Source organism: Carassius carassius, chromosome 29, assembly GCF_963082965.1.
Source record: "Carassius carassius chromosome 29, fCarCar2.1, whole genome shotgun sequence".
In the NCBI taxonomy this organism is placed as follows: Eukaryota; Metazoa; Chordata; class Actinopteri; order Cypriniformes; family Cyprinidae; genus Carassius; species Carassius carassius.
The window spans coordinates 18,774,615-18,997,561 of record NC_081783.1 but is presented as its reverse complement, the minus strand read 5'-3'; the positions used below and the strand labels follow the sequence as shown (position 1 = coordinate 18,997,561).

The 222,947-nt window shown below is 37.6% G+C and overlaps 11 protein-coding genes across 25 annotated transcripts; 7 read left to right on the top strand and 4 right to left on the bottom strand.

Moving 5' to 3' along the window:
* Positions 1-24,084: 24,084 nt before the first annotated feature.
* Positions 24,085-193,002, bottom strand: stx5a (syntaxin 5A). Of its 3 annotated transcripts, XR_009424556.1 has the most exons (12): positions 192,852-193,002; positions 191,605-191,862; positions 190,872-190,939; positions 190,684-190,739; positions 190,429-190,499; positions 190,100-190,216; positions 189,851-189,907; positions 189,500-189,581; positions 188,982-189,088; positions 188,737-188,858; positions 188,282-188,544; positions 24,085-24,096 (listed from the first exon to the last, which is right to left on the bottom strand). XR_009424556.1 is itself a non-coding variant. In XM_059516206.1 (11 exons), exons 2-11 carry the CDS (start codon positions 191,671-191,673, stop codon positions 188,385-188,387), a joined length of 909 nt encoding a protein of 302 aa, XP_059372189.1. In that variant the 5' UTR covers positions 191,674-191,862; positions 192,852-193,002; the 3' UTR covers positions 187,683-188,384. The 3 variants fall into 3 exon arrangements, 2 of the variants coding, with proteins under 2 accessions (XP_059372189.1, XP_059372190.1); XM_059516206.1 differs by lacking the exon at positions 24,085-24,096 and having other exon boundaries at positions 187,683-188,544; XM_059516207.1 differs by lacking the exon at positions 24,085-24,096 and having other exon boundaries at positions 187,683-188,544; positions 192,628-192,938.
* LOC132110165 (seipin-like) lies at positions 58,097-64,924 on the top strand. 2 transcript variants are annotated; one of them, XM_059516763.1, is made up of 8 exons: positions 58,097-58,678; positions 61,533-61,617; positions 62,575-62,718; positions 63,098-63,232; positions 63,377-63,474; positions 63,642-63,771; positions 64,194-64,275; positions 64,553-64,924. In XM_059516763.1, exons 1-8 carry the CDS (start codon positions 58,419-58,421, stop codon positions 64,798-64,800), a joined length of 1,182 nt encoding a protein of 393 aa, XP_059372746.1. In that variant the 5' UTR covers positions 58,097-58,418; the 3' UTR covers positions 64,801-64,924. The 2 variants fall into 2 exon arrangements, with proteins under 2 accessions (XP_059372746.1, XP_059372747.1); XM_059516764.1 differs by having other exon boundaries at positions 58,101-58,678; positions 61,536-61,617.
* On the top strand, positions 65,668-73,825 carry LOC132110164 (inositol-trisphosphate 3-kinase B-like). Of its 2 annotated transcripts, none has more exons than XM_059516760.1 (8): positions 65,668-65,887; positions 66,198-67,059; positions 67,562-67,646; positions 67,800-68,013; positions 68,686-68,890; positions 69,891-69,992; positions 73,249-73,320; positions 73,458-73,825. In XM_059516760.1, the coding sequence occupies exons 1-8, from the start codon at positions 65,868-65,870 to the stop codon at positions 73,665-73,667; spliced, it is 1,770 nt and encodes a 589-aa protein (XP_059372743.1). In that variant the 5' UTR covers positions 65,668-65,867; the 3' UTR covers positions 73,668-73,825. The 2 variants fall into 2 exon arrangements, with proteins under 2 accessions (XP_059372743.1, XP_059372744.1); XM_059516761.1 differs by having other exon boundaries at positions 73,249-73,353; positions 73,408-73,552.
* On the top strand, positions 77,707-96,932 carry nxf1a (nuclear RNA export factor 1a). Of its 3 annotated transcripts, none has more exons than XM_059516203.1 (22): positions 77,707-77,856; positions 78,892-78,948; positions 79,581-79,776; positions 79,849-79,972; positions 81,065-81,148; positions 81,273-81,377; positions 81,467-81,547; positions 81,635-81,704; positions 81,863-81,951; positions 84,194-84,301; positions 84,470-84,579; positions 88,979-89,015; positions 89,735-89,803; positions 89,890-89,945; positions 90,049-90,153; positions 94,495-94,553; positions 94,644-94,759; positions 94,847-94,889; positions 94,965-95,037; positions 95,258-95,437; positions 95,874-95,934; positions 96,569-96,932. In XM_059516203.1, exons 1-22 carry the CDS (start codon positions 77,775-77,777, stop codon positions 96,605-96,607), a joined length of 1,944 nt encoding a protein of 647 aa, XP_059372186.1. In that variant the 5' UTR covers positions 77,707-77,774; the 3' UTR covers positions 96,608-96,932. The 3 variants fall into 3 exon arrangements, with proteins under 3 accessions (XP_059372186.1, XP_059372187.1, XP_059372188.1); XM_059516204.1 differs by having other exon boundaries at positions 95,855-95,934; XM_059516205.1 differs by lacking the exon at positions 77,707-77,856 and adding an exon at positions 78,244-78,320.
* atg2a (autophagy related 2A) lies at positions 97,522-120,436 on the top strand. Of its 4 annotated transcripts, none has more exons than XM_059516202.1 (42): positions 97,522-98,049; positions 98,671-98,833; positions 98,942-99,091; positions 99,210-99,312; positions 100,351-100,489; positions 100,775-100,978; positions 101,159-101,261; positions 101,537-101,701; positions 104,315-104,457; positions 104,838-104,913; positions 105,022-105,274; positions 105,364-105,505; positions 106,731-106,829; positions 106,905-107,069; positions 107,201-107,465; positions 107,981-108,068; positions 108,211-108,379; positions 108,446-108,588; positions 108,774-108,928; positions 109,150-109,304; positions 109,433-109,583; positions 109,710-109,894; positions 109,993-110,073; positions 110,656-110,762; positions 110,844-110,936; positions 111,019-111,089; positions 111,181-111,257; positions 111,810-111,980; positions 112,061-112,187; positions 112,774-112,997; positions 113,085-113,314; positions 113,508-113,643; positions 113,727-113,939; positions 114,013-114,114; positions 114,206-114,290; positions 114,752-114,905; positions 114,998-115,067; positions 115,241-115,323; positions 115,405-115,526; positions 118,391-118,545; positions 119,348-119,500; positions 119,612-120,436. In XM_059516202.1, exons 1-42 carry the CDS (start codon positions 97,879-97,881, stop codon positions 119,846-119,848), a joined length of 6,078 nt encoding a protein of 2,025 aa, XP_059372185.1. In that variant the 5' UTR covers positions 97,522-97,878; the 3' UTR covers positions 119,849-120,436. The 4 variants fall into 4 exon arrangements, with proteins under 4 accessions (XP_059372185.1, XP_059372183.1, XP_059372184.1 ...); XM_059516200.1 differs by having other exon boundaries at positions 101,159-101,277; positions 101,544-101,701; XM_059516201.1 differs by having other exon boundaries at positions 97,523-98,049; positions 112,771-112,997.
* Positions 121,978-123,303, top strand: trmt112 (tRNA methyltransferase activator subunit 11-2). Its single transcript, XM_059516759.1, has 4 exons — positions 121,978-122,181; positions 122,442-122,543; positions 122,692-122,784; positions 123,063-123,303. The coding sequence occupies exons 1-4, from the start codon at positions 122,107-122,109 to the stop codon at positions 123,159-123,161; spliced, it is 369 nt and encodes a 122-aa protein (XP_059372742.1). The 5' UTR covers positions 121,978-122,106; the 3' UTR covers positions 123,162-123,303.
* Positions 127,076-134,035, top strand: tgfb5 (transforming growth factor, beta 5). The gene is made up of 8 exons (XM_059516198.1): positions 127,076-127,593; positions 128,046-128,615; positions 129,976-130,139; positions 130,337-130,469; positions 130,580-130,690; positions 131,064-131,241; positions 132,648-132,798; positions 133,289-134,035. Exons 2-8 carry the CDS (start codon positions 128,267-128,269, stop codon positions 133,445-133,447), a joined length of 1,245 nt encoding a protein of 414 aa, XP_059372181.1. The 5' UTR covers positions 127,076-127,593; positions 128,046-128,266; the 3' UTR covers positions 133,448-134,035.
* kcnk4a (potassium channel, subfamily K, member 4a) lies at positions 143,752-149,365 on the bottom strand. Its single transcript, XM_059516758.1, has 6 exons — positions 149,177-149,365; positions 148,314-148,428; positions 148,082-148,242; positions 146,667-146,853; positions 145,839-145,975; positions 143,752-145,007 (listed from the first exon to the last, which is right to left on the bottom strand). The coding sequence occupies exons 1-6, from the start codon at positions 149,363-149,365 to the stop codon at positions 144,192-144,194; spliced, it is 1,605 nt and encodes a 534-aa protein (XP_059372741.1). The 3' UTR covers positions 143,752-144,191.
* si:dkeyp-115e12.6 (centromere protein F) lies at positions 156,354-180,027 on the bottom strand. Of its 6 annotated transcripts, none has more exons than XM_059516194.1 (17): positions 179,915-180,009; positions 178,208-178,511; positions 176,597-176,793; positions 175,541-175,644; positions 175,229-175,275; positions 174,868-175,132; positions 170,443-170,624; positions 170,231-170,356; positions 169,878-170,006; positions 164,707-164,829; positions 162,754-162,889; positions 159,923-162,279; positions 158,964-159,151; positions 158,590-158,734; positions 157,196-158,060; positions 156,573-156,738; positions 156,354-156,489 (listed from the first exon to the last, which is right to left on the bottom strand). In XM_059516194.1, exons 2-16 carry the CDS (start codon positions 178,367-178,369, stop codon positions 156,602-156,604), a joined length of 5,163 nt encoding a protein of 1,720 aa, XP_059372177.1. In that variant the 5' UTR covers positions 178,370-178,511; positions 179,915-180,009; the 3' UTR covers positions 156,354-156,489; positions 156,573-156,601. The 6 variants fall into 6 exon arrangements, with proteins under 6 accessions (XP_059372177.1, XP_059372176.1, XP_059372175.1 ...); XM_059516193.1 differs by having other exon boundaries at positions 156,577-156,738; XM_059516192.1 differs by having other exon boundaries at positions 156,360-156,738; positions 178,208-178,426; positions 179,915-180,027.
* On the top strand, positions 183,033-186,195 carry zgc:162144 (RD3 domain-containing protein). The gene is made up of 3 exons (XM_059516190.1): positions 183,033-183,286; positions 184,294-184,595; positions 185,463-186,195. Exons 2-3 carry the CDS (start codon positions 184,294-184,296, stop codon positions 185,809-185,811), a joined length of 651 nt encoding a protein of 216 aa, XP_059372173.1. The 5' UTR covers positions 183,033-183,286; the 3' UTR covers positions 185,812-186,195.
* A 5,881-nt stretch (positions 193,003-198,883) lies between the features above and the next one.
* On the bottom strand, positions 198,884-217,567 carry vegfba (vascular endothelial growth factor Ba). The gene is made up of 8 exons (XM_059516189.1): positions 216,535-217,567; positions 212,402-212,444; positions 211,484-211,680; positions 208,394-208,467; positions 204,776-204,808; positions 203,279-203,359; positions 201,341-201,544; positions 198,884-200,858 (listed from the first exon to the last, which is right to left on the bottom strand). Exons 1-8 carry the CDS (start codon positions 216,616-216,618, stop codon positions 200,837-200,839), a joined length of 738 nt encoding a protein of 245 aa, XP_059372172.1. The 5' UTR covers positions 216,619-217,567; the 3' UTR covers positions 198,884-200,836.
* Between the last annotated feature and the right edge of the window lie 5,380 nt (positions 217,568-222,947).

The following is a 222,947-nucleotide window of genomic DNA, read 5'->3' as shown; positions in this document are numbered from 1 at the left end:
AAATATCATATATTTTATGAATAGGTATATATTGATTAGGTCAGATGGATTAACCCAGAGAAAAGTCCTTGATATGAATGAAATTAATGATATTTTTAAAATATATGCTTTTTTAAACATGCTTTATTTAATTGTTATTAAACATGCAAATATTTTCTGTCTTAGAGGTGTGTTAGTTAATTAAAATAAATACAAATAAATAAAATGAAGAAAATATTAAGTCTTTATAATAAAAAAGGTATACCTGAAAGAAAATTACAAATTTTTTAGACTGTAATAGGTGATTTCATATAATAGTGTAAATATAAACTCATTACTTGTCTGAATTTCAACATTATAATGGAATCATAAGCTACTAGTCATAAAAAGAATTAGGGTCCTTGACCAATTAGAATGAATCGCATCCAAATTAAAGGAGCCTCAATACAAGACATGATGCATAAAGGGAGAAAAAGATATCCTTCATCAGTTAATCCCATGTGTTAGCTCTTTATTTTGCCATTTCCACTGAAAACTTGAAATTCCCACCCCTCATGGATAAAGCAGACACAGAAGTGGGGCAGTAGAGCTGTGGAAAGATTGCTCTCTCATCTCCTCCTTTTGATAGATTTATTCGCTATTAAATTAAGGTCTACTGTACAGCAGAAGTGTCAGTTAAAGGGTTAAGTTATGATTTACATGGGATATTATGAAAGCAAACAGCAGAAAACAAGGCCAATAACCTTGATTTATTAACTTATTAACACAGTATACCCCATTTCCCCATGATATGTACTCACTAGTCATTTGCCCACCGGCAACAATAGTTGCCGCTTGGACTTTTTACTAAGTATACAAAAAACTATAGACATCATGTAAGATTTGTTTTGTTTGGATAATTTTAGAGACCTTCATGATTTTATTTTTGCATATCAATACCACAAGTTTTTATTTTTATTTGGCATACTATTTATACGCATTTTCATGAGATCGGGTTGTAGAATAATAAGACATCAAATAAATAAAATATAAGTATATATACATATATATATATATATATATATATATATATATATATATATATATATATATATATATATATATATATATATATATATATATATATATATATATACACACACACACACACACACACACACAGTATATATATATATATATATATATATATATATATATATATATATATATATATATATATATATATACTTATATTGTTACTAAATATTGTTATTACAAAATATTTATATTTTAAAAACATAGCTTTTTTTTTTTTTTTTTTTTTTATTAATCAAAGTATCCTAAAAAAGTATCACATATTCTGAAAAAATATTAAGCAGCAGAACTGTTTCCAACTTTGATAATGAATCATCATATTAGAATAATTTCTAAAGGATCATGTGATAATGATCCTAAAAATTCAGCTTTGCATCACAGAAATAAATGATAATTTAAAGTATAATAAATTGTAATAATATATCACAATATAAATTTTTTTTTCTGTATTTTTGATCAACTAAATGCAGGCTTGATGAGCAGAAGAAACTTCTTTCAAAAACATAAAAAATATAAATGTTTCCAAACTTTTGGTCTGTACTGTATATATATATATATATATATATATATATATATATATATATATAAACAAAAAATAATTATTAGTAACAGGAAAATTACATTTCTTACATTTCTTTGGGAGGGTTTGCCTTCACCATGCTTACTTGAAGTAGAGGAGAGGTAGGAAGTTGACAGCCTCATGTGACAGGAGGTAAGTGAATACCTTTTTTTTTTTTTTTTTTTTGAAATCCTTTATTTGGTTATTTGCTTGTATGTCATTGAGAAATAAAACATGGATAACATCTAGAAAAATACTTACAAAAGGAAAATGACAACTATAAACTGAGGCAACTATAGTTGCCGGTAGGCTTAAATTGATGATGAGACCATTCAAAGGATGAGACCAGAGTCTGGTGATGTCTGTGGGTCACAGATTCACTGCTCTGATTGCACCCAAGCGATTGCACTGCAACAAAATAATAGCTTTTCTGTCTCAGGTTCAACTGTTCCAATACTTATGCTTACATCAGATGAACTCTAAAAGTGCTGTCCTTTTTTATTTGGTAAAACTTTTATGTGTTGAAACGGCTAATAATAAAATGTGACATTCTGTAGTTTTGTCTCATATTCATCTTTAAATCATATTTGCAAATGTCTTGACTCCACGGCAATTTTGTCATTACTGTCCCAGTACTTACGGAGGGCGCTGATATCACTTAATTTAATGATTATATATTGCTTTGTATTATATTATTCAAATAAGCATGACCTTATTTTTTTATAGTAAAAAAGTATCATGTGTTGCATATTTATATATATTATTATAAATATATTTTATTAATAATTGCATTATTAATAATGTGTATTTTATTTATTTAATGTCTTATTATTCTACAACCCGATCTCATGAAAATGCGTATAAATAGTATGCCAAATAAAAATAAAAACTTGTGGTATTGATAAGCAAAAATGGACTTTGGCGTGTATATGGTAGGTGATGGGTAGGATTAGGATTGTGGGTTAGATGCACTTCATATGTACGCGAAAACTGCGTACCATATGCATGCCAACAAATTTCGTTTCATATGCACGCCAAACACGTGCATATCATATACACTCCAGTCCAAAATCATATCAATACCACAAGTTTTCGTTTTTGTTTGGCATACTATTTATAGGCATTTTTAAGAAACCAGGCTCTGCTTGCACTAGTACAACTTATAAACCTTTCTTCCTCTGAAATGTTCATCTTTGTTGTGTTTAAACTAATTTGATGTTAATAAGGAATGATATGAAATGATATCTGAGCTGCAGTGTCAATGTCAATGTCACCTTTATTTATATAGCGCTTTAAACAAAATACATTGCGTCAAAGCAACTGAACAACATTCATTAGGAAAACAGTGTCAATAATGCAAAAATGATAGTTAAAGGCAGTTCATCATTGGATTCAGTTATGTCATCTCTGTTCAGTTAAATAGTGTCTGTGCATTTATTTGCAATCAAGTCAACGATATCGCTGTAGATGAAGTGTCCCCAACTAAGCAAGCCAGAGGCGACAGCGGCAAGGAACCGAAACTCCATCGGTGACAGAATGGAGAAAAAAACCTTGGGAGAAACCAGGCTCAGTTGGGGGGCCAGTTCTCCTCTGACCAGACGAAACCAGTAGTTCAATTCCAGGCTGCAGCAAAGTCAGATTGTGCAGAAGAATCATCTGTTTCCTGTGGTCTTGTCCTGGTGGTCCTCTGAGACAAGGTCTTTACAGGGGATTTGTATCTGGGGCTCTAGTTGTCCTGGTCTCCGCTGTCTTTCAGGGATGTAGAGGTCCTTTCTAGGTGCTGATCCAGCATCTGGTCTGGATACGTACTGGATCCGGGTGAATGCAGTGACCCTCTGATCTGGACAGAGACTGGATCTGGTGGCCACGGTGACCTCGGAACAAGAGAGAAACAGACAAATATTAGCGTAGATGCCATTCTTCTAATGATGTAGCAAGTACATAGGTTGTTATTGGAAGCGTTTCCGGTTCCGGTTTACCTAATTAATGCAGCCTAAAAATCCTTTAACGGATTTGGATAATAAAAGCATATTAGTATGTTATGTGTATGCCAGGTTAAAGAGATGGGTCTTTAATCTAGATTTAAACTGCAAGAGTGTGTCTGCCTCCCGAACAATGTTAGGTAGGTTATTCCAGAGTTTGGGCGCCAAATAGGAAAAGGATCTGCCGCCTGCAGTTGATTTTGATATTCTAGGTATTATCAAATTGCCTGAGTTTTGAGAACGTAGCGGACGTAGAGGATTATAATGTAAAAGGAGCTCATTCAAATACTGAGGTGCTAAACCATTCAGGGCTTTATAAGTAATAAGCAATATTTTAAAATCTATGCGATGCTTGATAGGGAGCCAGTGCAGTGTTGACAGGACCGGGCTAATATGGTCATACTTCCTGGTTCTAGTAAGAACTCTTGCTGCTGCATTTTGGACTAGCTGTAGTTTGTTTACTAAGCGTGCAGAACAACCACCCAATAAAGCATTACAATAATCTAACCTTGAGGTCATAAATGCATGGATTAACATTTCTGCATTTGACATTGAGAGCATAGGCCGTAATTTAGATATATTTTTGAGATGGAAAAATGCAGTTTTACAAATGCTAGAAACGTGGCTTTCTAAGGAAAGATTGCGATCGAATAGCACACCTAGGTTCCTAACTGATGACGAAGAATTGACAGAGCAACCATCAAGTCTTAGACAGTGTTCTAGGTTATTACAAGCAGAGTTTTTAGGTCCTATAATTAACACCTCTGTTTTTTCAGAATTTAGCAGTAAGAAATTACTCGTCATCCAGTTTTTTATATCGACTATGCAATCCATTAGTTTTTCAAATTGGTGTGTTTCACCGGACTGCGAAGAAATATAGAGCTGTGTATCATCAGCATAACAGTGAAAGCTAACACCATGTTTCCTGATGATATCTCCCAAGGGTAACATATAAAGCGTGAAGAGTAGCGGCCCTAGTACTGAGCCTTGAGGTACTCCATACTGCACTTGTGATCGATAGGATACATCTTCACAACAGTGATGTTCACAACAGTTATTGGTGCAACCAGAGCTAGGTACACCAACTAGTGAATAATGGTGTAAACAGAGGCTCTTGAGATCCTTTCTTGTGTTAAAAAACAGAGCAAAACCGGTTAGAACCAAAAAACACATCAAACCCCTCTATTTAAACATTGGACTATTTATTGATTAATTATTTAACTTGATGCAGCAAACAACAACTGCGGCCAAAGATGTTTGTCGGCTTGGCTGTAGCTGTGATGCTTTCATATAGATTTTTTCTAGGGGGATTTACAGTGAAACAGCTAAAGCACAGCAAGCTGTGAGCCTACCAATTAAAGCACATCTCTAAAAATATCAAAACTGAAGAAAAAATAAAACCCTAGTCAACCATCATGACCCATCCGTATCCTATAATAAAAAAGCTGTTTTACAGCTGCAACTGTCCATGAATGCTTTTCAAGAACCAGTCTCTCTTTTAGACACCAATCTCTCATTTGCAGGAATATTTTATCCATTTTTTCAAGGATCATTTAAACCACCTTGAGCACCTGCCACGTTTGAACAGTGTTCAGAAACATCATGAAGACAAGTGTTTGTGTGTGTGTCCCTGTGAGAAATGAATGTTTGGCGTCGTGTTTCTTAATTGTGGTATTTATTATGCTCAAGGACAGAGATGTCACTCTTCTGCTGTTTAACATGGAGTCTGGGAATACGGCGCTCTAATGAGAGCTTTTCAATCAAGAAATTAACTGGCAGATTTTTGGCTTGCAGCACGCTCACATATAGTCTGGGATTCATCTCAGTCTTGGGCCTCCGTCGCATGGGACAGGAATAGCTTGCAAGCTATTGCTGCCTATGTTCAGTGCAAGGGATGTTACTCATAGAGCTATGATTGGAATGACAATGGAGATGCTGAAAAATCATCAATAGCTTCCTTGTTCTGTCTAGGAATGGTGCAGAGATGCAACTGCGGGAAGATACATCTGTCCTCAAAGTAAATGCAGGATTTAAGGCGTTCATTGATTGCACCTCCAGTCGAACGCTTTGAAGGCTCATGTATGCACCTGCTAGAGGTAAATCCTTCAATTGGACTTGCTGATTGGTGCATTTCTGTCCCACATTTGCATATGGTAATACGTGCAAATGAAGCACATATGCTTTGTCCTGCACTTCTGACTGCTAGATCCTTAACGAAACACACCTTTCTACTTGTCAAGCCTGTTGAAAATCAATTTACGCCGTTTTGCAACACTCCATCCTAAATAACTGTGCTTAAACACTCCCTCTCAAGGGAATAACAACATTTCAGATCTAAAGTCCCTGTTCTTAGAGATTTAGCCCCTGATAAAGCGGTACTCCTACAGCCTAATATCCTAGATTGCTTTGAACGGTTTGTAGCTGTTGCTGTTCTGTCAGAATATAAGATTAAATAATAATAAAACTCTAGCCTAATCATTCCAGTCTGATGTTTACTTTGTAATTTATAAAAAAAACCGAGCAACTCGCGAGTTGTGAATCACCTGATCTGGAGGTGAAAACACTGTAAATGTGTCCTCTAACAGACTGTAAATCTTCTAAGGGGGAGTTCTGAAGTAAAACAACCTCAGCAGTTTTAAGTATTCTGCATCAGTAAGCAATAAAAGGCAGAAGAAGAAAAAAACATGCGTCTTGCTGAATTGATACCCTCCTGCTAAACGAAACTTTAATCAAGAGCTTTTAGGTGCAAGAGTCAGCGCTGTTATCCTGAAATGATGTTTGTTTCATAGGGCCTGTTTATATGGAAATTCAAATGAGAGTTTTGTGGCTTGTCTCTTTGAGGTCATTTATATTCCAGTGTACTCCTGAAAGTTGACACTATATTTATATCTTTTGAAGACAAGTATTTGTATTTATACTACTAGTCAAAAGTTTGGAATCATTAAGATTTTTTTATATTTTTGAAAGAAGTCTCTTATACTCACCGAAGCTACATTTATTTGATAAGAAAACATTAAAAATGGCAATACTGTGAAATATTATTACAATTTAACAGCGTTTTTGTTTTATTTATTTTAATGTACTTTAAAATGTCATTTATTGCTGTGATGGCAATGCCTTAATCCCTCAGAAATCATTCTAATATGCTGATTTGCTTCTCAAGAAATATTTCTGTTGAAATGTTGAAAACTGCTTAAGATTTTTTGTAAACCAAGAATCAAAAATATTGATGACTTTTTCTTCTGTGGAATCCAACAATACATTGTTGAACATGTTGTTGTCTTTGTCAGGAAGTAGGGAAAAAAGAGAAAGAAAAATTAAATGGCTACAGTGTCCATTTTATACCAAAAATAACTTTAAAACACATTGTAATTCTGAACCCACAAGTACAAACTTCCCATGAGGACTTAAAACATAAAACTCTTGTTTTGGTGCAGTGAAGAATGTGTTTGCTGAATAGACAGCCTTGTGACTCACTTGGATTCATTAGCACTTGGCTATGTGCATCCCTGAAAGTGGTTTGAGTGATTGGATCACAAGATGCATTGGACCCCATTTCTATCTGTATTTATAGCTGACCACTTGTGGCCATGACTAGAGACAGATGTTAATACCAGGTGTAAATGGGGCCATACTACTGCATTATTAGAAAAAGAGTGCAACACAGAGCCAAAAGTTCAGCTGCATTTGGTGTGGACATTTAATTGAGCTCAGAGGGACAAACTGAGAGGTTGCTTGTCTGTGTGCCATACTTTTAAGGAAATAGTGCACCTAAACAAATTAATTATTTACACACCCCTATTCTGTTCTATATCTGCATGACTAAACTTAAAAAAGCACAGAGAGTATCATACAAGTAGTTTATATGACTTGTGCACTATATTTCAATCACTTTTTGAAGAAAAGCATGATATTTAAGACACTGTTCACAAACCATCTTTATCGTGCAGATTGTAAAAGGAATAGTTCCACCGAAAAATTATCATTTGCTGAAATTTGCTATTTTTAAAGTGATGAAAGCATTCTTGTGAAATACTTGTGGATTATTGTGATGTTTTTATCAGCTGTTTAAACTCTCATTGTGACGGCACCCATTCACTGCAGGGGATCCATCGGTGAGCAAATCATGTAATGCGAAATTTCTCCAGATCTGTTCCAATGTAGAAACTCCAACAATGTGAATACATTTTCACTTTTGGGTGAACTATTTCTTTAACAAAAGCAAATTGGGTGTCAAAAATTTCAGTCATAACAAATTAAATGCCATTATGCTTCTCACATAACGTTCAGTGACATATGTCTTTAAAGTTTTTTTCATTAGTGAAGCAACTGTGATTTAGTTAGTGTGCTTCCAGTTGTTTGTGAAAGAGAGAAACAGTGGGAGATGGAGGGAGAGAAATTGCGAAAATGTTCCTTGCACTCTGCAAGCCTTCTAACCTCCATGGCAGTCGATTATGACATCACATATTGAAGATGAAGTCCACTGCTGGAAACCATCATCTGCTCAGTACCCAGAGCATTTGAGTGTTTGCCAGTATTTAGCCCGAGCATTTATTCAGCCAGTCAGTAATCATGCTTACATAACTAATTATTGCCTGGATGTCGCTCCCCTGGAAGGCCTTTTCTTTCAGCTGATTGTTTAGGGAAAATGAAGAGACGGCTGATTAGATTTACTACGTTGCTTCAAAGCAACACTCCATTATTTCACCATGCTCCTTCGCAAGGAAGGACCTGTTAAAGGGCAATCATCCTGATATTCATAAAATCATGGGCTGTAATATCACGATGAATGCATATTTCTTTAAATTTACATCTTTTTGAAGCAGAAACAGGAGCATTATGGTTGCAGTGATGCAGAGATGTGCGATGCGCCCACACCTGGACCGCTGCATCCTCTTCACTTGATTAGTGCTGCTGATGGTGGGATTGGTGTGAAAAGAATCATTGTGTCATTTTGCATCCATTGAACTGATGTGTGAAAATACGCCCCTACAAATGTGAACATTTGGTTATCACAGTGCTCCCACACTGATGTGCATTCATTCTGCCACAAGAAAAGAGAAAGAGGTTCGTTAGGCCTGTCTCACACGTACTGTGTCCACAGGGCCGCGAGCATAACAGCGCAAATAGTACCTGTTTTAATATATTTTAAAACGTAGTTGTGACCCTGGAACACAAAACCAGTCTTAAGTCGCACAGGTATGTCTGTAGCAATAGCCAAAAGTACATTGTGTGGGTCAAAATTATCGATTTTTCTTTTATGCCAAAAATCATTAGTATATTAAGTAATGTTCTTTTTACATGAAGATATTTTGTACATGTAGGGATGTAACGATACACTCAACTAACGATGCAATATGATTCACAATACTGATTTCACAATACACAAATTATAAGTGAAAAGGTATCCTATTATTATTTACTTTACAAAGTGCTGCCCATTTCTTTGTGAAACTGAAATATGTCTAATAACAAAGCGAAATTGAAATTTGAAAACAAATCAAAATCAAATATATAAATAAAACAAATAAAAGAAATCTCTTTATATAAACAAAACACTTCTGAATGAAACAAAAACAGCAGACGAGCTGAATGAAAATGTAGTTTCTCTCTCTGCCAGAAGATGGCGCTTATGGAAAAGCAGCAATAGAACTTTTCCTTGGTTACAACAAAGTTGACTGGTTAACAAAGCAGTGCTTCGGTGTATAATTACCATTTTAATATGCATTATACAGAGGCAAGATAAAAAGAAAATACCATTTTACCGTTTCCTTAAGAGATACATTGATATAAATTCCTATCCCCAATTGTATCGTGACTCGTTTAACTGACAAGAACTGTAACGTATACTTATCGATTTTTAATCGACTCAAGGTGAATTGTTACATCCCTAATTAAATGCATTATAGAGTAATAAGATGTTTTGTATTGCATGGATGAAAGAAAGCCATAGAGAAAGTTTGGAACAGAAGGATGAGTAAAAATGCTGAACTTTTATATTTTAAGTGACCAGTTCCTTTAAATTATTCTTATTTTTGGAAATAATCGGTGTAAAGCTGGTATTTATTTTTGGCGTAAACTTACTGGGTATATCACGTCAGCATTACCCATGACACCCTGCATGTAATAGTATTTCAGTGAAGAAAGATGACAAGATATTAGGCCCATCTATACTGCAGGTAAACAACAACATGACATAAACACTAATAGAGAAGATCATAAATCATGAGACATGAGTATTTTCAGGCCATTCACTGCAGTGGTTTGAAAACAGCATGACATGATGGATGCTTTTCAGTTATTGCCTCAAGCACACAAGAACACAAACCCCCACACACAGCTTCCTATTCCCTCCCTATTTCACTTCCTCTGTTTTATATCAGTCTACATTATTTCTTTACGCCTTGTGCCTTGAGAAAATCCCTCGCCTGCAAACTGCAGGACATCCACCATGTGGAACGGCATCCAGAGACACAGTGAGAGTCAAACATCTGCTGTAGCGTTCGGCTTCTCTTCTCAGTGTGAGCCTGTGGCGTCTTGAGTAATGACTGTACCGTTGTCTGACAGAGCGACGTATACCCTCAAACTGCTTCCCCTGCTCCTGCAGAAGAGACACAGAAACACCTAAACAGGTGTGTGAGTCCTTCATTTACATTCCACAACTGATTTGTATTAACAAGTGTTTTTTAAGACCATCCTTGCACTCATAAGTTTGATATCAGTACGATATTTTTTACATTTTTGAATAAAAAATGCAGTAATATTGTTAAAAATTATTACAATTCAAAAATAATTATTTTCTATTGTCATATATTTGAACATTTTCAGTTCAATTAAGTTAAGTCCAATTGTATTTATAGCATATTTAAAAATGCTTAACAATGTCCGGAAAAACTTATTCAACTTATATATTAATTGTGTAGTATTTTAGCAGTCATTTTAGATAATTCCTTTTATAGTAAATTTATATAATATATAAAAATAATCTTATATATTATATATTTTTATTTAAAAGGTACCACATAAATGCAGACCACGTTTTCATGAATTCAGCTGTCAGTCCGGTCCCTACAGCTAAAGGCAACATGTTTTATCAAACCACCAAGAGCAGACGGAGCCGTTCACACATGATGTGTTCATGCATTAAAAAAAAAAAAAAAAAAATCTGGACAGAATGCAACAGACTGGAACCGAAAGCAAGATGCATTCTTCAAAGTTGAACAACTTATAGCTTGACATGGCATCTTACAAACATGCCGTTTATGATGCGAGACGCTAAATAAACAGCCAAGCGTGACGCAACAACCAAAGATGTCCATCTGGTGCATGTGTGCATAGGCAAACTATTATAAAAATAGCCCAGACAGAAAGCAGGAACAAGTGCTGTGTGAACGGCCCATGGAGAGACTGACAAATGTGATTGTAAATAGACTTTCAAATGTGCTTTTTCTTTGAATATCAGTGATTGCTTGTGGCCAAAGCACAGCCATATCTATTCAGTCCAACATCTGATATTTTAATAGCATTATTTAAATATCAGTTTGATTTCTTCTGTTTGTGTTTGTTTGTTTGCTAGAATTCCACATACTGCCGACCTGTCTTCTGTGATCGCATGAGCTAATCATAAATATGTCTAACAAGTTCAATTACATTCCCCATCGGCTCAGGTAAGAGACCGAAGCTTTTCTGACTCACTGCTACAGAACATTGGATAAAACCACAGTTTATGTTGTTTTCTCCTTTTTCACAAAATAAGCTGCTTAGCTTTTTATTTGAAAATGTTTCTCAAGGAGAATCAATGGATTACTGTGGATCTGTAGGTATTGATTATAGTGATTAGGCTCACACTAGAACAACAAACAACATTTTAAGAAACAAATACCTTTTTAAAAATGCACTTGATTTGGGAGAGGGAATTTTAATAATTTTGTCAGCTTGCTCAAGAGTCTGATTATATTACAGATAGTATACAAAAAATATACAAAGTGCAGTCTAAAGTTGTGGTTATTCCTACACATTTTTTACAGTTACGCATTGTTACTTACAATGAAAGAATTTGCAAGAGTGTATTAAATGAGATCTGGCGTGTTTTAGGAAGTGCCACTGATAAATTTAAACAACTCTGATTGGCCATTGCTTTCAACAGACATGTCTGTGATTGGCTACTATGCTCAACGCTCTTAAACACGTTGTAAATAAAAACTTATGAAGCGCTTAATAGAAGCTCACACAAATACACACCATGCTGGACATTTTGAAAGCTGCATCTATCGGCTGACATAATGAGACCTTACTTTTTTTAATCTAAATTTAGGATGACCACATTGTTTCTAGGTTTGGCATGCACTCGTTTTCAAGTACTCTGGATTACGTCAAGCAGAAACTCCTGATGCATAGTGTTTCTATTAGAGCTTTGAGGTTTAGCCAAAACACTGACCCCATTAGTCATGAGCATCATTGACTAGCTTTATTAACCAGAGATTAGGCGTAGCTTACGGCACGCTGAGTTTTGAAGAGAGAATCTCTGTTTAGCAATGCTGAAGCACCAAAGCTTTGAAGGCAAAGTCTCGCTGAAGGGCAAAGAGTCGGTGTAGATCTGTTGTTTCTGACGCCTGGGAGTTTGAAGTCTCTCACAGTAATTGGTTAATGATCTCTTAAATAAAGTGAGCATGAGGAATTTTAATCATTTTTTGAGAAATTGAGGCTCAAATGATTTATTGATCTATATTGTGTCAATACTTTGAGACAACAAACAAATGAGATGACACCTTAATGCCACGTGGCTAATGCCTTAAGCACCTTTAGCGATTAAATATTCATTCTGTAAGGCATTTTTATAAAAAACTGCAATAGCAGATAATATATCAGGAACAGGATGATGGATTATCAATGCATGAATCAAACTCATTTGTTTTCCATGCATCATTTTCAGTCATTATGTCCCTGTAGGCTATGCATTATTAAGAACAGTAGAATCCCTCACAGTAACTTCTCCATCACAAGATAGATCACATGAAATAAAGTGTCTCCTCTACCATTGGTAGTGGCAGTAATGATGCCATTCATTTGCATAAAAATAATCTTTTGTTAAGTTTTTCATTTTGGACATGTCGCTTATGTCACTAGAAATTGCACAGAATCAACAAACCCAGCTTTCTTTCATGTATAGACATATTTCCTATTAAAACAGCAAATCTTAAACTCAATATTTGTCAAAGCAATACCTTGCTACTTGTTAGTCGGTTGCAGGTATAAGGAGGCGGATCATTCTTATTCCAAAGAGCATGATTGGACAAAATCTGTGTAGTGCAGGATGAGTCTTAAATATTTTTGTTCTATTTCCTGCAAGACAACATCTGTAAAAAAATCATTTTAAATGTGTTTCACTGTTGATTTTGTCAACATTTAGGAGTACTACTGTTGAAATTATTTTTAAAGCATTTGAAAGAGGATTCTTATGATCACAATGGCTACATTTATTAGATCAAAAATACTGTAAAAACAGTAGTTTTGGTAAATATTATTACAATTTACAGTGGCTGTGTTGTGTTTGAGTGTATTTTCAAATGAACGTAATTTATTCCTGTGATGCAAAGCTGGATTTTCAGCATCATTACTCCAGTCTTCAGTGTCACATGATCCTTCAGAAATCATCCTAATATGCTGATTTTATCAGTTGAAAAAAAGTTTTGCTGTTTAATATTTTTCTGGAAACTCACATTCTTTGATTAGTAGATTTATTTGAAATCAAAATCTTTTGTATCATTCTAAATGTCCTTACTGACACTTTTGATTAATTTAACGCATCCTTGCTGAATAGAAGCAGTAATTTTAAACTTTTCAATGCTAGTGTGTAAATAAATGTCTTTAAGAAAGATTATATTGGCTCAAATTAACATCAGTTCTGTGATAGGGTTCATATACAGTTCAAAGATCTGAAGAGTTAATTAGCTACACATTCAAGCAGAAATGAACCCATCACGGCCTTCAATCAACCGAAAAAACCATAACCGCAATTCACTTCAGAAAAAAAAAACAACAACCTTACCTGCAATTTACAAAGATTGTTAACGTCAACAAAGCTCTTCATTTCTAAACTCTCATATAGAGGAGATTCTTCTAAAGTCTTGCTCAAACTCTGAATCTTAAGCATTCATTTTTACATGGCAGTGCATTTTATTTTGACTTTCTCACAGGATGCTCAGACGCGGATGCTCTTGTGTTCTCCGGTGCTTGGACGGCATGCTGAAATCTTGCAAAGTATTAGTGTCACATGGGCTGCTCAGGATGCAGAGCGTGTTGGCATAATCTGACGGTGAGTAGTGTTTCTCTCTCCAGAGATGAGCACACTCATCCCACTGAACCACACAAGCAAACTGCAAGAGTCTCACCTGCATTAATCACGTCCTCTTTTAAACCCACACATGTTTGTGTTTGATGACAAACAGTGAGAAGTGATGAGGTCCAAAATATTCAATTCACTTCATTATTTGTAAAATCCCTGCAGTACAGTGATCTGTGCAACACCATATTCGAATTATTGATTACCAATATACTGTATGTATATATGGTTGATACACCTTTTTATGTGTGACCCAGGTGACAAATGTTTTCTAAATATTACTAAAACAGTAAAATTTCCAATTTTTGTATCGCAATTCAAACATTATTTAAATTTTACTAAGTGTTTTTTTTTTTTTTACAAATTTAACAAAATATGTGATTTAAACATTTATTTGTAATATTCTAATAACATTAAATGTCCAGTTTTCTAATTTAAGTAGAATTTTATTTAAAGGTTACTAAAACATTACTTACAACATTCCTTCTTTTCATATAAAATATTACATTTAATTGTATTTTTTAACATTATAACAATGTTTTCTCTCAACATGATGAACATTCATCAAGTAGGCCTATAAATATAAGGACGTTTTTAAAATTTTGTTCTAAAAATGTTTTCTCACAGCGCAGCATTCCTCAAATGAAAATAACATAATGAGGACGTTTAAATAATGTTGTTTGATGAATGTTTTCTCTTAATATTATGTTTCAAATATTAATAATGTTCTAAGAATGTTTCATAAACATTTAAGAACATTTTGTCCTAACATTTAAAAAACAAATTCTGTTGCTCTTCTCTTTAATAAGTCTCTGTGTTTGTTTTCTGGAGCTTCTGATAAGGAGATACTGTAGATAACTTATTGCCACAAGAAAGGACAAAAGAGAGAAAACAGACTAATTGTTTTTACCCAGTGGGGAAAAGAGACTGTTGAAAGTCTTTTTCCCATTCACTCAAATCTTGCGTCTCTAGCAAAAGTTCATGATTAGCAGATGATTCATTGCTTTCATTGAACCTTCACCAAACTCAGCCAACATGACTGAAGGGAAAACAAATGAAAAGTTTATCATCACTATCCGGTCATCCCTCAAAGTTTATTTATTAGATTATGTGGTTGATAGAGTGGATGATGCAGTTCATTTTCAAGACCTCAAGAACAGTTCTGAGGAAACGTCTCGCTGAGTCAGTCAATCCTTTAGCGCTTGATATAGATTGTAAAATTTAAGATTTTAGATTTAAAGGGATAGTCCACCCAAAAATGAAAATTCTGTCATTAATTAATAACTTGCCTTCATGTGTTGATGTACACGCATCGGATTCTGACACGGAAGAGAAGAAATTGTTGAATAAAGTGGTTATTTTTATTTTCTGTGCTCTTAAAATCTTCTCATAGCTTCATAATATTACGGTTGAACCGATGATGTCTCATGGACTATTTCAATGATGTCCTTACTACCTTTCTGGGACTTGAATGTGTCAGTTCAGTGTTGCTGTCTATGCAGGGTCAGAAAGCTTTTGGATTTCATCAAAAATATCTTCATTTGTGTTTCAAAGATGAAGGAAAGTCAGAATTGTGTTAATCAACACAGTATATCACTGGATTTACGGTTATATATATCTGAGAACACATTGGACATTTCAAAAATAGGTTAAAAAAAAATATATATATATATATATATATATTTTTTTTTTTACCTATTTTTGTTTACTATTATTTACATCGTATTATAGTATTTATCAATATTTTGCATTAGCTTTTATTTTTTATTTTCAGTTATTTATCATCTTTATATTATTCAGTTATTTATTTTAATTTTAGTTGAAATTTGAGTAATTTTGTCTTGTGATTTTTATTTTTTACATATTTTTTATATAACTTTAATTTTAATACTTCTATATCTTTATAACTAATTTAATTTCAGTTTCATTGTAGTGCTTCTACTTATTACATTTATACGTATTACACTTCAAATTTGATAAGCTTTTTTTTTAAGTTTGTCCTTGTTTTTTTGTAATTTATATATTCTTTATTTCAATTGCCAAAGCTAATTTTAATAGGTTTAGTTTATAACAACACTTGTTTTAAACTGAAGTAAATAAATAGAAATCTCAATGAGAAATTTCAATGAATTATTAAATCATATTAGAATGAATGATAAATATTCAATATTCAGCACTATATTTCTAGGTCACTATTTAAACATAAGAATATTAGTGACATTCTGACATTAAACTTTGGGCCCCAATTGTATATTGAAATTACTTCTTTTTTTTTTGGCTACATCAATTAAAATTCAAGCCACTGAAATGTTTCCAATAAACTATCTCCTTCTTTGAGGGAACTCTCCCAGACTTCCTACAGACATTGCCTTCATTTCCATGGCACAGTCTGAGGGTTATACTTTTATCTGTTGCAGTAATTGGCATAAAATTGCATATTCTGTGGCTGTAGTTTTCTTACCCCCCTTAAAGAAAGGAGAAATAGCAATTATGGTTTCCCTTATCGAGTTCCTCCCTGGTCTAGGGCCAGAGCTCAACAGAAGAGAAGAACATTTATTTTTCTCATTCCATGAAATTGGCCACATATAGGGCCAAATGGGCTCTTTCTGTTCACACGGAGAGGATTGTGTGTTGGTTTTTCTCTTGCATTTTAGCTTGAGATCTTCCTGAAAGTCTGTTCATCAAATGCAATATTTGACTAAGTGTCTTGTCTCTCTCTAAGGAAGACGTCTGCATGTTAAGCATTCTTCAGATAACGACCCTTTCTTTGTGCTTTCATTCCAAGGATACAAAAGCAATCACAAGTAACCATGGTTACAGATGTACGTCTTCCCAACGTAACAATGCGTTTGCAGATATGGCAGTATATCAAACATTTATGATTTAATTTGTGACTGGAGCAAATTTAATATCGTGCAACTGAATCTTATGCTTTAATATGTGCGGTATCCATTGCCTCGCAAGACGTGTCTTGAATCTTCAGAAGCTGAGAGCTTTGCCTGACAGGGTGCATATATAAAGGTCTGTCCTGTGTGGCGTATGAGATTAAGGTGTTGGGATTCTAAGCTGTTTCACGGCTAAAGGGAGATGGCTAATCTCTCCTCCACAGGCTCAAGAAAATCTGTTCTAGACTGCTAGACGGGATCCTGTTAGTTTCTCCAGCAAAAATCAGACTCCCTTTGCTGCTCTCACCACAGGCTACAGTGTAAGGAATACAAATAATTGTTGTTTTTTGAACAGTTTTGTGTTAGTTACACACATATATTGTACTTGCATGTTCAGTGTAAAAAATAAACCAAAGTAAAGAAAGAACTGCCAGCATTTCACCATCAAAAATATGGTAGCAACATTTATTACATTTTATTACATTACAAGTTACATTTATGTTTAAAAAAAATTGTTTCATTAACTGATACAATGTTAATATCTAAAGTGATAGGATGTATTTTCTGTACCTGTATAATAAACTGATAACCAAATAATGTAATAAACAATAAATAAACAACATGAGATGTAACATAAAATTAACATTACTGAGCAATGTAAATTATTTTGTTCTTATTTTGAAGAGTTTTCTAAAGTCTAGTTTTAAATGGCTATTATAGCTCTATCGTTTTTATTGTATCGTAACATATACTGTATATATATATATATATATATATATATATATATATATATATACAGCACTTTTAAGACTGTTAAATGCAGTGTAATATGTTACATATGCAAAATTATCCAAGAACCGAACATATCCACTCCTGTGCATCAAAAGGTTGAGTGGCCTAAAACCATTAGTACCATTTGCAGGAACTAATTTGCTCTCACTTATATCAACACAGAAACAATTCAACAATTCAATTTGGATATAACAGCAATGATGTGAAGTGACATTCAGCCAAGTATGGTGACCCATACTCAGAATTTGTGCTCTGCATTTAACCCATCCGAAGTGCACACACACAGAGCAGTGAACACACACACACACACTGTGAGCACACACCCAGAGCAGTGGGCAGCCATTTATGCTGCGGCGCCCGGGGAGCAGTTGGGGGTTCGATGCCTTGCTCAAGGGCACCTAAGTCGTGGTATTGAAGGTGGTGAGAGAACTGTACATGCACTCCCCCCACCCACAATTCCTGCCGGCCCGGGACTCAAACCCACAACCCTTCGATTGGGAGTCCGATTCTCTAACCACCAGGCCACAACTTCCCTCTAGCATATAACAGCAATGATTATAAGAACTTTGTTTTTGACAAGCTACAGCTCGAAGCACAAGGCCGGCTCTCTCATTATACCTGGTGAGTGCCAGTGGAGCGTGGCCCAAATGTGGTGTTATTCTTAAAGAGGGAAATTGCCCGTTATAATTATGCCTGTGAGATTTTCAATTCTGTGACGTGGGTGGGGTTGTGGGCTAATGCATGCATTATGGCATAAAAAGATTATAGGATCTAAGAAAAGTTTTCAAATAGGTCACAACGTACTGTTAATATATAAAGACTGTTCTGTACTGGTTTTTTAAAGGTGTTTTACCTGTATTTTGAATTTTAAACTCTAAAGAGAATAATACAGGTTAAACTCAAGATGAACGAAAAAAAATCATTTTACATTTTTGGTTCGAAATCATTATATTGTCTACGAAACAAGCCTTTTAAACCAAGAATGGGTTTAAGTGCTTTTGTACAATTTTATGCTTCACGTTTCTGCATTTAAATTCTCCAAGAATGGCCCCCATTTACTTCCATTGTAAGTGCATCACTGTGACCTTGATTTTTGCTGGAATTGTTTAATAAAATGAATAACAAGTCCAAATTATCTTTACCTGGTATTCAACATTATGCCAAAAATGCTGTTGACTGAGCATTGAATATCTGTTTTAATTATTTATTGATTTATTATAAATATTTTATTTTATTTTTTTTTTTTTAAGATGCACGCCTGAGATTCAATAGCTTCAAATAACAAATCTTCCAAAAGTTTCCTGTAATGCTAATTGGAAACTGTCTGAACAAGAACCAGCTTAAGGAGACCTTTAACATTTAGCATACAAACAAAATTAAGTTAGCTACACCAAGTAGTCTGAGAACAATTGCCGAGAGAACTCAGTGCATGGTGTTGCATGTGATATTTTACTTTTTCACAACTTTGGACAGTGTCAAGTTGCTGTCCCCTTCCTCCACGCATCCATTATTAGTATTCTTTTCAGACCCAGAACAAGGTGAGACAACTTGCCATTATTATGAACCCTTTTAACACATTTTGGCAGGCTGCTCTTGGCAAATGTGGGTTGAATTACAAATAGTCCTAATTATGCACATCACAAGTTTACAAGCCACTACACGCGCTCGTTTAAACAGATAAGCATGCTGTGGCTATATAATCACTTTAATTATATTACAGCTATTTTTTTTCTCCATTGTTATCAGTAATCTGGGCACAGACATATCTCAGACCGGGCCAGTAATACTGTAATAGGTTTCACCATGCTTTATATAACAGGAGCGAGTGATTAAATATTTGATATGGCTGCTGTGCTAACATCCATATCCCCATCTGCACCACAGGGGAACAAGATGACTCTGGGAATCAGTACTTCTGAAGGGCATGACGGGAATTAGTCATGAAACACCTGCTCTGCCTTGATAACACTTTACTTTTGTCTGTCAGAATAACGTCCTGGAACAAGTTTGTGATGTCACAATTGAACACCAAATGTTCCTCACCAACACAAACGTATAATTAGAATGAGCAGAAGAGGCATATCGCACGATTGTGATTTTATTTGGTACATTACATCGTGCCAGATATGTCACTAAATGCATTTAAGTACCGGTTGTGGTCTAAAGGATCTAAAGTGTGCTGTGTGTAGACTTAGCTACATGAAGGATGATCAACACAGGCTCACAAATGTGTGACTCTCTCTCTCTCTCTCTCTCTCTCTCTCTCTCTCTCTATACAGTATATATATATATATATATATATATATATATATTTAGAAATATGTATATTTTGAAAGCATTTAAAAATATATTTTTATTTTCATATTTTTCAGTCTAAGAAAATACATTACGTGTCACGTATGAGTAAATTCCAAAAGCAGGCTGCTTCAAGATTGAAAATCTTTTCCCTCTGAAATACAGGTCCTTCTCAAAAAATTAGCATATTGTGATACAAGTTCATTATTTTCCATAATGTAATGATAAAAATTAAACTTTCATATATTTTAGATTCATTGCACACCAACTGAAATATTTCAGGTCTTTTATTGTTTTAATACTGACGATTTTGGCATACAGAAAACCCAAAATTCCTATCTCAAAAAATTTGCATATCATGAAAAGGTTCTCTAAACGAGCTATTAACCTAATCATCTGATTTAACTAATTAACTTTAAACACCTGCAAAAGATTCCTGAGGCTTTTAAAAACTCCCAGCCTGGTTCATTACTCAAAACCGCAATCATGGGTAAGACTGCCGACCAGAAGGCCATCATTGACACCCTCAAGCGAGAGGGTAAGACACAGAAAGAAATTTCTGAACGAATAGGCTGTTCCCAGAGTGCTGTATCAAGGCACCTCAGTGGGAAGTCTGTGGGAAGGAAAAAGTGTGGCAAAAAACACTGCACAACGAGAAGAGGTGACCGGACCCTGAGGAAGATTGTGGAGAAGGACCGATTCCAGACCTTGGAGGACCTGCGGAAGCAGTGGACTGAGTCTGGAGTAGAAACATCCAGAGCCACCGTGCACAGGCGTGTGCAGGAAATTGGCTACAGGTGCCGCATTCCCCAGGTCAAGCCACTTTTGAACCAGAAACAGCAGCAGAAGTGCCTGACCTGGGCTACAGAGAAGCAGCACTGGACTGTTGATCAGTGGTCCAAAGTACTTTTTTCGGATGAAAGCAAATTTTGCATGTCATTCGGAAATCAGGGTGCCAGAGTCTGGAGGAAGACTGGGGAGAAGGAAATGCCAAAATGCCTGAAGTCCAGTGTCAAGTACCCACAGTCAGTGGGTAAAAACCACTGGTAAATGGTTTACTGACCATGGTATTACTGTGCTCAATTGGCCTGCCAACTCTCCTGACCTGAACCCCATAGAGAATCTGTGGGATATTGTGTAGAGAAAGTTGAGAGACGCAAGACCCAACACTCTGGATGAGCTTAAGGCCGCTATCGAAGCATCCTGGGCCTCCATAACACCTCAGCGGTGCCACAGGCTGATTGCCTCCATGCCTCGCCACATTGAAGCAGTCATTTCTGCAAAAGGATTCCAGACCAAGTATTGAGTGCATAACTGAACATAATTTTTTGAAGGTTGACTTTTTTGTATTAAAAACACTTTTCTTTTATTGGTCGGATGAAATATGCTAATTTTTTGGGATAGGAATTTTGGGTTTTCATGAGCTGTATGCCAAAATCATCAGTATTAAAACCATAAAAGACCTGAAATATTTCAGTTGGTGTGCAATGAATCTAAAATATATGAAAGTTAAATTTTTATCATTACATTATGGAAAATAATGAACTTTTATCACAATATGCTAATTTTTTGAGAAGGACCTGTATATATTGAAATCTATTTTGGTTTATGGTTGAAAGTCGTTTCAATATATATTATATATTGCCCAGTGCCGGTTTCTCCATTAGGGCGATTGGGCGACGCACCACCAAAGTGCGAAAGGGAGGGATTTTTTTTCTTTCACATTCAACCACAGTGTCATCTCGGTTACGTATGTAACCTTGGTTCCCTGAATAGGGAACGAGATGCTGCGGTGACGTCACCACGTATGGGAACACCTTCGGTGTGACGAATGTCTGAAGCCCTATACCATCCCGCCAATCCTATTGGCCAAATAGCGCGTGGCACCGCCCAGCATGCGTAGGCATATATATACCTGGTGCCGCGCGCCATTTACCTCAGATTTCATGACGAGAAGAGAAGAAAGCTATCAAGGTACGGCACGGCCAGAACCGCAGCATCTCGTTCCCTATTCAGGGAACCAAGGTTACATACGTAACCGAGATGTTCCCTTTCATAGGTCACTTCGATGCTGCGGTGACGTCACCACGTATGGGAACGCTATACCATCACGCCTGACGTACCTGATAGCTTGGATCCAAGGAAGCATCTGCTCAAGCGGAGAGAACCCGGGAGCCAGGAGCCATCCTCACATCCAGACTGTAAGACCTGATAAAAGTGCTCGGTGAGGACCAGCCTGCCGCAGCACAGATATCATCCATAGAAGATCCACTGAGAAAGGCTTGAGAAGAAGCCACTGCTCTCGTGGAATGACCTTTTACTCCTAAGGGCGAAGCGAGCCCGCGCGCCTCATAGGCCAAGGAAATAGCCTCCACCAGCCAATGGGACATGCGCTGTTTCGTAACTGCATGGCCCTTATTCTTATGTCCAAAACAGACAAACAGCTGGTCAGACTCACGCCATGGGGCAGTGCGATCCACATAAGTCTCCAACGCCCTCACAGGGCAAAGACTTAGATCTCCAGACTCTGTCGCAGCAGGAGAAAAGGCCTCCAGGACCACCTGCTGAAAATGAAAAGGATTAGACGCGACCTTAGGAACATAATTAGGCCTAGGTCGCAACAACACTTTCACAGAGCCTGGTGCAAACTCCATGCACGAGGGTGAGACAGAGAGAGCCTGTAAATCCCCAACTCTTTTAAGGGAGGATAAAGCCATGAGAAGAAGTGTCTTCAGAGACAGGAGCTTATCCGATACAGTTTCCAGGGGCTCAAACGGATGCCCTGACAAACCCAGTAACACAATGGATAAATCCCATGAAGGAACTCGCACAGGGCGGAAAGGCCTCAACCGTCGCGCACCCTGTATAAAGCGAGAAACCAGTGGATGACGACCCACTGAAACACCACCTATATGCTCATGGTGAGCTGAGATAGCTGCCACATAAACCTTCAGGGTGGCTGGTGTCAATCCCTCCGAAAAACGGTCTTGAAGAAACTCCAGTACTGAAGCCACAGGGCAGTAAACTGGATCCACATCATGAGTTTCACACCATGTCATAAACAGTTTCCACTTGAAAGCATATAAGCGTCTTGTAGAAACTGCTCTAGAGTTCAGTATAGTCTCGGTAGTTTCAGCAGAAAGACCGGGACATATCAACTCACTCCGCTCAGAGGCCACGCCCACAGGTTCCACAGATCTGGCCTCGGATGCCAGATCCGTCCCTGTGCTTGCGATAATAAATCCCGTCTGAGGGGAATCTCCACCGGAGAGCCCGCTAACAGATTGATGAGATCCGCAAACCACGGCTGTGTGTGCCATCGCGGAGCCACCAGCAACAGCTGTCCCACTCTGTCCCGCCGTATTCTGCATAATACCGCTGGGACCAGCCGAATCGGAGGAAACGCATACAAGCTGGTCCTGGGCCAGCTGTGAGCTAGCGCATCCAGACCCAGGGGTGATGGAGGGCTTAGGGAGAACCATAGCGGGCAATGCGTAGTCGTGCTCGACGCGAATAAATCCACTTCCGCTTCCCCGAAAATATGCCATAGGTGATTCACCGTTTGGGGGTGTAATCTCCATTCCCCTTGTTCCAGAGTCTGCCTGGATAATAAATCCGCTCCGAAGTTCAGTCGTCCGGGGATGTGAACAGCCCGGATCGACAGAAATTTGTCGTGAGACCAAAGAAGAATCCGCCTCGCCAGTCTGCACAGAGGGCGAGAACGTAATCCTCCCTGATGGTTCAGATAAGCCACGACCGCAGTGTTGTCCGTTCTGAGAAGCACATGACGGCCGGTCAGTAGACTCGAAAAATACTGGAGAGCCAGAAAAACCGCCAGTAATTCCAATTTGTTTATGTGCCAGCTGCGTTGTGCCGCTGTCCACACTCCGTGGGCTGGGCGCCCCTGACAAACAGCTCCCCACCCGGTCAAAGACGCGTCTGTCGTGACAGTCTCTCGGGAAGCACAAATTCCCAGCCGAACCCCGGTGAGGAGAAATTCGGCTGATGTCCATTGTTTTAACGACATCACACACCTCCGCGTCACCGAGATCGTTCGATGCGGAGAACAACGGGGTGAAATATTCTGTCGTTTCGTCCACCACTGAAACGGGCGCATGTAAAGCAAACCCAGATGAATCACGGGAAGCGCCGCCGCCATTAGACCTAGTAGTCTGAGGCACAGTCTCACTGTCACCGTGTGACCCGCCCTGAAGTGCTGAACGCATGACGTAATCGACTGAGCGCGCGGGACAGAAAGCTTTGCTGTCATCGCGCGAGAGTCCAAATCTACTCCCAGAAAGGTAATCCGTTGAGAGGGGATTAATACACTTTTCTGGAAGTTTGTGCGTAAACCCAGGCTGTGTAAATGATTTAGCACAATATCTCGATGAGAGTGTGCTTGAGTCTGAGATTGCGCTAACACCAGCCAGTCGTCCAGATAGTTTAACACACGGACGCCCCGGAGCCGCAACGGGGCCAGAGCTGCGTCCATGCATTTTGAGAATGTACGGGGAGCTAGCGCTAAGCCAAAGGGAAGAACGCGGTACTGATACGCTTTGCCCTCCAAAGCGAATCTGAGGAACTTCCGGTGTCTCTCGATGATCTGAATATGAAAATAAGCATCCTTCAGATCGATCGTGACAAACCAGTCGTTTGGTTGAATCTGAGACAAAATAGATTTTACCGTCAACATCTTGAATTTGCTCGACCTGAGTGCAAGATTTAGACGGCGTAATTCCAGAATGGGTCGTAATCCGCCGTCCTTTTTTGGTACCACAAAATAACGGCTGTAAAACCCTGACTCCATCTGAGAGGGGTGTACTTCTTCTATAGCCCCTTTGCTCAGTAGAGCTAACATTTCCTGTCTCAGCACCGCCATGTCCATCGGTTTCATCACCGTGGAGAGAATTCCGCGGAAAGGGGGCGGGCCTTTCCGAAACTGAATGGTGTATCCGTGACAAATTGTGCGTAACACCCATTGAGAAATGCCGGGCAAGCGTTCCCACGCGGCCCGAAACAATATTAGCGGTTTCAACATGTTCGTTTCCTGCAACGCTGTTGCACACATAGAAATGTCCGGGCACGAAAGACTCACGGTGTTCGTGCACAGGGGAAGTATATGCAGAGCAGGCGTTGTATCTCGTTGTACGTAATCCTGAAACGTGTCCACGGCAGGAATTAGGCCAACAGATTGAGCATCGGGCTCTGCCGCTAGCGAAACAGCGGCGGCTGAGCGAGCCGTCATGACGGGCCGTTCGATGAAGACCCTTTGAAGCGCTCCTCGAGCTCTGAAAACTGGATCGTGCATAGTGTCTGAGGAAGCGATTGGTGTTACAGTTCGCTCCAATGCTGTTCGAGGCGCTGTTTGCGGCGAAACAGTCAGGGTTTGAGCGTGGGGACTGCAATGAGAGTGTTGGATGCGCGAAAGCGGTCCAACAGCGCTCTCTAGCGGAGGGCACAGTCCCTGGCAGGCAGCGAAAAAATCAGGAGCTGCTGTTATGTGCCCGAGAACGAGAGGCCTTGGCCGTCGAACTCAGGTTCAACCTTTTTCGCTGGCGTTGTTGAGCCGGTGGAACAACCCTAGGGCCCCAGTCCTTGCGAGGGGGCGCCATAGGTGAAGGCTCTTCCCGAGAGGGCACTCGCTGGCGGTGAGAGGAGGTTGAGCGAGAACACGCGGGCGCCTGACGGCGTTCAACCTCTCTGGGTCTGCGGGGAATCAGCTGGCGGAAAGCGGCTGATTGTTGTTTCGCTGCTGTGAACTTCTCCACCACTGAAGTGACCGCCTCTCCAAATAAACCGTCCTTAGACACAGGGGCATCCATGAGGAAAGATTTATCCTTTTCCTTTATATCGGTGAGATTAAGCCAGAGGTGGCGCTCAACCGTAATTAATCCAGCCATGGAACGGCCCACTGCTCGAGCAGTATGTTTGGTAGCACGACGCGCCAAATCAGTTGCTCGCCGTAGTTCCTTGACCGCCTCAGGTGTAATGCCGTCCCCCTCGTCCAATCCTTTTAACAGCTCCGCTTGGTAGGCCTGAAGGACCGCCATGGAATGAAGCGAAGCAGCCGCTTGACCAGCGGCCATATAGGATTTTCCCACTAAACTAGACGTGACTCGACATGCCTTCGAGGGGAGGAGGGGGCGGGACTTCCACGCCGCGGCCGAATTAGGCACAAGATGTTCGGCGAGAGTCTCCTCCATCGGCGGTATCGCTGTATAGCCGTGACTCGCCATGCCCGAAATGGTGGCGAAATCTGCGGCCGCAGCGTTCGTGATGCGCGCCGCAAACGGCTGTTTCCAGGACCTCGAAACCTCCTGGTGGAGGTCCGGGAAAAAGGGTAAAGGCCTCCGGGGCTGCGCAGGTGTCCGACTAGTTAGAAAACGGTCGTCCAGCTTCGAAGAAGGTTGGGCCTCGGCCTTCTCAACCTCCCATTCCAGCCCCAATGTACCCACTGCACGGGAAACCACATCCAACAGCTCACTGTAGGAGGGGGAAACACGCCTCTCCTGTCCACTAGGAGGGAGAGGGCTCGTGTCGGCCACGAAGTCCTCGGACCCCGAGGCCGCAGTGGAAAGAACGTCGTCATCATGGCGGTCACAACCGAAGGAGATGGCACTACATGCCCCCGGTGTGGGCCGTAAATCCTCACAGGAAAAGACGGCAGGTTCAAAAGTTTTCCTGTGTATTAGGGTAGGGGAGAGCGAGCGATGTGGAGAGTAATTTTCCATCGCTGAACTGTCCTCGAGCTCCATGTCACACGTGTCACCCCAAGCTATCACCTCGTGCGGTGCCTCGGCAGTCGCAGAAGTGGTGTGGCGGGGGTTAGACACGGCGACATCGGAGAACACATCTACCCTCGAGCGAAGGACCCTGAGTCGCAGGCCATCGCAATGGGGGCATGAAGAAAGGCCGCTAAGCGCCTCCTGTGCGTGGTGTAAGCCTAGGCAGACTACGCACCTGTCATGAGTGTCCCCCTGAACGATGTACCTGGTACACGGGTCCTTGCACTTCTTGAAACTCATCGCGTCCGCGGAGAGGAGTATACTGCTCGTGACGATCGCTGAGAACGCGAGACAATAGGGCACAGAAGATTCGCTTCGTACTGAAGGAATGAAATCTGAGGTAAATGGCGCGCGGCACCAGGTATATATATGCCTACGCATGCTGGGCGGTGCCACGCGCTATTTGGCCAATAGGATTGGCGGGATGGTATAGGGCTTCAGACATTCGTCACACCGAAGGTGTTCCCATACGTGGTGACGTCACCGCAGCATCGAAGTGACCTATGAAAGGGAACATGCTAGTTTTCACTATTCTAGACTGTTTGTTCTGCCTCTAAATAGTCCAATCAGCGTTGAGTCGCATTTTGTGTAGTACCGCCCCTTTTTGGGCGATTTCTGTCAAACTGCGCCCCGAGTGCTCTCATAGACTTCCATTCAAAGATCTTTTTTTTTCAAACTGCAGGCACTGCATGCAATGAAATCTCAATGAGTTTCGGGAGGGCTCGCCCTAACGTGCTTTCGTCCTCGTGCGTAACCTTAACTTGTGCAACAACTGGTGGGAACAGTGACATCCAATAATATTTAAAAACCTATTTTTAATTTTAACAACAAGAAAAACTGAAAAACTTCTTTAATATCTTTATCAAATGTAAAAAAAAAAACTCAGAGAGACGGCTATGCAAATTTAGTTGTCAGCTGAACTTGATCGATATCACGGCAAACGTTACCTGAGCGCAGATTAATTCTATCGTGTCATTGAAAGAAAGATCATTCATTCATCGTAGCAATAAGGATAAATTGGCAATTAAAGAATTAGGACCACCAAAACCAAATTTAAACATCAAACAAGAATCTACAAAGGGAGGGAAGTTGTATAAACGAGGATTTTCGAGGATTTGGTATGAGCGGAGAAAAAGGCTAGCCGGCTGCGAAGTAGCTGACGCTTTGTTTCGCTCATTTACCGCTGCATTTTGTTCCATCGCGAGAGCGTAACGGACATCGCATGGACAACTACAGGCGTCACCGAAATGCATCATCTCTCGGAGAAGGTGAAAAAACACGAAAGAGCAAAGATGCATATGGATAGTAGGGAGCAGTGTAATGTAAGGGAGAAATGTAATATAAGTGAGTAATGTAAGTAAGCAGTGTAATGTAAGTGAGTGATGTGATATAAGTGAGCAGTGTTATACAAATGAGCAGTGTTCTATAAGTGAGTTGTGTAAACAGTGATTTATGTGACTTCAATTATTTCTTATTAAACTGAAATCGAAGTAAAAAGTTTTTTTTGGAAAAACCACATCCTTGCGTCAGTCTTCATTTGCTGCTGAATTGTTAACACGCATATAGAAACATGAGGAGAGCAAGAAATTGATTCTCAATGTCAGTTTCTTTTTAATTAATACTATAGTAGTTCAGTTCCCTTTACATCTTTAAGTAGCCGTTAATTTATCAATTGAATGGGTGACTTATCCTCATTAATCATGCAAACATTTGCCCCCCCTGAGAGAATTGGCAGGAGCCGCCACTGATATTGCCACCGTTATATTGGCTATAGCCATACTTTTGCAATGGACAGTCATGTTCAATAAAATGTCATTACATTTTGGAAATTCCTAATAAGTTAATGAAGTTCTTGAACACGTCACCTTACAAACAAGCAATTTTGTACTGTACATAGCTTATTAAAAATTCAAATTTTAGAAGAAAATTTCAGACGGCGCTTTTGCATCTGAACTCTTCATATATATATATATATATATATATATATATATATATATAAAATTATAGTATTTTAGTGATTCAAAATTCATCATAAATGCCTGAAACAGCCTGAAAAGTTATATACATGATAATAAAGTTCAGATGAAAAATGTTAATGTTCAAAGTTAAAAGCGAATCAAGCCTAAAATAAAATAGTAATAAAGAAAATATGCAATAAACATTAGTGCTAGATAAAATAGACTGAACAAATTATATCCAATATTAGTCAATATTGATCATTTAAAAAAAAGATTGAAATTATGATTAGGACATTAGGAAAAATGGATTTTCTTTCCTGTGGGGGTTAAAAGATACTATTGTGACAAACTGTCCTCCAAGCAGTTGTAGGTTTTGATGTTTTTGGGTTTGTGATCTAGAAAGTTTATATTACTTTCATTTTATGTTTCTAGTTTTAATGTTTTCCATTTGACAATCAAATCAAGAATATTATAATTAAATGTACAATATGTCATATTGTCATAGGCTTGACTACTGAATTTTTTTTAAAACCTTCTGAACTTTTAACCTCATCACATACTAAAACACTTATCCTGCTCTTCTCAAAACTCTCTCTCTCTCTCTCTCTCCCAACTCTCTTTCTCGGGGAGTTTTGACCCAGCAAGGGGTGAGTAAATACATGTATTCCCAAAGTGATTTCACAGGCCTGTGGTCCAAAGAGAGCTGAGTCTGTGCTCGGGATTAGGAAGTCATGATTGACAGCGGCTTGAGTGCTGGACAACACGATTGGCAGGAAAGTGAGGATATCTCAGAATGTGCCAAGACTTTCTTCTTTATTCCTCCTCCTACTTCCTCTTCCTTTCATCTCATTTACTGGTTCTTTGCTTTTGCCTTTCCTTCACAAAGATTAAAGTTTTTTCTTTTTAATAGCTTTTTTTTATTTAAAATGTTTAAATTTAAAATGTTAATTTATAATTTTACTAGAAAAAAGAATGTACACTAAAGTTGTTAAAAAATCAAAGATTATTGGAGTACATTTTACAAGAAAATACTATTTCTACTTCAGAACATTTCTACTTTGTACATGATGATTATTTTAATAATACAATGAAAAAAAGTCACTATAAAGAACGTTTTGTGATTTCATAGATGATAAAGGTTCTTCATGGAACCATCAATGCCAATAAAGAGCCTATATTTTTAAGTGTATTGTCTGTAAAAACAGCTTCTTCTTTTTTTTTTGACAGTGTATATTTTTTTCGTGCCCTCTTTGATGACTGAACAGACATCCTGTTCTTGATGCTCATGTTGCAGATAATTCGTTTATGGTTCTTTTTATATATACAAATACATATATATATATTTATACTTTGCAACTGCTGCATTAAAGTCTCCTCACAAAATTATATCTAAAGTCTAAAGAGTCTAAAACAAACTTTACTGCAAAAAAAAAAAAAAAATGGCCGTGTTTTTACCACACTACCACACAAGCTGTGACAGTTATAGACTGTTACAATATGTTGAGAAAACTGTGCTGAAAATAAAAATAGATCCTCTGCACTCAGCAGCCTGACTATTCTTGACAACAAGATGCTTTCTGGAAAAGATGCAAAATGGAAAATGGTGTCTCAAAATCACTCCTACTGCATGACCCGATGCATACTGTAATAACTCAGTTAATCATTAACTCCCCATAAACATAACACACGCTGAAACACATGCACATACACATGTCACTGGTTGGCCCTGTGCAGCATCGCAGCGCTCAACTATTGTTCACATTTGTGCTTTAAATAATATGAGACGCCCACTCTTCTGCACTGATGTCCTGTCACTCTGTCTGCTTCTGCATTGTATTTCAGTCAGTTCTGTCATGGCTTTAGGGAGAGCTTAAATCTTTGCTTTTGTTTAATTAATTTAGTTTAAAAAAGCATGCAAGTGGTAATATAAAAGTATAAAATAAATCATTTTTAAAAAATCTTTATTTTGGCCTGTGTGTGTACAGGTACCATTTATATTTACTTTTATGTACTTGGTCATTCATTTGTTTTACTTCCAGAAACCGTCATTTTACATAACAGTATTTATTATTAGTATTCTTTTTTATTAGTATTTTATTACTTATTTTTCTGGTTGAAGATGCATTCAGTATCAGCTTGCTCCCTCAGTTTAAATGAATGTGAATCTGCTTTTTGGTTTTAATATGTTTAAATGGGGAAACAATTATTAACATGTTCACAAATGAGAACTTAGATCTTAGTTTCCATTTCTTTCTGAACTTCTCCTGTTAGGGCCAACATCTTGAAAGCAGAGAGATACGGACACATCTTCATTTCCTAAACAGGCACGCTGCCATTGCTGCTCTGGCCTGACTCCAGCGCAAGAGAGAGTGAGTAAGGAGGAGGACACTGCTGAGTGTTCAAGGGCATTAACAGAGATGCGCTTCTTTCTCCTATATATATAGATACCTCAGCTCAGCTAAAAAATAAGGTATAATAAAGGTTCATGACACTAGCTTTGTTCTGAAGCCAAGTTATCTGCCTCAGTGCCTTTGGACGTCATAAGCTGCTGCACTCCAGTGTTTTGGAATCCTTTTCTAATATTCAGATTATTATTATTTTTTACTTTCAGTTTCTTTCTTTTCAGAATTGAATACATTTTATATTTATAATGTCTAAAGCATATTTAGAATGTCTCTAACATTGTCTGATTGTTGCACTGCATTACGGGAGTCAAAAAAGGCATCTTATAGTAGAAGCAGCATGATTAACATTGCATTCTTTAAAGGAACAGTTCCCCAAAAAATGAAATGAAAAGCTTAAGATTTAGTCACCCACAGACCATCCGAGATGTAGATAAGTTTGTTATTCATCTGAAGAGATTTGGAGAAATCCTCTGCAGTAAATGGGTGCCATCAAAATGAGAGTCCAAACAGCTGATAAATGCATCACAATAATCCATGAGACTCTAGTCCTTCATTTTATGTCTTGTGAAGAGAAAAGCTGTGTTTGTAAGAAACAAGAACATCATTAAAGTGTTTTAACTTTAAACTGTTGCTTTAAGCTAAAATCCATAATTCATAATATTGCTTCCTCCAGTGGAAATGTCCATCCACTGTTGCCTCTCTTGTTCTGGACTGTCAGTGCCGATAGCCTCGTGGTTAAGTGCACTACTGTGTTCATGGCAACTCAAATTCAGTTCCGGTCCACTCCCGCTCATATCTTTCTCCATTTAATACTTTCCGGTCATTTCTATGCTGTCCTATCCCATTAAGCATAAAAGCCCATATATATATTTATATAAAAATGTACTACTTTGGCTTGTAAATGCTGTTTGTGTATATTTCTCTCCTGATTCAGACTTTGTCACTGGAGAAAGCAATACTGTAGATAGAGGACTTGAGGATAGAAACAATCGTTTGAAGTTAAAAAGATGATGGATTTGTTTATAACAAACACACAGCTTTTCACCTCACAAGACATTCATTGATGGACTGGAATCGTGTGGATTACTTGTGGATAATTGTGATGTTTTTATCAGTTTTTTGGACTCTCATTCTGACGGCACCCATTCACTGCAGAGGATCCACTGGTGAGCTAAATCTGTTCTGATGAAGAAACAACTTGGATGGCCTGAGGGTGAATAGAGTTTAAGGAAATGTTTATTTCGGGTTAACATTTTCCTTTAAAATCTGCCTACAGTGTGTGTGTGAGAGTGTGTGTGAATTGTGTTTCCCTTACCTTGAAGTCAATAGTAATGCAGTGACAATAGGCCCACATCAAATTTTACACCGTAAGCAAACATGGAATCAATTAACGGCATAGTTTGCATGTTTCACCCTGTTCTTTTGAGGTGTTGCGTCTCGGAGCGACACACCAGCAGAGGCTTTTCCATTCATCCCGGGCTCTGAAAGAGTAAATAAACATGCACGCGGGCCTTTCACCGTCTGTCGTCTCTGTAATCTCTTCTCCCCAAACTCTCTGCCCTTTAACATTTCTAAAGTGTTTAGAGGGGCTGCACACTGTGCCTGTAAATGTTAAGTATCGATTGGTGGGGGGGACTACAAAGGGCCCGGCAGCTGGGATAGCAGGATGCTTGAAAACCCTTCCTAATGAAACTGGCATTTGGAGTCTACAGCAGGACGCATGGGCCGCCCGGCCAGCATTTGTCATCCTGTTTAGGACACCCTCAGGCTTTTTGGATGGAAAATGTGTGACAAATGCAGAATGTAACCTTTTAGCATCGTAGGTGGAGATAAACTGTCTCTGATAAGTTATTAGCAGTGCAGTCACTATTGATGCAGAATGTAAATATGTTGCTCTTCAGAGTCCAAAGACACAAATTCAGTTCTTACTGTATATACAGTAAGGATTCATAAGCCTGAGACCACTGGTGAAATTGCTTCTATTTTGTATAACTTTTTAATCTTATCAATTTTCATTCATTTTTTTCTAACTCATTATAAGTTTAATAAAAAAAAATAAAAAAAAAAAGTGAAGTGAAGTGACATTCAGCCAAGTATGGTGACCCATACTCAGAATTTGTGCTCTGCATTTAACCCATCCGAAATGCACACACACAGAGCAGTGAACACACACACTGTGAACACACACCCGGAGCAGTGGGCAGCCATTTATGCTGCAGCGCCTGGGGAGCAGTTGGGGGTTCGATGCCTTGCTCAAGGGCACCTAAGTCGTGGTATTGAAGGTGGAGAGAGCACTGTACATGCACCCCCCCCACCCACAATTCCTGCCGGCCCGGGACTCGAACTCACAACCTTTCAATTGGGAGTCCGACTCTCTAACCATTAGGCCACGACTTCCCTGTATGGTTTGATAAAGTCTTCTATATTTTTTTTCCCCTTTTCGCTTTAATGACAGCTAAAATGGTATTAACAAAAACCTGATGATCACGTTCTCCAACATGATTTGTGGATTCAAATTATAGTGATAAAATACTGTATATCAACTGTATATACAATAAATATTTGATTTATTTGATAGATATATGTGGGATTCATCTATTTTTGTTTAATATTTGCTTTTCCTTTTCCTCTGCACCTTTTAAATGTCTCAAATTCATTAAACTTTGTTTATTCCCATGTTTAGGAAGATTCATTTGTATAAACATTGAAATAAATTAATTTATTAGACTTTTGGATACTCCTAAATGTTGTCAAATATGTTGCGCCTCATCACAGACCACAAACACAGGTAGAAATCTTTTCTTGGAGACAGAGTGATTGAGCCGGATGAATATGAGCATGCTCAGAGTGCTATAATTACACACTCTTAAGATGATTGTGTCCTGTGATTACAGGAACAGAGAGAGTGCCTTCTTGTCTGATTTGGGGGCTGTTTCATGGTCATTAAGGAGCATTCAGCTAATTAGCAGGATGTGTCTGCACTTGCCTGGAGAATCAGCTGTTATTTGCGTCAGATTGGGACATGAGTGGGTCCACCCTGTCTGACTTGCTACGTCATGCATTATAACAGTCTCTTTTAGTGCCATAGACTGCTAAACAAACAATCCAGACAGTGCGGGGAAAGAAAAAAAATAATACGTTCCAGTTCTCAAGCTTAAATGATTGCAGTTCATGAACAATAACATTACTACTGCTCATTTTCCATCTGTAAATATTCCTGGGTGATTACAGATGTTTTAAAAACAACTTTTTTTCATATTAAACTTTCCTGACAGACCTCTGATCTGAGCTAAATATATGATATATGGACCACAAAATCAGCCAAGGGTCAATTTTCTGAATGTATTACTACTCTGAAACCATTATTTATTTGTAATATTAAATTTAAATATGTTGCATTATATTTATATTGTACCATGGTTTTTGATTTGATTGTTGTCTCAGAGCTGGATGGTTTTATTCTTACAATTCTTTACTGAAGAATATTTTGAAATCACTATGAAGAAAATGAATGGAGAAAAATACTTCCGGAACCAAGACCAGGCGCTCAGTGTTGCACTCTATTTGTCTTTTTGAAGATAAAACTCAGTGTGACAGACTCTCTAATGTGTTTCTTATGAGTAGGTAATGTCTGTTTTTCCACTTCCATTCAAATGAACACATTGTACTGCAGATATAGTAATGCCAGCACAATGAGCTGACTATGGTTAATCTGATTAGGAGAACCAATTTTCCACACTTCAATGCTGTTCCTGAAAAAAAGAAATAATAAAAGAGGGAACTCAATTATGTACATTTTAATAATCCACACTGTAATTAATTAAAATAGAAAGAGAGACTGGGAAAGAGAGAGAGAGCGAGAGAGAGAACAAATAGTTAGAGATTAATCTAAAATAATTCTGTTTCTGTTCACAGATTATTTATTCCTGAGGAAAATATAAGAAATATAAGTTCAACTATTCTCACATTTTTTTATATTATTTCATTGCAAATGAATATTACATATTTTCTTATAACTTTGATGGCCGTTTTTATACTCATATTTACTTTTGTCAGCATGAGAGTAAAAAATCATTACCAAACAGAAGTTCTCTTAGAATTGATATTCTTTTCTGTTTAGTAAAGAGAATGGCAAAGACTTAATCTTATAAAATACAAAAGTAAGATGATGAAATAAGCTGAGACATACTGACATATTTGATTTGATATTGAAGATGTTGGGCTTTCTTGCTCACTTTAACATATTCATGAATGATGGCAGATCTTTTGAAGTTGTGGTCACACTGAACATCATTAGAAGAAAAAGTTTCTATAGGTCACAAATCCTAACGGTCACAAATACATCCAGAATAGCAGCATGAATATTAAGCCATGTCTGATTGAAGGAAAAGTTAACCCCAAAATAAAGATTTGCTTTAAATGTAGTCACCCTCAGATTATCCAAGATTATGGATAATATGTTTTTACCAGAACAGATTTGGAGAAGATTACATCACTTGCTGAACAGTGGATATATAAAATATTAGTCCACTATAATATTTCATAAGTCTTGTCTGCAGGAGAGAAACCTATCAAGCACCGTTTCATAAGTGAAAATAGCTAAAACAGTTATTTTTTAAAAAACAAGGAGTTTTAGAAACAACTGGGGATGAACTTTTTCACCGTTATTATGGATTACCAGCTTCTAATTTTTGGCAAGAAGCAAAGATTTTAAATTGCACAGGATTTGTGTGGATTACTATTTTTAGCAGCTGTTTGGACTCTCATTCTGACGGCATCCATTCAATGCAAAAGATCCATTGCTGAGCAAATGATGTAATACTTAATTTCTCCAAATCTGTTCTGAAGAAGAAACAAACTCATCTATATCTTGAATGTCCTGATGACTCCATTTTCGGCTAATTTAAATTTTCTGGGTGAACTGTTCCTTTAATGTCTTTTGTGCCAATGGAACTCCATAGAATCATTTTTAAGAAGCTGTCTGCAAATTATGATTTCTCCTTGCTTCCTGACAGCATGAGAAAAAATCCCTGGATTCTACATGTCCAGTATGTATGCATGCACACGCTTTCTCCTTCCTGCTTTCCATCAGGCACCCTCACACAAATACACCCAGGTAGCCTTATATCTGTACAGAAAGACTCACACACATAGTCTTATCTCCTTCTAGACAGACCTCCTCATATCCTAGTGGAATTGTGCAAGACCTCCACTGCTGAGGATTAGATCTTTTAAGAGTGTTGCATTCTGATGCAGTTCCTGTCTTAGGTTAGCGGTCCTCTGGGATATGGGAACACTTTCACGCTGTGCTCACAGTTGCACCATTGCGAGGTTAAAATGTTAAAAGAGCATCTGCTGTTGAGGGGAATCTTCGGCATTAAGCCCATGGGACCACTGTGAAGATGGACAGCAGATAAAGATGGATCAATCTAATCTCACATGTTATGTCGCTCTTCTTCTTCTCTTGGAAATGGATCCTTGGAACAATTGGGCTTGAACATTTTCTGAGAAGTTTGTAGAGGTTTACAGTCTTTTAAAAATGTCCTTTAAGATGCTGCAGGAAATTAATGGTTATTATGGGATGCCCCGCAAGATAATCTTGTCCAATTGTGAAGGAGTGCATCTGAACCATTTAATTACTTGCCAGTGCTTATCAGCACAGTCCATTTTTTTATCACTCCTTTATTCATTTCACCTACCTCATTTCATTTATTGGAGTATCTTGAATAAACTGGAACTCCAGTTAGTCAGACCAATTGGGCGATTACTTAAATGAAATGTGAGGTTTTATTAGAACATATGGGGAGTACAAACTAAATTTAGACTTGAATAATCTCTATCTCATATTTTTCCCCAGTACAGACCAGGCTGGTCAAAATTGTGAGAAAATTAATATTGATGAAGTGTTACATGACAGGACAAAGAATATTGATACGATCCATCCATCACAATAAAGGTTTAAAGCTTCTGGAACTCATTACTTATCTAATATACTTAAATGTTATGTTTACTAATGTATATAATGTATTGTATTATAATTAAATGTAATTATTTATGGTAGTTATAAGAAATTTGACAAAGAAAACAATTCCAATTAAGTGCGTTACATTCAGCAGATGGCGACAATAGACAACTCTTCATGGTGGAGTCATTTATTCAATAAACTTGTGCAGAATGAAAATCATGTTAACCGTTTTGATGCTTTTGAATCATTAAAGCAACTGATTCGTTCAGCAATACTGATTCATTTAGGACCAAAACTAATACTATATATATATATATATATATATATATATATATATATATATAAAACAACATAAGTGGACTAATAATACATAAACAATAATATCAGAAAAGAAATTGTCTGTATGTATGTTTTTCTGGAGTGAAATGGAAATTTATGAATTCATTACACGTACAGAAGTTATGAGAATTTAAAAAAATTTATTAGATTTTAATTCTGCTTCCTTAAACCCAATTTATAAAATAAAAATGAGATTTATATAGACTAAATCTTGATTGCATTCTAAGTTGCTTTGGATGAAAGCATTTGTTAAATGCATAAACATAAATGCGTCTTATTGGATTCTTCAGATCAAATTCAAGAATTGAAATTGAATTGGATTGAAATTTTATTAATATTCAGTTCAATTCAGAATGGTCTAGAACATACACATCATACACAACATACACATCTACCTCCTATTTGACGGGACTAAAATGAAGACTTTTTCCTGTGACTGAGGGAAGGTTACAAATTATGATTGATCAACCTCAAAGCCCTCCATTTTCTAACCTATTGAGTTTGATTTGCATCGCCCAGCTTTCATTCACAGCTGTGACCCATGTGGAAATGAGGGGATCAGCGATTAGCCAAGCGTCCACTGGATGTGTCCAGCAGGCATCGCAGAGAGGATGCTATGTGTGAGCTTTTTGGGTTTGTTCATTGCATTGCCATTCATCACCTCTCATTACAGAGCCTAGCGACTGGTGACCCAGCGATTCAGTGCCACAGATACAGAACTCTTCATCCACCCCCATCTGTTCCAGTCCATTAGATTGGGAGATGGGCTTGAGCCTGTGGTAAATGCTTTCCAGAACATTCTAATTCCTCTCATCTCTGTGTCTCTCAGTGCAACGTACCAGCTACACCACAGAGATCCATTCCATCCCCATGACAACAGCGACAACATCCCCGCTTCCCAGTTCCAGATTCGGGTCTGTTTGCACATACTGTCATGAATGGGGTGTTTAAAAAGATGTGAAAACTGTCATTTGTAAGCCGCTCGCAAAATAGCACTAATTCATAATTATTCTGAAAAAGAGCATGACACGATATGTGACACCGTAGCTAAATCACTGCAGACTAATAAGTGGGATTTTCTAAGGGGAGCATTGCTATTCTGTTGCTCATACTTATGTTAAGGGTCTAAGTATTACAATTTGGCAAACAATTTATCCTGCACCATTTTTTGCAACAAATTTAAACAGGTATTAACAACTATACATTTTTTTTTTTTTTTTTATAATTTATAGTGCTGTCAAATGATTACCGGTAATTGCGAATAATCGCATCCAAAATAAAAGTTTTTGTTTACATAATATGTGTATACTGTGTACATTAATTATGTATATCTAAATACAAACACATGCATGTAGAGATTTAAGAAAATGTTTATATATTAAATATATTTATATATAATATAAAATTTAAGAATATGAATATATACATTTAAATATTTTCAAAATATATTCTGTATGTATTAATGTATACATAATCCAATTTATTTTGGATTCGATTAATCGAGAATAATCATTTGACAGCACTAATAATTTAGCACAATATTGTAAAAAAAAAAATCTGTTAATAATTTAAAACCAATGTATTTAAATTTTAATTTATTTTTTATATATAACAATGACATAAGACATTGTCCAAAGAATTATACATTGTCTAATAATATAAGAAATCTATTAATAATTGAACACCATATGATTTTTTTTTATTCAACTATTTAATTAGATTTTTTATATATAAAAATGACAAGTTTATACATTTTCAAAGAGTAATAAATGTATAAAATAAAAGAAATAAAAACAAATACAGAATATTTTTCAATAAAACAATACAAATAAATATATTATGTTACATATCATGGCTAAAATAAATGATGTTGTATATACTATGAAGATTATTTATTGTATATTAATTGTTCAGTTACTTAGTCAATAACTATTTAAAATGAACAAGTATATTTTACAGTTAGGATTAGGCATTGTTTTATATTTGTTTTATCTTTAATTTTGTCTGGCTCTGTCTTCAGCTGCCTCTGCAAGGATGCATTTTGTGGTCCTCTGAGGAACATACTGATGATTCATCTCCCCTCATGTAAGGCAAAACTCCTCAAATACATTCACACGCTTTTATCTATTAACAGAGAGCAGGTTTGGCATTTTCAATAGGCTGTGGCCGTTAATGACACCATTAAGACAGCAAATCTGCTCAGCCCACACTAATTTATTCATGAGCACACCAGGAACTCATCCTTTGAAATGTGCAATTGACCTTTCCACTGGCTTTTAGTACTAAAACAGCCATCGTTCGACCACAGTCAGGCTTATTACATGTTTTAACACATTGGCTGCTGTTGTATGTTAAGTGTTCATTCATTATGCGACTGAACCCTCACCAGGACCATGACTAGCTTGGGAAGGGAGTGGAAAAGAATCTGTATTATCTGACTGCAGGCTTACAGATGAACTTTTTGAACAATTAACAGAGGAACAAAGCAGCATCTGCCCTAATGATGTTTTTAGATTGTGTTTGTTACCAGAATACTTCCGCTCAGCTGCCCTCTCTCTTCCTGTTTAATCAGGGAGCCAATTGAGGTGTGCACTTCCCTTTTTAATCTGCCTTCTACCTCAGATAACTCATTTGACTCCCTGCAGACCTTGTGAAGTTTCAGTATGAGCACTGAGAGTAGATTGAGCACATGGTCCCATACTCCCAGCTGGGAAAATGTGTTTTAGATTCTGTTTAAATATTGTATTGATCATTTAGAGGCAGCTTCATTTTTTTTATCTAGCCACTGCTTTAAATCACTCTTCAAAAACTAATTAGAAAAATATGGAAAACTGTGGTATGTTAATTTAAAATGTAATAACTTTACATTATATTTAGGTAGTGTGTAATGGTGCATTGCATTTGTTTAAGATCATAGTTGTATTTATATCACTAAATATAGATAACAGTGACTGTTAATTTTATGCTCAGTTTAATTCGGGTCAGTGTAAGTGTGTACAATGTATACGTTGTTTTAAAGTAAAAAAATCTTTGTATTAAAGAAAACATGAAATCTGTATTGATCCCATTTACTTTCTAAATGCATGGTCATGGTCGTGTCTTATTCCAGAGAAAAATAAATTGTGTGTCATTGGCGGTTTTTAAAGGAATAGTTCACTGAAAAATGAAAATTAGCTAAGAATGTACCCTCAGGCTATCTAAGAGGTAGATGACTTTTAGGATTACATCACTTGCGCACCAATGGATTCTCTGCAATGAATGGGTGCCGTCAGAATGAGGGTGTCAAAACAGCTGATAAAAACATCACAAAAATACACACCACTCCAGTTCATCTGTTAAATGTTTTGTGAAGTGAAAAGCTATGTTTATAAGAAACTGATCCATCAAATACATCTAAAGATCATTTAAACTGTTGCGTCTGGCCATAATCTAACGTTTTCTCCAGTGAAAAGGTCCATCTCCTATTGTTCTCTCACATCAAAATCCGACAGACATATTTGTTTAAACTCTTTTAGATGATTTATGCTTGTAAGTGTTGCATATTTCATTGCATATTGATCTGATAGATCTCTCCTGATTCAAGCAAGACTACTTTTTCACTGGAGGAAGCAGTATTTTGGATAGAGTGCTTGTATTTAAACTGAAAGCAACTTTTTGAGGTTAAAACATCTCGATCTATTTGTGATCTAATGTTAAATTTCTCCAAAAGTGTTCTTGAGATTAATGATGAGAAACAAACTCATCTTGGACGGCCTGAGGGTGATTCCATTTTCAGGAAATTTTTCATGTTGGATTTTATGTTGATGTTATATTTTAACATTTTTAAATGTAGACTATAAACAATATAAGTACAATGCATCTGCACATATTTATTGTAAACTTAAAATACCTCATCAAAGATCTGTTTCAAAAAACACAAGCTGTTTATGTGGATTTCTTGAAAAAATACACCACAGCGGTCAACAAAAACGTTTTCTGTCATTATTAATTTTTTAAAGCTCTACCTTTTATCCATCAATCAAAATTTCACTATATTAGACAGTGTAATCAAGCAGTAAATTTCATATTAGAAATTTTGCTGAATTCCATTTGTGTGAAGAGAGCAAAAGGGATTAGCGTGTGCTAATGAGCCTTTGATGAGCCAAACAGGAAGAATTCAGGCCAAATTATTTGTGCCTGGCATTGGATCCCATTATGTATGCCTGTCACTATGCATCAGGCTAAAATCAATGCTGTGTGTGTGTGTGTGTGTGTGTGTGTGTGTGTGTGTGTGTGTGTGTGTTTGTGTTTGTGGGTGAGATTATTTTGTGCAAGTATGCATGCATGCATTTATGTGTCTGTGTGTGTGTGTGTGTGTGTGTGTGTGTGTGTGTGTGTGTGTGTGTGTGTGCGTGTGTGTGTGTGTGTGTGTGTGTGTGCACACATAGACACTACTTTATCAAGGCACAAAAGAGCAACAGATGACTGTTCAGTGGGAATGACCCAAGTCTCAGTATGATGTCATCCACCTGCAGTTGGGCAGCATTGAAGCGTTCTTGAGAGCTGTAGATTCACGTCTTCTCCTTTTGTCATTAAACCAGCACTGTGCACCGAGCCAAGCTTGCAAAGGCAGAAAAAGTGTGTGTTTTTTTGTCTGAATGTGTGAGTCACAGCATGTGAGTGTATGGAGACCATTCTAGCCGGCAGATGGCCACCCGGAAGGGCTTCATCTCTGGCCTCATTGGCTGCTCACAGCACAGCGTGCTGGGATATAAACACACCTGAGCCAAGTTTCTCTCCCCCTGACTGCAGCGAGAACAATTGTTGTTCTGCAAACTACGTTTTTTTAAACTTTGTAGAATAACAACAAATAAACAAATCGATTTCTCGTCTGAGGTTCATGTGCGTAATAATCTCTAATAACAGAGCAGTAGGATAAATAAAAAACCTAGAAATACCCAGGCATATGGTGTTTGCCTCATTTTATAAGACTGGATCTGCTTGCCTATAATTCTCCTGGAGTTTACAGCACTTTGTTTTGCCTCCCAGACTTATTGTTGAGTACGGAAAGCCTGGTGACACCTGGTCTGGGTGTTTGCTTGCTGGGGCAGAAATAATCAGCATGTTGTCAAGCTGAAGCAGGACTCAGCAGAAAGATCAACATCTTTGGTGTCAGACAGGCGACGAGACACATGCTGTTCCCTTTAATTTCCTTTGTCTAGGGATCTTCTGGGTCTGAAAACCCCACTAGAAAGGATAATTTAATCATATTAAACATTTTTAATTTGTATTTGATTGATTGATTTAGGGACAGTACACATTAATAATACATAACAACATGTAAAATGCGTCAGATTAAGCCAAAATTGGCTAATTTTCATCAATAGTCCTCTTTTGCTGTTTTTCTGTCTCTATACATTGAATATATTTACTTTTTTAACACATTAAAGGGTTAATTCACCCGAGAATGAAAATTTGTCCATCTTCTACTCACCCTCGAGAAATATACATTTACATTTACATTTATCCAAAGCGACTTACAGGAAGTAATGGAAGCAATCAAAAAACAACAAAAGAGCAATGATATATAAGTGCTATAACAAATCTCAGTTAGCTTAAACGCAGTACATGTAGCAAGGGCTTTTAAATAATATAATAAATAAAAAGAAAACCGATAAAATAGAAAAAGAATACAGCAAGTTAGTGTTAGAGGTATTTTTTTATAATTGTATAATAAATGAAAAGAAAATAGAATACAAAAAGATAAGAAAGGTAGTTAGAATTTTTTTTTTTTAAGAATAGAATTAGAATAGTGAGTGCTAAAGTTAGAAGGACAAATAAAGATGGAAGAGATGTGTTTTAAGCCGATTCTTGAAGTTGGCTAAGGACTCAGCTGTCCGGATAGAGTTGAGTAAAACATTTAATTTAAAAGTCCGTAAAAGTGACTTTGTGCTTCTTTGGGATGGCACAATCAAGCGACGTTCATTTGCAGAACGCAAGCTTCTAGACGGCACATAAGTCTGAAGTAATACATTTAGGTAAATGGGTGCAGAGCCAGCGGTGGTTTTGTAGGCAAACGTTAATGCCTTGAATTTTATGCGAGCAGCTATTGGTAGCCAGTGCAGCCTGGACAGAACAAGAGCTTGAACAAGTTGTTATGCAGCATGTTCCGAAAGAAAGGGCCTGAATGTAATATGTATGGAATGTATGTAACTTTCTTCTTTCAGAATAATCCAATCTAAGTTTTATTAAAAATTGTCCTTTCTCTTCCAAGCCTTTCAATGGGGCTAGGAAGACATGCAGGCGGAAAATGGAAGACGTATGCATGCCTCTGGAAAATGTAGGAGCAAAGGAAACAAAGTTTCCTTACTTTAGCAAAGGAAAACCAGTCTCCTCTTGGCTTATTTCAAAGTCCTCCAACGTTTTTCTTTTTAAATCCTTGTTTTGTGCTTCTAATGCATGACCAGTGTTTTGGCACATGTGCTTTTTAGCACATTTACAACAATATTTGTCAACTTAGAGATATTTTAAATAGTTAAATATAAATATTAAATGTTACACCTAAATGTTAAATGTTAAATCTAAATGCTAAATCTAAATCTAAATGTTAAATCTAAATCTAAATTTTAAATCTAAATCTAAATGTAAATATAAAATCTAAATGTTAAATCTAAATCTAAATGTTAAATATAAATTTAAATCTAAATGTTAAATCTAAATGTTAAATCTAAATCTAAATCTAAATGTTAAATCTAAATGTTAAATCTAAATCTAAATGTTAAATCTAAATCTAAATGTAAATATAAAATCTAAATGTTAAATCTAAATCTAAATGTTAAATATAAATTTAAATCTAAATGTTAAATCTAAATGTTAAATCTAAATCTAAATGTTAAATCTAAATGTTAAATCTAAATCTAAATGTTAAATCTAAATGTTAAATCTAAATCTAAATCTAAATGTTAAATCTAAATCTAAATGTTGAATCTAAATGTTGAATCTAAATCTAAATGTTGAATCTAAATGTTTCGGTTGAAACTAAATATTTAGCTAATATGCAAATTCAAAATGCCGGAAGTGCCAAAATAAAAGCTCAATGAGGTCAGTGTGTGTTTATAGCATCGTATTAAATAAGGAACGAATAAAAATCATCTCATCCGAGGAAAAAATGTGTAAGCTAAATGTGACAAAATGTTGCTGCTATTTTCAGCATGAGCAGCTTTACAAACGGTGCCCGATAGTCTTCCAGTTCCCAACAGTCAGCAGAAGTGAGACAAAAAGTGTTTATTATGTTTGAAATCTGAATATTTATCTCACAAAAATGCATGGATTCACTAAAGGAGGCCTTTATTCACCCCCAGGAGCCATGTGAGTGATGTTTTATTACAGATATGCGCACTTTATTTCACGTCTTCTGAACAGTTGACAACAAACACCCACTTACCCCCATTGAAAGGCTTGAAAGAGAAAGAAAAATATTTAGTACAACTTCGATTGGATTATTCTGAAAGAAGAAGTCACATACACCTAGGATGCTTCGAGGGTGAGTAGAAGATGAATGAATTTTCATTCTCTGGTTGGATGCTGCTAAATTCATTAATGTACAATTAATTTGTAGTCTCATGTGTACTTATTTTAAGGAAAATTAACATTATTAGACAGTGTACCTCAGAAATGAAATAATTTTGTGCACTGTGTTTTATAATGTTTTTGAAATAAGTATCATATGATTTATTTAATAAAAAATGCAGTAAAATAAAGTAATATTGTGAAATAACATTAACATGGTTAGTATTTGATGTTACGAACCCGTGTTGTTAAAATGCTCGTTGCTAAAGGGTTCAGTAACATAAAAGGAGACGCAAGGCAGAGAGCAGTTTAACACATTTATTAAGACTAATAGGATGACTGCACAAACTCACGTCTCTCAATTTTTCTCTCTCTTCACATGTAAACACACATTTACTCTACACTAAAGTCAATACAGACATAACAAACACTAACAAAGATAAACAAAATAGTAGCACAAAAGACAAAGAACACAGTTTGAGTTGACCAGCGGCTAGGCATCATGACGCGCACGGAGTCACCGTCGCGTGTCTCACCCTCCTTCACACTCCACTTATATGCTCAGCACAAGCCATCAGAGCAACGGGCCACAGGTGCGCAAGGGCGGAGCCTACATTCAGAAAGAAACCCCCGATTAGAAAACGAAACAAACACACAAATACACACAGGCAACACCCATAAGGCTGAGGCCGTAACACTTCTCCCCCTAAAGGAAGAATCAGATTTTTTTTTTTTTTTTTCCTTCCTTTAGAAGAGAAAAGAAAACTGATTCTGCATGAAATCACACAGAAAGCTTAAACTAATCCGCGAGACAACGCGTCTGCAACCACGTTGTCAGATCCTCTTTTATGATGGATCTCTAAATTATATGGTTGAACCATTAAAGCCCAACGCATCAATCGTTGATTATGGTTGTACATTTTGCTCAAAAAAACCAGCGGATTATGATCCGTGTAAACAACGACAGGAGAAGAACTAGACCCCACATAAACGTTAAAATGTTGTAATGCTAACAACATAGCTAAAGTCTCTTTTTCGATTGTTGAATAATTCAACTGATGACGGTTAAACTTAGCTGAAAAGTACGATACTGGGTGGCCTATTTCGTCAGCACCCTCCTGCAGCAAGACAGCTCCCACTCCAACCGCACTAGCATCTACCTCAAGCTGGAATGGACGAGTCACATCTGGAGCAGACAGAACAGGTGCACTGCAAAGGAGAGATTTTGCAGAGAGAAATGCCTGCTGGCACTCATTAGTCCAGTTAAAACAAACTTTAGGACTACACAATTTTGTTAAAGAGGCAACGACACTCGAGAAATTTTTACAAAAGCACCGGTAGTACCCAACCATCCCCAGGAATCTACGTAATTCTCTCCTCGTAGTAGGCACTGGGTAGCTGAGGACAGCAGCCACTTTTCCGTCCACTGGCCGTACCTGACCGTTTCCCACCTGCTTCCCTAAATAGGTGACAGAAGCCTTCACAAATTCAAATTTTTTTAGGTTTAACGTTAAGGAAGCCGCTTCTAATCGGTGAAACACGTCATGTAAAGTCAACATGTGTTCAGCCCATGTAGACGAATAAATGACCACATCGTCTAAATAGATATTGCAGTTTGGAACTTCGCCTAACACGATAAACATTAAACGTTGAAACGTTGCTGGTGCGTTCCGCAAACCGAAGGCCATACGCGTGTACTGCAGAAAAGCATCAGGGGTTACAAACGCAGAGATCTTAGAAGCGCGCTCGGTTAAAGGCACCTGCCAATAACCTTTCAAAAGGTCTAACTTATTTATGTATTTCGCACCCCCAAGACTGTCAATGCAATCGTCCATTCGCGGTAACGGAAAAGCATCAGCCACAGTGATAGAATTTACCTTTCTAAAGTCAGTACAAAAACGTAAAGACCCATCAGCCTTTGGTACGAGAACGCACGGCGAGCTCCATGGACTATTACTCGGGACAGCGAAACCATTCTGCAATAAATACTTAACCTCACTTTTCATTGCTTCTCTCTTATTTATTGGGCAACGGGTTTATTGGGTTATTTCGCCTCCGTTCTGGAGTGTATAAGATATAGTCAGTTTCACTCAACTTACTTTTTATCACGTAAGGACCGGAGAAACGCGCAGAGAGAGAGGATCCAGGAATGGGAAACAGCACTAGAACTTTCTCTCCTGGCAGAAAATTACGCACCACTGCTTTCCTATCGAAATTTCTCTTCATTTTCTTTTGTGACAGAGAAAGTGCTTCCCTCGCCACAGTACACGCATTTTGCAAACGTTCACGAGTACGTGATACGAAATCAAGGACGTTGGGCTTCGCAGACGAATCATTACAGAGAAATTCCTCCTTTAACATTTTCAAAGGACCACGGACATTATGTCCGAACACAAGCTCTGACGGGCTAAACCCAAGCGAGTCCTGTCGCGCCTCACGCACCGCAAACAAAACCAATGGGACTCCATCATCCCACTCATTTCCAGTCTCTATACAATACTTCCGCAGCGCAGATTTCAATGTTTGGTGCCACCTCTCCAAAGCTCCTTGCGACTCAGGGTGATATGCACTTGATACGACGTGAGATACCCCAAGAGCCTTTAATGATGTACGAAAAACAGGCGACACGAAATTTGAACCCTGATCCGTTTGGACAGTTTTCGGTAGCCCAAAAGTTGTAAAGAACTTCGTTAAAGCCTTAGTTACAGTCTTAGTCATTATATTCCGTAACGGAATGGCCTCTGGGAAACGTGTAGCTACGCACATGATTGTCAACAAATATTGACAACCAGACTTAGCCCGAGGGAGTGGACCCACACAATCAACTAGAACAGTGGTTCCCAAACTTTTCCATTCCACGACCCACCTAGACAAGTGTAATATATTTCACGACCCACCAAAATATTAAAAAAAAAAAAAAAACAACGAGTGAAATTACTTTAAACCTAATCTTACTTAAAATTTTTATGACAGAAATTAAGTATTTAAGAAAAATAACCATTTTATTTTAGAGTACAACTGAAAATTTCACTACAAATTTACAAGTTTTAATTTTTGTTTACTGGCGTTAAAATATGTAGTGTCCATAAAAACGTGAAGCAGGCTCACTCCAGTGAAGTGTGATCTGCGCTGCTGTGTTTTGTTGCATTCATGATCCTTCCGTGTGTGTCGGCGAGAACGGAGCACAATCCAACACTTTTTTAGAAAAGCATAAGAAGCAAAGCAGAACTATCTAAAACAGTTTGGAGATTAAAATAATTGTGAAATAGGTAAAAAAAGACCGATTGAACCTTTTAATGACATTGCTCTGAGACCTTCAAAACACGCAACGCACACGGACTTAATTGCAATTTGAAAATCACACTAAGGATATTGCAGTTCATTATTAATGTTGGTGGGCTATATCGTTGTGATGAGTGGGTTCCCAGTTCCCGCCTCCTTCTTCCTGTGATTGTGAAGATTTTAATGTTTTACACTGGTGCCGAAGCCAGGGAGGAAGGAGGGGCGCGCTGCCGAAGATCCTTCGCCGCTGGGGTGAATCCGCAGTGCCATCGAGCAGGGCGAAGGAGTCTGCCGCCGAGGGTGCTCGATGTGGTGGGCTGGAGTGAGTTGCCGGGGGGGGGGGGGGGGCGAACTCACTCCAGCCCACCGCCTCGATGACTCCTTCGTGGAAAGAGGTGGGAACCGGCGGACAATCAAACAAAGTTTTAATAACCAAATAAACACAAAACAGCGCGACAGCCCCTCTCGGATGACTGCCGTGCACAAATAAAAAACAAACACAAAATAAAACCCAGGCCTGGTCCTCTCTCGTCCTTCACTGTCATCGCTCCTCTTTTGTATCTTTCCGATCTCCTCCGTGGTTCTTGAGACCGGTGAGTGTTGCTCATTTCCCAATCACTCCACCGGCCTAGCTCTGTTCCCATGGCACTAGGCCCCGCCCCACTCGTCACATTCGTGCAGCCCTAGACTGAACTGTGTTAGTGTCTGTGTGTCATTGAAACGCAAAATTAGCTGCAGCCAAGTGACTTTGTGCGACCCACCTTGTTCCATTCCGTGACCCACGAGTGGGTCGCGACCCACAGTTTGAAAACCCCTGAACTAGAACACGCTCAAATGGTTCGCCGACTGCAGGAATAGGACAGAGAGGAGCAGGCGGTACCACCTGATTAGGTTTTCCACTGACCTGACAAATATGACATGTTTTACAGTACCTCACGACATCAGATTTTAACCCTGGCCAGAAAAAATGCTGGAGCACCCGGTTATAGGTTTTAGTTATCCCTAGGTGTCCAGACCAAGGATGGTCATGGGCCAGACTTAAAACATGTGGTCGATATTTTAAAGGTACCACAATTTGATGCACCGCATTCCACTCTTCCCGCTGCTCAGGATTTAACGATCTACTCCATTTACGCATGAGCACATTATCGTTCCAGTAAAACTGGTGGTTACGCAGCAACATTTTATCATTTTCAGCACTCGCACGACATTTGTCTAATGATAGATCACTTCGCTGAGCTTCAATCAGAGTCTCACGCGAGACAGACAAGTCAGCGGTAAGATCAAAGCAAACAGATGACCTAGAAGTCGTTTTAGACGAGTCTGGAGAATCAGGAAGAACATCAGTTTTCAAAATATTTGAAAAGACAGAATCGCCAAGAATATCACTTTCCTGAATGTCACGATTCGCTTGTGCTCGCGTCACCACAGCACTAAACACATTTGGCAAATTCTTACCAAGTGCATCAGCCTGCGAATCATTACACGGGACATCAACCACTTGCACTACCGGCATTACCTTACCTCCAACTATGTCATTTCCCATGATGAAGTCAACACCTTTCACAGGTAAAGAGGGACGAACGGCAACCTCAAAACACCCAGATGCCAAATCAGAAGAAACGTATACACGATGAAGTGGAACAGGAACAAAACCCATTTCAATACCCTGCACAATCGCGCTTGTATTACGCGCCGAATCAGCACAAAAATCCAGAATATCTGATAATATAAAGGACTGAGACCCTCCGGTATCACGGAGAATTCTTACAGGTTTTCGGCTTTCGACCTTCTCATTTAACGACACAAATCCATCGAACACAAAAGGCTGAAAACAGCTATCAGGAGTCGCAGGAAAACCAGAGAATGATGGAGACAAAGTTTTCACCAAAACAGAACCTCGAGGCTGAAACGATGAGGACTCTTGTCGCTCTTGTTTCCGTTTTAGAGTACGACACTCGGCCATCATGTGTCCCATCTTGTGACAATAACCACACTCTCTATTGGACTTCGGACTGGTAGGAACCCATTGATTTTTTGAATCAGAAAGATTTTCATTTTCTTTTAGCGAGGGACCCCCAGAATCAGACGAACGCTTAAAAAACACCGTTTTGTGCATTAATGCGTACTCGTCAGCCAACACAGCAGCCTGTTGTACCGTGCTGACTTTTTGTTCATTTAAATACAACGCAGTACGTTCCGAAACACAGTTTTTAAACTCTTCGATCAGCAACAATTCTCGCAATGAATTATAATCAGTTACCTTGCACGCCTTGATCCACCGATCAAATAAAATGCCCTTTTCGTGAACGAATTCGACATAAGTTTGAGACGTACCTTTTTTCGTGGTACGAAATCGTTGTCGATAGTGCTCAGGAACTAATTCATATGCTCGTAAAATTGCATTTTTCACGGCATCATACTGCACGCTGTCCTCTAACGAGAGAGATGCACACACCTCTTGTGCCTTACCTGATAGTTTACATTGTAACATTAGTGCCCAAACCTCGGTTGGCCATCTTAATACACCCGCAACTCTTTCAAACGCCTGAAAATACGCTTCAACTTCCTTCTCACGGAAGGGTGGAACAATAGCGATATTTTTAGCCACATCAAAATGTGTCGAAACCGGCGCTACTACAGACTCAGATGCGGTACCAGCCGAGACAGAATTAATACTCGAATTTGATGGACCAGCTCCGAATTACCCTTCAAACTAGATGTTTTTAAAGTAGATTTTTTAGGGACTTCTGGAACAACCTGCAACTCCAACTCCCGCAGTCTCACTTTTGTATCTGCATCAATTCGATACATTTCGATCTGACGCTTCAAATCATCTTGTCTCGCCTGAGCTTTATCTTGAGTCTCTAATTTTAACCGTGCTAAACGTATCTTTAAACGTGACTCTAAAGGCAAACCAGATGATGCCTCGCTGGAAAGTGAAAGAGGTTCAAATTTAGGCATCGAAAAAGACGGACCTGCCTCCGCGCCAGCCACAGTCACTGGAGTCACTGGAATACCACTCAATACACGTAAGGGCGAACTTCCTGCAGCTGGTGCCGCCAACTCCGCTGCTGGAACAGTCTCAGAAGGGAGTACCCCCTTGGTAATCAAACTAGCCACTAAACAAGCTTTTAACTCTTCTTTACGTAGTGTTCTAGAGATAGAAATCTCATAATGTTGAGCAAGAAGAAACAAATCATTTTTCCGACATGTCTCTAATATTTCAACACTAGGCTGATCTATAAATTGATTTAACTCAAACGTTGCCATCTTTTAAAAAAAGAAAACACAAAACAATCAGAATGATCCAACACTCTCTGGACCTACCTCCCTCACCATTAATCTAACTATCCCCTACCTAATCTTCAGAGGGTACCGATTAAGAGATTGCTCTCTCCCCCGGAATACCTCCAAAAACAACAAACTAAAATAACGAAGAAAAACAATAAACAGTAAACCGTCGTCAGGACTGGCGCTAAGCACAGCCCCGCTGGTTTACTCTTTCTAACCAGAGAATATGGATCACCTGAATCAAATGAGATCAATCAAATTGCTACTACTCGGACACAAATCCTGGACGACAAGATCTCGGACGAGAAGATCCCAGATGAGCCCCCATTTATGTTACGAACCCGTGTTGTTAAAATGCTCGTTGCTAAAGGGTTCAGTAACATAAAAGGAGACGCAAGGCAGAGAGCAGTTTAACACATTTATTAAGACTAATAGGATGACTGCACAAACTCACGTCTCTCAATTTTTCTCTCTCTTCACATGTAAACACACATTTACTCTACACTAGAGACCTGCGTGGGACACAATTTTCAGTCCCGCTCCCGCCCGCTCCCGCAGTGTTTAGTACCGCTCCCGCCCGCTCCCGCAAAGATTTGTCATTTTTAGTCCCGCTCCCGCCCGCATCTGTGATATTATGTCCCGCTCCCGCCCGCAAATGCCCGCAAGACGGCAGGCAGGATCAGGGGCGGCGCTAGGACGTTTTTAGCCCCGAATAATTTTGTTAAATTGTGTCTCTCATAGAGCAAAACAATTAATCAGAAAAAGAAATGTGAATAAGATTACAGCAGCCGTGATTAACTAATCATGTGCATATTACAGTTTTATTTATATTTTTCCATTTTGCATTAAAGCGATGTGCTTTTTTGCAGCGTTGAGCAGAGTTGCGCACTTGATATTCTTGATGCTGCTCTGATGCACTACATTACGCAATGCTCTGTTTGTTGTTAGGATGACTAAAAGTTCAGCGGTCTAGCTCATCAATGTCAAAATGATTAAAGAAGCGAACGAATGCCTGGTAAAATGCAAGTAGATAAAAATGTAATATTTGACTGTTTTACAATAGAAATGATCAACTACCGACAGTAGCCTATCCGGTGACGCAAATTACTCAACTTTTTAATTTATTTATTAAATTTTGCTTTTTTTAATTGAAAATATGCTATAATTTCCTTGATTCACAAGTTTAGATTGCTTAAAACGTTTTTATTGCTGACAAACAGAATCTATCTCACAAGTACAAATTATGAACGCTACTTTAACCATTTATATATTTTACTTTACACTAATATTTAATTTGCGGGAGTGCAGCGTATCATCCCTCCCGCCCGCACCCGCAAGTGCACCGGATCATCCCGTCTGCGCCCGCAATGACCTTTCAAAATTTGTCCCGCGCCGCACTGTTTTGCGTCGCGACCCGACCTCTACTCTACACTAAAGTCAATACAGACATAACAAACACTAACAAAGATAAACAAAATAGTAGCACAAAAGACAAAGAACACAGTTTGAGTTGACCAGCGGCTAGGCATCATGACGCGCACGGAGTCACCGTCGCGTGTCTCACCCTCCTTCACACTCCACTTATATGCTCAGCACGAGCCATCAGAGCAACGGGCCACAGGTGCGCAAGGGCGGAGCCTACATTCAGAAAGAAACCCCCGATTAGAAAACGAAACAAACACACAAATACACACAGGCAACACCCATAAGGCTGAGGCCGTAACATTGATTATATTTTAAAATGTAATTCATAATGCAAAGCTGTATTTTCAGCATCATTACTCCAGTCTTCAGTGTCACATGACCCATCAGAAATCATTCTAATGTACTGATTTACTGCTCAAGAAACATTTGAAGTTGAAGCGACCCCAATAATGTGATATTTAGCCCCCTGGAAGGCGACTTTTAACAGGGGTACCCCACCAAAAAAATATAATTTTACCCCCAGAATGGGATTTTTACCGTGAAACGTGTTTGGGCTAGTTTTGGGTTAGTTTTGAGTAGCAATTGGGTGGGTTTTGCTGTGATAATCTGGCAACCCTGCCATTTGGAGCCACTAATGGCAGAAACACAAAACATGATTCATCTTTACAGAAGACTCCTGTTGAAAGTCCTACGGAAACGAGAGCAATTGAAGGTTTTGAAAGCCCAGGTATAAAGTCTTATGTAAATGACCTGGCAAGAAATTGCCACCTTGATTCAAATTGATCATAAATAGCGAAATAAGCCTACCTCCTCAGGCCCGAAACATACTCTATGCAAGTACGTGAGTGCGAATGCTTCTTCTTATGCAAGCTCAATTTCATGCACCATTGAGTTCAGAAATGTATTAGAACACGGTGTATAATGCAACACAAGTACACGTTGCATTCACACTTTTGCCTCAGAGGGTGCTATTGTGGCGTTTAGCATTTGTGTAAACCGTCTCGGTCAGATTTTTTTAAGAACAAACATAAAGTATACACTGGATCAGCGAGCTGGCAATACTTTGGCCATGCAATCATGTCTATGTATGCTTGAGTGCTTCCTTGCATTTGTGAGCCTTCAGATAGCATTCCCCTTCGTACAGTGTCCTTCAATAGCAAAAATTGACCAAGAAACTGGGATTATGAAATGCAGTGCTTTCAGAACAGTATTTGAGCAGATACAATTACAAAATAACAATGTTTTTGCAGATTCGAACACCCATTTTCTCTAGAGTCACAATAGCTCAACAGTCAGACAAGGGCTGGTTAATATAGGGCAAGGACAGGAGAGAGAGACAGATAGAGAGAGATTATGAGGCGTGGTAAAGAGAGTAGAGGTCACTGATGGCTTTATTACTGTAGTGTAATAAGAAATCATCTGAATGGAAAGAGGACACCTGCCATGGTCTCATATAAAACATTCACACATGCTCCCAAAATACAATTGTGGATTTAGCCCATCTAGATCCAATACAATGTTTCTGGAAAGAACTTCTGAACACATTATTTACTTTTTCATTTAAAGCCATTGAAATTGGAGTTTTGTGGCTTTGGGCTGTTGGCTTTGAGTTTATCTGTACTGGATGCTATAGTGTACTGCTGAAAATGGACTTAATTTGTTTTAAAGTTGCCATGAAATGAAAATTCACTGTATATATTTTCCAAATGTCTGTTGTAGAGATATTGTGAATGATTCATCTGTGCATATTTTATTTTTTTACATGAAAATTACTTCATAATATTTTCCTCAACATGTCATAGCTGGATCTTTTGGGGAAAACAAGATAACTTCAATTACTTTGTTAGCTCCTTAAGTCATATACTTTCATATTCATAATTACATTCTTCAATCACATACTTCACTTCATCTGCTTCCAATTTTTTTAGCGCAACCTCGACATCTCACAATCCAATCAACATTGATGCAATTCAATTGATGCAACATTCGACAAGCCATTCACATCTATATACAGAAGAAAAGATCTGTTTATTGTGACATTCAGAATATTTTAATGTATCTTGTTAAATCTGAATTTAAAATGTACATTCTTTTTCTTGCAGAAAGTGTTTTGAAAATTTCACTGAAATTATTAGGGGTAATAGTGATCTCTACAGGTCAAAAGAAGTACAACACATCTGCAATGACTTTCAAATGAATGGAGACTGATGCCTATATTTAACATCTGAGTGGATCAAGGGTAAGATCAAACAGGAGGTACGCTTTGGGTCAAAAGAGTTAACTAAGACTGATAACGGTGCAGACACCTGTTAATCAAAGGGTCAGATCCACACCTGCAGCTGCTATCCTTCAGTTCACCTGCAGAACTGCGGCTTTATTCCAAAACCCAGTCAGCTGCCTTGCTAAGGCTTATAGACAGCTACATTATGAGATAGCATCCTGAACAGCAAGGTTTTGACATGTTGCTAAGATAACAATGCACTCTAATAGAATTAAATTTTCTAAATTAAATTGAAAATGCCATAATCTTTTCTTCCCTTTTGTGACGTATATCGACCTTCTCAAACGAGAGAAAGAAGAAAAAAAAACTTACCTACCTTAAAATTTGTCTATGGCTTGGAATAACCTGTGCATTAATAGCTTGCTTATGATTCCTTAAAATGGTGCCTATGAAGAAAGCTCACTTTGTTTTGGAACAGTGTGTTTTTCTTCCTTTAAGAGTCTGTTTTATGTGATACTAAGAGAACGTTTTTGATCAGAAATTATCTGTGAGATTCCGTCAATTTTCCATCTGTAGAAAGCTTTTTGACATTTTACTTCTTCTTTGGCATTTGAGATCTTTTTTGACCCCAAAGACCTTTTCCCCCCTACTGTGCTGATGTCTGTAACATGGTGGTGTTGACTGATGGGAAAACTGAACATATTCGGCCTTGTTTCTACATGACCTGAAGCGGCTAAAATATCAGAACTCGATCTGTATTTTGCTTTCTCTGTTGAAAAAGTCATCTCATCTGAATCAGGAAAAGAAATTTGCACAGATATTATATTTCAGATTATTATATATTCATATATTATAAGCCAAACAGTTCTAAACAGATATGTTGGTGGATTTTGATGTATGAGAACAACAAGAAGACTTACCATTGGAAGAAGCCTTATTATAAATTATTTTGCCCAGAAACAACAGTTTAAAGTTAAAATGCCACAATGACAGATTTCTTTCATATAAACACACAGCTTTTCACTTCACAAGATGTTAATTGATGAAGTGGAGATTATTTGTAATTATTGTTCTTTTATCAGCTGTTTGTCTCTCATTCTGGAGGCACCCATTCACTGCAGAGGATCCATTGGTGAGTAAGTGATGTGAAAGCAAGTGAAATCTGTTCCTATGTAGAAACAAAATCATCTACATCTTTGACAACCTAAGAAGGAGTATATTTTTAGTGAATGTTCATTTTTGGGTGAACTGTTTCTTTAAGTAAGTCAATCAACCAGCTTTGCCATTTTTGAAGCTTTTTTGTACATATACAAGTGACCTTATATTACATGGTAAAGAGCAGCAGGAACAATCTTCCTGCCATCTTCTTTTGTGGTGTTATTCACATTTCAAAATGTATGATGCTGTGACTGACCAATCAGAATCAAGTAAGAATGGTAATGATAGAACAAAGTTACAACATATTTCTGTAGAGTCGGCAGCCACGGTGCAGCTACATCCTATAGCTATACATAGACCTTTAGCACAGATTATGATTTGCAAATGAGTCATACCAGCATGAGGGGAGGAGGAGGGGAAGAAGAGCTATCATCTGCAGTCCAGTTCAGCTACACCTCTCTTCATTTTTACAAATTTAATTCAAGGAGTCATTCTTTAAATTTTCACTTGATCTCCCTTTATCATTCTGTCAGAAAAAAAGCAATATTCCACTTGGTGAAGCAATTTGATTCACCTGCAAGATCCTTTTTTAAATATGTATGTAGGCCAGCAGTCTCTCATTTGAAATCATCCACAAAATTCCTATCATCTCTCGCTCTTTCTCTGGCATGTAAAAAAATCAATCCAAACGTGGCACCTTTTCAAATGCTGCTCATTTTAGAGAAAAATACTTGCTTTAGGGGGGAAAAAAATAAAGGAATACATTCAGACATTTGATAGCAGCGTTCATATTACTGATGATTATGTAAACTAGTAGATTTTTGTTTTTTCTAAAGGAAATGTAAGTGATCTTTGCCATTCAGAAATCACTGCCACATTGCTAGATTGTTATGAGAGGTTGCTATGGCATTGTGTTGCAGTCGCTAAGGTTTCTTGCTTTGTTGCTAGGTAGTTATTTACTGTTCCCAAGTCCAAAAATTTAGGTCTCAGTGATACAGCTTGAGTCCTTCCTTCAAAAGCAAACATCCCTAACTTATTGTATTTGCCATGATAGCAACACCATTTTTACTAATACCGAAATAAACGCTCATTTAAATAATAATTTACAATAAAATCTTTCATCTTAATCTCTTAAGGAACCTGTTTCACTGTACTGCAGTTTGAGTTTGCTCACACTAAAAGGGTGTGTATTGCCATCTAGTGGAAAGAGATTCACATTACAAAAACATTTAATGGCGACACAATACTAAACACACAAGAGGGCTGTAAACAAAATCTCCTTCATACTTTGTGTGCAAAGCTAGTTAAGTTCATGTAGGAGTAATCATGTGGGATATGTTCAACTGAGCTGGAAACTCCAGTGTCATAATACCACTCTGCACGTGTGTCCTCAAACAGCTAATTGCCTGTAATTTGAATTTACTGAACATTGCATTGACCTGGGCTACTGTGCTTTTTTGCTGTAAAGTCATGTGTTGCATGTGTCTTGTGTGCATCCAAAGGATTTGTAATTGCATGGTAAACTTGAAATGGTTATTGCGTGTCTGGCCTTTCAAACCAGTTACATGCATGTGATTCTCACAAAATGATAAATGACAACTGTTTCTGCTTGGTTTAATAGCTATAACTAATTGTGTTTAAGGTCATCTAGATTAAAGACAGAAGGATTTGCCTCGGATATTTCATACCATTTGTATTTCCTAACAGCATTCCTTGTCATGTTGCCTCACATGCTGGTCATGAGTCCCAGCGTCGTCCCACTGGGATCCAGCTGTTCTTCGGACTGTCCGTTTTTTTCCAGGAACCGACAGTGTCACAGTCCATTACTGCAGGAACATTCATTAAAAAGGGCTTGTTCATTGATTCGGAGCATTTTAGATGAATCAAAAGTCAGACGTCAGAGCTTCAAGGGCAGAGGAAAGAATCTCACAGGAACTTAAAAATGGAAACATGAGCTGGTGAGAAATTGGCTGTTTTCATGAGGAATGAAGCAGGTTTGGGTCTTTGGTATATAAACCAAAGACGCCAACAAGAGCTGAAATCGAAAGAGAAAAGGAAGTTGTGAAGGACTTTTCTGAGATAGCAGCGCAACAACACTGGACCGTTTGAGATAAATAAATCTTAGTAAACATGCAGCCCACTATGGAGGAGTTCGATTCAGAGGATTCTGGTGTTCAAGATGTGGGACCTCAAATCAACGGGCTAGTGGTCCAGCTCCTGGAGACAATGTCAGTGCTTCTGTTGCGAATCAGACAGAAGCTTCTGGAAATTTCTATTCTGATCTGTGTGATTCTGCTGGTGTTCTGGGTGGCTTTATTCCTCTATGGCAGTTTCTATTATTCCTTTATGCCCACAGCCAATTTCATCACACCTGTCTACTTCTTCTACAGGTGAGGTGTTTACAGGTAGGAAGCAGAGTAAGCTGCTTTAAATCATTTTCTTAATCAGGTTTTCTTCTCGCTTCTAAACAAGCATTTTTTAAGCATATGCCTAGATTGTTAAATATCTTCTTAAAAGAAGAAAACATTTAAATTTGTCTTGTCCCATTCACAAAATCATTATTCATGATTTAAGCATTAACCTCACGAACATTATATACATTAAGCATACAAAAATATATTGTTTCTAAAAGCAGGTCTTTTGTAAATGAATAAATGCTAAATGAATAAATTAATGTTTCAAAAAAGCCAATGTATCAAACTGTGCTCAGTTTATATGCTCAGCTAAGGCCAGTTCATCTGAACTATGCTATACTCATTTTATAATTTAACAGGTTTATATTATCACTGTGTCTCAGCAATTGTCTTAAATGTGTCTTATTTTTATTGCTATTTTAATTTAAAGGCGCAGTAGATCTTGGAAAATGCTAACTTTAGCCTGATAGCACTGAAAGTGAACCAAGCGGCAACCTTCTGTTCTCTCACTTGAAACCAACACAGAAGTGACTTAAACTGCAATTCATTGAATGGCCGCTAGAGACCGACTCCCAAAGGGAGTAAGTCCCATAGAGAAATGGTTCCCAACCCTGGTCCTGGATGCACCCCAACACTGCACATTTTGCATATCTTCTTCCTCCGACACAATAATTTCAGATCCTGGAATCTCTACTAATGAGCCAATGCGTAACCACCGTTGCGTAAGGCAGGCGTGGTTTCAGCAACCAGCTCCACACACGTCCCGCCTTTTTGCCCATTTTCTATTATCTAGGAGTGACGCGCAGCCAAGATGACGATGGCTCTTCAGAAACAATAGGTTACTTGCGTAACCCCAGTTCTCTGATTGCATTAAGTGAGGTGTCTCACTATTGGATTCGCCCCTTCCATATATTCCTCAAAAGCCCAATTCCATTACGCCAGCCTCAATTAGCTGGCAGACATGACGTTGCGTCAGGGAGTGGCTCCCTCCCCTCTTTATAAAAGGGACGATGCAACGTCATTACGGCATTCAAAACAAGCACACCTCTTCCACGCTTCACAGAGCAAGAGTTCTGGTGAGACACCTCACTAAATGCTATCAGAGAACCGGGGGTTAGGCAAGTAACATATTGTTCTCTTTCAAGCATACATTATGGTGTCTCACTATGGGATCTCCTAAGTCCTGTATTGCCTGTCTCAAAGTCTCCTGCCACCCAAAGAAACTATTATAGGGCTGGTAAAGTCAACACTCAAGATCAAATGCTCAATAAAGCATGTGCAAACATTTGAACTGTAACATCCAGTTTATAGAATCTTGCAAATTTGTGCGGTGAGGACCAACTTGCCTCTTCACAGATATCTTGTATCATGACCCTTTAAAGAGAGCCCATCACATAGATATTCCTCTCGTTGAGTGAGCACATAAACCAGATGGAGGCGTAAGACCCTTACTGGAATATGCAAGAGAAATTGCCTCCACTATCCAGTGGGATAAACACAGTTTAGTAATTGGCTTCCCCATATGTGGCTTCGCCCAAGACAGAAACAGCTGATCACTCTCCCTGAACTCTTTAATTCTTTCTGTATAAATATGTGGAGCACACACCAGACCTAAAATATTCAGCCTTTGCTGTTCTGCTAAAGCAAAAGGTGGTGGTGCATAAGCTCTTACATTTATGCATTTAGCAGACGCTTTTATCCAAAGCAACTTACAGTGCATTGAGGCTACACACACACACTATATATATATATATATATATATAATTTTTTATTTTACCAGTATGTGTGTTCCCTGGGAATTGAACCCACAACCTTTTGTGCTGTTAATGCAGTGCTCTACCACTGAGTCACAGTGGTACTCTCTTAACTCGAGAGGAATAATAGAATTGACTATCTTGTGCATAAAAGCAGGATTAGGTTTCAAAAGCACCCCTGCGTCCCCTGGCATAAATTGCATACACGCCGAATGCACAGAGAGTGTGTGAATTTCACTTACGTGCTTTGCTGAAGCCAAAGCTAACAGCAGCACCATTTGAAACATCTTAAAAATATTTTTAGGTCAGCCTTGTCCATTGGCTCAATTGGAGTCAGAAAGCAGAAAGCGCATCAAGCACCAGAACCAGAGCACATGAAGGAGAAATCGGTTTTGAGACTGGTAAAGCACAACGCACGCCCTTCATAAACCCAAATAAGAAAGGATGCTGCCCAACAGTATTGTTTTCAAAACCTACATGACAGGCAGATATCATTGCCAGAAACATAATGGTTGAGAACGCTTTACCCTGATCTATCAGATCCTGAAGAAAACATAGAATAACTTACATCGAACTCTGAATGGGGATTATGTGTCTAGCCGCGCACCAAAGCTCAAACACACCCCATTTACATTCATAGAGTGAGTGAACCGGGCCCTAGAATTCTGTATAGTTCTGATGACACTGTCTGGCAGACCAGTCGCATTCGTAATTTAGCCACTCACTGGCCAGGCCCACATTTCCAGGTGTTCTGGATAAGGATTAAAATTCTCCCCCCTGCCTGTGATGGCAGATCTCTTCGCAGTGGCAGGGACCGTGTCTCTTCACACAGCAATATCATTTTTCGTCCCTCCTCACTCACTCTGTGAAGGGCTAGGGATATCAATACCCTAAAACAATTTTTAGATTTATACTAAAGGGCCTTTACTTGCTAAGATGTATAAACTGTTAGCTTCAGAAGGCATGTGTAGTTTTTTCAGCAATGTTTTGATCATGTTGATAATTCAGATGGCTTGACTGTGGTAGCTCTTGATGGTTGTCATCTGCTTGTTCATGTCAAATGTGTTTCTGATCAGCAGGACTGATTGTCTATCTCCTCATCACTCTTTGTGTTCTTTCCCTGTGGCTAATGTCTCTTTACTGAAAAATGGAAAACATCAGGTAATCATCCTTGATCTCTTCCTTGCGTAGTTTCTTAATTTTAACCAAACTTTATTTTAAAGGACCTTCCTATTATTATTATTATTTTTGATTATCTTTTATTGTTGAGCTTAGTCAAAGACTATAGCAGGGACTTTGGTTTAGAATAGTATGTACAGTAGAAAGGTGTATATTATGCCATAAGTGTTTCAAATACTAGCATTCTACATTGCTGTCTAATGTCACTATGGCATATTTATTTCCATTTATGTTCAGTGATGTTAGTAATACATTTAGTTTGCATCTATCCAGTCTGATCAAATAAATCTGGGGGAAAATTTTGTTAAAAATAAAGGTTGACATCACTTTACTTTGCATACTTTGGTTGCATGCTGCACATATTGTGCAGTCAGAATATATGTGGACAAAGAATATTTGCATACTATGCACAGTGGACATATATATATATATATATGTAGTTTATTTAGTAGTATATTGTCCTAGTGAAATCAAAATACACTAAATACATTTATTTAATCTTAAGCCAACTACATGCATGTTCTTAATAAAAATACACTGCAATTAAAATTTTAGTATACTAAACTGATATACTTAAAAGTCTGATAAATTGGAACTAGTTTTTTTAATGCACTTTAGTTTTGTGGAAGTAGTGCTGAAGTCAAACTAAAGTTATACTGATGTATATTTGATTGTGCTAAACTTAAATATCTTGCATTTAAAGAACAATATTATTTAAAATTCATACAATCCTCATCAATGACATTAAAACACATTTTATGCTTTATATTAAGAAAGTACATTTTGCACAAGTAGTTCTCCAAATAAAGTGTAATTATAAAATGTCAGTAGATATGTTAATAGATTTGAACTATACTTGATGAAATAAATATATTTTAAATACATTACTTTTTTTACTAGGGATTGCAATGCTGTTTTTCTCTTTCCTGCCTACTACAGGTAATGACATACGGTCAGCCTTATCGGATCACACTAGAGCTGGAAATGCCTGAGTCTCCAGCCAACCAGGAGCTGGGAATGTTCCTAGTAAAAATGAATCCCTATTCTAAAGCTGGTCATATTGTTGACATATCGGCACGTTCTGTAAGTATGCAAACGAGGAGCCATGTACACAGACAAAAAAGTGTACATCAAATATTTTCTTCTTGATTACACTCAGTATCTAAAATGTAAATTATGCAACCAGTCAAATTCATTTAATGCTTAAAAGGAATTGTTCACCCAGAAATGACATTTCTATAAGCATTAACATCATTCATGTCAAATGGCTTCAAGAGACTTTGAATATAGCACACTTCAAGTCATTTTATGGTGTTTTTCCATAACAGAATTATAATTTTCACATGACATTTCCTATTAAGTAACTGTTTCAAAATGTACCCGTTTAGAACATTTTGTTTTCACAATCCATCTATGGTAATATGTCAGATCGACTCCCATTCTCTCTCTCTGTGTGTCTCAGGCAATGCTCCATTATCGCTCCTCTCTTCTTCAGGCTCTGGGCACAGTAGCCTTCTCCCCCTTGCTGTTAACAGGAGCGTCAGAGCAGAAGCAGTCAGTCATGGTGGAGCTGTACTCTGAATTCAAAGATGATTCTGTGAGTCATGGAGTCCTACCAACCACATAGAAACTCTACAAAACTACTTAGAACACCTTTAGCAGCTTATGTACAGTATATGAGAAGTGGAACTAAATTTTAGAGCTCATTTAGTATATTTGTCTCTTTCTTTTCTCTGTTCAGTACAACCCCATTGTTGGAGCCATCATTGAGATCCATTCCCAGCATATTCAGATCTACAGAGCTCATCTCTACATCTTTGCTCACTTTACAGGCATCAGGTTTGTATATTCCCGTCTTTTTGCTGGGTTGCTTAAAAAGTCCTCACATTTTTCCATATATTGCTACTTTAAATAATATGCTCTGTTCTGTGTTTGAGATAATCAGCCCAACATTTGTCTCATCAAACAGATGATGAGGTCTTTATGAATCTCTCTGATCTTCATAGGTACCTGCTGTATCACTTCCCCCTGATCTCAGCGCTGATCGGGGTGATGAGTAACTTTACTTTCCTCAGTTTGATCATCGTTCTTAGCTTCCTGCAGTTTAATCTGGGTGGTCGCAGGACTCGTGGAAAGGTACGCTTTTCTAAAATTGAGCATTTAATGTTCAATATACAAGACACTGGCCAAGGGCATTCTCTACAAAAGTATGCAAACGTAGATGTGAATGCTTGTAAATATGTAATGCATTAATAATTAATGAGGCTTTTCAAACCTCAGTACTCAAGGGAGTACAAATGTATGAAAGCTTGTTTTCGCAATAAAAAAAAAAAAATGTTTATGACATTTTTCTCAAAATTCAGACTTTTTTCGTATAAACTCGGAACTCCAAAATGGTAATCCATAAATCTGTGGGCTACATATTATAAAAACTTGCAATTACACTTTTAATCTTGTATACAGTTATGGGCATTCTAGCCTTGAAATAGTGACTTTGTGTTTCTTCTGCGAATGTCTTTGTTAACAACATTTTTCATACAGTGTTTTCATTGATTCAGGCTGTTATGCAACAAGAGGAAAATAATGAACCAGATGATGTAAATGATCAGTCTGAACCACAGGATGAAGGAAAGGCACTAGGTGAAGTCTGGTTTATTCACTGAAATTTTAAAACCAATCGCAAACCATCTTGTAATTAAAAGGGTAAAATCTGGAAATACATTTTTCAAAATGTTTTGTGTTTCACAAACAAGGTGGAGAGAAAATGAAAAAATAAAGAAATAATTTTTGTTATAACTATTCTTTTACTTATTTCCTAAAATAGCTTTTACTATCTTGTTGCTTTTTGATGTGCATTGATCATATTTCTTTATACAGCCACTACAATACATTTGTTGGATTTCCCCCATTATTATAGAAAGTTTTGATGACATAGGGTATAAATCAGTGGAGGTGGAAGAATCCATTCAAGACGTGGGGGTGGAGGAGAGTGAAGATGACTCCAGAGAATTCGCTGAAGATGAACCCACCTGTGAAGCTGGGGATGGAGAAATGATTTTGAGGCACAGGAATTTGTCGCAGAGCATGTTACAGTCATCTCAAGTGTTAACAGACACTACAGATAAAACTTATCAAAACAGTGTTGGTGTCTGTTCAAGCTGCTAGAGAGCGAATGGAGCTGTCTTTTAAATGAGGGTAAAGGTTATGAAAAGCAAAGTCCACCCACTGGATTTGATTTGGTAACAATGTCCTTTTTTAAAAAATGTGGACTTGATGCTAGCCCTAATCTCTTACAGTATATCATTATTGTAAAAAAAAAAAAAAAAAAAATCATCAAGACAACCACAAGTATTCAGTATATTAACCATTTATTGTCTACCAAATGTTGACATAAAACTGACCCTTCTAGACATATCCTTTGTTGTTGTTATTATTATTATATTCCACAATGAAAACAGCGAGACTGTGCCAATAAATAACCAAAGCGGGAGAAATGTCATTTGTTTGTGGTTTTTGTCTGGAAAATAACATTAATTTGCATTCATTTACATGTATTCCACTTTTAAAAATGCAGAGAAAATTATAGAAATATCAATAGGATATTACTTTACTGAAATGTATTTATGGACATTTATAATCGTAACTTTAACATGATAAAAAAAAAATATATATATATATATATATCTAAAAAAAAACAGAATAAATAAATTTGTAAAATATATGTCATAATATTGGCTGTATTAATATGCATAATATTGTGTTTTTATGCTGATTTTATAAATTCAAATACTGCATAATTGTAGAAAGACTCTAATATGGCTCAAAATTAAATGACAATTTGTGGCAAGATGTATATCCACCTAAAAACAAGTAATTATTATTATTTTTTAATTATCTAAATCTATAGTTTACTATAAATGGTATCGCAAGTCAAGGTGTTCAATTCCCGTGAAATCTGTATGCGGATTAAATAAAACTTTCCACATGGAAACACATGCTGTATATGGATCGTTTGTCAGAGTCTGCTGAGCTGCTGTCACATTAGAGAGAGTGTGGGCCAGCCGTCGGCCCAACCTCAAAAAAGCTCATTGTCAGATATGATGTGGAAAACCATGATGTCACATTATGCAAAGCACTGCTGGAAAACGCTGACAGCAAGACTTTAAACTGGTGTCAAGTCTTTAACTGGTTTAGCTGAACTACTGGTGGGTTCAGTTTAACACACAGGAGTGATGAAAGATTGGCAACTCAGGTACGTGGGAGTACATGCTTTTTCCCCCTACAAGTATTGTTTTGAACTTTGTGCCATTTAGCATATGTGGGCTATTTCCTGGACAAGATAATGTTTGTTTTTTTATCGATTTCTATAGGAAACCACAAGTGATGGCAATATTTTTTAGACCGAGGCTTTGTATATGTCCAGGAAATTCCCTACATAATGTGCCTCTTTAAATAACAATATTATTAAGATATTGAATATTGTATTATGTTATTAAGATATCATCGGTCTATTCATCTGTCATCTTTAGGTATGGTTTATCAAATTTTGTTTATCCCATCAGATTCTTTTCTAGAGCTCAAAATAACAAAACAGGAGTTTTGTCCATTTCTGATGAAAATTTCCCTTTAAGCGGCTTCATGAAAGACTTGGATTCTTCTCCAGAAAGAATGAGCACAGTGTCAGAAAAGAGAAGCAATGGAAGTTATGGGGAGACAATGAGAGATGCCATAGAAGAAAGGATTTTTGATTTCTCACCATCCTCAATCAATCTAAATAATCCTATAAAGAAAACTGGCTTCAGAGCCAGACCTAAACTGGCTTCTGCTCATGCCGTCCTTTCATCAAAGCTTGAAGATCCAGCAGAAATGCAGACAAATGCAGATGAGGAAGCGGAGGATATGAAACCAGAACCTCTGGAGCGCAATTGCATGGATCCTCTACAGATACCTACAGGAGAAACGACCAAGAACAAAGACACAGAAGAGCAGAAAGTGAAAGAGAGTATGACGGCAAGTGAAAATCTTGTTGAAGAGGGTTCAAAAGGCGCAATGAATGCAGCAACAAAGAAAAGCCTGTGGAAAAGCAAGATCGAACTGAGGGAAAGACTGGGAGCAAGTCTGGAGAGTATCGATGAGAGTAATGAGGGAGATTTCAGCAACAAACGACTGCACAGGAAGAAGAGTTGGGGTTCAAGACAGAGAAACACACAAATGCTTGGGTCATCACGGGATGGAGGACATTTTGTGGAGAAAAGTATGGAGAAAGATGGTGAGGAAGAATTAGTTCCACACCCTGTTCTCTCTCGGGTTCTCTTTCACTCCTCAGCTTCGTCCTCTTCTTCCTTCAACAACTCCTCAGCAGAAAGTGATGAAGTTTTTAGTGAAAATGAGGACACTGTTGCCAGGAGGCAGACCATGAAGAAGGTGAGTGTAATTTTGGGAAGGCTTAGAAAGCACAAATCAGTTTATCTAGATTCTGCAGAATCTCTCAGGAGCAGTGAACTGGCGTCAGGTTAAGTCTGATCTGTGGACTAACTGAAATGTTCTGTATTTTTTCGGTGCACTGAAATATATCAGACAATTTGCATGATTCTGAAAGTGGTCCCATAGCATTGCGTATTTGAATAAGCTATTTGCATAGTGCTGTAGACCGAGATAGGGTCAGAGTAGCGTCACACTGTCACATTTGCAATATTCCCAAAACAAATTCAACTTCTCTTCAAATTTTATACTCGATTAACATGCAATATACCCCATAATAGACCAGCAGTAGGCAATGTCTCTGGGTCTGAACAGTTTCACAATGGGTCGAGTATAACTGTAAAACATGCTATTTTATGAACAAATTTGGAAAATGAAACCCCAAAAAATAGTTTTAAGGTACTGTTAGATCTCGGCCCCTAAATGACTCCTATTTCTTTCCCAGTGTCGATCTTGGAGAACGTTTTTGACCATGATGCAGTGGTCCAAATGTACACAAAGCTCATGGATCCAGCTTGCAGGACACCAAGGTACTCAGGATTTTGACCCTGACCATACCTTCACTTTCTATCAAAATCCATTAGGTTATAGGTGTAAAATAGGTTTGAGCATTCCTTTTGCATCTGCCTGGTCCACAACCATTATTCTGAAGAGAAGAAATTAGTTTTGTATGTTCTGTCTAGGTAACGTGAGGCTGAGTGAGGGCGGTGAGGTGCTGAAGAGGTTTTGTGAGGTGGAGGCCATCTGTCTACAGGCCCTCATGTCTGACGCGCTCTCTCAGTTTGTGCCTCATTATTTCGGGCACATCAGTCAGGATGGAGAGCAATACATCCGACTAAAAGATCTGCTTAGCGGGCTCAAAAATCCTGTCATCATGGACTGCAAAATGGGTGTCCGGTAGGAAGGAAGGAACCCTTACTTCAATTACTGATTATTTTTTTACTTAATATATTTCGTTTAGATTACATTTGTTCTCTTAAGCCATAGTGCTTACAGTAGCTGAGAACCTGAAAATGAGAGACAATACTTTAAAATAATGTAATTTGTGGGTAGGTTTTATAAAATCGTGATGCATTTGCCTGCAAGACAGAATATTAGTGTTAAACAAATTTTGGGAACTGATTTTATTTTTTTTATAATCTTTTTTTTTTTTATATATAATTTTGAAGGGCCAAAATCATTGACAGAGTTACTTTTCAATTAGTGCTTCTCCAGTTATGCATTTTGACCATGTGAGGGACTATTTTGTGCACTCAACATGAATAAGCTAACAGGTCAACATGTCAGCAGTGTAAACACTTAATGGTTTAATGTATTACCCAAGAACACCATGAACAGCATACTGAGTTCTACTGTCTATTTACACAACTTTTACTTTGTTTTTGGTTTTCGTCTAAATGAAATCTTCAAAACTTAAGTGTTTCTGTAAAAATTTTATTTCAGTGCATTTCTAGCTCTGATCACCTCCAAATTCCATTTTAGTTTGCTACTCTATGCTTCATTGACCTTTAGAAAATGTACAATATTTGAACAATGCAGTACCATCTGAACTTATGGCATCACTTGCAGGACATACCAAGAGGAAGAGATCATTAAGGCCAGGAGCAATGCCAGTGTACGTTCTGATATGTATCAAAAGATGATGAAAATAGATCCGGAAGCTCCCACTGCAGAAGAACATGCACAGAAAGGTGTGACGAAGCTGCGTTACCTGCAATGGAGGGATGACAGCAGTTCCACCTCCTCACTGGGATTCCGCATAGAAGGCATATTGGTACGAAACATGAGGCTAAAGGCCTGATCACAATGATAACTATAACCAGGGCATGATTTGTCGGTGGTTCCTGCTTTCTGGTCTATGCATCCCTGCCTCTGCTGAATTATTTTTATCCCTGCTGGGGATAAAATCATCCCACAAACCCGCTGTGATTGATGTCCCGATCTAAATCAAATGATTCGAGACACTTGGTTTTAAGTCCTGATCTGAATCAAATGTTACGCAATCCAATTGGTATGAAAGCCCATTTCCACCACTAAATATAAAACAAAACATGGTAATTGTGACTTATTATCTTTTATCTTTTTGAGTAATAGAGTCAAAATTGTGAGATATGAACTCGCAATTCTGAGAAAAAAAAGTCAGAATTGTAAGATAAAAAGTCGCAATGACCTTGTTTTTTTTAGTGGTGAGCGCTTCAAAACAGTGAATCATTTTGCGACAATGGTTTAACTGATTTGGAGTTTCAAAAAGCTCCATTGTTTTCTTTGCTCACTTTCTCTATATAATTTATTTCTATGTTTGAACAATCGTGGAAATTAAATCATTACAATTAATAGCCTAACAATTAACAGCCTAACGTACAATGTTTTTATTAAACTATGATCACATTAAATACAGTCTCCATCGTATCAAAAACTTTTCATAAAACGTTTTCAAAAGCATAAAAGCACCCCCCCCCCCCCCCCCAAACACAAATCACACCCTGACTATAACGATAATATAAGCATGTGCTGCATTTCTCTTGTCTGCTGCTTTAAATGCTCAAGATCTTTAAAGCAGGATTAATTCTGAATGGCTGTCAATGCTTTGCAAATGTCATTGATCAGCTGGAAAAAAAAATGTTGTGGAAGTGATTGCAACAATTTTGCATTTTCATTATTTTTGTGCAGTGGACTCAGCTATTCTTTAAAACTATATCATTATAGTCATTGTCTTTTGTGTGAGTGGACATTTATATAGATTTTTAACTTCTGTCACAATTTATTTTTTCCAGATGGGGAACGGTAAAGTATTAAGAGACTTTTACAAGACATGCACAGAAGCTCAAGTAACAGAAACACTGTTAAACTTCACCAGGAGGCAGGTTCACATTCTAGTGAGTGCACACCATTTCATACTTAAAGGCCCGGTTTCACAAAAAGGGATTAGCTTAAAGGGTTAGTTCACCCAAAAGTGAAAATTAGGCTTGACCCTGAATTCATCCTAGGTGTATATGACTTTTATATGAATCCAGTAGGAGTTATTTTTAAAATTGTCTGTGATCTTTTAAACTGTTTGATGCCACTCAATGATCTTTTAAACTGTTTGATGCCACTCAGTGGGTGTTGTGTTGCATTCCTTCAGTCCAAGAGATGTTTAAAGGTCCCATGACATGGATTATTTCCTTTTCTTTAAATGCTTTTTAATGTTTCCTTAGGTGTACTTATATTGTTAGTATGATTTTTACATTTAAAATTTAGAAATAAAAAGCATTTTTATATCCTGATAATAGCCCTCTGGCTTGAATGCTCTGTTTGAAGGGGCGTGTCTGCTGTGAGACTCCGAGTAAACGACAACTGTTGTGATTGGCTGACATCTTTGCATTCGAAATGCGTATTACATGTGGACCCCTCACAAATATATATATATATATATTACAGCTGTCGAGATTAACAAATCGTGGATTTGTTGATTATATAATTATTTTTTCGATCTTTTCCCATCACATGAAAGGCTGCAGTGATGAGCATTGAGTAGACAGAGTCTGTTTATCGCGTGAATGCAGTGATCTCGTCATTATTGCAACACGTTTTCTCTCACAAAACGATTTAGAAAGAAAGTCTGTGTGAACTTGAATGATTAGCTACACATCAGAAATCACTGATCACAGATCAGGCATTAATGAACACTGTTACTCACTGTTTGTGCCGGTGCTGTCGAATCCATATCATAAAAGTCTGTTTGTAACGCCTGTGCTAACATTGCGACTGAATTATATGTAAATATTTGGGCGGGCAAAGCAGAGAAAGGGGAGGTAACATTTCTCTTTACAACATCACAAAGAGGAGATTCAAGATCAGCCCGTTTGAGCTTCCATTTTTTCAAAGGCAGAGAAAGATAGTAAAATCTCGATTTGCACCGATTAAAATTTTTAGAAACTTGGGGACCACATACATGCTAGGGGAAGTCATATTAATGTTAAAAAACCTCAGAAAGTGAAATTTTCATGTCATAAGACCTTTAATAAAAAGCACATCCATCAAAAAAGGTTTGAGTGCCAGATTCAAGTAAATATTATGTTGTGATTATGGATATTTTCCTTTCGAAAATGCTTAAATTAAGATATTTAAGGAACTTTTACAAAAATTACAACTTAGAAAACATTACAGGTACGCATCTTGATACAGAACAATGACAGTTATTTCCTAGTTGATAAAATTAAACCCACTCAGCCCATGTTTGCACATCTTGTTTTACCTAATGTGTGACTTTTATTGTTAAAAGTAAATTGGGTCTTGAATGGGGATTCTTATTGACTTTAAACAGTTTATTTTAGCATGCTTATATGATAATTATTCTACACAAAATATGCCTGGTTGACAATACCATGACGATTCCAATATTGGAATACAGTAGTCAAAATTTGAAGTAGATCAAAAAGGTTTAAAGTTGTCCTAAAACAAGGACGCATTTTGGTTTTAGGTCAACTTAACTTTTTTGATCTACAGTCGTGGCCAAAAGTTGAGAATTACATAAATATTGGAAATTGGAAAAGTTGCTGCTTAAGTTTTTATAATAGCAATTTGCATATACTCCAGAATGTTATGAAGAGTTATCAGATGAATTGCATAGTCCTTCTTTGCCATGAAAATTAACTTAATCCCCAAAAAACCTTTCCACTGCATTTCATTGCTGTCATTAAAGGACCTGCTGAGATCATTTCAGTAATCGTCTTGTTAACTCAGGTGAGAATGTTGAAGAGCACAAGGCTGGAGATCATTATGTCAGGCTGATTGGGTTAGAATGGCAGACTTGACATGTTAAAAGGAGGGTGATGCTTGAAATCATTGTTCTTCCATTGTTAACCATGGTGACCTGCAAAGAAACGCGTGCAGCCATCATTGTGTTGCATAAAAATGGGTTCACAGGCAAGGATATTGTGGCTACTAAGATTGCACCTAAATCAACAATTCATAGGATCATCAAGAACTTCAAGGAAAGAGGTTCAATTCTTGTAAAGAAGGCTTCAGGGTGTCCAAGAAAGTCCAGCAAGCGCCAGGATCGTCTCCTAAAGAGGATTCAGCTGCGGGATCGGAGTGCCACCAGTGCAGAGCTTGCTCAGGAATGGCAGCAGGCAGGTGTGAGCGCATCTGCACGCACAGTGAGGCGAAGACTTTTGGAAGATGGCCTGGTGTCAAGAAGGGCAGCAAAGAAGCCAATTCTCTCCAAAAAAAACCATCAGGGACAGATTGATCTTCTGCAGAAAGTATAGTGAACGGACTGCTGAGGACTGGGGCAAAGTAATATTCTCCGATGAAGCCCCTTTCCGATTGTTTGGGGCATCTGGAAAAAGGCTTGTCCGGTGAAGAAAAGGTGAGCGCTACCATCAGTCCTGTGTCATGCCAACAGTAAAGCATCCTGACACCATTCATGTGGGGGGTTGCTTCTCATCCAAGGGAGTGGGCTCACTCACAATTCTGCCCAAAAACACAGCCATGAATAAAGAATGGTACCAAAACACCCTCCAACAGCAACTTCTTCCAACAATCCAACAACAGTTTGGTGAAGAACAATGCATTTTCCAGCACGATGGAGCACCGTGCCATAAGGCAAAAGTGATAACTAAGTGGCTCAGGGACCAGAATGTTGAAATTTTGGGTCCATGGCCTGGAAACTCCCCAGATCTTAATCCCATTGAGAACTTGTGGTCAATCCTCAAGAGGCGGGTGGACAAACAAAACCCCACTAATTCTGACAAACTCCAAGAAGTGACTATGAAAGAATGGGTTGCTATCAGTCAGGATTTGGCCCAGAAGTTGATTGAGAGCATGCCCAGTCGAACTGCAGAGGTCCTGAAAAAGAAGGGCCAACACTGCAAATACTGACTCTTTGCATAAATGTGTAATTGTCGATAAAAGCCTTTGAAATGTATGAAGTGCTTGTAATTATATTTCAGTACATCACAGAAACAACTGAAACAAAGATCTAAAAGCAGTTTAGCAGCAAACTTTTTGAAAACTAATATTTATGTAATTCTCAAAACTTTTGGCCACGACTGTATATCAAATGTTGACTACTATCAAAATAAAAACAATTACAGTACATCTCAAATACATCAAAATATCCTCAATTTATCACTTTGTGTATCTCAGGAGGCCTATGAATCCAGATTACAGGTACTGAATGAAGCCCTCAAGGAGTCAAGCTTTTTCAACAGACATGAGGTTAGTGTAAAACTTTGTCACCATTATCTGATGGTTTCGGTTTTCTTCTATACTATGTTATGTTGGATTTGAAGCCTTAAAAATCAGAAGAGAATTGCCATTTTGAGCTGAATTAACATCATCTCAATTTCTCACAGATCATAGGCAGCTCTTTACTTTTTGTCCACGACTGCAGCAGCAAAGCAAACATATGGATGATCGATTTTGGAAAGACCATCCCAAACCCAGTGGATGTCCATCTAAGGCATGATGTTCCATGGGTGGAGGGAAACCGGGAGGATGGGTACCTCATCGGACTGACCTCCCTCATCACTTTGCTGGGTGAAGCCATCAAGCAAGCAGGGTAGCAAAGCTGAGAGTGACCTCATATACTGTCGCATATACAGACGATTTTATGTTGGATCTATCAATAGACAACCGAACAGTCTTTTGGTCACTACACAGCTTTACAGGTTTATGAAGCTTTACTGTTAACAGTATTAATTAAGCACTTGTGTTGCTATTGTTCTTCCAAATGTTCTTGTGGAATAAATCATCAATTTTTTTCTTTTTTTACACATATAAAAGTTTGTCTATTAAATATTTGATACCAAAAATGTATTGTTTGTGTATTCTTTCTGTTAGATACCTAGTTAATGATCATCCAAAGGGACAGTTCACCCAAAAATGTAAATTATATAATACTTTACTCACCCTCAAGTTATTCCAAACCTGTAGGAGTATCTTTCTTCTGTTGAACACAAATTAAGATATTTTGGAGAATGTTGGTAACTAATGATTGATGGTAGCCATTGACTTGCAAGTATTTTTTCAAACTGTTTGGTTACCAACATTCTTGAAAATATCTTTCCCTTAATAAGCATCAGCCTATTGCACATATTATGCTACTGACATGCATAATATCTCAAATTGTGTAGCTTCTTTAGGGAAGAGGAGTTATTAATTTTATAAGCAATTGCACTGACTTTCACTTAGCAGAATACAACATAAATGTGCTTTGCACAGTGCTTATTAAAGATAAAGATATTTCGAACAATGTTGGTAACCTAACAGTTGGGAAAAAATACTATGCAAGTCAATGGCTACCGTCAACTGTTAGTTACCAACATTCTTCAAAATATCTTCATTTGCACAACAATCCATACCTAGTGACCAGAGTAGCACTTACATCTGAAACAGTGTTGCCAGACGTACGATAATTATCGTATTTGTTCGATAATCTTTACCTCTGTACGATGTACAGTACGATCAATAATGAAAAAAATCCCCTAATGTACGATAATTTTAGAGCTGAAACAACGAATCGATTTAATCGATTAAAATCGATTATTAAAATAGTTGTCAACTAATTTAGTCATGATTCGTTGCTAAATAACTTATTTGCCGTAAGCGGCTCATTTCGTGCATATTTCAAATCTGCGGTGACCAAAGTGTGGCAGTAATGAGCCACCGGAGGTTTTACTCAGCCAGTACAACAGGAGAAGTAGCGAATAGCCAATAGCTGGCCTCGTTTTATGTCATGTGCTTCCCGAAACAGCGTCTCTGCAGCATTCAGCGGGATGTGGGAGTACTTTACTTTGAGCCTTCAAAAAAGAAGATTAGCCTGTAAACTCTGCACTACTGAACTGTTTAAGGGGCCGTTCACATATCGCGTCTTTTGCGCGCTCATGTTCGTTATTTCCAATGTTCTCATAATGGAAGCGACGCGGTCGCGACGCGCCCGTTTTTCCAGGCGCGTCAGCACAGCATCGAGTTAAAAACATTTCAACTTTTCAGAATGCGGCAAGCGCACCGCGGGTCATGTGACGAACTAAATAATCAGCTTCATCCTTTCCCGTCACAACGTTTAAAGCTCAGCCAAGATGAAGGAACAGCTAATCATAGCTGTATATGGATTTCAATTTTCAAATAAATTTAGCAGCAGAGCTACTGCAAGCGATTTTTAGAGCTACAAATCCATTTATCCTTTGCTGAAATTTCCGCGTCTTCAGGGAGAGAGCACGTCATGGTTGCTTAGCAAAGGCAGACGCCTCAGGGGCGCTTTTGAAAGGAGGAGAAAGCGGTGCGCTTAGCGTTTTCCACGCGTTTTTAGGCGCAAAATGTGAACGGCCCCTAAGACTTTTATTTGTACAGATTCTCCAGTACAATGTTGTTTGCAAATGTTTAGGCGTAAAAGCTGATAACATTGCTTTTTAACAGTTAACATTTAAAGCTTTACAAACATGTTCTGTGATCAGTTTGTCGTTTACCAGTTCATAATTCAGTCGTGCAGCCTAATTATGACTGAATGAGAGCGGTAAATGTTTAAAGATATTTGAAATGCACTTTTTTTTCTAAGTATTCACTGCTCTTTTTCACACAGCAGGTTTTTTGTGTGTGTCCGATTTTTTTTTCTGGACAACCTTCTGATGGATTTTACTTTAAATTGTGAGTTCCATTCAGGTTTCATGCCATTGGCACTTTATTCGAAGGATTGTTTAAAATTTCACAGCATAAGCTATAAAGCGGTTTCCCAGTAAATGATAAAATACAACTTATTGAAATTTTATTCTGTTTTATCCTTCGTGAAAATATGTTCTGAAAGATTCCTTAAGCTTTGTTCGGGATGTTAAACTACTTTAGGAGCTCTAAGGACTGCCATGGTGAAAACATTATTTGAAATCTCCTTGTGAAATTTGCTAGAGTATGGGTCAGTGTTTTGATTGCAGAAGAGTTCAACAAAAGGATTACTAACACATAATAAAACAACTCCAGGTATATTTTTGATGAGGATATGACAATGCAAAATGGTTAAAATCTCTTAAAAATCTATGCTGAATGATAAAGACCCTTTATTAATAATTTACTTGGGGGGGGGGGGGGGGGATGGAAAAAACTAAAATATAAGCACATAAACCGATTAATCGTAAAAATAATCGGCAGATTAATCGATTATCAAAATAATCGTTAGTTGCAGCCCTAGATAATTTTAGAATTTTATGAAAAGTAAAATGATGACAGTTGCAGTCTTAGGCTTCTTTACACATACACTTAATCGGCTCATTAACCTGTTAACTGTCACCCCGTCCCGTATACGGGACGCCTACGTTGACTATACTATATTACAATCAAATCTAATCTAATCCTGACAAACTATATATCGTTGGAAAGGTTCAAGACTCCCAAATATATATTTTTCCAATATTATTTGTTAAAAATTATGTAGGAAAAGTAATAGATTAATTTATGACAAGAGTGCACCCTCAGAAATCTACATTACAAAATGAGTTTTGACCTTTGTTTAAAAAAAAGACTTCCTCGTTGCCTTTTTCTCTATCATGTTTTAGAAATCATCAGAAGTTATATATCACTTGAAAACATAAAATCTCAAAATTCATCCTTTAAAACCCATTTTAAAATCAGACATTGCATTACCATGTAAATGGCACATCAAAATCATGTTACAAAATGTTTTCAGTCATGAATTATAAAAATTTAGGTTTGTATCATGCACATTCAAGTCTATCTTCAAAAACGTGAGTGACAGTTAAGGGGTTAAAGACACTCTAAATGCGTTCGTGTGCACCTCAAGGAGGGTGGGTGCCCTGCTTTAAGGCCAACGAGCACTATGTTGCGGTCCATGACAGCAAGAAATCCTTCAACATCTGGCAACACGCAGTCTTCCAATGAAAGCGGCTCAGATGTGTAGTTATGAGTTAACTGCGCCACACTGCAACAGCTAAATTCCGCCTACACTGCACGCGACAAAGCAAATGTTAAAATCATTTTAATATGGGCCGCGACGCAGACAGTCACTGAAAATAATGGGATAGTATTTTGTTGTAGGCCTACTGCTTCCATCCAACCATACTTATCGCTTATTGGTAATTTGCAGGCCTTGTTAAAATGTAGTTGGTTTAGAATAGATAACTCTTTTGACTCGTGTACGATAATTTTCTTCCAAATACGATAACTTCTGGTACGATACTTGGACATTTACAATCTGGCAACACTGATCTGAAAGTAGGCTCTTTTGACTTCGATAAGTTGGCAAGCACCTACAACACACTACTGCATAGCAAGGTACTAAGAAACTCAAAACACATTAGAAACTATGGCAAAGCCCTAGCAACTGGCCACAACACAAACAAATCACATTTTCTTTCAAAAGTCTAAAAAAGTAATTTTAAAATGGACCGACTTCTAAATGTCAGTGCTTAAAAAATATGGCAAATTATTAACCCAGCTGAATAAATTATGCATAATGTACATTTAAACAAATCTAATTTATAGAAAGGTAAGTTAGAAAGTGCAACTACCTTCCATGCTTGTTTTTCTAACGGATCCATGGCCATGCAATGTTTGTTCTCGACCAAGACTTGCGCACGCTCTTGTTTTCGACGCAAGATGAAGCACATTTTCACGTGCGTCAGTAAGAGCACGTGCACACGATCGCGCGCAATTATCCAAAATTGATGAGTCGGTTCAAGATGACTCGATACCGGGAATGGTACCCCAACCTGTCTGTGATAACACGGGTTTGCGAGAGTTCATCAGGTACAAATGTTATTAGGATTTAAGTCCGAACATCAACATGTGGTTTAGTGTCTTGCGAAACAGTAATGTTGCTGAACAAAGGTTGCACGGCATGATATTAATGCGGAATTATTGACAAGTTTGATTGTGGTCAGCTGCTCATCTTTACATTTTCATTATATCATTGTTGTTTTTATGTTACTAGTAAACCTTTAGTACGTCAACGTTATTCGGTGCAAAAAAGGAAAGCATGTGATGATGATGATGAGTGAGTGATATGTCTCCCCCTATTAGTGTTTAATGCAAATACTGATGATAATTCAACGTGAAAATTAAAAATGTTTTAAACAGGATAAACGTAGCCTACAGTTAGAACTGTTGAAATACGTTTCAAAGTTGCAATACATGTAGGAGCATGTGTTTCTGGGCTTATAACGTTAGGTGTGATATTTAACACCACTGTGCACCAAAGATGAGAGAAATAGGTAATATTTTAATGTTTTAGTTTTCTATCATCGAATTTTGACAAACTTACAAAAGCAACTCGCTACGGTGCTAGCAATATTTGTACAATTTAGTTAAACTTACAAATGACATATAAGCTAACATACAACCAGGAAGCATGCCCTAGAAAAGGAGAAATGTAGAAAAGTCGGGAAAAACGATCCCACGATTATCTGCAAAGGCGACATTCTACTAACAAAACGCATTGTTTGCACACAGCTAAATATAATTAATCCGTGTTTGAATACGTAATAGGAAAGCAATGTTAGGTATTAGATTTATTTTTTTGGCGCCGAGAGACCCGAATGTCAGTGTATTTTGGGAATTGTAGTTTTTTCATTAACTTAATGCTTGTTGATGCATTATGGGTTTTGTATTTCAGTATGTTAAAGATCTGCGCAGTAGTACTTATTGAAGAGATGACCCTGATGTATTCTACTATTCATTTTTAAACTCTTAGCCTATTCCCGAAAAATGCCAGTATTCCCAATTTCCTTTAAATAATTTTATTCTAGTTAACAAAATAAGAACTCTTTTCCTCCCTTCCTTTAGATCCGAGTGGCTCTTCTGTAGTTAGAGAAGTGTGGAGCACAGAAAGCTCTTTCACAGGTAAAACCGCACCTTGCTGCTATCAGACTTAAACTAAATATATATGCGCACATATAACCTTTGTATTGTATTCGGACAATTTAAGTTTAATTTAAAATAATTACATTTTTTTTCATGTGAACTGAGACATGGCTAGAATACTATTCCATTCTTCATGATTTGTTTTGTGTTGTTTGACTGTGACTATTTCATGTCTTCTTTATGTAGTAGTTCTGCAGAAGATTTTTTTAGGATGACAAGTGCTTAAAAATATCCTAAACATAAATAGCAAGCAAATATAAAATTTTTAATAAATGTAAAAATGCATCACCGTCATTGTTAATGTTTTGCATGACTTCTCATTTAAATATTAACAATGGAGAATATTGATTGTAACTTCACACATCTGTTGTATTTATAATTTCTTCATTAAATAAAAAAATAAATAGACTTATTAAAAATATTAGATGGTGTGCTGCATTCAAGAAATGTTACATGTGCATGTGCTAGAGGTGTTTTTATTATTATTATTTGACAATTTGCATGGTTTGTGTATTGAATATTGAAACTGATAAGCACATCTTATCAAAAACACAGTGGCACATTGCCATTTATGGAAAGCCTGATATTTGTGATGCATGTTTGTGTTTGAGATCATGACGGCCGCTGGTTGGGGGTGCGTCGAGGTTGGGGGTCCATCAAGGCTCGTCTACACAGTGATACAGTTCGCTTGCAGCATCGAGGTGCAGCCCCAGATTCGTTCGGGTCGGTACCCCGCAGCAGGTTTCAGGGCGGCAGTGTTGATGTGTCTGTGATGAATAATCAGTATGGGAAGTCTCAACACAGATTGTAAGTGTTATTGCAAATGATTCAGCTTCATAACTGTATGAATGTTTCATCCGTATTATGCTTTTCCTGCAGTATTCCATATGATCGTCCCAGTCACAGAGGAGAGGGGTGGATGGACAAGAATGGAGGGGGAAACGCACACAGATTCGGAGCAGAAGATGCAGAGAGAGGAGGGAAAAAATGGTTTAAAATTACAGTAAGAGTTAAACTATTCCTCTTAAAACTTGCATCACTTGCTCACCAGTGGATCCTCTGCAGTAAATGGGTGCCAGTCCAGACAGCTGATAAAATCCACATGACTCCACTCCATCAATTAATGTCTTGTGAAGTACAAACCTGTGTGTTTGTCCGTCATTAAGGTTCATACAAACATGCAGCTTTTCACTCGATTATTGTGATGTTTTATTCAGCTGTTTGGACTCCGCTGTTTTGGGTACTATGTGATTTAATGGCTACCGTCAGTTGTTTGGTCACCAGCATTCTTCACAGTGTCTTTTTTTTGTGTTCAACGGAAGAATAGAAACTCTGAAATAAAAAAAAATACATATATTTTGGGGTGAACTGTAAAACCCATACATAATAATAAATAAAACCCATTACAAACTAGGCATTTGTTGCATCCAGTGGGGACAATTTCTGATTATAATGACTTATAATGTCTTTTTACGTGTTGCGTTGCCTTGCATAAACATAAAACCATATCTGCATTTGTGAACTGAGAAAGGACAAACAGCAAACACTACACTGCTCAAATCTCACGTTTGAATCCTCAATGGCAAGTACTTTAAATATGAAAACATATTTACAGGCTGTGAGTAAGCATTATTTGTCAGAAAACCGGCATTGAAGGCTACTCTCACAGGAAACAGTCCTCATCCTTACTTAAATGTGTTGAACACATCTGAATATTGTGGGTTGAACTGTTCTGGAACAGTGTTGTAAATACAACTAAACCACTGATTTCTAGTTGTGTCCTCTTCTGGAAAACCAAACAAACTCTTTGCAACTTTAAGTATCATATCTATTCATGAACAGCTTTAAACAATCCAAAGAGAAAGGAAATCGCATCATGTGACCCTTTTAACAACTGACTCTAAATGAACCAACAAATCTCTGATAACAACATGACATGTTATCTAAAAACATGTTTTATGTTAAAATAAAGTTTTGACCAAAAAAAAAAACATTTTAAAATAACATAAAATAATAAAATCTTCCATTTCAATCCCTCTCTCCGGTTGGGAACCACTGGTTTACAGCATTTGAAATGTTTACATTTATTTCACAGATCCCACAAGGAAAAAAGTATGATAAGAAATGGCTTCTAACATCACTACAAAATCTCTGCCCCATTGCGTTTATTCCTTTACACGTAAGTGATCGCTGTGAATTGGTCAGTTTAGCTAAACCATATTGTTTGTCCACAAGGGACCAGCTTATTTTCAGCTGATGTGTCTCATCTATGTCTGACAGTGTGTCTCTGTGTTTTTGTCTAGTACTCCACAGAGGGGCATAAAGTTCATTTCTATCTGGAGGATGCTGCTGCGGCTAGTGCTCTGTGCAAACTCACACACAGAGTCACGGACAGTGAAGGGAACAGGGTACAGCGCTGTCATCTGTTGTAAAGCATTCATCTCGTTCTCACACTGTGTTCTATCTTGAAACTGCTGACATGTTTCTTGTTCTCCAGGTGGCCGTGCTTATGAACAGTTGTTCCAGTTCCCCTTTCCTAAAAACCGAGCTGAAAGCACAAGATCTGGAGCGTTTAAAGGTTTGACCTACAGCTGCTTCTTGCTGCAGTAACACTTATGGCCTGCAGGTGGCAGCTGTTGCAATTAACTGTTCTGTTTTTGTGAAGCATTGTATGTCCAAACGCTTTGACGGTTCCCAGAAGTCTCTCGACCTGAACAGCATCCGCACTGATCCAGGTAAAACTATACTGTTTGAATAACCAAAACCCTGAATTACCATAGATTTCCCAAGTCAAGATTACCAGAGTTACCTGTTTGTCAGAAATTTAGTTGAGAGCTTTTTCAAAATGATGTTTTTTGTTGTTGTTTTTTTTTATTTGACCCTTTTCCATCAGACCTGGTTTCCCATAATATTGAGATGATCTTAAATCAAGAAAACTGCATGCAAGCTGTGATCAAAATCATACAGGAGAATATCCCAGAGGTAAGACTTAAAGGGTTAGTTCAGCGAAAAATGAAAATTATGTCATTAATGACTCACCCTCATGTCGTTCCAAACCAGTAAAACCTCCGTTTATCTTCGGAACACAGTTTAAGATATTTTAGATTTAGTCAGAGAGCTCTCAGTCCCTCCATTGAAGCTGTGTGTACGGTCTACTGTCCATGTCCAGAAAGGTAATAAAAACATCATCAAAGTAGTCCATGTGACATCAGAGGGTCAGTTAGAATTTCTTGAAGCATCGAAAAAATACATTTTGGTCCAAAAATAGCAAAAACTACGACTTTATTCAGCATTGTCTTCTCTTCCGTGTCTGTTGTGAGAGAGAGTTGTTGATTCCAAAAATAGTGTCTGTTTTACTCAAGTATGGCACACTTTCTTACAAAATATGTGCATTTCGTAGCATTATTGCTTTTGACAATTATTTGGGAGGTGAGGAAGTCTTGTATTATCCCATAAACACTAGAGAAACCGCCATAAATACATGATTCCTGTCCTTTTCCTCTGAGCCGGATTACAACTATTTGTTCAGTTCTCAGCCCATTTTCACATGCATTAATGATTCTAACACATTGTATGCTTAATCCTAATTTTAATCCTAAAAATTTGGATTATTGCCAGTGACAGAAAAAAATGCAAACATGACCCAGATGTTTTTTTCTACATCTGTTAGTGTTTTACTCAACAGCAAAAGTAAAAACAGATTTTGTGGAAAAGGCTTTTTTTTATATAAACTTATTAAACGTTTATGTAAAGTTATTTGAGATTAAGTATTTGAACCTGTTCACTCCTTTGTAAACTAAGTAAATTTTGTACACTTTGAAGAAATTTTACTGCTTTTATTTTTATAAGTACAGTACATTAAAGCAGATTCATTGAATATATGTATATGATTTGAAAAATCTAAATTCTTATTTTGTGAAGCAATCTATATGTGAAAGTTTTGATTCATTTTGTGAACTCCTCAAATTTGTGCATCATCAAATTCAGTAATATTAGGCCTTTCTTTTTTGCTTATTTTTATTTATTAAGTTTTATTATGATTATTATTATTTATTTATTTTTTAATGTTTTGCTTTTTTTCTAAGACACATGACTACATTCTCTTGCCATTCAGACAATCAGCTAAATAATGTTTATGACAGAGTAGCTTCAAGATCCATGAAGGTTTACCGTTTGAGAAGTGTGTCAAAGGCCAGGTGTTCATTGCTTCATGACCGGCTTTCTTCACCTGGCAGCACTAAAGAATAAATATAGTAACTTCATCTAATCCAGTAAAGTTCTGCCACAATGTCTGGACAAAAATAAGAAATCAAAACATCCAGTTGGTGAAAACTTGAAACTATGCAGTTTTATTTCTAGGGTAAACAGCTGTGGGCAGGCCATGCTCAGACACTGATTCCAGGAATCACTTTATTTATCTGAACACTTTCATAATAGTAGATGAACAAATATAGTTGTTGATCAGCAATTGTGTCACATGTGATTCTAAAATCAAGAAATCAGATGAAAGCAAAGAACAACTGTTAAGACACCGACAAACATACTTTTCAGATTCATGATTCTTTGATATGTGTGCTATTGCACAGAATATGGCATCAATACTTTCCTAACCAGGTTTCTGTTCGAATGTGGTGTTTAGAAATAATATATTGTCTTATTTAGATTGTTTTATAGTTTAGATATTTAAAAGTGTTGTTCTGTTTTGTTTTTGTAATGTATTCTAGTTGGAATGCTCATGATTCATTCCAAAATGGAATTCCTAAAATTATAAAATAGTTTACTAACTGTCATGTCGTTTCAAATTGTTGAGATGGTCTTTTCTGTGAAACACAAAAAGAGGTTATTGACAGAATGTTGACAGTATTTTCCATAAATGTTGCAAAAGTGACTAGAAAAGTGACAAGAAAAGTTGATTCATATGACTATGTTCTATATTCTTCTGAAGCCATACAATAACTTAGTATGAGGCAGGGATTCAGACTTTGAAGCTCTTTTAAATAAAATGCTTTCTTGAAAAATGTCATTAGTCATTTCTAAATACATTTTTAATACTTTTAAATATCATAAAAAAAATAAATGTTAATATAAATATTGATATTAAAATTTTTATGGTTTAATTATTAGCATTTCATCAACTCCTCCGCAATTTATGTTCCTCATTTTGGAAAATCCTTCTTTTTAAACAAATAATTAAGTCTCTCTCTCTTTCTTTGATTCTTCTTAGTTGTTGTGTTTGAATCTGAGTAACAACAAGCTGTGTAAGCTGACTGACATTGCAGAACTTGTGGACAAAGCCCCTAACCTGCAGTCCCTGAACCTGTCTCATAATGAGGTGAGAGTCGCTCAGGTCCTGCTGTTTTCATCTGTTATCACTATCGTCTTACAGTATTAGCCTCAATCTTTAATTCTTCAGTTTCTATTTACTCGACAGCCAGCTCCACAGAATTTACTTTCCGTATCTATTGTGTTGCTATATTGTCTTTTCACTTTGTGTTTGCAGCTGAAGTTAGAGCAAGAGCTGGATAAGGTGAAGGGGTTCAAGCTGGTGGAGCTCTGGTTGGACAGGAACCCTCTGTGCGATGACTTCAAAGAACAGACCACATACATTAGGTCAGTGCCAGTGACAAGGGTAAATGTCAAACATTAGCTGAAATAATACTTAAAATAATCACGGTTCCTCATAGACATGAATCCTAGACCTGTTTGTACAGTAACTATAGTAAAACTATAATAATTTATAGTAATTCTTTAAAAGCCTGGAGGTATAAGGTAGCCTAATTTTAAAAGTGATTTATAGACCTGAAAAAAAATAAAATTTAAGAAAAGAGGCATTTTGGATATCGTTGTGGAAGGCCTTGAAGTCAGAAAGTTTGAGAACCACTGGCCTAAAAGATGATGGACTATTTTCAGGTTATCTTAGTAGCATCTATGATGTTTCACCCTGACACAGTTACAGAGTCCAGTACAGTCTTATAGTCCATAAAGTCTCATATAGTCCCATTTTGGACCACACAGTCTTGTAGTGCTTAATATACCTGAAATATCATCAAAAATAATCAATAAACATGGCATTGCAGATGTTAACACATGAACAACCATTCATAATTCATTGCTCGTTGCTTATTTAATCTGCTTCAGAGTATCCATCAATTAGTTACTGTGGTTCAGAAAAAATTGTAAGTTGTATGAATAAATTGTGATGTTTCTGTCTTTTATATGGCACTCTGTTCATTTGTTATAAGTGCATTCACATGTGCAAGTGTGTGACGGACTGACATGTCCAGAATTTCTTTTATTTCAGTTGGATTTTCTTTCTTCTCTCCAAATCACAGCAGCAGCTGCATTCTTTGTTGATTCTGGGGCTTTTTTCTCATTAGTTTTTTTATGCATGAAGCTAATTACAGCCTTATAATAGCGAACTGAGTAAATAATAATTAAAAAAAAAAATTCAAGATCGTTATAAAAAGTTTTAATAAAAATATCACATTTTTTCTTCCTTATTAATACATCCACGGGAAATAGTATGGTGGCATTTCAGTCCACGGGTTTTTTATTTGCTGCATAATGTAGTCAAGTTGTTTGCTCATGTTCATCTTTTCCCCGTCCCTGTATTCCTGCTCCAATCAGACTGCAGTTTCTGGATAGCCAGTGACTGATAAGATCCTGCTTTCTGTCTGCTACAAAAAGCCTACAGTGATGACAGTGAAGAAGGAAGTTGATGGAAGGAAGATGACTCTTCCAAAACTCTGTGTTGTATAAAATGGCTTGGGGACAACTTTTCATGCTAGAGAGAGTGAGTTAAGAAATGCTCCTGAAAACAGGAATAAATTCATCCTACTAATAGTAAAATAAAATGAGACCGTTTATGTCTATGTGGCAAGTCAGTCCTGGTTTAAAGAGGACACTGTTTTGGAGCTGTTGGGATCGGTTTCATTGTATTACTGTTTCTCTCATAGCTAACTTTGTTCATATTTTTAAGCTAGGGTTCATTGGCTGTTTCGCTAGAAGATACTTTTTGATGGTTATTAGGGCATCAATGCCAAGACTACTTTATGGCTATTCGGTTAGCTTCACTCGAGGGCCAGATTTGCAGACTGAAGATTTGAGGTGGGCCAAGGGGAAGGAAGGCATATAAAATGAGAAATTAAACTGAAAAGCCTATTCAGCAGTAAAGAGAACTGATATTAACAATAGTAAAACATCTAAATGTTATAGGGTTAAATTGGAGTATTCTGAATACATGAATATGCATGGCTCCTTCTAATTAATGGTTATATGTAACTGATTTTGGTTAAGATTTTAGCAAAAATTTGTTTTAAAAACAATAGTCTAAACATTGGTAAAGAACTATATACACACACACAAACTGTTTTCTTAAGTCATGTGAGGCTGTTTCATCTGATTTGAAAATAGTTTATTTAATAGTTAGAGTAAATTGTGGCTTCTAACAGATATGTGTGTCAAACTTGAATCCCTTTAACTTGAATGTCGCAAACCATTTAATGTTAGTGTCTGGGAGTAAACATTGCTTTAAATGCAAAAAATATATAGGATTTCACAGATACATTGTAGCATAAGTGTAAAGCTTATTGCTTTTTTTGAATGTAGATCAATGGTTGGTCACTTTTTTTTTTTTTCTGATAACCTATTGAGTCTGCAGTCATCAATTTTCCGTAAATACACTCATGTGCATTCATGCATGTATAATAAAGCCACAGCACCCAACACAATTTTTTTTCACTGAGCTTGTATGCTTTCATTCACAAAGTTATTTGAGAACTCGTCTATGTCTGTTGAAGTAGAAATACTTTCTCCTGTTCAAGTTTAATATTCAGAGAATGTTTCCGTAAGCCATTTCAAGGTAAAAGATTTTTTATTTTCTTGTGATGATCTTGCGTTTTGTACATGCTGGGATGTAAGAGACTGACAGTAGTAGGGTTTAATATCTTAAAACTGAACCAATCCACCCAGAGAGAGTGTTGCAAATAGTGTTACAATATCTAAAAAGAAATCTATTCTGTGCTGAACCTGGTACAGTATTGTTTCAAATGATTTTATCGCAAGGCAAGTTTATTTATATTGCACATTCATACACATGGTAATTCAAAGTGCTTAACATAAAAGGAAGTAAAATAATCACAACAATAAAACAAAGAATTAAAAATGATTTAAAATTAATTAAAAAAGAAAATGATTATACATAAAATACAGTGCAATCAGTTCAATAAATGCACAGCAAAACAGATGAGATTTGAGTCTGGATTTAAATGTGGCTAATGTTTTAGCATATCTGATCTCTTTTGGAAGCTGATTCCAACTGCAGATGGCATAATAACTAAAAACAGACTCCCCTTGTTTTGTGTGAACACTTGGTTATTCTAACGGATTCGATCCTAATGATCTTAGTGATCTGTTAGGCTTATATTCAGTGATCATATCTGCAATATATTTAGGTCCTAGGCCATTGAGTGATTTATAAAAGAGTAAAAGTACTTTAAAATCAATCCTAAATATAATTGGAAGCCAGTGTAAGGACCTGAGGACTGGTGTGATATGCTCAGATTTTCTGGTTCTAGTCAGAATCCTGGCTGCAGCGTTCTGGATGAGCTGCAGCTGTCTGGTCTTTTTAGGAAGGCTGGTAAAGAGACCATTACAATAGTCCACTATGCTGGTTATAAAGGTATGAACAAGTTTCTCCAAGTCTTGACTTTTTTCTCCTTGTTTAAATTAAGAAAGTTCTGGCACATCCAACTGTTAATTTCATCAATGCATTGGCAGAGGGAGTCAGTTGGGCTGTAGTCATTTGGTGATAAGGCTACGTAAATCTGGATATCATCAGCATAGCTGTGATAGGCAATTAGATTTTTTCATATTATTTGACTTACTGGGAGCATATACGGGCTAAACAAGAGCGGTGCAAGAATTGAGCCTTGTGGGACTCCGCATGTCATGGACGTCCACTTAGAATAATGCTGTCCTATACTCATATAATGACATCTCCCTTCGAAGTATGACCTGAATCCTTTGAGTGCCATCCCAGAAAGCCCAACCCAGTTGTCCAGTCTCTCTAGAAAGTGTCTTTATGACACTTTTTAGAAATAATTTGCTGTGTTTGCATAGACAAGCAAATAAAAATCAGGAGAAATGGCTTGGGAGTGCACAGGTGATTGTGGTGTGTGTGTGTGTGTGTGTGTGTGTGTGTGTGTGTGTGTGTGTGTGTGTGTGTGTTAGAGGTCTTCTTGGGTCCTAAAATCTGTACACAACCCGAATCACTTCTTACCTAAACCCAACGTGCATAAATACATTAAAAAAAGAAAGAAAGACCTGACCTGAGACAGACCTGATGAAATTAGACCCAAGTCTGACCCGCCCCGCCCCGATGGGATTTAATTTTGAACCCGACAGGACTCGAACGAATGGCATTGACTTGTGTACAGCCTGCAGACCCGTAGTCAATCAGGAGAAATCCCAGTGTCCTGCTGACGGATTTGCCTGCTTCTCCATTACTATTTACTGTTTATTCAATTTATTATTAGGCTACTTTCTATTAGTGCTTGCCTAATGGAAACACGTTATTTCTGTGCTCGACTTTTAATAGTGTCCAGTGGATTTGAAAAATAACATGATAGTTTGATAAAAAATAAATTGATAGCCTAATAATTCATTGATAGTGTATTAGTGCTAGTGTTGTCTGCACCCTGATCTCCAGTGAAAGGCTTCTGCAAACAAAAAAGAAAAGCCCTATATGAACAGGCAGCATAATGAAGTGAGTGGATTTTCCTGATGTGGATCTCTTATCTATAAGTTGACTTCTGTGTGTGAGGTTAATACTGAACCAGACCCATGTCAGAGGTACTCGTCAAAGTTTTGGACCTGAACCCGCTCGGGTCTCGGGTTAGACCTCGGTTTTTCAGATCCAAGTGGACCCGTGAAGACCTCTAGTGTGTTTGCCTGCTGGAATGATTAGGTGTGTCACTGTTTTCCTTTTGTCTTTCTTGTCTTGTGACAGTGCTGTTCAGGAGAGATTTCCCAAGCTTCTGAGATTGGTGAGGGTTTTTTATTTGTCAATGTTTTGAACTAACAACACTCAATGTACGGTAAAGTTATTACCGTATTTTTCGGACTATAAGTCGCACCTGGGTATAAGTCGCATCAGTCCAAAAATAAGTCATGATGAGGAAAAAAACATATAAGTCGCACTGGACTATAAGTCGCATTTATTTAGAACCAAGAGAAAACATTACCGTCTACAGCCGCGAGAGGGCGCTCTATGTTTTCAGTGTAGACTACAGAAGCACGGAGCAGCATAGAGCGCCCTCTCGCGGCTGGAGACGGTAATGTTTTCTATTTGTTCATTTCTCTTGGTTCATTTCTCTCAGTTCATGTCGAATTAATTTTGATAAATAAGTCGCACCTGACTATAAGTCGCAGGACCAGCCAAACTATGAAAAAAAGTGTGACTTATAGTCCGGAAAATATGGTAGTGTTTTTCAGAAATAAAGTCAGTTAATCATTAATTGGTCAAGGACAGGAAGTCTGATTCCAGGCTGGCTGCCAAAAGAACACATTGCTTAAGTGTCATTGTACACTTTTCCAACTGTAATACAGAATTTTAAGTCGATAAGAAATCAAAATTGTTATTAAATGTGCATAATTAAGCAGTGCATGTTATTTTAGAGAACCTTTTTTTTGTATTTATAATCTATCATCAAAATGTGATCACTAGCATTTGAAGGAGTGAATCGGATGTGTGTTATTTCTGTAGGACGGTCATATGCTTCCACCTCCAATCTGCTTTGACGTGGAAACACACACAAACATACCTGCTTGCAAGGTAACTCAAGAGTCTGTGGTGTTATATTGACCTGAGGAGTGTTAATGTGAAGTTTTTGACTGGATGTGTCTGTGTAACTAATTCAGGGCAGCCACTTTGTATCGAATGAAATCCAGGGACTCATTCAGCGTTTTCTGCAACAGTAAGTGCATGTGTGCAATTGTTTTCATGTAGGATGATCTTTAGTATTCTGTAAAGCATGCTTTTGTCAGCAGTGGTCTGTGTTTGTGTTTGTTTTGTGGCAGTTATTACTGTGTGTATGACTCTGGGGACAGACAGCCGCTGTTGGAGGCATATCACAGTGATGCCTGCTTCTCTCTCAGCCTGCCATCAATAAACCATCTCTCAAGGTAAAACACCACTCATCTTTGATGGCACTCTGCTGTCTTTAATAAGCAATTCAATATATATTTGCACTCACTGGCCACTTTATTAGGTACACCTGTTCATTTGCTTGGTAACGCAAATTGCTAATCGGCCAATCACATGGCAGCAACTCACTACATCTAGGCATCTAGATGTGGTGAAGACAACTTCTTGAAGTTCAAAACGAGCATAAGAATGGGGAAGAAATGGGATTTAAGTGACTTTGAATGTGGAATGGTTGTTGATGCCAGACAGGCTGGTCCGAGTTTTTCAAAAACTGCTGATCTACTGGGATTTTCACGCACAACCATCTGTAGGGTTTGCAGAGAATGGTCTGCTGAAAAAAAGAATATCCAGTGAGTGGGAGTTGTGTGGACGAAAATGCCTTGTTGATGTCAGAGGAAAATGGGCAGACAGGTTAGAAATGATAGGAAGGCTACAGTAAGTCAAATAACCACTCGTTACAACCAAGATATTCAGAATAACATCTCTGAATGCACAACACGTCGAGCCCTGAAGAAGATGGGCTACAGCAGCAGAAGACCACACCAGGTGCCGTTCCTGTCAGATAAGAACAGGAAACGGAGGCTACAATTCACACAGGCTCCCCAAAATTGGACAATATAAGATTGGAAAAACATTACCTGGTCTGATGAGTCTCTATTTCTGCTGCGACATTCAGATGGTATGGTCAGAATTTGGCTTAAAGAACTTAAAAAGCATGGATCCAACCTGCCTTGCCTCAATGTTTCAGGCTGCTGGTGGTGGTGTAATGGTGTGGGGGGGGGGGGTATTTTCTTGGCACACTTAGGGCCCCTTATTACCAATTGAGCATTGTTTAAATGCCACAACCTACCTGAGTATTGTTGCTGACCATGTCCATCCCTTTATGACTACAGTGTACTCATCTTCTGATGGCTACTTGCAGCAGGATAATGCACCATGTCACAAAGCTCAAATCATCGCAGGCTGGTTTCTTGAACATGACAATGAGTTCACTTTACTCAAATGGCCTCCATAGTCACCAGATCTCAATCCAATAGAGCAGCTTTGGGATGTGGTGGAACGGGAGATTCGCATCATGGATCTGACAAATCTGCAGCAACTGCATGATGCTATCATGTCATTATGGACCAAAATCTCTGAGGAATGTTTCCAACACCTTTATGAATCTATGCCACAGATAATTAAGGCAGTTCTGAAGGCCAACCCGGTACTAGCTAGGTATACCTAATAAAGTGGCCAGTGAGTGTATATATACATTCATGGCCAGAAGTTTTGACAGACATAAATATTGAGCATCACGTTAGTTCAGTCAGGCCACATTGGTCACGCTTGCATCAGCTGTTCCTGACATGTACCAATCCAGTCTTGACACCTATGACATGCGGTCTATTTAAATTCCCATTCTTCAGTGTCTCTTCCATCACATCGCTGCTTGCATTTAACTCCCTCCTCCGACCCCAACTCCACCAACTGAACCTGTAATCTGATCTAACTTTGTTCTTTCTTTATAGTCTCTTCATTGGAAGCAGTCTCTATCACATTTTGTTTACAACTCATGTAATTGTGAATTGTAATTATGTATGCTTACAATGGTTATGTTCTGTACCCCAGGGGGGTTTGTCTTGCTGCTCTCCACGCTCTGTCCAAGCATGGCTGCATGGACAGGCGTGCGGAGTGTTGCCCAGAACATAACCATACTGCCAACACTAACTGTATGCAATATAATTGTCATAAATATACTTGACGGAAGTGGTCCTGATTGAATTTGTGTTTTGCAAAGTTTGCAGCTTAAGCTGTTGTGGTGTTCATTCACATTGTTTCTAGATTGTGTATAGTGATCAGATGCATTTTACATAATTGCAAAAAGCTTAATTGGCCAAAAAAAATGAACTTTTCACACACACACACAAAAAAACCTTTTTGAACCTGACACAAAATGACCAGCTAACATTAGTTGACTAATCATATCAGCATCACATGTGAACGTGTAAATGAGTACCAGTCAGGTGAAATCACCATCATACTAATTAGATTGTAAGAGCAGACTGACTGCTATAAAAGGAGGGAAGAAGCGCTTCCAATCATTTTGTTTTTATTAGCAATGGTTACCTCCAAAGACACACGTGCAGCCATCATCGCTTTGCATTAAAATGGCCTCACATGTTAGGAAATTGCTACAAAGAATATTGCACCTGAAAGAACGATTTACCGGATCATCAAGAACTTCAAGAAGAGAGGTTCGACTGCAGTTAAGAAGTCTTTCAGGACGTCCCACAGTGTCCGGCAAGTGCCAGGACCATCTCCTCCTGAGGAGTCGGCTACAAAATCGTGCCACCAACAGAGCAGAGCTTGCTCAGGAATGGCTGCAAGTTGCTGTGAGAACATCTGCACACACAGTGAGGCCAAGACTTGGTGTCAAGAAGGGCAGCAAAGAAGCCACTTCTAGCCAAGAAAAATGTCAAGGACAGACTGAAATTCTGCAGGAAGTTCAAGAATTGGACAGCAGAAGACTGGTGCAAAGTTATTTTCACTGATGAAGCTCCCTTCCGACAGTTTGGGACATCTGGAAAGTCAATTGTTTGGAGAAGAAAAGGTGAACACTATCACAAGTCTTGTGTTGTGCCAACAGTGAAGCATCCTGAGACCTTCTATGTGTGGAGTTGCTTTTCAACTAAGGGAGTGGGCCCTTATAATTCTACCCAAAAACACTACCAGGAATAAAGAATGGCATCAAAACATCTTGCAAGAGCAACTTCTATCAACGGTCCATGAGTATTTGGTGATGATCCGTACATTTTCCAGCATGATGGAGCACCATGTCACGAAGCAAGAGTGATAAAGAAGTGGCTCAAAGATCATTACATTGAAATTTTAGATCCATCGGCAGGCAACTCCCTGGATCTCAATCCCATAGAGAACCTTTGGTCAGTCCTCAAAAGGCGAGTGGACGAGCAGAAGCCCACAAATTGTGATCAACTCCAAGAACTAATAAGGCAAGAATGGATCACCATCAGTCAGGATTTGGCCCAGAAGCTAACCCAATAAAAGCCTTTAAAAAGTATGATAAGCCTGTCATTGTTTTTCAGTATACCATAGAAACGTGGAAAAATCTACAAATACTGAAGCAGGAAACTTTGCAAAACACAAAATTTAATGTCACTGCCTAAACGTTTGGCCATGTATGTGTGTGTGTGTGTGTGTGTGTGTGTGTGTGTGTGTGTATGTATGTATATATATATATATATATATATATATATATATATAATATACAGTACAGACCAAAAGTTTGGACACACCTTCTCATTCAAAGAGTTTTCTTTATTTTCATGACTATGAAAATTGTAGATTCACACTGAAGGCATCAAAACTATGAATTAACACATGTGGAATTATATACATAACAAAAAGGTGTGAAACAACTGAAAATATGTCATATTCTAGGTTCTTCAAAGTAGCCACCTTTTTCTTTGATTAATGCTTTGCACACTCTTGGCATTCTCTTGATGAGCTTCAAGAAGTAGTCACCGGAAATGGTCTTCCAACAGTCTTGAAGGAGTTCCCCGAGAGATGCTTAGCACTTGTTGGCCCTTTTGCCTTCTGTCTGCGGTCCAGCTCACCCCTAAACCATCACGATTGGGTTCAGATCCGGTGACTGTGGAGGCCAGGTCATCTGGCGCAGCACCCCATCACTCTCCTTCTTGGTCAAATAGCCCTTGATGCCTTCAGTGGCACTCTACAATTTTCATAGTCATGAAAATAAAGAAAACTCTTTGAATGAGAAGGTGTGTCCAAACTTTTGGTCTGTACTGTATAATATACGCACATATATAAAATATAAAAAGAGTTCAGATGCAGAAGCCCCTTGTGTGGCTTAATCAGGTTAGGTAAAGTAATTTTACTCTACTGGCAATGTATAGGTCCTTTTCTATGCAAAAAAAAGTAAAATAGCTGAAAACATAAACACACACAATATATATATATATATATATATATATAAAACGTAAAAAAAAGGTAATGGTTAGGTAAAAGGTAACTTAAAGTAGGCTTTATTTGTCTTTACGGTTACATTATTATATATTAAAACGTATAACTATTAATAAATAAATAATACTCTTAAAATTATTTTTAACATTTAAGATTTTTTATTATTTTTTTATATGATCCAGATTTCTGTCAAAAAAAAAATCACACTGCACAATTTTCTTTATATATAAAATTTAAATGTAAAAAATATTTTTAGTGTTTGTAAATGTGCAAAATTGTATATGATATAAAAAAATTAATTTTGGTCTCATTTAATTTTTCCTGTAATTTTGCAGGTGCAGGTTAAGAAATTATCATGAACACAGCCGCAACATCAAGAACATCAAAGATCCCTGTATGTTTCACACATGAGAAATGAGCAAAGGATAAAGTAAAAAAAAAAACCAGATCAGTATGTGTCATGTACAGTGATCTTTTTTTACAGCCGCTTGGTTCCACTTGCTAAAACGCTCCCGCCTTACTGTAGTCGCCTTCCTCAATGAGCTCCCAAAGACCCAGCATGACATGAATTCAGTCAATGTTGATGTCAACACATACTCCGTAAGTTCGTCAATGATTTTAACACTGCTATCACTGGAGCTTTCTTCTTTTTTTTTTGACATTGTTGTTTTCCTGCCTTCTCCATAGAGAACCTTATTAGCGTTCACAGTGAGTGGAGTGTTCAAAGAAGGTGAGTGTTGCTTGAACTCAGTTACATGTGTCAGCATAACAGTGGATCAAATAGCGTTTGTTTTCCTCTCTTCAGCTGATGACAAATTGAGAGACCGTGTCAAGGCTTTCTCCAGAGTATTCATCACAGTTCCAGCTCGGAATTCTGGGTAGGAAAAGACAGCAGCAAATCACAAGCATGAACAAATAAAAAAAACTCTCTTGTTCTCTTCTCACTTATAACTTAATATGGTTATCTTCATCTACTGGCTTTCCATGTGTTTGTCTGAACTTTCAGCTGACAGTTAAAGCAGTCATCCTTAGTCACAATTAGCTCTTACTAACATAAAGTTGATTGGTTCATGTTTATTGGTATTTGGCCTTCTGCAGTCTGTGTATTGTGAACGACGAGCTCTTTGTGAGAAATGCTACCAGCGAGGAGATACGCAGTGCATTTGCAGCACCAGCCCCCTCGAATTGCCCAGTGTTGCCCACCCTCATGGCATCCCAGCAGAAAATGCTCTCCGCTTTCTCCCAGATGTCTGAAATGAACCTGGAATGGTCTCAAAAGTGAGCAGAGGGCAAAAACCATGCCCATATACTTGCAATTCTTAATTCTAGAACTAGATATAAAATTTTATTTCTATGAATGATGGGAAAAACTAGGGCTGGGCGATATGAGACTTAATACAAAAACAGCTATTTTGCTATTTATTTTATGTTTATTCTCATCCAAAGAAGTAAGTTATACTCCATTAGCAAGACATTATTTTCAAATGAGAGTCCTGAAAAGTGAAGTTGTTTTCATTTGAAAAATGTTTAATTTTAAAATAGGTATTATCATATTATTTAGAAAAATAAATAAATGAATTTCTAGTTAAGATGGTTATATATTGTTACTTTTGATATAAAGTTGACCTTACTTTGATGTAAGATTTTGGTAATACCGCCCACCCCTAGTCAGTATTATCCAACCTTGTTGTTAAGGCTTGTGTATTGCTGTCAGATGTCTGCAGGATAACGCATGGGATTTTAACCGAGCTGCTCAGATTTTCTCAGAACTCAAGGTATGAATCTGCTTGGCCACTTGAAGAATTTATCTGAATCTCCTCCGAGATCAGGTGACTTGTGAACATCTTGTGAATCATTGTTGTTAAAGGGTTACTCCACCCCAAAATAAAGATTTTGTCATTAATCACTTACCCCCATGTCGTTCCAAACCTGTAAAACTTTTTTCATCTTCGGAACACAAATTAAGATATTTTGGATATTCGGGAGGCTTGTGACTGTCCCATAGACTGCCAAGTGTCAAGGCCCAGAAAAGTATGAACAGCATCTTCAGAATAGTCCATCTTCCATTAGTGGTTCAACCGTAACGTTATTATGAACGAGAATACCTTTTGTATGCGAAGAAAACAAAAATAATTACTTTATTCAACAATTTGTCTCCCCACATCAGAAGCCTCCCAGTTTTCATCCAAAATATATTGAATTGTGTACCGAAGATGAATAAAGCTTTTACGGGTTTGGAATGACATGAGAGGTATTTTCATTTTGGGGTGGAGTTTCCCTTTAATTTATGTTGATTAGTGTTCAGATCTGAGATGGACCATGTGCTTTTGAAATCTAATTGCATCCATTTTGACGCTTTGGGATTTGAAATGTATCATATTATTCATTATAATATTTTTTCTCCTTTAGGCTCAAGGAAAGATACCTGAAGCTGCTTTCATAAAATGAAAACAACAAACGTACGGAAATGCATATGTATATAGTTTTATTTTTTGTTTAGCAGGCATTTAATTATGATGTGTTAAATTGAAATATAACAAACTTTTTTTATATTAATTAGTTTTATTTGTTTAATGATTTTTTTTTTTTAAGGGTTATACCTCTGGTTTATGCTTGAATAAATTACAGCACTGTTCCTGCATTAATTTTAAAAGCACTTTTTCTGTTTTAATTGTGATGTCTGAAGTATGTGCTGAGCTTTTGTTGGTGTTGTGTTAAATGTGATGTTTTCACAGCAATAAAGTTTGTTTACTCAGCAAGATCAAGAAATCAATACCATATCTTGTTGTTTCTATATTAAAACAATAATTATGATTATTGCTAAATGAAACACAAAATAATCACAGCACTGGAGGAATATTTGGCCCTTACTAGACAAAATTCCAGTTAAACGTTTGGGCACGTGATTAAATTTGCTTTTGTTGAAACTGCTAAAGTTAATCAATATAGAATTAATACAGAACGAGTTAGAATGTTGAATTTGTTATTATATAATCATAGGACAAGGGAATATTGTTGCGCTCAGATGAAGGCTGGTTGTAAGTCCAGGTGCGTGAAAACCAGTAAAATGTAGAAGAGACGGTTGATGGTTCGCACTCTGAAAAACTAGTCTAGTTTTTCAGAGTGCGAACCATCAACAGTCTCTTCTACTTATTATATAATCATTAATTATGTGGAACTTAATCTAATATTTATTACATAAGGCTCGACACAATAAAAAAAAATACATGAATCTACGTAAGTTTGGCTACAGTAATTTTTAGTCATATGTCTACATCTGGATGAAGCGTTCAAGTTGACCGTCCCAACATGGCGAATTGACACATTCAACTTCCGGCATTTTCAGCTACGTTGACGTCATGACGCACACTCGTTCTGTACGAAGATGAAAACAATAAACAACCCGTTGGCCAGAGGACCTGTCGCATATTTCAGTGACATTTATTATTCAAATTAGAACCGGAGAGACCCGTTTCAACACAAATACCCTATTTTAAACGCTGCTTTGGAAAACCTAACGTCCAAAAAAACGAAGAACCAGGGGATTTTGGTGTCAAAGGACAGGAAATTAAACTGTTTCACTCCTTGTCCATCGTAGTTCTCTTGTATTATTGTATTTTCATTTTCACACACTACCGAGGGGGGTTTCGGTCTGTTATGCAGGACTGGTGTCTTGTTCCGTCGCCTCTCTGCTCCCTCTCCCCGTCTGCTCTGGCCCCATGTCTCGGTGGCTCTTCCCCTGGTCGGGCTCGATAAAGAAACGGGCCTGTCGGTACCTCCTGCAACACTACCTGGGCCACTTCTTGGAGGAAAGACTCAGTTTGGACCAGTTGAGCTTGGATCTGTACAATGGCAGCGGTGTCATTAGAGAAATTAACCTAGATGTGTGGGTAAGTGTGGGGTAAGACATACCCAGGCCAGTTTCTTTGTCCAAATGGCCCTTATTTCCAGTTTTTCGCAATATCAAAACATCTTGTTAGTTGAGGGAGCACTCAAGTTTCCAAGAGTTTAATTACTTGTGCAAAAAAGACTGCATCTTAGATCTTCTTCCTGGTCTTAAATCACATTGATCAAGGCTTACTAACCTTTGCTTTAACATTTTAAGTCTAATTACTTTATTGTCTTCTTAAATTCTTGTGGAGTTGTCATTTAGTTTTTCAGATTTGGGCCTGCAAAGGATTGCTAATAAGTCAGTGTAAAAGTGTAAACAAATTTTTTATAATATTTAAATGTAATTAAATTAATTAAAATTTAAATAAATCAAACGGTACATCATTATATATAATACATTTTACAGTATAAATTGGGTCATTATTATACATACAAATATATAGACACCATTCAAATTTTAGCATGGGGAGGATTATATTCAATGGCATCTAAAAGACTGAAAACCTCTGATCTAGCCCTTACACCTTTCCCCTGTTTCACAGACATTTTGACATCTACTGTTCTTACATGGATCACTTGACCTTCAGATTCCTGAACTATTCTCTGAATCCTCTTTTCAGGCAGTGAATGAGTTGTTGGACTCATTGGGAGCTCCGCTGGAGATTGTTGAAGGTTTCGTGAACAGCATTGCAGTGACAATTCCTTGGGCAGCACTTGTGACAGAACACTGCACCCTTGAAGTCACTGGATTGCAAATAACATGCAGACCCAAATACAGAACCAGTGAGTTCTGTTGAGCGTTCTTTGTGCACTCATTTGATTTTTATACATAAAGCCATATTTTACACAGGACTGACTTATTTTTTAATTGTTTTCTCTGATCTTGTTTAGATGGAAACTGGGATTCCCAAGGGTGGTCATCATGCATGACGTCCAGCATGCAGCTGGCCCAGGAGTGCCTTAAGGACCCACCCGAGGCGTCAGAAGAGCCTCCTGCTCCACTGGAGGGGCTGGAAATGTTTGCACAGACTATCGAGACAGGTGTGTAGCATTTCTTTTTTCTAGGAGTGTGATTCTGTACATTTGTATTGTTGCATCATGAAGTAAAACTGTTCAATGACTGGCTGACTGTGTATTGTCACATATTGTGTGTTTGCAGTCTTGCGTCGAATAAAAGTCACCTTTCTGGACACTATCGTGCGAGTAGAACACCATTCCCTGGACACTGAGACTGGGGTCGCCTTAGAGATGCGCATTAAACGGTGAGGCCATGAATGCCATCTTTATGCATTTTATTGTTTTTATTATTTATTCATAAAGTTTGGTGATGTGTCAGATATGGTTACCCAGATGTGCCATTGAAGAAAGGATTTTTAAAACTTTGATTCTGGTTATTGAAAAATAAACTAATGTTCAAAAGTTTGGGTTCATGTTTTTTAAAAGTCTCTTATGCTGTTTTCTATTTTATTTATTCTAAACTGTAATTTATTTCTTGTGATGCAAAGCTAAATTTTCTGCATCATTACTCCAATGTCACATAATCCTTCAGAAATCATTCTAATATGCTGATTTGGTATTCAAAAAATGTTCTTATTATTATCAATGTTAAAAACTGTGTCCTTATTATTTTTTGTGGAAACTGTGATAAAAAAAAAAATCAGAGTTCTCGTCTGAACAGAAGGTTCAAAAGAACACATTTTGAAATAGAAATATTTTGTCACAATTTTTTTACTGTCACAATTTATCATTTTATATATACATTTATAGGCTAAATAAAATAATAAATTTCTAAATTGTAGTGACCCTAAACCTTTGAACTGCAGTGCTTGTTACTGGAAAAACATATTTGTCCAAGTCAAAATACTTGAAAATCTTTGCATTATTTTAGTAGATTCACAGGTTAAACTAAAAATACTCAGTGACTCATAAACATCAATCATGTCCTTCTGAACAAACCTTGCATGCTTGAGTTTCTAGAGCAGTGCTGCCAAGTCTGTGGTTTTTCCGGAGAATAGGGCTACTTTAACATTGTTGCAACAGGTTGTTTTTTTTTTCATGCCTGTGGGTTGATGCAACCCCAATATGTGATATTTATTTTACCAGGGGAAACCCGACAAAAAACATGTATTTTACCGTCCTGAATGCCATTTTTACTAGTGGACCCCTCGAAACACGATTGGGCTTGTTTTGTAGCAGTTGAATGGGGTTTGTTGTGAAATCCTGGCAACCCTGCTCCAGAGTGCATTCCATTTTTTGTGACCAATCTGTGTTCTGACCCTGGTGGTAACATGATACTGCAGAGTGGACTATTGTGATGAGGCTGTGAGAGACTCAAGCCAGACAGTGCCTGTAGATATCCACCAGCCACCAGCCTTCCTGCACAAGATCCTTCAACTCAACTCCGTACAGCTGCTCTATGAGACTCTCGGAGGATCACAGGTCAGGGAAACTATGCAACCTTTTAGTTTCTGGCTTTGCACTTACTATGACTCTTATTTTTTTTTTACTTTTTTTTTCTGCATTTCACTTACACACTAGCTTGTGTATTCATATTTAACACAGTGTACTACAAATATTGTTGTTGCCTCTGATGATAAATTGCTTGTCATGTTCCTTATTTGTAAGTGGCTTTGGTTAAAATCATCTGCTAAATGAATAAATTTAAATGTTGCTATGGCAAGCATTTAGTTATAATGGACAATGATTTTCAATTCCTCAATTTAGGGGCTATTTCATTCTGATGACATGACGAGCAGCAGGGACACGGATAAGATGGATGAAAATGATAGAGGTGATAATGCCTCTGACGCCCCTCAATCATTACATCCCACCCCAAAGCCAACTGAGCCTCTGCTGATTGGACAATGCTCTGGATTCATAGAGACAACGGTCAAAATCAAACAGAATGAAATGCTGCCTGGACCCAAGGTTTGTGTGCACAATAAAAATAAAGACTGAATGGAGATGTTTTAAGCATGATCATGAATCTTCTTTATCAGTGAGATCAAATGATCAAATAATTCAGCTTCATCATGAATGGAGTTTTATTAGTGCCAAACAGGGGATTTATATTAATTTCCTAACTAACTAATTTGAATGTCCTCTTAGTTTGAGTTGGATGGTAAAGTCGGATGTCTGCACCTGCTGCTATCCCCCAGTCAGATCACACACCTGACAGACCTCATGTCCTCCCTCTGCATCGAGACATCAGGTAACATGAGCACTCTGTTCAAATAAATATTTTCCCCTCTGAATATTGAAGAAACAGTTGATGGTCCCTATTGACTTCCATAGTGGTATGAAACTTTCCTTCTTTCTTTAGAATATGCTAACACATATTCTACTGTTAGGATATTGATCTATAAACATCAACTAGACTAGTGGTGGGTGTGCTAGCTGCTGTTCAAAATGGAGATTGCCTGTGGAAAAAACACTGATTGACAGTGTCCAGTGGTATGACTATGCTCTTTCTCTCTCTTTTGTCAGATGGCAGTGGTGGTGGTGTATCCAGTGGGGGTGTTTCTAGGCCTCTGGGTTCTGATGATCTGCGATTGATTGAAGAGGATCTTAGTAAGCAGCTGAACTCAGAAGTGTATGACAGAGATCTGGAACTGGAAGCAGAACCATATGTCACCAGCATGGAGAATGTAGGTGAGACGAGAATAGTCAATATTTTGTTAGGTTTGTTGTAGATGAGTGATTGTAATTATGGGTATGTTCAGTTTGGTATACTACTATGTTACTACTAGATTTTTTTCAGTAAGTAAATTAATTTTTGTTATGAAGGACATACTTGTTTGATAAGCAGCATTTGATAAATTGTGTAGTGTGCAACTAGATTGTGGAATAATGTATTTCACAATGTAGTATGCTCAACCTGACCTTCAGTTTTGTGACAGTAGCTATGTTTTCACCCATTTGTATGCATATTTTGGAATATTGTACAAAAAACGCTGGATGGAAACGCCAAGCTGTGCATAAATTCTAAAAATGCACATAAAAAACTTATGCACACAATTAAGTAGGATCAACTTTTTATCTGATTAAAAAACAAGTTGCATAAACTATAACGGATACACAATTACTGAATAAATTCCACATTGCGTATTGAAAAAGTAATGTGACTTTACGCTATGAGATGGGTTAACTTAACTGACCAGTGAACCGATCTTGTTCACAGCATCTATAAGTTGCTTTGGTCATTCTGAAATGCCTGAGGAAAGTCTGTCATCAAATTATTTCTGTATAATTACTGTCTTACATGATCACGTTCCCAAACAGCAGGCATCCACCTCAAAAAGCAATGACTGCATTTATTGTTACGTTTGCTCACTCTGAGGTGCAAATTGGAGGTTGACTGATATATCGGGCCGATATTTGTCTTTATATATATATATATATATATATATATATATATATATATATATATATATATATATATATACCGGCATCGGCTGATATCCATGTTTAGTAGCGCCGATTTAAAATCAGGCACATTGGCGGGCAGCCCCGTATTATTGGTGCGGTGGAAAGTGCTGCTGCCGCATGTGAAGGACCCCAAGCCAAAAAATTTGGAAGATTCAACAACAGTCCTAGGAGATAAAGGTAGTCAGAGAATTTCACTCTGTAAATGGGGTGAACAAGTTGGCAGCTCTCACAAACACTGCAGTGTGATTGAGGGCTCCGTTACTCCGCCCTGCTCACAGACAGCACCATGCTCGGAGAGACAGCTTTCCTGGAGCTGCCCAGAACATTGAATCACATTTGTTCGGAAGCATGGTTTGATGCAGACAATAGCCAGGTTTCCATCCAACTCATTTGCATTTAGGGATTTCAATATTTGATCATTTCCATGATCTGTCCTTGTTTAAATTAATGATCAGTTAATAACCTTAAAGGGTTAGTTCACCCAGATAGCAAAATTATGTAATTAATAACTTACCCTCATGTTGTTTCAAACCCGTGAGACCTCCGTTTATCTTTGGAACACAGTTTAAGATATTTTAGATTTAGTCCGAGAGCTCTCAGTCCCTCCATTGAAGCTTTGTGTACGGTATACTGTCCATGTCCAGAAAGGTAAGAAAAACATCATCAAAGTAGTCCATGTGACATCAGAGGGTCAGTTAGAATTTTGAAGCATCGAAAATACATTTTGGTCCAAAAATAGCAAAAACGACAACTTTATTCAGCATTGTCTTCTCTTCCGTGTCTATTGTGTGAGAGAGTTCAAAACAAAGCAGTCTGGATATCCGGTTCGCGAACGAATCATTCAGTTCACCAAATCGAACTGAATCGTTTTAAACGGTTCGCATCTCTTAATACGCATTAATCCACAAATGACTTAAGCTGTTAACTTTTTTAATGTGGCTGACACTTCCTCTGAGTTCAAACAAACAAATATCCCAGAGTAATGCATGCACTCAAACAGTACACTGACTGAACTGCTGTGAAGAGAGAACTGAAGATGAACACCGAGCCGAGCCAGATAAGAAGAATCGAGGAGCTGATGATACTGCGCATGTGTGATTCAGCGTGAAGCAGACTGACACACAGAGCGCATGAACTGAACTGATTCTTTTGGTGATTGATTCTGAACTGATTCTGTGCTAGTGTTATGAGCGCGGGTAAACCGAAGGATTGAATCAAGGGCAATCATCGCCAATGACACCATTACGTCGAGCGCAAAAGAACCGGTGAACCGTTTTCTTCAACCAGTTTATTGAATCGAACTGTCCGAAAGAACTACTGGTGATCCGAAAACCGATGCAACCGGTTTTTGACTCGTGAATGAGTCAGTCTTTTGTTCGTTATCTGGCTCGGCTTGGTGTTCATCTTCAGTTCTCTCTTCACAGCAGTTCAGTCAGTGTACTGTTTGAGTGCATGCATTACTCCGGGATATTGGTCCATATGTAAATATCCCTGTTTATTTTTACATTTTTACATACAATATTGAATTAATTGGTTAACTGTTAGTTATATGAATGCTACACTTGCTATTCAGTTGGTCTTTGTAATGCATATGAACATTTATACATCAGTTTCTGTCTTAATTAAACTCAGTTTGTTCCTCACTTTGACATTGGATAAAACCCATGACATTTTGGTTTAAATCTGATCGTACATACATTTTACAGATTCAGAATCTTGACTAAAATTGCAATGTCATATTTTATTCTCCTTTTATTCTCATCATTTTAATTTTCCGGAACTATTCAAAGTTCAGTGTTTTGCCAAAATGTCTAATTTTTGTCTCTTGTTTCTCAGAGATGTTTTATTCGATGGGTCTCGGCTGTATGACCAGCAGTGTGTTGTCAACACGCTCTGGGAGTGAACTGTCAGACAGCGATATGGAGTCGTCCATTCATAGCCAGAGCAGCCTGCTTCAAACAAACCCTCTGTCTCCACAGGTGAGTGATGTTATGAACTCAATGGTGTAAAGGTCTTCTCTAATGAAGTTCAACATATTTAGTATTTCTAATGTTTATTCTGGTGTCCAAACGTTTTTCAGAGAATGACAAAAAATTGACACCAGACTTGGTTTGAACAGCTTGCAAAAACTTTGTGTAAAGACGCATTTGATTTGCTGTATAGCATGTCACATCTATTTAGCTAATTATTTTATCTTTTATTCTTATTATTATGCATGCATTTTTTCTGACCACATATTAATTGACGGGCTACATTTTCAAAACTAACTTGCAGCAATGTTAAAATCCATCAACCTTTTATGCATCAGCTATCTATGTACAGTGTATGGTTGGCTTGCAATTTTATATGTCTCTTACAGGGGATGCTCAACTGTCCTCGTCGTTATCCTGTACCAGGATCCTTATCTAGTTTGCCTCAATGTAGCAGACCTCCCAGTATGTATCTTAACCTGTTTTAAACAACATGTTTATTGTCACTGCTTTCCATTAAAGTTTACTCTTGCAATCCTTCATCAGTATTTGTTTTTTTTTTTTTTCTAACAGAACGGTCATCTCGAAGCAGTCAATCAGAGCCGCTGAAACCAGACTTCTTGCTCCGCCTCTCTCTGGGCGGAGTCACACTTACTCTGTTAGAGCAGGACCCGCCTCCCGGGCCGGATGGACTGTCCTCATTGGCTGAGGTGTCACAGTTGTTTTTCCGTGAGCTTGGGTTCTTTAAGGACAGCATGTTCAGTGAGAGAGACTTCCACAATCTGAGAGGAAACTTTGCTAAAGCATGTCCCCACTCCCACATCAGGTATGGCAGGAATTACCTGCTATGCTCAACTACAGTATATGCATGTCCACACACTCCTTTTGACTCTCTCTGACCTCTCTGTTCGTTAGGGTGACCGGTGCAGCAGTGCAGCTGGCATGTGAGATGCGTAGCGCAGGGCGGCACACCCGAGCCATGACCTCTGACCTCTCCTTCAGCAGGCTGGAACTGCTGGAGTGCCTGTGGGACTCGGGCGGTCCACATTACACAGAGGTAATCATTTTAATTTTCATAATAATAATAATAATTTGATTGTTGAGTCATCAAAATTTACCAAACTATATATATATATATATATATATATATATATATATATATATGTGTGTGTTTTTCTTAAAATCACATATAATCTAATGCATTAGCTAATGTTAATGGATTAAACCTTATTTTTAAAGGTATAGTTCACCAAAAAATTCTGACATTAATTGTATTATTAGTGTTCCTGTAGCTCAAGTGGTAGAGCATTGCATTAGCAAGAGCAAGGTTGGGGTTCGAATCCCAGGGAACACTTGTTAGGAGAAAATTGTTAGCTTGAATGCATTGTAAGTCACTTTGGATAAAAGCGTCTGCTAAATGCATTAATTTAATTTAATTACTCACCCTAATGTTGTTCCAAACCTGTAAGACTTTTGTTCATCTTCAGAAAACAATTTAAGATATTTTTGCTGAAATCTAAGAGCTTTCTGGCCCTGCATGAACAGCAAAACAACTGACAAGGTCCAGAAATGTAGTAAGGACTTCATTAAAATAGTCCATGTGACATTAATTTGTGTTCCGAAGATGAACAAAGGGACTTGCGTGTTTGAAATGACATAAAGGTGAGTAATTAATTACAGACTTTTCAATTTTAGATAAACTGTCCCTTTTAAGTGTTACTAAAATTGATTTTCTGATCATTTTCACCCTCTCTCTGACCCCTGGAAATTCAAATAAGCTTGGAATTAAATAGCTGGATCTTGAAGAATACATGCAAATGACCTCCACTGTGTTTGGCTGGCCTTCACATACTGGCCAAATGCTGAATAACTTTTTGAACTCTCTCATTAAAAGCAAAGAGCAAGTAAAGTTCTTTTTTTATTCTTTAATTATACATTCTCTTGAAGCACTTTTGTTACATTATTTTGTAGAGTATTGTGTTTCATCTTTAATCACTGTTGCCCTCTAGACCACAATCTGGACTGTCAAACAGCCATTAAAATCAGAAAATTACCAGTTGGTCACCAGATTATTACAGTGGTGTAATGGTGTAATACAGTCACATGTCCAAGGCTTTGCCAACTGCTCAGGGAGGATTTAAAAAATATGTGATACAGTTTGATTTACAGCAAGTGAGTGGGCCAAAAGTTTGCGAATCCAGCAGACATCACGCAGTCTGATTAAGGTTCTGGAAGAGTTCCTTTAAAATGTGAATTTGTGTCCGCACGTTTTCTTTTCTCAGCTTTTGCAGTTCCAGTCAGCTGGTCTATTCACGATGGGCACCACTGCCAGACCCTGTGCCCAGTTCCACCACAGTCTCTCTGAGAAGCCCATGCGTAAGGTAATACAGTCCTTTTATACTTTTAAACTTTCCGCCATAGATCGATATGAAACAGTTTTTTCTGTTCTCCTATAGAGTGGAAGCATACGTCGTGTTATACGCAGGGACAGCTCTCTGCGAGTCGAGCTCGGGCAGCTCAGCTCTGAGTTGGACCTGGACATTATAGGCCGACTGGAGGACATCCTGCAGGCCTTGAGGCACAGTCCAGCATCGCCTCGAAACACAGCTCAGACTGCAGAGGTCATTAAACTCTCCTGATAAAAAACAACAAAATAATACCCCTGCCTCAGGAAAAATTGTTTTATTTTTTAACCTTACACAGTAAAATTGTTTGTGATGTATGGTTTAATCCTCTGTCTTTTTCTCTGCAGTCTCATTTGTTGGAGCTCCATTCTTCGCTCCTGCTTCAATCTCCTTATGCCGTGTTAAAGGTCCGTTTCCCCATCCCTGACCTTCAACCCCTGGGGCTGAGGCGGCCTCTGAACCAGCATGCAGTGCGAAATGAGATCTTGAGGCTGCAGATCTCTAATCTGGAGCTGAAGTCTCAGCAGGGGCCAGACGTTCAGCAGGACGGCCCCTGCAGCCCAGGGGCCAAACTCACCAAACTACTGGAGGCCTGTTTCACTGATTTGCAGGGTGAGCCATCCATTAATTTGTCATATACGCTAGGTCAGTAAGATTTTTTTTTTCTAAGTAATTAATACAGCAAGGACAAATTAAATTAAACAATAGTGACAGTTTATAATGCTTAATTGTAAAGGGGTAGTTCACCCAAAAATGTCAAATTTGTCATCATTTATTAATTCTCATGAATCATTCTTTTGCTGAATACAAAAGAACATATTTTAACAAATGTTGGTAGCCAAACAGTTGCTAGTAGCCATTGACTTCCATGCTTTTTTTGTCCATGCTATGGAAGATAGTAGCTACCTGCAGCTGTTTGGTTGCCAACATTCCTCAAAATATATATTTTTACTATTCCTTTAATAATAACAATTCACTCAAAACCTTTCAGCACTTTTTTTTTTATTATTATTATTTTTTTATTCTGTTTCTGTTTCAGTCTGGTTGGATTCATTTTAAGGTCTAGTGTTCAGGATACAGTGGTATTTTCTCTCTAAACTCACCTGGAGTGTGTATGTGTGTTTTAGGAGTGTATGAGGGCTGGGAGGGAGAGGCATTTCCCTGTATCCTTGTGCAAAAGAGCCCAGATCCACAGAACCCTGATGGCATTCCCAGGTGAGTTAGTGTATGCATGTCTGAGATTATGCTTCAAGTACAGTTCAATTTGTCATACAAATCTTTAGTTGGAAGAAAACAGCGAATCTTAGGAAAGCATTTGTAGTTCCCTCTCTTAGTTTCCTCTCTTTTCCATCTATAGGATTCAGATACGAGTGAATGAAGGAGTGTGTTCTGACAGTACGGGTGTTTGTGAAGGGGTGAACAGGGATCTGGGGCTGGGCTCCATGTCTCTAGAGAACCCCTGTGAACTCCGAGAGAAGAACAGCTCTCCTTTCTCCTCCAACCGCACTATGTTTGAGACAGAAGAGGTACGTTCATCTATCTGTCTGTCTGTCTTTCTTTCATTCCTGTACTTGACTCATTCTCTGTCTCAGATGGTGATCCCAGCAGACCCAGAGGAGATGGATGAGTTTCAGACTCAGTGTATCTGTCAGTGTCAGTATGTGGTTGATATCACGTTTCCTGTAGCCTACATTCTCCTTCCCAGTAAAGAGGCTTTTCTGAGCATCTATAACAGGTATTGCACAACACTCGCACATTCAAGAGAATTTATTTTTGAAAAAAAAAAAAGATCTTTGAGATGCCCTTTTCGGAATTAATATCCATTTCAGATTATATGCATGTTGTGTTGGGTACAAATGAAATAAATAAAATAAATGCCATGTAAAAAATAAAGCCATGTTTGTATCTCTTTCTCCCCAGGATTAATAATGATCTGTTGATGTGGGAACCTCCTCCACCTCCTCCGTCCCCTCCTCCGGCTCCTCCCTCTTCTTTTCAAAGTTCTCGTAGCTCCTCCCACCAACACAGACCTAAGGAGGATGAATTTTATTTCTGTAAATCTGCCTTCAGGCTGGGTCAGTCATGCTCATTGGTTTCATATGTTAAGTTATGAACATTTTGACTTGTTTTATATACGATCTTTGCAATTAATAATATTTTGTACGTGCTTCTACTTTTATATTGTTTTCAGTCTTCATTTTAATCTTTTTTTTATTGTTTTAGTTAACAGCAACAACAATATTTTGGCTTCAGTTAAAGATTATTCTTTTCTTTTTTTTTTTACTCATTATTCCAGAATCTGACTCTGAGGAGGAGGAGCCTCTGTTCTTCTCAACCAACCAATCAAAACGAAGGAAACAGGTAGAGCCTCAGTCCAGCCACGCCCTCAGTCTGCTCTGTTTATCGTTGTTGATTGGCAAAGGTCGCCTCCAAGCCATGACGGACTGCAAGGTAAATGCGGAAAAAAAAACAGCATGTAAATTGGAGCATTGTCACAATAGCAAAATTATAGAAGTCGACACCAGTGGCAGTAAAATTTCACTTTACTTGCATCAAATTCTGATACCATTCCTTTGAAGAATGAAGCTGGATGTAAAATGGACTTCTGTCACGGGGAACTCATTTTGGACTTGGAAGGAGGAAAGATTTTTAGTGTAACGCAACACCAGAACAATCCCAATCTCAACTTCCTTACCATAGAAAGCAGAAGAGTAGAGCTGTACCATAAAGGTGAGCTGTTAAACCATTTAAAATGACATCTAGTCTCTTATACTCCTATAATTCTTGAATGGGAAAAAGTTATTATCCTGTTCTGAAATGTAAAAAGTTGTTTTTGTGTCTTTGGCTCTTTTATAGCCGAGGTCCCAGACTCCCCTATTCCTGCGAAACTGGAAATGCCTAGATTCACTTCCCCGGGTCATCTGGACCCTACCATTTACCCCACAGAGCTGGGGGTGAGCAGTGTTGGTGGCCGAGAAACCGACATTCAGATGCTGTCGACTGCCATCAAGATCACATTAGATCTTGAAAGCAATGTGAAGGTCTGTTATCTCATCTTCGTGTCGCCTGTCAGTTGGGTTAATTATGGGAGGATTGTTGTTTGTTTGTCATATAAGTGTTCATCTCATTTTCTTTGCAGGAGTTTCTGGTCGCACTGCGACTCCACAGTGCTACTTTACGACATCACATGGCGTTAACCAATCATAGCTGGCATGAGCAGGTACCTGTTGGTCACTAGTTTAGATATCAATTAAAAATTTGTGTGGATCTGGCCTGAATGTTTGGCTAATGTGGATTTCTTTTATGTATTTCTATATAGATTTAATCTGTTTTTATTTCAGTTTCAGTCATTGCTACAGAAATGTATTTCAATTACTTGCCATGGCAAGTTTTTCTCATCACAAGTACTCGTTTTAACATCACTGTTTTGACTTTTGACAATTGTTATATTAGTAGTAATAGTAATTATTTACTTCTAATAGTTTTTTTGTGCATTGTCCATCAATGATATTTTAGTAACATTGAGATACTTTTATAGGTTTTATTAATATGATAATTAGTTTTTTACATTTTCCATTTTAATTTGATTTTTTTTTCATACATTTTTAATCAATTTTTACTTATTTTAGTACATCAAGTTAAACTGAATTAAATAAAAACGTTGCTACTATGTTGCAACCAGCTGAAATCTAAATAACTGTTAGATTTGTATATTATTTAATTCAACATTTTTTAATGCAATTAACTCAAATGTGTTTGTTTTTAGTTTCAGTTAATTATAATGACACTGTTCTCTATACAGATTGTTGATTTCCTTGATGTCATTGATGATGACATTTTAGGCTACACGCCACCTGCCGTCATCACGGTTCTTCACACTCACCTGGCCACCTGTGCAGTGGACTACAGGTATTGTAGTAACACTAATTGTTTGCTCTCACAAATGCTCTTAGTTCATTCTGTAAACGTTCTTTTCATTTCTCCCTCCAGGCCGTTTTATCTTCCTCTGCGAGTTTTGTTTACAGCTGAATCCTTTTCTTTATCCAGCAACATCATTGTGGACACTGCGACCTTTCACCTCAGGTACTTGTCACTGTGGGGAGATCTTAAATGGTTGCGCTGAAGTTATTTGATTGGACCTGACAGCTCTGAAATCTTCTTTTAGGTTTATCTTAGATGACTCTGCATTGTACTTGTCAGACAAATGTGAAAGTGATATTGTGGATTTGAGACGAGGTAAAGAACAAACATATCTTTTAAAATCTTGTTTTTGCAATAATGTTTATAGGTGGAACACATCTAAACATATCGGTTTTGTTTGTCTCAGACTATGTGTGTGTGTTAGACATTGATCTGCTGGAACTGGCCATAACAACTTGGAAAGGAACTGACTCGAGTAAACTGGTTAGTTTCATGCCAGCCTCCACTGGCCTGTAGATTTCTTAGCATTTCAATTATATTATTTAGAGAATGTTTTTTTTTTTTTGAAGTCTGCATTGTAAGTAAATAATAATATTAATAATAATATTAATTATCATTATAATAAAAATACTTAATTGTTATATTTTAATGTAATGCATGTTATTTATTGAGATATTTTAAATTATTAAATTAAATCTAAATTAACTATTTAATTAGGTTAGACCAATCTCAGGGTTTTGAGTTAAAAATGTATTATTATTATTATGTAAAATTGTATAAACCTGTGAGTATTTTCTTTCACATTTTATCTTTTTGGCAATTCTCTTAATCATGGGATGTGAAAATACATTTTCCTGCATGTGAATGAAAGTGCATATATTATATTCCTTTTAAGGTTACAAAATTATACAATAATTACATAAAATGTTGTTTTAGATGATTTATAGCCTGACACAATTCTGGACTATGCTGTAGCAGAATTTTTTTCTTCCATTTTGTTAATAACCATCTGTGTTTCTTTAATTATATTTGCAGACTCAGCCATTGTTCGAGCTTCGTTGTTCTAATAATGTTGTTCACGTGCACACCTGTGCCGACTCGTGCGCTGCTCTGGTTAACATGCTGCAGTACCTGGTGTCCCAGGGCGATCTTCACCCTCCCCCTCGCTACACATCCCCCACAGAGATCGCCGGACAGAAACTTCTGGTGTGAATTTTTTTTTTTACAGCTATAGTAACAGCTTCTTTCTCACATTTGTATTCAACTTTATAATCTCTCTCTTTCAGCTGTCAGAAAGTCCTGCCTCGCTTCCGCCCTGCCCTCCAGCAGAGACAGCAGAGATTAACCAGTGTGACCTCACAGATGCCTTGATTGACACAGAGAGAATCCTACAGGAGGAGACCCAAGATTCTGGTAAGACTTTACAAGTTGTTTTTATATATATATATATATATATATATATATATATAGCATGTCTTATAACAACAAAGCGTGTGGCATTGAGTTAATGTAGTTGTTTCATGACTAATCTTTTCTAAATTTGAAAATAGTTTGGGGTTGGTATAATTTTGAAAGAACTCTTATGCTCACCAAGGCTGCTTTATTTAATCTAAAAGACAGTGAAATCAGTAGTATTGTGAAGTATTATTATAATTTAAAATAACCTTTTTTTTCTGTCAGAACATATTTTAAAATGCTATTTACCCCTGTGCTTCCAAAGCTGAATTTCCAGCATCATTGCTGCAGTCTTCAGTGACACACGATCCTTCAGAATTCATTCTAATATGCTGATTTCTCAACAGCTGTGAAAAAGAAACAGCTGTGCTGCTTCATATTTTTGTGGAAACTGTGGTATAGAAAAGTATAAAGAGCAGAATGCATTTACTGTCACTTTTGATCGGTTTAATGCATTCTTGCTAAATAAAAGTATAACCAAGAAGACACCAAACCTAAGTGTTATAGATTAATGGTTATTTACTTCTGTGTATTTATAAAGCAGGTTCTCCCTCCATTCGCCGAGCCTCACCTGTCTCAGTCTACCTGTTCCCGGGAGAAGCCCCCAAGCTCCGCCCCTCTGTTCTAGAAGGGGAGGAGTCTGATATTGATGGACTGGTCAGCACACCTATGGAAGTTCATGCAGATATGATGTCAGAGGAAGGATCAGAGGGTTCCACTGACAACGACGACTTCTGCATCCTAGAGGCCCCTGGGATGGGCATCCCAGTATGTACCCTCAGTTTTCTTATTCTTCTCTAGCCTTTAATTAATACTCTGGCAAAATAAACAGTGCAGTTTCTCTCTCTCCGACAGCCTAGAGACGGTGAGCCTGTGGTGACGGTGCTTTCCCAGGGCCCTGTTAAGGTGCGGGATGGTTACTACTCTCGGCCTCGGGGCAGTTCAGATCTGCTGCGTGCCCCGGCCCGCTTCCCAGTGCCTCAGAACAGAGTGGTGCTCCGAGAGGTCTCTGTTGTCTGGCATTTGTATGGCGGCAAAGACTTCAATGGCAAACCCAGCTCGGCCCACACACCACACAGCCATAAGTGAGTACAGCAGAAGGTCTGAGAAGGTCTTTGCTTTGTTTTGAAATAAGGACTTGTTACAGATTGTTACAATGTTGCGTTTTTTTCTTTATGGTTCAGCTTGTTTTCACAAGGCAACAGGTTCTGAAACAAGCGCTCCAAACAAGCCAGGTGTGAAAAAGTTGAAATCACGTGATTTGTTTGTGTATGACAGAGTTCGCTCAGCTGCTTCCGGAGCCCGTGGTTCTCCATCTCGTTCAGCGGGGCCCTCGCGGCCCCAGAACTCTTGGCGGTGGGCTGGAGGAAGTGGGCGGCAGCACACACTGCTCATGGAGATACAACTGACAAAGGTATAATGTATTGCAATCATTGATTTGAAGATTTAGAAAGCCTTGTTTCTAGTTCTATAACCTCTTTCTCTCTCTCTCTTCAGGTCAGTTTCCAGCATGAGACGTACCCAGTGGTGGCGCCCCCTGCTGCGGGACCAGATGCAGAAGGACCCCTCCTTGGAGAACAGCCTATTTCCCGCCAAGTGTTTATCGTCCAGGAACTGGAGGTGCGAGACCGCCTCGCTTCCTCTCAAATCAACAAGTTCCTGTACCTGTACACCAGTGAGAGCATGCCCCGCAGAGCCCACTCCAACATGGTGAGATAGAGAGCGGGATACAAAGTGAAGGAGTTTGTGTTTGTGTTCTGACCTGGCTCAATTGTTGCTGTAGTTGACTGTGAAAGCGCTGCAGGTGATGCCTGAATCGGGTTTGGGAGGACCAGAGTGCTGTCTGAGAGTCAGTCTGTTACCACTGCGACTCAATATCGACCAGGTACTCATGATGCGCTAACTGTTTTTCAACACAGAACAAATAATGTTTTATATCAGGCTGCATTAAAGTCCCATTCGTTTTCATTTCCTAGGATGCACTTTTCTTCTTGAAGGACTTTTTCAGTAACATGGCTGCAGGAGTTCATCCTTACCTATCCATCGACCCTGCAGCTGAGGGTAAGTCTGCCCCCACTAATGAACTTTTTATCGGTTATTATTGGTTTATGAATATTCTGATTTATATTTTATTTTTGTATTTTTAGTTTTCATTTTAAATTGTCTATTTTCAAATAATTTGTGGGTTTTTTTACATTTTGTCTGTTAGGCTATTGCTATTTTGGTTTCATTAATTACATATATATATATATATATATATATATACACACACACACAAACATAGTTTTATTACTAATTAGATTTTATATTTTATAAGTTTTTATAACTTTGTGAAGTTTAGTACAAAGTTATAGTTTATGTGGTTCTGCCAATTTTTCATTAGTTTCTATTTTAATTTCAGCTTTTTAAAATTGTATTAATATTTTTTTCTTCTAAATATATGAATTTAAATGTATATTTTTAATTGTACACATTTATTTAGCCTATTTATTTGAACTGTAATTGTGTGGGCATTGTCCCAGTGAGAAGTGACGCTCCTCAGAAGGCTTCAGACGACTCTGAGCCTGGCTCTGGACTGGGTCATGATCTGGCTGCTTCTGTAGAAACTACCTTTAGTGAGCAGAGTTCCTCCTCCGCTGGCTCCTCGTCCTCCTCTGACCACCCCATCTACTTCAGGTAGAAGATCTGCCATCTAACATCATGACAGCATCCAACAAAACAAATGTGTCAATCATAATCAATGTCCTTTTGCACTCTCTCTCTTTAAGAGAGTTTCGTTTCACCTCTGAAGTTCCCATCTGGCTGGACTATCACGGGAAGCATGTGGTTATTGAGCAGGTTCGCCATCACTTATATCAAATAACTGATGCTCTGTTCCTGTAATCATAGTCAGTTTATCTGTGTAGTTTGAGTGCTAAGCTTAAACACAGCAACAGCATTTTCTGAATAAGATCAGTTGTTTAGTTTAACTGCTATCACAGTAACTTATATAATCATTGCTGGTTTCCTAGGGAACGTTTGCAGGAATCCTGATTGGTCTGGCCCAGCTAAACTGCTCTGAACTAAAGCTGAAGAGATTGTGCTGTAGACACGGGTAAACACCTCTTCATCTGAACGTTTTGCCTGCTTTAGCTTTGAATCTAGATCTGAAGAGCGAGTTGTTGTTTTGTTTCAGGCTGCTGGGTGTTGATAAGGTGATTCAGTATGCTGTGAACGAATGGCTCACAGACATCAGGAAGAACCAGCTGCCGGGGATTCTGGGAGGAGTTGGTCCCATGCATTCTGTCGTACAACTCTGTGAGTATGACATGTAACATCGTAGTTAGTTGCATTGCTGTATTTCTTTTAACTGCTCTGACTATTAAAAGGAAAGTATTGAGTTCAGACTAATGGTTATTAGACTGATTTCAGAACTTTCCTTTAATATTTTTTCAGTCAGGGCCGGCCCTGACCAATTTGCTGCAAGAGGCAAGATTTTACCTGGCGCCCCATGCATCACAGCCCATTTCACCCTGTCATTGTGTTCATTATGGAATGATATTGCGGACATTATTCAAAAGGCATTGCAAATTGTATTTGCAATTTCGTTTTCAATTTGTGGACGCATAAAATGTGGCATAATCCAAACGCAAATGCAAATCGCGCATTACTGTTTTCATTTTCGATTAAGTGAACGCACAGCGTCTGCCAAATTTAAAATGGAAATGCAAAGTCCGTTTGCAATTGTGTTTTCCATATCTTACGAGCTATGAGCCTGTCATATTTAAATAGCAATATTAATTACCACATTTGCCTTTTCACTCTCTCTGCGCTGTGCATGTAAACTGCCAAAACTCAAATGGAATCGCAATACCTTTTGCATTTGAATTTCCAACGTCTACACGGAAACCTGTCAATCAAGTGACAGGGGTGGGGCCGTTTTATTGGGCGTGTTTGCATTGGGAAGTGACGATCGTACTAAAATGTACCATGTTTTTACTAGGGTAAATATGAGTTAACGATAGTGTTTATAATTAAGCCACAGTAGCCACAAATGTACAGTTGTCTGAGACGTTATGAAATGTTCTTTAATATCATGAACCATAAAATGTAGTCAGTGTTCTGCTATTATTTATTTTCATAATAGGTAAACACAGGCCACAAGTTAAGACGGTCACAGATCTGGTGCTGATTCAGTGTAGCTTGGTAGCTCAGTGGTTAGTGACTGTCATCTCTAACGGCATACCATCTTTTAGCGCGTGTTCGAAACCCGGGCCAACACAGACGTTCTTTATTTTTTTGTTTATCCTACTAGATCTGTGACCATCTTAACGTGTGGCCTGTGTTTACCTATTATGAACATAAACAATAGCAGAACACTGACTACATTTTATGGTTCATGATATTAAAGAACATTTCATAACGTCTCAGACAACTGTACATTTGTGGCTACTGTGGCTTAATTATAAACACTATCGTTAACTTATATTTACCCTAGTAAAAACATGGTACATTTTAGTACGATCTTCACTTCCCAATGCAAACACGCCCAATAAAATGGCCCCACCCCTGTCACTTGATTGACAGGTTTCCGTGTAGACGTTGGAAATTCAAATGCAAAAGGTATTGCGATTCCATTTGAGTTTTGGCAGTTTACATGCACAGTGCAGAGAGAGTGAAAAGGCAAATGTGGTAATTAATATTGCTATTTAAATATGACAGGCTCATAGCTCGTAAGATATGGAAAACACAATTGCAAACGGACTTTGCATTTCCATTTTAAATTTGGCAGACACTGTGCGTTCACTTAATCGAAAATGAAAACGGCAATGCGCGATTTGCATTTGCGTTTGGATTATGCCACATTTTATGCGTCCACAAATTGAAAACGCAATTGCAAATACAATTTGCAATGCCTTTTGAATAATGTCCGCAATATCATTCCATAGTTCATGATTTAGCATGCATATATATATAAATATATATATATATATATATATATATATATATATATATATATATATATATATATTATATTATATACACACATACATTACAGCAGAACTGTTTCCAACACTCATAATAAATCATCATATTAGAATGATTTCTAAAGGATCATGTGATAGACCGGATGTCACATGTGACACTGAAGAATGGAGTAATGATGCTGAAAATTCAGCTTTGCATCACAGAAATAAATGATAATTTAAAGTATAATAAATTGAAAACAAATTATTTTAAATTGTAATAATATATCACAATATTAAAATTTTTTCTGTATTTTCGATCAAATAAATGCAGGCTTGATGAGCAGAAGAAACTTCTTTCAAAAACATTAATAATAGTAATGTTTCCAAACTTTTGGCCTGTACTGTATCCCCCCAAAACTGCACAACTGTAGAGTAAAACATTAATAAAAAAGTAATAATAAAAAATGCGTCTTAAAACTGACATGATTGTACAAAATCACAGTCTGGGGACTCAGAACTCAGAACAACTGCTAGCATTAAGTTTAAGGTAAAAATAACTGCCATGAAATTATAGTATCTTACTCCTATGCAATAAATTGTTCATTCACTACATCTCTTTACCTCTGTCTTTATCCTCTTCTCTTCTTTTTGGCACTGTATCTATCGCAGACTATGCTCATTTATAACGTGTCATGTAAATTCGGCCTTCCGTCACAATCAGGAAACTTTCACCGTGTCTAGAACTGGCGCGAGCTGCCAGGCCCGTTTCTACGAGCTGTGTGTTAACAAAAGCAGTGCTGTCTACATTGGATGTGGCGTCGGGCACGCTACACAACAAATTACCAACAACTGATCGTGCGCGCGCTCTGTTTCTGACGCACTTCAAGCACTCGATGGGCGGGGGAAGATTGAAGAGCCGGACTTTTTATTTTTTTTTTTTTTTGCTTTATTTTTAGTAGTATTACGAATTAATGGTTTTTAAATAGTAGCCTATTATAAAAAAAAATATGTAAAAAAAAAAAAAAAAAAGAATTCACTCGTTCACTCATTCTGGCGCCCCTATGGATGAGTGGCGCCCTTAGCATTTGCCTATACCGCCTATGCCGCGGGCCGGCCCTGTTTTCTGTGATGTTTCTCCAGTTATGTTGGAATTTACTGATCATGAATAGTCTTGAATAGTCAGATTGCTATAAGGTTTTGTGTTCTCTGCAGTCCATGGTGTGCGGGATTTGTTCTGGATCCCGATAGAGCAGTACCGGAAGGATGGGCGAATTATCCGAGGCCTCCAGAGAGGGGCAGCATCGTTTGGGACCTCCACAGCCTCTGCTGCTCTAGAGCTCAGCAACAGACTAGTACAGGCAATTCAGGTATTACTCCACATATATATATATATAATATAACTTTATTATTAAACATTTATTTTTTAATTGTATTTTTACTAATCAATTTTTGCATATTTTTCTTTATCATGTTATTTTAAATTATATTGATTTTTATTATGTATAATTTATGCTTATAGTTTATGAAATTATTGAAGTATTATTTATAAATTTTTATTTTAATTTATATTCATATTTAATTATTATAATTATATTTCTCATTTGTATACTTTTCTGTTACTTATTATAAATTTTTTTATATTTCTTAAATTATAATAATAATTATATCTTAAATTGTTTTATTTTATTTGTTACTAGATATGTTGAATGTATAATTATTATAATTATAATTTTTTCTTAATCGTTTTATTTAAAAAATAATTTTGAATGATATTTTTATCATATTTGTGTATTTGTGTACATTTTAATATTTTTCTTTGTCATGTTATTTTTACTTATATTTATTCATAATTGAATGAATTATGAATAATTCATAATTTTATTTTTTCAGTTAGATTATATTTTAACATTATATATTATAATAATGGAACTTTTTACCATGTTACTAGATATTTTAGTTAATTGTTTTACTGATAGATTTGTTATTATTAATTGTATTTTTACATTATAATTATATTTACCTTTTTGTATATTTATCGTCATGTATATATTTTTTATATATTCTATTTTATATTTAAATTATATATTATATTTGTTGGCTTAAATGCAATTTTGAATTTGTAATTATATTTATTTATTTAATATTTTATCTTTTTATGTATATTTCCAGGCCACTGCGGAGACAGTATATGACATCTTATCTCCGACTCCACCTCTGACACGCTACATCACTGAGGGACGTCCCGCTCCCCGTCCCAGACGCACCCCTCAACCAGCTGACCTCAGAGAGGGTGTGGCCAAGGCCTATGATACCGTCAGAGAGGTACATCCCTGAATTATTAACAACATGTGTATGTCTGTGACTATTTAGTTTAATAAATGTATAATATAAAGTGTTTATGGCTAGTCCTCATGCCTTTTTCGCCTTTGCCAGGGAGTGATTGACACAGCTCAGACCCTGTGTGATGTCGCGTCTCGTGGTCATGAGCAGAAAGGTCTTCCTGGAGCAGTGGGCGGGGTTTTGCGTCAGATCCCACCCACTGTAGTCCGTCCACTTATAGTTGCCTCAGAGGCCACTTCTAACCTACTTGGAGGAATGCGGAACCAAATTAAACCAGATGCACGGAAAGAGGACTTCTTAAAATGGCGCACCGAAGATGGCCAAGAATGAGATTGACAGGCCTTAATGAAGTCTGATTTTTGTTTGTATGAATGTGAAAGTGTGAATGTGAGTACCAAGGCTAAAACAAAGGACAAAAAAAATGGAAACTGAACCATTTTTAAGTGGCTTCCACATAGTTGCACACATTGTTTCATGCAATGCAAATGTTTTGGCCTTGCACTTTTGCTCTAGACAGCCAAGTGCAGCTCAGTCTCATCTTGTTGTATTGAATCGAATGCATTCATATCAGTCTGTGACTCTGTTTACCTGTGAGCTCAAGACCAGATGTTTCTTTTTCCCTCTCTGAAACCCTGATTGAATCGATATTCTCCCTCTCAAGTATTTCAAACATAATGTTGAAGTGAATTACTCATTTAGGTAAGGGGAAGCACTTATTAAATGCGTTGAAGTGGCCTTACCGTAATTTTCAGTAAACACTAGGAAAGAGATTCTTCTTTGTCCTCTCATCCTGATGTCTTTGTGCCATAATTCTACTTCATTGACATTATAAAGATCTTGCTTTAAGCTCTTTTAGCCTAAATAATGCATTCGTTATTTGAATGATGTCCAAAATGTCCAGGTCATATTTCACCCCAAAATCAATCTTGACAATTGCACATATTTGCATCTGTAACACATCTGGATATTGTACATTTAATTTCATTTTCATTTCTGTAATGCAGTATTTTTATTTAAATCAGCATAACGTCAGTACACCACACACACACACACACAGAGACAGTATATATATATATATATATATATATATATATACTTGGCTATTTTATTATTTTTTCACATCGCAGTAGATTTTTTTTTCTTCTTTACAATAATGAAATTTGCGGATTGAAATGTTGTTAAATTGTCCAGAAAAATAATGCACAATGATGCAAACTTTACAATATAGGGTACGATATGGTTTTCTAATGTTTTTGTGGTTAAATATGACCCAGGCATGTTCTTGCCAGATTCAGCCTTTTACCTGCCACTTACTCCTCAATCAAACATGCTTGCTTTCGTCTCATTAGTTGCCTTCCTACGTGTTTTAAATATTTGATTTCATGTGTAATAATGGCTAGTGAAATGTAAAAACTGATAATGTTAAGCATTTGATGTCCTTGTGCAGGAAGAAGTGGAGTGAGTTGGTTGACAAAGGGCTTATGGGGTAATGTTACATTCACTTTTTTGTTAATTGCATAACAGTGTGAGGGGAGTGAGTTTTTGGTGTGTGTTTTTATTTGTGTCTAAGTATGTACAGTGCGTGTTTGAGCGAGTGTGTCAGGACATGCATGTTGGTGTATTGATGGTTGGCTGGCTGGTTATGTGATTCAAAGCTATCAGTGTGCGTTTGTTTCTTCTGTAATTACAACAATATCATACGCTGTAAGAATTACCTGTATAGTACCAGACGATGTGTAAACAAATTAATACAAATAAAAAAGGAATAAAAATGTGAAAAAAAAAAAAAAATTAATTTACTGTTGTAAATGTTGCATCCACAGAGCCAATAATAGTGTGGTTTAATAAATAATTTTATATAGCTTGATAATGCAGATTTTTATTTCTGTACCATCCTAGAAAATTGTATTAATAGATTTAAACAAATATATTTTATGCTATGTGACTAGATGTTTGTCCCACAGCAAACAGTCATTTTTTTAAACCCACATGCAACTGGATTAAAAGTTAAGATGGTTATTTTTTTTTTAAATAAATAGAGAAAAAAAATTAAATGGGGTAAAAATTTGCAAAATAGCCTATTATAATTAGCAGATATGTCCAATATGATAAACTGTAAAGTTATATCGAAACCCTGTTTTACCTGTCAGATATTGTCATTTAAATTTGTAGCACGTGTCCCAATGTGCGAGTTTATTGTGTTTACTTGTTAGTTTGTAGGGCATTATATTTTAGCACTTTTTTATTTTTAACAAGACGTTTGAAATCAGCATTCAGAACCATTTAAGAAACACATTTGTATAGTTAATTGTAATTTAGGCTCAAATTAGTCACTGAGATTTAACCATGATATTACATCTTAAATTGAAATATTGCACATACTCCACTTATAACGACATAATGCAGTTATTAGCCAGTTACTTACAGTAGCTCTGCATGCGGAACCAAACACACCGCGCTTTGTTTCTCAGGGAGCTTGTTTCAGAGGTTGCATACAGTCATCGGCAGAACGCATGTGCTTGTTTATAACGTAACACATTAAAATCATTAAACTTTGTTACTGAAATAAATAGCCACTTACTGCGAAAATGAAGCTGTTAACGCATAACATGTTAACATCCCACGTGAAAGGTGTGACTAAAGGATACCCACTTATTATCAAGGTGAGCTTGACGTATGGTGTTTTCATTAATATTCTCTTTATTTTTGGAGATACACACTAACACAGCGTGCAGCAGTCATTTAGTGTGGAGTCCTAACGGCTTCTAGCTTTTATATTAACTCATCTTTTTTTTTTTTTTTTTTTTTTTTACAAAATCAAACATTTAAATCAGAAAGTTACAGGGAAGCTCTATATATAGACACAGACTATGCTTTTGAATATCAGGCCTGACTCTTGTTCTTTCTTGGCTCATGAATGAAGGCAACAGAAGTGAAAGTGAATGAGCTGGAGTTCAATTCTCAGTTTGTGAGCCGGATGATCCCTAAACTGGAGTGGGGTGCACTGATCCAGGCAGCAGAATGGGTGAGTGAAGATCATGTGTTTCATTTCAATGATATTTGATGAGGAGCTGTGAATTGTCTGTGAATGATAAATCAGTATTGGCTATCAACATGTCTCCCACTGCATTTAACTGGTGGATTGTGGGATACTCATGGGGTGTTTTTAACAGCTTGGACAGTCTCAAGACCTGCCCAGCACTCTCATACCAGACTATGAAAAGGACGAGGAGTTCCTGCGGAAAGTTCACAGAATTCTTCTGGAGGTGAGACCAATCAGATGACTTATATAAAGTATTTAATGTGTTATAGATATATAGTTTAGTCATTTCCTATAGACCCTTTTCACATGTCCAGGGTTTTTTAAGTTCCCATTTGCCCCAAAATAATAAAAAAATTAAATCCAGTATAGCATTTCTGTGACTTTCCGAAAGAGGAAAAAATATGAAAATATTCATTCCATTGGACTGAAGCAAGTAAGATGTCAAATTTGTTTTTTGTTGAAGTGAGTTAGTGCTAATAGCGGTGTCCTCTTTCCTCACAGGTTGAGGTTATAGAGGGATCTTTACAGTGTCCTGAATCTGGCAGAGAGTTCCCGATCTCCAAAGGTGTTCCCAACATGCTACTCAATGAAGGCGAGTAGATCAAGCTGCTTCACGTGTCCCACAAGAAAAGATATCGAATATCAGACCCACATTTTATTCAAGAGATAATGGAGCGAGACATAAGACCATAATTCAGGAGTTATGCTGATTTATACAGTCATGTTCAACTACTGTCTCCAAACATGTATATTGTGCTTTGTAAAATATGAAATAAATTTGTATTGATAAAGTTTTGAATCTCGTCTTCTGTTTCTTGTTGGTGCGACCTGAAAATAATAATGGCAAAAATGACTTTTTTATAATAACAGTAATACATAATAATATGTGTGTGTGCAGATTTAAAAGTTAACAATAAGATAAATGTTAAGGATTAAAGGGTTAGTTCACCCAGATAGCAAAATTATGTAATTGATAAACCTCATGTTGTTCCAAACCCTTAAGACCTCCGTTTATCTTCGGAACACAGTTTAAGATATTTTAGATTTAGTCCGAGAGCTCTCAGTCCCTCCATTGAAGCTTTGTGTACGGTATACTGTCCATGTCCAGAAAGGTAAGAAAAACATCATCAAAGTAGTCCATGTGACATCAGAGGGTCAGTTAGAATTTCTTGAAGCATCGAAAATACATTTTGGTCCAAAAATAGCAAAAACGACGACTTTATTCAGCATTGTCTTCTCTTCTGTGTCTGTTGTGTGAGAGTTCAAAACAAAGCAGTCTGGATATCCGGTTCGCGAACGAATCATTCAGTTCACCAAATCGAACTGAATCATTTTAAACGGTTCGCGTCTCCAATACGCATTAATCCACAAATGACTTAAGCTGTTAACTTTTTTAATGTGGCTGACACTCCCTCTGAGTTAAAACAAACCAATATCCCGGAGTAATGCATGCACTCAAACAGTACACTGACTGAACTGCTGTGAAGAGAGAACTGAAGATGAACACCGAGCCGAGCCAGATAACGAACAATAGACTGAATCGTTCACGAGTCAAGAACCGGTTGCATCGGTTTTCGGATCACCAGTAGTTCTTTCGGACAGTTCGATTCAATAAACAGGTTGAAGAAAACGGTTCACCGGTTCTTTTGCGCTCGACGTAATGGCGTTATTTGCGATGATTGCCCTTGATTCAAGCCTTCGGTTTGCTCATAACAGATGCTCTGTGTGTCAGTCTGCATCACACATGCACAGTATCATCAGCTCCTCGGTTCTCGAATCGGACGCGTCTGACAGAAACGGTTCTTGACTCGAGAACGAGTCGGTCTGTTGTTCGTTATCTGGCTCGGCTCGGTGTTCATCTTCAGTTCTCTCTTCACAGCAGTTCAGTCAGTGTACTGTTTGAGTGCATGCATTACTCCGGGATATTGGTTTGTTTGAACTCAGAGGAAGTGTCAGCCACATTAAAAAAGTTAGCTTAAACTGTGTTCCAAAGATGAACGGAGGTCTCACGGGTTTGGAACAACATGAGGGTAAGTTATTAATTACATAATTTTGCTACTATAAATTTGAACTAACCCTTTAACTGCACATTCACATATATACAGTATTTGTGCCGACAAACTATTAATCGTGATTAATCGTATCCAAAATAAGGTTTTATGTATGTGTACTGTATTTATTTATTATGTATATATAAATACGTGCACATTCAGTATTTATATATACATATTTACATGTATATACATTTAATAGTTAATATATAAACAACAATTGTTTCTTAAATTATAATAATCTTTTGACAGCACTTAGTATATATACACACACACACACCTTTTATTGTTTTTATTTCTATTTAGGTTCATTAATTTTATTAGTTCAGTGAGTTAGTATTTATTTTGAGTTAGCAATTTTAGTTCTTTAACTTAGCATACTAGAAAAATTAAGTTGTCAAGTTAACATTTCAGTTTTACATTTAGTACGTTTTTCATCTGATATTTATAGTTTATTTTATTTCAGCTATATTAAAGTAACAGTAAGTTTATTTACTATAATAAGCCAGTACCTCATGTCATAAAGCTGCTGTAGTCTGACTGTATTTGTCAGTGTAAGCGTGGTCTTCCTGCTCGTCTGAGATTATTTAGGTCAGCTGTAGTAGTTTGACGGAACAAACTCTGCCAAAGACTTATTCATATCACACAGAAACCTCTGAGAGCAAGATGACGTGGCAAGGCAGCAACTATATTAAGTCTGAGGGAGGTTAAAAGAAAAAAACGGGATAAACTGTTTTCGAGCTCTCTATATTTAAATCTTATATTGCAATACCGCAGCGAACCACCAGAGCGGCCCCGCTCCTTTCATCCGTCCGCGGCCGCCTGATGGCGCTCGAGGCTCCGCGTCCACGTCACAGGATTCCACCACGTTCTCTCCGATTCAGAACCACAGATCAAACGCTGAATTCATGTTTAAACAGGAAAATAATGGTTTCAGCCTTTGAAAAATTCCAACTCTCTGGTGTCTCTTTTTGGTTTCTAATATCTCATTTCTTCAAGGCTTTTGGTGTAATATACCTTCTGCCTTCTCTTGAAGTTCAATTACAGCCCTCTTGGCCAAACTATAATAATGTCATAATGGAGAGGTGGAGAGAGAGCAGCTATAAAGCTGTTTTTGAAAGATTAACGGTCATGTAGATGGTGAACTGTAATTAACAATAAGAAGAAAGATAGGGAGTGGAAGTAAAGCCAGGAAGGGTGTGCGAAATGAAAGGATGCGAAAGCTTAAGATTGAGGCCTTGGATATCTATCATTTCTCTCCAGGAAACAAAAAGGAAGGTGAAATTAATATCCAGTGAATCTATTTTAAATGTGTCCAATGGGTCTTTTTTTAAATGGGTCTGTTAAATGCATAAGGGAAATATTGGATTAGAAAAGCACATTGTCTTATTTCCAAGGTAAACAAATGAAGAAAGTCAGTCAGTAACTTCAGCCTGCTGTGGGGGATATTTGACTGTTAGTTCAGATTTTTGTTAAATAACAGGCATCTGCTTGGAAACACGGTTGCCAAGGAAAGATTCCAAAGAAGTGTCACCATTGTTATGCAATGATGCCATCTGGAAAAGTCTGTGAGAAATACTAACGTAACATAAATAGACTTCTGCAGCTTTGTTCTGGTGACTTCTTATGATCTGATTAAAAGGCTGACTAAAATTTTTGCAGACCAAATCAAAGTCAGTTTGGCATAACCTGCATGCACTGTAAAAAAATAAATAAAAATCTGTGACATTTATGGTATAACACCGGCAGATGTGCCAGATTGCCAGAACTTCACCGTTAAAAATATGGTAGCAACATTTTAGGTTTTACAGACTTAAATTCACAATAAAATACCGTATTTCATTAACTGATCTAATGTTGTAATGTTAATAAATCAATATATTTAAGTACTAATATCTGTTTTGAACCATTGTAATGCACTAATAACCACCAAAAACTGGTGGTGATGAGGAACTAACATGATGAATCGAAGCTTATCACCAACAGCTCTTCCACAAGCTGAGAAGGGATATATAAGATAAAACCCTAATATACACAACTGATAAGAAAAAAAAACTAAGAAGAAACATAGTTATTTCAATTAAAAAAGGTTTTTACTTTAGCATTTTTACAGACTTTTACTGTTATGATCACAATCTTTTTTTACAGTGTGCACTGAAATGGAAATTAATAAATTTTATATAAATATTAAGTTGATGATGAAGTTTAAAGATGTGCACACCTTAATTGTATTCAGTGTGCAAAATATTAAAGCTTTTCACATGTTCAAAAATAATTATCTTTTTAGTATTGTAGACGTCCTATTTAGTCCTTTTAGTTTTCTTGTCCTTCCTTCTCTCTCTCCCTCCCTCCCTTTCTTCCACACTGTTGTATGCTTTTTTTCTTCCATTCAAGCTTCAGAAAACTTTAGGGACTAGTTTTGTTGAAGAGATGTTTTTGGAAGCTCTGAAAGCCAAGGAGGTTTGTGTTTTTAATTATAGCAGAGTAGTTAAGTTCACACCTTCAAAGACTTTCTTTGACGTCTGACGTTTTTGTTGATGGTCTTGTCATTTTTTCCCCCTCTCTCCTTTTAAATGGATTACTCTTTGCAAAAGATGCCTTCTGGTACGCCAAGCCTAGACTAGCATTTATTAATTTTGTTTATATTAAATCCAGTTCAACTCTATGCTGGAGACAGTCAGTCTTTGTCATGGGATCATTTTATTTTCCTTAAGCAACTTCAAGGGCTTGATTGAACATTTGGATGGCAGGTCTGCATCTTGACTCGAGGCTGTAAGGAAAGAGAATAAAATCTGACCCGATCTCTAATAGCTGTCACGGGAAAGGAGCTGAAGATTCACTAAAAGAAAAGAAAGTACTAACGCTCCTCACTAAAGCTCCAAGACTAACCACAAGAATTCAAAGCAGCACTTGGAGTTTCTCTCTGAATCACTGGATAGCCTACCAGACGAACAAGAGACAGTTCATTTATTACCTTACCGGTAAATGCTTAAAACCAGGGAAGCATGATGGAAAGTCTGTTTATAGATTCCATACGGATTCATATTATTTAGATGGTCTGTAATAATGGACTCTTGTATTCCGCTTGTCATCACAACATGCAGAGAAATCTGGCCAATATTTAACATTTGTTTCACCTTGAGTAGCTCATGCAGGGTGTGAATTACGGAGGGTTTTTGGCGAGGGTTTAAACCATAAAAAAGTGCTAATACTTAACTGTTTAAGTTTAACAGTTCGTTCTGCTAACCGTTAGGGACGCCAAAATACGTAAGACGTAACGTTACCTTAAACGTTTGCGCCTCGAAAATTACCTTAAGGTTACGTAAATCCTTCCAAGTTACTTGGTATTCACACATCGAGCTCAACTAATGTCCTCTGCGCAATATTCTTTCCTGATGGTGTTTTTTTTTTTTTACCCTAAATAGACTACAAGAGTACATAAATGGCAGTGTATGAGGAGGTAAAAGCTCGTATCTGACAGCAGAGCGGCTCATTCACCTGGTGTACACAGAGCGCCAGCAGCGCAGCCTACGCACTTTGGGTTTGTCCCATTGCAAGAGACGCGCTCAGTGCGCGGCGCGCCCTCCCCGAGGACATCCAGCGGACCCGGCGTTATAGAGGAGCGCACCCGAGCCTCTCATCTGTCAATCAACCATGTGGTTCATCAATCTAACTTTGCTCGTTCTCAAGCTGTCTGTGTCTGCGGAGGGATTCTCCACGTGCCAATCCTACAGCTTGGACGACCACAAATCTAAAAGGATCGAGGCGGTGCGCGGACAGATTTTGAGCAAGCTGCGCATCCGGAGCCCTCCGGATCCCGAAGCCAATCCTTCACCGGAGTCGGTACCGGTGGAGGTGATGTTACTTTACAACAGCACGAAGGAACTGCTGAAGGAGCGCGCGCGCCAGGCCGAAGTCGCATGCGAGCGGGAGAGCAGCGAGGAGGACTATTACGCCAAAGAGGTGCAGCGGATCAATATGATGCCACTGCGCGCAGATACGAGTGAGTGATATGGAGTTTTATCTGATATGGTTGCCCATTCAAAGAATGCACTCTGATTCTGGATGTGTAGGCTAATTAAACCTAATTCTAGTGCAAGATATAGCTTGCCCATATCAAAATTGGTTGTGCGTGAGAGATGATGATTAGATTGTTTAAAAATATCTTACAATGTTAAAGCAAACTCATGGAACTTTGAAACAACATGGTTGGGCTGTATTTCGCCCACGAAATATTCAGCATTATATTTTGCTTAATGAAAAAAATAAAAAAATAAATGTAAATTTTTATGCCGATAACCGATATACAATATTTTCAGTATTTGTTTATTTCTGCTTTTTAACACAATCACATGATTCATACTGCATTTTGTATAATTCAATTCTATTCAGTGTAGTATTATTAGGCCAGTATTGGCTTTTCATGAATGATAACCAATATGCAATATTTTAATTCATGCTTTTTGACAATAATAACAACATGATTATTAGATAACCACAACAAAAATATAATGTATGGGCAATTGTAATGCCATTGTATTTCAGAATATAGTTTCAATCTAAATGGTAACAAACTTTTTTTTGTCTTTATTAATACATTTAGTTATTTTATACATTTATTTACTGAATACCCTTTTTGGTGCTTTTCTTTAGAGAAATATGTGCCCTGAAAAAGAAGAGTTTAAACTATAATGTTTGAATATCAGTATAATATCAAACAGATTACAAGTCTGTATCTATTATTTATTGTTTTATATTATGGTAGTATATATATATATATATACATACATACATACACAACTATAATGCAATATTTCTAATCTGCATAAATCACGTATTGCCGAACTAATAAACTATTGAAAATAATGTCAATTACAAAATAAAAAAAGTACATTGTAAGTAATAAGTCAAACATGCTTAATCTTCATTACAAAAATGTCACTATGAAAAGCAGTTGTTGTTGCCCTAAAAAAACGTTTGCCTCATGCAAAAAATAATTATTGTTTTTCTTTAGATTTTTTGGATGAAATATGACATGCATCTGTGACATTCTCTTACATACATAGTTTATATACAATAAAATTATCAGATTCGAAAAATCTACAGTGGTGAAAATATCCCTAAAGCATATACTTGATCTAACAACTATTATATATAGTATACCTATAATATACAATTTTGTTGCTAATAATAAGGCAGCTTGAGTTCAGTGAGGCCTCTGAGAAGCTGAAAGGGGTTAGTCATTACATCTGCTGCTTTGGCACCAAGACAAGTTTTATTTCCTTGAGGTTGACCCTCTGAAAACCACACACAGACCACAAAGTGTAAACAAGGCCAAAGTGAATCCTGCTTTTGTTCCACAGACTCAATCCACCCGGTTCCTCAGAGCCCGTACTTTAGGATAGTGGGCTTCGACGTCACCAACGTGGAGCGAAATTCCAGTACTTTAGTCAAAGCAGAATTTCGCATCTTCAGAGCACCAAACCCACAGGCGCGCACCACAGAGCAGCGTGTGGAAATATACCAGGTGAGAGAATCGCATGTGGTTTTTCTAGAGAAAAGGCTTGGGTTGTTCCAAAGAGGAGCAACGAGTGGCAGCATCTGATTCCTCAGGGTTTGATTCCTCACATATTTTTTCATGCTGTACAGTGCAAGAAATAGACCAGCAGATGAATGCATGGGTAACTCAAATAAGCTTGTGGTTTTTTCCCTTCACACCCACAGATTCTCAAATCTGAAGACGTGACAGCACCGTCTCAGAGGTATATTGACTCCAGAACAGTTGAGCCTCGTGCCAAGGGGGCATGGCTTTCTGTCGACGTCACTGAGACTGTGAAGGAGTGGATGGTGTTCAGAGGTCAGTGAGTTCATCTGGAGGTTTAAACATATACTTACTGCTCGATGAAGCAGAAGAGCAAGTCAAATGAGATTTCCTTCTCTAAGAAAAATAATCTTTTTCTCGTTTAGAGAGGAATCTCGGACTCAAGATCAGTGTTCACTGTCCCTGCTGTACATTTGTCCCTTCCACAAACAATATTGTCCCTAACAAGAGCGAAGAGTTGGAAGCCAGATTTGCAGGTCATTTTCTCATCAATCTAAATTTGAATGAAAAACAAGAAAGGCAATAGAGTGGTAACAGGTAACAGTTTAGTACTTACAATTAATGCAAAAACAGGTAACACTTTTTAAGGTGTCCTTGTTACATGTTACATGTGAATACTATTATAATTATGTATAAATGTATAATTACAACGTAACAAGGACATCACATTTTGGCCAACTTCAATGCCTTAACCAGACATCCTAAATACATTTAAAAGCAGTAAAAATACTGTTCCAAATGAAGACAAAAAGTGAACTTTCCTAGCTGTCAAATTTAAGTGTAATATTGTTTATGTTATAGGAAACTGTTCATTTGTTGTCATTGATATTTTGGATTGATCTTTCCCAGGTATTGATGACGACATTATAAAGCATAACAGAAGACCAGGCATGACTTCTGGACAGATTGAATTCAGCACAAAAACTCCACATTTGATACTCACCCTGCTGCCCACCGACCGTCTGGACATTCCCACTAAGAGAAACCGCAAGAAGAGATCAGCAGCGGACACATCCATATGCTCACGGTACAGAGAGAAAGAGTGCTGGAGTGTGTGTGTGTGTGTGTGTGTGTGTGGCATGTCTCTGGGATACTGAGAATCAGATATTTTTGTATAATCTGTATAAACTGTATGTTCCGTGCCAACACACCTTATTAAAGCTAGATTGTGACAAAATTAATGCTAATATTAAAACAGATGCAAAAAGCTAATATAAATGGTTCTGTATACAGTATAATAATAATGCATACAGTAAACAGAAAAAGAATCAATTATGCAAACTTCATTAAATATGAGACAAATCCAAATTTTGCCATAAAGCAGCTCTAATAAGACATTATGCAGCTCAAGTCATTTCAGTGTTGATTCAGTTCAGTTCAATTATTGCGTAAAGTTCATCAATTATAATACAAGTCCAATTCAGCTATAAGAAGCTCTATGGAATACAGTAACGTCATTATTCAGGAGTCCCCAGTTAATGCAAAAAAACATTAACACTGCATGAAAAACCAATCAGGAACCAACAGAGACACTCAGAGCTGGATGAGATTGATCCCAATGCGTGAACTTGTAAAATAGTAGTCTAGATTATATTGCATCACAAACCCACAGATCGCATGCAGCGACTCGCCCAGGGAGTGTCACTTCTGATATGCTGTCTGCTTCTTGTCTGTCCTGGGAGTAAATGCTCTTTTAAATTGTATTTGTTATGTGGAGTGGTTCCTCTGTGCTAACCAACATAGAAATGGTCACATTTAAGTCAAATCTAAATTTGTTGCTGGAGTCAAAACTAGACAGCAATTATTCAAGGGTTAGTCCACCCCAAAATGAATATTCTTTCATCATTTGTTCACATCATTTACAGTGTTGTTCCAAACTGGCATTATTTCTTCCATAGAGCACAAAGTATTATGTATATAAAATATTATGTATATAAAAAAAATTAAGAATATACAATTCTAGAATGAAGAATATAGAGTTGTTATTGTTAACTAAAATGAATTGTTAATTGAAATCAAGTTGGAATAAAATAAAATATAAATATTAGATCCAAAAGGTTTAGGTTAGTTTCGTTTAGTTGCAGCACTAAAATAACTGGAAATAAAATTAAACGGAGATAAAAATAAATAAATAAAACTGTGTAGTTATACTTAAAAAAAAGAAAAATGACAAAAGTACACAGCACAATTAAATTTCAGTCTGCTGGTCTTATAAAATAATGTAGAATATATTATTGAATATATTGATATATATATATAGAAAATATTGTAGAAACTTCACTTTTTCTGTAAAGTTGCTTTGCAACGATTTGAATAGTAAAAATCGCTATACAAATAAACCTGAATTGAATTGAATAAAAACACTCATTCTTAGGCGAATTATTTTTTAAACACAGCTTGTTGTATTGAAACCAATCATTCTCCCTCCTCCAGAACTGACCAGGGCTGCTGTCTGAGGTCTCTGTATATCGATTTTCGTCGGGACTTGAACTGGAAGTGGATCCACGAGCCAAAAGGGTACAAAGCTAATTTCTGTGCGGGGAACTGTCCTTACCTATGGAGCGCAGACAATCACTACAACATGGTAAATATTGATCAGACTGAGCATGTTTGAAGGTTGGATCAGGACTGCCAGCTAAAACAAATGACACCACCCTGCATCATATTTGCTGAATGAAATCCAGTGCTGGTTTCTTACTAATTTAAGGTTGCTGATTACAAAAATAGTGTCTGTTTTGCTTCAGCACATCAGACTTTCTCACATAATCTGATATGTGTTTTGTAGCATTTTTGCAGTCAACAGTCATTTTTAAGGTAAACAAGTCTCATATTGCTCCATAATCGGCAGAAAAACTGCAACAAAGACATGACTCCTTTCTTTCTCTAAACTAGATTACAATTTTCAGCTCATTTTCACATGTGCGATTGTTCTCAATGCTTTTATTTGTCATTAAACTTGAAAGGCATTGACATTTGTATGCTTGTATGTGCAGTGTTCTAGAGAGTTCAGATGTTGTATCTGGATGTTGTTTTCTGTGTCTGCTCACAGTGTTTCTCTTCTGTCTTAATTTTAGATTATCCCGCTGTATAATAAAATGAATCCAGAAGCATCAGCATCTCCGTGTTGTGTTCCTCAGGATCTGGAGCCCCTCACCATTGTTTATTTCCTAGGCCGAACCCCCCGTGTAGAACAGCTCTCCAACATGGTGGTCCGGTCCTGCAAGTGTCGTTGACGCAGTGGAAAGAGAAGACATAGAGTTCTCAGACAGAGAACAGAAAACAGGTGGATCAGAGGAGAGCAAACTAACATCTCAATGAATGGCATCTTAAAGGGATACTACACCCAAAAATTTAAACTGTCCTCATTTACTCATTTACATTCCAAAATGGGATGCATTTCTTTCTTCTGACACGCACAATATAATCTAAAGAATGTTTTGAAACAAACCATTGACTTCCATTGTGACACTGAGACATTTCACAAAATGTTATCATTTATGGTCTATAGAAGAAAGAAATGAATCTTTATTTTTTGGGTGAACTATACCTTCAAACTTGTGGAAAGAGGAATAGCATATAATCATACATCAAGCATCTTCAATAAAGGAGCGATAACCGTCTCCTGCATTGGTAATAGTCTAATAAATAAGCTTTTTTAACAAGTATCTCCTCGCATTTTCAATATCGTACACAAAGCACACGCCAGCAGTACAGTTTTTTTTTTTGATTTTGTACGAAGTTTACTGTAGATCGGTTTATATTTTTGCAAGTGTAAATAGTTTTTGGTGATGTTTATATGTGTTTATTTGCTAAATACAATAAATTTTGATTAGATAATAATATTCTGTGGCCTTTTTATTCATTTTCATTACATTTATAGGAGGAGATTATTGGCTGTGGCTATACGGCCCAGCGAGTGGCCTGCTCTCAAGGTTTCCTTTTTTTCTTCAAACGATAACTGTGTGGTCTGCCCTCGCTGAAAATGCAGATTTTTTGACTAGTGGACTCAACAGCCAGATGCGGTTCGAGGTTAGAAAATCTGCGACGTAAACAGGATGTGAACAATTTCCAGACACCGACCACTCACGAAACACCAAATTTAAACGCTTGGGGTTCAGGGTTTGTGGTGACATGGGAGAAAGAACAGTGGGCGAAAAGCGGGCGACCCACTGAGTCGAAATGGCCTGTTGGACGCGTTTCAAACGCACCGTGTGATGTCTTTGATTTGTATAATCTGGCAGTGCCATTCACACCCTATAATGCTGTGCGATATAATTTAGTCTGATCTGTGGGAAGTTCGGAAGGAATGTTGCCCTACATATCGCCTGTTTGTGTTCATTCTGTCTATAAAGCCTCAACATGCCCTTTAAAAACCTATAGCTGCTGGCATGGCATTACAAGTTTGTTTTTGAGTAAAAAACACCACTTAAATGTTTATCTGTGGCCGGTGAGAATGATCTGTCTGGAATGACAGGGTTTCTGTGTTTGGCTGCCAGAGCTAAAATGAGCAAATTCTTCTGCCTCTTACTCAGTGAAAACAACTTTTATAACTTGATAGGAAATGGGGGATGCAAAGGGAGAGAGGGAGAGCGTATTGTTACATAACAGTCCTTAAAATGAACCGACAGAAATACTTATTGTCGCTTACGCAACGTTGACTCAGCGTCCTCCGCAAAAGGCTGATTGGTGGAGTGCAAATTTGAAACCTCGGGGCACGAAAGAGGACGATCATCAGCCGTCTGAGGGCTGTGTGGTTTGGGAAGAGCGGGCTGGGTGTGAGAGGAGCTTTGGGACACATGGTTTTGATGGGGTGTAAATGAGCAAGTGTTGTGAGAGTTGCATAGCAGTCTAGACACAGCAGACTGTGATCTCAATTATCAGCCATTGGTTGAATCCTTGATCCTGTAGATCAATATTTTTAGGAAAATTTTAACTGCATTACAATTTCACTGCATTCCTGTAGCTGAAATCTAAATGCAGTGATGTAAATGTGCATGCATACATTTTTAAAAACTGTAGCAAGTTGTTTGAAGTCATTTGATAGTTAATATTTAATTAAGTTCTTTTTTAGTTTCACTGAGATACTATTAGTTTTTAGTAATGTTTTGAATCGATTTTTGCTTTTATATGATCTTTTTCAGTTTAATTTTAGTTAAAGGTTTTAGTCATTCTGTCTTTTTTGTAGTTGTTTTTATAGAGTATGTCTATATAGATTTTATTCATTTAATTTCTGTTTTAGTTTTTAGTTATTTTAGTACATAAAATTAAAGCTAAATTAAATGAAACATGTTAAGCATGTTTCTTATTATATATACTTGTAAAGAATGTTACTAAGTGAGATTTTTATATAGGTTTTTTTTTTTGTTTTTTTTTTAGGATAACTATAATAATCCTGCATGAAATTCTGATCGGTTTAGGAAAACAAGACACTTTTATTGAATATTGCTTTGTAAATATGCAAACTGCAACACAAAATGAAGTCCAAAAAAAGCCAGATTTCTAGATGTGAAGTGGCATTAATGGGGCACCATGGCCACTTACCTTCATCAAGAACCTGGGACAATGACAGATTTTAAAATGGTAATAAATATGTATCATGTCCAATCACTAATAATATTTTTTTTTCAAATGATCTCTTTGGCATTACTGATTGAGTCTTTGTATTTGTCTGAAGCAGAGTCTAGATGGAGAGACAGACAGATATTCTGGCAGTTCATGTCTATAAACAAGGAAGATTCTTGGCCATAGCAGAGTCTGTGAGTACTCGTATAAAAGACCTTTATATACACAACAAAATCACAAGAAAAGCTTTTATAGAGAGGATGTCAAGCAAATTCTTTATACAAACTTTCAATGCCCCCATAATTATAAAAACATGCTAAAGATAAGCATTCACTGGAGAAGTTACAAAACAGCTTCTAAAAATAGAAAAAGCACTTATTTATATTGTGTTTATATATTTATAAAGGGGGGACAGCGAAATGTTGCTTCACACTTGCATGATATATGAAGCTAATGTAAAGCTATATAGCTTTCCACACACACACACACACACACACACATATATATATATATATATATATATATATATATATACCACAAAATAAGACCTGAAACTATTTAAGATTATTTTATTTAATGCAAGCTTATGCTAGATTCATTTTATGTTATATACCAGTTTATCATATATATACTGTAGTTTTCTCTACAAAATATTAGATTTGTCTATCTCATGCTTTTAGAAAAGTTGAAGTTCAGCATGTTTGTTGAATGTGCAAACAATTTCTGCATTTGCCAATGAGAAAAAAAAACTAGAAAGTACAGAGAAGGCATTTAGAGAAACTATAACTGATTTGAATTAAAGCATTATGTCACTTAGGGTGTATTTTGTTAGACTGTCGGGTTCTTGACATCTCACGACATGAACAGAGCTTGGTGTTCTTGAAATGTTCGACCCATAATACCCAGAAGCTAATCTTGTGGATGAGCGCTTCAGCCAAAAGTGCATAAGGTTTTTAAATGTAAACCATAGCATGGAAACACCAATTAAGTGGTTAAGAAATGACTTGATGTCATAGACAACTTCATTGTAAGATTTGTTTGCGACTCATTACTGTTGATGGTGGAAATTTCATTTATTTCAAATTTTCTAGCCGCTGTCTATATAAATTTGGTTTTTAGCTAAACAAGAACAGTGATACTGACCCTTCAGAAGTACAAATTTCATGCTCTCACTCGCTGTTTAAAAGCATAAACTTTCATTTGCCCATGTTGTGGTGTCACATATAGTATTGCGAATCATTCTAGAACGTTCTTTCAGATACAAACCAGCACACCGCCTCTTTGCCAAGGTTTTAGTATTCTTTCAATTCAGAATGCAACCACTCAAATGGAAACGAACGAATCAGAAAAACAGTAATGGAATTTATGATCTGATGTCATGTTCATGCAGTGAAGCTGATGAGATGTGAAGTGTTGGATGTGTGGAGATTTTCAGAGGATACTTGAACATGTCTTGCATCCTGTTTTTACATCATCGACTCCCAAGACAAAAATGATATTTGAGAATGTAATTATGTAGTTACTAAGAATTCTCTCTGCCAAAATATCTAAACAGTATCTGCTTCAACAAGCAACAGCTGTTATTAGTTAGAGTTGCACTGTAATAAGTGGAAAGTATAGAGTGAATGTACTAGAAAACTTTTCTGGGCAGTTATGTCGATGAGGTAATCTGAACTTAATACTTAATACATCTTTGCTTTAGTTGTTATATGTTGTTTGATGGTATACCATTATCATCTATGCCAATTATTTCTGTTTCTGTCTCTATATCAGGCTTGATCCCTTAAAGTAATCATGGTTTTTAGTAAAAGTGTAGTAGCAATGGTTTGGCATATTGATGGTCATTTGTACAACCATCAATATGTGGTTTCCATAGTTTGAATCACATTTTGAAGGCCTAAACATATTCAAAAACTCATTAAACTTTGCACACGTGCCACTGTCAGGAGTGAGCTCAATATAGTGTCTCCTATAAAATTTCAAAGAGGTGCCCCTCGAGCTAATCTAAATCCCTGAAATTGTGAAGATTTTGAGTTTTCATTGAAGGGCATGTCCGTGGCAGCCTGACAAACAAAAATAGGATGATGTTATAATTCTGGCATACAATGTCTGATCTGCCACAAACTTCATATTTGATAAGATTCCTGTCTTGATCACATGCCCATATTCAGTTATAGTCATAGCGCTACCTGCTGGCAACAGGAAGTGGCATGTTTTATATAATGAACTCCACCAAGAGATTTTGATGACATCATTATATTTTGTCAGTGTACTCTAATGGCCTTTGCAATGTTAAAAGTGTGAATATCTAGAGTTTTTCGTTGAAGGGTGTGTCCTTGGCCTGACAAAGTTTAGTTTCGCCATGGAAAGGGAAGTTGTTGCAAATATAATGTCTGATCTGCCCCAAACTTCACATGTTTGGTAAGAGTCCTGGCCTGAACGCATCTGAAGGCCAATATTCATGGGCGTTTTCAGCAGAGCGCCTGGCATTTTCAGATGGCTAAAAACGCTTTGGTGGACACAGGGCCTTATGGTCATAGCGCCACCAGCTGGCAGTAGGAAGTTTGCCACAAATAAATGACTTTGACATATTTCTCCTATAGTTACGATATTAAATGCATATTGCTCACCGTTTTTCTAAAGTCACCGGGTGGTGGTAAGCCTGGGTACAAGGGCCCTGTCGACACTGCTTGCAGCTTTAATGATGTTTATAAATCAAAATCTAATCATTTTTCCAACCTGGTTTGAACTGTTTGGGAGTTTAGACAAGTTCCTAAACCTGAATTTAATTCATTCCATTATTATCTTACTCTGTACAAGATTATGGAACAGTGTTTTATTCACAAGTTTTTAAAAAATAATTTACAAAATTACAAAATTATAAAGTTAAATGTTTACTTCCATTAGATTGCTTTCCAAGTCCAGGTGCATCTCCGAGCACTTCTGAAACAAGACATTGCTAAACATTTTCCCTCAGAAATGGATCACAGTCGCGCTCAGTTTACAAAAGGAAACAGCTTCCGGTTCGAGACATTAGTAGGCCTATTATGGGTGTAGAAGTTGTGTTAGGTGGGGCTGAAGTGCAGAGGTAGAATTTAAGGGTTCTTTGAAAGCCCTGCGGAAAAGCTCCTCCGTAAACCTCCACCATGTGTTTGTCCTCTTCCCTCTAAATACCCCCTTTACTCTGCAACCGGCATTTATGCCCACAGCCAGGGCCTTACAAAAGCCATTCCTGGATCTGTCTCACGCTGGGACGTAATCGCTCCCTCTCTCATTCGCCTCGTCTTCCCACACCAAGCCCATTTAAAAGCTCATCGAGCTCCTGCTGTGCAAATTCACCATCGACATTTTTTTTTTGTAAACATTCTGTTTGCGTACATGCTGTAAAATGTGTTTGGGTAAATGTATAGATATGTGTTCTGGAAAGTAAGCAGTTTGTGTACGCCGCAAACCTGCAGGGAAAATATAACATTTGTACAAACAACAGTCTATTTTATGCCCTGTTAAGCTTTTTTTTTTATTCATGGGATGCAACTTGAGAAAACGTTGAGAGTTGCCCAGTTCAGATGACCACAAGAGGGCGCTTAATAAAGGGTGCATGTTAAGCAGTTAAAGCTTGATCTGGAGCATGCTGGCCCCTGCTGGTAGAATCTGTATCTACAACCTCCAGCCAAAAACATATGGATGGACGTTCAAAAGTGACCATGTAATAAGATTTCGCCATTTTCTCCAGGTTTTTTTATTTTTATTTTTTTATCTCTTTGTCTGAAATCAGCTGTGGAAAAAAAGGAAAAGTTATTTAACATCAATCAACAACAAAACATTTGTATTCATGACAATAGAATAATAACTTGTTTGGCACACAAATAAAATGACATTTCAGTAAACAATATGCATCTTACAACAAATTGTCTCCTATCTTTTCAAAGTATATAATGCAAAATATAAACAGTATTTTATATAACTAAAGGATATAACTATAATACTAAAAACTATTAGAGGATTAACAAGGAAGATGCTACAAATAAAATATCATTCCTAAAAACAACAGCATTTACCATTCACTTTTTTTGTGTGTGTTGTTGCAAATCGGAACACTAACATATTACCTGTTACACTGACAGCATGAAAGTTACAGTGAATTCTATTAAATATTAAGACTAAAATATGACAATTGGTGTCAGTGACAAATTAAACATTTAAAATAAAATATGGTTATTTATTTAGCAAAAAATCAGTTAAACATTGAAAATAACAGGGGGAAAGGAGATGTTGCATGTGTATGATTAGTTTCAGATTCATCTGGAAATTGATGGTAAAGGTTAGTAAACTGCATTGTGAGATAGGCTACAGCACTTAGTACAGTGTGCTCTATTATTTATTGCACATTTCAACAAATGGTGTCAGCCATCTGGACATTAGACCTTATGCACAGTTTGCACATCTGTTTAAAAGTTTGAGGTCAGTACATCCATCCATCCATCCATCTTCTTCCGCTTATCCGGGGCCGGGTCGCGGGGGCAGCAGTCTAAGCAGAGAACCCCAGACTTCCCTCTCCCTAGACACTTCCTCCAGCTCTTCTGGGGGGACACCGAGGCGTTCCCAGGCCAGCCGGAAGACATAGTCTCTCCAGCGTGTCCTAGGTCTTCCCCGGGGTCTCCTCCCAGTGGGACGCGCCCGGAACACCTTCCCGGGAAGGCGTCCAGGAGGCATCCGGAACAGATGCCCGAGCCACCTCAGCTGACCCCTCTCGATGTGGAGGAGCAGCGGCTCTACTCTGAGCTCCTCCCGGGTGACTGAGCTTCTCACCCTATCTCTAAGGGATCGCCCAGCCACCCTGCGGAGAAAGCTCATTTCGGCCGCCTGTATCCGGGATCTTGTCCTTTCGGTCATGACCCAAAGCTCATGACCATAGGTGAGAGTAGGAACGTAGATTGACCGGTAAATCGAGAGCTTCGCCTTGCGGCTCAGCTCTTTCTTCACCACGACAGACCGGTACATCGACCGCATTACTGCAGAAGCTGCACCGATCCGTCTGTCAATCTCCCGTTCCATCCTTCCCTCACTCGTGAACAAGACCCCAAGATACTTAAACTCCTCCACTTGAGGCAGGAACTCTCCATCAACCTGAAGTGGGCAAGCCACCCTTTTCCGACTGAGGACCATGGCCTCGGATTTGGAGGTGCTGATTCTCATCCCAGCCGCTTCACACTCGGCTGCAAACCGTCCCAGTGCATGCTGAAGGTCCTGGCTTGATGAGGCCAACACGACAACATCATCCGCAAAGAGCAGAGACGAAATCGTGTCGTCACCAAACCTGACCCCCTCCGGCCCCTGGCTGCGCCTAGAAATTCTGTCCATAAAAATCATGAACAGAACCGGCGACAAAGGGCAGCCCTGCCGGAGTCCAACACGCACCGGGAACAAGTCTGACTTACTGCTGGCAATACGAACCAAGCTCCTGCTCCGGTCGTACAGGGACCGGATAGCCCTTAGCAAAGGGCCCCGGACCCCATACTCCCGGAGCACCCTCCACAGGCCGCCGCGAGGGACACAGTCGAATGCCTTCTCCAAATCCACAAAGCACATGTGGACTGGTTGGGCAAACTCCCATGAACCCTCCAGCACCCTGTAGAGGGTATAGAGCTGGTCCAGTGTTCCACGGCCTGGACGAAAACCACACTGTTCCTCCTGAATCCGAGGTTCTACTATCGGCCGGATTCTCCTCTCCAGTACCCTGGCATAGACTTTCCCAGGGAGGCTGAGAAGTGTGATCCCCCTGTAGTTGGAACACACCCTCCGGTCCCCCTTCTTAAAAAGAGGGACCCCCACCCCGGTCTGCCATCCCAGAGGCACCGTCCCCGACTGCCACGCGATGCTGCAGAGGCGTGTCAGCCAAGACAGCCCCACAACATCCAGAGACTTGAGGTACTCAGGGCGGATCTCATCCACCCCCGGTGCCTTGCCACCGAGGAGTTTCTTGACTACCTCGGTGACTTCAGCTTGGGTGATGGACGAGTCCACATCTGAGCCCTCAGCCTCTGCTTCCTCAATGGAAGACGTGACAGCGGGATTGAGGAGATCCTCGAAGTATTCCTTCCACCGTCCAACGACATCCCCAGTTGAGGTCAACAGCTCCCCACCTTTACTGTAAACAGCGTTGGTAGGGCACTGCTTCCCTCTCCTGAGGCGCCGGACGGTTTGCCAGAATCTCTTCGAGGCTGACCGATAGTCCTTCTCCATGGCCTCACCGAACTCCTTCCAGGCCCGAGTTTTTGCCTCCACAACCACCCGGGCTGTAGTCCGCTTGGCCTGCCGGTACCTGTCAGCTGCCTCAGGAGTCCCACAAGCCAACCAGGCCCGATAGGACTCCTTCTTCAGCTCGACGGCATCCCTTACTTCCGGTGTCCACCACCGGGTTCGGGGATTGCCACCTCGACAGGCACCGGAAACCTTATGGCCACAGCTCCGAGCGGCCGCTTCGACAATGGAGGTGGAGAACATGGTCCACTCGGACTCAATATCTCCAGCCTCCCTCGGGATCCGGTCGAAGCTCTGCCGGAGGTGGGAGTTGAAGATCTCTCTGACAGGAGACTCGGCCAAACGTTCCCAGCAGACCCTCACAGTACGTTTGGGTCTGCCGAGTCTGTCCAGCTTCCTCCCCCGCCATCGGATCCAACTCACCACCAGGTGGTGATCGGTTGACAGCTCCGCCCCTCTCTTCACCCGAGTGTCCAAGACATACGGCCGGAGGTCGGATGAAACGACCACAAAGTCAATCATCGACCTACGGCCTAGGGTGTCCTGGTGCCACGTGTACTGATGGACACCCTTATGCTTGAACATGGTGTTCGTTATGGACAAGCTGTAACTAGCACAGAAGTCCAATAACTGAACACCGCTCGGGTTCAGATCAGGGGGGCCGTTCCTCCCAATCACGCCCCTCCAGGTGTCACTGTCGTTGCCCACGTGGGCGTTGAAGTCCCCCAGTAAAACGACGGAGTCCCCAGTCGGAGCACTTTCCAGCACCCCTCCCAGAGACTCCAAGAAGGCCGGGTAATCTGCACTGCCGTTCGGCCCGTAGGCACAAACGACAGTGAAAGACCTATCCCCGACCCGAAGGCGCAGGGAAGCGACCCTCTCGTTCACCGGGGTAAACTCCAACACATGGCAGCTGAGCTGGGGGGCTATAAGCAAACCCACACCAGCCCGCCGCCTCTCACCATGGGCAACTCCAGAGTGGTGAAGAGTCCATCCTCTCTCGAGAAGTGTGGTTCCAGAGCCCAAGCTGTGCGTAGAGGTGAGCCCGACTATCGCTAGTCGGAACCTCTCAACCTCACGCACAATCTCGGGCTCCTTCCCCGCCAGTGAGGTGACGTTCCACGTCCCTAGAGCTAGTTTCCGTGTCCAGGGATCGGGCTGTCGAGGCCCCCGCCTTCGACTGCTGCCCGATTGTCTAAGCACCGGCCCCTTACGGTCCCTCCTGTAGGTGGTGAGCCCACGGGAAGGCGGCCCCACGTCGCTCCTTTGGGCTGAGCCCGGCCGGACCCCGTGGGGAGAGGCCCGGCCACCAGGCGCTCGCATACGAGCCCCAACCCCGGGCCTGGCTCCAGGGTGGGGCCCCGGCTGCGCCATACCGGGCGACGTCACGGTCCTTAGATTTAGTCTTCTCATAAGGGGGTTCTGAACCGCTCTTAGTCTGACCCGTCGCCTAGGACCTGTTTGCCTTGGGAGACCCTACCAGGGGCATATAGCCCCGGACAACATAGCTCCTAGGGGTCAGTACAAAGTGTTTAAATGTAATTCATGGTTTTATTTAACAAGGATGCATTAAATTGATTGACAGTTCAATTGATGACAGTTAAGACATTTACAGAACAATATTACAAACATTTCTATTTTGAATAAATGCTGGTATTTTGACTGTTTTTAACATTAATAATTGATCATTTCTTTAGCAGCAAATCAGCATATTAGAATGATTTCTGAATGATCATGTGACACTGAAGAACACTGGAGTAATGATGTTAAAAAAACAGCTTTGCATCACAATAAATTACATTTTAAAATACATTACAATAGAAAAGTCATTCTGAAGTATTAAAATATTTCACTATATTATTGTTTTTACAGTATTTTTGATCAAATAAATGCAGCCTTGTAACCTTGTACACACACAAAAAAAAAAACATTAAAAAGACACCCCAAACTTTTGACAAAAGTACATTCTGCAGAAATGGTAGTATGCTATTCTGAACAACACCACTTTATCTTTGTCTGGGAGGCATGAACTGTTTTTGTACAATGCACAAACCATTTTAACTGAAACTATATTTGCACACATATTTGTGATGGTCTGCATCATTCGCTCTGTGAAGCTGAAAGCTAACAGGCCTTTGGTCAGATGTTTATTCATCAGGTTTGAGGTGGAGGTGTTGGAGGGTGTGATGGAGGTTGTAGTTCACTAGTGATCTCCCTCTGGAGTCCTACAGAATACGAGTGGGGAATGTGTCTCGTCATGCTCCTTCTCTTGGCTTTGCGTTGGCGGTTCTGTCCAGCAGGTTTGACCCGATCACTAAGAGCGTCCGAGGACTCGTCGATGTACGCCAGGTTCTCACCAAAGAAGTCCAAAAGGGAGGGACGAGGTGGACTGCAACTGTCAATCACGATGACAGGAACATCCCTCCGACTCTCTGATCTAAGAGTCCCTTCAGCTCCAGACTCCAGGTCCTCTGAGTTACGGGAATTTGATTCATTTTCATATTCCGACCAGGATTCCGAAGGTGTCTCGGATCCCGTTCCAGATTCTGAAGGGGACCTGGAAATGGCTCTGGATACGGGTTTTGATGGTGGATTCAGCTCTAATCTTGAGACGGATCTTGACGCTGGTCCTACCGTCAGCCTCGATCCTGGTCTCACCTCATACGCCCCATCTAACCTACACCACGACCTGGACCGGGACAGTGCTTCAGACCTGATATCAGACCCTGGGGTGTACTTGCACACAGGCCATCCGAGAATCAGGTGTCCATTCTCTCGGATGACATCGGCATCGAGGGAGATCCCATGAGCCAATCTTGGGTGGCGATGACGGCGGTGACGCTTCCGTCTTCGTCGCCGCTGGAGCTGAAAGGGGTCGTTGAGATCCAGTGGCACAGGAATACGAAAGTCCATGGACATGTTCTGGATGTTCTGAGTCCAGTCTGTTGCATGGGCTCTCAGCTCCTCCATCTAAAAGAAAAACACAGTACCATTAAAAAAAAGAAAAAACGTAAATTAAATTGAAATGTAAATTTATGCATTTAGCAGACACGGCTTACAGTGCATTCAGGCTATCAATTTTTACAGATCATGTGTTCCCGGGGAATCAAACCACCAACCTTGCGCTTGATAGCGCAGTGCTCGACCAATTGAGCTACAGGAACACTTATGGGGAGAACGTGTTTTATTGTTTTATTGCAATACAAGCAGTCAAAAGGTGGTTAATAAGAGCCTAAAAACATGCAAATAAAAATGTACTTGGGACAAATCCTAATACTATACACTGTCATTCAAAAGTTTGGGGTTGGTAAGATTTTTTAAATATTAAAAAAAAAAGTTTCTTGTTCACCAAGGCTGCATTTATTTGTAAGGAAAAAAACAAATACAGTGAAAACAGTAATATTGTTAAATATTTTTTACAATTTAAAATAACTGTTCTATATTAATATAATTTACATTTAAATTTATTCCTGATGCAAATTTAGATTACTCCAGTTTTCCGTGTCTAATGATCCTTCACAAATCATTCTAATTTCCAGATTTTTTGTTTAAGAAAGAATTCTTATATGTTGAAAACCTTTTTTTTATTTTTCTAACTGTTATACTTTTTTTCCCCATGATTCTTTAAAATTTGATTCTTTTGTAGTACTATTAATGTCTTTGCTGTCACTTTTGGTCAGTTTAATGGATCCTTGCTGAATAAAAACTTTTGAACAGCAGTGTATATATCAAAGTGTATATATCAGTCTACTGTGGAAAAACTGAAATGAATGAATCCATTGTTCATTTAGTCTGTCTCACCTCTGCACGTGTTTTCTTTGACAGCACTCTAAGCCAGTTCCCAACCATAGTGAGGATAGATGCGAAATACGCCAGACCAAACACTATCCACAACCACACCAACGGCTTGTACAGGGGCGTTCCATCTTTCCTATTCTCTGAAATAGAGGAAAGAGAAAGATAATGACACAGGGTTTGTTCATGGGGTGATGTGGCCTGGTGGTTGAAAGCTCTGGGCTGGTATAATGGGAAGATTGCTGGTTTGAAGAGTGAGCCATGGGCAAACACCATTGTTCAAATGAGCAAAGCACTCAAAGAAATATTCAGAGTTAAATACAAGTTAAGCTCTACCAAAATACACACCACCACTCAAATGCTTTGGGTTGGTTTTTGGTGTTTTTGAATTGTCTTATGCTTAACAAGGCTGCATTTAAATAAAAAAAAGCAATAAATACAGTAATACTGTAAAATAATTTACACTTTTAAAATTACTGTGTTCTATAATATATTAAAAGTAATATATTTTTTAATTTTCAGCAGCAAGTCCCTTAAGTAAGTCCCTTTTCATCTGTTAAATGACTAGATAGATTAGAGATAAGTGCCTGTTATGGTCTAAAATTAGAACTATTACAATTAATTCTATTACAATTAGTGTCTATGGCTTAAAAACAGATAATCAGATGATGTAAATGTCTGCAACTTCATGGCTGTCTGGATCCAATGATCCCAAACCATCCTGCAATTCCAGGTGTAATACAATATTGAGCTCCTTAACAGAATTATCACATGAAGCAGTAAACTAAATCATATGTAATGATTATTGTATGTAGACATCATATATCTGTGCACCTGCCACATAGTCCCCGAAGCCCACAGTGGTCAGGGTGATCACGACAAAGTACACGGCTTCCAACAGGCTCCAGCTCTCCACTTCCTGAAACACCATGGTCGGCACGGCGATGAAGACTATGCAGCCAATCAGGATGGAGAAGACAGCGGAGATGACACGGACACTGGTGGGCTTCACACCCTTCTGCTGTTCAGCAGGAGAACACAGCACAATACAGTTATCTTTGTTAATGTAGAAATTATTTGATGCGTATTAGTATTTGTGAATTGGGCTGGATTCACATAAATCTTTAGAAGCAAAAAATACTTACGATATATTCTAAGATATTCATAAGAAAGTGTAATTCTTAGGTTCTAATTCTTAGGTTCTCAGGTCATTTCTTAAGACTGTCTTTAGTATGTTCTGATTGTAAGGGGGTTCTTGCTGAAGACTTGTTAATTAACTCAATGCCATCTATTTTCACGCTGCATGCAGTTTACAGTAATAATCGTAATGAGGCAAGGCACTACAGGCAAAAACATTGCTTTTTCATGCACTGGTCATTTTGAAGATTTTGGGTTATTTGGCTTCTTGTGTTGTTTCAGACTAGGAGAAAGAAAACTACTTTGAAATACATATTAAAGTGTCTATTTTATTGCACTTTATCTATTTTGCGTCTGCACATTTCTTTTACAATGCATATCTTTGAAGAAATCTCCACTTCAGCAGCACTCACATACACAAGACTTGACTTTTTTACTCCTATCTATGTTGTTTTTATAGAGGGGTTTGTTCACGGGTGATTTGCCTGATGTTGTACATTCCTAAAAACACTGATTTTTTTTTTCTTTTTTTCTGGAAATTGACATTATTTTTCCCCCATAGAAAAAAAATACAAAAAAACAATGCAATTGGGACTTTTTATATTACAATTGAGTTTTGTGCGATATTTTTGAAGATTATTGTGAGATATAAACAAAAAAAAAAAAAAAGCGATTCAGAATTTACATCTTGCAATTTTGTCTTTTTTCTCTGAATTCACATCTCGTAATTCAGCATTTTCTTCTCTTAACTGCAAGTTTATACATAACAATTGAAATAAAATCTTATCTAGAAATCTAAAATGAAAAGATTTTTTTAAGACATTGCAGAAAAAATGTTCTAATGCAATTTCTAATGTAATCAAATCAACTGCAGAAGTATTATGATATCTATTAGTGGTTGTTTTTTATTTGTAGTAACTGTCTGGAAGTTACATTGATCTTTTTTATTACATTACTATGAAATGTTTCATAATACAATATAATTTCTGTATCAAAAGTTGATGTTGCAAATGCTTTTTACAATGAGTTGTTAATACAATGTCATCACTTACTGTTTTATCCACATTATTAATCACATTTTCTAATGGTCTGAATTTTAAGGAGACATTTACCAAGAACAGAGTCTCTATCTTTGCCACTGCTCTCCTCAGGAGGGTGCCCAGGTGGTCTCCAACCCCTGCTAACAGTATCCCAAACATGGGGATCCCCACCAGAGCATAAAAAATACAGAACAACTGACCGCCTTTTGTCTTGGGTGAAACGTTTCCAAAGCCTAGAGAAGAGGAGAACATGTGAAATCAAGCGCCTAAGATGAAAACAAAACTCTGAAGTGAAAGATCTCACCGATAGTAGTGATGATGGTACCACAGAAGAAGAAAGCATTGGATGGATCCCATCTGCTGGTATAATTTGATGTGCTTCTGGCATCTACACCTGCTTCAATGGCATCAACCACTTTCTAAAGTGAAAAGATTATAGATTTAACAATGATGCCCCTGTATACATATAGCTACACACACACACACACACACGGAATATTTATAAAAATACCTGTTGTTATTAAAAAAAATTGTAAATGTTAATTAAAATAAAGCTCAAACAAAATCAAATATTAAAAATAAAAACTTAAACTTTAAAATATAACAATGAAATTTAGAAATGTTCTTGGCAAGTAATTGAAATAAAGTATTAAATAAAATTACATATAAATATAACATATATAAAACAACACCACAACAAAATTAAAAAGGACAAATGCATATTAAAACTAAAATTTGCTATAGTATTTGAATAGCAATGTAGTATTTTTTTTTATATTTTCATTGCCTTTTACTATATATTTTGTTTTCAGTTTTAATTTTATTAAATTAAATTGTATTGCTTTTTTATATTTATATCTAATATTTTATTTTAGCTTTATTTTATAAACATTTACATTTTTAATAGCTTTATCTAGACAATTACTGGTTCTATACACTATAAATAATTATTTTTCTAAGGAGTAATTAAATAAAGATAATTGGAAGATGTTTGACATAAAATACTATTATAATTCCATGTTTAGTTTGATGAGTTGTTTGTCATTTCTTTGTAAATATTGTGAAACTTACTAGCAATTTCAGAATGTAAATTATTTCTACACCAACTCCCCAGGTTACAGATTGGAATTCGACTTAATTTTTTTACATTTACATTTTCAAACAGACCTCTGTGAACGCTCTCAGACTGTAAGGGGTGACGCAGCTGTGGTTCTGTAGGAAAGTCATTCGAGACGTCAGCAGCTCGTGGTGAGCCCATTCCTCCCTGGACGACTCCAGCCAGCCGAACACCAGAGCCCCCAACACCAAATACAGCAGCACGGCTGCCAGGATGGTCAACAGTGTTGTGTACCGCATGGCTACGAGGCGCTGATGACGTCAAACAAGATGTGGATGAATGATTTGGAAACATTGATAATCATGTGTCTATCAGGTTAGGTGGAGCGAAGAGAAGAACATCAAGGGAAACGAACACAGTAATGAAATTATCTCTGCTTATCACGACAAATAAAGAAATGTTAAGTGTGTTTTGAATTTCTGGCCCTAAAATGTATTTATGATCACTTCAAAGTATGTAAAAAAGGACTTACACAGATTTACACAGAATAGCTTTACAAAACAAATTATTGAAAATTAAATTGCATTATGAACAGTATCACTTCTTTTTGTGAAATCTTCAGCTTGAAAGTGTTTGTGCTTACTCTATTTAAAATAAATGGCATCTTATTTTATATTTTATTATATATTGCAATGGCATTTATTTAGTAATGGAATATTTCATACGGGTTCACTGTATATGTAATAGAAAACAGAGATCCATTATTTACCTTTTCTCCATTTTCTCCATATCAAATGTTTGCTATAGTCCTTTATACACTCCTCTTGTGTCTGCACAGCCTCTTCCACTGGCACACAAAAAAAACCTGAGACATAATGGTCAAAAAATGCTCTGAATGCCCTGAAACTGACTCCAGATCAGCTTTGAGCTTCAGGAGCTTTGACCCAGTCCAGACACATAACAGAAGATGGGTAAAGGCACAGAGGTAAGAAGACAACACATGACGCATTTGAAACAGAACTTCTGGTAAAGGTCTATGTAAACAAATTGTTCTACTGACAGAACCCTGATGCTCACCAGGGCTCTCTAGGACTTGGTTACCGTATATTATGGTATACATTATGTTGTCACTTTAAATATATGCAATAATTTATTTTACTTAACTGTGTGTTTTACATTGCATTTATTATGATTGTAAATATGCACAACTTGCATGTGTGAATTCTTATTTTTTGCAAAGAACATTAAATGGTTACAGATCCTACAAAATAGACAGTTACAGATGAGTAAAGCACAAAAAAAAATTCAAATATTTTGGAATAAAAAAAAAATGGGTTCCTCCCAAGATCAGATTAAAGCCTTACATTTATTAAATTAAAATGACTTTGATATTACATTGAAAAAATGATACTAATTTTTTTAAGGTAGTGCAAGTGGTTGCAAACTATTTATTTTAGCTAAAAAACATTGAAAGTTAGTCAACTAAATTTCTTTATCTAAATGTATTTAAAATAAATTGATTGCAACCACTTACCTTAAAACATTTCGTAAATTCAATGAATCATTTTTTTCATTGTACATTTCTCAGACCTTCCTTTATTAGGCAAGTAATATATATTGATACATCCTATAATAAATAGAAATTAGTATACAATATTTGGATTAAGATTTACATTCAAACAAAGCAAATTCATAATAATTAATAATTCATCTGCACTCAAAATAAATTAATAAAAAAGAACAAAAGCTGTCAGTGGGTTGGTACCTTTTCAAAAAGATAGGCTACACCTCTGCACCTTGTTTAACCCTAAGAAGTGCAGTAGTCCCTCGAAGGTACATGTTAGTACCCAAAGGATGCATATTTTGAAAAGGTATTGTCTCAGAGACAGCTTTTTTAAACTTAATAATATTCTACATGCAAAAAAAAATTACTGTTATTGTTTCATTTTTTATTATTTACAGTGCAACATGCAATAAAAAGTAACTGTTCACCTTAATATCTACATTAAAATTAACTATTAATTTAATCAGTTTCAATTTGTGATAAAAACAGCATAAAAACACGTGTGAAGTTTGAGAGGGAGTGTTATCTTTCTTACCTCAGCGCGCGGTTCCGTCGGGAGTACCGGGGGTCGTGAGGAGTTCCCTCTCTAGTGCAGACCACTGTGAGGACAGATGCACTCATCAGGACTTCCCCCATTCCCAAGTCTAACGTGGACCTGCCAACATGAGAGAAGAAAAAGAGCAGGGAAGAGGAGGGGGAATTGTTTGGCAGAGATACTAATGAAACCTGACAGTCTATTTATCTGTTTCAGGTGTTTAAAACATTTTTGTTGAGCGCTCTTTTTTTAATGTACACTAAAGCATTGGGATTACGTCATGAAATCCCAGCAAACACTCCGCTTGGTTACTTTCTGGGAAGCAATTATTAACGTTCTAAGAACGTCTTTTGGGAATCAAACATGTATCGCTGTGATGGACAGGTTTGTAAGGTTTGTCCATGTCTGTCCGATTTATCAGAATAAGGCAGAAAATATATTGTTCAGTACTGTAATAAATGCTATCCCAGTTAGCACTGCATCATTCAGAAACTTTATTACCTGTCAATGACGTGAAAAAACACATAAACCATAGCTATATAAACAGAGTTTAAAGGAAACATTAACGAGTATGTTCACATCTCATTTCAGATACGAGTAAACAGGCACGTGAACACAGACATCAAAGTGGGCTTGAGCTCCTGCCTTTTTCTTTCTCTACAGAAAGTGCCCTTTTTTCTGGGGAGGTTTTTCTTTCAGTAAATGAATATATATATGTAGTATAGGTCAGGAAATGTTGAAACTGTCGAGTTCCGATGCCTTTCTCCCTCCGTGTCTCTGCAGCACACCGCAGTGTAGCAAACATTGATCCCAGAGCCGCGGAAGTGAAGCTCTCCCTCCCTTTCCAGTTTTGTTTGTCTTGGTGTGGAGGTGAGTGGTGATAAACAAGACTAAGCTACCTGTGCCTTGAATTTAAAGCTATCCTATCCATGACTCATGAGAGTTTAGCTAAAGTTCTAGTAGGTTAGACCAGTGCACGATTCAGTTTATTAAAATGCTTTTAGAATGATCACAAAATTCAAGATTTGGCGGCAGAAATGTTTATATTTATATCATTTCATATGGTTAATTGGTATCACGAGAAGACCAAAAAGCAGAATGATTACAAATTTGATATTGATTTAATACAACAGTTCAATAAACAAGAATTTAATATTAAGACACGTTTTAGACACAATATTGACTGTTTTTGCTTTAGTTCGCCAACAAATATAAATTCAATTTGCGTTTATGATCAACATGACACTGTTTTTCTTCCTGAATGAATCAACCAGGTTCAATCAAAATAAATCACTTATTAACAGTGACTTGCTGCCGTCTTCTGGCAGATTTAATTTCACATTTAAAGTAGCTTTTCTCTTCTTTTTTTTTATCTAGGCTACTAGACGACTGCATTTATGAAGAAGAAAAATAGACACCTAAACCTAAAAAAAAATTTAACTATAGGTTTGTCAGCTGTTTTTGGTAGTATTAGGTGTACAAGTTTACCAAAGTTAAATGCATCTAAATGTCCCTTCTAATGCAGCTTCTGTGTTTCCTCTGCATTGCAATGATTTATTTTGTGAATACTGATTTTGGACTGGTAACAGCCCAAATGACTTATTATTATAACTGACTGATTAAGTTCAAGAATTTGACTGAAAAGATGATGCACACTTTTAGAAAAAAAAGTGCTTTATGAAGGTAAAAATGCTAATAAAGAGTAAAAAAAATCTATTCAAACTTATTGGAAAATAATAATTTCTATCACTGCTGTGAATTGATCACCACACAGAATATGCAGCAATATGAAAAACTTTAGGAGTCAGCTGCCAGGGTAGTCCTAAAATACCAGCACAATAACAAACTCAGCAAAATATAATATAATAACCGTTATCGATAAAATCACAGAATATATTGAGACATATAATACTGCACACCCCTAAGATATTTAACATTTTGTTTAGAATTTGTTTTTAAATAAATGAGAAGTGCATTTTTTTTTCCACTTGAGCACCTTCCCCTCAAAATGTCTGTTCACGTCCCTGCGAATTAAACACCAGGTCGTGCATAGCCTTTTTTTTTTAAAGTTACATTTACATTTACATGTATATTTTTATTTTGCAGGAGCACCACCCGAGTCTTCTCTTCCCATTTCTCTCAATTCCCACGTCTGCTACCTGCACAGACTGAGGATGGAGAGAGCGCTGTACATTCACTCCTCCCACATACAATTCCTGCCGGCCAGAGACTCAAACTTGCAATCTTTGGATTACGAGTCTGAATCTCTAACCATTAGGCCACGACTTCACCAAATATATAGAACATAATAATATAGAACAGTGATCAAACTGAACGGTTTTAATGCATAGGCCTTGTCACACACACAGGTGCCAAAAGTTTGGCAGTGACAAAGTATTTGTCGATATTTTTTTCCCCACATGCTTCTAACTATGGTATACTTAAAAACAATGATAAGCAAAAGTATTAAAGACTTTTATTGGAAAAAAATATATATAATTAAAAATAATTAATTTACAGTGTTGACCCTTGTTTTTCATAACATCTGCACAGTTCACTCTGGCATGCTGGATATTAGTTTCTGGGCCAAATCTTGACTGATGGAGTTCCATTCTTATTAGTTCTCGGAGTTGCCTGGCCATGGATCCAATTTCAATGTAGCCAAATGATCTTTGAGCCACTTCTTCATCACTCTTGCTTTCATGACATGGTGCTCCATCATGCTGGAAAATGTATGGATGATAACCAAATGCTCATGGACCGATGATAGAAGTTGCTCTTGCAGGACATTTTGATGCCATTCTTTATTCCTGGCAGTGTTTTTGGGTAGAATTATAAGGGCCCACTCCCTAAGTTGAAAAGCAACTCCACACATAGAAGGTCTCAGGATGCTTCACTGTTGGCACAACACAAGACTTGTGGTAGTGTTCACCTTTTCTTCTCCAAACAATTGATTTTCCAGATGTCCCAAACTGTCGGAAAGGGACCTTCAGAGAAAATAACTTTGCAGCTGTCCAATTCTTGTACTTCCTGCAGAATTTCAGTCTGTCCTTGACATTTTTCTTGGCTAGAAGTGGCTTCTTTGCTGCCCTTCTTGACACCAGGCTTTTGTTCAAAAGTCTTGGCCGCACTGAGCGTGCTCTTACAGCAACATGCTGCCATTCCTGAGCAAGCTCTGCACTGCTGGTGACACTATTCCTCAGGAGGAGATGGTCCTGGTGCTTTCTGGACACTCTGGGACGTCCTGAAGACTTCTTCACTGCAGTCGAACCTCTTTTCTTTAAGTTTTTGATGATCCGGTAAATGGTTCTTTCAGGTGCAATATTCTTTGTAGCAATTTCTTAACATGTGAGGCCATTTTGATGCAATGATGAATGCACAAGTTTCTTTGGAGGTAACCATTGCTAATAAAACAATGATTGGAAGCGCTTCGTCCCTCCTTTTATAGTAATTAGTCTTCTCTTACAATCTAATTAGTATGATGGTGATTTCACCTGACTAGAACTCACTCAGTACAAACTTCATACCTAAAATAATGACATCAGCTAGGGTGATGACCTAGCACTAAATGGACTGGATGTCTGTCATCTGTGGACAGAAGTGCAATACTAAATCAACGTCAAACAGTAAAGCTCAGAATTCAGAACATTCACTGTAAGGACCGCAGTGGGCCCTCTGGACCCAGCCAAAGCTCAGGAGAGAATAAACAGAACCCCCTGACCAAGCTGAAGCAAAGACCAAAATGGCCTTTAAATCTTTTGAAAGATCTGATATGTGATATCACATCCCTGGCCATGACTTTGATTTCTGCTCCAACAATGACTAACATTCGGCTTTTGAATACAAAAGTGCATAACACAATGTTCATGAGTTATCTCAATCTATTATTACATTATTCCTCAAAACAGGTTGTACTTTAACTGTGGAAATTTCTTGTGACTGAAGGAGGTTTGTGTAAAATACATTATGCCAGAAGTACATTTCTTACAGATGAGTAGATATGTTGTGCACCAGAGGAAAGCATCCACTGTGGACTAAACACAGACCCTTCGAACAACCTGTTCAGTCAAAAGACACAAACGAAAAGTCTTTAAAAATTGTTTTTAAATGTTTTTAAGGCTGCATTGATCTGCTGCCCATGAATCTTACAAATTGGAATAAAAATATGATGTAAAGTCACAAACATATGGTGTAAACTGAGCTTCAAATTCACAAAATGTATGGAAATTAAAGAAAGATCCACAAATAAATGTTTCAGATGAAATTGAAAACTGAAAATTGAATAAAATGACATTTCCAAGTGAGCACTATGTAATTGAAAATAATGAATAAAGCAAAGCTGACTTAATTTGCATTAATGACTGGCTGACTGTATTGAATGGCTACTTAAATCAATAAAAGGACATGAAATATTGATGAAAGTTAAAATTATTTAAATATGAAAATAGAGCGTGTATCCATTATATCAAAAAATATTTTACATTGCATCGATTGACCAATTAATATGAAATGTCTTCAAATCGTTATGAAGTAAACTTCAAATTTAGCTGGTACAGATTTAAAAAAAAAAAAAAACAGCAACACATGGACAATTGGATTTCATTTATGTTTAATAAATGTAAACATTCCAAACTGAAAATCCTACAAACCATTTGACATTTCGAAGAACCACATTCAAACATATGTACACAAATACACAGATGACAGTGAATCAGATAAATAGATTAATCTAATCAAAAATGTATCCAAGCTTCTCAAATGCTGTATTACAAATGGAAAATGATATAAATACTCCACTGTGCATTATAAAGCTGCTAGATGACAGAGAGAGAAAGAAACAGCCTGACAGTGAATCGCCTTACAAGGATCGGAAACAGGCTCAGGTTGATCTGAGTCATACCACACACACACACACACACACACACACACACACACACACACACACTCTCTCTCTTACAGTAGTGCACAAAGGCAAGTCTTCAAGACGGGTCTGTCAATAAATAAGGCTATTCACAAAATTCAAGTCTCATAAAACAGGGGCAAACAACTCCTCTTCGCTAAACAAAAATGTACTACATTGGTATTTCAGAGCTAATTTATAAACTGCTCCAACACTCAAAACTATACGACATCAATATGCACAATAAGGCATTGTCTGTCAGCTAACGAGAATGATCAGAAAAAAAAAATGAGATGCCACAGGCAGCGCTCAGATCCTGTAGACTGTCATGGTGAGCAGAAAACACCGTTGACGTGTACATTATGATTAAAGAATGATATTCCTTCAGCATGGAGACCTGAGAACATGCACAGATGCTGCTGCTCTGAAATGTGAGTCATATTAGAGTAACTAGTGAAAATGACGATGCATTCCAAACACATGTTGCTAAGCATGCAGAGTAAATACCTACGGGAGGTATCAGGTGTGTATGAGTACTATGGCTCGATGTCATCATCATCATCATCTTCCTGGGGCGCGGCTTCTCTGCGTGGGAGGGGCACTGCATCAGTTCCCAGAAGCCCCCTACGCAGAACGTATGGACAAGCCGCCCCACTGGGAATGTCAGCAAAGCCTTCAGGAGATAAAAACACCATTAAAGGAAAAGTTGTTTCATAAAAGAAAATTAACTGAAAATTGACTCGCCCTCAGGCCATCCATGATGTAGAGGAGTTTGTTTCGTCATCTGAACAGATTTGATTTGAGAAATGTTACATTATATCACTTGATCAGCAATGGACCATCTGCAGTAAATGGGTGCCAGCAGAATACAAGACCAAACAGCTGATAAAAACATCAGAATAATCCACATGACTCTAGTCTATCAACGTCTTGATGTAAAAAGCTGTTTATAAGAAATAAATCCAACATTAAGGCGTACTTCGCTTCAAACTGTTGTTTCCAGCTAAATTTAATGCAAAATTTCTACAAATCTATTCCAATAACAAAAACTCATCTTGGATGGCATGAAGGTGAGTAAATTTATAGCAGGTCTTCATTTTGAAGGTTAGGCTTTTAATCTAGTATCTAACCTTTCATGACAACCTCTGGCAGGCCATACGGTTCGTATTCGGTCTCGTCGTAAGCGGCAGACATGCGGCTGCGGTTTTGTCGGATGCGTTCGGCGAGGTGAGCTGGGTTATTCATTGGGAACGTGCTGGATAACAGCAGTTGGTTTGTAAGAGGCTGTGGAGTTGGAGAGATGGGTGGCGAGTCTGCAGGCTGTTTATCGCCTTTATCTTCCACCATCTCCAGCTGTTCTACATCTGTTTGAGTGCAGGTATGGATGGGTGGCTGTTTGTCCCCCAAAATCAGATCTTGGCTCTCCTCTGTCTGAGTGGATACACTCTTCACCTCTGTTCTGACCTTGATGACCTCTACAATTTTACACGGAGCAGATTCATTCTTGACTGGCTTTTCCGCATGTTTGTTCGGTTTATCTGTTGTTTCTCCATGACAATGTCCGTGTTTATCCGAATCAACAGTTTCCATGGTTTCGATATCATTATGCTCAGGGCATAACACACCAGCATTCTGGGAGTCTGCAGTCCCACAGGACTCTGGGATTGGATTGAGGTTGATTACCTGATATTTGGTTGAGATGGAAACACTGATCAAGGCATCGTCCTGGCTGTGCGCACTAGCACCTTCTGCTTTGGTCTGATCCTCGGGAGACAGTGAGGCAACTGTCGGAGAATCTGAATTACTGTAATCTGCTGGTTTGGTCAGTGGAGGTGATGGCTTGTCTTTAGTGTTACTACTCATTATATTGGAGACACAGACAGGAGGACTTTTGTTGTTAACAGAGCTGCTTTCACATTTGTGTTGAGCATGTTCTTTGGTCAATACATTCTCATTTCCAGTCATAAGATCCTGAAAACAATTAAATGAATAGGTCTGTGATCATTTAAAAAGCATTTTATTGCAGACAAAAAGAAAGGTCTGTAATTTACCAAATTTCAAATGCTTTTGACTATGTTAGGGCTGCACAATGCGTGCGTGTGTGTGTGTGTGTGTGTCATTCCATTTCATAATATTGTGACATCAATGCTAATGGCTTAATTTCTTAATTAGCAAATGTTAAACCATCAATCATATATTTTGTTTGTCTGAAAACCACAGAGCGCACTTATGGTTTTAGTTTGGTTAATCATACAGCCCTAGACTATATATTTATTCAGTTTTTATTCAGGTGACAACACTTTTGTTGTCCCTTTCCCCAATCACACTCATTGTATAAAAAAGGCAATCCATAACAAAAATAAAAATAAAGAACATATACAGGTTTGTAGTGACATGAGGGAACGTGAACGATCACAATTTTCATTTGGGGAAAACTATCTTTTAAAAGTACAGTTCCATACTTTCAACAGTTCAATGTTTCTCCATATGTAAATAATAACATGCATTACTAAGTGTTATTTACCTTATCAGGTTCTTGAGATTCTCTCACATTGTGTGTCATTTGAGTTTTAGGTGACACATGCTTCCCTAAGTTGATTTGGTCATTTGTGTTGGCCAATCCGGAACGATTTGACACATCTTGCACAGTGCACTGGTGCATCATGGTTCTACAGCAGACAGAGCACAGACTGAAGGGTCTTGCATTAAGGGTCTTACATAAACATCACTCATTACCTGAACCTGTGTTTACCTTCCTCCTCTCAGGATCAACATACCCATAATTCACATTAAGTATCTCACACTGCCTTTAAAAATTATTATGAGCAAACGCGGTTTACATTACTATGTTGCTTATCGCATATTTATCTTCAACAAATGACAGTCAAAGGATGTTACCTTGTTATCTGGGACTGCGTGTGCAGCTTTCTGGGACTGCAGGGGAGGTACAGCTCGAACTCTTTTAGCACGATGGAAGGCGAGCTGTTGCCCACAGTTTCTTCTGAGAGCTTCCAGAGTTCTAGTTCTTCAGCTTGTGTCCTGTTCTGCTCAGAGAGGTGCTGGATTTGCTCTTGTAACGCCTGGATCTTGAGGACACAGCAAATATGAATAAAAAAAAAATAAAAAAAAATGAACATGACCTACATTTACTATACATACAAGCAAATAAAGGAGTTTTCCTAATTAAGTAACCGTTGGATCAACACAAAGGGTTAAATGTTTGTTAAATGAGCAATAACAGTAGTGGAGCATTACTGGACTATGACACGCTGTGATATGACTGTACTTTATCTGCTATTCAAGTCATATTTCTGCACTCACTGAAAATGATACATGAAGTATCAAAATCACAACAGAACATACTTTGTTCAATATACAGTCATGCTAATTTAGAATAATTTCACTATTGGAGGAAAAAAAATGTCTTGTGTTCGTAGCGGACTAAGGACAAGATCACAGATTAACATGGAAGGGAATTATCACCTTCTGCTTTGTCACATTGCACCATGGTTAGGAACTTTTCTTCCATATTGTCTGGTACATTAGAGTGAAACGGATTATTGAAAAAGAAAAAATTAGGGGTGGGGCTTGGTTCTATCCATTGGTTATTGACTGGATGAAAGTAAATCTTAATGTGAACTTGCAATCATTATTAAAAAAAGCGTTTAAACAAAATAACTGGAGATGTTTTGGCATACAATAGAGAATCCTGTCATTCCAAGATTGATGTAAATCAAAATGTAAAAAAATGAAACATGCGTGTTCACAATAACATCATGAAGATGCATTTAGAAAACTGCTAGAGTTTTTTTTTCCAATTCATGCCAATAAAACATTTCCATTTTAATAAAACTTACCTCCTCCTGAAGAGACTGAACCTCTGCTTTGGAGTCTGCATGAAGAACAATCAACTCCTCCTGTCCTAGTGGAGAGCCACTTTGTAACCCTTCCTTTGTGCTTGACAATTCTTCATTTTCAGTGTCCACTAAAAGTAAGGCACCATCTTGTTTAGCACAAGTGTCTTCAGCCAAGTGTTTCAGTTTCAATTTCAACTCTTCGTTCTCTTGTTTAACAGTCAGAAGCTCTTCCTTTATCATATCTCCCTGTAGAGCAAGCTCTGAATTCTGAGCCTTCAACACATTCAGCTCAAGCGGAGCATCCTGTAATTCCTCTGTTACTCGTTCTAGCTCTTTGATATCACCCGTGGAAGGTTCTGGGACGTGATTTTGGAAGTTAAGAACATCCAACTGTTCATTTTGCAACAGAGAACTTGTGTTCTCATCAGTTAACTCAGAAAGTCTGGGTGCTTCTGAATCAGCACTAGAATCCTGAGCATTTCCACAATGTTCATGTGGCTTGGAAGCTTCAGTCGCTTGTAGCTTATCAGATATCTTACTAGTGTTGGTCTGGTCAAAGTTTTGACTAGCAGGAAGTTGTACAGAAGGCTGTGAGACCTTTTCCTTCAGAACCGGTTGTGTATCATCACTAAACATTTCAAGGTCACTTATGCTTGTGTTGCTGAAGACCGAATCACAGCTTAGTTCTCTTGAGATCTCTGTAGACAGTTCAGGAGGCGTAGAGACCTCTTTGGGGACAATGGTCATGCTAGTGTGTTTTTCCTCTTCTTCAAGAAGAGCGATTTTCTCTTGACATTTTTGCAATTCTTTGCTCTGCTTCTTTAGGGAGAAGTCTTTATCGTGCAACTCTTTCAGCAGGTTCTCAATGTGCTTGCTCTGGCTTTCAAAAGCTTGGGTAAGGTTCTTGGTCTGAGTGGTCACTTGCTTCTGTAGGACCTCCAGCTTTCCTTGAGCTAGTTTTGCCTTCTCTGACTCTCTGTCTCGCGCTGCCCTCATGCGCTCCAGCTCTAAAACTAAAACGGTAGTGCTGTCCAAATCTGAGGCATCTTTGCTCAGTGCTTGAGTCCTGCCCATCTCTGCAGCAGAGGTCTTGTCATCTGTTGGTTTAGTTTGTGCTCCAAAATCCATAATCAGCTCTACTGTTCTGGTTTCTTTGCAGACCATTGTGTTCTGAAGGTTCACAGAATCACAGATAAACTCTTGACTGTCAGGAGAAGGAACAAAGTCTTTGTTTTCTATAACAGCAGGATTATTATCTGTGTTTGGATGGTGTTCTAGTTGTAAATATGTGAGGGGAAGATTGTCTTTTGAGATCTTCTCTTCCAAACTCCTAGATTTTCGAAGACTGTCAAGCTCTTCTTGAAGCTGTGCAATCTTTAGTCCTTCCAATTCCTCTTTTCTGATCCGTTTCCTTTCCTCTTCTCTCTCCCTCTCTCTTTCCTCCCGTTCCTGTGCAAGCTTGAGCTGAAGGTCTTGCAAGTCCTTTTTCATTCTTGTCATTTCTTCCTCCATGCAAGTCTCCTTTTTCTCCATTTCAGCCAAATCGTTCTTCAGCTGGGTACCTTCTTCCTGGTCTCTCTCGATCTCTTCTAGCTTCTTCTCCGCTTCTCTTTCTAGCGAATCAAGAGTTTCTCTCAGTTTTGTGCTCTCTTTCTTCTCTTGCTCCAGCTGGGCTTCCAGTTTTGTCACGCTGTCTTTGAGTTCAAGAGCTTTGGCATGTTGCTGCTCTGTCTGTGTCGAGTGTTTCCGGCTCAACTGTTTCAGTTTGGTCCTAGCCTCAGTTTCAGCTCTTCTCTGGGTTTCGAGGTCTTCAAGACGCTTCTGAAGCTCATATTTCACATCTCTAAGTTCATCACGAAGTTCTGCGTTCTCCTTCTTCAGATCTTTTATAGGTGCAGAGTCACGTTTTTCAGTTTTGCCTGATGTGTCATCTATCTGTAGGCTGCAAGAGATGGCCGATTCACTTTTAGGCATTGTGCCGCTGGTTGACTCCGAGTCTGTGTCCACATCTTCAATACCCGTGTCTTGTTCCGTCACTGAGGTCTCTACATCAGTCTCACTCAATCTCAGAGGGTCAATTGGATGTGTTTGGATGCCTCTTCCTTTAAATTTCTGTGATTCCTCAGACTCAAATTTTCCAATGTGCTCCGAGTCGATGCCCTCTCCTGGCTCTCTGCCGGAGGGGTACTTCATTCTCTCTTCTCTTGTTTGCCCTGCTTTAGGGGCTTTCTTCCTCTGAGAGGAGTTGCTGTATGGAGGAGAGTGGTCACGATGAAGGGAAACGGAGGGAGAGAAGCAGTCTCCTGCAGAGCTAAAGTGAGGAACAGCCACAGCTGGAGGAGGAGCAACAAGTTGAGCTACAGGGAAAAAGAAGAATCAACTAAATTAAAAAAAAATGTGCAAATGATATGCTAGATATTGGCAATTATTTGGCAAAAAAGCCAAGTTTTATATACATTTTATCTCATATAAATTTATCATTTAATAAGAATAAAAGCTCTGGCATTTGCTTCTTCAAGTCAGAGTAATAGTTCAATATTATCACACCCCAGAACAGCAGTAATAAAGTATTCAACTAATGACACATTAAAATGTATGGTCTTATAAAACACAAATGTAAATAATAAAGGCTGGGAGGATCTGGGTGTCCACTGCTTTGATCAGCTTGTCTAACCCATCATAGACTTTTCATAATGTACAGTGATTTTTGAAGGTGCTCTGTCAAGGTTTGGTCAGAAGAGGGAGGCAAACACAAGGGGTGTGTATAACAGGGCAGGGCCAATACACACAAACACAGTGCTCTGTGTGGACCAGATTCCTCTCCTACGCACCCTGAAGTTCTTTAATGATCCTGAGGGCCTCAGCAAGCTCTTCAGTCAATCGCTTTACTTCTTCCTGTAGAGCTTTCTCCTGTTTCTTCATCTGCCCCAGAGACACAGTGAGACTCTCACAATCCCTCAGCGCCTCCTACAGGAGAAGATGAGAAGTGCGCATATAGAACAAAGAACAACAGGCTTTTCAGATGAGATTAATCATTAAAGAGTCGACACACATCACATCTGAAGATCCATAAAACTGCATTATACAACTGTGTTGCTACAGCGAACAGAACTTTAATGGTGAAAAGCAACAATCCTTAGGGTGAGGCATGCTGGAAAAAGACACACACCTAGATACACATAATGAGAGCATTCAAGTGGACAAAGACGTTATCCAACTGCAATCCTGATCTGCATGTAACATCACACTGCTTTTAAACATAAAAGCTTTTGGTTTTTATAATACATGACTCTCATTGTATGCATACTGTCTAAAAATAAAGCGCTTAAACCCAAGCCCCAGCGTGAAACAGAAGTCATAAGGAGATAATGGTGCTATATCTGAGACTGCATTCAGCTGAGTCAGTAACGGCATTGTTGCACTGGGAGATTCATCTGTGTGTGTGTGTGTGTGTGTGTGTCTCTTTGACTGGGTCTCTCTGATCAGTACGTGCTTGTGTTTCTGATCTAGCTATGCACTACCGTTCAAATGCCTGTGGCCAGTAAGATTTCTTTAATATATTAGTACTTTTATCCAGCAAGGACACATTAATCAAAAGCAACAGTAATTTTTTTTTACATTATTATAAAGATTTGTCACATAAATGTTGTTCTTTTGAACGTACATCAAGTAAAACTGAAAAAAAAAAAATCCATCATGGTTTCCACAAAAATATTTATCAGTACAATCGTTTCAATTTTGTAAGTTACTTTTGGGGACATTCCCAAAGATGAAATAAAGAAGCCATTTATCATTGTAATAATAACAAAAACTTTATATCACTACTAATATACCAGTAAGTCAAAATTATGCCATTTAAACATGCTGTCTAGTCTTAGTTTGTCTCTCTTTTCTTGACAGGATCTCTCTCTGATCATTTTGTTTTCTGACAGGGTGAGGAATCAGCAAAAAAAAAAAAAAAAATCATTCTGTCATAACTGAAAACAGCCCTGCCTTATCTACCAGACATTGTGACGGGTGACTTTAACTGGACTTTGTGTTGTTGTTACTGAACAGCATTTCTTGTCACTCGTTTAGAGAACCTAACACTTATATTTTGATGAATGGGGGAAAAAAAAATGGCGAGGCAGATTGATTAAATAGCGTGTCAGATTGGTGAAAAGTCAGTGAATCTCTGTCCCTTCATTCTTAATTATTTATTTGATTTACTTGACCTTAAAAATTAGCACACAATTTCAAAGTTCTAACTTAGAAACAATATCAAAATTTCTAAGCACACACAATTGCTGAAAAATAGCCAAATATCTCCTTTAACCTTCACAGAAAGAGAAATTAAATGTTTTTATATTTTACAGTAAAAAAGATTATTAAATATTTTATGCTCACCAAGGCTGCATTTACATGATTGAAAACACAGTAATATTGTGAAATATTATTACAAAGATTTTTTATATATATATATTTTAAAATGTAATTTATTCCTGTGATGCAAAGCTAAATTTTCTGCATCATTACTCCTATCTTCAGTGTCACATGATCCTTCAGAAATCATTCTAAACCGTTGTGGGGATGAAAACAGTGATACATTTTTTCAGGATTCACTGAACAGGTTTAAAAGAACTGCATCTGTTTAAAAACAGAAACCTTTTATAGCTTTTATAGCATCCTTGCTGAATAAAAGTACTAATTAAAACAAAATATATAAAAAAATTACTATTCAAACTTCTGAATAGTAGTACAACTAAACTTGTGTTGACTCTGATGAGTGTGATATGTTGTTGTACCGTGAGTTTGGCTTCAGTCTGTGACTCTCTCTTCTGACTCTCTTTCAGGTCAGACTCAGTGTTCTTCAATTTTCCTCTCACATCCTCTAGATCTCTCTCCAAACTCTGCTTCTGCAAACACACCTGAGAGAAAGACAAACCATCAGCAGAAGGATTAGCGTGTGTGCCAAGAAAAAAAAAAAGGGAGCACGGATCTTCACCATGCCATGTTTGTGGCAGACTAGATATGCGTCACTCATTTTCATGCAGGATGCCACATAAACCAATGTTATGGAAACCATTTCAAACAAATGATGAGATTTATTTATGGAATGTAAAATGCAAAATGTCCCTTCACGTGTCTTGCAGTTCAACCAGATGTTGTACAAACCATGCAACATTTACAGGACTGAGTCCAAAGGCATATTCATGTAAATTAGACATTCATGCAAAGCACACATCTGAGATGTTTATGCTCACTTTGTTTTTATTTCTCTCTATACAAATAGAGAGAATCTGTAATTATGTAAAACATCCAAGTACGGCCATAAGTAGTGTTATACAATCTGTAACTATCAGAATTTCAAAACAGCACATTCTATGAACTCAATTCAGGTTATGGTATTGGTTTTGTGTCCCATCAGTATAGAAACACAATTACTGATCTCTGTATTTACAGACATGCTTGCATCACGTGTCTTATTTTAACACACAGTATCTTATCAGCAAAACAGGGCTCAAACAAGACTTGTTATATCTTGGTGAAATATGAGTGAACTGTATGGGTAGAGTGATATTTTACTACAAACATACACATATTATACACACACACCAAACCCCTGGGTCATACCCATATCTTCTTCCTGTACTCATGTCTCTGGAGAATATAAGCATTTCTGAAAAACCATGCTGTGTGTTTCAAACATACATCACACTGAGATTACAACACTGACCTTCGCTCTAGTGTCCTCTGAGGAGGAAAAACAGAAAGAGAGAAAAAGGAATAGAACTGTGTGAGAAAACATGAGCAGTGGGAGAGGGAGAGAGAGAGAGAGAAAGAGAGAGAGAGAGGGGTGACATTAGTGCATAGACCAGAGGACACCCATACTGGAGCTCTCATGAGACAAAGAACGAGAGCCAGAGAGAATAAAGAGAGACCGAAGAAAAGGACAGAAGCTACAGTTTAATGCAGAGTAGAAAACGTCTAGTTTCTACAAATTACAAACAAAAATTAGTTGACTGAACCAAAGCTATTTAAGGAAATAGGAGAAGCGAGTGGTGTTTGTCTAAACATTCATCATTACATTATCCTATGTGTTCTAATTGGTTGCTAGAGCAGTGCTATGTGGTTTCTAGAGGCCAAAGTATACTGCGTACACTAGGGTATGCATACGTGGCATGTGATGTTAATTTCATAAACAGCATAGTGCGCACGTTCTGTTCACCCAAAGTCAGATTTTTCTAATCAAGAATGGAGCCATTATTTCACAGTCTGATAAAAATGGAATAGATGTAACAACAGAATACTAAATGTATAATAATATTGGTGCTTGGATGAGGGTGGTTAAAAGATACACGCACTAGTACAACATTTTTATTAAACTAGTACAACATTTGTATTGATTTTATGGAGAGAAACCGCGCTCTCTCTCTCTCTCCATATATTATATATATATGTATATATGCAATTTCATTCTTTGGCAGCAGGAGGCGCTTTTAGAGCAGGAGAAATAGAGGGTTCCTGGGTAATGGCTGTACACAAAGCAGCGCTCTGCTCTGCTACTTTATTAGGCTTTAAATGCAAGATGAAATGAAAATGACGTTGAACATTTTCTGAAGAGAGTTGGTTTCTTTTAGAAATACAGCATTATAAAAACAACTGCGCCGCATTTTGATTTTGAACCGTGCAGTGCTCATGTTTATTCAACGAAGTCAAAGCCTTTTGGAAAATCTATGTGACATTTTGGTATCGTGGCGGCCCGACCACAAATAAATCAATGTATGGTAAACACTAGTGTTGTCACGGTACCAAAATTTCAGTATTCGGTACCGATACCAGTGAAAATCCGCGGTTCTCGGTACCAATTTCGGTACCAAAACAAAACACAAAAATATGCTAATTAAAAAAAAAAAACTTTTTATCACTAAAAATAAAACCAATGCCATTCTTTATACTTATTTACAATTGTTTTTAAAGTTCTTCTACAAGTAATATAATTATGAAAAACAGTAAACAAGTTTCACCCAAATTTAATTTGTCTTTTAATTTATGAAATTTAAACACATTTTATTTTTTGGTAAATAAAGTGGATTTGCTATTAAAATTAAAACATGGAAGGCATTGTGTGATTAATTTTTAATTAACAGTAGTAGCAGTATCACATACATTTTACAAAATAATAGTAATATTTCTAGCACAATGCCTTTATGTAAAAATGAATTTGTAATAAATGCATATTTGTCATTTATCTGAACTTAAGACTGGTGGTGATGCTTAAGACATTTTTGTTCATTGAGGGTTTCTGTAAAAAAAAAAAATAGTAATAGATCATAATTATTATTAAAAGATAATAATACTACTAATTCTACTACCATACTAACAATATACAATGCACTATGGATTGATGAGCTGCTGGGTTCATGAATATTAATCACGTTGTCTGCGTTCGGGCGAACTGATTTGCTGAAATCAAAACAGGGACGGTAAAAGATGAGCGCCAGCCAATGAAATTGCTATTTGCGTATTAGCTCCGCCCACTACCGGAGAAACAGGCATATCTTCTGCTTGTTCGAAAACATGAATAATTCTAAATGAACTACATTATTTTGACATGAGAAGACAACAAAGAATATAGTTTACATGTAGCATGTCGATTCAGCGTGGTAAGACTCTCGCTCTCTCTCTTTGCATGTGTGAGAAACAGAGCTATCAGCAAAGCGACAGCGAGTCGTGCCTCTTCACACAAAGTTTACAGTTCGGCAAATACCATAGACAGTAAAAGAGGCAAATACAGGTGTACTGTGCGTCCATTGAGATGAATTGAAAAGTACAGATCGCTTGATGGAGAGAGAACTCTGAAGCGCTCAGTCAGTGTTCAGCGAGTGAAAATATATCTGCGCCAATCTTATAATAGCCTCGAACACACACACACACACTGGCGAGTAAAATCTAAGAATTTATTAGCCAATGGCTAACAATAGACATAATTTACTCGCCCTTAGTAAAATTTATTTTTTACTCAAATGAAACAGTAAAATGCTTGTGAAGTGAACAGTTCTGGTGATGTTGTATGTCCTCATTACTGCAAGCGTCATGCGCTTCAGTCTATGTAGTAAACAAACCATTCATTCATTCACACAGAGACGCGCAGATCATGCAGGATGCAGATTTCAACCAACTTTTGCGGCTTAACATTTAAAGATACTGGTCCATATGGAGATTTGATTTGATTAATTTATGCTAACCTTGACAAATTCCGTGACTGTCCATATTAAAATGTAAGTTTCATTTTCATGACTGGATTTTGAGATTCCGTCCGCGTGTTCTGCTTCGCGGAAATCATAGCGCTGTATGCAACCAGAACCGGGTTTGAACGGGTCGTCGGTACTACCGGTACTTAAAGAAACCTGGTACCGTCACATTTAAATTTTTTTAGTACCGACTTGGTACTGAAGTACCGGGTCTTTTGACAACACTAGTAAACACAGTCTCAGATTTCTAAGCCTGTCAATTTGATCACAAAATGCAAACAAAACATTTTGCATGGGGTGCACCACGTGAACCATTTATCTTTACTACTGACTACAGCATGAAAAAAATATAAATGAACAATAGATTTCTTGAAAGATCAGTGTTTCAGCCTGTGGAAAGACAATAATACAGTTTGCCACATCCTATGTCAGTGTTTCCCATACATTCATTTATTTTTGGTAGCCCGCTACAATATCAAAACTGACCACCACAAATATATTTTCCAAAAAGTTTTGAGTTTGTTGAATAAACATGAGCACTGTACGTTTCAAAATCAAAATACGCTCCATCCAAGTTATCCCCTTTTTGAACTTTTGCCATCTGGCCGGCACTTCAGAGCCGCAAATACCAGAACAGCAAGGCACAAGAACAGTTTCTTCCCCCAGGCAATCTACCTCATGAACAGTTAAATGTTCCCCACTTTATGCAATAAAATGTGCAATAACCTTATATTTATTTGTTACCACCTCCATTCCTAGCACATCCCTGCATCTCACTCTATTCTTTTCCATTCTATCATCTATAGCACAACTGTTAACAGAATTTATTTTTCAAAATTTGTCTATTTATATTTGCATGTGTGTACATATTTATTTGTCTGTGTTGTTGTTGTGGTCTCTGTGTACAGGAAGCTTATGTCACTAAAACAAATTCCTTGTATGCGCAAGCATACTTGGCAATAAAGCTCTTTCTGATTCCTATTCTTTAAAAGCACCTCCTGCTGGCAGATAATGAATTTGCATAATGTTTGCTGCTATGTCAAGCTAAGTCTATGGGAAACACTGCTATGTCATCCACTGAAACACTACTATCTTGTGAACGAGGAAAAAACGACATTTAGCAGAAGCTAGAGATTACGGTTTATAAAGTTATAAAAGTGTATACTTTTCTTACACAAGTGCAACACTTTGCTTCAGAAGGTTAATGGAGCTTATGAGTACTTTTTATGATGGATGAATGTACTTTTTTGGACTTCAAAATGTTGACCTCCATACACTGCCATTACAAAGCTGAAAGAAGAAAGTCATACACCTAGGTTGGCTTGAGGATGAGTAAATCATGAGGTAATTTTCAGGTGAACTATCCCTTTAAATGGTTGTTAGTGTGTGGCTAAGTGGTTACAAAGGTATTCACAGGGTGATTGCTAAAGCACTACCAAGTTGTTAAAAGGTGGATCCGAATTTTAAGGACTTTGCTCTGGTTCCTTAGGGGTTTCCTACTAGATCAAGGCTTGCCTAGATATGTGTGGGACCCCTGTTTTAAAGTGGAATGTATTTTTTTTATTACCAAGGCAAACACAAAGTAATCACAATAACATAACTTCTAAATAAATGAAACTTAATACAAAGCTACACTATTTACATAAAGGCTGACCAACGCCTAGACTATTCTAGTCAATTCAGCAGGGTCGCTACATCTAGTTACTCTTCAGCCCTAGTACCTTGTCGTGTTGAGCCTGGAGGGTGTTGTGAAGTGTTCTGGCCAGCTGGATCTCCTGGTTGAGTCTGTTGGTCTCCTGCTGATGTTGTCTCTCCTGGGCCTGTCTCTCTCTCTGCAGCTCCAACAGCTCCTACACAACACAAATCAATCTCCAGTCACTCTGGGACTGTCCCATACATCTGTACTGAAATTACATACATTGTGAAAAGAGCTATTATTAAGGAAACAAATTCAATTCCAAGACAGGACCTTACAACTTGAGGCTAAAAATAAAAGAGTGATGAGGCTGTGTATTTAGCAGCAGGGCAGTGCAGAAACAATGAATCACAAGCGTGTCCATGTTCTCCGTCTCACCCTCTGATGTTCTCTCTCCATGTCTTTCCTGCGTTGCTCTGCGCTGCAGCGGCTGCTTTCAGCATTCTGCCTTTGACACTTCAGTTCCTCCTGAAGGTGCTTCACTTTCTGCTCAGAAGCTTGGGCCTACAGACACACCGCGACATTTTATAAACATTTAATACACCGTACAGGCAGTGATTTTGAACAAAAAGTAATGATTAATTACTGACCCGGTCAGTCTCTTGTGTGATGTGGGTCTGTGCACGGGTCAGCTGGTCTTGCATGCGTGTCAGGCTCTGTTCTTTGGTGCTGATCTCTCTGTTAGCCTGAGCCAGACGAGACTCCATGTCCCTTAAGCGCTCAGACTCCAGCTGTGCCTCACGCTGTAGATCTGTTACACGCACACGCAGCTCTGAGAGAGACAGACGGTCACTAAATTATTTATATGTTATCAATCTGAATTATATTTTTGGCTCTTTTGAAATAAGTGTTTGATGTATTCTATATATCTCCCTTCAAAATTGTTTTGCTTCATTGTCTTCATTTGAAATCTACTTCAGCATTCTTGTCCTTTGGTCAATTTGCTACCATTGTAGCAAAAACAGCCTGTTTTAAACTTTACTCAGGTAAACAATAACACTCAGTGAAAACCATGGCTAACTTAGAATATTTAAGAAATGAATGGATTGGATACAACCCTTTTAAAACCCTTCTGAACCACCTGCTACAGCGACAGTTTATTACAGCCTCTCTTGAGGAATTTACATTCCAGAAAAGTTTACATTCCGGATCCAGGGGCCATTGCAAGGGAAGTGTTTATTGGGAAGAATCAGTGATCGTTTGTTGTAGAGCTGCAGAGAGCTGTCTGTGGAGATGACCAACCCTGATGACTCACCAACCCAAAGAAACAAAACAATGGAGAACATTCATCCCAGGCACACACACAGTGCAATACTGATCTATCTTGCTCACCCACTCTCTCACTAAACCACCTCACAAATGTGTCCCATTCTGGCAACAGATACGACCCGCCAAGGGCGTAACTTTGGGTCTACCATTGGGGGGGTTAAACTCGTGGCATATTTATTTATTTATTAATTTATTGTATTATTTTCTTGTGTAAAAGGTAACATGCTAATTTGCATAATTTAATTATGCAATCCCCCCCAAAACGGGTGACTGTATTGGAGCAAACAGCAGTTACAATTCAGTGACATTGGTTCTACACAGTCCCTGGCACCCTCTGGCTTTACCTCATAGGACACTGGCAAACGAACATCTAGCCAGCCAACTCCAGTCAACAAAACAAATCATCAGCTAACTCAGTGTTTCTCAAACTTTTCTGCCATTCCCCACTTCAGAGGTAGGAAAGGGTTTCGAGCCCCACCTGTCCCCAATCACCCCAACAAAATGTTAATAAACTAGGCTTTAAGTTTAACTGTTAAAATGTATTTTATTAACATCACATTTTAAAAACTTAACATCAAATAACAGCATTAAAAATTTTCAAATAAAGAAAATGAAAGTGCAATTATATTATCACTTTGCATGAAATAAGACTCAAAATTAGATTAAAAAATAATAATAATTGTGTTTGCATTTAGCCTCTGATAACATCAATACAAGTGTGGACTAACATTAACCTAGTTGTGCTTTGATTCATTTTGACACTTTGCAAAATCCATGCAAAAAGAACAACAAAAAAACAAACAAACAAACAAAAATAAAAATAATCTCAAATTGAACCAGAGGTGGTAAATTCCTAATAATGTACGTATTTTTTTAGGTATTTTAATAAGATAGATACCTAAAATACGTTGCGCATACAGCTCAAGTAATGCGATCGTTATAAAGGTGTTTGAACAACAAAACACATCCACTTGCACATATTTGACAATCGGAATATCAGATATATCCTGCTATAGCTAACACATTTGTGAAATTTTGAATAAAAAAGGAAATAAAAGCAGATCATCAGTCATTCAGCACTATTGTGGCTACGGTGTGACAAGCAATGAATGGCGCGTCTCCATGGGAACCATAAAGCGATACTACGATCAATAACGGTAGCCTTGAAATACTTTTAAACTTATGTGTGAAGAGGTTAAGTAACGTCAAGGCTTACATTTAAATGTGTCTTTGTTTTGAGTGTATGGTCAATAAATAAAGGAATTAAAAAGATGGGCACAAAACCTGTTTGTCATTCTCTTGGTCGGCGTTACGTCACAAATCATGTGACCTGCATAGCAACAAGCCGCCGCCGTGTTTGAAGGGTAAAACAAACCGAAGGCAATCAAGGCAAAGCCCGAGGAAAATCAAAAAGGTATCTATTCACAGAAGGTTTAACGTTACAATCTTGTCCCTATCGACATCCAGCTGAGTCCTGGGAGAACAACCCAAAGGCATGGCCCAGGCTCGAGTATCCAGACATATTGCAGTCATGTTTAAATACCCATCAAGCGTCGATTACATCAACTATTCATTTAGAAAAAAAAATGTTTATTCAAAAGCACTGTGTTACACAATGGCTGTAATGAGCTCAGTCTGTCAGTGGCACAGCTTGTACAGTGTCAGTGAGGGACACGGTTTTTTCAAAAAAGCAAAAATAGACTAACTGCAGAAACGTATCTTATTCCCCACACAACTAGTGCATTTCATTGTTGCTTATCAGTGTAGAGCTGCCGACCATTATGCATAGCAATGTCATAACATAGCAACAGAAAATTGAGTGGCCATCTCTGCAGTGGTATTATTTTGTTATTCTTTGATTTGCCGAATCATTGCTAATTTTTTAGGCATGATTCTCGGCAGTTTTCTCGACATATCTGCGCTCATTTGTCTTCCGCTTCGTGTTGCTTAATGGCGAGCGCTTGTTTGTTTTACCCTTCACCGCGGTTGCTATGCGCGCGCAGTGCATTATGGGAGTAAAAGTCCCGGATGTCCGACCTCGAGAATGTTTCTATTCCCCACACTTTGAGAAACGCTGAGCTAACTTAACAGCTAACTTAAGGGTACCTCCGTTTGGTCAGGATTTTTCTTTTTTCTTTTTTTTTTTGGCTGGTGTCGACAAACAATGAAAAATCGTTGTCTGGCTGCCTTTCAGTGTCCTTTTCATCTTTCCGTCAGCTTTCTCCAACCATTCATCCCATCGACTGCGCAAAATAGTGAACAAACTTGGTACTGAAAGCGGGTTGGGTAATACCAGAGACTTTGGTAATACCAAATCGGTGCGGTGGGCGGGGCGTACATTACAGATTATTTAAAATATGATACTATCTTTCTTGCTGGCAAATGAAATTAATAAAGAAAATGAACAAAAGTATTCATTCTGAATATTTCATATCTATTTTAATCTGAATGATGTGATGATATTGGGGGGGTTATATTAGCTGGATCTGATTTTTGGGGGGGTCATGACCCCCGTAACCCCCGTGCAAATTACGCGCATGCGACCCGCATATGTCACTGTGTACAATTCCCTCCTTTCATTTTATGAATTTTACACTGCAACAAAGGTCAATACAACAAATCGACCAATATTAAAATTTACACTAAGTTATGCCATTTATCAGTTCATCTGCTAAAATATTGGAAGATAAGAACAATGACGCTGAATGTTGACGGTTTACTTTTCAAATGAATTGAATTGAAAGTTACTAAAGAAATATCAATCTTATTCACTGTATGCAATGATGTTTTGATGCTTGACAACAGATTTAGAGTGAAAAAGGTAGAAATATATATTATATACTACGATTTACAAGTTTAGCTCAGGCATTTTGTTTTTAAACAAATTATTTTTTCAAAGAAAAAAATCTAAATGTTAAGCAGCACAACCTTTTTCTACATTGAATAGATTGCAATAATATTTCATAAAAATATTGCATTTTATTGTGTTTTTGATCAAATAATACATCCTTGGGAAACATAAAATAGCTAAATCTTACTGCCCTCAAACATCTGAACAGTATTTTATGTGCTTTTAATCATTTTTAGCAATACTTATATTATAGATCCCTGCTTTTAAATGTCACAGAAAACATACAATTCTATTTGGATTAGATTCTGTAGATGTACTAGGATATTATTGGAAACCGGACTACTTCACTCATTTATAATCAGGATGCTTATGTAAATCCACCTGACATTCAGTGAATAAACATGATACTTTCTGTTAGTTAATGGGAAAACACAGAGCTGCACAAAATAAATAAAACTGCACTTTATTTCCTTAAACTACCTTAACCTTAGACACATTCTTATGGCAAATGTAGGTATGCAACCAATTTGTTTCCAGCACAGTCTGAAGCTACGACTGCTGTAAAATCTACCTCCTTAAACATGCAAATACAACACAAATCTGCTCATGCCACTGACAAGGTTGATCTCATTGGCAGCCATGCCAACACATTGTAAATAGTGACTTTGGACTGCTTTCATTAATGATTATTACAGAGCAGACAAGCAAATGTGGGATGGAAGAGAGATGTTAGTCAAACTGTAGTTCAGTATTTAGGAAATAAAGAGCATTGTCAGGGCTAGTTGCAAAAAGATTCCTTATTTTGTTTTACTCCTTGATGCCTGAAAAACTGATTTAAATTCAGCGTTTCAGTGCAGAACTTCTTAAACCCCTAATAGTGTGTGGAGAAGCTCACCATCTATCCCATTTCTCAAGGCTTCCTCCATCCCCGAGTCACTGTTCTTGATTATGACATCACTGGATGAAACCGAGGAAGCTGGTCGTCCTTTGGGAGTGGACCACAAATCCACACGTTCCCAAGGAAACACAGAGGAGGGAGTGGACGGTTCTGATTGGCGTATGTTGCGCCGAAGGGGTGGGGTTTTATGAGGTTGCTGTGGAAACGGGGAGGAAGCCCCACCCACTGAGGGCTTGGGAACATCTCCAAACTGCAGCTGTTGCTACAACAGACACAAAACAGTGAAATGAGTCAGGAAGTATACTCATAAACAACTTTTCTTATTAAGAGGTTGCTCTTAAATGTATACGTGACTTACTCTGGCATGCTGTGTTTTGCTTTCACTCTCTGCTCTGAAACCACCTGCTGAGTTAAATAGGTTAAAACAAGAGCTAAAAAATTAAGATGAATAGATCTTTCTAAATGCATCCCACGTGTAGAAAAGCAAAGTTAAAATCAGAGAGAAACAATGCCATCACACATTGTGTACCACGCAATCAGTCCTTAGGGACCTTCAGAAAAATAAAACACTCCATACCCTACTTAATCAGTGGATACATTTTGCAATCTTTGAAGTAGAGCTTGAGACAGAAAAGTGAAAAACAAATGCACTGAGCATGAGGGGTGCTACCGTTGTTGTCCCAGGGAGAGCTCATGTTCCAGCAAGGTGTGGAAAACAACATGGATTCCCCAGAGCCATTTCCCTTCTGCAGCTTTTCCAGCTCCGCCTCAAGCCTACAAGCAGAGAAAGAAAAAGAGATGGTGCTTGTTATAGGTAGACATAGACAGAGTAATGGGGCAAAAAGGTCTCTCAAAAACAAATTTAAATTCAGTTTGGTGCTACTAGTAGTACAGATATCACTACAGCACCTTAGGCCTGACCCATCACATGTTTATAACATTACCCTATTTATTAATATTTTGAACTGGCTTTTATTTTTATTTTCAGTTCTCATTTTTACACATTTTAAGTTAAGCAACTTACTTTTGCCATCTTTATTAGGGTTTCATTTTTTTATTTCACTTTTAGTACTTCAAAATTAAACATTTTATTTAATTTAGCTTAAGACAACATTTCTAACTTTTGTTAATTTCCAAAAAAAAAAAAATTAGTTTGGAATGTTTTGTGTTTTCATAACATTTTTTTATTTTCAGCCTCATTGCAATTAAAGAAAACTATCTCATCATTTACTCACTTAGGCTTAAATAACAAATGTATTGAAATGTTATCACTTTAGAAAACAGACATAACTAGAAACTTAATAAAAATACATGAAATTTCCACTTTAAAGGGATACTTCATATAAATTTAAAATTCATTTTCGGGTGAAGCATTTCTTTAATGGTCGTTCATATTGACAGTGATATGCAGCAACAAAGCAACCAATGGTCATTCATTTTTAATGAGAGTGGGTGATGAGGCAAACCAAACATCTTTGGCTATGCAACAATTTAGCAGAGTTATATTTTTTACTTTGATATGGGGTTATAAAAGGTTAGTTAAAAATGTTTGCATAACCCTAATTTGGAACATTCCTTAATTTTTTTTACATCAATAAATAAATACAGTAGTGATGCAAGGATCAATGTAAGAACAAAATGACATTTCAACTGCTAATCATTGTCATATGATTTGGTTCAGTTTGGTGTGTAAACAGACAGGATGATTTGTGTGTGCGCATCTCACCGTTTGATCTCCTGTGTGAGGTTTTGTGTCTGTTTTCTGGCAGACTCGAGTTGTCCCTCCAGCGAGTGCACCTGACCTGTTTTGACCTGCAGGTCGTGAGACAGTCGCTCTCTGGCCCGCACCTCCACCTGCACTGCTTCACGCACTCCTCCCAGCTCCCTCTGAACCGCGGCCAGCTCCACACGCACCTCCTCATACTGACAGAGAGAAGATGCTACATAACACATCCCGTACTGTTTGTGCTACAGCTGTGCTGTAACTCTTAGCCAACTTTACATTTGGTTTCCTTACAGGCAGCTTTTCTGCATTGCTAGAGTGCCTCTGTTAACCCTATAAAAAGTCTTCTGTATCATTTTTCTTACATGAATTGCTAAAGCCTCTAAATTATTAATATCATAAAAACAGAAATGTTGCACACAATCTATCAAATGCTTTCTGTTGTTTGATCAATGGTTCATTTGTTTTTATCAAGCAAAAGGCATTTAAGTATGGTTGTAAAAACATGCACCTTCACATCGTGGTTCATGTTCATTTTTATAAAGTAAACACAAGAACACATTTTAGATTGAGTAATATTTCAAAATGAACACTGGACTGAAACAACTTTACTTGATTATTCATACTTTTTTTTAATAGAAAAATCATGTTTAAATTGATGATCCATTAGGCTTTTGAGGAAAGTTTATTGGTTCTATTTGTGAGTTTTTTTTGTTGCATAGTGTATTGGACAAAGGCCAAGTTGTGTAAAATCAACCCTGGTTTTGATCCATCTAGTGATCGTGGTCAACAAGCTCCAGCTACTCCGATGCTTACTTTTTGCCTAGCACTGACCTCTTACTGTGCATACATTTTTTTAAATTTCTGAATGTTTTATTTTAGATATTGAACCATGTGCCCTCTTTCTCTATTCATGGCCTTTACGGTTTCTTGGCCCTGATTTATTAATAAATAAAAAGCATAAAGAAAAAAATACATATTGATTGTTTACATTTTTTATTTACTTTTTTACTTCAGAATTGTTCCAACTACTGCATTTTATGTATATACTCTTTTTTTTTTTCTTATATGCATGGTTTTTGGTGCTAGCATTCAAATTTGTAGGCTATTTTGTGTATGACTCGGAGAGTAAGGAAGTATTTTACTATTTTAATTTAATTTTGATCTCTGTTAAACTATTGTTGCATCTCTCTGATCGAACAGCATCAATAAAAAAAAAAAAGTGTTAAACGAAAAACTACAGAACTTTAATCATGCAACTAAGAATTTAAATATCATCTCAGTACTAAAATTTTTGGGAGATACAGAATGACTTATAAATATATCATTGATTTACATTAGCATTTCATCTTTCTTTCTGGACATAAATACCAGCAACTGAACTGAATTGCATATTTTTGCTCAGTTTGGGCAAAATTTGTTTTTTTATTCTTCAAGCTCCACATTCTCAGTATAAATTATATAAATCATGAAAGAATACATTTCAAATTACATGCTCAAAAAGAATAAACTGATCCATTTAAAAAAGGTTTTCAGATTTGTTTTTTATATGTCAGGCTTTACAAGGTTAAAATGCTCATGTACATATCGCTCAGTTAAACCGCCATAACTCACCCTCTGCTTCTGTTTGTGCAGAGCTGCTTCTGAGTTGTCCAGCTGCAGTTGCCTCTGCTGCTTCTCCTTGTTCAGTTTCTCATTCAGAGCCTGAAGCTGCTGAACCTTCTGTAGGACGTGACCCGTCAGACCCACGGTCCAGTCGTCTCCGGCCCAGCTCATCGCTGCAGGTGCTTACAGACTGATGCTTCAGAAAGCTCAGCTGCTCATCTTCCAGTGCTGAGACAGAAGAGATATAGACAGATCTTCAAATGTTGTTCATGAGGATCTGGTGTGCTGCCTCAGGGGAGACGCTCTCAGCTGTCTGTACATGTTTCAGACCAGAAATATCAGTTCACATACTTTTAACATTCACTAATGACAAAAAGGACAATTAATCCTTGTGTCTGCATTTTTATGTAAACCAAAATTGCAGTGATGGTGAGGGTGTGTGTGTATGTTAGATGGTTTCAAGGAAACACTCTTAATGGAGTTTTGCTGACAAAACACCTCAAGTTCAACTAAAAACAGAAGATTCTGTGATTGTTTTCTCATCCAAACCTGTATGGCAAGTTATTTTCATAGTAACACAAAAGAAATACTAACAATTGTACTGGTTGTTTTTATCCATTGAATTACAAAGGACAGAGACTGCCAGTTAAACTAAAAACCAGATTAGTCCGATTCATGAATGAATCATTCAGAATGCCTTTTGTGTCACAGATCAATAAATTCAATGAAATATAAACAAATAATTAAACAATTAATTCACAGAATTAATTTGTGCATGATCAGTTATTTCGGTGTGTTTTGTGAACAGTATGTTCATAAGGTGTCAGAAGATTTGGATTATGCACCAATTTTATCATACTTGGTGGTTTTATTTTTATTTTATTTTGGGGGGGGGGGGGGCTAAGTTTACAGCTTGACAGGTCCAATTTACTTTTATTATAACTGGATATATTTCATAAACAAACACACACACAACCTACAGGCATTAGTCTATGTTTATTAGTCTAAGACATTTTCACTGTTGGGTGAACCATTATTTGAAGGGAGCTTACATAATTTCACTAAAGCAAAGGTCTGGACAGTCCCACAGGCACACAAACACACACATAGTGAAAGTGTCTATTTACAATAACCCGCAGTCTCTTGTGTTTGGTTTCTCTTCTCAGTCAGAACTGAATTGCCAAAAGCGAGGAATGAGGAAAATCCGTCCCATGAATCTGTGAACTGTGAACATCCTGGTCAGATCTCTCCATGCGCCCTCATTTCCATTACAAAGCATCAAAGATGGTGCTTTCAAACACAGCTGACGCTAGACTGGGTTAATAACCGTGTTCACTACCAATATGATTAACGTATACACGTTACACGTTCAACAACAGGTTTGCCTTACGTTTACAGCATCCACTGTATATTTACGAAATTAAACCTCAGCGAATTTATGAATCCTACTATGGCGAAGACCTTCCTCATGAATACCAATTAAGCTTCTTGAATGAAGACAGCGAAAATGACTCTACTTAATATTCATGAACTAAACCTTCGCCATAGTAGCATTTGTGGATTTGCTGACGGGTTTTGAGCAAACTAGAAGCTGAAGACTTTCAGCAGAGCAATAAAATTGTTTATTTATTGAAAAATACAAACGCAAAGCAAAATACTGTCTGATAAAACGAAATGCTAACTTACAGCTAAATCAAACAATGTGGCATCACTTACCGGGACTTCTGATATGTTGATGTTTTTAAAACACAGCGTTCCTGACGTCTTGAAACCCGTTTACGTGGCTGTTAATAAAGTAGATCCGACCTGTACATTTGTTAAATATGAGGCGCCTGGTCGTGTATAGAGTGTCGTTATTTTTTAAAAGTCAAAACTTAGCGCACGCGGTCAATGTATCTCGTGCCCCTCGGAACCGCCGAGCTTGATTTGACGAAAGGCGTGCGCGGGGGTCCGTGACGTTCATAAAGAGGCGGGGCCTTGAAGCGCAGTGTCACCTGCAGGTCAGTGACAAGAACATAGACACATATTTGAGTGACTAAAAACAGCGATTCTATAATTGCAGGTACATTTGGTGTTGAAGTTTTGAAATAATAATTTTTTTCTGCTTTTTTCAAATTTTAATACTCGGCAACGCATTATGATTTACAAGATGTTACAGTCTATAAAAATATAATATTTTTTGCAAAAAGTGTCTTAAATAGCTTAAAATCAGGATTTCTTGTTGTCCGAATTCGTCAGTGCATTTTTTCCATTGTGTAATCAAAATATTTTATTATACTTTTCTTTTGGTAATATTTCATTCATTTTATTTATAAAAGCCCTAAATAGTCATTTACCTAGGCTTCTTCCACAACATTATAAAAATGTGTGTCCCTAAATCTTGCGTCAACTCTGTTACCCATACTTTGCCTTTAAATTAGTGGAATTATCTCCCACAACTATGTAAGATACAGGAAATGATGTCACATTCCCTCACTATCTAAAGCCCTGAAAAGTCTGTGTGTTCTTAATAAGAAAATATTTAAATCTGAAAAGTTCTTACACCTAGAGTTATTTTATAAAGTGTCAAATCTGTTACCACAATATCAAAAGGAAAACAGATTTGTTAATTGATCAGACTTTGTTTTATTTAAAAGTATTTTAATCATGCTAGCAAGTGGAGTTTTTGGCCAAAACTAAAAAAAATGGTCAATTCTGTTAACGTCAAACTCTGTTAGGTAGAGTAACAATGCTGACAATGCAGTAACAGAACTGAATTTTGTTACTTTACAATTCTGTGACTTAAGGGTCAACTCTGTTTATGAACTACTTTCAAAAAATAGTTAGATTTTGTTTAAAATCTAATAAACATTATTTTTTGCACCCTTATAATATTTCTACATTATAATTATTTAATTTTTTTATAGATATTGTGTATAAAATTTTTTTAGAAAAATATTTGCTCCAAATTGACAATTACGTGAAGACATTGGTATTTTTTTATATTATTTGAAAAAATTTTAAGGTATGTAAAATATTATCTCTGTTTCAAGTGATGGAATGTTAGGACTGTTTGTCTAATGAAACACGAAGAATTTTTCCTGTTATGATTTATTGTTATTTCTATACATTGGATAATTTGTCCGTAACAGAGTTGACAAACAACACCACAAAGACATCTGTTTTTTCATTAAAAGTAAAAAATAAAAAAGGAGAAACTTGTGTTTAGCAAGCACTGAATTATTAAAATTAAATGTTTTCAGTAAGATACTGAAAAAAATCTGTTAGTGAAAAGTTTTTTTCTTAACTTTCTGCAATGCTTAATGTATGTCTACTTACAGAATAAACCATATACGTAGATGCCTCATTAATGACTGTTTCTATGGGCAGCTATACGTAAGTTGTCCTCTTATCTGGGTTAGGCCTATAAGGTGTGGGTACCATAAATTTAATATGGGTTTACTTTTAGTGTAAACACAGAGATCTACTGATATTTCACTGATATTTTGTCAAAAACATACAAACATACCATTTATTATTTACCATGATATGATTTGTTATGGATATTTATGGCCAGTTTAGTATTGTATTTAATGGTAATTTCATACTATTACCTGCCATTATTGTTAAGATTAGAATAGATTTTAGTTAATTGATTCAGTTGAAGTATTTTCCATAATAGGCATCACACAAACTCCAGTGGGCATATATATATATATATATATATATATATATATATATATATATATATATATATATATATATATATAAAGGATAAATATAAAATCAGTACAGAAATTAATAAGAGAAACAAGATGCACCTACTAGTACGTCAGTCATGTAGCCTATTATGTAACACTGCTGGTCACTCTCACTGGTCTACACTAGCATAAACAGCACATAATCAGATTATGTCCACGGCCACGGCCCTTGAGAAACGTGTAGGAGTGCACTGTAATCCATGATCACACATATGCAGATTAAACCTCTGAAGTGCTGAATAGAGTGGAAACCATCTCAGCACCTACAGTTTTGTTCCCTCTCCCTCTTTCGGGCTGTTCAGACACAGACAGTTTGGTACAGAAACACTATGATTAAGACAGCATGTGCGTGGGTTACGCAACTCTAAGCATCTGTGTGTAACTGATGCTACCACCTGTTGGTGTCTAGCAGAACTTAAAAGAATAGATAGACAAAAATTAGCATTTGCTGAAAATCTACTCACCTTAAGGCCATCCTAGATGTAAACAAGTTTGTTTCTTTATCAGAACGGATTCATAGAAATTTAGCATTACGTCACTTGCTCACGAATGGATCCTATGCAGTGAATGGGTGCTGTCAGAATGAGAGTCCAAACATCTTATATAAACATATCAATAATCCATCAAGGATTTTTTTAATGAAAACCACCCAAAACAATTCAAACAAATATGATGGTGAATTTTATATGAGAGAACAGGGGATGGACTTTTTCACTTGCAGAGGATCCATTGATGGGCAAGTGATGTAATGCTGAATTTCTCCAAAACTCTTTTCAGATCAATAAACAAACTCATTTACATCTAGGATGGCCTAAGGGTGAGTGAAATTTCAGTACATTTTTGTTTTGGGTGAACGATTTCTTTAATATATCTAATAGTCATAAATTATTGAAAATTAACAATCACATCACTTTCATTGCATCATTTTGCATGAAACTTAAAAGTTGCTTTGTTACTCTCCAAAAGTGCCAAAATGAATTAATTAGAACTTCCTTAATAATAGTCTAAAATGAACATGATGCAATACAATTTCAGTGCATTAATCTTTTTTTTATTATTATTCAGTGCATTAATTCTGTGCACACGTTGTACACGAGAAGATATTGTGCAATCAGCTCCTGCGGATGAGCAGGAGATCGCAACATATACCAGCTTGTGTATTTATATAGGATTACATACACACATTTACAGTGTCTAAAACAGCGCAAAGGAGAGCGGTCTCCTCTGGAGTGCTTAGATTGGATACCAAACCCTGGAATTTAATATTTTGGATCTACATTTACATCTTTGTGTCCAATTTGAAGACATTTCACATTAAAACAGGAATAAAACTCACATTATCTGAAAGGTAATATCCTTTTTTGCAACTTAAGTATATATACATATACATACATACATATTTATATATAAAAAATTAATGCAAAATGCAAATGCAAAATTATATATATATATATATATATATATACAATTTTGCATTTGCAAAATAAAATTCAGCTGCTATATCAGAGTGTGGCTATTTACATTTGTTCTCCTATTTTTGTTGCTTTGTGTCCTGCTCCTGTACTTTTACTTTAGTTGAACATCCAAACGTTTTTATGATTCTGAATAATACCAGTAACACAATGCTGATATTTACACCCTGAGATAATTTGCACTGGATAATTATATCCAGTTAACTATACGAAATACAATTTTTTGATAATTATCCACGCATGAGTACAAGGGTGCAAATACTGCTTTATAGTACATTCCTATACGGGTTGCAAACTGTATATTACACAATACTATTTAGCACTGAAACAGGCCTTTAAATGTGGACCAAACTGTCAGACATACACTAAATATGTCTATATAAAACATGAATAATCTGAGGGATCAAAAAGGTATTTTTTTTTTTTTTTTTACAAATAATTATAATAAAAATATATACAATAAATTATTAATCTATAACAACAATAATAGTAATAATAATAGTTAAATTGAATTATATTATTATAATTAATTTGTAATTATATAAAATTATATAATAATTTAGAATAATTAAATATTGCATTATCATTAATATTATCATATTAGACATTACATTTTTAAAATTAGTATATGTATACATTTAGACAGACAGACAGACAGACAGACAGATAGATAAATAGATAGACAGACAGACAGATAGATACATAATCAGTTGGACTTGGTATTAGTGCACCAAATACAGTTTGATGTAATTTCTACATTAAAAAAAAAAAAAAAAGTCTCTGTCAAAATAAAATCTGCTGATCTGGCAATAAATTGTAAACAGTGCTCACTGTTCAAATCTGAAGGTTATAACTCAAATCTGAATGGTTGTTGCTCTCACAGATGTTTCCCTGGTCAGTAGTTTTCTCCCTGGAGCCGAAGGTTCCTGGCCAGCGCACTTCAGAGGAGCTGGTGTCCAACACCTTGATGCTGGAGCTGGGTGCCATGGTGAAACGGACCGAGCGAATCCAGATGGAGAAGGCAGTAGAGACTCGCAGACGCCGCAGCTCTTCCTCTGCAGACTACAGCTGGCTGGCCGGCCCTCAGCCACACGTCCCCTACGAGCTCACGCCAGGAGACGTGCTGGAGCTGCAGGACCTCAGCGCACAGATCCCACCTCAACTGTGCGGCCCCACCATCGTCAGGTGACTATCAGTGTTTTTTAGCATCACTCAGATAATATATAAATTGTATGAATAGTTTGAATGAGGTTTTTATAGTTTTCTTTTTTCTTTTAAGTCTTGTGATAGTTTGTATATATTTTTTATTTAGTTTTGGGTTTTTCAGTACCCCAAGTAAAACTAAATGAAAATAAGAAATGTTTCCTTGGCAACTAGCTTAAGCTTAAATAAAACAAGATTTAGTAATATTTTATTTAAGTGAATGTATATGTATAATGTGTTAGTATTTTTATATGTGTATTTGTGTGTGCATGTTATAAATAGAATAAATAAACTTAAATAAAATTAATCTTATTTCAGTTAGTTTAATTTAATATCATGAATATATATATATATATATATATATATATATATATATATACACACACACATATGTTATTAGAATTGGTAGTAAACATAAATAGCTTGTTACACACTGAATTAAACATTACATTTTGAAGTAGAAAGGCTAAACTGAATTTTCTTGTAAAAATATTCACTCCAATAATCTTTTTTTACTTACGGTGATTAGTTTATACAATGTAAATGTACAATGAGTTATTTATATATTTTCCATTTTAATTTTTGTTACTTTGTCTTTTTCTTTTCATCTGTATTATTTCAGACAGATTTAGTTATTTTAGTACATCAGATAAACTAATCAAAAATGAGAAGTATTTCCTTGGAAACTAACTGAAAGTCTCATTTATTTTCTTAATATTTTATTTCCATCAAGATTTATAGTATTTCAAGTAACAAAAATGTTTTTTGCTGGTATAGTTTTACTAAACCCTGGTAGGTATTGCCCAGTAAGACTTACAGTGACCGAGGTTTTGATGTTTTGTTTGAAAGGTTCAGGAAGCTAGTGTCAGAGTTTGAGCCGGAGGTGCACGACGTCCCCAAACTGTTCCGGGGAGTCCTAAGAAAGTGCCTGGACGAGCTTCAGGGAGACGCAGAGCTCCAGAATCGGGTGAACCGTTGGGAAAAAGAGCACAGCAAGAGCCTCTCCTTCGATACGTTTCGATCCAAGTTCCGCACCCTGAACCGAGGGAAGGGAAGCTTCAGTGGTTCCCACAACAACCTGCAAGAGGAAAACACATGGTCTGATGAAGACGAGGAAGCAGCTGAACAGGTGACAACTGCCATGCGCACCAGGAAGGGAAGGAGCCTCAGCATGCCAGAGATCACTCCTCTTGAGTAAACGACCCAGAGCTGAACAAGAGGAAGAGATGAAGAGAAAGACAGAGGAAAGAAGGATTCAAAAAGCTTGAAGGAAATGTAGCCTTCGAGGTAAGTTGGCAATGGAGGAGGAAGAAAAAAGGTGGTGGCAAAGAACAAGAGAAGGAAAGAAAATCAGATTCTAGGAGACATCCTGAAAGACTAAAGCTTACGCTTTCAGATTGCAATACAAACATCGAACCAAAGAACACTGGCCTAGCCTTTTTTCCCTTCTTTTTTAACTTTCTAATGTGTGCTTAAATATTTTGAATATTTAGATGTAAATATAAATGTGAATATCTGACATAGACGTGTGTATTTTAAAAGCTCAATTTTTCTGTGATAGTGAAGCTCACAAAACCTGTCAAGAAAAGTCCAGGTCATATTTCTGAAAAAAAAAAAATATATACATATAGATAAAATAATATTTATATTTTATCTGTAAATTATACACTTTTTAAGGAATACATAAAAAACTATTAACAAAATAATAATAAAACCCTCCAAAGGTGAAATGTGCAGCTGAATTATTAAAACAATGTCAGATTTCTTCTTATTTTGGTGCGACATACTCCATTTTGTGAGATTCACTCCACAAAAATCACAAAAACAATATTAGCCATAATCAGTTTCTCAGATGTGTTTTAATATGTACTGTTTGTCCTTACATTACAACAGTGTTTGTTCAGTTTATACAAGAGATGCAGACCATTTAGCTAAAAAAGCCTGGAAACAGGAGTCCTCATAAAAAGTGCTCATTAAATAATCACTGTACATCGTTCATGAGTTTGATTTGAGATAGTGTGGCATGTGTGGGAGAGAGAAAGTCTGTGATTTACCAAATTAGAAAGTTTGACCTAGAAAATGCTGCTTCTAAGTGAAGAAGACATCATGTCTGCCAGCTCCCTTTCCGGTTTCATTATTCACAGCATGAAGGAGCTGATCTTCGGTTCTTTGTGCCGGCGGCCAGTATGTTCCTCACAAATGAAGGAAACGCATCCAGCGTTCAGTTCTCAAGAGTACCGGTCGGTTTCATCACCAGATGTTCAGCTCTAGAACAACAAACACATGCAACTTGCTCTGCACTGGCCTGGAACGAAACATGTCCTGATGAAATGAATGAGCCGTTTATAGCTTTAGACCTGTCTGGAGTCTCTTTGGACTCTTTAAACCGCAGTATGATCTTGAATTCTATAGTACTGTATAAAACTGTGGTCTTCATTCGCACCTTGTTTATTCCTGCACAAAGCAAAATCATAAGACCAGACAACTTCCTCTAACTCCTCCTTGTGTATTTGGCAGAATCAAACTAGAAAAAAAAAAGAAAAAAAGAAACTGAAAGTCTCTAAACAGTATATAACATTACAGACCCCATATTTACAGAGCCTGCAATCAGAAGGCCTAAACACAAGAAAGAAGAATCTCATGAAAATGATCAGAAAATATCAGACTTCTATTTCCCCACTCACAAAAGAAAATGTATTTTTAGGACCATCGAGATATATATATATATATGTATATACATATTTTTTTTTTTGCATTGTGGCATTATTTTAATGACAACTAAGCACATTTCCCCCCAAATTCCCATAAATATAATGTGAAAGAAAAATATTCAATTTATAAATGTATTTGTACATTTATTATAAGTACATTGGTAAGTATATAACAAGGTAGCATTTGTTGTACTGAATTTAATTTATACTATTATTAATAATTTAAAAAATCATGCTAGATATAGCCTAATAAATATCATTATACAGTATTTTTTTCACATTACATATAAGAACTTAGTTTTCATTAAAAAAAAAGTCATAATGGTCCTAGAAACACATCACTTTTGTATTAATTAAAAATTATTTTTCCTATCAAATTTTTGGGGGTAAAATGTGTCTGATATTTCTTTGTGAGATTCACTCATAAGTGGCAAATAACTGCCTGTATTTGATATAAATACAATAACAATATTAATAAAGATTAATGGGGGAATTATTATTATCAGGATTATTTTATGACAATAACCAGGTCACATTTAATTTACTGTAAAAAAAAAAAAAAAAAAAAAAAATTGTCATCGCTGATTACGGATAACATTGAGAAATACCAACTAAAGCAGTTTGGAGAATCAAACCACTTGGGGAAAAAGCCTTCTCTTTTAATATGCGATTATTAATAACAAACGAAGGCTCAAATATTAATGCAGATGTAGATGAAGCTTAAAGAGAACAGAGTGAATCAGAACACTACCTCTCTCTCTCTTTTTTTTTTAAATACACAGTAAATCTCAGGTCCACCTTCATCAGCATCATCCTTCATTACCCTCTAGTGCAGGAGAGTGAAAGTCGACAGTGACAGAATTAACATCTGACTCAAGTAACTCCGACTAAAATCATCCCACCCTACCACACCCTCCCCCCGGGAGCCAGAGTCCCCTGTGGCACAGGTGGCACCACTTGTGTTTTTGCACATTCGCCCATAAGTCCATAGCCTTCTCCTCCCTCCTTCAAACCCTTTGGCTCCGTTTTCATCCCTCCTTACACTCAAGGTCGCTCCTTCTCAGGCGAGGAAGACCACAAAGATGATGAAGAAGATGATGAGAACAAGGAATATCTTGATCATGAGCCAGCGATTGGAGGAGACAGACTGGAAGTACTTCAGTATTTCAGTGTGGGCCATTTCCACATTCAGCTGGGTGTCCTCCACATTGGCGTCAATCCTGGAATATTTGCACACATCAACTTTTAATCACAAATGCAAGTGAAACTCTCACACTGACTTAAAAAAAAGAAAAGAATTCCTGCTGCTGCTGTAACTGTTTGTGTGTGGTTTGTACAGCATGTATCTGAAGCATGTACTGTGGTTTTGGAGTATGTTATGCCTGTGGTGTGTGTGTGTGTGTTTGTCTGACCTCTGAATCGTCTCTTCCTGCTCTTTGACCATGTGCGCCAGCTGTTGAAAGATGGAACCCAACTCCACAATGGTGCTCTCGATGTTCTGCATGGTATCTGCTCGGCTCTGGATATACGAGTCCTACAGGAACATAACAAACAGACATTTGATGTTGAAATCAATCATTTAACACACTCTCAAACCTTCAGCTCCAAGCAGCAGCCTAGACTGCAATCAGTTCCTGATTTCCTGTGAGACTGATACCTGTTCATCGATGAGCTGCAGCTGCAGAGGGTTTGCTCTAGAGTCCATGTCGATGGCCACCTCTCCTCCCAGACTCCTGGACTCATCCTGCATCAGAACTGAGCTGTCTGCGAGAGCCAAGAAATTGAAAACTTAAATACAGAATAAAGACTCCAAGTGTACAAACAAAACCACAGATACTTCGAAGAATATGACTAGGTGAAAAATTATGTCACTACATAACTACCATTATTTCATAGTTGTGAGTGATCAATTTACTATGAAGAAAATATTTATACAGAATGAGTAAATGTGTCTAAAGGTTTTCTGCTGATGGCACTGTAGTGAATTATTGTATTGGCACAACCAAACACTATTCTAGAATATTAACTAGCAATAAACCATAATAGTTTGACTCATTACGAAGAACTAAGTGAAATCAAAAGGCAAAAGCTGGAACCTAAAGGGATAAATGTTCAGATGTGTGAACCACAAAATAAAAATCAAATGAAAACAGCAGTACTGAAGAGGTGACATACTGAAGTTATTGGTGAGCAGAGGAGAGGCTGAGACAGGGGCCTGGGAGAAATGCTCTCTTCTGCTGCGCTGCTGCTTCAGATTCTGAAAGAACAATAAAATAGCATTCACTCATTACAACTCAACTAAATATCTTCTTGTACAACACAAGTTATTTAAACAAAAGAAAACTAACATGAAAATCAAAAGAAAGAGCTGGTGGTTTCATAGGGCCGTGGTGAACAGTAAACATACTTTGTGCGTTTTTGCTTTGCTACGGATCTGATCAAATATTTAAAAGCCTAACAACAGCTTGGCATGAAACTGATGATGTTATAAAATTGTGGCACTGATCATAAAAAAAAGACACTCACCTCTGTTCTCACTTCCAGGACTGACTTGAAATCGTTTGACATTGATGCCAGCTTGGACTGCAACACAAACATTTACAGATAAGACTGTTCCGCAGCAGGAAAATGAAAGGTGTGGTAGTCATCTCATGTCAATCAAAATGAGATCAACCACCCCTATTCTCTGTCTACAGCTAGGGATATCTGAGATAACGCTTCCTGAAGAGTCTGGAATACCTGTGCACTGCAGCATTATCAGATATAAGATTGTACCTGCAGGGAGACAACAATTGTGTTGGAATGTGTCTGGATGTGGCGGCCATTTTGCCCACTGCGGGATCGTACAAGGTCTTGCAGCTGCGCTATCTGCTTGTTCAGACTGTTGATGTCCTGATGAGAGACACAGACGCCATATATCATATCACTGCAAGAGGTTTGCTCCTACACAGTATTATAGTTAGCTGAACGATTCTGGTAAAAACAGATACCAACACACCAACAGGCAACTTCAAAGTCAATAGTGAAATTGAAAGTGAAAAAGTGAAAAGTGAAATAAGTAAGAACTGAAATATATGGAGAATGACAACAGATATGTCACTGACCTGTTTAATGATGTACGTTAGTTCCTCAATCTCCACTGCTTTATCATCGAACAAAGACTTCCTCTTGGCCACTAGGAGTGAGGGAAGAATAATAGTTTATAATGACACCAGACCATACAGTGCAAGAAAACGATAACTCAATCATATTAGACCTCAAACTAAACTAGGGGACTGCCAAATAACCATGGACAAGCATCAGAACAATACTGTTAAAATACACATTCATACATCACCAATAAGAGTCATGTTACTCACAAATTGTAAGCTTTTCAAGCTTGGCAAACGTGTTGCTCAAGTCTTTCCCAATTCGCCTGTTATGGAGAAAAAGAAACAAGGTTTCAGCGGGGCAAAGTTTTGAGGAAGAAAGATCAGGAACAGTTTCCCTGAAACAAACAAAAAAGACTGGGCAAAGACCAAATAAAAACATAGATATGAACTCTTACTTGGCCATAAGAGTGAAGTCACTGCGCTGTTTAATGGCATTAATGGCAGGTTTAATGTGAGTCCCATTCTGAAAAGACAGAGGAATTGTTTTTTTTTTACCAAAAATATAAATGTTTTGTTATTATGCACCAATATTAACAGCATATAAAAGATATCAGTTCAGCCAAACATTTACTCACCCCCAGACCTTCCAAAATGTTAATAATAATTATTATTATTTTTTTATCAGAACAGATTTGGAGAAATTTAGCATTATAAACAGCTGATAAAAACATGACAACGGTGGGAATTGTGGCTTATTGTGATGTTTTTGTCAGCTGTTTGGTTTCTCATTCTAACGGCACCCATTCACTGCAGAGGATCAACTGATGAGCAAGTGATGTAATGCTGAATTTATGTTCCAATAAAACAAATAAACCACCACCACCTCATCTATATCTTGTATGGCCTGAAGGGGAATAAATTGAGCAAAGAGTAACATGAAAATCTAAAAATATGATGAGACATTTTTTACTTCCATGGAACAGCGAAGGAAATCTAAGGCAGAACCTTGTGTTTTTGAGCAAACTATCCTTTTAAAAACTTGTAATGTAAAGTGTAATATTACTCTATCCTTAATTTTATTACTTTATATTTCCACATAGTTTTAAGCATTTGTGAAAACCACTGCACGGTTAACTGAATATCCTTTGTAAGACACTATGTTTGCAGATGTATTTAATATTGTCATACCTGTAACTGTCTTCCCTGCAGTGACTTACAAGCCGACTGGAACTCAAGTGTGCGGTCCCGACACGTCATGATAATGTTGCAGCGCCTCCTTCTCTAAATGATATCAGGACGTTTATGTGTGACAGTGAGTCTAAAGCAATCCGGCTGCTGTGAAACTCTCCGCTGGTGTCTTTATGAGGCCAAAGCAAACACTTCAGACTTCAGATGTTACCAAGAGCTTGGAAGACCTGACTGTTCTTCAGCAACTCCGCACATCATCTGAGGATCAAAGAATAATTTAATCAATCACCTGAACTTTGATTGTCATTGCTGAGGAGACTAAACAATGTTTTAGAAAGCATTTAGAAACTTAAAGGGACAGTTCAACCAAAAATTTTGTCATTTACTCATCCTCAAGCTGTTCAAAACCAGAATGAGTTTATTTCTTCTGTTGAGCACAAAATATTTTGAATATTTTGAAGAATTTTGGTAACCAAAAGAGTTGATGGTATCTATTGACTTCTTTAGTTTTCTATCCCCGCCATACTATGAAAGTCAATGGCTACCGTCAACATTTTGTTATTGTTTGGTTTTGGTAAATGATCCAAATACTCCTGTATTTGATAACAAAATATTAAAACAAATGGCTATAAATTATGCATTTACTTTTCCTATAACTGATTTTCAACCACTTGGCGTCAAATTCAAAACTAGGTACATGGCTGCTGTCTGTGAATCCAGATAAAATAAGCAACTTAGGTAAACACACTTGTCTGAATGACACTCCCACATCTGTTTATATACCGATCCCAACACCTCAGCTTACCCTTCTTTATAATATCAATAAGGAAACCCACTCTAGACAATGTCTACAAGTAAGCAGACCATCAGTCATCTGAGCAGAGAGGTGAACTGAACTCATGTTATCGGATTATAGGCCACCTAGAATATTCTGGCTTCACAGATAGACATTTAATAACACAAATCAATGAAGGGCAGCTCATTCTTCGCGAAGATATATTACAAGCTTTTACGTAACGTTACATGTTCTAAACACGAATTATATCCTTCAAGGTGTTAACAGGTTTGTTTACGTCTATATAGCGACTGAACCCGTCTCCAGTCCAGCAGTAACGTTACGCAGTTCTTTGGACGCTAATTGGCCTAAAACTCGACAATGTCTGACTTAATTTTAGCTATAAACACTCCAGATGGACCTTAAGCGCTAGCTAACACATTCCTGACATGGTTTATAATCGTTTACTCACGGTTACTGTATCATTTCGTCGTTTTTTCCAGTATTCCCGGCTTGTCGATATTACGGAGGTCGGGGTTTCACTTCCAGTCCTTACCACTTCCGGTGTGCGTAACGTCACTGCCACGTCCACGATTGCGCACGCGCACTGCCACTTTCCGAAAGCGTGACTTGTGACGCAGATAATACATTTTGTGCGATACGCCGCGGAATTAGGGTCTTGAAACGTGCATTTCTAATTGTATGTAATTTAAACATAACTAGAGTTTAGCTTTTACGTTTTCCAGTTAGTTTTTTTCCAGTAGGCCTATGCATTTATTTATTTATTTTTGTTTAAATGTTTTAAAGCACGATCACTCTTTTATGTTAAATCTAGTTTTAATTATCTTAAGCTGTCACTTACCAAAATTACTGTTTTGTAAACCAATTACCGGTAATTAATTAATGAAATTCACGGATTTATCTACTAATGCTTTTGATACTCCCAACCACGTGACATCTGTGTTTATTATTTATTAATTAATTGAAACTAAAATATTTTTTATTTAAAATAGGGCTGGAGCCATGGAAATAAATTTCATTTTAGTTTTAGTTGGTCCTATTATTATTGTTTTCTTTATTTAACAACAACAAAATAAATAACGATTTTTAAATGTAAAAAATATATTTTATAAATAAATTAATTTAAAATAAAAAAGGTTTTGGTTTTTGTTAAAGTGTAATTTTTGACGAATATTCGTGGTTTATAGACAATTTCTAAACTATTTTATTAGCAAATCTATTGCCTGCAACGTTTAAAACACCACAACACCAGCAGATGTCGCTAAAAGAATTGTAAAAAATCAAGAAACTGCACATGATGCCAATGAAACCACGAAATGAACATTTTGAATATGATTTTAAAGATTAAAAGACTACTCATGCACACTGACTAAAACATGTTGTTCCTAGTACTAACACCAAGCCAAATAACACTGGTCGAAACATAATTGTGATCCTTTCAAATAACAAAACACACTCATTTGTGTTTTATGACTGGGACAAAACTACTCTTATTTTCTATTCCCTAGCCCTATACCTAACCTCAAACCTTAGATTTTCATCAAAATATTTTGCATGATTCCTAATCCATTTGTAACAATTGGCTGATTACCAATTTCAGATAAAGTGAACACTTGGGTCTCCACAGTATAGGAAAACATTGACCTACACACACACACACACACACACACACACACATATTCTCAGCCATTCAACATGAAGCAGCATGTAACCTGTTTGATGTCCTCTCAGCATAAGAGCTTTTTGTGCTCCTTATCTCCTCTGTGTCAATCAGCAAACTCACTTTGAATCCAGCAAACCCTGTAACTTATCTCAGGATCTGCATTATTTTGGACTGAGATCGATGACACGGCTCTTTTCAGACAGGGTTCAATAGCATCAGTGTTCCCTCAGAGCAAAAAAAATCACATTGGAAAACCACTTTTAGTGGCCTAAATGTGAAGGTTTACATTTTTCTCTTACACGCTGACACATACACACACAAACAGGCAGCGCTCACACAATGTCGTCGTCTCTGCCAGATAACATCACAACGCACACATATTCATGTTGTCCAGATAGCATCCAGGCCTGCTAGAACACAGCTGCTTCAACAAAGAGACACAAGGAAAACACGACTGATGTTTTATCATTAGTGCCACTTTGGGCATCAACACACTCACACACGCAAGAGCAGGAAAACAACACAGGACTGTGTTTTTAGCTGGAAATGAAAAAAGAGGTGAGCCTGACAGAGGAAGAGGGCGGCCCTGGAAAATATCATTTCTATAATGCCTATAAGAAGACATGCAGGGAGGAAGGGAGAGAAAGAGGCACAGAAATGTATTCCATCTTCTGGACGGATGAGTCACTCTGCGTTTTCTCCCTCTCCCGTTTTTTCGTAATCTTGCAGGCGGGCTGCTAAATTTAGTCCTGGCACTGAGCCCTGACAGACAGGTAGGCCAGCATCAGACTCAAAATGAGTCTACACACACTCTGAACAAACACACATATATTTGGAAATGGCCAAGCACTGAATTTGGAGATAAAGCCATACAGGCACTGCTGCACACACACACACACACACACACACACACACATGACCTCGCTGCATCAAGCACAGTCATCAAACATGCTGTGAAATATTTATATGAGAACTCGGCTCTCCAGCATCTCGCTGCGTCTCGCTGCAGGTGATGCGCTGGAGAGGATGTTCTATTTTGATAATGTCACTGGAATCAAATGTCTGGCTCTCTATTAATAAAAAAAAATCCCATTTGAGAGTGTGATGACCAGATAGTGAATAAAAGCCACTCAGCATGATAAAATATGACCTTTACAAAACTGTCAGCAAGCACAGGCCAACAAAAACCCTTGTTTGAGTCTGTAATATGGCAGAACATGTTTAGATTTAGTCTAGATTTATGAATGGAGTCTCATAAAAACTTTAATTGTAAATTTTATTTATAAATGAAGCCTTTTAGGATTAATTTTGGTTAATTGTCATTACATTTAAAGAAATAATATTATTAATAATATTAATAATAAATAGAATGTACAATTTTATTGGTCAAAAAAAAATAGGCCTCGTTTTTAATTATGATGATTTTGGCCCACATAACCCACCAATTCAATATCTCAACAAATTAGAATATGGTGACATGCCAATCAGCTAATCAACTCAAAACACATGCAAAGGTTTCTTGAGCCTCCACAATGGTCTCACTAGGCTAAACAATCATGGGGAAGACTGCTAATCTGACAGTTGTGGGTAACAAGGAGGGTAAGCCACAAACATTAATTGCCAAAGAATGGCTGTTCACAGAGTGCTGTATCCAAGCATGTTAACAGAAGGTTGGTGGAAGGAAAAAGTGTGGAAGAAAAAGATGCACAATCAACTGAGAGAACCGCAGCTTTATGAGGATTATCAAGCAAAATCAATTCATGAATTTGAGTGAACTTCACAAGGAATGGACTGAGGCTGGGTTCAAGGCATCAAGAGCCACCACACACAGACGTGTCAAGGAATTTGCTGAACCACAGACAACGTCAGAGGCATCTTACCTGGTCTAAGGAGAAGAAGAACTGGATTTTTTGCCCAGTGGTCCAAATTCCTCTTTTCAGAAGAGAACAAGTTTTGTATTTCATTTGGAAACCAAGGTCCTTGAGTCTGAAGAAAGGGTGGAGAAGCTCATAGCCCAAGTTGCTTGAAGTCCAGTGTTAAGTTTCCACAGTCTGTGATGATTTGGGGTTCAATGTCATCTGCTGGTGTTGGTCCATTGTGTTTTTTGAAAACCAAAGTCACTCCACCTGTTTACCAAGAAAGTCTGTAGCACTTTATGCTTACTTCTGCTGACCAGCTTTTTGAAGATGCTGATTTCATTTTCCAGCAGGATTTGGCACCTGCACACACTGCCAAAAGCACCAAAAGTTGGTTAAATGACCATGGTGTTGGTGTGCTTGACTGGCCAGCAAACTCACCAGACCTGAACCCCATAGAGAATCTATGGAGTATTCTCAAGAGGAAAATGAGAAACAAGAGACCAAAAAATGCAGATGAGCTGAAGGCCACTGTCAAAGAAACCTGGGCTTCCAGACCACCTCAGCAGTGCCACAAACTGATCACCTCCATGCCACGCCGAATTGAGGCAGTAATTAAAGCAAAAGAAGCCCCTACCAAGTATTGAGTACATTAAATGAACATACTTTCCAGAAGGCCAACAATTTACTAAAAATGTTTTTTTATTCATTATTATTGTTCTTATGAAGGATTCTAATTTGTTGAGATTTGATGGGTTTTTGTTAAATATGAGCCAAAATCATCACAATTAAAAGAACCAAAGACTGAAACCACTTCAGTATGTGTGCACTGAATTTATTTAATACACGTTTCACAATTTGAGTTGAATTACTGAAATAAATGAACTTTTCCACGAAATTCTAATTTATTGAGATGCACCTGTATATAGTAGAAAAAAACACACAGAGAATGTTAAGGGTTATAAAAGCAGACTTCGTTTTCTTCAACTAAATTTTTTATAAATTTTTTATTTTATTTTATTTGAGCCAGACATTTCTTTGTGAGAAGGACTGATTCACAGGTAGCGCTGCATGTACTTTTAGCAGCATGTCTTAGCGGTATCACTCCTGTTAAAATCCTACAAAGACAGAATGAAGTCTCAGTGAATCATCAGACAGGAGATATCAGGTAAGGTTTGTGCTGATCCACAGGCACTGGGCAGGTGGCATTAGCATTCAGCAGTGTGTGTGTGTGTGTGTGTGTGAGCCAGTCTGACTCAGCAGCAGTCAAGCGAGAGGAGGGAGAGAGATAATATTATTTCTCACATCATTACGGTGCTGGCGGCCCTCTGCCTGAGACTCCCAGACCCAGGTGATAATTATCACAATGTTTGTCTTTCATTACCGTTAAACGGCAGGAAAAGAGAAGGGAAGGGGTGGATGACACAAAACAGGGAGGTTGAATTGAGAATAAAACAAAGACTAAAGCAAATATGTGCTTTCCCAACAGAAAACTGCTGTTACATTATCATGGTACATTGATGCTATCAGATACTAACACTACTTCGATTTTGTGTATAATATGGTGCTATATGATTACTATTCACATGTACCATGTTATTTACATCCAAGGTCAAGGTCTTCTTCAAATCATGTTACATGTCAATTTATAGAACATATATCCACAATATAGCCAATCTCACAACAACATGTCCAGGTCACATTTCATCACAAAATTTTTTAGGCCCAATAAGATTTTTTTTTGCATTGGGAACATTATTTTCATGACAAAAGACAATACAATAAACACTTCGATAATGCATTTATTTTATATGTAGCCCAATATATATTATATATATATAGAAATCTATATCTTTGTTTGCAATACAGTAATGAGATGCATAATGAAAATGATTTGAAATCTGACCCAGACATGTCTTTAACAAGTTTTATGAGACTCACCCAAAACTGTGGTCATTTTGCAAGTGACACTTCGGAATTACCAAATCATCACAAATCTATCTCAAAAATAAGACATTTCACTTTATTTATATTAATATATAGCACATTGCTTTATGGCTGTTGTGTGTTGTATATACTGAATGTGTGACCAGACCTACGTTTGAATTTATACACATTGTAGACAGAAAGCAGAGCAGATTATGTCTCTCTGTAACAAATATTATACACATGTTCACACACAGGAGAATTGGGCACAGATGGTATAGCAGCAATAACCATTATTAATTACGTTCAAACAAACACTCAAAGCTTATATCGTTTATAGACTGTGGTGCAGACTGGGTTCTGTTGGGTCCTGATCTACCTGGATACATATCGGACAGATATGGTTCTACGCACAAAATCTCGGAACAAAGCGACAGGATTCTGGAATTAACTTTACACAGAAGAGATCGGAAACACTGAAGTTCTGTCGGTAGGTACATTCATATGGTATGCATTTTGTGTACTTGTTTTATATATTTTCACGCTTTTATAATCTTACTGTGATAGTTACGTTAACTGTACAGACACAGAGGTAGTTGATACATGTTACTGTGGAGAGAGAGAGAGAGAGAGAGAGAGAAAACGCTACGTTTATAGCACAGGATATTTTACACGGAACATTTCACAGCGGCAATAGATTTGAAGGAAAGCCAGTCATCACAGACGAGGAAACAGGACAACATATTGACCAGTTCACACAGAGAAGACCTTAAAGTCAACATCAACTCAAAATCAACCCTATTTACTTTCATTTACACATCCCTGGTCTTATAGTACATGCATATCATTCTAAGGAAAACAATATTTGCATTCGCATCATACATTAAAAATAACTTTTAACTTTCCAGCTGATGTCACTTATACTACATGAACTATTGGATAATGCTAACCAATAGTCCAACAGCTATTTAGGCAAACTAACATTCAGGTTTAGCTCCATTTTGTTTTGGAACAGCACTTTTCACATTGTTGCACTGTTTTTTTCAGTGCAACATTCAACAAACTGCCAATGCATACAATTAATTGCCACCCTATATATCTTTTCTCACTGAAGACCAGTTTCATTAAAGCCACATAATATACTGCAGTAAAAAGGGTTGCTAATGAAATTTCATGTTGACTTTAACACAGATCATTAGTTTGGGAATGCTGACAACTCGTGGATATCTTATATCTCTGTAGATTGAAGAGTGAAAGGGTACTGAGGGATCCTAATAATTTACATTATTGCAGATAATGGCTAAACAAATAATCTGAGAAATCACTTAAAGTGAGTTCAGCCTTGCTTTTGGAATTCATATTTCATTCAATAATGCTACATATATGGTGGAAAGAAGTGTTTGGTTAAATGACCACCATAAAAAATTTTAAATAAAAAAGTGATTCTTTCATGTTCGCGGCTGATGGAAACTGACAATCCTCAACATTGACTGACAGCTACATTATCCGATCTGCGTGATTCTGAGGAAATCTGCCAAAAATACTGAATATTCTTGAATCATCAGCCGCAGCAGATAACTAAATGTCCCAAAAGAAACAGGGCAAAGCATAATACAAAATGCATTTCAATATAAAAAATAAATACATCATACTCCCAACGCTGTGAGATGATTAAGACACAAAACACAAACAGAATGAGCATTTCCCTTTTCCTAAAGACTTTCAGAGCATTTACTCATATTCAACACACGGCCGGCCACCCAGTCTGACGCTATAGGTTGGATTAACAGAGATACACAAAAGAAACATTCTTTAAAACAAAATGGACTACAATAACATTAGTATTCTTTACAAAATTAATAAGATAGATAAAATAAATTCTTCTTTCAGTATCAATACAGAAAAGCTTATATTTACCTGTTTGCATTTGTATGTGTACGCATGACTGTGTGTGTGTGTGTGTGTGTGTGGGTGTGGAGGGAGAAAGAATGAAAAAGCGACAGATGAAGTGAAAAGGGATAAAAAAAAGAGACAAAAAATGAGTGTGATCGGGGGTGTGGGAGAGAGAGACTTGTGTTTGGTGAGCACCAATGGAATATAGCCAGGTTTCTATACGATTGGCATTCCTCTCACTGGCTAGCCAGTGGGAAAAAGCTTTCAATTCCCAAAGGAAGGAACCGAACAAAAAGCAAATCAAACAAACACAAAAAAGACTCATTGATACAGTCTGTGAAGCCACATTATGGACTTATAGAGGCCAGGAATAAATTAGGATAGACGCACAGATCCTTATTATGCACAATTCAGACCACACAGACACCCGTCGATCCGTCTAATCGACCCATCCATCCATTTATCACACGAGGAGGGTCAGAAGGACACACCGGGGATGTTCTCAGGATGAGATACTCTGTTTGTGTAGCGAAACACTTGAGTTCTCTCAACACTGAAGGTCTGTCAACATCCATCCCATCAAAAACTCTCCACTTTAAGTAGTTTGGTAGAAAAAAAGGACTTCTTCCTTATTCAGATTTCCCTTTGAAAGTTCTCAGCACACTTGTCATCCTTAGCATCAGCCTAGCTGTGTGTCCATGCCTACATGAAGCTGAACAAAATCCCAAACTGGTTTTGGATAAAGCTCAATGGCGATACGCTTGACCCATTCAATGTCCATAATACAGTGTCAAATGGTTAAAGGTGGTCTGAAGTTTGGATCATAATGGCAAAAAGCTTCTATAGTAGGATCTTGTGATATTCCGTACACACACACGGTACAGAATGAATGAATATGGATCTAATACTGTCGTAATGGTGTGTGGGACATAGCCAGATGGGCCAGGGGGGTGGGTCTGTGGTTTGTTCTCAAATGCAAACTTTTTTTCTGCGTGAGACCCAAACTTCAGAGTCCATGACAAAAGAATAAGCAAACCTTTGACCTCCTTAAAGCTGTGCAAAGTTTGAGCGGTGGATTATACGGGTGGTTTGATTTCACTATTCGCTTTGGGTTTCACATCTGAAAGAGAATAAGAGATTACTCATGTTAAAAATACTGGTCAACACTTTACTTCAAGCCTTTCATAAACAATAGTAACCACAATGGTAATGCATTAAAATTGTTAAAATACAATTCAAAAGTTCAGGACTGGTAAAGTTTTAAATGTTTTTTAAAGAAATAATATATATATAAATACAGAAATACAGTCAATACTGTGTGTTTGTCAGATACTATCAAATATGTTTTGTCATGTTTAGTCTGTGTTTATGTATAAAGAACTGTGTGTGTGTGTGTGTGTGTGTGTGTGTGTTGCAAATGCTAACAAATGCATTTTCTTTTCTGCAGGTCACTGATTGAGAAACACTTCCTTGTGCAATAAACTTCCAAATGGAGGGCATGCCATTGTGTGTGAGGGTATATTTTTAGCACAATAAGCCACATTTGAATAAGTTATATATATATACATATATGTGTGTGTGTGTGTGTGTGAGTGTGTTTACCGGCAGCTGTGCTGGTTAAGTGTCTTCCCTCTTTTTGTACAGCTCACCTCCCTCAAACTGCACCTGCATTCACAAGAGGGAAGCTGTGATGTCATCCTGCGGGTGGGGCACGGTGGACACGCCTCTCCGGCAGGTGGTGGAGGGGCGGAGCTAGGCGGTAGAGTGGGAGGCGGAGGAGGAGGGGGTGTAGTTGGCACGAGAGTCCTGTTGGCACAAGAAGAGAAAAAAATCAGCTGTTGGTGTGAAATAAAGAGTCATGCAACATTCATGTGTCTTAAAGGAACAGTTGGACCAAACATAAACATTTCGTTATTATTTATTTTACATTAAAAAGTTACAAAATCTTTCAAAAAGCATGGATATGTACTAATATCCATCTTTTAGGAGTAAATACAGTACAAAGGTGAAATTTTTTGCATCTTTTTTTTCTGAGAGTGCAGTATGAGAATAAGTAAACTATGACACAATGTCATTTTTGGCAAACTATTCTTTGATTTCAGTTTCAAGTTGTGAAAACTGTAAAGAAGTCCTCAAGTCAGGAGGAATTTTAAAATAGTAGAAAAGACTCCAAGTAATTGAGTAACACAATTCTGATTATAATACTGGTTCTGACAAATCCGGCTCCAAGAGAATTATGTAAAACGGCTACAATGGACAAAGAGCACGTCGTTCTTGCAATCATTAACTTTGCAAAACCAGACCCAAGCCTGCATCTCCACATTAGGCTTGAAATTAAATTCAGTAGCAAGCACAAAAAGGCCCATAATGCATTCTGATCATGCAGAGCCCTGATCTTCTTTTTGGACGGCACGACAGATATACTCTGGATTGTGTCTGTGGATGTCAGTTCTTTGATGTCTCATTTGTGACATCTCTGATGGGATGGTGGGCTAATGGGGCTCTTTTTTTCCCTCTTCCCTTTTTTAACTAAACCAAAACTGGAGAGAAGTGTATGGGTGAGAGTTAATTAAGTAAGAAAATCAATCTTTGTGTGGAAGTGGTTTGAGAGGCTGAAGGGAGGCCGAGGAAAAGGGAGGGGCGTTCTGGCTGCCAAATTAGCCTGATTTCACACTTGCCACTGACTCCATCCATGGAGGAGTAGATGATGGATAGCAGGGAGGGAAAGTCAGTCCAAAAGAAGCGCCCTCCACTTGCCCTCACCAAAAACCAATGACGAAAATGCAAAAGTAGAAAAGGAAGTCTTTCCCTGACCAGAATTAATTAATTGTTGCCTGAGTAGAAGTCAATGTTGCATGCATAAACGTATGAAAAAGAGGGATTTCAAGGAAAATCTTCAGCTCTCATTGCCAAGAAGCTCATCTATGGGATTTATGTACATTTTTACTTCAAAATAGATTTTAATATTTAATAATATTGATGGTACTACATAAATAAAGGCAAGACAAAGATTAATTACTAAGCATATTGCTAAACTGCTTCTATTAAATGTCTTATCATTTGTGATTTTTACAATGACAAAAAGGTACCAAAATGTACCATGGTATTCTTTGAACCCATTTACCATGGTAAATAAATATGCTATTCCATACTGAAGTACATCTTAAAATTCAGGGGGGATTTCTTTTAATTTTTATTCATTATTATTTTTTACTTGTTTTCCAGTAAAAACAATCTGAAAATTAGATTCATTTGAGAAGTAAAAATAAGTACAATATCAATAACATCTCTTTTTTTCTTGTTTTAAGCATATCCCTCACTATATTTTGTTAGATGTGTGCTTAAACACAATTTGTCACTTAATAAAATTAACTCTGAAGATGTCCTAAGATTTTATGCAGTTTTGTTTCTCAAGTACATTTATCTTGTTTTAAGAACATTTTACTTAAAATTAAAAAATAATGAAAATTTTAACTAAAAATTAAAACAAAGTTATGTAACATGGACGTATTCTTTTGCAATAGGAAATAATGAACTTACGGCTTTTTCCCCATGTGTTTCTTTCGCTTTGGTTTCCCCCTTTGCCGCTTTTTACCTTTTCTTGCTGTCTGTAGGCCTTGCCTTAAAAATACAAAATGTAATCATTATTAAAAATAAATAGATAAATAATGTACAATATGATCATGACTCAGCTAAAATGTGTTTACACAAACATCTTATGTCAACATAAAAAGTATTAAACTGTATTTCACATTTTTAATTCAGAGATTTCATTCGGAGAGTCTCGAGATGCCTTTATCAAGTCTTAATTCTTGTGACTTTTTAGCCCTGGTCTCGGTGAGGCTCCTCAGGGGCCAGTGGCCTAATTAAGCAATAAAATGAATGTTCTGTTCCGTTTCCCAACAAAGGAGGGTTCTAGGTTCTGACTCCCTTCCAACAGTGCAAGACACACGCCAGCTGGACACACACACACACACACACACAAACTGTGAGACATTACAAATGCAGTGTTTCATGTCCTCTACAGACAGTCTTATGAGATCATTTCAAATCACATGTGCGACATAGATCTAATAAAACTTGGGTGCGACGTAGAATGTATGACGATGACACATATTGAATCACAATGAAAGTATTCGTTTCATGTTGGTTGTCTTTTGTCTGGGACAGCCCAAAATCATACATTGTATCCTGGGCATTACTAAGGTAAGGTATCTTTGTCTACATAAACATATTCTACTGACATGAACTCACTGGAAATTTTAACAAAACAAAAAAATCCACATTTAATGAACAGACTGACTGTCCTTTGGCAATAAAAGGGGAGAATTACTTGTAAAAACTGATTTCACAGCAAAGAGAAGTGTGAACATGAGGACCAATGCCAAGTTCACATACTACATCCTACTTAAATACATTTTTTATTAATTACTGCCTGCTCTCATCACAGTTCTAATGCCACTATTGGTTATAATTGGCATATATTATTGTTGGCATACACACTTGAACATGGCTCAATCTTGGAATGAAATGGTCAAAAATAGTGGTGCAAAAGTATCATTAGTTGTTTGAAAAATCTAAATATAAAACATCATCCCACACGGTTTGTGCAACAGACATGAATGATGCCTGAATGATGCCTCAAATCGTGTGGCTCCCTGAGGAGTGTGCAATTACTTTTCTAAGCAATCTGATTTGTGTTTTTTGTCAAGAGTGTCTTGGACAGGACTGTGAAAAAGATATTTAGAAAAAGCAGTAGCTGTTCTCTTGAACATTAGGGTCTGCCTAAACTAGTATCAGAGCTGAACAGACTGAACCACTTCTGCCTTTCACACACAATTAACTCACCATTCAACCATCTCCATGGAGTTGTGTGTGTGTGTGTGTGTGTGTGTGTGTGTGTGTGTGTGTGTGTGTGTGTGTGAGTGTGTCTGCAGTGTGGCAAAGGGAAAAGAGGGCAAATGGTGTTCATACTGCTGTTGAACCTTCACATCTCTCTCTCTCTCGCACACAAACAAACACAATTGAGCAATTTACCTTGTTGGCTCTGCATAAAGATTTGCTTTTAGCCTGTAGGGAAAAGACAGACAGTAAAAACAAAATGATAATGAAATTTACAATTAAAAAAGATCAAATATTATCACAGCATAGGAACATTTAAATGCTGTTATTATTGCTCATATCTTATCATTTTAAATAAACCCATAACAATAAGTATTCAACTCTGGGGGCTTAACTTGTTCTGTGCTGATAAAAAAAAGCGAGCATCAATTATTTCCACTCTGAGAGCAAGTGGTGCAACGCAAAAGCAACAAAACTACATGCATACATAAATCAAGTTATTTTAAGCACTTACAATGAGAACAAAATCTAGTTTTGCTGTGCTGCAAATTACATTGAATTTTGTGAGTAATATGATTATTTTACAAAAGGTTTTGCAATTTATAATGTCTTATTATTAATTAACAATTGTTAAACTAGTGCCTTCTATTAACTGTCGCAACACAAATTTGTAATAATAATAATATCCAAAACTTTACAGTGCAAAACAGACAACCTAACCCAAAATGGACTGATTTCTAAACTTTCCAAATGTTCTTTGCTTTTAGTGATTCTATCAGTTTTTCAAGAGAAGTTAAAGTAATTATTCACCCCAAATTTTTTAATTAGCTGAAAATGTTCTCACCTTCAGGCCATCCAAGATATAGATTTGTTTGTTTCTTCATTGGAACAGATTTGAAGAAAGCATTTGATTTAGCACTTGTTCACCAATACATCCTCTGCAGTCAATGGGTGCCATCATAATGGAGTCATAATTTATAAGCACAGCTTTTCATCTCACAAGATGATAATTGATGGACTGGAGTGGTGTGAATTACTTGTGGATTATTGTGATGTGTTTACCAAACAGTCTCTCATACTGATGGCACCTATGTGGACTGATTGGTGAGCAATTGATCAGATGTAATGCCAAATTACTCCAAATCTGTTGTGAGGCAAAAAAAAAAATTCATCTACATCTTGCTTGACCTGAGCATAAGTACATTTTCAACAAATTTTCATGCCCATGCCCATTGCTTATCTACGGCAAGCCCAGGGGGGATAAATGCATTACACACACACACACACACACACATAAAGAGCACCCGTACATCCAGAATTAGTGCATTATAACAGAATCAAATAAAGTCTGTTACATAAGTAGTACTTGATTGTGCATGTTAAAAAGGCCCACTGTAAATGCACTTTTAGTTTGAAGTCTTCTGGCGATCAGCCAGTGTTTGATTGCGCTGTCAACACAGCAACGTAAAGACGCTATGCTCCACCCATTTCCAGCAGGTGGTGGTGATTAGTGTCTTGTAGAAATAGACCCTCATGGAGTGGGTGAAAGAAAAGGGACAAGTTGCTTCATATTTACTTCAGCTCATGTTAACTGTGACTTTCAGATTTTTTTTATTCTGTTTGATTTATATTCATTGTTCAAAGGTACTTTGCTATTTGCTATTTGTTCATATATTCATGTGATTGTTGTAGCAAGTTTGTTTGCTACCTTGCATTGTATGAATTTACTGAGTTTAATGAATTTATTCTAATTTTGTTGTTATATGCTTGTTTCAGACCACACACACACACATACATTCATGGAAACAACAAAGTAACTGTTGGCACTTATGTGCTCAACAGTTCTTGAACTTTAATGTAATCATTGTGGAGGAAATAAAAGCATCAAAAGAGCTTTAAACTGCATCTTCATGTCTATGATCAGACATCTGTGGTGAACTAGTCACCCACTGGTAACTAGCTTAGTTCTACCAGTTTTCTTTAGTGCATATATATTAGTCACAAGATAATGGTTCTAGAATGTGAGAATGTAAACATTATGAGTTAAGAAAAATGTTTTATCGCATGATAACGTGAGCCTCAGACTGGACACAGTTAATGTTGACTGGTGGCCTGTGTGGTTGGTGTGGGTGTTTAAGTAACTCCAGGTTGGTCAACAGTGGTGAGTTCAGTTTGTACAGGGCAGATCTGTATTACAAAGAGAGGATAGAGAGGCGAGCGCATATAAATGCTCTTACCGAATGCTCAGCTCCACCCCTGGCCTTAATCCGAACCCCACAACCTCTGAAAAGGCTTTTGAGGATAACTTCACAATGAGCCGATAAAGAGCTGATGTTGACAGCTCGGCTACGCGCCAACAGAAGAGTGTTTTGGGGGTGACGACTTTCTGTGACTGGGTTCAGGAAGTACTCCATGGGGAGATGGGGTCATTCCCCATGTGACAAACAGGGTGGAAGTGCATTTGTGTGTGTGTGTGTGTGTGTGTGTGTGAGGGGTGATCTGAAAGTCAGATTGGGATTGGGATGTATGTGTGGGTGGGTTCACTTAGCCATTCTTATGGGAAAAAATTCCCCCTACAAGCCGGCAAAATTTGACCAAACCTTATTTTCAAGGGTAAAATGGTTTATAAATATAGTAAATCTTCTAATAATTATGCTTAATAACCTGACAATAAATAAAGTCATGTACAAATGCTGTGCTCTTTTATCATTCAATTCTTTTTTTATTATTTACAATTTCGCTCCATGTTTCAGTACCATTAAAAGTTTGGGGTCAGTAAGATTCTCTAAAATGTTTTGAAAGAAGTCTCTTACACTGAACAAGGCAACATTTATTTGATAAAATTATACAGTAAAAACGGTAATATTAAGAAATTTTAAAATAATGGTTTTCTGTATGTTTTAAAATGTAATTTATTCCTGTGATGCAAAGCTGAATTCTCTGCATTATTACTCCAGATAATGTTCTCTTGTTCTTTGCCAATTTTAAATTTCTGTTCAAATGCATAGTCTTCGATGTCGCATCACTGTTTTTTAGTGTTTGGCACCAAAAGCACAACGATTTTAGGGTGGTGCATCAAATTAAAAGTAGTTAAGCTTTTATCGTTCCATTTCATAGTGCTTTGTCTAGAATTTTCTAAACACAAGAGCATGTCATGTGAACTGCCCCTTAGGGTTTGAGAGAGTCTGTGATTCATAATAATTAATTATATTAAAACAAACCTAGTAAAAAATAAATATACTAAAATGTATTTAAAGTAAATTTATTTCATGCAATGTGTACAAATAAATTTCCATATTTATGTACTTAATAAAAATACCCTTCAATTATACATTAAGTATACTAAACTGGTGTACTCAAATTTGCTAAATTGGAACAACTAATTTTCTACTTGATGCACTTTTATTGGACTAAAAGTCCAACTAAAGATATACTGAAGTATATTTGATTGTGCTAAAGTGGAACTATGGTAAGTATACTTAAGGTACACTTTAAATATCATGCATTTAAAGACCAATATTATTCATAAGGTCAAAAAATCCTCGTTAACAGTGATATTAAAACACATTTTAGGCTTAATATTAAGAAATGGGCATTGTGCACAAGTGATACTCCAAATAAAGTTGAACAATACTTTTTATATCAAGTCTCGAGCGATATGTCAGTAAATATGTTAATATATTTGAACTATACTTAGTATGAGTTAAAGTTATTTTAAATGACTTTTTACTAGGGAATATAAGTCTATGATACGTTGCCTTTACTGACATTGCTAGGTCAGTTTGTGTGTATGTATGTTAGCATGTATCTCACCTGCACTCACACTGGTTATGTTCGATAAAAGGCAGCTGCACAAGTTCATGCTTCATGTATGAGGTCCTCATGAGCTGTGGAGTTCAACAGAGCAGGAGTCAGCATTTAAATGCATGCATACACACACACACACACACACACACACACACACACACACACACACACACACACACACACACACACACCACACACACACACACACAGACACACAGATGCACAATCTTTTCTGCATAGTAATGACTCCATCTTTTATCCCTCAATCTGTCTATATAGTACGTGACCAGGATCCAACCTGATCCATTACACTAGAGACTTCATCATCCCACACTGAATATTTATGACTAACTCATGCTGTGTGTCCTCTGTGTGTGTCTTTCTGGATGTTTTATTCACCATACTAAGCCATGTCTTTTGAGATCTTGCATTATATGGGGTATGTTTGTGTGTGGAGGTACTTTGCCCCTAAAAATCTGTCATTACTGACATATACATGTAAGTGAGTGTGAAATATGAGTGTTGCATACCACCACATTAAGCATGTGAATGTAAAATAGTACATGTATGTGTGAAAGGTTTCTAGGAGTGTTTCTGTGAGTGGTAAAATGGAGAGAATTTTACTGTACATTAACCTCTCAAAAGTAGGGATATGCCGGTATCAAATTTTCATGCTGCGATTAATTGCTAATGCTTTTATCACTGTATAAGGTATTATCATGATACTGACATTTAGTTTCAAGAAAGTGGCCATAATACAGTATAACAGGTTTTGATAACTTTTTTCTTATAACAAAAATAACTGGGTATTTAAATACAATAAGGCAATACAGAAAATATATATAAAGTTAAACGTTATTAAAGTGCACAGATTAAAGTGCAAAAGAACCATAAAGACCAATAGGTATCACTTTACAATAGGACCTCATTAGTTAACCTTAATTAATGCATTAACTTTCACAATGAGCAATAGCTACATTTGCTACCAAAGATTTTAATCTTTGTTAAAAACATAGTCTCAGTCCATGTTAGCTCATTAAATAACACAGTTGCAACTATTTTAACAATGTGTCATTAAATATTTGAATGCCTAAGATTAATGAATGTTCAGAAGAATTTTTAATTGTCAGTCTATGTTAACTAATGAATTAACTAATGTTAACTAATGAAGCCCTAATGTAAAGTGTGAACGAAAAATAAAGAATCAAAACACTTTCAAGCAATATCTAGGGCATGTTGTAGTCCAGATTAAAATGTAAAAAAAAAACTTAGCAAATTAATAGCCTATTAAGCCTAAGGGCCCTATTTTAACGATCTAAACGCAAAGTGTGAAGCACACGGCGCAGGTGCATTTAGGGTGTGTCCAAATCCACTTTTTTAATGACGTAAAAATGGTTGGCTTGCCCGGGCGCATGATCTAAACGGGTTGTCCCTATTCTCTTAATGAGTAATGGGTGTTTTTTGGGCGTAACGTGCAATAAACCAATCAATGTCTCATCTTCCATTCCCTTTAAGAGCCAGTTGCGCTCGTGCCATGGCGGATTTGCTATTTACACGGCGGAATTTGGCAAGCGCAAAGACAGAAAGCGTCTCCGAGATGAAACGGAGCTGCTCGGGTGCGAGCAAATAGATAGCCTAATTCTGATACATGCGATGACTATCCATTATGTAGGCATTTTTATATATATAGTTAATTAGCCTACAAAAAAATCTTATGCATTGCAATCCTTTAATTTTTAATATTTGGCATGTTTGTGTGCCCTGTGTTTAATAAGCAGCGTGTACGCTCTTTAGATAACAAAGAAAAAACATTGCGCCAGACTTTAGACCAGGTTTGAGCTGGTCTATGGCACAGTCTATTTTCAGCTCCTTAAAATAGCAATGCTCCAAGAATGCGCCTGAATACACCTCTCACACTTTTTTAGACCAACATGCCAATGGGCACAAAAATGAGGCGTGGCCTAAACGACGTGGCGCTGGATGGGAAAATGCGAACGGCGCCGGACTGAAACTAGCAAAAACCCTTGCCCTTGCCAAAACATTGTGCCAGGTGTATGATAGGGCCCTAAATATTTAGCGCTGTGATGAACACCATAGCAAATCCACAAACCTGAATGGCTATTTAAATCTATTTAAATATGTTTAAGAAAGTAGAGCAGCTGCTTTATTTATGGAGTTTCCAGGGTAACGGCTGCATTTTCTGCAGTTTAGCACCATCTGCTGTCAGAGAGTGAATGTGCTTTCATTCAGCCCGTCTCTCACGTGTTCCCCCATGTGCTTCTCATGCCTGCTTGTTTACATCAGAGCGCACACACATCTTTCAAGCAGCATACAGCGGTGTTGTGCATTTTGACCAGTTGATGGAAAAAGTATTCTTAAAATGCATCCCACATTCTGAATAATTGTAATGCATAATTATTCATGATATTTAGAAGTGCCCAAGATAACAATATCATGCATATGCATTACCATGATATATCGTATTACTGCATACTGGCACGTCTTCTCAAAAGTTTGGTGTCTGTAAGATTTTAGAGGACATTGCTTTTACAATATGAAGCAGCTCAGTTGTTTTTAACATTGATAATAAGAAATGTTTCCTAAGCAGCAAATCAACATATAAGAATGATTCTGAAGGATCATGTGACACTTAAAACTGGAGTAATGGCTGCAGGATATTCAAATTTGCATCACAGGTATAAATTCTATTTTAAGTAATGTTAAAATAGAAAAGAGTTATTTTAAATTGTAATAATATTTCACAGTAGTAGTGTTTTTTGTCTGTTTTTTTTTTAATCGAATAAATTCAGCCTCTGTGAGCATAAGAGATTTCAGAAACATAAAAAAAAAATTCTTACCAACCCCAAACTTTTTTTTAACAATGGTGTATGCAATGATATACAGATGTCCCAAAAAAGTATTTGGACAATTCAGTCACATTTTTACTATTGCTTTAGATAACTAAATATCAAAACAAATGGCATTTATTAATAGAAAAAGATACTGGATATCGAATGTTCATGGAGCATAATCAATGTGAGGAACTGCACCTGTGCGAACTCTGCATTAAGTGCACTGGATTGTGTGTGTATGTACCTCCATTACAAGTGTGTGTGTTTGTGATGGCACACACTCCAGTGCCTCATCTGAGCAGCAGCCTCCACAGCGGCGCAGCGTTACACACGACGGCAGGAAGAGGTGATGTGTCTCCCAAGGAAACTCCCGCCAAACTTCCACCAGTGTCTCTCTGGGATGACATCCGCTTCTCTGATACACATCCAACCACCTCACCACTGAGAGAGAGAATAAAGGAATAACACTGAGAAAGAAAACCCTTGTCTCTTTGTAGAATGTTCCGAGTTCAGCACAGAATCTGTGACATCCTATTGAACAATCTTTACATTGATGCATTCTGGAAGGTTAATTAGACAACCTGCCTCATCTTTAATTGATAACAACATTATACATGTATGTATATAAATAGATTCTACATTATACATACATTTATAAAAGTCATAAATATTGATGCAAGGATCTAAATTATTGGTGCAATATCTGTTAGATGTGTTATCAACAGAATTCCTGTAGGATGATTTTTGTCAGTGTAAAAAATCTGTGCCTGGTTGTCTGTAAAACATTACATGGTGCAAAATGTTTTTAAGTGATTCTCTTGCACCATTCTCATGTGAACATGTATAAAGCTGTGCTGCTGCTTTAATATATTTCATGAAATAATCATTTTTTATGATTCTTCTTTTGATTTCTTGATTTAATTAGATTCAGTGCATCCTTGCTGAATTAAAGGATTTTATTTAAAACAAAAAGAAAATTTCCCAAACTTTTACTGTAGGCGAATTTATTGGTGCAATGTAATGACATAATAGCTCCCAAAGAGATATTCTGCCATGAGCACTGAGGACCAGAATGAGTCGTTTTATTATATATTATATAACCTAACTAAATCAGTAATGCACCTATGATAATAAGATAACAAAAGAAAGCAAGGCTCAATACCTTCTCCAGATTTATGGCTCTCTGTTGGCATCCAGTGGTCTGACTAGAGGAAAGGACACAGACAAAACGTCAGACACAACATTCAGCAAAGACAATAACAAAAGCACACACTCTTTATGGTGCCATGAAGAGCTGATTCAAGTCAACATAATGCTGAAAACATTTTCTCATAATGCATTTCTAGTGTTTATTTGTGCCAGAGCAGCATAAAGGTGTATGTTAGCACATGTTCACAAACACGCCCCTCATTCTGGAACAAGGTCACCGCTGAGGGAGAAAGCAGACTTTGCACTGCAGTGCAAACAACACACACATACATGGCTTGCTTGCACCATGTCTGACTGCTTACTGTGTGGGTAGTTTATCTAAGCATGCATGACAATCTTATTATAAGTGATTTTACACTGATATAGGCCAGCACATTCAGTGTATTCCGTGTGTTTCTGTGCATTTATTCTATAATGATGACATCAAATAAATGTAATGCAATTTAGAGCAATAATAATCAGAAAACAGGCAGATCATTGCATGGTAGTGATGTGTGGAGAGGCATCTGCTGATTCTGTGTTGCAATATGAGGGTTCAGTCAGTCAATTCCTCATCTACCTCCTGCCTCGGTGCCATTGTGAAATACAGCAGCCAGCTCAGAGCTGGCAAGGCGACTGGCACACACACACTTTCACACACATATTAACATTCACTTTGTCTCTCTGAAATGCACACACTGAAAATCACAGCAATGCCAGGTTTTTTTGCAGCAGCAGTTGGCTGGATTTGGCTGCATCAGCCCTTTCTTTCTAAGAGCCTTTGAGTTTGAGTACCAATCATCAGCTCGGCTGCCTCGCTCTCCCACAATCCCCTCCACCTGCGGCCCATGGGTCAGTCTGGCATCTGTGAATGGACTCGAGATTTAAGAACTGAGGTGTTCAAAATGAACAGCAGGTATCAGGCACTGCTATTGCTGATCCAAGTCTGAGACCACATGGAAAATGTTTTTTTTTATTTAAACCTGAAATTAAACAGAATGTTTAAGTAATTCAAGAATTACAACTAGAGAAAAAATATGATGTAAAATTCTGGACCTCGCTGAAAAAATACAAAATAAAAATTGGTGTAGTTTTAATACTTTGAAACTATTTTCACCCAGAAATTGCTAGTAACACATAAATGGAAAGAAACACACTCAGAAAGACTGAGATAATATTTTTTAAATATATACTCCAGTAATCCTTGTTTAATTTACTTCAAACTATCTTCCAGAAATCATTTTTTACAATGTCACACATAACCAATTTCTGACACTAAGCATGATAAATTCTTTCTACAAAAGGTTTTTTCTTCTGCTGAAACACAAGATGCTCTTTGAATGATCTCAAATCATGCCGGAGAACACGATCATCAGGTTTTGTGACCATCATGTCAGTTATAGTACTGCAGTCACTAAAGCAAAAAGAGACAAACTGAATATTATTATGTTCTGAAATTCACCTATATTGTTTAATACCCACTCAAAAAAACTAAGCAGATGTATTTCACTAGTGGTCTCAGACTGCACTGCACATGCTGGATTGCATACAGAAAATGCTAGACATCAGCATCAGTGTCGTGGTTTTCCCGCACATTTGGACTATTTTGAAAATGCAATTTGTGGTAAAGTTTTTTTGGCCTATGTTTTTATAAACCGCAGTTGCAAATTTTTTTTCTGTAGACAAAGAACAATGCAGATAAATATTTTTAGTATTATACTATGTTTTACTATCTTTACTTCATGTGTTTTGATCCTTTTAATGAATATATGCCAACCTAAGGACCTCAAGTATAAAGAGAAATTACGGGCGGCATGTTTGATGTCACCTCACAATCTAGAGATTATGTGAGCTTTGCCCACATCAGGAATTGGATTTTAAAGGCGGGTTAACTGAGTTTGGCATTATGGATGCTCGTGTGAAGACAGAACAAGAGTGTCTGCAGGAATAAGAGCGAATGAAAAGAAAATGCTATTGTGGGCTATTAATAATGGTCCTGAGTTTGGAAGAAAATATTGAGTTAATTGAGTACAAACTCCAATGGGTTACAAGAAATGAAAAAGTAAAAGTACAGCATGTAAAAACAAATTTATCGACATAGCATTTTATGGATGTATATGGCAGTGTATCACATTGTGACAGTGTTATTCATTTTTGTTACTCACATTTTAAAGGGATACTCCACCCCAAAATTATATTTTTGTCATTAACCACTCACCCCCATGTCGTTCCAAACCCGTAAAAGCTTTGTTCGTCTTCGGAACACAATTTAGGATATTTTGGATGAAAACCAGGAGGCATTGTACACAAAGAAAATAATGACTTTATTTGACAATTCCTCTCCTCTGCTTCTCTCCACTTCACCGTAGCGCCATTTTGGAGATTATGAGCTGAAGGCAGGTAGCATGCCTTTTTCAGAGTCAGCCGTTCCACAAGTTTGCTCTGTTTTCTTTCAAATCAAAGTGTAAATATACATTAAAAACATATCCTGTGGCTCCGCTGACTCAGAAGAGCGTATACTGCCTGCGTTCATAATCTTCAAAATGGCACTGCAGTGATATGGAGAGAAACAGAGGAGACGAACTGATTAATGACAACATTTTCAATTTGGGGTGGAACCTCCCTTTAAGGAATAAGGAGAAAAAACTGCTGAAAATTAAAAGATAAAAATGTAAAGGAAGAATTCAAAGTACCAAAATAATTCCCTTGTTATTGGCTACTCTTTGTAGCTACTTGTGAAACTTACTAGCAATGTCTGAGTGAAAACTATTGAAGTCAATTTTCCTTTTGGGTGAGTTTTAAATCGGCTTTGGGCATTACAATTGTCTGGGATCTGGCAACCCTGATCACTGCCCACCTAGCTGTGCAAGTGACAGAGAAAACCTAAAGGTCACAAGGTTAGAATTCTGAAAACCATGCCATACCTTACCATGAATTTGAGGGGCGCTTACACCAAGACTGGCAGCATGCAATGTAATGCAATGCAACAGTCGGAAGGTTTACATTTCACAGCATCTTCAGCATCATCAAATTAAATATACTAGAGCCAAACTGCAGTCTAAAATAAATAAACCAAGTTTCGGCTAAACACGACAAGACAAACGATGAGGGGAGCTGCATCATTACGAAGACTTATGATATGCATCCATAAAGCAGAGCTCCGGTCACACGTACACCGGACCACATACCGCTGCGCTTGCGAATAACGGAGATGCGCAATTCAGTGCATTATGCTATCCTGCCTACTATATCATCTCGCGACGCTATTGGTGCTAACAATATGTGTCGTATGCTGGCCTGATGGCTGTAATGTTGACAAAAGCTTGTTTAAGTGAAGATAAAGAAAAGACGTGCGTCACTGTCTATCCTTCTGAGACCCAGCCAAAAAAAAAAGTAGTACACAAACATACTACAATACATGTATATTAATTAAATATCTAAACCTATTAAAATGCTTAAAAACGATTAAAATGATTTTTAATAAGCACATATAATTTTCACCCAAAAATACATAAAAATAAGCATATTAAATATTTAATTCATATAGATTTTTTTTAATCTTTAAATATTATAGCATTATATTATATTGATATACTATTAATGCATCACATTGTATTAATTTTAGGATACAGGCCACACCCCCATGATGTGCTCTTTGACTTTGACACCCTCAGCTCGCTTTAATGTGTTCTCAGACAACGCTAAACATAAAACATATGTCTACTGATAACTTAATAGGTGGCTTTTATCAAAGCATTACATCTTTAAAAGCAGCACCTTTCCCATCCTGCCAAACGTCAATGACCGTCAGGTTATTTCAACACATAAAATGCCCAGAAGAGTGTTGTGCATTAACTCAGCTCTATAAAGTGCATTTTACAAGCAACATTGTGGAATTAAAAGATACTTATCAAGTGTGTGATAAAAAAAAACAGCCAGACCAGAGTAGCTTAATTAATTAAATTTAAGCTTAAAGACATTATATATATAATGAAGACTAAACGCTTTAAAATAAGTAGGTTAGGAGCACTGCAATGCTACTGTCTAATATTTTAAATAACAAATATATCATAATTATTATAACTATAATTTAAAACATGTTCTTACCGGTGTTTTGGCACATTGTGTTGATATTCTGGTAAGTGAGACGAACTGAAACATCCCCAGAATAACTCTCAGCTTGATCCCCATTGTTTGAGTTCACCAAGAAAAGTCAGAAATAGTTGTGTAAATAATATATAGCAGGTCCAACGTCCAGTCCTTACTGCAGTTATTTCTCTATGAATGATTATTCCACTTTCACATCCGAATCCAACATCTTTAATTCAAGCAATGACAATTTACTCAGTAGATTCTCAAAAAACAAGGCAATTGTCATCCCTGTCATGGCTTAACGAGAAAAAAAAAGACAAAAATGAAATATCTTAAGTTTTAAAGTAGGTAAATGAACCAATAGACAACACAGACTAGTTGAGTTTAAAATCAGGCTTCTGAGAGGCTCAAGATGGTCGTAGGGCGTATTTATTATAAATAGCTAGCTACAATAAATCCCAATATATGTTATTTTACAGGAGAGTTTTCCATGCATTCCGCGCATTTCATTTATACCGGCTCCCTCGCAGCAAAATTCCCGGTGGCACTTGAGTACGTCCTTGTGGTCCAGAGAAATATATCCGGTACAAATAAATATATCCTCAAGAATCGATGTTATGAGCCTCCTGAAGGTCTCTGTGTCTCCCGTCTGGCATTTCAGACACGCTTTGTGCAGCACATCCCGTGCTACTGTTGGTCACCAGAGAAATCGTGCCCACCAGAACCCATGATGACGCTTTGCTTGTCAGACACAAGATCTTTGAATTAAAATGTTCGACATATAAATAATCTACACTGTCAACATGCGCAATATAAAGCACATGCGCATATAGGGAATAAGAATGAGAGAAATGGACCTTGATATGGTTAAGGTCGTTTTCTCCAGTCTCTTATTTGCCCTTCAGGACTCACACGCTCCGCAACTCTCTGCGCGCGTCACCGTCGCGCTCGTGGAACTTTTCTTTTTTTCCTCCTGACGCGCAGACTTTGCTCGCGCGCAGGACAGCACAGGTGTAATGCTCGCGCATTGCGAGGTGGGCAATTATTAACCGACTGCCCCTGTCTATTTTGAGTGCTTTTCCCTGTCAGGGTGTTTTGGGTTCTTTTTTAAAGGAAGCTTGCATTTTGCAAATAATTTATCCTTTACAAACAGACAGGATGGTAATTATGAAACGACTAGTTTCGTTTCTGGATGTGGCTTGATTGATATATAGCGGAGGTAAACAGTTAAAAGGAGTTAAATCTGTCTCCTGAGAAGGTCTAGCTACCTAGTGTAGGCCGGTTGATTCCGTCATATTTAATAATTACTTGAAAAAAAGCAGTTACCCCTTGAATCACATTATAAGGTTATTAAAACATTTTTACAGTGGAGAAACGGCTACGACGCGAAACACCTGTTCACCTAGCTACTATATCACTGCGCAGCACCATAGAGAACCGGGACTATATTTTCCTGCGGAAGAATGAAACATAAAGGGACAGTTCATATGCCCACATTTATCTACTTTGTCCTTTCATATCTTTCTTACGTAAAACTGTAAAATAATAATAATTAAAACATAACAGATTAGTAAAATTTGTGATCCGTTTTCATAATATAAAAATAAATGGGAACAGGAAATGTTAAGCTCCAAAAAATAAATAAATAAAATCTAATTATTGTGAAAAAACATAGGTTTGACTGAAATTTTAGTAAGATTTTGTACCCTGACAACCCTGGTAGCCATGGCATTTGCTTCAAAGTATGGAAAAGAGCAGCTTGGACATTTTAAATAATTTATAATACAAAATTTAAGAAAGTATCAGGTTTTGAAAGACTTGTGTATATGTTAATGATCATTTAATTTTTTTATTACAATTTTAATTTACAATAATTCAATGTTTTGACTTATCTACTCGTATTACGATTTATGTGATATAGTGGGGAAAATATTTAATTGATCCCCTGCTGATTTTGTAAATTTGTCTACTTACAAATAAATCAAGGGTCTGTAATTTTTATGGTAGGTTTATTTTAATGGATAAAGTGGACCAAAAATAAATAAATAAATAAATAAATAAATAAATAAAAAAAATCCAGAAAAAAACCCCACATTATATAGAGGTTAGAGATTGATTTGCATTTCAGTGAGTGAAATAAGTATTTGATCCTCTACCAACCAGCAAGAATTCTGGCTCCCACAGATTGGTTATGTGTACATGTGGAACACAGATTAGTCCTGTCACTTTAAGAAGTTCCTCCTAATGTCAGCTCATTAGGTGAATAAGACCTGTCCACACAATCTGTATCTTCTATTCCAACCTCTCCCACCACCATGGGCAAGACCAAAGAGCTGTCAAAATATGTCAGAGACAAAATTGTAGATCTGCATGAGGCTTGAATGGGCTACAAGACCATCAGCAAGAAGCTTGGTGAGGAGGAGACAACTGTTGGTGTGATTATTCAGAAATGGAAGAAATACAAAATAACCATCAATCTTCTCGGTCTCAAGCTCTGTACAAGATCTTGCCTCATGGGTTAAAGATGATCATGAGAAAGGTGAGGGATCAGCCCTGAACTACACGGGAGGAGCTTGAACTGAAATCCTGCAGAGCCACCAAAGATCACCCAGCTCAAGAAAGTGCATTTACAGTCGTGGCCAAAAGTTTTGAGAATTACATAAATATTGGAAATTGGAAAAGTTGCTGCTTAAGTTTTTATAATAGCAATTTGCATATACTCCAGAATGTTATGAAGAGTGATCAGATGAATTGCATAGTCCTTCTTTGCCATGAAAATTAACTTAATCCCAAAAAAACCTTTCCACTGCATTTCATTGCTGTCATTAAAGGACCTGCTGAGATCATTTCAGTAATTGTCTTGTTAACTCAGGTGAGAATGTTGAAGAGCACAAGGCTGGAGATCATTATGTCAGGCTGATTGGGTTAGAATGGCAGACTTGACATGTTAAAAGGAGGGTGATGCTTGAAATCGTTGTTCTTCCATTGTTAACCATGGTGACTTGCAAAGAAACGTGTGCAGCCATCATTGCATTGCATAAAAATGGCTTCACAGGCAAGGATATTGTGGCTACTAAGATTGCACCTAAATCAACAATTTATAGGATCATCAAGAACTTCAAGGAAAGAGGTTCAATTCTTGTAAAGAAGGCTTCAGGGCATCCAAGAAAGTCCAGCAAGCGCCAGGATCGTCTCCTAAAGAGGATTCAGCTGTGGGATCAGAGTGCCACCAGTGCAGAGCTTGCTCAGCAATGGCAGCAGGCAGGTGTGAGCGCATCTGTACGCACAGTGAGGCGAAGATTTTTGGAAGATGGCCTGGTGTCAAGAAGGGCAGCAAAGAAGTCACTTCTCTCCAAAAAAAAAACATCAGGGACAGATTGATCTTCTGCAGAAAGTATAGTGAATGGACTGCTGAGGACTGGGGAAAAGTCATATTCTCCGATGAAGCCCCTTTCCGATTGTTTGGGGCATCTGGAAAAAGGCTTGTCCGGAGAAGAAAAGGTGAGCGCTACCATCAGTCCTGTGTCATGCCAACAGTAAAGCATCCTGACACCATTCATGTGGGGGGTTGCTTCTCATCCAAGGGAGTGGGCTCACTCACAATTCTGCCAAAAAACACAGCCATGAATAAAGAATGGTACCAAAACACCCTCCAACAGCAACTTCTTCCAACAATCCAACAACAGTTTGGTGAAGAACAATGCATTTCCCAGCACGATGGAGCACCGTGCCATAAGGCAAAAGTGATAACTAAGTGGCTCGGGGACCAGTATGTTGAAATTTTGGGTCCATGGCCTGGAAACTCCCCAGATCTTAATCCCATTGAGAACTTGTGGTCAATCCTCAAGAGGCGGGCGGACAAACAAAAACCCACTAATTCTGACAAACTCCAAGAAGTGATTATGAAAGAATGGGTTGCTATCAGTCAGGATTTGGCCCAGAAGTTGATTGAGAGCATGCCCAGTCGAATTGCAGAGGTCCTGAAAAAGAAGGGCCAACACTGCAAATACTGACTCTTGGCATAAATGTCATGTAATTGTCGATAAAAGCCTTTGAAACGTATGAAGTGCTTGTAATTATATTTCAGAACATCACAGAAACAACTGAAACAAAGATCTAAAAGCAGTTTAGCAGCAAACGTTTAGAAAACTAATATTTATGTAAATCTCAAAACTTTTGGCCACGACTGTACAAGCTCATTTAAAGTTTGCCAATGAACATTTGAATGATTCAGAGAAGGCTTGGGTAAAAAGTGCTGTGGTCAGATGAGACCAAAATTGAACTCTTTGGCATAAACTCAACGCGCTCTGTTTGGAGAACACCATCCCTACAGTCAAGCACAGAGGTGGAAACATTATGCTTTAGGGCTGTTCAGGACGACTTCACCGCATTGAAGGGCAAATGGACAGGTCCATGTACTGTTAAATCTTGGACAAGAGCCTCCTTCTCCCAGAGATCAGGTCATGGATAAGTCTTCAAGGATTACAATGACCCCAAATATACCGCCAAGGCAACAAAGGATTGGCTCAAGAAGCACATTAAGGTTATGGAGTGGCATAGCCAGTCTTCAGACCTCAATCCTACAGAAAATCTATGGAGGGAGATGAAACTTCGAGTCGCCAAATGACAGCCAAGAAACCTTAAGGATTTATAGAGGATCTTTAAAGAGGAGTGGACCAAAATCCCTCCTGAGATGTGTGCAAACCTTGTGACCAACTACAAAAAACCTCCTATGTCTTTGCTTACCAACAAGGGTTTTTTCACCAAGTACTAATTCATGTTTTGCTTGGGGATCAAATACTTATTTCACTCACTGAAATGCAATTCAGTTTCTAACCTTTATATAATGTGTATTTTTTTTCCAGATTTTTTGGTCAGTATTCTGTCTCTATCCATTCAAATAAACCTACCATAAAAATTATAGACCCTTAATTTCTTTGTAAGTGGACAAACTCCAAACTTCATTTGATCCTCTACCATTTTTGCATTTTTAGAAATCACTACTTTGACTATTTTCAGGTGTAAATTTGAAATAATTAGGTTGAACAGCATCTGAACTGATTGATTTAACAAACTAACAAACCTGAGCCCACTCGACTTTGGTTGCATGTGAAGACCCTCAACATCACCCACAGGTATGTTTGGGTTATACAGAGCAAAAAAAAAAAAAAACAATTCATGTGGGCTGCTGGAATGCAGGCTGTTCTATCTCTCCTGGACTGCTTACAGCATTAAAGCTGACAACCGCAAAAACCCCTTTCAGAGTATAATCTAAAGGCCTTCGGGAAAACCCAGAGTGGTCTGGAGAGAAGGTCCAGTCATCACATATCCAAATAAACAAACCAGGCCAAGGTCACAAGATTTCACTATTGATACTGCTGAACTGTGGGTTATGTTGCTGGTGTTTCTGTGAAGTCTCTCCAGATGGTGCCCTAAAAAAGTTTGGTTTTAAAACGTCAAATGCTCTTGTAGACACAGACAAGCAGAAAAAAACATCACCCAAACTGTCCCTGACTCATTCCTGAAAGCTGGTATCTCCAAGATCAGACCTGAGCAGAGAGGAGCACCTGCATATGGGCCCATGCCATATCAGAAAACCACATCAGACTGAGTCCGAGGCTGTGGAGTCACACAACAGCCCAGATCATCAACATCTACACAAGCTTTGGGAATGTGAGGCTTCTGTGACATTTCTCTGCTGTAATGGATTCTAGAATGTCAGGAAAGGACATTGCAAAATGGGAATGACGTAGCAGAGGTTTTTGTTTGCTTAAGAGGAGTTAAAAAGTAGGGCAATAAACAACAAACAAAGCAAGTCAATGGGCAAGAGCAAGTTTTAATCCGTTTTATCATCCCCAAGGTGAAAAACGAGTCAAATCAAATATGCAATAGCAAGTGTTGCTTAACTTAGCAAATATCATAATGCTTTTGGAAGTATATGCTATGGATCAAAATTATGGGGTTATTATTATTATTTATTTATGTTTTAAGAAAAGAACACTTTTATTCAGCAAGAATGATCAAATGTGACAGTAAAGTTATCTATAGTGCTACAAAAACATTCCATTTCAAATAAATGCTGTTATTTTCAACGTTTTATTCACCAAAGAATTGTGAAGTAATTGTATCACGGTTCCCGAAAAAAATCAACATTTTCAACACTGACAATAATAATAAAGCAGCAAATAAGCGTATGATTTATTTTTGTGTTTTTGAACAAAAAAAAAAGACTGAAGTAATGATGACTGCTGAATATTCAGCTTTGACATCACAGAATAAATTACATTTTAAAATGCATTCAATTCAAAACAGCTATTTCAAACTGCAATATTATTTCACAATATTAAAAAGTTTTTGATGCCAAGTTCTGTCATAAATCTCTAGATTGCAAAGGCTTATTGTTCGTTAATGCAAACTGATGATATTCA

Coding starts and splice junctions, on each gene's coding strand:
- LOC132110165 (XM_059516763.1), top strand. CDS start 58,419: ATGCAGCCCACTATGGAGGAGTTCGATTCAGAGGATTCTGGTGTTCAA. Junction 62,719..63,097: donor TTGACATATCGGCACGTTCT/GTAAGTATGCAA, acceptor TGTGTGTCTCAG/GCAATGCTCCATTATCGCTC. Junction 64,276..64,552: donor GGATGAAGGAAAGGCACTAG/GTGAAGTCTGGT, acceptor CCATTATTATAG/AAAGTTTTGATGACATAGGG.
- nxf1a (XM_059516203.1), top strand. CDS start 77,775: ATGAGTCGGTTCAAGATGACTCGATACCGGGAATGGTACCCCAACCTG. Junction 81,548..81,634: donor AAGATCTGGAGCGTTTAAAG/GTTTGACCTACA, acceptor GTTTTTGTGAAG/CATTGTATGTCCAAACGCTT. Junction 89,016..89,734: donor TTCCCAAGCTTCTGAGATTG/GTGAGGGTTTTT, acceptor TTATTTCTGTAG/GACGGTCATATGCTTCCACC.
- si:dkeyp-115e12.6 (XM_059516192.1), bottom strand. CDS start 178,369: ATGAGCTGGGCCGGAGACGACTGGACCGTGGGTCTGACGGGTCACGTC. Junction 175,133..175,228: donor GCAAAACACAGCATGCCAGA/GTAAGTCACGTA, acceptor TGTCTGTTGTAG/CAACAGCTGCAGTTTGGAGA. Junction 170,007..170,230: donor TGGAGAGAGAACATCAGAGG/GTGAGACGGAGA, acceptor TGTGTTGTGTAG/GAGCTGTTGGAGCTGCAGAG.
- vegfba (XM_059516189.1), bottom strand. CDS start 216,618: ATGGGGATCAAGCTGAGAGTTATTCTGGGGATGTTTCAGTTCGTCTCA. Junction 204,809..208,393: donor CATAACCAGTGTGAGTGCAG/GTGAGATACATG, acceptor TTTTCCCTACAG/GCTAAAAGCAAATCTTTATG. Junction 201,545..203,278: donor AAACACATGGGGAAAAAGCC/GTAAGTTCATTA, acceptor TTGTGCCAACAG/GACTCTCGTGCCAACTACAC.
- zgc:162144 (XM_059516190.1), top strand. CDS start 184,294: ATGTTTCCCTGGTCAGTAGTTTTCTCCCTGGAGCCGAAGGTTCCTGGC. Junction 184,596..185,462: donor TGCGGCCCCACCATCGTCAG/GTGACTATCAGT, acceptor TTTGTTTGAAAG/GTTCAGGAAGCTAGTGTCAG.
- tgfb5 (XM_059516198.1), top strand. CDS start 128,267: ATGTGGTTCATCAATCTAACTTTGCTCGTTCTCAAGCTGTCTGTGTCT. Junction 130,140..130,336: donor AGCGTGTGGAAATATACCAG/GTGAGAGAATCG, acceptor TCACACCCACAG/ATTCTCAAATCTGAAGACGT. Junction 130,470..130,579: donor GGAGTGGATGGTGTTCAGAG/GTCAGTGAGTTC, acceptor TTTCTCGTTTAG/AGAGGAATCTCGGACTCAAG.
- stx5a (XM_059516206.1), bottom strand. CDS start 191,673: ATGACGTGTCGGGACCGCACACTTGAGTTCCAGTCGGCTTGTAAGTCA. Junction 190,940..191,604: donor TGCAGGGAAGACAGTTACAG/GTATGACAATAT, acceptor CTGTCTTTTCAG/AATGGGACTCACATTAAACC. Junction 190,217..190,428: donor TAACGTACATCATTAAACAG/GTCAGTGACATA, acceptor GTCTCTCATCAG/GACATCAACAGTCTGAACAA.
- atg2a (XM_059516199.1), top strand. CDS start 97,879: ATGTCTCGGTGGCTCTTCCCCTGGTCGGGCTCGATAAAGAAACGGGCC. Junction 113,644..113,726: donor TGGAGATACAACTGACAAAG/GTATAATGTATT, acceptor CTCTCTCTTCAG/GTCAGTTTCCAGCATGAGAC. Junction 114,906..114,997: donor GACCACCCCATCTACTTCAG/GTAGAAGATCTG, acceptor TCTCTCTTTAAG/AGAGTTTCGTTTCACCTCTG.
- trmt112 (XM_059516759.1), top strand. CDS start 122,107: ATGAAGCTGTTAACGCATAACATGTTAACATCCCACGTGAAAGGTGTG. Junction 122,182..122,441: donor GATACCCACTTATTATCAAG/GTGAGCTTGACG, acceptor TCATGAATGAAG/GCAACAGAAGTGAAAGTGAA. Junction 122,785..123,062: donor TTCACAGAATTCTTCTGGAG/GTGAGACCAATC, acceptor CTTTCCTCACAG/GTTGAGGTTATAGAGGGATC.
- LOC132110164 (XM_059516760.1), top strand. CDS start 65,868: ATGAAAGATTGGCAACTCAG. Junction 67,647..67,799: donor CCAGCTTGCAGGACACCAAG/GTACTCAGGATT, acceptor TGTTCTGTCTAG/GTAACGTGAGGCTGAGTGAG. Junction 69,993..73,248: donor GGAGGCAGGTTCACATTCTA/GTGAGTGCACAC, acceptor TGTGTATCTCAG/GAGGCCTATGAATCCAGATT.
- kcnk4a (XM_059516758.1), bottom strand. CDS start 149,365: ATGCGGTACACAACACTGTTGACCATCCTGGCAGCCGTGCTGCTGTAT. Junction 148,429..149,176: donor GTCTGAGAGCGTTCACAGAG/GTCTGTTTGAAA, acceptor TTTTCACTTTAG/AAAGTGGTTGATGCCATTGA. Junction 145,976..146,666: donor CTTCGGGGACTATGTGGCAG/GTGCACAGATAT, acceptor CCTCTATTTCAG/AGAATAGGAAAGATGGAACG.